Consider the following 227,896-nt stretch of genomic DNA (forward strand, 5'->3'; position numbering starts at 1 on the left):
TCCTTGACTTCTGCCTGTACTCATTCAGTGACTGTGGGGATTTGTCCTTAGGCACAGGTCTAATAACTCATTCCTTCCAAAGACGAGGAACCCTGGGGAGTTGGAGCGACCAGTTAAAAATGTGACAGAAAATATCTGATAAGTGTACAGCACAGTTCCTGAACGTACAGCCTCCAATACCATCTGGACCATCCTTTCTTTTACGCTCGTAAAGAGTTTCAGAGCTGTGATTCTGCTCGGCAACCACATCTTTAAAAACAGATAACTCCTTGCTAACATCATGGACATTAAAACAGTTATAAAAAGTGTTCGGCTCATTAGACAGTTCAAGGTCAGGCATGTCATTAAAGGAAATTGGGCTCCTCTTGGGCTTTATCTCCGTCATGGACTTTACACCCTCCCATGCATAGTGAGGGTTACAAGTACTCAGCATACTTTCCACCCTGTCCTTAAAATTCAGTTTACCATGTCTTAGATCCCTTTTGACCTGTTTAAAACTGATATTGCGGTGATTTTGTGTTTTTGACAGATTTTGACACCCAGGGTTTATTATTAGGATAAACAGAAATTAACTTCTTTGGGATGACCACATCTTCACAAAAAAGAAATGTAAGCCACACAGTCTCAGTACTAATCAGATTGTCGCAGATGTTTTTAAACAAGTCCCAATCTGTGCAGCTGTAACAGTCCTGAAGACAGATAGATTCCTGTGACCAGACCGGAACCAAATGTCGCTCCGGCTTGAGTTGCTTCAGGACCGATTTGTAGTGTGGAACCAAATAAACAACATTAGGATCCTCTCTATTGAACCATTGCACTATTGTCTCCTGTCTATAAGTGTTGTTGTACTTTCTTTAAATAATGTATATATATATCTGTTTAGTATGTGTCTGTACACTGAGAGCAAAGAAAACCCGGAGTCAAATTCCTTATAGGTTGGATTTAGTTGTTTTTGTGTTGGATTTCATGGCAGTATTTGACCACTTTATTGTGGTTTCCCCACTACACCAATTTGTGTATTTGGTTGTCTAACTGCACTCTTTTTGGATTGCGATAGCATATTTATCTTACATTTTATCTTTGGTTATTTAATGCAGGTATGAAGCTTTGCATGCTTATGATCTGTTTTCTATTGCGTATGTAATGGTTTTACGGTTTACACGGGTTTCAAGGTTACGATTTGGGCTGTTTTTTATTGAATTGGGCTGGTTTTGAGTTGTAATTGGGCTGTCAGTCTAATCTGGCCACACTGAACACACACACACACACACACCCACACACACACACACACACACACACACACACACACACACACACACACTCGGTGGGCGTGTCTATTCTCCAGCTGGAGTAAATAGAGGCGGCGCTGCAAAGAAAGCTGTGGTCAGGGTGCTGCCGTGTCTCAGTGCGCAGATACCGGCTGATACATAATCAGCACTCCGCTCCATCAATGCACAGCCCAGAGCTACGCGTCATACAGGCTCCGGGACAAGACGCGGATTCTTGGCTACAGCTCGGTAGGTCTACGCTGGCTCTGGGACTTGGGTGTGTCGTGTGTGTGTGTTGATACTGCTGTGCGTACAGACTGGGTATCTAGGAGTGTAATTGCGCCGCTGCGAGCCACAGGTGTGAAAAATCCGTGTTTTTCTGTGCCGTCTGTGCTCGGGCGATGGGTGCTGCTGGGGGAGGTAGCAGATTTCACTTCATGCTGTTAAGGCGGACTCAACATGTGGTGAGCGTGTGGGTGTAAGCTTGACTGCACGAACGCCGACTGCCCTGTCACGACTATATTGGCATAGGTTAGCGTAAGCTACTCCCATTCAGTGCGCGCTAACAACTTGGCTCCGTTTTAAGCACACGGTCTACGTACAGCAGAAGCGGATTGTCAAAATGACTGTATAAGCGCATATTTACTGTGTAGTGTCTGCAGAGTAGTGCTGTCATCCCCACAACAGTGAGGGTAGCACTGGTGCTGTGTTCAAACTTAGGGCATGAAAATTAAGTGTTTCAAATCTTCTGGAATGCATTTCCAATTACTAGCCCAATCTGGCGTTTCTGTGGAATTTTGATGCGTTTCTACGCCAGTTGTTTGGTAGATATTCACTCACAAGGCTCCTTATTGGTTCCTGCTCGATTTGCTTTGAGAGAAAAACACTGTCATAAGTTTCACTTAGGCCATAAGCACATTATGTAAGTAAAAATTATTAAATAACATTAGGATATGATTGTTTCTTTCTTTGTGCTTATACGTTGTTTTTAAACAAGATTGTTTTCTAATAAGCCCAACCCCCTGAAACCTGTGTAACAAACCCCCCAAACTTCTCAATGTGGCAAACAACCAGGTAAAGTAAAGAGTGATTAATGCATATTTTATTTACGTGTATTAATTACTATTTCAGGTTAAGCAGGCGCCTCTTCACTCGTTCCTGTATATAATACATCTAAATGACATTTATAAAACCAAAAAAGTCAAAATGTTTATTGCCTTTTATAAAGGTAAAGCTCATGTAGAAAGACTGCTGTCACATGCTGCTCAGGTAGGCTCTGGGAAGCTACCCTTACAGCTAAATTCCACCAGATGCGTCTTTGGTCCATCTCCGCTCCGCTACGGCAGCTCAATAAGCGTGCTTCCACCTGCTCTGCTGCGCTGCGTCACAGCTCTGGCAGTCTGGAGCTCCCCGCTGGAGATACGCAGGGCTTCTATTTCTGCCGGATGCTGGAGCACTGTGCATCAATTCAGCACAGAGCAGATCGAGCAAGACAGGAATTCAGACACGGAAAGCACATTAAAACATCTGGTTAATTTTTAGAATAAAATACTGCGTGTTTACGCCAGGTCGCATTTGACTTAACTACATCAACCAAATTAATTAAGTGCATTTGTTTATTAATATTTCATATTTATTTATTAAAAAAAGTCCACCCTTCTTTAACTCCTTCAGTTGGGAAAAATAACCTAACGTGTGTTTGTTTTTATAGCACAGATGTTTCATATTATCTCACAGGAACGCGCTTGATTCTGTAATTACTGCAGGAACTCCTTGGCCTCTCTAGCTGTCCGGCGTTGCTGCTCCGTGCTGCACACTAAAAACGCAGTCGGTGGGTATTGACGGATGGCGGAGTCAAACTGCAGCGCAGATGTTATGCAACGGGCACGCAACTAGTGGGAGTCCGGGGTTAGAGTGTTATGATTGCACGCCAAACAAAAAGCATGAAGCTCCACTATTACTGGGCCAGATTTCTATGTGTTAATCTAAAGGTGTTGCTTGTTATGATGAAAGGTTTTTTTTGAACTGTTGCCTTTGTGTATGGAGGCGCCTGCCCTACCAACTGAGCTAAACCAGCGCCCCAGCTTGTTGTTTTTGTATTATTATCTACTACTGTATTGTTGTGATACAGTCCTGAGGGTTATACTGCCAAGCAAGTTCAATATAGCCAGACTTTCTTTAGTTTAGCTGGCTCAACAACCCCAATCATCGATGATGAATAACACTAAGTGGTTATCAACTTTCTCTGTCAACCATGTTTTCTTCTTCAGGCCTTGTGTCAGTTCCCTTGAAGGGGGCATTTAATGCATCATTTGAAACTTCTTCATAAAATAGAGCAGTCTTGGGCAACCTACTTCAGTCACATTGTTATAATGAACAGCTATGAGGAATAGGGCTGTGCGATATATTGTTTAACAATTGCAATTGCGATGTGTGCATGTGCAAATAGTCACAATTAAAGTGTGGAAGCGGTCTACATGTAATGTGTCATTGATATATAGCGGAACACTGCTAATGTCTCGAATATCAAACTATTTAAAAATGATAAATTCCAGAACTAAGTCAAATAATATTTGAATTGATTTTTTCATGTGTTAGTTTGTTAGTGCTAAATGGTAGATGAGATGCCAGACAAGTGAATTTCTCTGGGGATCAATAAAGTTATTGTTATTGTTAGTTGAGTCTTTCAATGATCAAGATATAAATTTGAACTTTGAATTTAAATTGTAAAATTTCCGAACCTTATGGCTCCAATCCAGCCCCACATATAGATCGTTTAAGTCTCACTTGATACAAACAGGCTTTTTACGTTGTGTAAGTGGACTTTAAAAAAAGTGTTACCATTTTTGCTTCTTATAGAGTTAATGAAAAAGTGGCATATGCTTTTTGATTACAAAATATTGCAACAATTTTAAGAATCATGAGTGAGAACTTAAAGTTACTGAGAGACCTGTAAGTATTATAAAACATACACATACACACACACACAAGGTCCGCGGGCTACATCCGGCCTGCGATACAATTTTACCTGGCCTGCAAGATAAATTCATATGGCTATCATAACTGGCCTGTCGGTATACGGCACACACACCGCTGATACTACAAATCCCAGAATGCACTACAACAGCGGGCGTGTCAATCAAGACCTGCGTGCACCAGCTGTGTGAGTTGCCATTTCTGTGCGATGTAACGAAGTATCTCACTCCGTTAAACCTCGAGCTTCAGGAACGGCACAGTGTGATCACCAACATGCATGATGCAGTGAGAGACTCAGATGTAGCAAGGAAACCAGGTCTGCACCGCTGTGTGACCAACTGCACATTTTGCTGATAAACTGAGTGGACCTGGCAGAGTTCACACAGCGATTTGCCGACTTTGGAGCTCAGAAATGTCAATTTGAAGTGCTCAGTAATCCGTTTGTAGTTGTAATGGAAAGAGCACCTGTAAACATCCAAATGGAGCTGATAGAACTCCGAAACGATGCCCCAAGCTCCGTCTACAAGCTGCTTGAATGCTCTGCATGTTTAGAAGCACCTAAGCAACTGCAGCACACCTTCACTCCATCCTGAGAGTCTCCACAGCTCAGAACCTAACCCAAACGTGAATGAACCTGCAGGCAAGAGAAGATGCCAAGCATCTGGCTCTGGCAAATAAGAGCGCACATAAGAGTGCACATAAATATATTTTTTTCTTTTTGTAACTTTTCCGTAATCACAATGTGGACTGCTTATGGTTGAAATATTTGCACATTTTCACCAGATTGATCACATTTGAAATATTCATTTCTTGATGGTGTTGTGAGTAAAACAAACAGAATATTTAAGATTTATTGGAGAAAAAATATAGTTTTCTGCTGTTTTTGATGCCTGTGATAAACTTGGTTGGAAATTGGTGAAAACTGACTGACTGATAGAGGGGGAGACATGAACAAATTAATTATGCTGATGTGTCTTATTTTAAATTTGATCATTCATTTTTTTTACTACCCTTGGTTTATTCTGAATTCTATAAAATGTCTTTTGAGAAATAAGGTTCATATTTCTGTATGATTTGTCATCATACCTCTGATAAAAATGTTTTTCTGTTTATTTGTCTGTTGTCCAAATAATGTTGACCTCTTTGACCCTCATCTACGACACAGTTTTTAATTTCGGCCCCCTCTCTGATTAAGTTTGAAACCCCTGCACTAAACCTTTTGGCCTCTCTTGTATTATGTCTGTTGAAAGCAATTCCTTTCCAGTGAGAGGAAGACTACTCTTGGCAGAGATTAAGCCTTTCAAGTGTCAGCTGGATTTTCCACCGGCAACTGGCAGAGAGCTGCCACTCCTGAGGGTTTGGTTTGCAGCCAAAGGCCACAATTTACTTGAGGACGCCATCAGCTTCCTAGCTGCTCTCCCTTTTGGAAGACCTGCTGGCTGCTCTCACCTTTGCTCTGCTTTTAGTCACTCCATATTCATAGGTGAAGTTGCCAAGATGTTATCTTGTGGTTTGCTTTTTTTTAATACATTGATCAACTCCTGGACGGTGGTGTACTGATTAGCGCTGTCGCCACACAGCTAGAAGGTTCCTAGTCCGAAACCCCAGTTTGGATGAAGTGGGCATTTCTGTGTGAAGTTTGCATGTTCTCTCCAGGTACTCCATAACTCTGGCTTCCTCCCACAGTCCAAAGACATCAATCATCAATCAATCAATCAATTTTTATTTAAATAGCCCCAAATCATAACCAAAGTCATCTCAAGACATTTTACAAAAAGAGCAGGTCTAGACTGTACTGTTTGTTTATATTATTTAGAGGGAGACCTAACATGAACCCACCGTGAGCAGCACTTGGCAACATTTGGCAACAGTGGCGGAAAAACTTCCTTTTAACAGGCTGAAACCTCGAGCAGAACCAGACTCATGTTGAACAGTCATCTGCCTCGACTGGATGGGCCGAGAAATGGGATAGAAGGAGATGCAGGATAGAGACAGGCAGACAGAGAAACGACAACAATCTATGTTGTTGTTACATCAACAACAGATGTTCTTGTTTGATCAGCAACAACAACAACTACAACAGTAACAGCAGATAATCCATACTTATGGTTTCAATACCAAAAATAAGGGTACAAATGTGTAAAATTAGCAAGAACAGCAGAGTAATGATGAAAGGCTGATATAATTGTAACAGTTTGAAGTCAACAGGTCTATTATTAGCATTAGAAACTATAATGAAAATACTAGTCTGATATTAATAGTTGTTGCAGTCTGAGTCGAGCAGGTTCAACGATCCCCGGGAACCTACAAGTCAAGGGAGCTCAAAAACTCCCGGAAGATATATGGTCAGTAATGTTAATGGGAGAAGATACATAATTAATAAGATGCATTAATATAACGTAAATTCATTCAGAGAAAGTGGGAGAGAGAGAGAGAGCTTAGTGTATAAGATCCCCTGGCAGTCTAACCCCGGACTTCCAGTGGTTGTGTGTCCTTTGTGTAACAGCTGCGCTGCAGTTTGACTCCGTGCTGAGCCGTCCATCAACACCCACCGGCTGCGTTTTCAGTGCACAGAGCAGCATCACCAGATCAATGAGTTCCCCCGGTAATTACAGAATCAAGCACGATCGTGGGAGATAATACAACACATGTGGTATAAAAACAATTACAAACACATGAGAGGTTATTGTTTGAGTATTACTGAGTATTTAATATGTACGGAGTATTTTATTCTGAAAATTTACCGAATGTTTTAATGTGCTTTCGGTGTCTGATTTCCAGTCTCGCTCGATCTGCTCCGTGCTGAGTTGATGCTGTGGCATCTGGCAGAAATAGAAGCCCCACGTATGTCCAGTGGAGAGCTCCAGACTGCCAGAGCTGTGACGCAGCAGAGACGCAGCGCAGCAGGTGGAAGCACTCTCATTGACTAAAGTGAAACCTATCAGCTCCGCTACCGTAACGGAGCGGAGACGAACCAAACATGCATCTGGGGGTATTTGAGAGTAAGCCTTACAGAAGAATAACCATGGGCTGTTCCAAGCCAGAGCCAGCCCCAACTATAAGCTTTGTCAAAGAGGAAAGTTTTGAGCCTAGTCTTAAATTTATTTTTTATTTTATTAATTTTTTTTTTTAAAAAGGACATTGTTCATTGGTGACTCTTAATTGCTTGTAGGTGTGAATGTGAGCATGAAAGTTTGTCTGTCTCTATGGGAGAGGCTTCAGCCCTCCGCGTCCCTCAACAGGATATAGATAATGAATGGATGGATGATCAGCTACATGATGGGCTGTGGAATTGTTTTAAACAGTTTTGCCATGTGGACTTGTTCGTAACAGAATTTGGTCAACTAAACTTCTAACCCTCCTTCGCCAAGTCTGACTAGTATTATTGCGTTGATAACGGTGTTTAATTACTGAAAACATTTTTTCACTTACAAACTGTAGTACTTAATCCAAAAGACAGGGGAGTTGGACTGGGGGGAAAAGGGACTGAGTACATGGCCTTTAGGTGAGAATGGCCCACAAAGATACTATATTGATAGCTGCAGATTGCGGTTAATATCTTGTTTTATACCCTATTCCCACCTGGTATTCCAGTTATCTACAAAGTGACTGATCCAGGTTTTGCATTTACCTGTATTAGGTTTGACATACCCCAAACGTAATTTGACTTGACTTCACATTCATCATAATTAAGCATGCAATTTCAAAATTGACCTGTAAAATGGAAATACATCATTTCAACTTTGATATAGGATAGGATGATATAGATAATGAAAAAGTCTGGATCCCATATGAGGTGCGATTAGAAAAACATACATTTTTTATTTTTGAAAAACTATTAGGTAAGGTGATTGGGAGGAATGGCCAGCCCAAACTGAACTCGAGTGGTGTCTTGTTATATGACTAATGTGCTCGTCATGGATTGGCCATAACAAACACCATGTTCGAACATAGGGTCTATCATAAGTGTACCTGGTACCAGAACCCCCTAGACTTTGTGGTCGTATCATCAGATCTGCAGCCATATGTTTTGGACACTTGGGTGAAGAGAGGAGCAGAGCTGTCAACTGATCACCACCTGGTGGTGAGTTGGATCAGATAGCAGGGGAGGCTGCCGGACAGACCTGGTAAACCTAAACGTGTAATGAGGGTGAACTGGGAACGTCTGGCGGAGGCCCCTGTCCGCGCGGTCTTCAACTCCCACCTCCGGAAGAATTTCTCTTGCATCCCGGGGGAGGTTGAGGAAATGGAATCAGAATGGACCGTGTTCAAAGCCTCCATTGTGGAAGCGGCTACAAGGAGTTGTGGCCGGAAGCCTGCAGGTGCCTGTCGTGGTGGCAGCCTTAGAACTCGTTGGACACCGGCGTTGAGGAAAGCCATCAGGCTGAAAAAGGTGGCCTTTTGGGCTTGGTTAGCCCAGGGGTCTCCAGAGGCAGCAGACAGGTACCAAGTGGCAAGAAGGATTGCAGCTTCAGTGGTTGTGGAAGCATGGGAGTTTGCTCATCCAGTGTACATGTGCTTTGTGGACTTGGAGGAGGCCTGTGATTGTGTCCCTAGGGAGGTCCTGTTGGGGGTACTGCAGAAGTATAGAGTACTGGGGCCGTTGGTATGAGCTATCTGGTCTCTGTGTAACCAAAGTGAGAGCTTTGTCGCATCCTCGGCACAAAGTGAAACACGTTCCCAATGTGTGTTGGCCTCCGCCAAGGTTGTCCCTTGTCACGTATTCTGTTTGTGATTTTCATCGACAGGATCTCAAGGCGCAGGAGAGTTTTTAGTTTGGGGACCTCAGAATTTAATCTCTGCTGTTGCTGTCAACTCTCAATATGAAGTCCAAAGAGCTGTCAATATCGGTGAAGCAAGCCATCATTAGACTGAAAAATCTGAACAAACCCAACAGAGAGATAGCAAAAACATTAGGTGTGGCCAAATAAACTGTTTGGTACATTCTTAAAAAGAAAGAACGCACTGGTGAGCTCAGCAACACCAAAAGACTGGAAAGACCATGGAAAACAACTGTCTGATGACAGAAGAATTCTTTCCCTGGTGAAGAAAAATCCCTTCACAACAGTTGGCCAGATCAAGAACACTCTCCAGGAGGTAGGTGTATCTGTGTCAAAGTCGACAATCAAGAGAAAACTTCACCAGAGTAAATTCAGAGGGTTCACCACAAGATTTAAACCATTGGTGAGCCTTAACAACAGGAAGGCCAGATCAGAGTTGGCCAAAAACATCTTAAAAAGCCTGTAAAGTTCTGGAACAACATCCTGTGGATAGATGAGACAAAGATCAACTTGTACCAGAATGATGGGAAAAGAAGTGTATACTGCCCATGATCCAAAGCACACCATGTCATCAGTGAAGCATGGTGGTGGCAGTGTTATGGCGTGGGCATGTATGGCTGCCAATGGAACTATTTCCCTCTGCTTTATTGATGATGTGACTGCTGACAAAAGCAGCAGGATGAATTCTGAATTGTTTCACGCAATATTATCTGCTCATATTCAGCCAAATGCTTCAAAACTCATTGGACGGCACTTCAAGGTGCAGATGGACAATGACACGCATACTGCAAAAGCAACCAAAGAGTTTTTTAAGGCAAAGTGTCCTGCAATGGCCAAGTCAATCACCTGACCTAAATCCAATAGAGCATGCATTTCACTTGCTGAAGACGAAACTGAAAGGAGGCTGCCCAAAGAACAAGCAGGAACTGAAGACAGTTGCAGTAGAGGCCTGGCAGAGCATCACTAGGGACGAAACCCAGCGCCTGGTGATGTCTATGGGTTTCAGACTTCATTGACAGCAAAGGATTTGCAACCAAATATTAAAAGTGACAGTTTGATTTATGATTATATTACTTTGTCCAATTACTTTTGGTCCCCTAAAAAGGGGGTATCGCGTATACAATCTGTTGTAATTCCTACACCGTTCACTTGATTTGGATGTAAACACCCTCACATTAAAGCTGTCTTGATTGTTTCATTTCAATTCCATTGTGGTGGTGTACAGAGCCAAAATGATGAAAATAGTGTCATTGTCCAAATATTTATGGACCTAACTGTACATCCAGGAATTCTAACAGCAATAATAAACAATAACCTCAACTATATTAATCTAAAATATAAACTAACATATCTGAAAAGTAAACCTACTGAAGTATCCCCAGCTCCCTCAGTCTAGATGTCTAAGTGACCTTGTGGAAGACGCTGAACCCCAAATAGCTCCCAGTGGCATAGCCAACGTGTATGAATGTGATAACTGATTGACTGTTGGGCACTTTATGCAGCAGCCTCGGCCATCAGTGTATGAATGTGTGTGAATGTGACATGTAGTGTAAAAGCAGCTTTGAGTGGTGGCAAAGACTAGAAAAGCGCTATATAAGTACAGTTCATTTACCATTTAGTTTGATTTCATTATTACACTTTCTAAATGACATTTTGTAACTTGTCATGGTCTTTTAATGATTTTAAATTGCATCCAGGGCCTTATGTATACAATAATTTCTTTAAAGGCCTGCAATGGACATGAATAAACAATAAAATACTACATAAAATAAAAACATATTTAAGTTTAACATCTTACTGCTGTCTTACCTGCTATCATTTTAATTTGCCATTTATTAAAAACATGATACCTTCTCCATGTTTACCTATTGTATTAATTAATTTATTCAAATGGAAATTTCAACAACAATCATTCTGTTTGGAAAACAAAAGTAATGTCTTCTTCACCACTCTACTGCTCTCACTTTTCTTTTAACACACATCATTATTTACTTTCAGTTGTTTAAACTTTCAGTTGTTTTAAACTAGTCTAAGGCCATTGTCTATAACCTTAACACTTTTTGTGCAGATGTTTGTCAGTGAGAGTTTTCCAGTTGCCCAAAAGGCCTTATCCTTTAAACAGATAAAACATGAGGTTAGATGTTAGATGTAATAGGAATCAAGTATTAATTACTTCAATGTCGGCCACTACAATGCTTTTTATTATTTGACACTTGATTATTACGTGGAAACCATTTTAGAAAACTGCAACTTAACATTCAAATTCTATCTAGCTTGAACTCTACTGTGGCTTGGTGCTGTGAAATAGCCTAACTGTTTTCCAAGTGACATTTAGTGACAAAGGAAATTTCCAATAGTAAAATGAGCCATGTTAACAGACATTTGACAGGCATTTGTCAAAAAGATGGCAGAGGTTTTTATTTTATAGATCACTGCATTCACATGACCTGGTATCAACGTGGTTTTAGTGATCAAATCACAAGTAGACAACCTTAACTACAAGTGTGAAAACAACCAGGATGGATTGAGGACTCATTCCGATCTGATCACTTAGGCCACATATGGAGGTGGTGAAGGACACATTTATCCACATACATCTGGCACTGTGTTCACGTGTGTCCTGGGCCACATTAAGCACTGCCCACTCTCCTTGTATCCACGGCAAAGATCACACGGCTTTTAGTCCTGTCAGGAGGCTATCATGCATGCGCAGGGTAGTAACCACAGCAACTGATGGAGCCAGATATACACTATGTAAAAACGTGAAATGACAACAACAGCAGCCGATGTATTGCACTACCAACACAATCGAAGCAGATACAGATCAAACCAGTGGAAATCAGTGTTTTTGCTGTGGAAGGTAATCTACAGCTAATTCTATTTAGCAAAACCGCCAGCACTTAGTTTGCTAACAGAGACGGTGGAAAAAACAGCACCAACTAAGCAGTATCTCACTGATGTTGTGAACATTGAGCCGTGAGAGCACAGGCATACAGAACTATCAAGAGAAAGTATGAAATGGTCACACTGCCTGGGCACTTCACAAAGATATTTTCAGCCACATTGCCATGAAACAACTCTGAACAGGGGTTTTCCGGGGTTTTTGCCAAAGACACACGAAACTGAGCATGCTCAGTCTCGGATCTCATCAGCTCTGTTTACTTTTCACTGACGAGACGTGTTCATTGACCGGTACCTTGTTGACTGGCATCATGTTGTCCAAAATAAACAATGTTTGCCATAATACCTAAGTTAATATCATGTTAGGTGGCGAAGTTATTTGTCAAGCTAGACTGACACTAACACTGACATACATACTCGGATAGTGTTTTGGTTGTCATAACGTTAGCGAGCATGCTAAGGTTAGCCAACTAGCTCTAACATAACTACACTGCATAGATCTTACCAGCCTGATCAGCCCCGGGAGTCTGCGTGAGTTAGCTGATGTTATCCACTCGACGGTGTTTTGCTACGTTGCCTAACTGGCAAATCATCTGCGATAGCAGACAAGCTAACAATAGCTTGTTAGCTGGCTAACCTTAGCCTAGGCAGGTAATGCAGAGATATTGGCTAATAGAAAACAATCGGTAGTTATACACATTTCCTTTGTCCTGCCACATAATTTACAAAATCAACACCGTTTGCTATGTTAGCTGGCAAAGTTATTTGTCAGGCTAGATAACTGACATACACACTAGGATAGTATTTTTGTCATAACGTTAGCTAGCATGTTAAGGGTAGCCAACTAGCTCTAACACAAATGCACTGCATGACTCTGGCATTGTGCTTCGTAACAGCGAACCAGCAAATCATCACAAGCATTAGTTAACATTAGCCAGGCATGGCAGTGAGGCTGGAGAGAGCTGGGATGAAGCACTTGTGCGGTGAGAGAAAAAACGCTGCACCCAGTGAGAGAACACTGCACACAGGTTTTGTTTCTATGACAACAACAATAAGTTGTGGATCTGTTTTAATCCCCAAAAGCAATCGAAGGTCTCCATGATTGGCATGCCCTGCCGATGTTGACTCTAGTTTTCCCCCTGACGTTGATCACATTCCTGTTTGGTCAGACGGGCTTCACTAGATAAAACTTTTTTTGTTTTTTATTCTTGTGTGTAGTTTGTGTCGGTGTTGTTGTGGGTGCTGGTTGTTTGTTGGCATCCATCTCCATTTCATAGCTTGCGTTGTCTCGTGTTGCACACTGTTGACTGTAGTGGCGTAGAATGAGATCTCGGCAGAGGTACTCGTGAACGTGCAGATACGTCACATCCTCTTCTTTCCCGGAAAGACCGTCCTGAGTGCTTTACATAAAAATCAGCCCACAGGTTGTTAGGGCCAATGGAGGAAGTTAGGGAAGGTCTCAATTTATCAGTTCCTCTACTATCCCTTCACACATTGGCAAAAAAAAAAATTTGATTGATGAATATATGTAAAATCTTACATGTAGCCCCTTTAATATTATAATAATTATTATAAATGATAATTTATTAGTGAATTATACATAATGACAGTCTCACTTATTTCCATGGTGGTTTTTAAACATGTACGATGGAGGTTTATAATTTTCCAATCCATTGAACTTTTTTGTTTTCTTATAGCTAAACAACCCTGATCTGCTTTACTGTTTCTTAAATCTTAATTCCACCGGCACACACTAAAAGTATCTTTAAAGGCTTTTAAAATACTGGAGAATGTGGATGCTAGTCATAAATGTTGCAAAGGTTATGTGTTTTAAAACCCTAAGCTGTAGATGTAGCCTCGGAGTCTGTTTGGCTCTTGGTAGTTGTTCAATCATTAAAAACTGAGCCCCAGTTGTCCAGACAATTACACAGTTCAGTGAGATGCTGCTTAAGCACTTCTGATTGCTCTTTGTAAATATTATTGCCCCCCACATGTAGAATAATTTGATTGTAATACTCCAAAGTCCAAATGTATTAATGATCCAAGCCCATTTTCTCAGTCATAAATGTCCAAAGTGATTGTGGTCTGTGTGTATATTCCCAACTTTGGCCATGTGCCACATGTCCAGGGTCGAAGGTGGTTGAGTTAAATCCATTAATTGGGCACTCTGTCGGATCTCGCACTTACTTTTGGTAAAGCCCAAGATTATCCCAGCAGGGAGAAATCCTGAACAATTGTATTTCATTGACTCAAAATATCTCCCGAACCATAAGAGTCTATACACACTCTTAGCCTGTGTTTAATAGCAGGATGCACAATAACATGAATTTTCTAGGACTATGAATACCCTCAATTTAAACTGGCAGAGAGATGTTATCTTGGTGTCTTGGCCATAAGCTCACAGAGTGAGAGATAGAGAATGGTCCCCACAAAGATTATATCAGTAAACAATATTGCCTGGAAGTGCACACTTTTCTGCAGGATTCTAACAATAACTGGGTTAAGACAATTGGATTTGCATCAATTCACATTATGAGCTTAAGATAAAGCAAATGGAGTACATTATGGTAAATTACATTGATTTAAGTCTTGATATTGCTTCAAATCATCATATGGTGACCTCCCAGGTTTAGGTAAAACTGTAGTAATAATCAGCGGCGGCTGGTGAAAAATATTCTAGGTGGGGCCGTGCTGTGCCATACTCAGTTTTTAACAAGTCCATGCTGTATCCGTGCCAGCAGTTTTAAAATGTAAACACGGGAAGCAAAATAGTGCATTTACATGGCTACACCTAGCTAGCCAAGCCTTTCTGTTGTACCAGTTGCAAGAAAATCCTCTGGTGTAGGTTTTACCTTTTTCACTTGCTTGTTGGTTGATTTTAATATCTGGCTGATCCGGTCCAGTTTATTTAATCCGTAATTTTTCACTTAAACTTCTCCTCTCGAACAGATTTTGAAGAAGAGAGCGTACAGAGTTGTTTGCGGTGTCAGCGTCCATCATTGTCATTACCATCACTCATAGACTGATCAGACTTCAACCACCGAGACTAACCGAATTTTCAGAATCGCCCTTTGGGGAATATTTTCTACGACGCTGACTGGCCAAATTCACGTTGATATGCGTGTATCTTGCCCCAGCAACATTCCCTGATTGCTAACCCTAACGCTTGTTTCCCACATTTCGAATGAACATTAATAAATGTATATATATTTTTGTATATATACATATATATATTACGTATTTAAATAACGTAATTTTGTTAATATTAGTTTTGTAAAATAAAATAAATAAAAATAAAAACACACTCTCCACTAGGGAGGGCGGCGCCCTAACGCCCTCTATTGGCCAGCTGCCACTGGTAATAATACATGACTATCTTTACTCTTCAGCATCAGCAGATTCATGTTTACATTTTGCAATTATCTCATCGTCTCTCTGTTTAATGATCTTTTTTGTCTGTTTGCATCATATGATGTGTTGTGACATCCAGATGCCCTCAAGCTGGAGGCAAGGTAACCTGCATTTTGCAAGTCTAGAGAGAAAGTAATCTACTGATTCCTCTGCCATCAGATCTGATCAGATAAACAATCACACTTGTTCATCTGATTCTTACACTTTCAGATGTATTACTAGAAAGGACAAAAAGATGCTGATTAGAATATAACAATATTATATTTGACCCAGCAGTCAAAGGTTATCACCAAAGGTCGCCAAAAGAAATATTATCACTCAGCTTTCACTTGGCTCAAAGTCTGCTTTCAAGCTCCTTTCACTTTCTTAAACGTTCACCAAAGCTGCACTTCCTTTCAAGGGGATGTTTCTTATTATTTAAATAGCATGTTGTCTCACCAACCATTTGGAAATGTGATGATTTATAGATAATTTTGATGTCACAAGTAGCTGATATGGGCTAGGTAAAGTGGAATATTCAGATTGTCTGATAAATATGTTTGAAGCCCTGCTGTTGGGCTCTCCACCTGCATTTGAGCATCACTCTCCCTGAAAGTAACTCATTGTGAATCTTTTAAAGTCCCATATTATGCAAAATTCACTTTGGAATGGTTTTCTAACAATAATATGCACCCCCTGCCTGTCTACACTCTTAAAACAGATGTGTTAATATCAACACAAGTTGTGTCAATTCCCAACACACTTATGTGTCTATATAGGGACAACACATTTTGTGTTACTTTTAACACAACGTTTGTGTTGAAAGTTTTAACACAATATGTGTTGTCCCTATATAGACACATTATTGTGACAAAAATGTGTTAAATTCTAAATTTGAATTTAAATAAGCAGACACCCACTGTAGAATTGTTTTTTACATTCATTATGGCAATTCATGGCCATGAACATGTTTTAATACATTTTTAAATGCATATGGTCACATTTTTTTTATCATAAAATCCCTCATGCATAACAATAACAAAATGTGCCATATAACACTTAAAACACATTCATGAGGTCAAACATTTTTTTGGTATACATGTATGGTCATGGTCATTTCATAACAAAATACATTAGCCATTTAGTCTAAAATGTGCTCCAACGGGTCATCAAGAAACATTCTGTATCAAGTTTGTACATTAGCATGAACAATTTATCACACGTAAGCAAAATATGCACCAGATTCTGAAAGGTGCAATCAAGAATTACTTAAACAATTTTGTACCTGGGATTCAAGTAAACTCTGTCTCCCTGAAAACATGACAACAGGCTTAATGGTCTGACATCTGCAAGATCATTTATGCTAACCATTTCAAATGCATCTTTCTTGTCCACCACATAAGCATAGTAATGATCGTCAAAACATTTCACAGATAAAATTCTGACAAACATCCATACCTCTTCCTTCTCACATTCTGGAAGGATGTGAATTATTTCACCAAACACACGTTCACCTCTTGTATCACAGTTTAGAGGGACTACACCCCCTGTTCTATATGTCTGACCAAACATGTTAACTGTGTGTGCAACATGGATAGTGTTTAAAATGCCAAGACCTTCATTCTTTGTAAGCACCTTTTCAAGGAGCAGCTCACTGAATTCTAAAGATCCTATGATGACAGGAAAGGCATTTGGAACTGATATTTCTCTCTCAAGTGGCTTCCCAAGTTTCCAGCTATACATACTCTGTATTTGTTTTTTGTAAGCCAGTGTTTTAGATATGTTTTTAAAGTTACAGACTACATGAGCTTGACGTTTCAAAGGACAATGTTTATTTTCAAACCTCATACACCATAACTTGATGTGGTCCGAACATCACAATCATTCTACCATAGTGTATCATGAAATGGTGCTTGGGGATAAGTGGCCTGTCTGGGTAGACGGTCTTAAACATGTTATGGTGGTCTATTATCAACTGCTTCAAAACCACACCTAGTCCATTTGTGACTACAGGTGCAAATATTATACTGCATATCTCTCTCAGAAGTAGAAACAGTTTCCAATGTGGACTCTGCCCAACTAGGTCCCCAAGCATGAGTGGTAAAAAGAGGAGGAGACACCACATTTGGCTGGCTGTTTGTTTAACAGCATTTTCATTTGTTCGAAGATTCAGAATCACAGATGGCTTGTTCTTTTCGTTCATGTAGCCATAATCAAAGCTTGATATTCTATCGTTACGGTGCTCCAATGTAAACAGTTTTTCCTCGTATATTAACTGTCGAAGCATCAGCTTTACCTCCAAAGGGGCAACACCTTCTAACACATCATGCATGATTTGACGGCTCCCGGCCGGTGCTCCCTCCCTGAATACTGGATCGATTTCAATAACTGTTGTCTCCACTAGTCACTTACACACAAACACATGGGAAAATAGGTTCTAGGTTGAAAAATCCCCAAGTTATCCTTTGAGAAACAAGCACGAGGAGACAATCATAACACAAAATGGTTCACAAAAGTGTACGAGACAAGGATGTGAATTAAACAGTCATGCAACCAAAAAGCCATTACGACAAAAACAACGTACTGGTGCAAAGTCCAAAAGGTAGGAAATGGCTGATTTCACACTGCAGTGACTCCATTTGGCTCCTCGTCCTGATGCAGTTGGTGGAAGAAGGTGCGTGAGCACCTGAAGTGCTTTGAAGCAAACCATGTCTACATGTAAATGGATTGTACATTAGATATCTGACCGCTACCTAAGGCCAGGTCATCCTGACTAATTAAACTGGCTTAGGTAGTTATTCAATGCGTAAATGTTACAAGTGCATGTTCACCACATCTTCCTTAATGCGTCCCAACATACCATCATTGTCATTCCCAGTGGTTGAAGGATTTCCTAGATCCTCAGACATCTCCAACGAAGCAACCTTCATTAGCTTGGGGATGATGTTTGTCTCCCATTTACGAAGACAAAGGTCAGTCTTCCCCTCGAACGGTTTATTGAAGTCTGAATCAAACTAAGATGTAGAAAGAGATTAAAATTTGTGATGAGTCAATTTCAATCCAATTTGTTCTGTTCTGAATTATATAGGGTACATTCACTGAGGTATGGCCTCTTATGATTAAACAATGTCTTTGGATTGCTACAAAAGGAGTGAAAATTGTTAACTTTATTAAATGAATTGACTAAGATTATAGCATCAAGAATTTGCTTACCAGGTGTGGCATGTCAATGAACCTTGGATACTGATGAAAGATCTCAGTCACTGTTGGAGACTGTGTTGTAATCCATGTTCTTCGGTGAGTGAAGGTCTGGTCCATAGCGTGCTTGATTGTTGAGACGTTTTGTGGTGAGGGATTCATCCTCTTTGCCAGGGTCACCCACTCACTCACATCCTCGTCTGTGTCTGCATTTGTCATGATCAGAGTTACAGCTGCGCTGCTACCTGACTTGCTCTTCAGCAGATATCTTCTCTGGCCTTCCTCCATATCCCTTCTGAGGTATCGTAGTTTCACTTCAATGAAGCCGTTGTGTGAGACTGGATCGTAGTAGTGTTCCTTGGCATGGGTTAAAAGGTAGAGAAAGTAGGAATGAGGCATCAGTCAACATTGTCAAGTGGCATACATTTCTACCATAACAATAGTTAGAGGGCAAATTATATTTACTTACATATCCTTCATTGAGTTCCTGGATTTTGACACTCAATTTAGGGAAGATGGTTACAACATTCTTGGCAAGACGCACCTTCTCATCACTGGATGGGTAACTTAAAATAACAACAAATAGCCATTAAAAATTGTAATAGAAGTTGTAGTGTAGTATAGTATGCTATAAAAAAAAGCTCTACTCCCACCTCACAATTACTATAAAATATTAAGTTCATGTATGGTGCATAGAACCAATTTCACTCTACTGTCAAGACTTATGTATCATTCTACACACACACACTTGATATAGAAACAACTTACAATCCACGTCTCTCCACAAGATCGCTGACAGCAACCCTTACGAGTAGCATTCTGGTTTTTGTGCATATGGTGCCAGTTTCCTCATATTCTCCGAATATGTCTGGAGCCTTCGCCTGGATCAGTGCTTTGAGTGCCTCCAATCCACCGTTAACCTGCCTCTCATCATCATGGGCAGATAGAGAATATGTCTGTCTTGGCGGGGGGTTTAGTGGGGAAGCAAGCTGGAGTAAACAAACACAACATACAAAAGCAAAAATGTATGAGCCATCAGTGCAGTTTAAAATCCCCAGTCAAACAGATAAAATGTTACACATCTGGACTAGACAATTATTTGAAAAATTAGGCAAGATGTTATGCATTGATTCACAACCAAATCTCAGTCAAAGCTTTCTTATCTCACAGCCTTACCGGACATATCACTTCAATCTGAGCATCCGCTAGCTCAGAACCGGACTGGAAAAATATGTGGAATTTATCAAACTCTTTGATGTCTGAGTTACGATCTGAATCAATGAACTCATTGAAGTCGGCATTATACTTGAGAAATCTATCCAACTCTACTGCAGAAGGTACTTGGGATTGGCTTTCTTCAATTAATTCTAGAGCAGTGTAGATATCATGGACCTTCTTGCAGATCTCTCTGCCATTTACAAAAACTGTTGCAAGGATTTTCTTCTTAGCCTCCATTTTCTGAGAAAGAGAAGAAAAAAACATGTTTCAGTTGTTATTCACTATGGTAAAATAACACAAAACCATTTCCACAAACACATATCATTGAAGACTATAAAACTGCTACAGTATCATTTGCCCAGGGGCTACACAAAAAATGGTTTAAAGATAAATTCATTTAAAAATGTGCCACTTTTGCTCTGATGCAGCCTGTCTCTGTAATCTTGCTCAATGTCCCGCCCACAGGACTTTCTGATTGGCTATTACTCGTGACATGTAACCAATCAACACCGAAGGCAACTCTGCCATATTTAACGGGGAAATGTCAATCAAATCAGTGTCAGTGGTGTAACACTTTGAAAGATGTAGAACACATCATCATGCATTGCAGTAAATAAAATCCAGAGAGGGAGACATTAAGACACAGTTAATAAGACAGGGCAGGAATGCCACTTAAAATCACTATTCAAACGAAATAATCATCTTTATGAATAAACTTCAACAGAAAGGGAGTAGATGTGTATATATTTTTGTTATGTATCCGACACCCAGTATGGAAAAGATTGAGTGACAAAGAGAGCTCAGGACACTCAAAACACAAAAGCACCAAGGCTTAAAAAGTTTTATATTTGATCTGAAAAAGTACAGTCCACCGATCTCGAGTATAACGGGGGCTACCGGCCGGGCTCCGCTGACCGAAAGTGCTTGCAGGTGGCAAAGACAGGGGAAAGAGACAGGCCAGTGACTGGAGCTGTGTCACGAAACGGAAGGCAACATATGTCCTAAGTTGCAATAAACACCACAATCTTATTTGTTACAATTCACCATATTCACATGGCAGCCATTTTCCAGTCCATTCGTTGTAACGTTAAATCGGTTCAGGATTAGTCACGCCATTTATTTAGCCGGAATAGCTAGCTGATTTAGCTAGCTAGCTAGCCCCGAGTTAACGTCAACATATACAGCCTATATAGCGCAGAACCGGTCCTTCCGTGTTAGCGGTAAAATAAGGAGGACCGGTTCGGGGCTAATCAAGCCATAGCTAACGTCATTTAGCTAGACTAGGTAAGGCTAGACAGCTCTATACTAACGGCGAACGTTACCTAGCTTGCTACTATGGCCGATGCCCCTTTGCATTAGCTTATAGCAACAGTTATATAAAAAATGGCGCCGTGTAAGTCAAACTGGTTAACATTAACGTTACATGGTACACGAACCCTTCACCAACACAACATACAAAACTAACCATATGACAAAAGTAAATAAAAAAATAACGCCTTACGCAAGTAAATAGCATCCACATTTAGCTAATTAAAATTGCTAACTTGAACCTGCCGCAAAGAATCTCGTTCAGGCAGCACTAGCTGTCTAGTCAAGGCAAAGTGATGGCATGTCTAACCTCGACAAATCGAGCTCCTTACCCCCAAATACAAATCCAGCGTAATTTGCATTTTTATTTTAGCTAACGACAATTAAAGTATAAGTAAATAGACATTTAGCTGTGGTGTCCTGCTGTGTGGCCATAGCGTGTCCAACCGTTACCAGTTCTTGTTTCAACAGGAATATTCCAGCAGGAGGCGGGCGAGTAAAGATGTTGAAGTAGCGATGTGACTGGTCAATGGTTTAACACACATGGTGTGTATCCAATCGTTTCAATCAAACAACACATCATGTGTAGAAAACAACACAATATGTGTCTATTTGGTAATAACATAAAAATTGTGTCGGAAAAAAAACACATTTGTTGAACTGCCGCTCCGTTCCGGTATCAAAGTGGAGGTGAGCTTCTTAGCTTTCTATAGAGGTCTCATTTGAACCAATAGGAGCTTCCATTACTGATTCTCAGCCTACAATAGCCAACCAGAGTCGGTGTTGAAGGAAGGTGCCTGTCCCTCTTTGACTGAAGGCAGAGCCGGCCAATAGCAACTGAATAAGCGCATGGTACCGGAGCGGGAGGGGCGTGGACAGGCACAGCTCATTATCATTTAAAGCTACAGACACAGAAACAGCTTATTCTCAGTAGAGCTCAGTAGAGGGAGTTACAGGCTGGCTGAACTCCAGGAACAAACTGGCTTTTTAGGCAACAGACTTCAAATTGACTGTTCTGGGACCTCTGAGACCTATGTGAACTTGCTGAAAAGGAGTATAATATGGGGCCTTTAAACCAATAGAAATACACCACTGAATCAATTATGCATAGAAGCTAAATGAGCAAAATTAGAGTTCCAAATCTCTCACTCATGGAAATTATTTGTTATTTACTGGTTCAGAAATTATCCCTAAATGCTTCCCTACTGCAAAAACATCATCTGTACTGGTTTGCAAGTGGAAGAGCAGGCTTTTATAACCATAAGAAAGGATCCTTTTGTTGCTCCCGGTGTCTATTAGATTTACTGTTACATCCAGAGGAAATTGAACATTGCACAGAGCTAGAGCCAGCCTGCCTGAAAGACACAAGACAGCTTGTGTTTTTACGAGGATTGAGCGAGGTCAATTTATTTAGCTTTTACACTATTTTTGCAGCTGTCTACTCCCATCAGAACAAACAACATCCAGAATTATTAATCTTAGAGTGATACTCCCCACTCATTGCACATTAAAAGCCTTCCATTATGCACTATCCTACATCCCTGAATTAATTTTCAGGTAAGTAGAAAATAATCTGGCTGATTGACAATAGCTGCAGTGTGTGAAAATTCATGATGAGCATTGGGAACATTTTCACTGACCACTGTTTATTGATGCAACATGCAAATAAGGGGTAGTTTCTTTTTATTGCGCAAAGAACGTGCTGTAGGAGGGATAAAGCTTGACAGGGTAGTGCAGGGAGATGATGATAGATAGATAGATAGATAGATAGATAGATAGATGTGTGATTTCATATGTCTTGTAAGCTACTGGATGCCTAAATTTCCCATAGGATCAATAAAGCATCTGTCTGTCATCTGTATATATTAGGGCTTTCAAAGTTAATGTGTTAATAACGCGTTAACGCACATTCTATTTAACGCCACTAATTATTTTAATGCGTGATTAACGCACGCAGTTCTATTATTATGACCCTCCGCCCGCCCCATAGTTTGAGAAATCAGGAAGCGATGCAGCTGCAATGTTGTGGATAGCATGCAGAAACAAACTTTTAAACGGCAAATTCAGCCTCAAAGCCCTGCTAGATGGTTCTCTGGATAAGACAAAAGTTTTTGTATTTACTGTCGATGTGAACTGAGTTACCACCGGCAGTGTTTCCACTACATACATTTTGCCGCGGTGCTGCCGCTGCTTGAGATTTCTGTGCAATGAAATGACTACGCTCCAAATGAACAGTCGTTTGCCCGCTCTCCTTGTTGAGGAAGAGCACGGAAACAGTGACAGGAGTCACAGGACATCAGGACGCTCTCTGTCTGCACACAATCATATGCAGTTCTGTAACGCAATGTAAACATTCCTACTGTGAATCTCCGTATGTCCCTATTGTAAATGCATTGATTGTCGCTGTTTATAAAGCATATAAAAGGTGCAGATGTCATTTGGTAAAGATCGATCGTTTTGATCGCAACATCATTAATAAAGTCCCTTGTGCACACGCGGCTCACGTGCGAACTGAATTGCGAGAGAAAATATGTAACTTTTGTGACTTAATTAAACAGACTGCTGATGAAGACAGTCAACACAGCAGACAGAGACAGAAAGAGGGGGCGGGGCCAGCAGCTGTGCAGAGAGCAGAGGTGCAGGTGTGTTGGGGGACTGAAGTAAAGCAAAGTCAGATTAAAGTAGTTTGTGAATTAAAACGTGTATTAAGGTGAAAAAGAGAGTACAATTAAAGTGTGGAAGTAAGAAATAATTATCTAGAAAGAGGCTAATTCAGACTGAGTAAGTCTACATGTAATGTGCTTCTCACAGAAATGGTTGATATATGTGATGATTGCCATGTTATGCTTTCAGCATATTTTTTGAGCATGCAGTACCTTTGAGGTTATTCTGTAGAATATTCTGGACAGTATTTGTCATTGTTTTGCAATGTTGCAGTAATAATAAACGTACATTTGCATAAAGGAAGCATATTTGTCCATTCCCATGTTGATAAGAGTATTAAAAACTTTAAAAAATATCTCTTTAAGGTACATTTACAACAGGTAAAAAATGTGCGATTCATTTGCGATTATTCACAAGTTAACTATGGACAACCATGCGATTGATCATGATTAAATATTTTAATCGAATGATATGATATGATATATATACTATATAGTATATTGACCTGGTCTGCTCCACCGGCATCACCATCAGCCACCTCCCCAGCTCCGACCTCACCATATCCGACTACCTAGTCATCATCATGGCGTGGACATCCCCATTCCAGTACCCAAACACATGCGCACTATCACTTTCCATAATATCAAGTCCATCTGCCCCTCATCCCTGTCAACCTGCCTCACTGAAAAAACTTTCCACCCTTACCTCCCCACTGAGCACCTCCCCCACAGACTTGGTGAACCTCTACCGTAACTCACTATCCTCCTGCCTTGATCAGCTCGCACCCCTCAAAACCAGAACTGTCTCCTTCACCCACACTGCTCCCTAGTACACCCCTTAACTCCGTCTTATGAAATCCCAGAAACGACAACTAGAACAACTCCGCAAGAAAACCGGCCTCATCCACTCTGGTCCCGTTAACCCTAAGGCTCTTATTTCCACAATTAAAAAACTTCTTATACCCATGGTCAATCCTACCCACTCCTTTACAGCTGACAAATGCAACTCCTTCCTATGATTCTACCAAACAAAAATGTATTCAATCTACAACCAACTCGCCACTTCCAGCTCCACCCCCCTTATCCTGAGTCTGCCACTCTCCATCTTACTGATCAATCACTCTCCCAATTCTCCCTAATCTCCCCCTCCGAACTTAGTCAAAGCCTGTCTTCCTGCTCTCCTCCCCCTCATCCTCTGTAATAAACTCCTCCTTGTCTACTGGCTCTGTACCCCCCGCCCTCAACCTCACCTCTGTCACACCCATTCTCAAATAGCCTGGCCCTGGCCCTGACCCTGACATCCTTAACAATTACCATCCCATCTCCAATCTCGCCTTTCTGTCTAAAATACTGGAACACACCATCACCTCCCAACTCAAAACCCACCTTGACTCCAACCATCTCTATGAACCATTTCAATCCGGCTTCAGAACCCACCACAGCACAGAAACTGCCCTTCCGACAGTCACCAATGACCTCCTCCTCTCCTCTGACACCCACTCCCTCAATATCCTCATCCTTCTTGACCTCAGTTCACTCACTCCATTCTTCTCAGCCGCCTTGAGTCCTCCCTCAGTATTACTGGCACTGCTCTCTCCTGGTTCAATTCTTACCTCTCCACCCGCCACCAGTTTATCAGCATCACTAAATCCATCTCTAACACAGCCCCTCTCTCGCAAGGCATCCCCCAAGGTTCAGTGCTTGGTCCCCTCTCTTCCTCTACATGCTTCCCCTTGGTCACATCATACGCCGCCATGGCCTCCATTTTTACTGCTATGCCGACAACACCCAGTTCTACATCTCCACCAAATCCATCACTGCTGCCACTCACTTTACCATCACAAACTGCCTTATGGACATAAAAACCTGGATGCAAGCTAACTTCCGCACATCCAAGGTGATTGTAACACATCCACAACGTTGATGTCGTCTTCGACCAATTTTTCTCCTTCAAATGTGACGTCAACCACATCACCAAAACTGCCTTCTTTAATCTGAAAAACATTGCCCATCTTCGCCCCTCCCTCTCCTTCTCAGTCGCTGAAACACTCATTCATGCCTTCATCACCTCAGGACTGGACTACTGCAATAGCATCCTTTATGGCACATCCTCCAAAATCCTCCTACTACATACTACAATACATCCAAAACTCAGCCGCCTGTTTGCTCACCCACTCTCGCACCAGAGACCACATCACCCCTGTCCTTCAAAACCTCCACTGGCTCCCCATTCAATATAGAATCCAATTCAAAATCCTTCTCATCACCTACAAGGCCCTCCACAATCAAACTTACCTTACTGACCTCCTTTACTAATACACTCCCACCCGCAACTTCAAATCTGCTGATGGCGACCTCCTCACCCCTCTCACCTGATCCAAACCCCGGAACTTGGGGGGGTGAAGCCTTTTTTATTGCTGCCCCCTCCCTCTGGATCTCTCTCCCCCAACACCTCAGAAACTCTCCCTCACTCCCCTCTTTCAAAACCACACTCAAAACCTACCTATTTAAATCTGCTTTTAATCTGTGATCTCTAATTTCTTTCCCTTATATACATATATAAACTATAGCATTGAATCTGGTATCATTGGAAAGCTTGTTCATTTCCCTTTCCAATGATGTCCCATTGATAAGGATCATGCATTTGTGGGATGACAAGCAAGAAGTGGGTGAGATCCCAATGAAAATTTGCCAAATTTCCCTCCCATTGAAAAACGGTTTAGACTGTTTTCCTGTTGTATTGACTCTACTGTTTTGTGTTGTTTGGGAGATTGAATGATTGAGCTCTATCAGTAACAAGAAACAAACAAGACATTGGTATTGGATATTGGTATTTATATGTTTTATTTATTGAACAGTCGTTTTTGCCAGTGATGGAGATGCCGCCCCACACCATGATACTGACCAGGCTGGTACCAATGCAGAAACTTTAATTCTGAACTGGCAAATGCAAACACTTTTCTACATGGTACTTTGAGCGGGAAACTTAGGCATTGGGTATGGACCTGCAGGACCCAGGAGGGTTAAACGACAGAGGACAACACCCCTATATCTCCAAGACTATGAACATTAGCAAGGCTCTCAACCTCCCCCCTCAAGAACATGTTAATGTGGCTGAACTTAGGAATGAAACACAGCCTTCTCTTCCCACTACACCACAGAAGCAACAACTTTGCAGATCCTATGTCTCAAGGGAGTATGATGAATCTGAGATGAATTATGGGGCCAGTGTGTCCACTCAAACACAGTGTGAGCAACCTCAGCCGCATGCTAACAGTGCATGCCCATTACACCAGCATGAAGAAGAATATATACCTAATGTCCCCACAAAGGAGTCTGCTCTGCTTGCGCCCCCAGTAGCTCCTCTCCAGGTGCCCCAGAAGTACCTCTTCTGCTGGTGCCCCCAGTAGCTCTTTCTCTCCAGGTGCCCCCAGTAGCTCCTCTCCTGGTGCCCCCAGTTGCTCCTACTCTCCGGGTGCTCCAAGTAGCACCTCCTCGCCAAGCGACCCCTGTAGCTCATCCTCTACCAGTGCCTCTGGGCCCTCAAGGCTGGCCAGACCCCCCTATGTAGCCCAATTATCCTTATGACCCCAATCATGCTCACCAATCTTACAGCTCCTACTTTCCCCAATAAGGCCTCCAGCTATAATGCATAATCCGCAGCAGTATTCAGTCCATATAACAGGACATAAGTCACGTGTCCAAGGGAACCACATTCCCCTATTTTCATAAAGAAGACCCCCATGACTACACGATGCTTAAGATGGCTCTTACCAACCTTTTACCTCCATGGGAAACGGAAATCTATAAGTACCATATCCTTCTAGACCACCTTAAGCTACCTGCTGCAACAGACATTGCATTGGTCTATGTTCATGACCCACAGCCCTATACAAGGTCCTTAGTTGCTCGAGACCGACAGTATATGCAGCCCCACCATTTAGCACTGAAAGAGATAACCTTTATTATAAATCATCCAAAGGTTCAGTCTGGTGATTCTATAGTTTCATGACAGTGTGCTCCCATATCTATGCTGTCCAAAGACATGCACAAGCCCATCAAGATCACAGTGGAAATGTTGCTGCAACAGTCCTTCAGTCCTTTTATGTGGACAACTGTTTACGTTCCCTCCCTTGTCCTCAAGAGGCCAAAGAGATAGTTAACAAGCTGAGAGATGTGTTGCACAAACACTTTTGTACACCAAACCATGGTCTTTTTTCTAAACTTAACAAAGGCATTTTGGTGCCAAGTATAACCAAAGTTCAACAAACTTTAGAAAGTCAAACCAGATGTTTCAGTATTACTGCTAAAACAGACTGTGGCGTCCTGCACCTGCCCTGTCTTAGTGTTTTAAGGAAACTAGTTTTAGTTTTAGTCCACGATCACTCAAAACATTTTAATCCAGTGCTTCAAGTAAAATTAAAACTTTGAATTTCAGCAGATCATCCATACAGTAAAAGAATGATTAGGACACAGCATGTATTTTTCTGTTTGGTCCTAGTCTCCTGCCAAGTCTGTTTTACATGGCTGGTATTGCAGCTAAAATCAGATCAAAACTCAAATCAATAAATTAATTTGAAATCTATTGTATTTGGCCAAATACTAAAGTGTTTTTCACACATTTTTCATGAAGAGAAACTGCAGTTCCGGACTGTACAACTGAAATCATGCGTATCTTTGTCAAAGTTTAAGAGTTGTACTAAATGGGAAGCAACGAGAGTGTTAAATAAATACATACATTTACGTATAAACATAATTATGTTTTGTAACATTCCTCTCTCATCTTATTGGCAACAGCAGTGGTTTTTTTTACCGTGATAACGCTTCATCACTTTCCATTTCAACAGTCTGACTAAAGCAGACAGCCGATGATCGCTTGTTTTTTGTATGGAAGAAGTATCAAATGACATACGCCACTTTTTCTGTGAGTGCGCATAGAGCCTGAAGCAGAAAGCCTGGGTTAATAAAGGAACTTCATAACCACCTTTGTCATACTATCTCTAACTGTCTGTGAGTGCTTTGTAGTTAGTAAGGCGGCTCCTGTACTTTGATTTGATTATTTTCATCTGTGAAAACGCCATTTCACAGAGGTAAGTGGACCCAAAGTAGGCACTCACTCTTAGTGCACATGAGGTGAGGAGGGGAAACTTCTCCCTGCTGACAAGTCCCCAAAAGTCACTGTCCCGTGATCTTGCTTTCAGCTCAGTGTCATTTTGCAAATCAACCATCTCCATGTCAACCCCACTAGGCAGAGCAAACACCTGCTGAAATTTGGCTGCTACCTGTTCTACATCAATGGTCAGGAATGGTTTGAGACGAATTCAGCAACATCTTCCATGACGTCTAATTCACCAAAACGCAGACTGATCTCTGCTGCCACTTTGTCCAGGTGAACACCGTACTGCTCAGGGTGAAAAGCGTCCTTGTCACCGATGGCCTGTGACATTTTCTCCAGGTTGGGAAAGTGCGTCAGCCTCCCGTTTTTCAGATCCAAACACCGAGCTTGGTCTTGAACGCATTCACTGCGCTTATCATGTGGGGCAGGTGTCAGTCTTTTCCCTGGAGCTCGTTGTTCAGTGTGTTCAGTTTTGCCGTCAGGTCTGTCAGAAACCCCAGGTTCAGCAGCCACTGATCATCTGACAGCTCCTCATGCTCCTCGTTCCTGGTCTCCAGAAAAGTCTTTATCTCGGGCAGCAAATCAACAAATCGCTGCGGCACTTTGCTGCGACTCAACCACCGGACAGCAGCGTGGAGGAGTAGGTCTCCATACCCGGCATCGAGCTCATCCAACAACGCCTTGAATAAGTGGTGCTGAAGCGCTTTTGCTCGAATCGAGTTGATCAGTTTGACCACCAGAGTCATAACATGAGAAAAGTTCACGACCTTCCCCGCCAAGGCCTGCTGGTGAATGACACAGTGGTAATTCACAAAGTCAGGAAAATCATGGTCATTGCGGCAGAGCGCAATAAATCCAGCGCGCACACCGCGCATCGCTGGGGCTCCATCAGTAGTAATTGCCACCAGTTTGTGAATGGGGATGTCATTATCGCGGACATATTTTTTAAACTCGTTGTAAATATCCTCACCTCTCGTTCTGTCCTTTAAGTGCAAAAGAGTGAGGAGATCCTCTTTTGTTGTAGAGTCCGGGAACGCCATCCTGACAAATACAACAAGCTGAGCTGTGTCCATTACATCCAGGGATTCATCAAACTGTAGTGAAAAATATTCACAGTGTGACAAGTCTTTCAGCACTTGTCGATCCATGTCCCCTGACATTTCCTCGACCCTCCTCGCCACTGTATTGGGGCCAAGCTGGACACTGCGGAGCGCGCTTTTGATGTCGTCTTTGTTGAAAACCGTCTCTGCAGTGATGGCCATTGCCTCCTTGAATAAATTGCCATCTGTAAAAGGCTTCTTGTGTTTAGCCAAAAGGTGACTTATACGAAATGAAGCTTCAGTCGCAGCCTTATTTTGAGCAGCAGGTTTTGTGAAAAGCGACTGCTGGGCCTTCAACCCCGCTTTCAGCTCAGCAACTTTCCTAGCACGGATTGTGCTCTTGGTGGGGAAACTGTCTTTGAATTTGTCGTGGTTGGTGTTGTGGTGCCGCTCCAGATTTCTTCTTTTAGACAGCGCAAGAGTTTGGTGGCACAGCATACACACACACTTGTCTTTTACCATGGTGAAAATAAATTCCTCTTCCCATTCTGGATGGAAATGATACGTTTTCAACTTCTTTCTTGGAGCCTCCGCCATGCCAGCTGACAACATTGCAGTCTATCGGCTATCACCTGGTAGTGCCGTATATTGTCATTTTGCGACAGTTAATGTGCCAGTATCCTTCTTTGACCTTATTGGTCATTATTTAATGCAGCCTGTTATGCTACGATCGAGAGAGATAGAGATAGAGAGAAAGAGAGGCGTGTGCAAAACTGAACATTAATCAGCCATAATATGTTTGTGTAAATATTTTTCCATTATTTTCGGGATCTACAGGGAATGTTTCAAAGATCTACCAGTCGATCGCGATCGACGGGTTGGCGACCACTGATTTAAAGAGAGGCCCAACATGAATCACCATGAGTAGCACTTAGCCACATTCGGCACATTGACAACGAAAAACTTCCTTTTAAAAGGCAGAAACCTCGAGCAGAACCAGACCCATGTTGAACAGCCATCTGCCTCGACTGGATGGGCCGAAAAATGGGATAGAAGATGATACAGGATAGAGACAGGCAAAGAGAGCAACAACAACATATGTCCTTGTTACATCAACAACATATGTCCTTGTTACAACAACAACAACATATGTCCTTGTTACAACAACAACAACCAGTAATACATACTTATGGTTACAATGTTAATAATAGTGGTACACTAGTGTGAAGATTAGCAAAAAATAAATTAGCAAGAGATGCAGAGTAATGATAAAGGCTGCAGTAATCGTAATTGTAACAGTTGAAGTCATCAGGTCTACTATTAGCATTAGCAGCAACAATAATGATACTATGGGGAAGACTGATCTTAGTAGTTGTTGCAGTCGAGAACAGGTCCACAGCAGCAGGTGGTCTGCAGCAACGATCTCCAGGAACCTACAAGACAAGGGAGCACAAGAACTCCCGGGAAGATATATGGTTAGTAACGTTAATGGGACACAGAGAGAGAGAGACAGATGGAGAGAGAGAGGAGCTTGCTGTGTCAGATCCCCCAGCAGCCTAAACCTATAGCAGCATAACTATGGGCTAGTCCAAGCCTGAGCCAGCCCTAACTATAAGCTTTATCAAAGAGGAAGGTTTTAAGTCTACACTTAAAAGAAGAGAGGGTTTCTGCCTCCCGGACCTTGACTGGTAAATTGTTCCAGAGGAGGGGGGCCTGATAATTGACAGCTCTACTTGCCACACTACTCTTAGAGACTTTAGGTACCACAAGCAGGCCTGCATCCTGGGAGCGCAATGTTCTAGAGGGGTAATATGGCACTATGAGCTCTTTAAGATATGATGATGCCTGACCATTAAGAGCTTTGTCAGTAAGAGGAAGGATTTTGAATTCTGTTCTAGATTTTACAGGAAACCAGTGCAGAGAGGCGAAAACAGGAGAGATGTGATCTCTCTTCCTAGTTCTTGTCAGCACACATGCTGCAGCATTTTGTACCAGCTGAAGAGTTTTTAGTGACTTATTAGGGCAGCCTGATAGTAACGAATTACAATAATCTAGCCTGGAAGTAACGAATGCATGGACTAGTTTTTTTGCATCGTTTTGAGACAAGATGTGTCTGATTTTAGCTATGTTGCGAAGGTGGAAGAAGGCTGTCCTTGATATTTGTTTTATGTGTGAGATGAAGGACATATCCTGATCAAATAGAACTCCCAGATTCCTAACAGTAGTGCTGGATACCAGGCTGATGCCATCTAGGGCAGCTATATCATTAGAGAAAGAATCTCTAAGGTGTCCGAGCATAATAACTTCAGTGTTGTCTGAATTAAGTAGCAGAAAGTTTCTAGTCATCCAGATCTTTATGTCCTTAAGGCATGCTTCTAGTTTAGATAGTTGATTGGTTTCTTCTGGCTTCATTGATAAGTATAATTGAGTATCATCTGCGTAACAATGAAAATTAATGTGTGTGTGTGTGTGTGTGTGTGTGTGTGACCTCATGATATTACCCAGAGGAAGCATATATAAAGTTAAAAGAATTGGCCCGAGCACAGAACCTTGTGGAACTCCATGACTAACTTTGGTGTGCAAAAAGGACACATCATGAACATTAACAAACTGAGATCGATCTGATAAATAATATTCAAACCAACTTAATGCAGATCCTGTAATGCCCATTAAATGTTCTAGTCTCTGTAACAGGATATGATGGTCTATCGTGTCGAAAGCAGCACTAAGATCTAACAGGACAAGTACAGAGAGAAGTCCTCTGTCTGAAGCATTAAGTAGATCATTTGAAACTCTCACAAGGGCTGTCTTAGTGCTATGGTGGACTCTAAATCCTGACTGAAAGTTCTCAAATAAACTGTTGTTATTAAGAAAGTCACAATTGATTAGCAACTGCTTTCTCGAGGATCTTTGAAATAAAAGGAAGGTTAGATATAGGTCTATAGTTAGCTAAGGTGCCTGAATCTAGGATGCGCTTTTTAAGAAGTGGCTTAATTACAGCTAGTTTAAAAGACTGTGGTACATAGCCAGTCGATAAAGACATATTGATCATATCTAGTAAAGAAGTGCTGATTGAGGGAAAGACTTCCTTGAGCAGCTTGGTTGGAATCAGGTCTAAAAGACAGGTTGATGGTTTAGACGAAGATATCAGATCACGTCACATCTTTACTGGCGAAGACGAGACTAAACGTCCTCAGACACTCATATTTCAACTTCTCCTCAACAGACTTGGAGCCCTTCCATCAACACCTCATACCTGACATCAAGCAAGGGTCAAACTTCAACATCAAGGCTGCTGTCACAACAGTGGCAAAACCGCTTGGAGAAGAGCCTTCGACAGAGTGAGGAAACAGATTGCCAAAAGAGGATTTCATACGTTTTTCAGCGCAACCAAAGCATAGTAGAACGGTACTCTTAATGGTAGGTCTGAAACATGAAATTCTTTACATAATGTTTCTTCTATGTCTGTTTTTTCCTTCTTTTGACGGATAACTGCAGCTAGTGGTTTGATAAAGATGGCAAATGATGATTGGGAGAGTGGGCATTCTTGCCTGGTGCCCCTGTGCAAAGAGAAAGTGATATTATGGCCATTGGTGATATGTAAAGAACCCTCATACAGTGAATAAATTATTATCCAAAACCACGTTTATGTGCAGCAAATAAAAAGTTTTTGTTTGAGATGAATAACGAATTAGATTGAATAGTCTGTGTAGATTGTTTGATGAGTGTCCCTTTAAAATAGCCAGTTTGGTCTGAGTGCATGATAGATGGAATAATAATATCATGATGCTAGGGCTTTGCTTATAATTTTAGTGTGTTGATGGGAAAGAGGGGACGATGATGGGGAGGTGGGGTCTTTGTTTTATTAAAATGCTCTGTGTTCATGTCTATGGGAAGTTTCGAATTTTGTTTTATTTCTGCTGTTTATCTGTTGAAAATGGGAGCAAGAGTATTCCAGAAATTAATTCATAGAATTTAGCAAGGAAGCCATCATGACCTGAAACTTTTGTGCATGAGTTTTAGTGCATTAAAGGGATGCTTCCGATTTTTTGAAGTGGGGTTGTATGAGGTACTTGTCTACTGTACGTGGTAAACTTACTGTTGATAACAGTCAGCGCAGCCCCTGTTAGGAGAAGCCGGCCGGAGTTCCTACACGGAAGCTAAGCTAAGCACCGCTACTGACGAGGTCAAGAGTACCACGTACTTAAGTTGGTTTTCGTGAACGATAATAACCTTGCCCGCAAGCGGCAATGAACCTCACACCTTTGTGCATGTTGGGGTGTGTCACAGCCGCAGGATGTTCATCAGTAGGTGGTGCTATCAGCAGGACCCAATTGTATATGTATATCTGTTCAGTGAAATCACATAACAAATTTTATATGAAGAGTTACTTCTGGCTCTTATCATTAGGTGCTGCTATGACTATGACTATACTCTATATCTATATGTAAATGTGTTGAGGTCAGTTTCCACGTCAAACATGAAATTTTGAGCAGGTTGAACTTTCTAAATCTTTAAACTAGGTGGCACTATGACTATGAGTGAATATAGGCATGTACAGGTTCAGGCGGGGACCCTGATTTGAGAATTAGAACAACTTCCTGTTTTATGGCGAGTCATCAAACTTTGCTGTCCTGCTACTGCCACGCCCCCTTGACAAAAACTCAGAATTTGAATAACTTGCAATCGTCAAGCTCTTGACAATACACATAACAGTTTTGAGGAGGATCGGATGAAAGGCGTAGGAGGAGTTTGTTAAAGTATACACACTGTCAAGTGCTAAAAACACAATTAAACACTTCATCAGAAATAAAAATCAAAATGGCTGACTTGCTGCTGGGTTATAGGTATGGGTGCAAGAGGCTTTTTGGTTGCATGTGCTGTAGGGGCTGACTTTTTGAAAAATTGTAGGGGCTGCTAGTATCAACCACATGAAATGTTGTGCATATATGATTAAGTACAGCCAAGTTGTACCAGCATAAATTTGAGGCATCATGGCGAATGATGTATTCGCACCACGGACATACCCTCTGACAAATCTTACAGAACATTTTGGATAGCCTTAGGACCTTGATTAAGGTTTTAATACAATATTATAAAAATTTAATATATATAATCCAATATTTACTAAGGGATTGTGCGGCTTTTGCATCCACAAAACCTCTGCAAATGACACAAACAAGACTTTGCCTCATTCTACAAGCACACGCCAAGTGTTAAATGCATCCCAAAGTGTGCTGCAGAGCCATAAATGAGTCATGCAGACATTCAGGGCAAATTTGGCCTTGTTCTATGCAGATGAGCCTCATGGCAAAAAGCACCTAATTCACAAACTCCAGCGCTAACAGCACTGCACAGTTAGAGTGAAAATATTACTGCTTGCAGAGAGTTAATTGCGGCGCAGTGTAATGAGTCACGCTCAGAGTTCCCACTGATCATGACTAGGGGTGGGCAAAAAAATCGATTCATGTAAAAATCGGGATTCTTATCTTCTAAGATTCTGAATCGATTCATAACTTCCAAAAATCGATTTTTACATACTCTTGCGACTTCTGTAGAACACAAGGTCAGGGCTCGACATAAGCGCTTGCCCGGTTGCCCGACGGTATGTTTGTAACCCTCTGGGGCCAGTAGATAAAGCATTTAACTGGCCCGGTGTGCAAGTAGGATCCACAATTCCACATTCAAAGACAATATGGATTTTACAACACCGTTATTACTGGGACAAACACACATTTTAGTTTTCGTATATACACGCGAGGGAGATTTACTTCCCCCAACACTGATGACCCACGTTACACTCATAGCAGTGTTTCCCACACTGAGAACAACAGGAAAAGTCTGTCTGATATCACATAAGTGCAGCTTTTTGTGAGAGCACAGAGTGAACTGACCACTGTGCACGCAGAGTGTGTGTGTCACCTGCCTGTAAACTGTAGACATGTGTGCAGCTCTGCTTCTGTCACAGATGTGCCTGCGGGATGATCGAGACAAACGGGCAGTTATACAAGGTGGCTAAATGTGTGTTGCCGTTAACAGTGGCACCTTGTCCCGGTGCACGTTAATGCTGTAGTCTCATAAACGGACTGCTCACGGAGCGGATGGCGTTTATCGCTTGTGAGGTTGTGTGTGTAAGACAGAAAGTAGAAGACCATAAGCTTTTGTTGAAAAAATTACTGTTATTAATAAACCTCTTTATTTATACCATATGGTAATGTTTGGTCTATTTTAGTTTATTATAGTTCCACAACTGAACAAATATTCAGCAGTAAGAACCCTTACATTTTGTGATCAAAAATGTATTTGTCTGTAAAAACAATCTGTTAATAATATATTGTCATTGTTATTATAATTTGGAGACCAACCAGTCCTTGGCTGTGTGAGCCTCAACCCTTGCATACGGGCAGACGGTCTAGAACCATTGCGCATGACAAGGATTATTATATAAACGAGCTGATAGGAAGCTGTGTCACAGACAGTTAAACTAGCAAACACTTGTTGAGTCTAGACTTTACAATAAACTGTAAAAAGAGCTGCCCTCCTCTCCTTGTTAATCATCGATTTGTGCATGGAGTTGAGATCCATCTGTGTGCACTCAACTACTGCCTGAGAGCGCTGCACCGCGCAGGAGAGAGTGAAGGTGCAAACAGCTCCTCTCCACAATCCGACATAAAATAAGAGCAATCTGCACAGATCTGCAAAACTTTATGGGCGTGTTTGCGCTTGAATATCATCAGTGCAATTGGCTTTGTGAATCAACCTTGAGACGGCGCAGATAGCAGGTGCAAATGATGTGCAATTTACGGTGCTATCGGCGTCCGCAATTCATTCTTAGAGAATTCCCCCCCCCAACTTTTAATTTGAATCATCAATGTCTTGTCAGTGGGCTGCACGGCAGTGCAATGGTTAGCACTCCAAGGTGTACCCTGCCTCCCGCCCAATGACAGCTGGAATAGGCTGGGACAGCCCCCCGTGACCCTGAACAGGATAATAACAATAACAATAACTTTATTGATCCCCAAAGGGAAATTCACTTGTCTGGCATCTCAGACAAGTGCCAGGGTTGCCATTTACTGAAGAATTAAAAAGTCTGATGGCTGTGGATACACAAGATCTTCTATATCTCACCGTCCTGCAGTGAAGAGAGAGGAGCCGTCCACCACCGTTGTTTCTTTGATCCATCAAGGTGTTATGAAGTGGATGATCCGTCTTGTTTAGAATGGCCTCAACCTTCTTCACATGATTGAAGTGTCCTGATATTATTAAAAGTGCCTCAGGATGTTAAGTCTGTATCCTGGCAACTATTTCATGGAGAACTTCACATGGAACTTCAGCAGTTGCCTTGGGTGGGATGTACATCAGTATTGTTATGATATGACTGAATTCTCTGGTACATAGTATGGTCGCATACCAACTGACAATAACTCAATATCTGGAAAACATATCTTCTCCTTGACAGCAACACGAGCAGGATTAAACCATCTCCGGCCCACAAACAAAGCCAGACCCCCTCCTTCTCTCTTGACACTAGCTTTAGCACCTCTGTCTGACCATATGAGAGTGAAGCCAGGTAGATCTACGCTGGAGTCTGAGATGTTTTGATTCAACCAGGTTTCAGCAAAACACAGAAAACTGCAGTCACGGTATACTTTCTGAGTCTTCACCAATATCTCCAGCTCATCACCTTTGTTGGGCAGAGAGTCAACACCTTCCAAGATGACTGATGGCAGAAAGGGCTTATATCTCCATTTCCAAGCCTTCACCTCTACACCAGCACGGAAACCACAAAAACACCTTTCCATCTCAGCTGGAATAGGGTGGTATCCTCCAGATTTGCTCCGTTTCAATCAAAGAAGCTCTTCTCTTGAACAAACTCTTCGCCCAACAGAAACATCCATCAGTAGTTTGCAAAACATGATAAAAATACAACAAAAATAAAGTAAAGATTCAGAGAAATTCAGAGCTACCAGACTTTGCTGCTACCAGTTGAAGCGTATGTTCTAGAACAAAAAACAACAAAAATAAGAATAAAAAAAAAAGAAAAGTATAGATATAGATATAGATAATGGATGGATGGATGGCGCGGTCGAGAGACAGATGATCCAGAGTGTGATCTACAAGCAGTTTAGCGGAATTTATAACAATGTGATTCAGCAGTGAGCAGTTTATAATCACGCAGCACAGTGAGGACACCAATTTGTAAGAGGACCATGCTCTGCCCCTGACTTAATAGTGTCGCGATCACTCCCGTATTTTCACGCACACCATTGATAAAGAATCAATCAATCAATCAAATTTTATTTGTATATTGCCAAATCATAACTAAAGTTATCTCGAGACACTTTACAGAAAGAGCAGATCTAGACCGTACTCTTTGTTATGTTATTTAAAGAGAGGCCCAACATGAATCACCATGAGTAGTACTTAGCAACATTCGGCACATTGGCAAGGAAAAACTTCCTTTTAACAGGCGGAAACCTCGAGCAGAAAGAATAAAATACATCTCCACAACCTGTGAATAAGATTAGGAGGTGATCCAGGCGTAGATTCCCTCTGGATACTCCATCTTCCTCCCACAGTCCAAAGACATGTTCGTAAGGTTATTTGGTGACTCTAAATTACCCGTAGGTGTGGGTGTGAGCTTGAAAGGTTGTCTGTCTCCATGTGTCAGCCCAGTGAATGACTTGTAATCAGTTCAGGGTGTACCCCTCCTCTCACCCAATGACAGCTTGGATAGGCTTTATTGTATTTCTTTTTATCTATCCGTTAAGGTTCTGTCAGGGTATTTGATACACATCGTAAACTCAGTTGACCCCTCTATGACTGTTCTTCTGACGGTCTCCCTCTGCCAGGAAATATTTCAAACCATTTTCCTCTGGAATGTTGGAGTGAGACTCGGCTCCCAGAGTGTATTAGGGTTCAGCATGTTTCACTCTGCTTTTGCCAAATTAGAAAGAACTTGGAAGACGGGGCGATCCGAGTATAATTTGGGTCAAAGGTCTGAACTCACTTGCTTATTAAGCCAATATAACTAATTGAGAAGTTCCTTTACTGAATCTAAGAAAGTGAAAGTCCTATTTTCACTCTAAACTAAAAGGAGCACTTTAACATTTTGGGGAAATATTGTTCACTGTTTCTCCAAGAGTGACATTAGACGACCTTATCAATCCCATGCTTGTCTATTAAGAATGGAGCAGGTTAGGACTAGCTTAGTATATCAACTGAAAGCAGGGAACATTGACTTTTGGTTATTGTACAGCATTGCACTGCTAAAATATCTTGTTATAGAGGGAAAAGTAAAAGGTAGTAATGTAAAATTACGTAGAAATGTCCGCAGTGGCAGTCCGGACTTTTACCAGTGAAAGAACATTTGTGATGTCCATGTCCCTTTGAACTTAAAATATATTCCTAACTAATCTCTTTTAATTTAAATAAGACCCTGAAGAACCCAGACAACAAAAGGATGACCTGTTGCACTTTGCCTAAGTAATCTCTTACTGAAATTCCATATAATCTAACATTTAATGATTTAATGGTTTATTACTTGTAACTGTCTTGACTATCTGAGTAAATGTTTTCATGTACACCTCACAGATTTCACAGATCCATTTTCCTAATTTACTTCATGCTCTACAGAAGTGTATTGCTGTCACCCCAAAATAAATAAAAAAGCTCAGTATTATGTTATGACGTGATAACTTATATTATTATAACATGAAAGTTATCACGTTATAATGCGAAAAATGATATTATTGTAACATGAAACTTATCACGTTATAATGTGATAAATTATGTTGTTGTAACATGAAACTTATCACGTTATAATGTGATAAATTATGTTGTTATAACATGAAACCTACCACGCTATAATGTGATAAATTATATTGTTTTAACATTAAACTGATGTGTGAGTGAGGAAACGTGGAAAAATCTGGCTCATTTACAGGATTTGAGTAAGTTCTATGCTTGGGTTGAGACATGGCGAGATTCTGCTGTTACTGAGCGCGGTGGATGATACTGTGAGGCCTCACTGTGCTTTGGGTCACCACATACCCAGCTAAGATGCAAGTGAGATGGTGTAGCTTGTATCCATGGAGCCTCCTGTGCCCCTCTAGCTGATCAATCAGAAACGATGCAACCTCCAGAGGATCGGACTGATTCTTTCTCCTGTAAAGCCCCATGCATTTTAAACTCCTTCTCAGTATGCGCATACTAATAGGGGGGACTCTACAAGGGTTTCCCACACGCTCGGTCCCCATGCTTATGGTTATAGTATATTTGCCGACGCATGTCCACCCTCCACGATCGATTTAATTAGTGGCACTGGGCAATCTCCCCTAGTTCTAGCCCCTCTCCACACGTTCATCCTGATATGCATTCAAGACACGAATGCATTTAAGCTTCAATCGTTGAGTTACAGTTACTATAAAGTATAAAGTACATCTCTCCACATGCTGTGAATGACACGAGCAGGAGCTGTTACCTGTGATTAGTTTATAGTTTACAATAATGCAGCGTGGAGGACACAGATGTTTAATAACGTGGATCTGAGGTCGATTTGAGGCCATTCTGAACAATGCGGATCATCCACTTCATTACACCTTGATGGACCAAAGAAACAACGGTGGTTTTTTTCTTTCTTTTTTTAATTCTTCAGTAAATGGTAGATGTGGTGCCAGTCAAGTGAGTTTCCCTTTGGGGATTAATAAAGTTATTGTTATTGTTATTTTTATCTGTCTGTCTGTCACTGTTGACAGAGACTCCAGTCAGCTGTGTATACTGTATTTCACACAGAGCTGTAGAGGATCATCAGGCTTCACGATCAAACTAAGTTGTATATTCCATCATCGCTTCAGTCCGTGATCACACGCTCCCTCCCTCTGTGCCGGTGCTCTCCCCCTCTCAGTGCAGCATAGTTTGTTATATGTTTTTTAAAGTCTAATTTGTCGGTCCGAACGTTTCCTCAGTCAAACATCAGTTTAATTTTATAACAATATAATTTATCACGTTATAATGTGATACGTTTCCTGTTATAACAATAAATGATTATGTTAACATCCCCAAATAGCACTAACAACACAAGTGGGAGAGATTTGATATGAGCTACATCATTCCTATTCTCCCTGTCACTTTAAGCCTAAAATTTCAGTGTTGAATTTACAATCAAATGATGACTAATTTAATATGCAAATGATTAACAAACAATATAAAATCATTGTGCTAGTAGAAACAGTTAGTGTAGCCAGATCACCCCCGGGAACCTGCGTGAGTTAGCTGATGTTATCTACTCGATGGTGTTTAGCTACGTTGCCTAACTGGCAATCGTCTGCGATAGCGGACAAGCTAACGGTACCTTGTTGCCAGCTTACAGCTGGCCTGCTAACCTTAACCTAGGCAGGTAATGCAATGATATTGGCTAATAGAAAACAATCAATAGTTATACACATTTGCTTTTTTCTGCGACATAATTTACAAAGTCAACACCGTTTGTCAAGCTAGATAACTGACATACACACTCAGATAGTATTTTGGTAGTTGTAACGTTAGTGAGCATGCTAAGGTTAGCCAGCTAGCTCTAACATAAATACACTGCATGACTCTGGCATTGTGCTTCGTAACCAAACTGCAAATTACGCCGGCAAACGAAAGCAAATCATCACAAGCATTAGCGAACATTAGCCAGGCAGGGCAGGGCAGCTGAAGAGAGCTAGGATGAAGTACTTGTGCTGTGAGAGAAAAAACGCTGCACCCAGTGAGAGAACGCTGCACACAGGTTTTGGTTCTATGACAACAATTAGTTGTGGGTCTGTTTTGATCCCCAAAAGCAATCGAAGGTCTGAAGGTCCGTGATTGACATGCCCTGCCGATGTTGACTCTAGTTTTCCCCCTGACATCGATCACATTCCTGTTTGGCCAGACGGGCTTCACTCGATAAAACTTTTTCCTTGTTTTTTATTCTTGTGTGTACTTTGTGTTGGTGTTGTTGTGGGTGCCGGTCATTTGTTAACATTATCCGTCTCCATTTCACAGCTTGAGTTGTCTCGTGTTGCACACTGTTGACTGTAGTGGCGTAGAATGAGCTCTCGGCAGAGGTACTCGTGAAGGTACAGATACGTCACATCCTCTTGTTTCGTGGAAAAACTGTCACGAGTGCTTTACATAAAAATCTGCTCACAGGCTGTTGGGGGCAATGGAGGAAGTTGGGGAAGGTCTCAATTTATCAGTTTCTTTACTATCCCTTCACACATTGGCAATAAAAAATTATATTTGATTGATGAATATATATAAAATCTTACATATAGCCCCTTTAAGAGGAAGGGAAATCCAGTTTTACTTACCAGGAAAAAAACAGTAAGCTGGATTAGCTGATCCTGTATAGCAAAAATTGGGATTTCCACATCCAAATAAATCTGATCCAGATAAAACTTTCTGAACAGGGCACAGGAGACCAGGGTTTGGTTCCCTGGTGAAACCAATAGTCAATGTTGACTCATTTTAAGAAGGTGAATTATTTTCAAGTGGTGTTAGTTACAATAGTTCTGTAACCTTGTGGCGTTAGAGACTAGTAACTTTAAACAGGTTAAATGAATTAGTTGCAGAGTACAGTCATTAACAGACATACATTAATGTATGTTAGTTCTTATTTAAACCTAAACTATGATCTTTTCCATTGAAGTAACCAAGTAGTTGAGGAAGAACTTCAATCATGGTACTTGTCCAGAACCCAGAGAATGAGAAATGTTTCCAAACAAGCTATATTTAGTATTTTAGCCGAGCTTGCTTTTTTATTATCACTTAAACAAAATCTTAAATCCAACAAAAGACAAAACAGAAAACCAAATGGTAGAACAAAAAAAGTCTTGCAGTCAAGGTAAAAGAATAATCCAAAGGAAAACCTGGAAACACACAGGAGCAACAACGGGAAGCCACAAGGGAACAGGAAAGTCCACAAAGATAACAAAAGTCCACAGGTAACACGACAGTTTCACAGGTAACACGACAATGAACCGGCCACGAGACAGGGGAGCACAAAGACTAAATAAACTTAGGAGGTGAGGCTAATCAGACACCGGTGAGACAATCAAGGGCAGGTGAAAACAATCAGGGCAAGGCACACAATCAAACAAGCGGGAAACACACAAAGGCAGGAAGTGGATATAACAAGAGACAAGGTGTCAAAGTAAAACAGGAAATGATCTAACCAAGGAGACACAAGTGAAATACTAACTAAATAAGACTAAATCGTGACCAGAACACGAAAACAAAATACAAAACTTAACGATGAGAACTCATGACAAGAGACAAAGTGACAAGGTGAAGAAAGAAATAATAACTGAACACCGAAATACAAATCAAAGCCATAACTAAACTAGAATAACTCATGACAGGCATAACTGAAAGCAGGGTTGAAAATTAGCACCCAACCCAACCAATCCTTTGACTGACCCTGGCTGACTACCATTGGTGTGGTCATGCTACCCTTATTTATCTCATGCATGGCTCTAGTACGAGTCTAGTATGAGTTTACACTTTCACTTGTCACACTGGTGTGCCTGGAATTTAGCAGGTTTCAAACATAGCAATTGTTAGAAACTTTTCTTTTGCGAGCACTGGGCTTCTGCTTAACTTTGGACATTCACCAAACCACCCGGCTTCCTAGTGTGCTGCAGCTATACGGGGGCTCCACTGGGAGAGGAGCTGACACTACATTAGAGTAGCCCGACCCTGTATAATTAAATATTATCTGTATGTCGCTGTGCTTCTCTTACATCTTAGGAATGCCTGGAGGTAATTTCTTCAAATTTTGTTCACTTTAAGTCAAGGATGAACTGATTAGATTTTGGTGGTCAAAGGTCAAGGTCACTGTGACCTCACAAAACACGTTTCTGGTTATAACTCCAGAATTCATACGCTTATTTGATAATTGTGACAAATTTCACTCAAACACAAGGTTTAAAATGATGAAGTGATGACATTTTATACCCAAAAGATGAAAGGTCAACTTCACTATGACAGCATAATGCTTCATATTGTCACTCCAATCCAATTCTTGATTTAGAACCCAAGGTACTTGTGTGAATCCACCCTTTTCACTTCCTCTCACTTGATGACAAGCAGGACAGGGGGCCTCCTTTTCCTCTGGTAATCTACAACAAGCTCTTTGAGGGGGTCACGTGATGCTACGGAAATAAGCAGACGCGTGGCCTGGAGCTCTCCAAGTTCACTCGGTTTAAACTTATAACAAAAACACCCAATCTACCTCAAACCTCATCTAAAAGTTGTGGCATGGACTTGAGACCTAGAATTAAAACTTAAAACGTTCCTACTGAGCAAACTCAATCTGTGAAATTGATAACACATAAAGCAAGTGACAAGGGCAAAATTGCAACGGCGGCAGAAGACCAACATGAGGGCTCACTGATACTACAAGAGATAAAACGTGGCAATGAAGCTCTCTCCGAAAAGCTCGACTTTAAAACCGCCGAAATTAACCAGTCTATTTCAGGACTGAAAACATTGATAGATGCATCACTGAAGCAGACCAGCGAATAAGCACGGCGGAGGATAAACTAGCGGAGCTGGATTCCCGTGTCCTTACGATGAGTAAATAATGAGTAATAAAGTTGACCAGCTAGAAAATTTCAGCCAGCGTAATTATATTTGCATTTGTCAACCTGCGAGAAGGCTGTGAGGGAAGGACCCAGTGCGCTTCTTCACGGACTGGATACCTTCCATATTGGGACAAGAGCACTTCACTGAGCACTGGTCCCCGACATCCCCAGAATTCCGCCCGCCTGTGGACCAGTGGCCCTCATTCACCTGTTGAAGTACCAGGATCTGGATAAGATTCTATGGGTCGTTGCTAAGCTGTCAAGAGAGAAAGGGGGACCTGCCCTGACTCTCCCTGAGCTAGCAAAGCCCCAAGCCCCACCTGAGAGGCATCTGTCTGTACCACAAAGTCTTTTCAAATGTCCGGGCTTGCCAACACTGGGTGGCTGCATATCACTTTTTTAAGCCGGTGGAATGCCACCTCACACTCCTGTGTCCACAGAAAGGCTTTCTTGTCCTTTGTCTTAGTCAGTTCAGTCAATGGATAGGCAATGTCCGCAAACTCTTGCACAAAACGACGGTACCAGCCAATAAGGCCCAAAAAGGACCTAACTGCCTTCCGTTTGCCAGGAATTGGACAGTTCTTAACTGCTGCCACCTTGTCCACTTGTGGCCGCAATCCTTTAGGGCCAATGCTGTAGCCCAGATACTGGACCTCTTTACGTACAACTGCACATTTAGAACCGTTGACTGTTAGCCCAGCTTGCCAAATCTGCTCCAGAATAGCATCGAGGTGCTGCAGGTGCTGCTTCCATGAACGACTGTAAACGACCACTTCATCCAAATACGCAGCTGCAAACTCCTCACAGCCCCGTAACACCTTGTCCATCATGTGCTGGAACGTTGCTGGCGCCCCCTGTAGGCCAAACGGCATGGTTGTGAATTTGAAAAGCCCAAAGGGGGTCCTAAAGGCAGTCAGCGGTCTTGCTTGCTTGGCTAGTGGCACCTGCCAGTAACCTTTGCTCAGGTCTAAGGTAGTCAAGAACCTGGCAGGGCCTAGCCTGTCCAAAAGGTCATCAGTGCGAGGGAGTAGGTAACAGTCAAAACAGGAAATACTGTTTACTTTCCTAAAATCCACACAAGGGCGCATTTCTCCATTTGTCTTTGGTACCAGCATCATTGGACTGCTCCAAGCACTCTCTGAGGGCACTATCACCCCCACTTCCTCTTTTAGTGTGCTCAACAAGCATTCTGGAATGTGGTACATGTGTTGCCGAATTGGTGTTGAGTCCTGCAGATGGATGTTATGCTCCACCACTGAAGTCAGCCCTGGTTTCCTTGTGAACAAGCCGGGCATATTCAACACCTGCTCGACCTCTACCCTTCTCTCCTCCGGCATCTGGCTGAGGTTTGGCTTGGACTCCTCCTCTTTGTCAGAAGAAAAACATCCCTCTGCTGTTCCCTCATTCTCCACCTTGCGTACCAGCCCCACAGTCTGCTTCCTCTCTCTCCATGCCTGGCGGAGGTTCACGTGAAACACTTGATTGGCTCTCCCCTTCTCGTCCATGTTGACTTCATAAGTAACAGGCCCCACTTTCCGCACCACTTCAAATGGGCCCTGCCACTTAGCCAGCAGCTTGTGTTCTGAAGAGGGCAGCAGCAATAATACCTTCTGGTCAGGTGCATATTCTCTCTCCCTGCTGTGGCGGTCGTACCATCCCTTTTGGGCTTTTTGAGCTTCAGCCATATTCTCTTTCACCATCAAATCATACTGGGCCAATTTATCTCTCATTTGGAGGACATAAGAGATTACATTTTTGGGCGTGGCAGCTGATGGCTCCTCCCAAGTCTCTTTCAATACATCCAAGGGCCCCCGTACTAACTTGCCATACAACAGTTCAAATGGGGAAAACCCTGTGGATGCTTGAGGCACTTCTCTGTAAGCAAACAGGAGGTATGGAAGCCAGGCGTCCCAATCTTTCCCCGATTCGTTGACACATCTTTTGAGCATTCGCTTTAGGGTCTGATTAAAGCTCCACTATCCCGTCTGTTTGAGGATGATATGGAGTACTGCGTATTGCCTTAATGCCCAAAAACTCGTACGTGTGCTTTAATAATGTGGACATAAAGTTGGTTCCCTGATCTGTGATTATCTCATTAGGAATACCAACTCATGTGATGAGCTGCCCTAATGCTTTAGCTACCTGTTTAGCTTTTATTGATTGAAGAGGAAACGCTAGAACTGCTAGGTAGCAACGGCCCTACTATATTCATAGCATTTCTTGAAAAAGGCTCTTCTACCACTGGCAACGGACACAAAGGCGCTCTCTCTGACACCCTCACTCCAGCAGTGACATGGCACTCTGGACAGGAACGACAGTACTCTGCAAACTCCTGGGTAATGCCTGGCCAGAAAAACCTTTGTTGAATGCGTGCTAAGGTCTTCTCCCTTCCTTAATGGCCAGCCATAGGGATACTGTGGCCCAGCTTAATTTCTGTGGCCCTAAACTGCTCTGGTACTACCAGCTGCCTTCCTCCTTCCCAAGCTTATACAGCCTCTGATCGATCACAGTGAACTCCTTCTCTGTCCCTGCTTCTAGGCCTTTCTCAGCTCTGTCAAACAGTCCCGCCAAGCTACAATCCTCCCTCTGGAGCTGCACAAAATTCTTCACCAGTAACTCAGAAGGTGGTAGTAGCGTCTCCAACTTCTTTGCAGTCCCCATCTGCTTAGCCTCCCTGCGTTGGTGCTTTGACTTGCGCCCCCTGCCTGGGAAATCCTCTCCCTCAATACTGCCGTCCCAAAATGGCAGCTCCTGCAACCACTGCTCCTTACTGGGCTGCACCAAACCCTTGGCATGGCTACGTGTTACTACCATACTCTGCTGCTGCGCTACCCTGAGTAGCTCTGCAACCATGGGAATATCAGTCCCCAGCACAACATCATATGGAAGCTTCCCAACCACACCAACCTGAAGCCTCATCTTCTCACCCTGCACTGTCAACATAATCTCAGTGGTCGAATATGGTTTCACATCTCCATGCCCACACTCAATTTGCACAACTGACCCACACTCATCCATACCAACTACCCCCCCTTTAATCAGTGTTCGTGTACTGCCAGAATCAATCAAAGCCCGAAATGCTTTACCATTCATCTCCACATCACACAACCTTTCTCTCTGACGGGGTAAGGAATCCCTAGGCACGTGACAAAAATTGGCCTTACTTTTGCGTAACATACAGTGAGCTGCTTTATGACCTTTTTGTCATTATGAAATGTATGTGCATGACTTTTACTTATATGGTCTCTACTATCTTTACGCAGTACTTCAGTATGCACTCCAAACTTACCGGGTCTAGTAGAAACACCATCCATTGCGTTATGGCACGTCCCTGGATCCTGTCCCGCTGACATGTAGATCTCCACAAGCTGGGCAACGTCACTCGCTGACTTAGGGTCCCTTTCCCGTACCCACACTCTTATCTCCGGTACGAGCATGTGCAGCAACTGCTCCATTACCACCACATCGATCACAGTCTCTACTGTATGTTCCTCCGGAAGAATCCACCTTTTGGCCATCTCCCGCAGACGCACATACAGTTCATGTGGAGATTCCCCGGCTTTCACTTTCGCATCCCTGAAACGCCGGCGGTACGTGTCTTTATTTATTTCATACTTGGCCAGAATTGCTCGTTTTACATGATCATAATCGTGAACTGAGTTAATGTCCATGGCCACATAAGCTTCTCTCGCCTTTCCGGTGAGCAGACTGACGAGGCGAATAGCCCACTCTCCTCTCAGCCAGCCACAAGTTACAGCCATTCTTTCAAAAGTTGACAAGAAGACTTCAATCTCATTTCCTTCCGTTAGCTTTGATAGTGACAGTTCAGGACGAAACATCATCGGTGCTCTCCCTTGAGGAACCGGATTGGTCGGAAGGGTAGAGCCCTCATCCATCACCTGCAGCGTAAATAACGTAGGAGTCGAGCCTCCGCCGAAAGCCCCTCCCACAGCATCTCAATCATCTTCCCTTGACACAGCTGTGTTGTTTTGCCGCTCAATCAATGTCCTCTCCAAAACTTGCAAACTAGTGCAGCTTTTTCTGCAGCTGCTGCAGCTCTGACACAGAGAGAGGTTATTGCCACTGGATCCAGCTTTATTATTATTGTTATTATCACTATTTTTAAAGGCAACAGGACGTAATCTAACACACTGATGTTGAATAGCATGCTTTGTTATCTACAAACTGTACAAAAGGTTTATCAGGGTCAGATAAACCTAGAATTGGAACATTTGTAAGTGCAGACTTGAAGTCAGTGAAAACCTGTTGGGGTGATCTTATCATGGGCAGAGAGTTGTTGTCATGAATCAAAGATGAGAGAGGAGCTTGTTGTTCAGAGTAGTTAGGGATCCATTGTTGGGAATATGACGTCATGCAAAGGAAACTCATCATTAGTTTGTTTGTTACCTGTTTTGGGAGCTCCAATTCAGCCTGAACATGTTTGGGAGAGAGGGATTTGCCCTCTGCTGTGATCACATGTCCCAGATAGGTTACTTTAGTTTGAGCAAACTGCAGTTTTGTGAGACTTGCTTTGAGGCCATTTTCTGTTAGGAACGTCAGCAGTGCGAGTGTGTCTTCTCGACAGGCTTCAGCTGAAGGGCAACACAACATTAGATCAAATGTACTGAATGAGGGTGGAGCCTGATGGAAAACTCAAAGTTTAGCAAATTTTGAGTCAGCTGTTAATAATAAGAATAAGCTTGGACGCAGCGTGCCCATGTATTAAACGAGAACGCAAACCAGTACTGGCTATCGGGTGTACTGGGACCGGAAAAAAAACACGTTAGTGAGGTCGACAACCGAAAAATTAGTAGCTTGTGGTGGTACTTGCAGCAAGATTCTGTGTGGATTTGGTACCTCGGGAACTTATAGGTGAACTGCAGCATTTACTGCTTGCAGATCTTGTACAAATCTCCATTCTGTGGGTGCACCCTGGTCTCTAATTTTCTTTACAGAAAAGATAGGAGTTCTGACTGGAGATGTTTCACAAAGTATAATGATCCCTGCTTTTGAAAAGGATTCAAAAACTGGCGTAATGCCGTTAACTGCTTCTTTATTTTATTTATTTATTTATTTATTTTTGAGAGCATATTGTTTTGAACAGCCTGTCATCTGATTTTGGATGGATGATTAAAGGCTCTGCATTTTTTCATGAGACCTACATCATATTTATGTTTGGCCCAGATACACTCTGGGACTGTCGACAGATAAAGTGGAATTTCGGGTGAAGTCATGGTTACATAGGCATCAGTAAGCAAACCACGTGGTGTGTCCTCAACCAATTGGACAGTTCTGTGCACATGTACAGCTGTTGTCAGTCTCGTACGATATACATCACCTTGTGCGCTGTATTCTCTTAGGATCCTTTGTGGCGAACAAAGTCATGACAAGCAGCCCTCTAACGAACCCAGTGTCCCAGATCTTGCCACTTCCAGTCTCATGGTTTAGCCAGAGGTGCATGCATTATATTTATCTGAAAAAGACACTTTTGGAGAGAGGACAGGGAAACAGCAACAGCAGACACCAAACTTTTCCAGTATATACGTGGGTTAAACTTATTCTCTCTGGTTCAACAATTAGTCTAATCCATCTATCCTCATACTCTTTATCTGGACATTCACAAATGTGTGAGGTGCAATGAAAATTGTTTGTAGGCATGTAGTCATCTGCATGTGGTGTTTGTGTGCAAATGCAATCAGTTCCTCTGAACATCTGGTGAGTGTGTGTGTGGGTTGCCACACATAGGCATGCAGCAGTGAGTGTGGGCTATACTGCACCATGCATGGGGTGGGGTAAGACGGGTGAGATCCTGTCAGTACTCTAACTCCTTCTGGTGTGGAAATCAATACAATGCCTAGCAGACACATAAGATCTCTTCCTAACAAATGTATTGGGCATTGAGATGAGCAGAAAAAGGTTAGAAACTCAGGGCATTCTAGGGAGCATGCTACAGTGACAGTAAACTTTTCCTGTACTGGGACCACTAGCTCCTACAGTTAGGCATGATCTACCACTGAATTTAGGAGGGGTGGACTCAGCATCTGCCATAATGACAGATGCTTTGCCGTCTGAATCTCAAAGAAAAAGGTTAGAAAGACTGAGGTTTGATTTCTAGACTTGCTAGAGTTGAAGTGAAAGACTAGGCTTGCACATGCTGGTAGGATCAAAGGGAAGCTAGAAGGCTTTCACAAAAGGCAATGTGTGATGACATGTTGATTTCACATTTTTAAACATACTAGTATTCTTTTAAGGCAGCGTGATGCCCTTTTTACAGCAGCTTTTGGCGGAGATCTATGTGAGTAAAGGAAATCATTGCTTCTATTAGATTGCATTATTTTAAAAATGAAATGATTGCGAATTACTTATCAGACTTTCATGAAGATCACATATACCAAGTTTTCAATGACTGCTCTGTTAGAAAATGATGGAGTTAAAGGAGAGGACTGAGCAGCTCTCCACCCTATCTGCCGTGCCATGCTGGTTGGAGCACTAAATCAATTTTGGTGTCACCTTATTTCTATTTTGCCCCCAATCTAGAATGTGAGATCGATGCACACTGTGCAATGTTCATTAATCCAAACGATTCTGTATTATTTGCTTCGTATTCATTTGATGGGCAGTAGAAGGAATTTATTGTTTGTAATGTCCTATTAGTTTTGAAAAATATGCTCAAGGGTCTTTTTGACTCTCTATTTGATAATCTGTGTTTCTTATCCCTGGCAACTGACAGACAAAAAAAACAGCCTCTATGGGGGAAAATATTTTCTTTAACTGTATGTCTTACTGCATGTTCCAGCTTGTACAGACTGAGATTAAGGTCTGAATAATGTTATTATGAGCATGTTGAAACTCATGTGACTGTTCTTTGTGTGTGTGTGTGTGTGTGTGTGTGTGTGTGTGTGTGTGTGTGTGTGTGTGTATGTGTGTGTGTGTCTACTCGGCACTACAGGTGTGGACAGGTCAGTGAACTGGGGATTAGACTTGTGAAATGACAACAATGCAGTGGAAGGTATTCAGGCCCTGACTTCATCACTTGCTCACACTTTGCTAGGGAGACAGTCCATACTTAGTAGTTTAAGAGCAAAGCTGCAGGAGCAGGAAAACAGTTCTTCAGGAACATCTGGATGCTGGTCCCAATTTGAAGGCCAGCAGGTGTGTTTACGGAACAGCATATTTCTACTATATTACAGGACTGCGAATCATATAATAGCACAGGGGGTAGCAGTAGAGTTGCCAAGTTGGAGGTTGTATTTTTGGTGTCTGTTCATTTTCTGCTTAGACATATTGACATGACAGTTGGAGCACTTCAACAACTTAAATGGTCATAAAACTCAAATGAATAAATCATCAGTACAAATCATCACCAAGAAAATGTCTCCTCCTTGATAAAAAAACCCCAAAATAAATCAAAGCTTCAAGCCTTAAAGAAGCCTTTTTACAAGCAGGGTTTGTTTTTTGTATTTAAACATTTGAATTTAAGTGTCACATTTTGAGTACAAACAAAAAGGGGGGAGGATCTAGATGCAGACAAGGATTTATTTAACAAATATACAAAACAAGGCACAAACAAAAAGCCAGAGGAAAAGGTTTCCTGTGTAATCCAGGCAACACATAATCCAAAGGAAAAATCCAACAGCAAAAGGTGAAAAAATATGGGGAGCAACAAAGAAACTAGGAGCAGTGTTGACAGGGTTGACGACAAGGTTTCACAAAGCATGCACTGGTACAGAGACGGGAAGACAAAGACTATATACACTGGGTGGGATCAGGCACAGGTAAGACAATCAAGAGCAGATGAAAAAAATGGCAAGACACATTATCAAACAAGCAAAAAAATGCACAAAGGCAGGAAGTAGAACATCACGAGAGACAAATGCAGTGGCTGCTTCTCAAGTCTCTTATTTAACATTTCCTTGCTCCTCGCTCGAACCGGAAGTAGTTCTGGACCTGCCATATTGAGGACGGTCTCAAAGCTCTTATCACTGCTCGAAGGAACGAGGAGGGAACCCTGAGAACACCCCCTTATTAGATATCAGTTACTGATTGGTTCTAATTTCCTGCCAAGTCCTTTTTACACTGCTGGTTTTGCAGCTAAAACGCTGATAAAAAAAGAAGGATGACTCTGTAGGTATTTATCAGCCTAAATCACATAAATAAAAACATTTCAATACTATTTAGACAAATACTAAAGTTATTTCTTCGTTTTTTTGATGAAGTGAAAGTATCCGGCCTAACTGTAGTTCTTGACTATACTATTGAAATCATGTGTCTCACTGTTAGTGCAAGTTTAAGAGTTATACTGAGTGTCTACTGTTACATTAAAAAATAAACGGGAGGCATTGAAAGTGTTTTGTGTGGTGACATAAGCGTTACCCCTCGATTCCACAGGATCCATCTCCCGCACGTTCCGTGGGCGCCCATTCAAGTCAATGATCGTAATTCCACAGCACGCGCCGCGGTCCGTCTCCGGTGCGTCCCAGAAGCGTGTCTCCGTGCTGCTCCGCTAAAGATACGCGCCGGGTCTATTTGTGACGGAGGCCGCTTCAAGCATGCGTCAGGCTTAACAGAGCAGATTGCTCCAAACAGGAAGTCACACAGGAAAGCAGCATACAGCATCCGGTCATTTCAAAATAAAACACCACGTTCAGACCGGTACAGACCGTTGTTTTCCGTTTATTTTAAGATCAACACACTGAAATCTTGAAAAAAGAACGCTTTCAATTAAGTAGTATACTCCTCCATGGTAGAAGCACAAAAATCATGGAATGATTTCCAAATGAGCAGATAATCAACCTTGGATGTGCAAACTGCACTGCTGAACTGTAGTTTGTGTGTTGCTCTGCTAAAATTGATGTTATCGCGTGATTTGGGACAGTGGGACAAGATGGCGCCAGCATGTGCAGGCTGCCGGCTGCCGGCTCGGCTGTGTTTCATATCTGCTGCTGTATTACTTTGTTTTTCTACCAAGATTCCTCTGCTTTGCTGGTGTATGATCGACAAGTACTTCTTGATATAAGGGCATCAAGACGCGGTAAAAGGGCAGGCGTCTTGGTGAAACTCAAGATCCTCAGGCGATCCGCTGGTTGGACCGATCCTCGCCATCCTGTCAGAGGATCTCATGTGCGGCCGTTGTGTCTCCGTTGGATCCAGCCTGCTGTTCCTTCCTGCCCAGCCGCTGGCTGCCTGCCGTTAGTTTACGTATTAACACAATACATTTTTCTGGAGCATTCCTCTCTTTTTTGCAGCAGCAGTGTTGGTTTTTTACAATAACAACTTTTAATAGTCTTCTAATATTCATCATCTCTTCTCATTTGAACAGTCTGAATGAAGCAGACAGCCGATGATCGCTCCTTTTTGTGTGGAAGAAGTGTCAAATGACACGTAAAACGCCCCTTTTTTCTGTGAGCACGCACAGAGCCTGAAGCACAAAGCCTGGGTTAACAGATAAAGTTCATAATCACCTTTGTGATACCTGTTATCTCTAACTGGTGCTTGAGGCTTTGTTGAGCAAGTTCACCCAGATAAAGCCTGGGTATGTTGAACTTGCTTTGTAGTACAGCCCTCAGATTGTCAGAGATTCACCACTGTTTTGATGTTTAACGTTTAAGTTTAATTTTAATCTTAAATGTTTGCGTCCCCCAAATAGTACATCCTTTTCTCTAAAAGACGCTACTAATCTGAGTCGCAATTACCAGACATCGGACTTGGCACACAGAAGGGACCCCCTGCCAACACACTGTTTACATTTTTATATTGCCCTGTTGACATCAGCTAAGCAACAGGCAATCTCGTTTCACCACTTTTTAATCAATGCCTCCACTCACCTCCCCGCCAGACTGCGCTGGATGTTGTAGGCTCTCCCAAAAAATAGCCGAACTTGAAGGCCGGATCTCCAGTCTTTATCAAATCAGAGAGGAGTCATCGACTCTCTGGCCGCTGAAGCCTCCTGCTTCCCCAACGACAACACCACACTTCCCTGGGTTGGTCCCTCTGCCATCACGGAGCCCCTGACACTGATCGTTAACACATTGCACAATAAGTTATAGAAAAGGTGGATGAATTGCATTTCTTCATAATAACTTAATCGGTAAAACTGCGTGTCTCAATGGTTTCTCAACTTTTGAATGTTTAGCTGTGGTTGTTAAATCTGATGTTCCTGCATTGCTAATTACAGTATATCATCCGCTTATTCATATCAACAACCCCACTAATCCAGACACAGCTCTTTTTAAATGTGCTAGAAACATTTGAATTTTCACAGCATGTTATGGGGCCCACACATAAACAAGTACACACCCTCGACCTCATTATCTCTAGAGGCCTGGATGTTGTCTTCTTCAATATGACCTGTGCACCCAGACATGACAATGTAGTCAGAACCATAAATAAGCATTTATCTGTGGCAACACTTCTGATGTGTTTATTCAAGAATAAATGAAGCATAATCTGGCCATCATGTCATCATGTGATGAGATGATGGACAAGTCAGATCATTGAACAGCATTGCTCCCATTAAAACTGTAGAGAAAAGCAGAAAAACAAAAGCTCCTTGGAGAAATTGGGAAAAAATGAGGACTCATGCCGAAACGCTGAACAGAAATGGCGAAAAAGCAAGCTTCAGATAGATTATGAAATCTATATAAGTACACTTGTCTGCTATAATACAGAAATAAAAATTTCAAGACAGCATCATATCTCAAAAATGATAGATAAGTATAAAAATAAGACTTTTTTCTACCTGTTCTCTACAATGGACAAACTGATAAATCCCACCAGATCAATTCCTGCTGAATTCCTCTCTTCAGACAAATGTGATGAGTTTGCCATCTACTTCAATAACTAGCAACTATAGGCCCGTCTCCAACCTTCCTGTCATTAGCAAAATCCTTGAAAAAGTTGTCTACAAACAGTTACACAGTTACCTGACCCTGTATGATGTGTACCAGTTAGGTTTTAGAGTCGATCATAGCACTGAAACTGCTTTGGTCAAAGTAATCGATGACCTGAAACTCAACAGTGATGCAAACAAACTCTCAATCTTGGTATTGTTAGACCTGAGTGCAGCTTTCAACACGGTTGATCATAACATTCTACTGGACAGACTGGAAAACTACATTGGCCTATCAGGACCTGTTCTTGTGGTGGTTCACAGTATACTTAAAGGAAAGAACATTCTCCGTCTCACTTGGCAACTTCACATCTAAAGAATTCAGCATTCACTGCGGGGTGCCACAAGGGTCAGTTCTAGGTCCACTGTTCAGTCTGTACATGCTCCCTCTTGGTACCATCATACAGAAACACAACGTTTCATACCATTCCTATGCTGATGGTACTCAGCTTTATGTTTCACTTTCCCATGACAACCTCAGTCCTGTAAATGAGTACTACTTCTTGTTTACAAAGCTCTAAATGGTGAGGCACCCCAATATCTTTCTGACCTGCTCACTGGCTATAGCCCAATCAGATCCCTCAGATCATCAGGTATGTGCCGCCTGAATGTACCTAAAGTTAAAACCAAAGCAGGTGAAGGTCCATTTAATCACTATGGTGCTGTCCTCTGGAACAAACTGCCTCCTGACCTGAGATCTATGCCTCTCTCGTGCCTTCTATTGTTAGTTAATAGGGATAGGTCAGGGAGCATAAGACCTGTACTTTGAGTATATGTGTGTTGTATGGGGTCGTACAAGGTCATTTTCTTAATGCGTTTTGAATTTTATATATACCACATTCATACCCATTGGCTATGCCACCGGGAGCAATTTGGAGCAATTTGACATGTAGCATGAGGGAGCTGGGGATCGAACCTCCGACCTTCCGATTGAAAGACGACCGACTCTGAGCCACAGCTGCCCCTGTAGACCAGACCGACTCATTTTGGCCTAAGCGGTCTACGAATTACTCATCCTTGGTAGCCCGCATCCGTCAAAGGATGCAGCCCCTGGATTGGATTGGATTTGGATTCAAGCGTAATGTGTTTACTCTGGCACGTGAGCTTACATTTTCTCTTCTCTCCTTCCAGGGGGTTTCTGAACATTCTCACAATTTATGAAACAACTTAGGACCCAAGTGTTTTCAGTGTAACATAAGAACAAACATAACTAAACTAACCCTAGGATGACCATGAAACACTTCCTCATGTTGTGGAGGCAGAATTTTGGAATGACAGGGCTAGAAAGAAATACAAACGATCCAACTGATCCTGTTGCCTGGTCCTGGCTGGAGGTAAACATGTCTAATCAAGGAGCATGTTGCTCTCAGTCTGTCAACTGAACTAAGATAAACACCCCTGACCCTTTCTGTACTGGATACACAATGATGAAAAAATTAATGTCAACATTGTGAGCATGTATGATAAACAAATAGCAAAATACTTTCTGAAATGTAATCAATAAGGAAGACTACTGACTACTGCAACTCCCTACTGGCAGGACTTCCTGCATGCACATTCAAACTCTGCAGATGATCCTCAACGCAGCAGCGCAACCAACCCAAAATTGCCCATGTCACTCCACTGTTCATATCCCTCCACTGGCTCCCAGTTGCCACTCGCATCAAATACAAATCCCTGTTGCTTACTCAAAAAACAGCAACAAAAACGGCTCCTACCTACCTGAACACCCTCATCCCGGTCTACACCCGCCCACTACGCTCTGCCAATGAAAGGCGCCTGGAACTCCCATCACAACAGGGCCCTAAGTCGCTAACTAGACTCTTCTCCTCTGTAGTTCTCCGGTGGTGGAATGAGTTATCTAACTCCATTGGTCCGCAGAGTCCCTTTTCACCTTTAAGAAAAAGCTAAAGACCCAGCTCATTCATGAACACCTCTGACCTTAATGAAATTGATGCTATTGATGATGATGATGACATTGAGGATGTTGTTGATGTTGATTAGGATATTCATGATGATGATGATGATAACAATACTGACCTTGTTGATATTGCTGATGATGATAATTATAAAAACTGCCTGTCAGCACTGGTCTCCGATCGCTTTTGAAGCTGTTTGTTGGCACTTACTGATGTTGTTCCCTCTATGTTTTGTCTGGAAATATTAATTATAGCAGTTGGAGTCAAGTAGCTTTAAGGTTTAACAAGGTTAAAGGGGCTATATGTAAGATTTTACATATATTCATCAATCAAATATGTTTTATTGTCAATGTGTGAAAAGATAGTAGAGGAACTGATAAATTGAGACCTTCCCTAACTTCCTCCATCGGCCCTAACAACCTGTGGGCTGATTTTTATGTAAAGCACTCGGGACGAAAACAAAACATGAGGATGTGACGTATCTGCGCGTTCGCAAGTACCTCTGCTGAGAGCTCATTCTACGCCACTGCAGTCAACAGTGAGCAACACGAGACAACACAAGCTGTGAAATGTCGATGGATAATACCCACATACGACTGGCACCTACAACAACACCAATACAAACTACACACAAGAATAAAAAACAAGAAAAAAGTTTTATCTAGTGAAGCCCGTATGACCAAACAGGACTGTGATTGACATTCAGGGGGGAAACTAGAGTCAACATCAGCAGGGCATGTGAATCATGGAGACCTTTTCTCACCCGGTGCAGCGTTTTTTCTCTTCGAGGACACAAGTGCTTCATCCCAGCTCTCTCCAGCTGCCCTGCCCTGCCCTGCCTGGCTCATGTTCGCTAATGCTTGTGATGGTTTGCTGGTTGCTGGTGTAATTTGCCGTTCAGTTACGAAGCACAATGCAGTGTCATGCATACAGTGTATTTTAGTTAGAGCTAATTGGCTAAACTTAGCATGCTCGCTAACGTTATGACTACCAACATACTATCTGAGTGTGTATGTCAGTTATCTAGCTTGACAAATAACTTTGCTAGCTAACATGACAAACGGTGTTGATTGTGTAAATTATGTAGCAGAACAAAGGAAATGTGTATAACTACAGATTGCTTTCTATTAGCCAATATCATTGCATCACCTGCCTAGGCCTGGCTGGCCTGGCTGGTAATTGAGTAATTTGCCGTTTGGTTACGAAGTACAATGCCAGATCCATGCAGTGTATTTATGTTAGAGTTAGTTGGCTAACCTTTGCATTTTCGCTAACGTTATGACCAAAATACTATCCGAGTGTATGTCAGTGTTGTCTTGTCTCTTGACAAATAACATTGCCACCTAACATGATCTTAATTTAGGTATTATGACAAAAAGTTTTGATTTTGGACAACATGATACCAATGAACACGTCTCGTCAGTGAAAAGTAAACGGTGAGTTCCGAGATAGAGCATGCTCAGTTTCGTGTGTCTTCAGCAAAAACCCCAGATGCTTGTTCATGCGTGCGAGTGTCTGCGCGAGCACGTACAAGAAGGTAGACTGCAGTTCCCTCAATGGCCGACCGTGTCACTAGGAATGAGGATATTCTGAAAGTTACATATAGCACCTTTAACACTCTAAATAGTGACAATAAAAGTAAAACTGATATTAATAATTGTAGCATTTGGAGTCAAGCAGGGGCCTATACTAAAAAGCGAGTTCAACATACCCAGGGTCTCTTTTCCAGATCTGACTTCACTTAACCTGACAATGGACATCGTGCTAAGTGGTCACACAGTGATAACACGCTGGTTATCAACTCAATAAGTCAACCCAGGGTTTTTACGAGCATGTTCACAATAAAGGGCCGTTGTTTGGAGCAAATGACCTAAACACAGACAAGATTCCCTTTAGCTGATCAGCATATTCTACAAACTCAGAGCAAACTATGATTTTAGAAAAATATGAAAAAATGACACATAATCCAGACTAAAATCCACTCAGCTGCAGCGACCAAATGCAGGAAGGACAAATAGCAAGCACAGACTGTGTAAATGTGCAAATATAATAATATCACTTCACCATCATTAGAGTTCCATATATTTGTTATAACACTGTTACATAAGATTAATACGTTGCACAGATGTATTTTTGTTGTGTTTATGACGGATTTAGAACTATTCTCTCAGCCCAGTCGTGTCAAACTATAGAGCAGATAAAAATAAATAGAAAACCACAATTTAATGCTTTCTTTCTTATCTTATAATTACAAAAGTGTGTCAGGCTTCATTGTTTTTATCAGTCTCTGTTGTAAATGTCTATCAGTAAAGCTCAATAAATATCTTTTATGAATATATTTCATAAAATCAGACGGTAAAGCAGAAGTGTTTTACCGCTCTCTCTCCCTCCTCCCTTTCACTGCTCACAGAGCTCCTAAATTAAGAGACCTGATTGGTCAGTAGGTGGTGTTTAGTTCAGGTTGATCTCTTATCTCTTACATAACCTGCTCCGGAGCATTTAGGGTACCATGGCAATCTATCCCGGTAATAAGTGAACCACCTATGTAGTACTGAAAACTAACCCTGAAGTTACCTCGATAACCGCAAATCCTGCTTCAGAGAATACCCCCCTGGTCCACGGCAGCTGGTGGTCTGCACCAATGATCCCCAGGAACCCAAGAGATATTACCTCACTTGATTTCAGTGGCCAGTCACAACAAAACGCGAGAGGACAAAGTCCAGAAATAACCTTAAAACCTTTTCAGCTATGGGCCACTGACCAAGCTACTGCATTTGAGAAGTTCGGAGAAAAGAAAAGCAGGAAGTATAGTGAATGTGGTTAGAACAAAGCAAAAGGGTGATTATGTCCAGACAAGAAATTATCTGCAACAAGACAAGCTGTTATAATTATGAAGTGTTGTATTTCTGGTTATTTCTGTCAATTGCATAATTATTAAGATTGAAACTGTATCACTGTATATTGCCTGTCTGGGTGTGCAAATCAATCAATCAATCAATCAAATTTTATTTGTATAGCGCCAAATCATAACCAGGGTTATCTCGAGACACTTTACAGAAAGAGCAGGTCTAGACCGACTCTTTGTTAAGTTATTTAAAGAGAGGCCCAACATGAATCCACCATGAGTAGCACTTAGCAATTCGGCACATTGGCAAGGAAAAACTTCCTTTTAACAGGCAGAAACCTCGAGCAGAACCAGACTCATGTTGAACAGCCATCTGCCTCGACTGGATGGGCCGAAAATGGGATAGAAGGAGATGCAGGATAGAGACAGGCAAAGAGAGCATATGTTCTAGTAACATATGTTCTTGTTACCACAACAACATATGTCCTTGTTACATGAACAACAACAGACACATACTTATGGTTACAATGCCAATAATAGTGGTAGACTAGGGTGAAGATTGGCTAAATAAATAAATAAATAAATAAATTAGCGAGAGAAGCAGAGTAATGATAAAGGCTGAGGTAATCGTAATTGTAACAGTTGAAGTCAACAGGTCTACTATTAGCATTAGCAGCAACAATAATGATACTATGGGGAAGGCTGATGTTAGTAGTTGTTGCAGTTGAGCAGGTCCACAGCAGCAGGTGGTCTGCAGCAACGATCCTCAGGAACCTTCAAGACAAGGGAGCACAAGAACTCCCGGGAAGATATGTGGTTAGTAATGTTAATGGGACCAGAAGATACAGAGTTAATGAGCTGCATTAATATGACAGAGAGAGAGAGAGAGTCAGAGAGAGAGGAAGAGAGAGAGAGAGAGAGTCAGAGAGTCAGAGAGAGAGAGAGAGAGAAGCTTGGTGTGTCAGATCCCCCCGGCAGTCTAAACCTATAGCAGCATAACTATGGGCTAGTCCAAGCCTGAGCCAGCCCTAACTATAAGCTTTATCAAAGAGGAAAGTTTTAAGTCTACTCTTAAAAGAAGAGAGGGTGTCTGCCTCCCGGACCTTGACTGGTAGATTGTTCCAGAGGAGGGGGGCCTGGTAATTGAAGGCTCTACCTCCAACACTACTCTTAGACACTTTAGGTACCACAAGCAGGCCTGCATCCTGGGAGCGCAATGTACTAGAGGGGTAATATGGCACTATGAGCTCTTTAAGATATGATGGTGCCTGACCATTAAGAGCTTTGTAAGTAAGAAGAAGGATTTTAAATTCTATTCTAGATTTTACAGGAAGCCAGTGCAGAGAGGCTAATACAGGAGAGATGTGATCTCTCTTCCTAGTTCTTGTCAGCACACGTGCTGCAGCATTTTGTACCAGCTGCAGAGTTTTTAGTGACTTATTAGGGCAGCCTGATAGTAACGAGTTACAATAATCCAACCTGGAAGTAACGAATGCATGGACTAGTTTTTCTGCATCGTTTTGAGACAAGATGTGTCTGATTTTTGCTATGTTGCGAAGATGAAAGAAGGCTGTCCTTGATATTTGTTTTATGTGGGAGATGAAGGACATATCCTGATCAAATAGAACTCCCAGATTCCTAACAGTAGTGCTGGATGCCAGGCTGATGCCATCTAGGGCAGCTATATCATTAGAGAAAGAGTCTCTAAGGTGTTTTGGGCCGAGCACAATGACTTCAGTTTTGTCTGAATTAAGTAGCAGAAAGTTTCTAGTCATCCAGATCTTTATGTCCTTAAGGCATGCTTCTAGTTTAGATAGCTGATTGGTTTCGTCTGGCTTCACAGATAAGTATAATTGAGTATCATCTGCATAACAATGAAAATTAATGGAGTGTTTCCTCATGATATTACCCAGAGGAAGCATATATAAGGTAAAAAGAATCGGTCCGAGCACAGAACCTTGTGGAACTCCATGACTAACTTTGGTTTGCATAGAGGACACATCATGAACATTAACAAACTGAGATCGATCTGATAGATAAGATTTAAACCAACTTAGTGCAGATCCTGTAATGCCAATTAAATGTTCTAATCTCTGTAACAGGATGTGATGGTCTATCGTGTCGAAAGCGGCACTTAGATCTAACAGGACGAGTACAGAGAGAAGTCCTCTGTCTGAAGCAGTAAGTAGATCATTTTAAACTCGCACAAGGGCTGTGAAAAAAGGAAATGTATCTAGCTTCAAGGTTTTTATGTTTCTCTCCCCTCAAGAAGCAATGTGTCCAGAGCACAGCTGAGCTACTGGGCTGTGAGCATGCTAGCAGGCTCCAGGATGGATTGATGATGATGACACGATGTACCAGGGTAGTCACATTAACAAACCTGTCAAGCAGAAGAGGTTTTGCCAGATTAATTGGAGAGATGGGGCTGTTCCATCTTGTGGCCCTGACAGCCAACTGTTTGATATTTCTCCTTCACACATTGGACTCGCTAATAAAGTGTGTTTTGGCAGTTCAGACTGTGTGTGTGTGTGTGTGTGTGTGTGTTTTTCTTCCTCTCATCTGACTTGCAAATGTTGGAAATATTGGCAAAGTGCCTATAGAAACAGCACATTCACATAGGAGGTTCTTATTAAAAACCATCGGTGAGGATTCAAAGGAAGTTATTGGAGCAGCTCCCTGATGTTTCTGAAGGGATTTATCAAGAAAAGGAAATGTGTTGGCTCTTTAGTCATACATTCCGGCTGTGGGAAGAAATAAATAGGTAGTCAGTATGTTAAAAATGTTGTTGGTTTAGGCCACCTTCAAGGGTCAGCAGTTATTTCCTGTCTTCCTTCTACATGCTCTGCCATTCAGTCTGCAAACCTCCACATAACCCCTTTGTGCAGCTGTGTTGCATTTTTTAAACGCAGAATGAAAAGCTCAGATCTTGAAGAGGCGCAGAGCTCCAAGCTCTAGTTTTGCACGAAGCAGGCATGTTAGCGTGACAGCTGTGGCTGCTGGTTAATTTAAGGTTTCAAGCTGCATTCAATAAGCCTTGATGTCAGCTGGAAGTACACTGACTCATGTATTGGCAAACTGCTTGTCTGAAAAACTAAACTTGTGTGTAAAACTAAAAATAAAGATAATAAAAAAGGAGGCATTACACTGACTGCTGACATTTGGTAGCTTTAACCCAGAGCCTTCCAGGAATATTTAAAATAGTGCTGGAAAAATATGCATATTATATATAAATATATGTCTTCCACACTGACTATGGGCATTTGAACTTGAACTGGACATTGGCCCTGCAGAGCATATAATGTAAGTAACCAGGATCACTCTGTGACATGAATGGTTTGGGTAGGTAAGGTCTCAGAAATACACTGAACAAAAATATAAACACTTTTGTTTTTGCTCCCAATTTTCATGAGCTGAACTCAAAGATCAAGACTTTTTCTATGTACACAAAAGGCCTATTGCTCTCAAATATTGTTCACAAATTTGTCTAAATCTGTGTTAGTGAGCACTTCTCCTTTGCCGAGATAATTCATCCACCTCACAGGTGTGGCATATCAAGATGCTGATTAGACAGCATGATTATTGCACAGGTGTGCCTTAGGCTGGCCACAATAAAAGGCCACTCTAAAATGTGCAGTTTTACTGTATTGGGGGGGTCCGGGGGGTCAGAAAACCAGTCAGTATCTGGTGTGACCATCATTTGCCTCACGCAGTGCCACACATCTCCTTCGCTTAGAGTTGATCACGTTGTTGATTGTGGCCTGTGGAATGTTGGTCCACTCCTCTTCAATGGCTGTGCAAAGTTGCTGGATATTGGCAGGAACTGGAACACGCTGTCGTATACGCCGATCCAGAGCATCTCAAACAAGCTCAATGGGTGACATGTCCGGTGAGTATGCTGGCCATGCAAGAACTGGGATGTTTTCAGCTTCCAGGAATTGTGTACAGATCCTTGTAACATGGGGCTGTGCATTATCATGCTGCAACATGAGGTGATGGTCATGGATGAATGGCACAACAATGGGCCTCAGAATCTCGTCACGGTATCTCTGTGCATTCAAAATGCCATCAATAAAATGCACCTGTGTTTGTTGTCCATACCATACGCCTGCCCATACCATAACCCCACCGCCACCATGGGCCACTTGATTCACAACTTTGACATCAGCAAACCGCTCTCCCACACAACGCCACACACGCTGTCTGCCATCTGCCATCTGCCCTGTAAAGTGAAAACCAGGATTCATCTGTGAAAAGAAACACCTCTCCAAAGTGGCAGACGCCATCGAATGTGAGCATTTGCCAACTCAAGTCGGTTACAACAACAAACTGCAGTCAGGTTGAGACCCCGATGAGGACGACGAGCATGCAGATGAGCTTCCCTGAGACGGTTTCTGACAGTTTGTGCAGAAATTCTTTGGTTATGCAAACCGGTTGTTGCAGCAGCTGTCTGGGTGGCTGGTCTCAGACGATCTTGGAGGTGAAGCTGCTGGATTTGGAGGTCCTGGGCTGGTGTGGTTACACGTCGTCTGTGGTTATGAGGCCGGTTGGTTGTACTGCCAATTTCTCTGAAACGCCTTTGGAGACGGCTTATGGTATAGAAATGAACATTCAATTCACGGGCAACAGCTCTGGTGGACATTCCTGCAGTCAGCATGCCAATTGAACGCTCCCTCAAAACTTGCAACATCTGTGGCATTGTGCTGTGTGATAAAACTGCACATTTTAGAGTGGCCTTTTATTGTGGCCAGCCTAAGGCACACCTGTGCAATAATCATGCTGTCTAATCAGCATCTTGATATGCCACACCTGTGAGGTAGATGGATTACCTCGGCAAAGGAGAAGTGCTCACTAATACAGATTTAGACAAATTTGTGAACAATATTTGAGAGAAATAGGCCTTTTGTGTACATAGAAAAAGTCTTTGATCTTTGAGTTCAGCTCATGAAAAATGGGAGCAAAAACAGAAGAGTTGCGTTTATATTTTTGTTCAGTGTATATATAGTGTTGTTTTTTTTTATCAAAAAGAAGTAACAATAAACGTATCCCAATATCAAGTATTGTGTTTGTTTTCAAAGCCTGGAATATCGTCCTCAGTTTCAGAGAGCTCCAACACGCATTCTGCGGTTAATTTTCACTTAATCTGACCTACACCATCCTGCAGCCAGAAATACATTCAAGGGCATTTATTTTACGTACTATGCATTTACATTACAATTTTATAATGATCAATTGTTAACAGGGAAACCACGCAGTGTTATCATAATGCTGCCTGGATGAAGTTAGTTTGTAGTGCAAATGATGTCCTAGTGCACCATAGATCTGCAATGTCAAATTTCACTACTCTGTAGCTGTCACAATCATAATGTGGGTGATTTCATGATTGCATGACGTTCTTGTGAACGTAGGAATCTATCCCGGCATCTCCTGCGTGCATGTGGGTAAAATAAGGCATCTGCAAACTTATCTCTGCTTTCTTCTCGGAAATATCACATGTCTTCAGTTCAATACACAAAACACAAATCAGCGGGTCCAGCTGGTCATCAAAAGTGAAAATCTGGCCGCAGAGTAATTTGATCATAAAAGAGTGAGACCGATCAATTTTGATGACATTACCGATAGCTTCCAGCATACCTGCAGCCTCTTAAATTAAAACACTGACACAGAAACAAAGCTACTATGGTGACCCTTAATTTTGGCTGCAAAGGCTGTCACTTGATTTGTGGTGCGTTCAAGCGCACTTCATTACATTTTAAAGAACAATCTTAAGAAATTGTCTATAACAGCTCTAAAGCCTAAACATTAAGAAATACACAATGCATCCCCGAGCCACACCACCCCCTGCCCATCAAAATTTATGTAGGCATGCTTGCTGACTGAGTATCCACTGTTTTTACAGACGGGATACAGTTTGAAAGTTTGTAGTTATTAGTTCTGTTGGGAGATTGTTCCATTGTTTTATGGCCATAAAAGACAAGGTTGATTTGCCAAGGGTCTTGCATTTTGGAATTCTGCACTCCCTCCGATCGATTGACCGAGTGGCTCGTTTGAGTGCAACAGTTCCTCAGGGGAGGAGCAGCAGCATTATAAATTATCTTAAAAATTGAGCAAAAATTTGAATGTAGATAAGATAACATTTTCTAAATGTATATTATATTTATTGAGAATGAGTCACTGATAATTTTGAGGAGGGAATACACTAAAGGATTGCACAACTTTTGACAATTGTGCAAATGACACAAAAAGACTCATTCTACAAGCACACGCAGAGGGTTGAATTTGTTGTTTTGTTTCACTGTTGTCTGTTGTCACTGTCCTCTGTTGTCACTGTTCTTTCGTCTCACTGTTCTCTTGTCTCACTGTCCTCTGTTGTCACTGTTCTCTTGTCTCACTGCTCTCTAGTCTTACTGTTCTCTGTTGTCACTGTTCTCTGTTCTCACTGCTCTCTAGTCTCACTGTTCTCTGTTGTCACTGTTTTCTATTTTCACTGTTCTCTAGTCTCACGGTTCTCTTTTGTCACTTTTTGTTGTTGTCAGTGTTCTCTGTTGTCACTGTTCTCTATTTTCACTGTTCTCTAGTCTCACGGTTCTCTTTTGTCACTTTTTGTTGTTGTCACTGTCCTCTGTTGTCACTGTCCTCTGTTGTCACTGTTCGCTTGTCTCACTGTTCTCTGTTGTCACTATTCTCTAGTCTCACTATTCTTTTTGTCTCACTGCTCTCTAGTCTCACTGTTCTCTGTTGTCACTGTTCTCTATTTTCACTGTTCTCTAGTCTCACTGTTCTCTTTTGTCACTTTTTGCTGTTGTCACTGTCCTCTGTTGTCACTGTTCTCTTGTCTCACTGTTCTCTGTTGTCACTTCTCTCCATTGTCACTGTCCTCTTGTCTCACTGTTCTCCATTGTCACTGCCCTCTGTTGTCACTGTTCTCTGTTGTCACTGCTCTATAGTCTCACTGTTCTCTGTTGTCACTGGTCTCTCGTCTCACTGCTCTCTGTTGTCACTGGTCTCTTGTCTCACTGCTCTCTAGTCTCACTGCTCTCTTGTCTCATTGTTCTCTGCTGTCACTATCCTCTGTTGTCACTGTTGTATAGTCTCACTGTTCTCTAGTCTCACTGTTCTCTGTTGTTACTGTTCTCTTGTCTCACTGTTCTCTGTTGTCACTGTTTGCTGTTGTCACTTCTCTCCATTGTCACTTTCCTCTTGTCTCACTGTTCTCCATTGTCACTGTCCTCTGTTGTCACTGTTCACTTGTCTCACTGCTCTCTAGTCTTACTGTTCTCCAGTCTCACTATTCTTTTTGTCTCACTGCTTCCTAGTGTCACTGTTCTCTGTTGTCACTGTTCTCTATTTTCACTGTTCTCTCGTCTCACTGTTCTCTGTTGTCACTGTTTGCTATTGTCACTTCTCTCCATTGTCACTGTCCTCTTGTCTCACTGTTCTCCATTGTCACTGTCCTCTGTTGTCACTGTTCACTTGTCTCACTGCTCTCTAGTCTTACTGTTCTCTGTTGTCAATGTTCTCTGTTCTCACTGCTCTCTAGTCTCACTGTTCTCTGTTGTCACTGTTTTCTATTTTCACTGTTCTCTAGTCTCACGGTTCTCTTTTGTCACTTTTTGTTGTTGTCAGTGTTCTCTGTTGTCACTGTTCTCTATTTTCACTGTTCTCTAGTCTCACGGTTCTCTTTTGTCACTTTTTGTTGTTGTCACTGTCCTCTGTTGTCACTGTCCTCTGTTGTCACTGTTCGCTTGTCTCACTGTTCTCTGTTGTCACTGTTTGCTGTTGTCACTGTTCTCTAGTCTCACTGTTCTCTGTTGTCACTGTTCTCTTGTCTCACTGTTCTCTAGTCTCACTGCTCTCTAGTCTCACTGTTCTCTAGTCTCATTGTTCTCTGTTGTCACTATCCTTTGTTGTCACTGCTCTATAGTCTCACTGTTCTCTATTTTCACTGTTCTCTAGTCTCACTGTTCTCTGTTGTCACTGTTCTCTTGTCTCACTGTTCTCTAGTCTCACTGCTCTATAGTCTCACTGTTCTCTGTTGTCACTGGTCTCTCGTCTCACTGTTCTCTAGTCTCACTGCTCTCTAGTCTCACTGTTCTCTAGTCTCATTGTTCTCTGTTGTCACTATCCTTTGTTGTCACTGCTCTATAGTCTCACTGTTCTCTATTTTCACTGTTCTCTAGTCTCACTGTTCTCTTTTGTCACTTTTTGCTGTTGTCACTGTCCTCTGTTGTCACTGTTCTCTTGTCTCACTGTTCTCTGTTGTCATTGTTCTCTAGTCTCACTGTTCTTTTTGTCTCACTGCTCTCTAGTCTCACTGTTCTCTATTTTCACTGTCCTCTAGTCTCACTGTTCTCTTTTGTCACTTTTTGCTGTTGTCACTGTCCTCTGTTGTCACTGTTCTCTTGTCTCACTGTTCTCTATTTTCACTGTTCTCTAGTCTCACTGTTCTCTTTTGTCACTTTTTGCTGTTGTCACTGTCCTCTGTTGTCACTGTTCTCCATTATCACTGTCCCCTTGTCTCACTGTTCTCCATTGTCAGTGCCCTCTGTTGTCACTGTTCTCTAGTCTCACTGTTCTCTGTTGTCACTGCTCTATAGTCTCACTGCTCTATAGTCTCAATGTTCTCTGTTGTCACTGGTCTCTCGTCTCACTGCTCTCTAGTCTCACTGCTCTCTTGTCTCATTGTTCTCTGTTGTCACTATCCTCTGTTGTCACTGCTCTATAATCCCACTATTCTTTTTGTCTCACTGCTTCCTAGTGTCACTGTTCTCTGTTGTCACTGTTCTCTATTTTCACTGTTCTCTTGTCTCACTGTTCTCTGTTGTCACTGTTTGCTATTGTCACTTTTCTCCATTGTCACTGTCCTCTTGTCTCACTGTTCTCTGTTGTCACTGTTCTCTATTTTCACTGTTCTCTAGTCTCACGGTTCTCCTCTGTCACTTTTTGTTGTTGTCACTGTTCTCTGTTGTCACTGTTCTCTATTTTCACTGTTCTCTCGTCTCACGGTTCTCTTTTGTCACTGTCCTCTGTTGTCACTGTTATCTTGTCTCACTGTTTTCTTGTCTCCCCTTTCTCCATTGTCACTCTCCTCTGTTGTCACTCTTATTTTGTCTGTATGTTCTCTAGTCTCACCGTTCTCCGTTGTCATTGTACTCTGTTGTTACTGTTCTGTAGTCTCACTGTTCTCTACTCTCACTTTTTTCTAGTTTTACTGTTCTCTTGTCTCACTGTTCTCTTTTTTGTCACTGTTCTCTGTTATTGTTCTTTTATCTCACTATTCTGTGTTGTCAGTGTTCTCTTCTATCACTGTTCTCTATTCTAACTGCTCTCTATTGCCACTATTGTCTTTTGTAAATGATCTCTTGTCTCACTGTTCTCTATTTTCCCTGTTCTCTGTTGTCACTGTTCTCTAGTCTCACTGTTCTTTTGTCTCACTGTTCTCTTTTGTCACTGTTCTGTGTTGTCACTGTTCTCTGTCACTGTGTGGAGGAAAGTAAACAGCATTTCTCGTTTTGACTGTTATCAGCTCCCTCGCATTGACAACCTCTTAAACCAGCTTGGCCCTGCCATTTTCAACTACTTTTGACCCGAGCAAAGGTTACTGGCAGGTACCTTTAGACAAAGAAGAAAGACTGTTGACTGCTTTTAGGACCCCCTTTTGAATCTTTGAATTCACAACCAGGCCTACAGGGGGCGCCAGTGATGTTCCAGCGATGAATTCAGATTCAGCAAGCTACGCTAACGGGGAACGGCTCTAAATGCCCAGTGGCACGGAAAGAGGTCCAGTATCTTGGCTACAGCATTGGCCCAGAGGGGTTGCGGCTACAAGTGGACAAGGTAGCAGCTATTAAGAACTGTCCTACCCCTGGCACAAGAGCAGCAGTTAAGTCCTTCCTGGACCTTATTGGCTGGTACCACCATTTCCTGCCAGACTTTGCAGACATTGCATATCCATTGACTGAACTGACTAAGACAAAGGACAAGAAAGCCTTTCTGTGGACCATGGAGTGTGAGGTGGCATTCCAAAGGCTGAAAAAGGTGATATGCAGCCACCCAGTGTTGGCAAGCCCAGACTTTTCAAAAGACTTTGTGGTGCAGACAGAAGCCTCCCAGGTGGGGCTTGGGGCTGTGCTAGCTCAGGGAGAGTCAGGGCAGGAGAGGCCTGTATTGTTCATCAGCCGCAAGCTAAGACCCCATGATATGTGGTATTCTGTGGTCGAGAAGGAGTGCTGGCTTTTAAATGGGCCCTGGAGAGCCTTAAGTACTACATTCTTGGTTCCTGATGGAGACAGGTCACTGTGCTTTGTGATGGTTACTGCAAATGAACAACTCAAATGATCACATCACCAGGTGGTACTGAGCCCTTCAGCCTTACAAGTTCAACACAGGTCGGGGGGCATCAAATGTTGAATGATCGAATGTTGTGGCTGATCACACACACACACACACACACACACACACACACACACACACACACACACACACACACACACGCACACACTAACATGCAGCAGCATACGTTTTAATTGGGAGGTCTTTGTATATTAGTTACATTTTAAGGGAGTTCTGCGAATCCTGCGTAGAGAAGTGAGGAGAGGGATATTATGCGATTGATGCTGTAACTTTGACATTGGGATTGGCCAATAAAATGTACCAGTCATGTTCATTCCTTTTCCTGCTCATAACATCATCAATTAATTCTTATCAATAGCGTTAAATAAGTTATGATATGTGAGGTTGTATAAGGGGAAATTGAAATTTGAATAATGTGAGAAGTAGGACCTATCTATTAGTGGGGAAGTACGTGTTTACCATTGTGTCTTTCAACTCCTGAATATGATGATAATTTGCTTCACCTGTGGGGAATTGGTAAATGTGTCTGAATTAAGGGAGGGGGGACATTCTGCGCCAAGAGCAAGCTGTGAAGGGTATATTTATTTAAACATAAACATAAACATAAACATTAACATACCTCTACCTGTCTGTTATGCTGGGGGTGAGAATATCTCTCCCCCGGCCGGGCTGGATTTAAATTGTCTGCCATCATTGCCACATGCCACACGGTTGTTGAATTAGCTTCTTTCAGCTAGACTCAAATTAATTATTAACGTATAAAGTGACATTACCCTAATCAAGTGAGTGCATGCAGGGACATATGAGAACATGCTAGAACACGGAGAGCTGGCGAGAACACGCGGGAGCTTACAAGACAACCGCGGTAATGCTAATTTTTTTTACATTGAATATTCGTTTTAATTACTGAATATCCATTTTTTTATTACTTTATTTTTTATTTTGGTTATATCTTTGAATTTAGAATATTCGTTGACAGCCCTACAGCATACCAAGAACAGAAACTGTTAACTGTCTCTAACTGCCCTTAGAAAACAAGATAATCATTTGTTATAGGAAATGCCAAGCAACATGTGCTTATGTTAAAGTGACACAACCATAGTAATTATGAGATAGAATACAGGAGATTGGGGTGGATGGAGGGATCAACAAAACATAACACTTCAAAATGTGGGACTGCTCTTAACCTTAACAAAATTATTTATATCGTTTGTTAATAATGATGATTTTGTGCATTCATGTGTCTCACCACATTTATTGTCTGCTCACCCTAACCTTGTTAAATGTACCTGGATCAGGTCGAGGACAGCATGGTTAAGCATGTGATCAAATGATACTTTCCTGCAATCAAATCTGGTGACTCTGGTATTGAAACTGACTGACTGGCAGAGCAATTTTAGCCATTGTCACAGCAGGCCTAAGCATGATGTTAATAATAAACATATTTTTGGAACTATGGTCGAGTTGCTACATGTCACAGGCCTGCCCCAATCCTTTTTGGGCCCTAAACAAATATTTTATTTCAACCCCACCCTAACCCACAACATGTTGGCAGCACATTGACCTAATAATTCAGTTTGTCAAAACTTGAGTACCACACAGTTACCAATTGCCAAGACATTTTCTCCTATGTTACTGGTGGTGAAATATAACTTGGAATTAGGAATGCTGCAAACTGGAGAGTAACACATGTCAGAACTTGAATAATTCAAAACATGAACAAACTGCAATGAAATGGGGTGACCACTGACACCTGATATGTAGACTGCAAAAACAGCCCTATTAGAAATAAGCCAAATAATCCTGAATTTAGTAAAATTGTCTTATTTTGAGCAAAGAAATCTGCACATGGGGTAAGCCAATTTTGCTTGGCTAGAATTCTTAAAACTAGCATAAAAGTGTAGCCTCTAAAGGACCGCAATGGGCCGAAAAACTAGATAAAAATGCTCAAATTTAAGGAAATTGTGCTTATTACAAACAATATAAACTCTGTTATTTAAGATAAATTTACTTAAAGGGAGTATTTTGGTCTCTTAATTGAGCTGACTTCAAAGGTGCTATATGTAACTTTCAGAAAATCCTCATTCCTAGCAACAGTCGGCCTGTTGAGGGAACTGCACTACTACTGTTTACTTTTCACTGACGAGACGTGTTCATTGACTGGTATCGTGTTGACCGGCATCATGTTGTCCAAAACCAACACTGTTTGTCATAATACCTAAGTTTGTATCATGTTAGCTGGCAAAGGTATTTGTCAAGCTAGACTGACAACACTGACATACACACTCGGATAGTATTTTGGTTGTCATAACGTTAGCGAGCATGCTAAGGTTAGCCAACTAGCTCTTATGCAACTACACTGCATGGGTCTGAAATTGTGCTTCTTAACCAAATGGCAAATTACTCAATTACCAGCCAGATCAGCCCTGGGAGTCTGCGTGAGTTAGCTGATCTTATCTACTCAACGTTTTTTTGCTACGTTGCCTAACTGGCAAATCGTCTACAATAGCAGACAAGCTAATGGTACCTTGTTGCAATCTTACAGCTGGCTGGTTAACCTTAGCCTAGGCAGGTAATGCAATGATATTGGCTAATAGAAAACAATCGGTAGTTATACACATTTGCTTTGTTCTGCTACATAATTTACAAAATCAACATTGTTTATTTGTCAAGCTGGATAACTGACATACACACTCAGATATTTTGGTAGTCATAACATTAGTGAGCATGCTGAGGTTAGCTAACTAGCTCTAACATAAATACACTGCATGACTCTGGCATTGTGCTGTGAGATAAAATACGCTGCACCCAGTGAGGGAACGCTGCACACAGGTTTTGTTTCTGTGACAACAATAAGTTATGGGTCTGTTTTGATCCCCAAAAGCAATCGAAGGTCTCCATGCATGCCCTGCCAATGGTGACTCTAGTTTTCCCCCTGACGTCGATTGCATTCCTGTTTGGTCAGACGGGCTTCACTAGATAAAACTTTTTTGTTTTTTATTCTTGTGTGTACTTTGTGTTGGTGTTGTGGGTGCCGGTCATTTGTTGGCATTATCCATCTCCATTTCACAGCTTGCGTTGTCTCGTGTTGCTCACTATTGACTGTAGTGGAGTAGAATAAGCTCTCGGCAGAGGTACTCGCGAAAACGCAGATACGTCACATCCTCTTGTTTCGCAGAAAAAACGTCCAGAGTGCTTTACATAAAAATCAGCCCACAGGTTGTTAGGGCCAATGAAGTAAGTTGGGGAAGGTCTCAATTTATCAGTTCCTCTAATATCCCTTCACACTTAGACAATAAAAAATGATATTTGATTGATGAATATATTTAAAATGTTACATATAGCCCCTTTAAGAATGTTTATCTATTTATTTAACTCTTATTTAAGTTAGACTTACTTAAAATGAGTATTTTGCTCTATTAATTGAGCTGACTTTAAAGATGTATATCTTAATTAAAGATTAATAATTAGCACAACAAAGCTTGCAATAAGAATCAATTTCTTCAAATAACATAATCAAATTGTCTTAAATTAAGGCAGCACAGTTTAAGCCCGGATAAGATGAATCAGGAAACCAGGTATGAGAAATTAAAACTCATGATAACTCAGCCCTTGAGCCATTTAAGTTCAATACACTTAATTCTAAGACAATTTAACTTAAAATCTTAAATCACATGAATTGTTTTGCCCAATCATTCCACTTATTGTCTGAGAAAACAATAACACAAATAAATTACTTACCTTACCTTACTCTGTTTTATTCCAATCCATATGTTTCCATAAGATAATACAAAATGAAAGTCATTCTTTCCTTTTTTTGTCTATTATAATCTACACAGGCTCTCTGGTCAAATGGTGCCTGGTGAGCTGCACAGAAACAAGTACAGCGCTACTTGTACCTCCTGAGTTACACATTGGAGATCTGCTGCTTTATGAATAATAACCTTTAAACTGGAACAAGAAAATTTTTCATAAAACATGAAATAAGTATGTGTCTGTTGTTGTTCATGTAACAAGGACATATGTTGTTGTGGTAACAAGAACATATGTTGTTGTTGCTCTCTTTGCCTGTCTCTATCCTGCATCTCCTTCTATCCCATTTTCGGCCCATCCAGTCGAGGCAGATGGCTGTTCAACATGAGTCTGGTTCTGCTCGAGGTTTCTGCCTGTTAAAAGGAAGTTTTTCCTTGCCAATGTGCCGAATTGCTAAGTGCTACTCATGGTGGATTGATGTTGGGCCTCTCTTTAAATAACTTAACAAAGAGTCGGTCTAGACCTGCTCTTTCTGTAAAGTGTCTCGAGATAACCCTGGTTATGATTTGGCGCTATACAAATAAAATTTGATTGATGATTGATTGAAATAGTTTCTGCTGTTTTAACAAAAGCGCTTATTGGTTCATCAACATGTACACATTAATATAATGAATATCTAAGAACTACAACAAACCACTTAGATTTTTAATTGAACAGATCAGGTTGGAGGCCCCTTCCTTTGAACCATGAGCTTTAAACTGTAGATAAAAAACTAGTTTACCATAATTTAGTCCAAAAAGGGGACAGAAGGCCTAAGGCAGGTCGGCTGGTTCATCCATCACCACACTACCTTCCAAGCAATCCAGACAGATGTGTTGACTTGATGGCTTTCTTGATCAATACAGACGATTGCCACTGGACTGAGGTTGACTGAACGAGTCCTTAACAGTTGCATCCTAGAAGAGAAAGAAACAGGTTGACAAGGAGAGGGCATAACCATGCCAGTTAGATGATGCTGTGTTGTTCTTCAAAAACTACCTCTAAAAGTTTCTAATGAAAAGCATTGTTAAAATAAAACAGGACTGGCAGTATTATCAGAGGAAAATACCAGTCTTATATCGAATTTTCTTTAACTACTATATTAAGATCCTTACATTTCAAGTACATAACTTTCTGCAAATCTGTGCACATAATATTGCTTTGTAGCTTGGCAGAAAAGAGTATTTACCAACTTTCAGTTACAGTTGTACTGAAATAATGGGGTGAAAAAACTGCCCAGAGAAACTTAAGTAGCAACACTTTTTTGAATCATATGAACTCTGGCGCATTTACCTAATTGCTTTTTTACTTTACTGTCACCAGTTTAACGTTTTGCAAATGTATTTGGCTCCCAAACACAAGCCAGAGCTTTGAGTGTGCTTATTGTTAAATCCTTGTTGTCCAGTCAGCAAAAATATTCTTTGAAATGTCCCAGTGACAATAGTTACTTAAAACAATAGAAGAAGTAATTTAGGCAAATGTAAAGGGACTCTTTCTAGAGGCAGTTTTTAATATCTCTTAAAGCCCCTGGAAACCCAAATCCACAAAATCCATCTAACTACTGTATGTAATTTAGGGTCTTATGTACATACTAGTATGCATCTGAAAAGTTTTAGAAATGTGTTTTAATCCAAACTCCAGTTATTGCCTTCTTTCTTTGTTAACTTCCCTGACGTTGGGGTTGAATTGGGCGTGGTTATGTTAGGGTATATTATTATGCATACCAATTAGTCAGATGTACTTAACATGTTTTAGTGAAGCAATCAAACGTATATCATTTATGTACTTGAAATGTTAATTAGACATGACATTTTTATCAGTCTGGATTGATTTTAGCATTTATGTACTTGAGATGTTAATTAGACATGACATTTTTATCAGTCTGGATTGATTTTAGCAAAGTGTTTCCTCCTTTTAGTTTTTACATAAACCGTGCTATCCTGGTTGTTTAAAACCTTCTCCTGTTATCAGCTCCATTTTCTAGTTTACTTGAGCACATGGATGCTGTTTATCAACCACTTAATGAAAATAAAATCAAGTCTATTCTTGTTTTGTGACTTATCAAAGATACCTATTACCAGTTCCAGAATACTTTGCTGTGTCATTGAATTTTAAAACATTACTCCAAGGCAAACGAGATGTGAAAACTTCTCCAGATACCCTGAAAGTGTTCACTTCTTTGACCATGTTTGGAGTCTAAGTAGTAGAGTAAGAGCTCTCACACATACTGGACGTCTCTGTGTTATCCTAGCTAGTTTGTGTACAGTGTAGAATAAATTAATAATCTTCAGGTCCATTTCAGTGGCTGGTTCAGATGAGTTTTATTCACCGCTAATTTATTTATTTATTTATTTAGCCAATCTTCACCCTAGTCTACCACTATTATTGACATTGTAACCATAAGTATGTGTCTGTTGTTGTTCATGTAACAAGGACATATGTTGTTGTGGTAACAAGAACATATGTTGTTGTTGCTCTCTTTGCCTGTCTCTATCCTGCATCTCCTTCTATCCCATTTTCGGCCCATCCAGTCGAGGCAGATGGCTGTTCAACATGAGTCTGGTTCTGCTCGAGGTTTCTGCCTGTTAAAAGGAAGTTTTTCCTTGCCAATGTGCCGAATTGCTAAGTGCTACTCATGGTGGATTCATGTTGGGCCTCTCTTTAAATAACTCAACAAAGAGTCGGTCTAGACCTGCTCTTTCTGTAAAGTGTCTCGAGATAACCCTGGTTATGATTTGGCGCTATACAAATAAAATTTGATTGATTGATTGATTGACTGCGCAGTGGAGAGAGATCATCACAGCAAGTTGTAGAAAACCTCTCTGATTAGGGTCCGCTCTAGTCAGAATATATATCTTGGGTCACAGTAAACAAAGGGCTAACCAAAAGAGCTATGCTAATTGAGATCGAGCAACAAAGGGCAATACACAACCAAGATGAAAGAAGCTACGGTGTCATTCTCAGAGGGGGGTGTCTGGCGGACCAAACTAACAAGAGGGTTCAAGCTAGCTTCTCGAGGCTCATACAGTGGTCTTAGGGGTGAAGAACTCACAGCCTGATGGCTAAACAAATGTATAGAAGGAAGTTAATCACAGGGGTTTCTTTTGGAAACATCAAAACCTTGATTAACACTGATGTGATAGCAGGAAAGAAAAAGAATACACTCTGATGTTGTTCAGCTCTGAAGTTACAATTTGTTGAGACAATTTAAACTAAAAGTAGAAAGGTGGAACGAATTGTGAAGAAAACCATAATTATTTAAAATGTTAACAAATACAGAATTAAAGCCATAAATTCTGTTTCCACAACAGTTAACACATCCAAACGTACAGAAAACTGCATTTTATGCTATTGCTACTGTTTGTCATTATAGCCCAGCTTATGTTTGATTTTTTTAAGCCAATTCCAAAGTTGATATTTCAGAAATCGAGAAATGGCAACAAACTTTTTAACATAACCAGTTTTGATCAATATCCTATTATTGAGCCAAGATGTGTTATGAGCAGGACATATTTCTAATTGTATTATACAGAAAGTGAGCAGGTTGTTTCAAGCATCCTAATCTGTATATACAGATCCTGATCGCTCTTTGTTAACAGTTCCTGCATATCAATGCAGAATCTGTAAGCAAGGGACAAGATTTTGCTGCCGGAAGCATCCTGGTTTTTGTCTCTAGTCTGAGTACAATCGTCCACGAGTGTGTCAGCAGGCTTTGCCTGTGCGCAGGAAAACAGTACTTCTGGAAAGCAAACAGAGCAGAACATATGAGCCATAATGCAATTTCATTAACCCATCGGCTATCATCTGACAACAATTTAGCATTCAATTATTGTCTTTTAACAGACATTTGCATGAGTGCAGCTGACAATCTGGTCGTAGACGAGACAGGGATCAAAACACATCTTTGAACGTTTTCTCTAGCGTCAGTTAACTTCTTGGCAAATGTTTGTGTCTTTGCTTGTATGTGGCTGTGCCATTGAATGTGTGGCAATACATTTTCAATTGAGCAGGTGGTCATTTCTCTAAGGAGTGTTTGTGTGTTGTGAGAGCAGTGCCAGCTTTGGGTTGAAATTTCACAGTTGCTTTGGGCTCATAAAGTGTGCAACAACCAGCAGGATCTTGAAGTACATGAGGTACCGTATGGCTTCTGCTCTGCGTGTTGCCTCTGATTTCCTGATTTACAACAGATTTCCAAATGCTGCTGTTTTTTTTTTATATGATGATTAAATATGTCATGTCCACACTATTCATTCATACCATTCACCCTGTTCAGGGTCGCGGGGGGGGTTGGAGTCTATCCCAGCTGTCATTTGGGCGAAAGGCTGGATACACCCTGGACTGGTTGCCAGTCAATCACAGGCCTGACACATAGAGACAGACAACCTCTCACACTCACACCTACGGGCAATTTAGAGTCACCAATTAACCTAACAAGCATGTCTTTGGACTGTGGGAGGAAGCCGGAGACCCCGGAGAGAACCCACGCATGAACCAGTGACTTTCCAGCTGTGAGGCAACAGCACTAACCACTGCACCACAGTGCAGCCATGTCCACACTAGTTTGACTGAATTTCATCTCTTGCATGTCAAAATAGGATTTTATTTCTCCATTATTTGGATCATTTTCTTAAATCTCAATTAAAAAAAGGATACGATAAAAATCAATAAATCAATGAATTAATAAAAATGTAGCAACGTAGGAGAAATTAGACTGGCACACAGAGTTTGTTAAACAAAATATCACAAGCGTTTATTAATCCAAGGGAAAAGGGGCAAGGAAGCAAACAAACTTCCGGGTTAGTCACTTTCCTGTCTCAAGATGGGCACTGATCCTCCTGAAGACATACGGAGAGGAGAAGAAGACGTTCAACAGCATTCAAAGTTACAGGTTTGTTCTCCTTATTTGGTTGCAGTCCTTTCAGCTCCTCTGCTTTCTCTCCTTCTGTCTATTTCTGCTCTCCTCTTTATCCAGCAGCCTCTAATTGCTGATTGTCCTCAGCTGGGCCCTCTCCAGGTTTGGGTAAGCTGGCAGTGTAGGTAGACCTGATTGACACCTGTGCGCAGCTGGTGCCCTCTCTGGTGGCCTCTCTGGTGGCCTCTCTGGTGGCCTCTCTGGTGGCCTCTCTGGTGGCCTCTCTGGTGGCCTCTATTGCCGGTGAAGCAACAGTGGTGGGGAGAGACACCACATACCCCCCCCACCCCCCCACCCCCTCTCTCTCTGCCTTCCTCTTTGGTTTCACCAGGCCTCTCCTGACGGTGTAGCCCTGGTATTCTGCTTCCTCCAGGCCCAGACGGCACTTTTGTCCTAGGATGGCGTGGGCTTAGTGACAAAGCCAGTCCTGGCTGTGGATGATGATGTTGTCAATGTAGGCAGATGCAAAACCCTGATGGGGCCTGAGGATCTGGTCCATCATCCTCTGAAACGTGGCAGGGGCTCCATGGACCCCAAATGGGAGGACCCGGTACTGATACAGGCCATCTGATGTGGAGAAAGCCATCTTCTCGCGGGCCTGTCTTGTCACCAAAAACTTGCAGTCGCTTGTGGGTAGCAGCACCAAGACCTTTTTCCCTGGATGGAACTCCCTGACCTTGGTCCCCCTGTAGTAGACGCGGGCTTGTGCTGTCTGGCCTTCCTTCATGTGCTCCTGGATGAGCGGCCATATCTGAGCCATCCCCTGTCGCATACTGTCCATGTGATCAATCACCGAAAGCTGGGGGGATGGTCGCTGCTCCCAGGTTTTCTTAGCCAGGTCGACGATTCCCCAGGGTCGTAGTCTGTATAAGAGCTCGAACGGATCAGTGATCCTCCTGAAGAGAAATGGAGAGGAGAAGAGACGGTCAACAGAATTCAATGTTACAAGTTTGTTCTCCTTACTTGGTTGCAGTCCTTTCAGCTCCTGTGCTTTTTCTCCTTCTGTCTGTTCCTGCTCTCCTCTTTATCCAGCAGCCTCTAATTGCTGATTGTCCTCAGCTGGGCCCTCTCCAGGTTTGGGTAAGCTGGCAGTGTAGATAGACCTGATTGACAACTGTGCCCAGCTGGTGCAAGCTCCGCCCTGCTCTCTGGTGGCCTCTGTTGGTGGTGAAGCAACAGTGGTGGGGAGAGACACCACATACTCACATAGGACTCAACCCAGGTTGTGCTCAGACAGGGGTCTCAAACTCAAGGCCCGCAAGATAAAATCATATGTCTATCATAACTGGCCCACCGGTATACAGCACACACACCGCTGATACTATCCCAGAATGCACTGCAACAGCGGACGCGCCAATCAAGACCTGCGAGCACCAGCTGTGCGAGTTGGCATTTCTGTGTGATGTAACGAAGTTTCTCACTCACGTCACATTTTCACCAGATTGATCACATTTGGCCCTGTGATTGACTGGCGACCAGTCCAGGGTGTACCCCGCCCTTCGCCCAATGACAGCTGGGAAAGGCTCCAGCCCCTCCGAGACCCTGAACAGGATAAGCGGTATAGATAATTCATGGATGGATGGTCACATTTGAAATATTCTTTTCTTGATGGTGTTGTGAGTAAAAAAAACTGAATATTTAAGATTTTTTTGGAGAAACAAATATAGTTTTCTGCTGTTTTTGATGCCTGTGATAAACTTTGTTGGAAATGAGTGAAAAACTGACTGACTGATTCAGTGATACTGAGTGGGAGACATGAACAAATTAATTATGCTATTTTAAATTTTATTTTAAATAATCTTTTTTTTTAATACCCTGGGTTTGTTCTGAATTCTATAAAATGTCTTTTCAGCAGTAAGCTTCATATTTCTGTATGACTAATTTGTCATAATACCTCTGATAAAAATGTTTTTTATTTATCTGTTACATGATACATTACAGACATAATTTGCTGAGTTTCTTAATTTTCTCTGCTTGTGCTACTGTTGTGCTGTCCCTCCAGGATTTCAAAAGCTTTTTTACATGATTGTTGCAGCCTAAAATGCTTTTATTTAAAATGATTTGATAAAATAATTATTTTTGGTTTTGTCTGTTGGTTTTTATTTTGTCCGATCTTGCCTGTAGCATTTTCCTGTATTGTCCCTTGTTAAAATATCTGAAACAAAGCATAATATCAATTGAAGTCGGTAATATTGTATCATGCTTCACAAAAACTTGGGTGACAGCAGTACTGTGCACTCACTGTATCAAATTGATTAGTTAAAACACATTGTTTGTGTTAACTGTTTGTACAGCAACCTTGAGTGTCCTGAAAGGCGCTTCTAAATAAAATGTATTATTATTATTATTATTATTATGAGCTCTTCATGCTATGACCATGATAATTCCATAACCTTTCATATTTTGCTGTATGCCTTTGACTGGTATAGCCATAAACTATGACCAAGTAGATTATCTACTATAGATATATAGATATAGATATATCTATCTATAGTAGACCACATAGTTTTGATACAGAGCATCCATATCACTAGTTCCCACAGTATAATTTGGAATGTAATTTTTCACATATTTCCTTTTGAGAAACATTTTCATTTTATTTATACACTCATATATTTTCCAACATTTCTTAATCATTTCAGTTAGGCTAACTTGTTAAATGTTCCTCCTCATTTCTTCTTTTTTACAGTAAAAGGTGAAAATGCCACTGCCATTGTTTTAAGCTTGTTGTTATTGTCTGAAACATTGCATTTGTTATTGTCAATAAATTAAATGACTCATTTATAGCACTATGTCAGCAGCTAGCTCATTTCTGAAGCCAAATATCATGGTGAGAGGCCTTTTAAGATGTCAGAATAAAGAAATAAAGGAGCGCTTACATCCTTTGATAGAAATCCATGTATTTCAAACTGAGGACTCAGTACAAGAACTTTAAAATACCAGCCATCCATTCAGTGTACTTTTCTCACATCTCATAATGTTGGTCCTGTAAATTCAAATTCAGTGTAATATACAACATACAGCACAGTCACAAGGAGTTCAAATGTAGCATGTTGTTAGTGAACCATTTGCTGTGGATGAAAATTAACTACCAAACAAAATGAGAAATTTGGATTGCAATAATAGGCCGCTAAAATCTCTGCAAAAATATTTTCTATAATCTATCAATTTGTAATTCAGCTTGTAGAAGAAAAACAGCAGGTTTGCTGAGAAGTACTTATATAGCGCTTTTCTAGGCTTTGTGACCACTCAAAGCTGCTTTTACATGACATGTCACATTCACACACATATATTCACACACTGATGGCAGAAGTTCCGCTCTGACACATACATAGGTAATATATGTATTTAACTATTTATTTCCTTATTCCTTGTATCTATTAACAAAATTATTATTTATTAAAATGTAAACTATTTTTGTATTTACAGTGGGTACGGAAAGTATTCAGACCCCTTTAAATTTTTCACCCTTTGTTTCATTGCAGCCATTTGCTAAAATCGAAAAAGTTCATTTTTTTTTCTCATTAATGTACACTCAGCAACCCATCTTGACAGAAAAAAACAGATTTATAAAAAAACTAAAACTGAAATATCACATGGTCATAAGTATTCAGACCCTTTGCTCAGTATTGAGTAGAAGCACCCTTTTGAGCTAGTACAGCCATGAGTCTTCTTGGGAATGATGCAACAAGTTTTTCACACCTGGATTTGGGGATCCTCTGCCATTCTTCCTTGCAGATCCTCTCCAGTTCTGTCAGGGTTGGATGGTGAACGTTGGTGGACAGCCATTTTCAGGTCTCTCCAGAGATGCTCAATTGGGTTTAGGTCAGGGCTCTGGCTGGGCCAGTCAAGAATGGTCACAGACTTGTTCCGAAGCCACTCCTTTGTTATTTTAGCTATGTGCTTTGGGTCATTGTCTTGTTGGAAGGTGAACCTTCGGCCCAGTCTGAGGTCCTGAGCACTCTGGAGGAGGTTTTCTTCCAGGATATCTCTGTACTGTTCTTTCCTTCAATTGCAACTAGTCGTCCTGTCCCTGCAGCTGAAAAACACCCCCATAGCATGATGCTGCCACCACCATGTTTCACTGTTGGGATTGTATTGGGCAGGTGATGAGCAGTGCCTGGTTTTCTCCACACATACCACTTAGAATTAACGCCAAAAAGTTCAATCTTGGTCTCATCAGACCAGAGAATCTTATTTCTGATAGTCTGGGAGTCCTCCATGTGTTTTTTGGCAAACTCTATGCAGGCTTTCATACATCTTGCACTGAGGAGAGGCTTCCGTCGGGCCACTCTGCCATAAAGCCCCGACTGGTGGAGGGCTGCAGTGATAGTTGACTTTGTGGAACTTTCTCCCATCTCCCTACTGCATCTCTGGAGCTCAGCCACAGTGATCTTTGGGTTCTTCTTTACCTCTCTCACCAAGGCTCTTCTCCCACGATTGCTCAGTTTGGCCGGACGGCCAGGTCTAGGAAGAGTTCTGGTCATCCCATACTTCTGCCATTTAAGGATTATGGAGGCCACTGTGCTCTTAGGAACCTTGAGTGCTGCAGAAATTCTTTTGTAACCTTGGCCAGATCTGTGCCTTGCCACAATTCTGTCTCTGAGCTCCTTGGGCAGTTCCTTCGACCTCATGATTCTCATTTGTTCTGACATGCACTGTGAGCTGTAAGGTCTTATATAGACAGGTGTGTGCCTTTCCTAATCAAGTCCAATCAGTTTAATTAAACATAGCTGGACTCCAATGAAGGAGTAGAACCATCTCAAGGAGGATCAGAAGAAATGGACAGCATGTGAGTTAAATATGAGTGTCACAGCAAAGGGTCTGAATACTTATGACCATGTGATATTTCAGTTTTTCTTTTTTAATAAATTTGCAAAAAGTTCTACATTTCTGTTTTTTTCTGTCAAGATGGGTTGCTGAGTGTACATTAATGCGAAAAAAAAACGAACTTTTTCGATTTTAGCAAATGGCTGCAATGAAACAAAGAGTGAAAAATTTAAAGGGGTCTGAATACTTTCCGTACCCACTGTATATGAAATTATTAAATGAACTAAAATTGTTTAACTGCTTCTGCTGGCAGTTACACTATTCCCTTTTCTATTAAAAGTAAAATTAGATAAATGTCTTCTATAAGGTCAGCTACAAAACATTAGTAGGCCCCAATGTCCTCTTAATCATAATCTACTTTAAACATCCACCTATCTCTGATACAGCTTAATTAAATATATACAAAGCTAATAAACTTATAATAATAATAATAATAATAATAATATTTATTATTTACAGACATACAATAAACCAAGCTCAAAAACAAAACAATAATTGTTCTTCAACCAAGACTAGTGATGCAAATCACAGGGGGAGAAATTTACTGTAGAAACATCCCTGACTGAAGATATTATGTTGTCGGGAAAGAGTCTTTCCTCCTGTGTGTCTTTTTTGTCTCATCTTTTTATGTTCTCTCTTCTTTGTCTTGTCTGTTCTATCTTTTCTGTCCATCCTTCTTTATTGTTCAATTTTGTGTCTTGTCCAAATTATTCGTTTTTTATGCCTCTATTCCTTTCTGTCTTTTCTTTTAGCTTCTTCTATTTCTTAGAGAGTGGAATCATTAAGGAGTACCTCCTTGAATTCTTTAGATCATGTTAGAATCTATGCCACCCAGAATCTTTTTCTGTTGACAAAGATGCTAAATGATTGAGTCTGTCCTTGCCAATTGTTTGCCTTAGCCATGTGTAGAGACGACGTTGTGCACTAAATGCGTGCTCACAACTTCAACTGCGAATTAATATTGTTAACGCTGCTGAATGAAAAACTGAGCCCAGGGTGAGGAACATGTCAGGGTCAAGGAACTTGTACACACTGGACATGTCAGAGATGTCACCCTCTTTCTTTTTCTTTGCCAGGAAGTGTTTTGCTACAACAATCTCCTCTTCCTGAAGTGTGATGTTGTAATGTGTTGCAATAAGGCTTAGAGAATCTCCGGTGAGAAAGCTGTCCGCTGCTGGATTGCTAGCTTGAATCCCCTTCATTACAGTACCCCAACACCAGAAAATCTGTTGTTCAGTTCACTTATCATGTGATCAAGTCATGGATAGAAAAGGTCATGTCTCAGCTAGTCTTCAGTATCACAAGGTAACCTTGTGCCCAAGGAGGACTCCACTGTATAGTCATCCATCCGCCTCTGCTTTTACCGGTGACTTGATCTTTGAGATATTGTTGGAGTCACAAATGCATTTTGCCTTCTTGTAGAACTTGGCTACCATTTCATAGCTCCGCGTTGATGTCAATGTTTCAAGCACTGCATCTTTGCTTGTGCCAAGTCCACAGACTCCTTCTGAAGATACTTATGGAGCGCTTCTGTGGTGGACAGCATACTCCTGGACATCACAAGCATGTACATATTGGAAAATGTGGAGAGTTTGGACAGAAGTCTGACTGCCGTAGGTGCTGCAATTCCTTCCGGGCACCTCAAGCAGGGAGATTTTCAAGCACCACTTTAACTGAATGCAGCTGGTCCATCTAGTATTGGATAGCTGGAAAATTTAACTCTTCTCCAAGCCCAAGCGTTTCTGTGTATCAAGGAATGCCTGATGATTCACAATTGAAATACTGAAGAAATACAAAAATTTCAAAGAAGGTACTGGCTTCTGGCACAGCCCTGCAAGTGTGGCAGAGTACCAAATTCAGTTCATGTGCATAACAATGAACATAAACCGCTTCAGGGTGTTTCTCACGGACGCTAGCTTGAACTCCTCCAACTCCGCCACTCATCACAGATGCTCCATCATAGGTTTGAGCCACACACAGATTATTCTCTTTGATTCTGGCATGTGTTCGATAGCATCTGTGACTGACTCTGCATTACAACTGTTGTAGTTGGACAGTTCAATGAAGCGCTCTTTGACTGTGCCGTGAGCTGTGACATAAGGCACACAAACGGCAAGCTGCTCAACATGGCCATCCCTTGCCTCATCAGCCATCACTGTATACATTTTCGATTGTTTTAGCTCTTCAACTATACATGAGGTAACTTTACCTGCACAACAGTCTACAATATGATTTTGAGAGGATGACGATAGATAGGTTGCATTAGAGCGGGCATTCTAGTTTTGGAGGAAGGGGTCGAATTTCAAGGAGCTTCATCAATTCAAAAAAGTTCCCCCATTTGCCACTGGACTCCGTTTCATCATGACCTCGGAAAGGAATGCCGGTGCAAATATTCTCATCTCTCAATAATTTCACCAACATGTGCCACATTAATTTGCTTAACAACATTTCCTTGTATTAAACTGGCTCTGTAATCTTTCCATGCAAGCAGTTAGGTCTTATGTCCTGAACTTGCTTCACGCTCTCTGAAACTGTCCAAAGCTCACTTCCAGTTTGAGAAGCCTGCTGTACTAATAAGGGTCTTAGTTGATTTGCGAGGGATGCTTCCAATAGAGCCTGCAATTGAGCAGAATGTGGCATTTCTTCTCACTGAGTACTCTAACCATTCAAAAGACTCAAACCATTTATGCTGAAAGGACCGTCTTTGTAGTCCAAAGCTGGTGAGTGGATATTGGTCAAGTTTTATTTATTTTGGTCCTGTTTGTGTAGTCCCCAATTTATCTGCCTCGTGGCCTTCCTTGCTTAACTCCTTTTCTCTCCCTGACTGATATATAATTCAAAAATAAAGGTGCAGGACAATACAATTTTAAACAACTTATTTCTCAAGCACCAGATGATTCTGATATGCTGTCTCTAATAACCACATAAAACTGACAACACAGTGATACACTATTCAAACTTAATTCATTGGATTGATTCAACTTTCCATCTATAACATAACAGTTGTGAGTAGGATGACCCAGTGAATCGTTTTTATAAGATGTAACATCCTGTGTTGACCTGCTTTATTGCACATTTCCGCAATTCATTTCCAGATATGAGCAGACAGAGTGTTTTGGAATCAACAATAATGATTTTATGGCCATATTTAAATTGTTCATCTCATCAGAAAAAACTCCCTCAATCTCATACTCACTCACACTCTCCCTTACCAAACTATCTCTCTCTCTCTCACACACAAAGACACACACATTACACACGTTTCCATTAATAATCCTGGCTCTGCTAGTTACCACTAATCTGCACTACCACTGGCTTTGCCGCCTGTGCTGCTACACTCTGGAAAACCAGTACATAAACTAAAACATCAAGACAACATACTCTGCCTAATGAAAAAAATGTAGATTTTTTGACATTGCATCCCTTTACTTATTTACTGTTAAAGCTTGACAAGATGTATTGCAAATGCAACAAGCCTCTCATTACATAATCTCAAGGCTGTTTTACTACTGTATTCAGAGTATTTAGTTGCAGACATCTAGGTGGCAGAAATCCAATAGCAGGTGATTATCACTAAATGACAACTAGCCAGTCCATCACAAAGAGGAGATAACATTAGCCATAATTTACATTTCGTTGTGTTATCTTATATCAGGCTAATGCATTCATATGTCTTGTGGTCGAACCTCTTTCTGTACTGCTTTTTGGATATATAATGTAAGCTTTATGGCCTATTTCTAAGTTACCTTTTCTTCTCTTTGTGAAAAAAGCCAAGAAGGCTGGTTTGTTTTCAACTCTCCATATTTAGCACAGCCTGACCACTCGGCAACGTTGCGCCACACTGAAAACAACCGTTGTTTAGACAACACCATCATGCTTGTGCAGAGCTCTATTGCGCCCCCAATTACACTTGAAACTACAACTTAAGTTCTGTTCCACTACAGAACATTAAAATCAATCCAGACCAAAAACATTCAGGACTAGGCTCAAAACATCTGGGGCTTTGGCTTTACAGACACCAATGCCTAAGAGTTGTTTTTTTTTTCACAAAATGTCATATTTGCCAACATGTGAATGAGAACAGTCTTCTGTGTCAATGCTAGATGACATAGAGCTGCAGGGTTGCTAGATGACAGAGGGCAGAGGAGACAGACACTGTCGGCAGGATGAAGCGAGACTTCAACTGCAGACAAACTAAACCCTGTACCTTCCTGCGGGGTTGTGGATGTGTAGGCGTGTTAGTTGTTGTTTCAGAAATTAGAATTTAGAAATTATGTCTTATTTTCCCATTTCGAGCCACGGGCCGAATGTGGTTTTAATATTTAATTAGTCCAATTTGTGTGACCCGGGAGTTCACTGATGGCTATGGTATGCCAGTCAACGCTCTTGTAGGCGCTTGAGCGGACACTTACATGCATGAACGAGCATCCAGGGTTTTTGCCGAAGACACGCGAAACTGAACTATCATGTTTGCTGGCACAGTTCTTTGTCAAGCTACACAACTGACATATACACTCAGAAAGAGAAACAAAGAAAGAACGCAGACATAATATAGACAAGGTAATGGGGAACAGGTCGAAAGAATCAGAGCAGTGAAGACAATCAGACCAGCTGGAAACACAAGGAGAAGGGGCAAGTCTCCCCCCCCATTCAATACCTCTGGACTCTCAGCTGCGTGTAGACTCCAAACATCGCTGGGTTATGATACACAGAATGAGATAAAATAAACTGTTCATTAAAGTAATAGTTAACTCAACAATAAACATATCATGGTGAACACACATTTATATGTGAATGTATATGTGTGGATATGTGTGTGCATATGTATATGTGTGTGTGTTTACAGACTATTATGTGGGGGTGAAGATGGAGTTAAGTGTCCCACACACTCTTTCACTACCCAGGGGTCAGAGGTGTGACTCGTCCCTGTTGTCCACAATCCTTAGATCAAAGCATTTGGTTAGTTATCCCCAACATACTAATCTCAATGCAAACATTAAAACAAACCAAAATCCTGTGGTGAACTGGATAGTGTCCTTCATCTGGTTTCTGTGAAATGTTGGTCCCTTTTGGTCCCCCCAAAATCATGCGGCCCACCCATAGTCCTCAGCCATAGGCTTCAGCTCGTTCATGCTCCCCCTCCTTGCCTGCCTCTGGATTAGCCGGCGCAATTCAGGCTTCAAAACGCTTCTTCAGAAACCAATGGGTTACGTCACTGAGACTAGACTGGACAAGCTAGATAACTGACATACACACTCAGATAGTATTTTGGTAGTCATAACATTAGCGAGCATGCTAAGGTTAGCCAACTAGCGCTAACATAAATACACTGCACGACTTTAGCATTGTGCTGGGTCTGTTTTGATCCACAAAAGCGATCGAAGGCCCTCCATGATTCGCATGCCCTGCCGATGTTGACTCTAGTTTTCCCTCTACGTCAGTCACATTCCTCTTCGCAGCAGGCTTTGTGGGAACATTCACCCACCATTTCTTGAGGAGAGTGGGTGTGTCTGGTCCTAAACTCAAGAAGGCCACCAAAGATCTGGCCAAACAGGCAAAGCAGGGGAGCTTCTGGCTCTGGCTAAGGAGGAATAATCAGCCATGGGAAGGCAAGGGTCCAAGGGACAGCTGTAGGGGGCGGTGGGGAAACTGCTTTAAACCTCTGATTTTAATTCTGCGGCCTACATCCTACATTAGCTGCGGCAACTAAAAATCACATCTGCTAAATGGGCACTTTGCCAGCATGAGGAAATATAATCTTACATTTTATTTTATTTTCACTGCATTCATAAACAGCAAAATTCTGCACATTAATAAACTGGTTAGAATGAAGATAAGGGACTACTACTAGGAGTTTTTGTACTATGAACTCTGCACTTACTTGCGTTGCAAATTAGTCAGCTTAAGACACCTGACTACAAACATAAACTCTCACTAAGTCTGTCACCAGTTGTCAAACAGCAAGCTAATTACAATATAATGTAAATGATAATTCTTATTCTATTATGCACCCATCTTCTCACTGATCTCTTTTATCTAATCAAAGCCAGCTTCTGAATGCTGCTTAATGTTTTGGAGGTGAAAGAATGGAAGGAAAATCTTCAATTGTCATCTCTAAGTCGGAAGGTTGGGGGTTCGATCCCTGACTGCTACAGTCACATGTTAAACTGTCCTTGGGCAAGACACTGAACCCCAAATTGCTCCCGGTAGCATAGCCATTGGGTATGAATGCATAGATCCTGATTAGTAATTGGCACTTAGGTCATTGCCATCAGTGTGTGAATGAGTGTGTGGATGGGTGAATGTGACATGTAGTATAAAGCAGCTTTGAGTGGTTGGAAGACTAGAAAAGTATTGTAAGTACAGTCCATTTACCATGCACACATGCACGCAATGTTTCCTTTATAAATCACAATCAACCTGGAAATGTGCGCATGTGACTCTTAAACCGCTCTCTACACGCCCACATTTTATGGTTGTTTTGAGCAACGTTTTAAATCCTTTTACTTTATTGAGACTCCTGCTTAACTGCAGGGCTGTAGACCACTAAGTGTTAAATGTTGAGTTCAAGTCCAGACAAGACCAACCCAAGATTGAGACCAAAAACAACAGTAGGCTATCTATCCAATATTCTTCATTCTGTTATCTAATTGGTGTTTCATAATACTTTACTGGGATTTAACTAAACACACTTTGGAATGTGACGAGACATGTTACATTATTTGCTAATATAATGATATGAACTTACAATACAATAATTCAACAACGGTGGTGGATGGCTCCTCTCTCTTCGCTGCAGGACGGAGAGATATAGGAGATCTTTTGTACCCACAGCCATCAGACTTTTTAATTCTTCAGTTAATGCTAGATGAGATGCCGGACAAGTGAATTTTCCTTTGGGGATTAATAAAGTTATTGTTATTGTTATTGTTATTGTTATTGTGATAGAGAAAAAACTGAATAAAATCTAATGATTACACAAGATAAGTATGAAAGTGGAATATGTTTGTAGACATTAATGCATTTAAGTTGAGAACATCTGTTGTGACTGTTTGTGGGAAATCAACGCGATGGAAAGTAAGCATTGTTACATTATGGTTTCAAAAACAAAAACAGTACAAATACTCTGAAACACAGAGGAGCTTTTGTCGAGAAACTAAATGATTTGGACAAATTAGATCATAGTTGATAATAACAGGATTTTGAGTGCGGTGGCGAAGGGTAAAATCAGCACAGGACTCACTGCTAAAGGTAACACTGTTGCAAAAAAAAAGGCTCATGCAGCTCAAAGACTTTATGCAGTTGATCATGCAGGAAACTTGAGGCCTAACCATTAAATATAAACCTTAAAGTGGGTTATATCTCTTGGATACAAAGTAATGCTGTGCAAACCTGTGGGATGTTGCAAAGGTTAGGTCTGAGTCTCCCTACACACAGTAAAGGTCAAACTTAAATCAGGGCTGCACGGTGGTGCAGTGGCTATCGCTGTCGCCTCACAGCTAGAAGGTTCCTGGATACAAACCTGGTTTGGTCCACAAGGGAGTTTCTCCTCATGCATGCAGGTTCCCTGTGGGTACTATGGCTTCCTCCATTCCAAAGACATGTTCATTAGGTTAATTGGTGACTTGAAATTGCCCCGAACGTGTGTCGCGGTTTAGGTTTTAAACAAAAAGGGAGGAGGACCCAGGTGCAGATTTGATGATTTTAATGACACACAAAAACTCGAAACAAGGCAAAAACAAAAGCTTACTTGAACAGTCCAGGTTTATAATCCAAAAGGAAACAAAAAGGTCCAAACAATAATCCAAACTCATAGGACAAAACACGAAACTCGAAAAGGATTTCTCAACAAGAAATCAGAGGGAGAGATGTCAAAAGTTTCACAGGTAATCACAACAATGAACCAGCACTGAGACAGGGGAGCACAAAGACTAAATAAACTAGGAGGTGAGGCTACAGGTGAAGGGGCAGGTGAAACAATAAGGGCAGGAAACACACAAAGGCAGGAAGTGGACCAACACGAGAGACAAGAAGGGCTGCTTCTCATGTCTCTTAAATTGCACACATGATGCGTCTTAGTCCTTCCCACCAGAGATGCATGGAGAGACGCGATGAAGCAAAGAGAGGAGAGAAGAAATGAGGGAATATGATTTAAGAGACATGAGATGTCCTTTCCTCTGAAGTGTCACGTGCAGCGACGTCCGTTTGTGATGACTGCATCAGCTGATCACTGCTGAATCAGCTGTCAGTTTGCCTTAACAGCTGTTTTTTGTCTGCACACGTGCACTGTATTCATTCAACAGTGTTTTCTCTCTGTATCCTGTTTAACAAACAACTACACATGAAGAACAGGCTGCACTCTGTGTTCCTGCTGCTCAGAGCCATATGAACATTTCTTACCGGCTTTAATATTATTTGTTCATTATTTAAATTTTTGATTACTGATAATCTGATTTGAATTCATTATTTAATAAGCCCAACTACTGTCTGTTCATGAACTATGAAGATTATTTATTACGAGGCTGCTCTCGTGTATCCTCACTTATCGCTCCTCTGAATTCCCTCCTCTCTCCTCGCTCCTCCGAGCAGTGATAAGAGCTTTGAAACTGTTCTCAATATGGTGGCTCCGGATCTAACTAATGAAACACAAACTAAATACTAACTAAAGACTAAATTGTGACAAGAACACAGAATAACCTAAATACAAAACTAAACAATGAGAACTCATGACGACAAGAGACAAGGTAAAACAGGAAATAATATCTGAACACCGAAATACAAATCAAAACCATAACTTAACTAGAATAACTCATGCCAGGGTGTGAATGTGAGTTTGAAAGGTTGTGTGCCTCTGTGTGTCAGGCCTTTGATTGACGATCAGTACGGGGTTTACCCCACTTGTCACCCATTAAAGAGTAACTGCACACTTATGTTTTTTGAGTTGTAATCTAAATTATATTGCTGTACTGTGATGAAACGCATCAATGCTGGTGATAATATTGACAATTCTTACTAACTTTATAAAAATCTACATTTCATGGGTTGGAAATGGTTTAACACAGCATCTACCGCTTCAAATCAGCCCTGAACCTTGCCAGCTGATGGTGACGTAGAGTCGACCGTTTTGGACAAAACTATGTAATGAAATTTGTTAAAAAAAGAATGTTAACTCCTGTCAATCAGAGGTGGGCAGTATATTCCTCCACTGTGTAACTGTGTATCTGTCCAGAAATGCAGCAGATAGCCCTGTCATGCTTGCACCCCTGGGATTGCTTTCAGAGTCACCTTTTTTTTTTGTCCATGTGATTTTCTAGGTGCTTTTGGTGGCCCCTTGCTGAAACCCACTCTGAAACCTCTTCTGAAGCTCACTTGGGGGGGGGGGGTCTGAAGCAACATTTGAAATCCTCTGGTTGGAAGTTTATTGGTGACGGCTTAGGGAGATGAAGACATGCATCGTGTTTCTAGTGGCTCTGCTGCTGCCTTGCATCCAAGCTGGTGAGTTAAGGACATGTTTTCTTTTCCTTTTACTGATCCTTATTTGGTTCTTGTTTTATTTCAGTGGGCAGACGACACTTGACATGTCATGAAAACCAACATTTAATACCATTAGTCCATCAGTCAGTCATCTGATTATATCACACAATAAATCACAATGACAAATATAAGCTAGAGAAAGTCTTGATTAAAACATAATTGACCTTCAAATGAGAGTATACAAGCATTTTAAGAAGATATGAATACAACTTTTAAATGTTTTGATTAAATGAAAGGGTTTGTAACTGATACAACAAGAGCCACCTGAGACACTGAATTATTCATGTAGGGATTTTAATAAAACAGTTTCAACAGCAATTCATTTCAAACTACATTAGATTTATATACTTATTTATCTTCAATAACTGAACATGAACCTCAACACTTCCCGTACTAAAATCCGGCAACCAACACACACACACACACACACACACACACACACCAGATGGACAGATAAAATGTTTGTCATGTGCATACAGATGTGCAAACTGTTATTTCTATTGAAACTGTGGCTTGGTCCTCCCTTCTGTTTCCTTATACAAAAACAGCAGAGAAAGATTACATATGGAGTTCCCCAAGGCTCTATTCTTGGGCCTCTTCTGTTTAACATCTACATGCTTACACTGGCTCAGATTATGGAAAACATAAAAAATTACAGCTCTACATCACAATGTCACCAGGGGACCATGGCCCCATACAAACACTAGTTAAATGCATTGAACAAATCAATGAGTGAATGTGCAATAATTTTATGCTCCGTATATCTGCAACAAACTCCCAGAAACATGCAGGTCTGCTGAAACACTTACTTCTTTTAAATCAAGCCTGAAGACTCACCTGTTCACAGCTGCTTCTAATTAAACTATTTTAATAAAAAAAATTTAAAAACTGTTCTAGTTATTTATATCTGCACTGTAGCACTGTAGCTGCACTATTATTCTGTATCTTATTTTATTTTATATTTTGGCTTCTGTTTTAGCTGTTGTTGCACTTTGCTTTTGTTGTTCTGTGTAAAGCACTTTGAATTGTCTTGTTGCTGAAATGTGCTATATAAATAAACTTGCCTTGCCTTTTTGGTGTATACCAAAAAGCAATCTACCGATTAGAAGACGACCCCTCTACAACTGAGCCACAACCACCTTCATGTAGAAAGGCAGACACTTCAGAATCAATCAGCATCAAAATAAAATACATCTTAGACCATAGACTCTCTAGGATTCAGTAAGATCAAATACAATGTCCCTTACAGCCTCCCACTGTCCACAGTTTCAATACAGCAATGGCCATGGAGAGACAAGAGACATGGTGACAGATAAATTGACTGTACTTGTATAGCGCTTTTCTAGTCTTTGCGACCACTCAAAGCTACTTTTACACTACATGTCACATTCACCCATTCATACACTAATGGCAGAGGCTGCTACGTAAAGTGCCCAACTGTCAATCAGTTATCACATTCATACCCGTTAGCTATGCCACCGGTAGCAGTTTGGGGTTCAGTGTCTTGCCCAAGGACACTTTAATATGTAGACTGAGGGAGCTGGGGATCGAACCTCCCACCTTCCGATTGAAAGACGACCGACTCTACCACTGAGCCACAGCCATCCTGCCAGATGCCAGATGATATAGATAATCTCTCCAACATGCTATCTCTCCTATCATTTGGATGTGCAAAAAACAACAAAGAAAGGTGCCTCAGAGGGCATCTTAAACAGAAGTCTGGATAACCTCCACTTTTGACACAAACAAGCAGGGGCTCTACTTCAAGCTTTCTCCAGATATCTGAAGTCCTTATCCTATCTCTAAGGGTGATCCCAAAAATGTTTTATAGGAAACATATTTTTGGCTGCTTGTATTTGCAATCCCATTAATTTAGTCACCAGCCGCAGTTCACGAGCAGTCCATGCTTGGAACACAGACCCTGCCCTCCAGCTCAGCTCCCTCTTGGCACAACTTTCCAGTACAATGTCTGCATAACTGCTGACACTGCACAAACCCTTGATTCACTCAACTCGCTCTCAACCTGAAGGAAGTATCTCATCATTTCCCAGCAGAGAGCCATTGCCTCCGATCCGGAGGTACTGACTCCCATCTGACCTGCTTCACATTGACTGCAAACTGTGCCAGTGTGTACTGCAGGTCACTGTCTAATAAAGCACACAGAATCACATCAATGATAGAGCAGAGAAGCAACACTGAGGTCCCCAAACCAGACAGTTTCCTTTCCTTAGAATATCATCTTTCTGGGTTGCTATCTTATAGCACTGAATTATTGCTACTGCAACTTTCAACTCCTGTATACTATTCTGCTAAGTAGTTTATTGTTCCCAACTTACAGGCTGGGCAGAAGGTCACAAGACAAATGAAGGCGATTGTGAGAGAGATTTAATTAGGATAGATGAAAGAATTATTCATAAATTAATAAAAGTCTGCTGCTCAATTTTTTTTTCTTTATGCCTTTCTATGTTTTTCAATAAGTAATGTTACCTTGCATGGTGAGATGCAAAATTCTAAAGTGCTTTATAGATTTAGCAGTTTACCATTTACTTTTCTGCTGTGTCAAGAGAGGGCAGGCTCCCAGAGTGAACCTGAGAGGATTTCTGGAGTTTGAGGGACATCTGTAAGGTGTCTGTTGGAACTGTTAACAATTAAGACACTTGAAACCTGGTGTTTCCCAACTACACACTGTTTTAATGAATGGTAAATGACCTGCACTTACCATAAAATCCAGAATAAAAGTCGCACCAGTCATCCTATTCAACTCTGTTTGTCACAGATTCTTCAAGGACAGACAGACAGCGCTCAAGATCAAACGCATAAATTGCTTCTCAAAAACGTTAAAAACGTTACTCGCCATGGATCCTGAGCTTCATCTACACCAGGGGTTTTCAAAGTAGAGGTCTTCATGGGTCCAACATTTTGTTCCTGAACCATAAGAGACCCTTAATTGTGCGACCCAGAACTGAATCGGACCCGTATATCATCTAAAAGCTGGGACCCGGACCCGTGCAGAACTGATAAATGCCAGACCCGGACCCATCTATTATTTGAAAGCTGGGGCCCAAACTGAACTATGTCGGACCCGACCCCGGCTGGGCGAAACAGACCCGATCAGCACCGACTTCACAGCTGATTGCTATAAACAAGTTACCGCCAGTCAGCTGTCAAACCAAACCTTTTTGTCCTACCTGTGTGACGCAGCCTTCTCCCCTGTGCCTGGCTGTGCTGCGCTTTAGCCCCAGATGTGTTTTCTGTATTAGCTCATATCACCCCCTGTGCCTGCAGCCTCTGTGTCTGACCTTTCTCAAGCTATCTCAGCTTTCTTTACATCCCTGTGTCCAGGCTTCATAAAATCCCTGTGCACTTACACCCTTTCATCCCATCATCCCTTCTTCTTCTCTTCCTTCAGCCACTCAAATTGACCTTCCTGAGCTAAATTCTCTGATATCTTCGTCTAAACCATCACCCTGTCTTTTAGACCCGATTCCAACCAAGCTGCTTAAGGAAGTTCTTAAAAAGTCTACCCTTGACTCAGCCACCTAGCTAACTATAGACCTATATCTGACCTTCCTTTTATTTCAAAGAACCTCGAGAAAGCAGTCGCTAATCAATTGTGACTTTCTTCATAACAACAGTTTATTTGATGACTTTCCATCAGGATTTAGAGTCCACCATAGCACTGAGACAGCCCTTGTGCAAGTTTCAAATGATCTACTTATTGCTTGCTAAAGTACGGTCTAGACCTGCTCTTTTTGTAAAGTGTTTCGTGATAACTTTGGTTATGATTTGGCGCTATACAAATATAATTTGATTGATTGATTGATTGAAAGCAACATGGATCTGCTCCCCCTACTTCCCTCATAGCCAACACAGTCCCAACAACACACCGGTTACTCAAGTTGGCTATCATCAACCTCCTCCTTCATTTCAAACTGATCAATCCTATCAACTCCCCTCCCCATCCCTACCCCCTCCCTTACCCAACACCCAAATGTTTTTTTTCAATCTGCCAATAATTACACTCTCGCCACAGCAGCACCACCTATTCAGCCAGCTTTATCCATCGCCTCTCTCCTGTCTCCCCAGCATTACGGCAACCAATTCTCTCTGGCAATTATGTAGATTTAGCCCAAATACTCCAGCCATCCATTATTTACACTAGCCAGCCCAGAGAAGTGCAGACCAATTTCGGTTCAGTTCAACTTAATCAACCACTTCTTTCAAAGTCAAAGGACTCCAGCAGAGTTCGCTCTAGCATTCTCACTTTATCGTGACATTATCTGCTCAGTCTTTCTCTCATGCAGGTCTGAGTTAGATGACTACCTTTCCATTCTACTCGACATGGCCTTACGTTTTGGAGGAACAGGATTTTCTAGTTACCATGTTAATTTTGCTAAACAGGCTGCCGGCCGCATACAGCAATTTAACCAGGGGTTTACTGGGGTGCCCTTGACCCCAAACTGTCCTGCCACATCTTTGCAGCTCGCACCTCCCTCTCCTGCGACTTGTGTGGAGCTCCCTCCCACCCTGCCACGGCATGCACAGTCAGTGCTCTCCCACCTTGCTCATGTTTATCTGCTTCACGCAACACCCCAGTCTTGATCCATTTGTCACACGCAGCACCTTCATCTCCGATCATCCCCAGACCCTTAGACATACTGCCTTCTGTTAATGTCCCCATGCCAGAGGAAGTTGACAAAAGAGGAAGGCCAATCCTCTACCCAGCAGATAGGATGGTGTGCAATCATTTCAACGACCTTGGCTGCACCCTTTTCAACTGCCACCTCCTGCATCCGCTCCTTGCCACAGCTCTTAAAAAACATCCAGACAGAGAGTTTGTTCACTTTCTCCTTAATGGTTTCACTCACGGTTTTCATCCAGGCATAGATGTACTTCCTGACACTTCCCACACATGGCACAACCTGAAGTCTGCTCTCACAGAGCCTGACACTGTTGACACTCTATTGGCAAAAGACCTCTCCTCTCCACATGGCTCACACAAACCAAGCATCAACAGTGTCATTCCCTGCCCAGATTTCTCCATGCAGTATGCTATCATCGACCATCACTCTCATCCGTCTAGCAGGCCATGGAGCTTGGCTTTCTAAAGCAGACATCACAAGTGCTTTTAAAGTCTTACCCATGCATCCAGACTTCTGGTGTTTTTTCGGAGTGCACTGGAAAGGAGCATTTTATTATCCGGTGCGCCTCACCTTGGGCTGCAGAAGCAGTCCCAAGATCTTTGACTCCCTTTCAGAAGCCCTGTGTTGGATTCTGACCAACAACAACAGACTCCCATACATACTCCATCTGCCTGACAATTTACTCTTGGTCACTCCACCATCCTCACCTCCAAAATATGGGCTTGCCACACTCACAAAAGCTTTCTCCGAACTTGGCATCCCTCTTTCTGAAGAAAACCCCCAGGCCATAGTACCTCCATCGAGTTTCTAGGCATTACCTTGGATTCCATTTCTTTCTAGGCATCTCTACCTTCAGAGATGTATCAAATTATTCCATTTGCATAATTCCTCAAGCTAAGTCTTTCCTTTCCAACCTTTTGACAAAAGCTGCAGCTGTCCCCTCTCTGCATGAGTTGTTCTGGATGAGCAAAAAAATGCAAAATGGAAATGTGCATGTTGCAGCATTTCCTGTCTTCTTGGAACGACATTTCCTTCTTTTATGACGTTTCATCAGCCAACCAGAAGACATTCAGCTCTATACAGATGCAGCCCCTTCCATATGTTTCGGTGGCTACTACAGAGGAAAATGGTTTGCTTTTGCACAACACCAGATCATCCTCAGGGCAGCCCACATTCCCTGTCACCACAACACCATTGGTGACGCATTGTCACGTTTCTCTTTCCAGAAATTCAGATACTTGGCCTCAGAATCGGATCTGCATCCCATTCCTGTCCCACCATTTCAGCCACAATTTTCAATTTACGCCACACCTGAGAAACCTCTCTAACGCCTCACAAATAGCAAACATCAACAGTCTTGCTCCCAGCACACTCTCAGCCTATCTAACTGGCTGGAACTGCTTTAAGGCATGTCATGCCACAGTCCAGCTATCATTTCCTTTTCTGGATGTCATGTCCATCTGCAATTTCATCACCCTTGCTCACTCCATCCAAAAAATTCGCTCTTCTACCGTTCAGACCTACCTAGCAGGAATAAGCTTCTTCATCAAACCAATAACACGCCACCGTTGTGTTTCCATCTCCCATTCTCATATAACAATGTTAATGTCTCAGTCTCAGCCTTCTTCTGTTTCCTGAGGTGCTCTGAATTCGCCCCAACTTTATCTGTCTTTAATCTTTCTCATCATCCCAAGCGATCTGCCATCACAATCCACACTCCTTACTCTAATATTCACGTTTCGACATGTAACACAGATCAGATTGGAGCATATATAATTCCAGAACTTACATTAAATATTTGAACGCATATTGTTATGGCATGGTTCTTGCTAGTGAAATGAAGTTAATGTATTAACTTAGGTTCGGGAGCAGGACCAAGCCTAAAACCACACCTACAATCAATACCTTGGGTATTGATTGTAGGTGTGGTTCACCTCTCCCCTCAATATATGTACATAGATAAATACTTTATTGTCAGACCAAGTCTGAAATTTTTCTTGCATCACAGCAGCTCCTTAACAAAAAAGTTAAGGACAGGATACAAAGAAAACATACATTTGACAAAACAATTCATAACACAGAAGACAGTGTTCAGGTTCCTTTAACCTACTTTTGATCTGTGATTTACCTCAATGTTTAATTTCAGGATAGACTGAACAAAAGAGTGCTTCAGTCTAAACTACAGAAAACTGTCTCAACATACAGTATATAATTCCAGAACTTAAATTAAATATTTAAACGCATATTGTTATGGCGTGGTCTTTGCTGGTGAACTATGTATTAATTAAAGCGTGTATTGTAAGTTATTTCAACATTATTTCAATTTATTTTCATTTGAAACATTCAAAACACACAAATTACAGCCTAACATCTGTTTTTGCCATGTCGAGTTTGCAATCGGTAGCTGGCAGTACAGTAACGTTGATTGTTGTGAGGTTGGCGGCTGCAATGGCGATCATGAAGGTACATGTCCGTGACGCAGCAGTTTGGAACAATAAAGTTAGTTTTTCATTGCTTAAAACAGCGAGGAAAACGCAAAACAGCGCTGTGGCATATTGTAAATAGGAGACATTGTTGCGGCTCGGACCTAGAAACAGTTTAATGCGGAGACATGGAGTCACCCAGGAGTCACCATTTAACATCTGGGTAGCGTCTGGGTAAAATACTGTAACACAATAAAATACCTCTCTGCATTTTATACTGGTATATTGGTCACACCGGTATATAAGACGCAACCAACTTTTTAGATGAAAAAAATGTATTAAAAGTGCGTCTGCCAGGGGCCAATCTGAAAATGAGAAGACAGTCTGCTCCAACTCTAAGCCACAGTCCCTTATGAAGAGTCACAAGCCATAAAAGTTAGGAACCACTGGTTTAATATTGAACAGTATGTTGTAAAATTATTGATTGTGTTTTTGTTTTGAATCTTAATCTTAAAATTTCAGGAAGTAAAGCAGAACCTTATTTTTAGTTTTTTAGGTCTTTACCTGGTTACTTTCCAAAACTGGTAAGATGTATGCATGCTGAGAAATGTATGCTTTTTGTCTCCCCTGCAGTGTGTCCAGATAACGAGCCAGGACTGCAACTGTGGATGCCAGGACACAGTGAGCACCACCGTGTTACAATCGGTTATGGCAGGAAGGTCCTCCTCACAACTTCAGCTACCGTACACTCCATTGTGATTCTCAACGGAGGTAAAGCAGACATACATGCTGCAGGATATGCAAATCATGTCAACAATAATCACAGGGGTGGTCACAGGAGCATGTATAACTTTTTAAAAATCTGGAGGTCAAAAGTCCAGGGCCTGTATTCATAAAGCTTCCTAGTGCAAAGAGTTGCTCCTAGTGAAGAAAATCCTTAGAATCGTGACTTTTTCTAAACATTTCCCCTTAAAGTTAAGACTAGATAGACTTTAACACAGAGCCTACCACTGCTTTTCGCACTCTTCACTAGTTTGCACAACCAGAGGGAAAGATGCATTTACCTGCTGCGCTACATCTTCCCATGCCTGCCTCTTGGTTTGAGCTGTACCGGGGCTGAATTTATGTCCTCAAATGTTTTTTTATTCATCAACTACTTGAGATAAAAGTAAACACTGTCCCTCCATCCAGTTGGGTTTTCTGGTTCTTCTTGTTAAATGCAGCAAAAGCAGCTTCCTATAAGCTTTATAGGCTGGCCAGCATGCACACAAATTGCGAAGATGAGCCATTTTCCCTCGTTAATATCAGTTAGAGCAAGTATTAAAATTAGCAGCATGGTAAATAAAAGTGATCAAGTAAATATAACTGCATGTGGAGATGAGCATGTGTTTAAAACATTCTGTACTGGGTTAACCTGTCAATCAGAAAGTTTCGTAAGGTCTGAAATGATTGATAACTGGTTATGGGAGGAAGCAGCGCTGCTGGAGGACAGAAGAGTGTGATCTGTTTGGTTTTCATTTGATTGAAGATTATTCATGCTCTTACATGATCCAGACATCCAGTAATACAATGTGTACAACCTTTTCATTATATAGTATGGGAAAGTACAGCATGGTTTCATTTTACGCAACTTAAAAATGAGATATTGTGGTTCTAAATAATTTGGTGTAGCTGAAACTTTTAGACTGAAAATAGGAGGGGGCCCAGATCTCAGCCTTAGGGGACCCAACATGAGAGATATGTAGGGGTTGAGAATGAGTTGTTTGAAAAGAAGGCAGAAGTCCTATTGGCGGTTTATGAGCCCACCAATTCAGTCAATGTATAAGCATTGCACCGTCCACTGGTTGTAATAACCATATCAGAGGGAAAGATTCTCAGTATTATATGGTCTCATTGATGTTAGTATGCAAACATTGATTTGTTTGCTTAATCCTGAGCAGTTCATACAATTACCCTGATATCTTTGTTTTTAATGGTAACTTGTTGACTTGATGAGATTTAATGTCAATGTTTTCTGCAACTATTTCTGATTTTATCAATTACAGTATGAATAAGGGGACATTAGTTCCCCCGGCAGACTCCTCTTTCTACTTAGATTCTTGATTCTTGTCATCTCCCACAAGAAGCAAATAATTTTCTGCCACAATTAACCAAGGAACCATGTGAACTTCTTGATGAATATACTGGGCAAACACACACACACACACACACACACACACACACACTCAATCACGCTCTCTCTCTCTGCCCTGCAGGAAAGCTGGTGATTGCTGACATCAACAGGCCTATAGTGCTTCGAGCGAGACACATACTGATTGGGAACAAAGGGGAGCTGCACATTGGAAGCCCAGACTGTCCATATAAAGGCAACTTCACCATCTCCCTGTTTGGAAGGTACAGTTGTAAAGTTGTGAAGTTTAGTTTGAAGGCATGTTAACTTAAAACATTACCCTTACACTTACACTGTTTTATATTTTCCTCATGCAATTTTTTTCCAAGAAGCATGGCTGACTCTTGCCATGTGCCCTAGAGGAGATTTGCATTTGTTTTGCCCTGCCCCCCAGTGATCACGGAGATAGGTTACAACATATCTCCAGGTCACAGCTCCATAGTTTCGCATGCTTCCATGGTAGTAGTAAATCGATGTTACAAAATGTAAGGTGTTAATATAGCAGCTTTTGTGCCACACAGCATATTTTTTTTCATATTGAATGCCATTTTGCAACACAGCAATCCAGTACAGGCCAAATATTAATTTGATATTCCTTTATTGCCCTAGCATACTACATTGTGCTAGGATTTTATGACTTTAGGGGGCTTTTTTGGGGGATTATCCTGGGAGGATGTAGGGGGATTTGGGAGACCCTCCTCTGGGAACGTTTTTGATGAACAAGTTCAAATTAGATACTATGTTATGCACTCTGGGCACCTTGTTTACATTCCAGTATGTCTTTATCACTGCAAATTTGAAATGTGTACCTCAAATACTGTTAAAAAGTTAAGTGATTGAAGAGACAGTTAGTTTAATTTTATATTATATTATTATAGGGGTATATTAGAAAGGTTTTCCTTTACTAAGATACAGAGCATACTGTGTAATGCTACATCATTTGCATCCGCAACTGCATCTGTCTCCCTCACTCTTCTCTCTCTTTCCCTCCCTCATTCTGTCTAGCTGTCTGTCTGTTTGTCTGTATTGCATTAAAGTATGCTGAGGGATCACACGCATAAGCCTCAAATATTCATAGGTAACTATAGAGGCTAACCTCTTACCGTTCCTTCTCTTTTGGAAAATTTGGAATAGATTTGGTAGCGGCTTTTCCATCTTGACTTGAACACTGACATGTGTCCTCTCTTTGACTGATATTATTATTTGGCAATCTGTAGTGAGTGTGTGGTCAAGCAAGTGAGAGAGAGCAAGCAGAGATTTTGTTATCCCAACATTCATTTGGTGAAAGTGGGGATCTGGGACTATCTTACAAACTGGGTTCAGGAATAGTAAAGCCTAGCTCAGGGGTACTCAAACTTGAAAGAGGTCCAGTTAGAGATTTTTCAAAGGTCCGGAACATCATAATGTCTGACCTGCATTATGATTCAGTACCATACAAAATACATTTTGAACGTCTGTCAAATCAAATAAAGAAAATTCAATTAGGCTAAATAGTTTTTACAACAACGCTAATAACTTTTACACAGAGCTCTCATAATTTAACAATACTAATAATGAATACTTCAATATTGGTAAGGAAATATAGTTTGTATGTTGGGGGGTATCCCCCAATTTTGAGTGTCAAAACCTTTATTTCCTGTATATTGGGTTAATTTTATGCCCCAGTTTGTGATTGAAGTGTCTTTATTTGTAAATGAAAACAAATAATAATAATAAAAAATGTCTGGTACTTCTGGTAGTATAATGTTGTCCATGCAGAAATCAAATGAAAGAGGGAGACAACTTTACCTCTTCACTTAAGCTGCTATCTCTCTGCCTCCTGACAGAATTATCAAGATTTGACCATAATAGGGGGATTCACTTTATATTTTATTTCATGTTTGCCACATTTTATTATGTTTTGCCAAAATGCAGTTGTATTAGTCTTTTTCTCATGGTGAGTCATAGTGAGTTTTAAAACGGGCAATAACTATGAAATAAATAATATTTAAAAGCGAGGGGGAGAGAGAGAGAGGGCACATATCGGTACATATAAGAACAGAAATGCGGAAATAAGAGGAAAACTAGTCATGATGATGAAGCCTGATGTAGCTCTGTGTAACTCTCAGGTTTATCAATAAAGTGTTTGAACTAAACTGCAGCCTGGAGTCTCTGTTAATAGAGACAAATGGAGTGACAGTGTCAGACAATGTCCGCGTTTAATTATCGCCACAGTCACGGAACACATACGAGTCTGTCCAGTCTTTAAAGCTCAGTTTTCTCTACTCATTACTCATCATTCTCATTTTAGAGCACGTCATTTCTACTTTTCCCTAACTCATTTATTTTCTCCCACTGCGTCTCTATAACTCTCTTGTCGGCTGGCTCCTCAGTCTGTATCTGTATTCTCACACACCCACTGGGTCAGTTGCGATCTGAGTGACAGATTTGATAGGCTGAGTTACGTCACGTGTGATGATTTACAACAAATTCATTGGTCTGCGAGTTTCTTGGACCCCCAAATCACTACCGCAAAGACAAAAAAGCTGCGCAGGTTAAAATAGATGCGCTTGTCAAAACCATAGACTGTATAAAAAGATGGACGACATGACAGCTCCCTAAAAGTGAAGCCAAAACATTTTGAGCGCCCCCTGCTGACTGGCTGCAGTATAGGTCATAAAGCCCACCTCCTCCATGTTAACAGGTGGGACATGGGTCAAATTATAAAATCAAAATACACGCCCGATACATTTTTCTCAAACATGGTTTCTGTCATTATAGCTAGTAATTATCATGGTGATTCACATCCAAGTGTTCATTTTTCTGACAACTTTATTTTCCGCTGCTGCTTTAGTTCCGGATAAGCAGAGTAGAGGACGATCCGCGAGTGGAAACGTAACTAAAACAATCACTACAGTCATTGAAGTTTCCATACCTGTGAATGTTAACCTCAGACCAACACAGAGAAGCTATTCTGCTGTTAAACACACCGGCGTGCGGGATCCTTGCTGTTTTTTCAGAAAGTTAAGGGTGTGTTTGGGTTAGTGAAAGTGGCTACGGCCGCTTCACTCGCCGATCTCTACTGCGCAGTCTCTGGCTCCATATGACATGGCAGCAGCTATCACAGGGGCTATTTTGGCATCAATTTCGTACAATGGGAGCAGATGGAGACGCATTGTCCATCTATATATACAGTCATTGGTCACAACCATAAATAGGTCCAGGTCCGGAGACAACGGCAGTTGGATCCGGATCCAGACCGCGGTCAGCCGTTTGGGGACCCCTGGCCTAGCTTATTCCTCTGAGCCATATTCATGAACTCATCTACTCTACTTTATTTGAATGAATTCCACATACACTGTCCTGCTGCCTGAAATATATTCACTACAGCACCAAATGTGCATGGTCATATGCTAAACTAATAAATGTTAAATGTTACACCTGCTTGTTCACCATGTTAGCATTGTCCTTGTGAACATTTTAGCTTGCTGCGATTGGCAATCAGCACAAAGCACTGATTTGGGGAAAAAGAGACTTATGGACAGTATGTCTGTAGATTCTTAGTTATGTCAAAAATGTACATTAGTAAAAAAAAAAAAACAATGGACCTCTGAGAACTGGACAAAGACATCGTTGGTCTCTGAAAGGAATTTTTTAATAGTTCCCAAGTTTGAGTCAGGGACATTATAGACATATAATGCCTACCTATTTTTTCCTGTCCCCCTTCACTGCCTGATATGAAGGCAATATGTCATGTCATTGAATGATAAAAAATCTGTCATAAAAATGTTGATATGTGATGTCTACATTATGGTCATGATTAGGTACACTGAAGCATACTAACTAGCTTCAAGTGTCACTTATAAGAGATAGAGAACATACTGTATATTATTAATCATCCTGTCTTTAGATTGGATGACAGTGATCAAGAACACAGCTACTTTGGGAGGAAGTACATTGGTGTTGGGAAAGGAGGGACACTAGAGATCCACGGAAAAAAGAAGCTGTCTTGGACGTTTCTGAACAAGACCATCCACCCAGGAGAGAGCAACCAAAACAATTACCTGTTCCAGAGAAGCTGGGGGAACCGAGGGATCATTATCCATGTTATCAGCCCCAAGACTGGAGAGGTACTGCACGTTGACAGGTGAGGGTTCCCTCGAAGCAGAGGCTGCATCTCTGCTGCAATGATGAGACTCTTAATGAGACTAGAAATTATTTGGTGACTGTCAAAGACAAAGGTTACTACAGGATAGTAGTAACAGAGACATATACCTCTCATGGCTGTGGAACTGTTTCATGGAGGAATATTACATTTAGAAAACCATCCTAAATACCTTTTCATGATAATTTATCCATTCAATTTATATTAGAAATGGAGGTCATATAAAGAGTGTAGGCACATTTTTTGGTACATAGATGATTGGTTTGTTTTTAGAGAAGATGGGCCATTGGACTGCATCCAGTCTCCTTTGATTTGCTGTCATCAGACGGATTGGTTGATCTACCTATTTTTGATCTTTGCAGGAATTCCTACTAATGTGAATTCTTCATTCATTGATTTTTATTATTCTTTATGTACTCTTTTGAACTCGATATCCCTTAAATTCCTGGAGGGAAAATTGGCACAATTGTCTACTTGGACTTAAGGATGAACTCGCATGAAATGATTCCTCTATCACAGCTGAAGGGAATTTCATAACAATTTCATGATATGATTTCTACACAATCTCCCCTTGCTCTTGCATACCTGTTCGTTCTGCTTTTACGAGAAGGGTACGCTGAAAATCACATGCTCTGCAGAGAAACCTTCTCTGGTATTATGTCTCTCCTGTTTCCTCCATAGTTTTCTGTTGTTTCGTGAAGCATCTGATTTAGCTGCACATTGCTGCAAGATCCACAGAGAACACCCACAAATAAACTTGCCTTATACTGTTTTTGCAATCCTTTTATCCACAATACAATACAGACTCAGGGGAGGAAAGGATTTCTGACCAACAGGTAGGAGGCCTGGGCAAGTGCAAATTGACCAATTTCTTAATATGGGAATTAAGATTTTAACTTACTAAACAAAATTATTTTAGATGAGATACAGTGATATTCAAATCCAATTTCTGGACCATTTTCTGGTCATAATGCTTTTGGGGCGGCTGTGGCATAGCGGGGGGCGGCTGTGGCTCAGTGGTAGAGTTGGACGTCTTTCAAACGGTTGGACGGAGGTTCGATCCCCAGCTCCCTCAGGCTACATGTCCAAGTGTCCTTGGGCAAGACACTGAATCCCAAATTGCTCCCGTTGTGTGATAACTGATTGACAGTTGGGCACTTTACATAGCAGCCTCTGCCATCAGTGTTTGTGAATGGGCGAATGTGACATGTAGTGTTAAAGCAGCTTTGAGTGGTCACAAAGACTACTGTAGAAATGCGCTATATAAGTACAGTCCATTTACCATTTACCATTTTGGTTCTTTCTCCTCTACCTCTTTTACCTCCCACAGGTTTGACACATATCGAAGTAAGGATGAGAGTCGTCGTCTTGGAAGGTATATAGATGGTGTGGAGGTGGGACTCATACTGGCCATGGTGGTCAATGACGAGGGTTCCAACAACTTGGAGGACTCAGCCAAGAAGAGCCTCACCAGGCTGGGAAGCCAGTACATCAGGAATCTGGGATTCAGGTGAGCTCATGAAATAGTGTTTTGGACATTACGTGACATAATTTTAGCCCCCTCAACCCACTATGGAAAATCATTTTGATAGCAAATACAAAACTAACATTGACAATCAGAACATAATAAATGAATGGCTTAATCAATAATAACAATAATTTAAAATACAAACTGCTGATCAATACAATGACCTTAACATCTCTGCTCAGTTCAAACTTATAGTCATTCAGCAATGTCTGTTAAGAAAATGGGTTTTTGAAGCTCCCAGCACTGTATCGTCTGGAAAACGGTTTTGAATCGATTGCTGTAAATTAATGAGAAAATGGCACATCCTCAGGTAAGCCACTGAAGAGGAAGAAGAATACACTCTATTAATCCCAGAGAGGAAATTCAAATTTGTATATAGTATTGTCTGTAGTTGACGGTTTGTAATGAATCCCTGCAGCTCTTTGATGCGCTTTGATACTAAATGATTTTCAACAAATTTGTATTATTTGCAGTGTCACAAATGTAAGCATTCTGTGGCCACTGTAATAGGTAAACACTTGTTTGCAATTCTGTTCAACAGCGCTGCCATATATTTTATGTCAAGAAGTTTAAATTGGATGAACAGCAGAGCAGATATTTGAAAAAGTTATATTGTGCCTTATCTCTTGCTCCATCCTGCAGCAAATTCACTCCAGTACTGATCACATTGAGTTCAAAGCAGAGGTTATCAAAAGTCAGCTGCTCGTGCTAACTAACTGACAGTTGATAATTATGTGCTTTATGAAAGTACAATTTAGCATTTTTTATATTCTCAAAGCAAATGCACAGTAAATAATGGGAAGTGGTTATTTTCACTGCTCCACACTGCTCACTTGTTTAGCAGGGAACATGTTCTCTCTTCTGGACGTGAGTTGCATCAAGTGTTCGCAGCACTTCAGATCAGGGTTTTCCTAATGATCCTTCCCTAACTGTAACCTGTTGCTGTTACTGCCTAGATATATGCCTAGTTATCACAAGCAACTGCCAGCTTGTGCTTTCAAAATAAATTGCAACTCTGTAAAGAAGTGAAGTGATTTTATACAGGGTAGCCAGTAAAAAGTAAAGAATCAACTCTATATGACCTATTTCTGTTGTAAAATCTTCTCCAGTCTCTCTTGAAAAATATTAAATATAAAGCAAATCTCCATGTCACACATACGCAAAACATAATCGCAGTTCTCAAGCTAGGTTTAGCATCCCGGTGACGCAAGTTTATGGTTAGATATTCAACAGACGAAAGTTTTTTTTTCAGGTTCTGCCATGGCATCTATTTAGTGTTGCTAATGACCACATGACACCTCTAATCATTACAATTCAGAGTCAAACACAACACTCTTTCTTGTCTCAGTAAAATTGTATTTGACATTGCGATGTTAAACTTTGCATCGGTCCGCTGATCACATGTGTTCCAAACCGTGGGAAGTGATGCGTACAGATCCATTGCAGCACTAATGTTTAACTTAAAGCTGCATTGATTGATTCTTTGTTTTTTGTTATACACTTTGATGCAATACGCTGGAATTTACGCACAATATAACAAAAAAAATTGTATAGCAAATATGTAAGTGAAAAGTTGCATATTTATACATTCAGCAGACACAGAGTAACTTCATTTAAAATGATCTTGGTACACTCACACAAAAACATGTGGAGCTGTTGCATAGTAAACCACAAAGATTATGTTTTTCTGCAGTATCAGAGGCCTTGTTGTGGGCTGTGAGGATAAGCTGGAATGTTGGCAGTATAGGCCCTATGGTTAACCTCCAAACCACGCAATGTTATGAAACGTAACACTTTGGAGGAAACGACAGGAAACACTGAGTGGTTTTCATAAAAACATGAGGACAGAGCACTAGTTAGCATTCCCTTTCCCAATTTGCACTTTGCTCCATGGTTGTGGGTACTGTGGAGGATGGACTAAATTAATCGCAGTGATGATGAGGGGACAGAAGGATTCCTTCCTAATGAGTCTTGTTGCCTATTTTCAGACTGTTTCCAACATGCCAACAGTGGTGTCATCAATACAGAGAGGCTTTGCAATTTAGTACATTCCTAGCTGTGTAATTTTCATGTGTTTATTGAAGATGTCATGGACAGTGATCATCTCCAAATCCGCTGCTCTTATTTCATTCTCTTTGCTTCCCTTTCTGACACCAACGTATTTCTGCTGTAGGCTGTCTGGGCTGTGTCTTAGCCCAATATAACCTAGTCATATCCTAGTCGTCCTCGTGGTGTCTATTTTTATTTACAGCCAGTGGAATATGTCTCTCAAACACAGAAGAGCTAAAACTAAGGTAGCATGCCACCGCTTACCTCCCCATCTGCTTCCTGTGAGGGCTGCCTTTGGCTTCACCAGAAAGTGAACTGAACTGGAGGAAAGGGTCTCTCTCCTTCGATAGATTGGAGAGGATGAACTACTCATCAACACCATGTTGGCCCAGGGCCTCTGCACCTCTGCGGCTGCAGTCGAGACCGCTGGCGGAGACCTGGACACTATGGTACAATGGACTAAGATGGCTCAATCCCTTACTGAAGACCAGTGGACACGAACGGGGACCGACCACAGACTATCCTGTGTTCCACCCTGGGACAGTCGGCACCGTGGACGGTGGTTCATCGGGGAAAACTTGGTGGTAAATCCCCCCCTTGTCCTACTCCAGTGCAGGACCTCCGCATGTCCAACAAGTTCAGCATGCTGGATGAACAGGAGTTCCCTCCACTTACTGGATCCTCGCAGGGTAGCTTGGGACACAGACGGTCCGCCTCCTCCAACATCTGCAGCGACATGACAGGCTTCATACCGGCCGTACAACCCTCTACCCTCCGAAAGCCTGTGGCCCTCTCGTTCACTCCACGGACAAACCCTCAAACAGCTGGTAAATCTACTCGCCCTGCTTCTGAGCCTCCACACCGGGCTTTCCAGTGCTTGCCAGGAGCACAGTGCTGTTTTTATTGACAATTTTAATCTTTTATGGGAGCGCAATGACTCTTTTAAGCACGGTGGCATCCATCTCAATTTTCGGAGATCACTGCTGCTTTCCTCAAACATTAACCACACCATTCTACACCACATGGACAATCAGCATGCCGCTGACGAGCTTGGGTCATCGTCCACCTCCTCACGTGATTGGCTTTTGGCCTCACACGAGCCAGCTGCATATCCCACTACCTCTCAAACTTGGATGTATAGCTTCCCCTGCAGTAAGTATAGTGACACCCCAAGCTCTTCAAGAATCCCTGTCATAATCACTACCAGACATAACACCAAAGTCAACTCATGGCGTGAATTTTAACAATCTCAGATCTCTATGCACACATAAACCACCAGCTGCTTATCCATCCCTTATAGTCTAGTAGGAAGATAGGGTCTCCATGCACCCCAGGGATATATTTTTCTTACTTAGTTTTTTGTAATCCTCATGGTGTCTAGTGAACAAATTTTGATGTTCCTAACTCAAAATTTTGTCCCAAGGGTCCGTTTGGCAGCCATTTTTGAGGCCATCTAGGATTTCTGACAAAATTAATTGGCATGAGGAATTGATTGAGAGTGTTATTATCATGATTTGAACAAGTTTAGTGTATTAAAACTTGAAAAATATGAAAAAGTCAGATTAATTTACACTCAAAATCTTACCCCATTTTATTGTTTTTACTAAAAGGAAATATGACAACTTGCTTGTTCTCTCTCTCTCTCTCTCTCTCTCTCTCTCTATGATGACAGTGATGATGACAGTGATGATGACAGAGATGGTGACACGGATGATGACAGGGATAATGACAGAGATGACACTGAGATGTTGACATAGATGATGACAGGGATGTTGACATAGATGATGACAGTGATGATGACATAGATAATGACATAGATGATGACAGTGATGATGGCAGGGATAATGACAGTGATGATGACAGGGATGACGACAGAGATGTTGACATAGATGATGACAGTGATGATGACAGGGATGATGACATAGATGATGACAGTGATGATGACAGTGAAGATGACATAGATGATGACAGTGATGATGACATAGATGATGACAGTGATGATGACATGGATGATGACAGGGATGATGACAGAGATGACGACAGAGATGGTGACATAGATGATGAGAGGGATGATGACAGGGATGATGGCAGGGATGATGACAGGGACGATGGCAGGGATGATGAAAGGGATCATGACAGAGATGACTACAGTGATGACGACATAGATGATGACAGTGATGATGACATAGATGATGACAGTGATGAAGACAGTAATGATGACGGTGATGATGACAGTGATGATGACACGTAATGATGTTGGTGATGATGACAAAGACGAGGACAGTGATGATGACAGTATTGATGACATAGATGATGACAGTGATGTTGACATAGATGATGACATAGATAATGACAGGGATGATGACAGTGATGATGACAGGGATGATGAGATAGATGATGACAGTGATGATGACAGAGATGATGACAGGGATGAAGACAGTAATGATGACAAAGACGAGGACAGTGATGATGACAGTATTGATGACATAGATGATGACAGTGATGTTGACATAGATGATGACATAGATAATGACAGGGATGATGACAGTGATGATGACAGGGATGATGACGGTGATGATGACATAAATGATGACAGAGATGACGACAGAGAGGTTGACAGTGATGATGACTGGGATGATGACAGTGATAATGACATAGATGATGACATTGATGATGACATAGATGATGACAGAGATGATCACAGTGATGACGACATAGATGATGACAGTGATGATGACATAGATGATGACAGTGATGAAGACAGTAATGATGACGGTGATGATGACAGTGATGATGACACGTAATGATGTTGGTGATGATGACAAAGACGAGGACAGTGATGATGACAGTACTGATGACATAGATGATGACAGTGATGTTGACATAGATGATGACATAGATAATGACAGGGATGATGACAGTGATGATGACAGGGATGATGAGATAGATGATGACAGAGATGATGACAGAGATGATGACAGGGATGATGACAGAGATGACGACAGAGATGTTTACATAGATGATGAAAGGGATGATGAAAGGGATGATGACAGAGATGACTACAGTGATGACGACATAGATGATGACAGTGATGATGACATAGATGATGACAGTGATGATGACAGTAATGATGACGGTGATGATGACATAAATGATGACAGAGATGACGACAGAGAGGTTGACAGTGATGATGACTGGGATGATGACAGTGATAATGACATAGATGATGACATAGATGATGACAGTGATGATGACAGTGATGATGACATTAATGATGACAGAGATGTTGACATAGATGATGACATAGATGATGACAGTGATGATGACATAGATGATGACAGTGATGATGACACGTAATGATGTTGGTGATGATGACATAGACGAGGACAGTGATGATGACAGTAATGATGACATAGATGATGACAGTGATGTTGACATAGATGTTGACATGGAGGATGACAGGGATGATGACAGAGATGACGACAGAGATGTTGACATAGATGATGACGGAGATGATGACAGGGATGATGACAGGGATGATTACATAGATGATGACAGGGATGATGACATAGATGATGACAGAGATGATGACAGAGATGTTGACATAGTAATGCCAGTGATGATGACAGGGATGATGACATGGATGTTGACATAGATGATGACAGAGATGATAACAGTGATGATGACAGGGATGATGACAGTCATCACTGTCATCATCTATGTCATCATCACTGTCCCCCAGTGACGTATTCACAGTGACGTTTTCACAGCACATGCCGTGCATCATAACACAGACCAATCGATGATGAAATTCGTTGCAAACTATTTAAATCATTGATTGCGATCGATTTATCCGTTTAATTGTTGCAGCCCTACTGTCATCATCACTGTCATCACCATCCCTGTCATCATCTCTGTATATATATAAATACCCACACACAGAGAGAGAGAGAGAGAGAGAGAGAGAGAGAGAGAGAGAGAGAGAGAGAGAGAGAGCTTTTAACACACACATGCCTCTGGAACAACCGTCCTGAGGACCCGAGGGCAGCAGAGGATGTTGATTTTTTTAAAAGCAAACTCAAGACCTACTTTTTTTAGTCTGGCCTTTAATTGAGCTTTATTTATTTATCTTTCTATTTTTTGTATTTTACCTTTAATTTATTTTAATTTATTATTATTTTTATTATTATTATTATTATTTTTATCTATTACCAATCCTGCCTCTGGTGTTTCCTCACAGTAACCCTGCTGGGGGACATGGATTTCTGTTGGGGGGCTTTCTACATTTTATTTGTATGAAAAGTGCTATACAAATAAAGTCTAACTGATTGGTTGATTGATTATGTGTGTGTAGTATAAAAGAGGTTATAAGTTTGTACAGCCTTTTATCTGCATGCAAACACCCTTTGAGTATTAGATTTATGACTGAGATCCTTTTAAGCATTAATAAAGCAAAAATATATGACTACAAAGGCAAATTGATGTTTGGATAAATACATTTCAATCCGTGTGAAAAATTGACAATTGGAAATTTAATTCCTAATTTTTTTTACTGTTTATAGTATAGTGTTTTCTTTAATTCAGAAACTGCCAAACAAAGTATTAACATGTTTTGCTACTTTGTGGGAGAAAAATAATAGTTATTTACTCCAGTCCCTACATGTGGATATGTGGGAGCATCACATTTAGTATTACTGGTACACAGCATAGGGTCTCACCTTTAAGGTCATTTATTTAGTGAGTAAATGGTAATTCACATCCCATTCGCTATTGTACTCTCCACTTAAGACTGCAGCCAACAGTAAACGTGACTCATCATCTGTTTGTGAACATCTTGGAGTTAATCTTGGGACAATGACATTGCAGGTTAGCTAGCTAGTATCGTATAAAACATACTGTCAAATTATATTCACTTTATATTAATTACACAATGTTTTTGAATTTGAATCTTGCCAGCAAACTGTCAGCTTTGTTATAACCAGGACAAAGCCCTTCCCTGTGTCCATAATCAGGAATTTATATTCTCAGCGGAAGCAACTTAAATTCCTGCGACTTAAACTTTGTCAGAACTTGTCCCTTACTAAAAACGACCAAAAGATTTCATAGCAAAATGTGGAATAACCTTTGCATCATAACTTGCACAGAATTCTAACTGAGTAATGCATGTTGGGATAGCCGCTTTAATTATCCAGTCTCCCCTTTTGTGGATAACAGCAATTCACAATTTAATCCCAGCATTATAAGAATTATAATGCTAATATCTGTGTGTGTGTGTTTATTTCCATTCTGCGATTAATGTCTTTTTCACTACATGTCTTTTATCATGCTCATGCTTTGTCTGTCCTCTCTTTTTTCTGTACAGGCATCCCTGGACTTTCATAGTGACAAAAGGTGACACTTCTTTAGTTGTTGAGGATCATGCTGACTATCAAGGTAGGAATCCAATTTTTGTTTTTATAAATTTTTTTATTCTTGCGACCAGCCACATTTTATTTATGCAGTAAAAAAATCATACATGTTCTAAGTGATCTGTTTACTTGTTTGTGTGTGTGTGTGTGTGTGTGTGTGTGTGTGTGTGTGTCTGTGTGTGTGTGTGTGTGTTTGTGTGTGTGTGTGTGTGTGTGCATTGTTAGGAACCAAAGCCTCCTCAGATGCCTGGAGCTCTCGTGTTTTTCATTCAAGTCATGGGGAGGATTTTACCATCACCACCAGGAGCCAGTGGGTGCAAGGTGATTCCTCACTCACTCACTCACTGACACACACACACACACACACACACACACACACATGTAAGGGTCTGTTAAGGGCAGGGACGGACTGAGACAATAAAATGGCCCTGGATTTTTTTGACCCAGACCACCCAACAACCAGTCACTATTGACAGCACGTTTTTTATAGATGTAATAGATAAATAAACCTATTGATCCCACAATCAGGAAATGTTCAGGGTTATACCGCAGCAAATAGGAAAGAGAAGAAGCACACAGTACACAATAAATGTTAAACACTAGAAAATACAATACAATACATAAAATGGTTGACGTGGAAATACACATTACAAGTATTAGTTGTTATTACTTGTATTATAATTATTATTTGTTCTACTGGGAGCAGGCTTGGTTAAACAGTCTAAATGCAGCAGGAAGGAAGGAATTCTAGTAATCTCTTCGTCGCACTGCATATGAAGCAGTCTGTCGCTGAAGGAGCTCCCCAGTGCTGTTACAGTGCCTTGCACGGGGTAGGAAGTGTTCTTCATGAGGTATGACAGCTTTTGTCCTCCTGTCTCCCACCACCTCCACAGGATTGAGGGGGCAGCCCAGAACAGAGCTGGCCTTCTTCACCAGTTTGTTTAGTCTCCTCCTGTCTGCAGCTGTGGCGTTGCTGCTCCAGCAGACCACTCCATAAATGATGGCTGATGCCACCACTGAGCCATAGAAGGAGAGCTCCCTGCACTCCAAAGGACCTGAGTCTCCTCAGCAGTCTGCTCCGGCCTTTATTATGAAGGGCATTGGTGTGATCTGTCCAGTCCAGTTAATTGTACAGGTGAATACCCAGGTACTTGTGAGTCCACAATCTCAATGTCCATTCCCGCGATGTTCACCGGTGTTGGAGGAGTGGTTTTGTGCCTGAAAAAGTCCACCACCAGTTCTTTGGTTTTCCCTGTGTTTAACTGGAGGCAGTTCCTCCGGCACCAGTCCACAAAGTCCTGGCTTAGTTCCTTGTACTCCCTATCATCCCAATTAATAATGAGGCCGACGATGGCAGAGTCATCAGAGAACTTCTGTAGGTGGCAGTTGGTTGTGTGGTGGGAGAAGTCTGCAATGTAGAGGGTGAAGAGGAAGAGAGCCAGAACGGTTCCCTGTGGGGCCCCCGTACTGCAGCTCGTTCATTTTTTTACCTGGCTTTTTGAAAGGAACAAGTTGGAGCAGGGGATCTTTGTGCTGGTGGTGATGGAAGGAGGAGCAGTGAATGTGCAGGGGGGTTGTGGGGAGGCTGTGGGGAGTGGGGTTGAGGTGGAGTTGTTGCAGTCAGCAGGGGGTGCAGACAGTTGGGGTTGCAGCAGGGTGGAATGGGCAGGGGGAGGTATGGATGACTGTTCAAACCTGTTAAAGAAAATGTTCAGGTCATTCATCCACTCCTGGTCCCTTATCAGCTGAGTGTTGGAGTCCTTGTGGCCAGAGATGGTTTTCAGGCCCCTCCAGACTTCCGCTGCAGTTGATCCTCCATGTTCCTCCTGAAGCTCCATTTCCCCTTCCTTATCTTCCGGTCTTGCACGGTCTTAATCTCCTCCATATCTTCTGACCTAAAAACCCTCTTTTTGTCCTTGAGAAGGGCCAAAGGGATGATCCATGGTTTGCTGTTTGTAAAACACCATACCAAGGTATGTAGGTACGGTGTAGTCCACACAGAAATTGATGTAGTCAGTTATGCAGTGTGTGAGACTGTCAATGTCCTCCCCATGATCCTCACAGACGACTTCCCACACAGTTGACTGAAAACAATCCTTGAGAGCCTCTTCAGCCTCATCGGACCATCTTTTAACAGTGCCGGTGACAGCTGGTTGTCTGTGAACCAGAGGTTTGTACACAGGAAGGACGTGAACCAGGTTATGGTCAGATCTTCCCAGATAGAAAGGCCTCATGCTAAGAGCTAACAGCTCAATGCCCTTACTGCAGAGTTTTTCTTTAATAGTGATGTGCCCAGGGTTACACCATCTACCATTCACAAAAACAGCAAGTCCCCCGCCTTTCCTCCTACCGCTGTCCTTTTTCCTGTCTGCCATCAGCTGAAATCCATCCAGCACAACATTGTTGTCTGGTGTTAGCTCCGTTAGCCAGGTCTCCATAAACAGCATGAAGCTATATTCCTGATATTCTCTCTGGAGCAATGTCAACGCCGCTAACTGGCCTGAACTGGGCTGACAGAATTTATTTTTTCTTTAAAATTATTAATGGGCTGCTCTAACTGGCCCTCATAGCGGCCGGTCAGGCCGTCATTGGTTGTTAACGTGTAGGTGTTCTCCAGATGTGAAACAACACTATGACACAAACATAACAAGCTGTATACATCAGACAGACAAACTGGGCTGGAGTCACAGTTTCAGTGTTGTATATATTCATTGAATGGACAGGTGAAATAAACACAGTTTCCCCAGAGTTACTAGAGTTGCAGTCCTGTGTGAAATCAAAAGTCAGGTTTACCTGTAGAATTTACAAGAAATACTGTTATGACTTGATGGAGTCTGGACCCTGTCTGAGGATCATGACAAATACCTGGCAAAAAAGTTACCAATGAAGTCCTGTGCAATTACTTTAACTTACTGTGAAAACAAAATCCAGTATGTTACAGTATACTGTTTACAAGTTTATGTTGTAAATAAATTACAAAAATTCATTGTTTTTTCAAAGAAAAACAGCAATTACTTGTAATCGAGTTTACAATATCATGTTGTATACTATTTATTGCTGCCAGGCATCATGTGATTGGACAACCTTACCAGAATGTAAACAGTCCGCGGTATGCTGCTTTCCCTGTCCATTGCGATAAACGGCATACAGTGCGACTATAAAAATGAACACATTATTCAGAAACTATACAATGTGTGCTCATATATGAGCCCCAACACCCCGAGCCAGCCACCGCCACAATACTTTTCATGTACTAACGGCTCAAGGGCTATCTATAATGCATGCAAGTGGCTAGCTTGAGCTTTGCTTTGCCAAAATTAGCTCGTGCTAAATCCTCTCATATAGTTTCAAAACATGACTTGGCTCAAATAGTGGGAATTTACCGTAACAAATAAGATCACATGTTCTCAGTGAATAGTGGACTTATTGATTTATGTTGATGTAATTGGAGTATCGACAAAGTGCAAACGATATTACGTGTAGCTAGCAAGCTTTGACTTTAGCTCTCTAGCTCGTGCTGAAGCTACAGCTAGTGTTGGATTCAAACAAGACTGTCTTAAATAATCGGACTTTTATACACAATACAATCTATGGAAATTAAAGTCACTCTGACAAACAACGTTGTTCTCGCCAGAGGTCAGACTTATCCGGTGTGCCCTGCGGTATGCTTCTTCTGGCTAAGGTCCAGTGGTACCTCTCCGGCCAAGTCTGGCGGCACTCCCCAGTGCTCTGCTTCTTGCCTGACGTTAAACAATTCAGAAATTTTAAATGCCAATGTCTAGTCACATATTACCGTTATTACATCCACTGTAACAGTTACTTTATCTTTGTTTTACCATTAAACTGCTTCGCCTTAGTTAACTTTTTGCCCCTGAGAACTGAGGCTGTCCGATACATCGTCAACATGCTTATTATTATCACTAGCGTATTATGTTAACAGACAAGTTCAATCTTTAAATATTTGTAGGATATTTTTTCAACTTACCTGTACGTATGATTGATGAAAGAATGATTATAGATGTTGCTGTCTTTCAAATGCTCATCATGTTTAACCGCCGTGTGATTAAACTGTAATATGCATAATCTACAGTCAGATGCAGACTTGCCTGTAATTTAACAATATGTTAATGTGGAAAAATGCTTTTTTTTTCTTATATTGCAATAATTTTGAACCCATGATGCATTGCGAAATACTGTTAAACTTTGTAAAAGACAGAACAAGAAGTTACTGTGAAATTTTACTGTAGAAATTACAGAAATTTGTTACAGTGTACGGATACAACTTCAAAAATAAGTGAAAATCCAAAGAAAAACAAAAATTGGTCAGCAAGGGAAATCAAGAGTTGCAACTGGAGCCAACGGTGGACATCACACATGCAGCACTGTCTGGATTTCTGGGAAGTGTGCTCCGCAATAACCGTTCATTGCCATAGGTGCTGCCAATGAGAACGAAACTGAGATCTTGAGATTAGCACTTTAAATTAACATGAAATCAAAATGTATGTTTTAGTTTCTCTACCACATATTTTGGTGAGTCATACCGAACTAGGGGGCATAACGTTGAAAAAATCTCTAAGAATTTTATGACAATTTTCATTCATTTTTATGTGTGTTCCATTACCTCACATAAAGAATGTAACTTAACCCAAGTAAATAATATAACTGTCACATAGGGTACTTGTTTTCACCCCCATATCATAAATAATTGTTTTTCTTAACCCTAATGCATACCTTTTGTTCTGAAAAGCTTGGTCAGGACCAACAATGTTGATCTTGCGTTCCATGTGTTTGAAGTTATGAGGATATGTTGCCTGCCATCTGTAGGAACTTCTTAAGGAAACACTCCTGTGTGTATTATCAGACGGTTTGTACAAACAACCTATGTGGTCTTATGGAATTGAGGACTTGCTTAATTCAAACAAATAAAAATTAAGCAATTAGGCTAATTATTAATTCACAAATTAAATGGTAGGGGGTGGATTGACATGGACGATTTAAAAGTGTATTACATTGACCCGCCTATTGAGTCTTGAAGTCTGATGATTGATGAATATATATTATTGAGGTTATCTGTTGACATCCCCATCTACAACCACATGCCATATTCAAAATGGAAGCAATGTTGGTCCACAAGTCAGTTTATTCCTCATGAATCAGTTATTAACTAGCTTTTCTCTAACCTCTTATCTCAGCTCAGCTTTCAAGAGCTACAGTAAAGAGATGACACAGTAAGACCTACAGTATAGTGTCCCTCACACTGTTGCAGTGAAATACAGGATGGGCCTTTAGGAAACTAGTTTTGTTTGGGCGAGCAGATATGGAAAGGATTCCATTCAAAGAAATAGGACAGGAGAGAGGATAATATATGTAGACTGGACAGAAGACATACACATGCTACAATAGGACACTAAAGGTGGGTAAGTGTGTGTGTGTGTGTGTGTGTGTGTGTGTGTGTGGTTGTGTTCATTTCTGCAAAAAAATGAAATTCATCCTGCTGCACTCCTGCATGCAGATAGTGCCTTTGATGATGTCGGCACTCATTTACCTGCTTGTTGAATCTGGGCAGGTTTTCACCATTGGCTTGTCACCTTCTTGTTACACTGACAGTACAAAGAAAGATGGGGAAATAACACAACCAGTTAATTTAATTAGCAGCTAGTGAATGCAATATCAACTTCAGACACTTTATAACGTGATTGAAGTCTCCTGATATTATTAAAAGTGCCTCAGGATGTTTAGTCTGTATCCTGGCAACTATTTCATGCAGAACTTCACATGGAACTTCAGCAGTTGCCTTGGGTGGGGTGTACACAAGTATTTTTATGATATGACTGAATTCTCTTGGTATATAGTGTGGTCGCATACCAACTGCCAATAATTCAATATCCGGACAACACATCTTCTCCTCGGCAGTAATATGAGCAGGATTATACCATCTCTGGTTCACAAATAAAGCCAGACCCCCTCCTTCTCTCTTGACACTAGCTTTAGCATCATTGAACATTGCATTGCAAAACATGGTCCAACAGTTTTTTTTTTTTTAGAATAGTTGACCTTAATTTTTTTTAATAATATAAACCATCTTGTATACAGTCAATTTCCTGAAATTCCTGTTTTGTCCAAAAAAGTCTTGATATGTATCCTGCATTCCTAACTTATTGTATTCTTCTCTTCGAATATTAATAACACATTTGTGATGTATAGTGTAAAGAATTTGATGACATTTCACTGTGTAATTATTTTTAATGGCAGAGGAAAGTATTTCGGATAAAATGATCATGCATGAAACTAAGTACTTTAGAAGTTAGTGTTATTGCATCTATATGGAAGCACGACCAAGGGTGAATCATTTCTGCCAATATAGCGTTTTTCAGAGGTGATCTACAGGATTTTAAAAAAACTACACACAAGTGCAGACACAGGCAAACACAAGTCCTACTCCTGGAAATTCTTCCTGAACTATAATTGATCAGCCTCTAAGATATCATGAGCTCACCATCGTCTTCCACCTACCCTGCCGTCTGGTATGCTGCTATTATTGACCCTTCATTATTAGTTCAAAGCTGATTCTCATCAGATGGTTCACATCCCCCATCAGAAAGCTGCACTTTTAATCAAACTGCAACACTGCAACGTGCAGATAGATATACATGCACACATGCAGATATACACATAATTTCCCAGGCTGCCTGACAATGTTTGAGCACAGGATTCCAGCTACTTCCACTTGGTGTAGAACTTTAGATTAAAATTCAGGCCCACACAACCCCCGCTGTGGCAGCCAGAGTTAGAACATAACAGAAGGAGAGAGCCCTTCAATTACTCTGCTACAAATGCTGCCTGAACAAGTTTTCCCCACTCAGCGACACACCCGCTGAGAAACCAACTCTGGTTATTGGCAGCTCCATAGTCAGAAACGTGAAGTTAGCGAAGCCAGCGGCCATAGTGAAATGTATTCCTGGGGCCAGAGCGGGCGACATCGAGTCAAATTTAAAACTGCTGACAAAGGTAATCGTAAATTTGATAAGATTGTAATTCATGTCGGCGTTAATGACTCCCGGTTACGTCAATCGGAAGTCACTAAAATTAATGTTGAGTCGGTGTGTGCATTTGCAAAGACGATGTCGGACTCCGTAGTTTTCTCTGGACCCCTGCCCAATCTGACGAGTGATGACATGTATAGCCGCATGTCATCATTCAACCGCTGGCTGTCGAGGTGGTGCCCAGCAAACGATGTGGGCTTCACAGATAACTGGCAGACATTCTGGGGAAAGCCTGGTCTTATCGGAAGAGACGGCATTCATCCCACTTTGGATGGTGCAGCTCTTTTGTCTGGTAATATGGCTAAGTTTGTTGGTCGTAAAACCTGACAAACCAGAGTTGAGACCAGGAGGCAGAGTTGTAGTCCTACACACTCCTCTGAGCTTCCCTGTGAGCAGTTTCCCAGCCACAATGTTAATGCAATAGAGACTGTGTCTGCCCCCCAACCCAGGCCTTTTATTACAGTTAATTCAAACTCAAATAAAAAAGGAGTAAATCAAAAAAATTTAATAAAAATTAAAACAACAACCAAAGTTATGCCAAAAAATATGAGAATTAAATGTGGTCTGTTAAATATCAGATCCCTGTCATCTAAAGCTCTATTAGTGAACGATCTGATATCAGATTATCATATTGATTTACTCTCTTTAACTGAGACTTGGCTGTGTCAGGAAGAATATGTCAGCTTAAATGAATCCACTCCTCCCAGTCATCTTAATACTCATATTCCTCGAGACACTGGTTGAGGTGGTGGAGTGGCAGCTATCTTCAGTTCTAGTCTTCTAATCAACCCTAGACCAAAACTTAGTTTCTCCTCTTTTGAAAGCCTTGTTCTGAGTTTTTCACACCCAGCTTGGAAAACTTTACAGCCTGTTTTATTTGTGATAGTATACCGCCCTCCTGGCGCATACTCTGATTTTCTAACTGAATTCTCAGAGTTTTTATCAGATTTAGTCCTGAGTTCAGATAAAATAATTATTGTAAGGGACTTCAATATTCATGTAGATGTTGATAATGATAGTCTTAGCATGGCATTTATGTCCCTTTTGGACTCTATTGGTTTCACTCAAAGTGTAAACCAGCCTACTCACCGCTTTAACCACATCCTCGACCTTGTTCTAACTTATGGCCTTGAAACCGAAAACTTAATTGTCTTCCCACAAAATCCTCTTTTATCAGATCACTATTTAGTAACATTCGATGTCCTGTTAACCGACTACTCTCCAGTTAACAAAAATGTACTCACAAGATGTTATGTTGTAGCTAAATTTAAGGAAACAATTCCAGCTGCTTTTAATTCTTTACCACATCTGTTTACTACAGAAAGCTCTTATGCTAATGTTAGTCCCTCTGAGCTTGATCAGTTTGTTGATAGTACTGCAGGTTTGTTGAGAAGTACTCTAGACTCGATTGCCCCCTTAAAAAAGAAGATAATTAAACGACAGAGGCTAGCTCCATGGTATGACTCAGAAACTCGTAACCTGAAGCAAATGTCGCGTAAATTTGAAAGAATGTGGCGATCCACCAAAACAGAAGAGTCTCGTTTGCTCTGGCAAAATAGTCTTCATAAATACAGGAAGGCCCTACGGCATGCTCGAGGTGTCTACTACTCCTCCCTCATAGAAGAAAATAAAAACAATCCCAGGTACCTTTTCAGCACTGTAGCCAGGCTGACAGAGAGTCACAGCTCCACTGAGCCAAGTATTCCTGTAGGCCTCAGCAGTGATGATTTCATGAGCTTCTTTAATGACAAAATCCTAAAGATTAGAGACAAAATTTGTAACCTCCTGCCGTTAACTGGTGCAGATATATCTTTGGAAACTGCTCAAAAACCTGATGTTTACCTTGACTGTTTTTCTCCAATTGACCTTCCTGAGCTAAATTCTCTGATGTCTTCAATCATCAACCTGTCTTTTAGACCCGATTCCAACCAAGCTGCTTAAGGAAGTCTTTCCCTCAATTAGCACTTCTTTACTAGATATGATCAATATGTATTTATCGACAGGCTATGTACCCCAGTCTTTTAAAGTAGCTGTAATCAAGCCACTTCTTAAAAAGCCTACCCTGGATTCAGGCACCTTAGCTAACTATAGACCTATATCTAACCTTCCTTTTATGTCAAAGATCCTTGAGAAAGCAGTCGCTAATCAATTATGTGACTTTCTTCATAACAACAGTTTATTTGAGGACTTTCAGTCAGGATTTAGAGTCCACCATAGCACTGAGACAGCACTTGTGCAAGTTTCAAATGATCTACTTACTGCTTCAGACAGAGGACTTCTCTCTGTACTCGTCCTGTTAGATCTTAGTGCCGCTTTTGACACGATAGACCATCACATCCTGTTACAGAGATTAGAACATTTAATTGGCATTACAGGATCTGCACTAAGTTGGTTTAAATCTTATTTATCAGATCGATCTCAGTTTGTTAATGTTCATGATGTGTCCTCTATGCACACCAAAGTTAGTCATGGAGTTCCACAAGGTTTTGTGCTCGGACCGATTCTTTTTACCTTATATATGCTTCCTCTGGGTAATATCATGAGGAAACACTCCATTAATTTTCATTGTTATGCAGATGATACTCAATTATACTTATCTATGAAGCCAGACGAAACCAATCAGCTATCTAAACTAGAAGCATGCCTTAAGGACATAAAGATCTGGATGACTAGAAACTTTCTGCTACTTAATTCAGACAAAACTGAAGTTATTGTGCTCGGCCCAAAACACCTTAGAGATTCTTTCTCTAATGATATAGCTGCCCTAGATGGCATCAGCCTGGCATCCAGCACTACTGTTAGGAATCTGGGAGTTCTATTTGATCAGGATATGTCCTTCATCTCCCACATAAAACAAATATCAAGGACAGCCTTCTTTCATCTTCGCAACATAGCAAAAATCAGACACATCTTGTCTCAAAACGATGCAGAAAAACTAGTCCATGCATTCGTTACTTCCAGGTTGGATTATTGTAACTCGTTACTATCAGGCTGCCCTAATAAGTCACTAAAAACTCTGCAGCTGGTACAAAATGCTGCAGCACGTGTGCTGACAAGAACTAGGAAGAGAGATCACATCTCTCCTGTATTAGCCTCTCTGCACTGGCTTCCTGTAAAATCTAGAATAGAATTTAAAATCCTTCTTCTTACTTACAAAGCTCTTAATGGTCAGGCACCATCATATCTTAAAGAGCTCATAGTGCCATATTACCCCTCTAGTACATTGCGCTCCCAGGATGCAGGCCTGCTTGTGGTACCTAAAGTGTCTAAGAGTAGTGTTGGAGGTAGAGCCTTCAATTACCAGGCCCCCCTCCTCTGGAACAATCTACCAGTCAAGGTCCGGGAGGCAGACACCCTCTCTTCTTTTAAGAGTAGACTTAAAACTTTCCTCTTTGATAAAGCTTATAGTTAGGGCTGGCTCAGGCTTGGACTAGCCCATAGTTATGCTGCTATAGGTTTAGACTGCCGGGGGGATCTGACACACCAAGCTTCTCTCTCTCTCTCTCTCTGACTCTCTGACTCTCTCTCTCTGACTCTCTCTTTCTCTCTCTCTCTCTCTCTCTCTCTCGCTCTCTCTCTCTCTGTCATATTAATGCAGCTCATTAACTCTGTATCTTCTGGTCCCATTAACATTACTAACCACATATCTTCCCGGGAGTTCTTGTGCTCCCTTGTCTTGAAGGTTCCTGGGGATCGTTGCTGCAGACCACCTGCTGCTGTGGACCTGCTCGACTGCAACAACTACTAACATAAGCCTTCCCCATAGTATCATTATTGTTGCTGCTAATGCTAATAGTAGACCTGTTGACTTCAACTGTTACAATTACGATTACCTCAGCCTTTATCATTACTCTGCTTCTCTCGCTAATTGATTTATTTATTTATTTATTTAACCAATCTTCACCCTAGTCTACCACTATTATTGGCATTGTAACCATAAGTATGTGTCTGTTGTTGTTCATGTAACAAGGACATATGTTGTTGTTGTAACAAGAACATATGTTGTTGTTGCTCTCTCTGCCTGTCTCTATCCTGCATCTCCTTCTATCCCATTTTCGGCCCATCCAGTCGAGGCAGATGGCTGTTCAACATGAGTCTGGTTCTGCTCGAGGTTTCTGCCTGTGAAAAGGAAGTTTTTCCTTGCCAATGTGCCGAATTGCTAAGTGCTACTCATGGTGGATTCATGTTGGGCCTCTCTTTAAATAACTCAACAAAGAGTCGGTCTAGACCTGCTCTTTCTGTAAAGTGTCTCGAGATAACCCTGGTTATGATTTGGCGCTATACAAATAAAATTTGATTGATTGATTGATTGACTGACAGCCAAAGTGGACTACAATCCAAAGCGTTGACGTAGATTAGTCTAATATCTGTGCTTGGCTGTGGGACCACTGAACTATGAGTTACTTGGGTGTGCGTGTGTGCCTGTGTGCCTGTGTGTGTGTGTGTGGGTGTGTGTGTGTGTGTGTGTGTACAACAGAGGCAGAGTGGACAGAGTGGTTTGACAGGGATGACGAGAGGGGATCTGGTGACTGGGAGAAACTGTCTGACCTGCACAAGGCCTATCCAGACCGACTGTGTAATGGTCCACTGGACATCCAGGTAATTGTCTTCCAGCCTTCAGACACAAAAACATGTATCAGTGTGCACACATTCATAGACACTCATACATGGACCATTGTCGTTTGTTTTAAATCATATACACCATTCTGTTGCACACAAAATGTCACTAAAAATAGTCCCCAAAAAATGGGCTGTTTCCTGCTGTTTAGAAGGCTCAGCGTGTAGAGGCTAGCTTAAAAGTAGCAGCTTGAAACCAACTGACAACCTCCCGTCACCCTCCCTTTTCATGTCTGAGAGGATCCGCTTCAGATTTTAGGGACTCTTTCTAAAGTATCAGAAACACAACACACGCTAGTGAATATTGTAGTCGTTTTTACCAGTAGACCCCCTAAATCTTGCACAATGGTCCTTTAAGTTACCAGCTATTCCAGAAAATTGCCTAGTCCTTCTTAAAATGAATCCATATACTTAGATAACTCTGAAGATTCTTCAACAAACATGTATGTACTTGTCCCCTTGAAAATGTTAGGCAACAGTTTCTGTAAGCCTCTGTTATTATATGTATAGCTCAACTGTGTTTCAGCTCAGCTGTAAACATGCTATCAGCTAAGAGTAGCTTGATAGCTCTACAACCATTGTACAGCTTTTTATACAGCTTTACCAACACTACAACAAAACGGAATATATTTAATTCTATCTACACTCTCTGCTATTGCCCAGTGACAGCATGTGGATTTAAAATATAAAAACAGAGCCCCTGTTGTGACATCAAGCTCCCACTGCAGCGTTACCACTCTTGGGTCTATTCAACTGAACCATTTTGAAGTTATTTTCTAAGGTCCCGATCAGACAGAGCACGTTTTGCAGGTTGTAAAACGTGAGGTGCGCCGCAATGCCTTTTCTGTTGAAGCCTATGGTTAAAAAAAGGGTTGTTTTTTTTGTTGTTAAGGCAACCGAATCAGTAGCTGTCATTTTGGCTAGCTAAAATACTTAACTTTGTGTTTAATAGATTGGTTATATCTGCATTAAAAATGGACAGGCGGAGGGCACTTGTTCTGGCTTTAATGGAGGGTGAGAGGCTGTTCCCAAATACATTAAACACAGGGAAACAGAGATTCGTGTGGGTACATGAGACCCTCAGAAAGAGGAAAGATCACGGCTACGATAAAGTTGATGTGGTCACCCTCACAGAAGGCCCCCTTCTCCATTCATCTGATTGGACAAGAAAAATGGCAATGACGTTGGGCGCTTTTTTGCTTTGAGTTTAGGTTTTTTCAACTCGAGGCACTCAAACCTTTCCCCAAAATGCAAGGCACACAGACCGGAAAACGTGAGGCGCTCAGCAACGCAAAAGCAGCGCGCAAATAGAGTCCCTCTTATTAAAAACAATGACAAAAAAGCTGCTAAAACACACTCAGACCTAACACTGCTCTGTTTTACTATATTGCCTCATGACAGTAATTGCACATACTTATACTAGATCAAACAGCAGTCACTGTTTTTTAGTCCAAACCAACCTCATCTCTGTGTAATCCATGTTTAGACTTCAGCTGTGGTAGGCTGCTGCCTCCATTGTGATGTTATGGGCTAACACGTTGGATTAGCCTGCTTGTGGCTACACAATTAGAAAACATTTAGGACAAAGAATGAGATATCTCAACCAATGGCTCGCTCCTAACTAATGTATGTAATGTACACAGAAAGGTGAGTACATTAAGCTCAAATTCAAATTAGTATAATTAGCAACCAGAAGTTACTGGTCATATATCATGCCAAATGGTACACTTAATTGTCTTTAATAAGTCAAGTTGGAGCCTCCTTTCAGATATGCAGCCCAGTGTTTGCCCAATGTCAGATCTTAGCTCTTTGTCTGAAGTATTTTACACCAAAAGAAAGTCTTTTAGACTCTGACTACACTTCACCATTACCTCTACATTGGCGTACCTGAGTGGGTGGGCCCTCTCTGTGCCTCTGGAACAATGACTGTATATATAGATGGATGATGCGTCTCCATCTGCTCTCATTGTACGAAAGTGATGCCAAAATAGCCCCTGTGATAGGCGCTGCTATCTTGCAATGGTGACGTCATATGGAGACAGAGTCTGCACAGTAGAGATCGGCAGGTGGCGCCGCCGTAGCCACTTCCGCTAACCAAAACATACAGTTAGCTTACCGACAAAACGTCAAGGATCTTGCTTGTCATCGTGTTTAACAGCAGAACAGCTTCTCTGTGTTGGTCTGAGGCTAACATTCACAGATATGGAAACTTCAATGACTGTAGTGATTGTTTTTGTTATGTTTCCTCTCGCCGTTCGTCCTCCACTCTGCTAATCCAGAACTGATCGGCTGCAGGAGCAGTAATTGTCAACAGAGCTGTCAATCATCATTTTGACAGCATGTCTATGAAAAGTATTTCCCCCTTTTTTAAATGTAGACTAATGCTGGTCTAATTCCTTAATTCACATATAAAGTAGGATACAATGAGTTAATAGATTGGTTATATCTGCATTAAAAATGGACAGGCGGAGGGCACTTGTTCTGGCTTTGATGGAGGGTGAGAGGCTGTTCCCAAATACATTAAACACAGGGAAACAGAGATTTGTGTGGGTACATGAGACCCTCAGAAAGAGGAAAGATCACTGCTACGATAAACTTGATGTGGTCACCCTCACAGAAGGCCCCCCTCTCCATTCATCTGATTGGACAAGAAAAATGGCAATGACGTTGGGTGCTTTTTTGCTTTGAGTTTAGGTTTTTTCAACTTGAGGCACTCAGGCACACATATAAAGTAGGATACAATGAGTGAATCAAAATTACACCACATGCCTTTTTGGCTGTAGCACAAACAGTAGGGCACATTAAAAACAGTTGATTGTCTTGCTAAGTTTGCAACAGCGTTTTGCTTTGTAGACATTTTTTAAATAGACAAATACTGCTGGCACTCACCTCAACACAAACACTGCATTTCCTATGGCTATTTTGCCCTTTGAATGCTTTTATCATGACGCAGTCAATTACATAAATTAGGCTTATTTTTAAAGCTGCATCATTTGCTATTAGTCTACTGGGCTTGTGAAGGCAACCAAAGGCAAAGTAGCAATGGCAGAAAAAATTATGAATGAATGATGACGAATTGTTTTAAAGAAAGGTTGTTTATCATGAGACCCAAAAGGTTATTACTTTAAACTTAGACCAAAGGTAGCAACAACAATGTTGGATTTATTGTGCACCAAAGAGGAGCACCCATATGGACAAGCACTCTAGCTGCTGCTGTGTCTAGTTTTCTTGGGGGTAGGTCTGACCACCAGGGGGGTATACTACGAAGCGAGTTCAACATACCCAGGGTCTCTTCTCCTGATCTGGCCTCACTTAACCTGACAAAGGAGATCACGCTAAACTGTCACTCGATGCTGGTTATAAACTCGATAAATCACCCCAGGGTTTCTCTGAGTGCGTTCACATTAAAAGGCCGTTGTTTGGAGCAAATGACCAACCTAAACACGGACAAGTCTGCCGTCAGCTGATTGGCACATTTTACAAACTCAGAGCAAACTATGATTTTAGAAAGATATCAGCTGCAGCTGTTGAATGCAGGAAGGACAAATAGCAAAAAAATGCAGACTGTGTAAATGTGCAAATATAATAATATCACTGCTCCATCATTAGAGCACGATACATATAACACTTGTGTGTTATATGAGATTAATACATTGCACAGATGCATTTTTGTTAGTGGCAGATTTATGCAGCTGTATCAAACGGACCCATGGATCAAATATAAAATAAATAGCCTATAAAACCACAATTTAAAGCAGTACGAATGCTTACTGTCATATCTTATGAGTACAAATGTACTTTAGGCGTCAGTGTTTTTATCAGTCTCTGTTGTAGATGTACATCAGGAAAGCACAATGAATATCTTTCATGAATATATTTTAAAAACTCCTACAGTAAAGCAGATGTGTTTTACCGGTCTCTATCTCTCCTCCCAGTCACAATCTGCTCACAGAGCTCCTAAATCAAGAGACCTGATTGGTCAGTAGGTGGTGTGTAGTTCAGGTTAATCTCTTTTCTTGGACATAACCTGCTCCAGTGCAGGTTAGGTGTTCAGGATAAGTTACCATGGTGATCTACCCCGGTAAGAAGTGAACCCCCTTTGTAGTACTGAAAACTCAGAGTTAACTCTGAAGTTACCTCAATAACAACAAATCCTGCTTCAGTTGATCATATGAGCTTTGCCAAGCTGCCATTACTGTGTTGTTGGGACATGGAGCAGCTGCTGCCAGTGAATGTGAGTCCAGTCTAGCACCATAAGACTCAGGCTCCGTTCATGCGAGCTCCAGGTATTGACAACGAAGATACTACCTACTCCACCACACGGCCATTAAACTTGTACTTAGAGGGTTATCAAGTGGGCACCTTCCTTCAGCGGTGTTCCGCCAAGCTAGGCCCACAACACCTCAGGGAGGCTCAACAGTTCTAACAGTACTCATAATAATAATAATAATAATAAAAAAATTATAGTTATATTAGTTAGTTATATAGCGCTTTTCATGGTACTCAAAGTCACTTTACATTTTTAAAAACAATTAAAGAAACAAAATAAGAACAGAAGAAACACAATAAGAGGAACTATTATAAAAAAATCTGCATCAGAGGTTAAAAGCAGTTCTAAAAAGGTGGGTCTTGATCAGAGATTTGAAAGAAGTCAGGTCGGTACAGTCCCGGATGTGTTGAGGTAGAGAGTTTAAGAGGGAGGGGGCAGCTATGGAGCGTCCCGGAACCACCCCCCTCCATGCAAGCTCTCACTGCCCATCAAAACTTCGTACTTCAAGGGCACTGTCAGTTCTATAAAATAAACTCTCCACTGACCCGCAGACCATAAACATTATGTCAGGCCTCAAGTTAAGTTAAGTTAAGTTAAGTTATGATAACCTCTGTTATGGGATGCACTCATGCTGCGTGACTAGACATGTCCTCTTGTTTTCTCTCAAGACAGACATATTTCACAAAAATCTTATCTATTATCTTGAGGTGGTCTTGGTGGTCACATAATTTGACAGTAATGTTTTGGTGTTAAAAACATGTCTGCACATTTCTTTGGAGTACCCTTCATTTTTTATTTTTGTCCCTCCCTTTTTCCCTTGTCCAGGCCCAAACCTGTGATGGTACTCCATCCAACCAGACAGGAGACGTGATCCACAAGAATGACAAGGACTACGGCTTTGTCTGCCTCAACAAAGACCAGGCTCATGGCCTCTGTCAAAACTACAGGGTTCGCTTCCTCTGTGGAAAACTGGGTACATCCATCACTTCCTATCAGTGTCTGTGTGTATGTTTGTGAGTATGGTATGCATTAGAGAATGCATTTAATTCTTCCACTCTAATTCTGTTACTGAAAAATAAGACACTGTAAACCAGAGAATGTTATTGTTAATGTTATGACCCTCAAAAGTATAACATAGAGAGTTCTTAAGTTTTCCAATGTCTGCAAATATGCAGTCACACTGGCTGCTGGCTGTGCTCCAGAAAGTGTGTTGGGTGTGACTAGACACTTAAGGTTGGAATGCATGGAGCCAACATCAGGGAAACACAACCACACAGCTAGCTTCACAGGCACCTCTCGAGCCAGGCTAAGATATAAAATACTTCTGTCTGGGCTTTTCTCTATGTCTTTGTGTTATGTGGTGAGTACAAGGGAGTTGCCTGATCTTGAGGTTGACACAGAGCACAAGACATTTGCTTGTGTTTGTTCCTTCTGGAGGCCGGAGTGGAAGCTGGGTTGGGGGTAATATTAAGTATAATATACAGTCTGCCTGTTCTTGTACTGAGTCATGGCCCAGTTTTTGAGAATCACAGCTTTAGTATTTGCACGCAGTGCACAAGGATACAACAGTCTGCGGGGCAGTGTCTCTGCAGGTAATTTCACTCTAAGTTGGTGCTTCAGGCATCACTTGTCAAATCTTCTTAGCTGTCCAAGAAACCAACCGTTAATATTCATAATTTCCCATAAAAAAAAAAAAAAATCATAAAAAGTGGAAGTGGAAGTTTTCTGTAATTAAGTCAGCCTGTGGCAACAAATCTCAGAGCTTCACATCTTGTCACAAATCTTCTGTGTCTGTACTGGATATTTTGGAATCACTTATCAAGCTCTTTCCCCATTTGTTCTCAATTACACAATTCTAATAATGGCAGTTAACTTGTTTAACGCTTGTTGGGTTATCACACTGCTTAAACTCTCTGGGAAAACTTCTGCTGGAAAGGGCTCTTGCCAATTTTGAAACCTCACATTTGGGAGGAACCAAATGAATTCCTTTTGGGTCATAGGAAGCTGAAGTAGGTCTTTAACTTTGCAAGGATATCAGGTTGTTTTATGTTAGTCTTCCCAACTAGACTACACAGGTTTTGTTGAATTTGAAAAGGTTCATGATGGTGCTATCTATTTAAAGCTGCTATATTGGCTGCTGTGGTCATTGCTATAAGCCATCTGGTGCTGTTTAGCCAGAGTAAGTTTATGTATTCTCAGCCCAAAGTCAAGTGCATTCTCTAATGGTGTTGTACTCCAGCGGTTGTGCTATGTCCATCTCTTCTTAAGTTTATTATACGGAATCACTTTGCAAAGCTGCAGGGCATAGATGGTTTTGGTATGGTGATCCCATGATAGCATCTCAGCATTTTGCTTAACACAGATCTCCTGGCCTCACTGACATGTACTTTCAGCATGCACTGTGATGATTCACAGATGAGTGTAATGCGGTAAGATAAGGGACAGCACCTGTAGTAGGCCATGGCTCTCTTCCAAAAAATTCTGTCAAATAAGGGTATAATACATGATTGATAGGGCAGACAGAGTCGTGCTTTGTCAGCAGTAAAGAGTTTGTTGTCATGAAGACTTTTGGTCAGATGGTAAATAAGATAAGACAGAACTTTATTGATCCCAAAAGAAATTATAGTGCCAGATAGCTCCAAAAATACAGTACAAATTAGAGAAATACAAAAAACAGCTCAAACATCAGTGAAAATATAAAGTGTATGGGTTAATGCAAAAGAGACAGTGCCTGAAAGAAAAAGAATATTACAATAGTCATCTACAAAAGTGGGCAGGAAGTAATGGTGGCAGTTAAATTCACAGTAGCTATGTGGTAAACACTTATTATGTGGTAAAAACTTCTAGAGCACAGGATTATGAATAATTATGATTGTACTAGGCATGCACGATAGTATCAGCACGGTATCTGCAGATAAGCAATTTGCAATATGATATTTTCTGCCTATATTTTCTGCTGATAAAACAAAGCTTTAATTATGCCTAAATGCTTTATGATTCCCTTAAAAAGAAAAGAAAAAGTTACATACAAATAAATATGCCATTTTGTACATAATCTAAGTTTAAGTCGTTTTCTTATATTGCCCAGTAAATGAGTACATTTTAAAAAGAACTGGATTATGTTATTTCTGCATATGCCAGTGTACCACTACAATAATGGTGAACATAATATTACCTGATATTGAAGGTGTTATTGCACATGATATCAGAAGTTGCTCATGGTGATAAGAAGTCCCATCATGCTCAATTTTTCCTCCTGCTGAACGGGGAGTAGTTATACATACAGCCTGATGGCCACAGGTGGAAAAGACTTCCAGTGGTGCTCCGTGCTTCTCCTCGATGGTCTCAGTCTACCGCTGAAGGTGCCCTGGTAGGACTCCAGTGTGGCGTGCTGGGGGTGAGCGGTGTTGTCCATGATACACTGAGGAGTTTCCCCAGCATTCTCATCTAAGACACTTCCACTAGAGACTCCCAGGACAGAGCCAGCCTTCCTGATGAGCTTACCGAGTAGCGTCCTGTATCTTTAGCCTGCTGCCCCAGCACACTACAGCATAGAAGATGCCGCTGGCCACCATTGAGTGATAGAACATCTGCAGCATGGTTCTGCAGACATTGAAAGATCTGAGTCTCCTGAGGAAATACAGGCAGCTCTGACCTTTCTTGTAAACTGCATCTGTGTTTTTAGTCTAGTCCAGTTTATTGTCTATGTGGACGCCCAGGTGCTTGTACTTGTACTTGTAAATGGACCGCACTTATATAGCCCTTGTCTAGTCTTCTGACCACTCAAAGCACTTTTACACTACATGTAATATACTTGAAACATTGAAATAAACAATATTTGTTTTGTCTAATTAGGAAAACCTGCAAGCCAGTTCAGGATACTTTATTTAGTTTTGCAGTTACTGTGTACATGTGCTGTATAAATGAGGTAGAATGTGTATTCGCTCTGACTCTAACCTCTCCTGTAGTTCATCCACAGGTCTCCATTTCCATCGACATGTTGTCCAACAGTAGCATCCTGGAGCTTGCTGACCAACCAGAGGGCTGGGGGTCTGCAGATCGGGTGGTTGTGGCCAGTACTGACTACTCCATGCACCAGGCTGAAGAGTTCACCATTTTACCTTGCTTGACCTGCACATCCAACCAGGTCAAGGTCCAAGGTAAGAGACCCAGTGTTACACATCTTTCCATGCAGGGCTACAATGAAAAGATTTGATGTCGCTGGGGAAAATGATGTACTATCAATCCAGTTCAACTTGTTCTATGAAGTAAAGTCTAACAAACCAGATATTTAAAGACTGGTCCAGAGAGTTTTTTGACATGTAACAGAGTTGGCTACTTTCACAGAAAATATTTTTGACAGAAGCTGTTGGGGTGTTTGTAACTCCTGTACTTCTCCATTCATACAAACTTTTCCTGTTTTACGGTTTAAAGTAACTACTGGCTTGAAAAGCGTCTCTTAATGACCCAACAACACTGTAACCAAATGTTGATCATTATGTAATGTAATGTATGTATGTATGTAATGTGGTGTAGTTTAGAGGTGCTGCTCATTGCTAGACCATGTGATGTCAAAATTTCCTACTGCTAAAAACTAAGACTGGTGTGTGGTGTTTATTTGGAGCAGTGCTACACAGTATGAGTCTTTTGGTTTTAATACCAGTTAGCGTTTTGTATTCTTTACACTAAAGATAAGTTTAAGGTGGGGCCCCATGTACAGAGGAAAAATCCTTGACGCATTGGCCGCAGGTTCCACTCCAACTCGTGGTCCTTTAGGGTATGTCATTCCCCATTCTCTCCTCCCCATATATCCCGTCACTCTTTACTCTCCTATCTAATAAAGGCAAAATGCCAAAAAAAAAAAAAATTATAGACTTAAGATATCTCTATATATGGAACATATACAAACATAATTAAAGTTTAATCCAAAGGGAAGTTTGACTTGGTTGAAGTTCTTAAAGACGTTCCCCCTCTCATCCGCTTTCATCTGTAAGTGCACTGTATTTCAGAGCTCTCTAAATATGTTTTAAAACAGGTGAATATTCAACACAACAATAATTATCTGTAATTGTCTGAAAGCTATGCAGCTGCAGTAGATTCCATTTTAGAACAGACGGTTCTTTCAATAAGAAGCAGTTGGCCTTACTCGAACTCTGTCCTGTTTGTCCCAAAGATTACAGTTATAGTAATAGATAATATGAACAAATTAATATGAGATGTTTGTGTATGCTGTGAGACTGGACTGGACTTGAGACTGAAGGCAAAACAGTTATTATTAAAAAATGCTGCCCTAAATTTATTGTTGACTTTGGAGTGCTGCCAACTTTAATAGTTAATCACATAATGGCGATATGCATAACAAGCTGCTGTGAAGAGAATGAAGTAGCCCTCAAATAATAACCTTTTTTATAAAATTATCACTTGGTCTTCATGTAAATTAGTAAAAGAAATGTTAAATGGACTGCACTTAGAGTCTGCATTTCTAGTCTCCAGCCAGTCAAAGAGCTGCATGCCAACATTCACCAATATACACAGTGATACACTGATGGTAGATGCTGCGATGCAAGGGGCCAACCTGCTCATCAGGAACTAATAAGGTTTACATTTTCAGTATGTGGCCCTATCTTTGAAATATTCATATGACATGGACAAAGGACCCGTTTTTGACGCCTCAGAAATAATAATAATAATAATAATAACATTATCTCTTCTTTTGGCAAAACAATGATCATTGATTAAGCTGTCATAAATAACTGAATGTTGCTGCCATTCGACTTGTAGCCCCTATGGGACAAATTTGTGATAAATATATATAAACACTGTGTTTGTAAGCTCATACAGCTTATTGCCAATTTTAGCTGCTGAAAAAACATGTAAAATGGCTGTAACCCTTGCATGCCCACTCCCTGTCCCTAATTCACAGATTTTGACCTGGTCACTGCATAATTACAAGTCCTTGTCAGACAGTACACTCAGTTGAACAAAATTTGAACTGTCTTGAATCCCTTCCTTTCCTTTCCTGGAATAAAGGAAATTAAAGACTTCTGTAATAAAATTTCAAAATCCATAGATACCTTTATTGTAGCTAATACACCTGATACAATCTCCTACTCCCTTCTGTGGAAAACTTGTCAAGTATTTATGTGAGGGGGAATTATTTCATTTAACAAGGTCCTTGAGTCTAACTACACTAAATTGTATATGTAACCCCGTCACAAGCGAAGGGGACCCTCCCCCTTACTCTTTAATAAGGAACTATTTCACTTTTGTGAAAAAAGGCAAAGACCCTACTGAATGTGCTGTCTCGCCGACTCGAGAGCATGATGCCTTCAATTATTTCTGAAGACCAAACTGGCTTTATAAAAGAATGCCACTCATTTTCTAACATTCACAGGTTCCTTAATATAATTTATTCCTAACAGTCTACACAGTCCCCGAGGCAGTCATGTCATTAGATGCAGAGAAGGCTTTTGACTGGTTCGAGTGGTAGTATTTATTTGCGGTCCTCCAGAAATTTGGTCTTGGTGATAAATTCAGCTACTGGATTAGACTTTTGTATTCATCCCCACAAGCATGTCTTCATCTTTACGTTTCCAATATTTTTTATTAACAAGAGGCACAGGCCAGGGATGCCCACTGTCACCCAGACTCTTTGCAGTTGCATAAGAACCATTATCTATTGCATTGAAAACATATCCACTTTTAATGGGAATACAACGAGGTGGGACAGAATACTTTGTTTCATTGTACGCAGATGATCTTCTGCTCTATGTAAGTTACCCAGTGGCATCCTTTCCTATATTTAAATCAATTCTATTAAAATTTGGTTCATTCTCAGGATAGAAATTAAATTACCAAGGCAGGGCTAGTTTATTTATATAGCATATTTCAGCAACAAGACAATTCAAAGTGCTTTACACAGAACAACAAAAGCAAAGAAACACATCATAAAACAAGACATTCAAAAGCAAAGTGAAGATAAAACAGCTAAAACAGAAACCAAAATATAAACAGAATAAGAGTAAAAGCTACAGTGCAGATATAAATAATTGGAAAATTATTAAAATAAATGTATTAAAATAGTTTAATAAAACGCAGCTGTGAACAGGTGAGTCTTCACATAGCTCACCAAAAGAGTGAGCCATGTCAAATAAATGATTTGGTATGTAAAATTCAACAGACCTCAGTGCCCTTTGGTTAGCCAGGTCAGACCAGTAGTCTTGCCTCTCTCCATACAGCCAACTTTACTCCCCTGGTTTTGTATGTTGCTGGGAAAAATGATGTACTATCAATCCACTTCAACTTGTTCCATGAAGTAAAGTCTGAAAGTATAAAAAAATGATCTCTCTGATGGAACAGCCTTCCCCTATCATTAGCAGGCAGGTTACAATCAATAAAAATGAATATAATTCCTTTAAGTTCAGATGCATACCAATCTTTTTACCTAAGTCTTTTTTCTGTTCTATTGATAACACTATCTTGGACTTTATTTGGGCAGGTAAAATCCCAAGAGATTCCCAAGATTGTATTTATTATTACTGGGCAATTAACATTCAAAAAATATAATTCTGGATTAATGCTCCCGATGCAGACTGGTGTATTTTAGAGGGCCAGTCATGTCATTTATGTTCTCATCCTGCCGTGGTATACTCATCCCTTCCATTAAGACCATCCTGCCATTCCTCTTTGTAACTGCCCCACTTCGGCATTTAGTTTAATTTTATTATCCTCCCGGTTTTTTGGTTCCTACCTGTAAGTCAAACATTCCTAGAGGCGGAACTAATTGCTGCCGACCTAGTTTCCGAACGGACACTTTTGATTAACACACCCTGCAAGAACAGTGCAAAAAGACGTAAATAATAGATGAGCTCACTAACTAAGTTTGAATGTTAAATTTATAAGCACATAAGGAAAGAAAGAAAGAATAAAAAGAACACCAAGATAAGGAAGAAGCAGCAAGATTTAGACCTCTTTAGTAGTAAGCAGCCTACGAGGTATGTTTGGGTTCTAATTCATTCATATGGTAAACAATTGTGCTAGTATATTAACATAATGTTACAGCTACATTTCTGTGACATGTTAACTTAAGTGCATAGTTTATGCAATATGAGTGTATGTAGGGTTATGTTTTTATCAGTGTACTATTTAAGGTTTAGCTGCAGGCTGTGCTGTGACGTGTGTGAAGTGATTGTATTATGTTGCTATGCTATGATACAACCTGTTGTGTAGTTGGAGGGACATACATGTGTTTGTTTACTGTATTTCTTTATCTATATATCTATTTATTTATTTGATTTATTATCTCTTTCAACTCAGTTCTCACGGGTTGGTACTTGAAATAAACCCAGTTCTTTAACCATGACCTCAGGCCTTATGTCTACTACTTGGAGGAGCTACACTCTTAACCAGTTGTTCTTAAAATTTAGATACAATTTTGTCTTCACTTGCAATTACTTTCAGCTTTTTCTCTGGGTCCTATCTGTAACAATAATTGATTCCCACTCTCTATAGTGCTTACAACCTTTTCACAATGAAGAAGAAGGGGCCTGAAGCGTTTCAAAGACCTCTATGACACTTATTATTTTTTCAGATTCGACATTTTATCTAAGAAATATGATTTACCCTAACCCGTTCGGATCTTTCCAGGTCCCTACAGATCCGTCACATTGTGCTCAAACAATTCCCTTCATACCCTAACCCCCCCATGCAAGAACTTATGGGAAAATCTTCTAGAAGCACACCCAACCCAGAGGGGACTGATGTTTAAGATTTATTATAAGATGATCACTGTCGGTAATAAATTCTCTGCAATAGAGCTAAATGAGAAAATGAATTACAGATGGACTCTACAAAGGATTGGTGGGCAGGGTCATTAAAAAGGGTGAATACCTCTAAATCTTTTGCCAGGCTTAGTCTTATTCAGATTAGCGTTGTGCATAGGATTCACTTTAGTAAAAGGAGGTTAGCTAAAATATGATTTTGAGTCAAAATCTCTTACCACACCATCCTGGTCTGCCTGGCTTAAGGATCTGATGTCTGTCTTGAGCCTTGATAATATTAAGTACATTCTTGAAATGAAATGAGCATTTTAATAAGAAATGGAAACCTTTCATTTCCTTCTTTAAAAATGTGTTGTCTTACCTCATGAATGTGACACACCAAGTCTGATCAATTTTACTCATCTAGCTGGTGCTGTCTCTCTGGTATCTGTCCTACTGATACCTTACTGTAGCTCTACAGTAAGATTGCTGTGCTATAGAAGTTCACTGAGTTGATTGGTGGGTGAGCCGCTGGGATTATTTGGATTTTTTGTTATATTTTGTTTCTCTCAGTTGTTGCTGTTTGTTTCATTCACTTTTTTCTTTTTTTGTTTGTTGTTGTTTTGTTTTGTTGAATATGCAAAATGGAAATATTGGACCTCTCATTTTAGTATGCTACATTTTAAACATCCACCAATAAAACATGGGGGAAAAAGAACAGAAAAAACAGAAAACATTATGAGTTTGAGCTCCACCAGAAAAAAAATGGGGTTTCTTATGAAGCCATTGTTTAACAACCACATTTCTGTCTGTAATTATGAAATCAATTCATCTAATCATTTTTCTTTCATTTTATTAATTCCCATGTCTTAAATCATTTGATTTCATTTCATTTGAAATCTGTACCTCCTAATATAGTAGCTTTCAGTGTTAATCATTCTTGCCTGTGCTGGTTTCAGATTGTACACCCAAACACAATGATTTCACAGGAAACGATGCAGACAAGTACTGAACTGATAAGTATTAGTCTACATTTTACATTGTAGAGGCATCAGTGATCGTGCATTCAGTATAATGGACTGTCTTCTCAAGTCTCATCTTGAGTTTTTTCAGGATAACACAATTCCAGAAGTAAAAGTCAATGTAAAGTTACAGTTTGGGACTTAGATAGGCATTGTTCATTCATAATGAATCATCATAGCATTAACAACTGCATATAAAAAATACCTTTTCTAAGTAGGAGCCTGTGTACTTAACATTTGAAAGGGAGCAGGCAAAGGAAAGCCGTGGTTTGTCACATCTTAGGTTATATTTTTTCAGCACTGGCTAATTACTAAGATCATCGCTTAAATGTTGCTTAAATAGATAAATAGATAAATAGAGAAAGGCACCTATCTATCATACAGTTAATTAGTCTTTCTTCTTTGGGGGTAGAACAAAGGTTAGATCATTACCCATTGTAATTAAATATCTGTCCGTTGCTAGCTGTCACAGTTAACAGGTTTACTCTCTAAAGTCACTGTCAATATCAAGCAAAAAAAAATAACTGTGCACTGCTGCACTTGAAAAAAATGTGCTACAAAAAGCCAAGACGAATGCATTAACAGCAAATACGCTGCATAAACTATGTTAAATCAAAAACACTTGAACACCAACAGAGACCCCAAGACCACCGGAAGTCAGTTTGATGACAGGGACAATATTAGGGAGATGTGTTTTTGCCAGGTTTGGCTCCTGGCATCCCGTGGCTGACACACCAAACCCCTGTTCATGTCTCCAGAGGTCAGCACTGAACGACTCTCTCTCCTCTTCCGTCCCCTCCATGACTTCGTCCATGGTGTCAGAGTCCAGGTTGGACTCGCTTTAAATCTCCAGGCTATTGTGATTTTATTTTTACTGCCTGTTGTCAAACTACTACCATAATTCAACGCTGAGTCCCCCCTTGCCCCTGGCCTGACAACTTTGACCTCCCATTGGCCTGAAACTCCAGTGCTCATTATCGGAGCAAACACCAACACTTCCAAGGTCCCGAGAATTCCTACACCCATCAGAGTCAGCTATTAGTATCGTTAGTTAAATCTCTGCCTGGCGTTTCCAGAGTGGAAATCCTATTTTTGTGAGCCCCAGGCTGCTCCTCAATGCTCCCATTACTCTACTCCTGACAGTAATCCATTTCATTAATTCCTGCAAGCGTGCCTCTTTGTAGCAGCATTATTGAATTTCAAAGCATAACTTCCCAGCCACAAGGGTTATGCACAAACAGGGAGGGTGTGTTGTTTTTCTTGGTGAAGGCTAAGAGCTGGGAGATTGCTGAGAGACACAGATAGCCCAGGGCTGTTTATCAATTTGACTCAATAACTGGTGCCTGCGGTTTACATATCTAATTTCTGGCAGTTTTAACCGGCATGCACTGAAAGGGAAGGAGTCAAGGAAGCTGTTTTCTTCCTCTTGTCCCTGCCATTCCTGGGATCCTGTATGTGTTTCTCAGCTTCTCTACCATTTGCTTAGTTGGTAATTGATCTACTAAGAAGTTGTACAAAGCAAAAAACATAATACCAATGTGAGTGTGGGTGGGGTGCAGGTGGTGATTTCTAAATCACTAAGTATGCTTCAAACAAATTAGGTAATATGAGCTTTAGCCCAACCACTTCTAAAGGTTTCTACATGTTCCTAATCAATCCTTCAAGCAGTCAGAAGCAGGAAAAGCTGTAGTTTCTTTTTTCTGTCATACTTTGTCTGCCTTTGTCTGTTCTTTTAGGCCATTAAAAGTGTGTAACATAGCCATCACAGGTGAATATTGCTGCACAAGACATTTAAATATGTACCCTCTCTACCTGTTTGTCATTATTCATAACATGGGGTTGATTTGTTGTCTAATAGTACAACTAAATAGCAGTCATTTATTTTACCATTTAGGTGCTGCATGGCTGATAAAGGATCTAATTAGCACAGATGATGCAGGATGACATCACCCAAAATGTCCAATGAATGAGTCTGAACAATTTCAATCTTAAAACTTACAAAATTTAAATGACAGTGCTCACTGTGAAAAGAGCTCTGGGACTTACTAAAACTTTGAGTTTGGTTGAAAACTCCACCCACTGCTCAGTCACATAAGATGGAACTGGTTGACCTCAAGGTGGTGTTGTTTCAATCAGTTTTATATATTCACAATTATCTTGAAAACGGGTTGGCATAGAGTGAACATTTACCCACACAGCCACACTTTCTATTTACCATTATTATGGTGCCAAACACATATAAAAAGCAAATAAACCACAAACTATACTTTCCTCAGTCTGTTGAGAATGGGCATCTATTTACATTGTCTTTAGCTCATATGATATGGATTATTTGATAGAAACAGTGAACTTCAGACAGCTCTGTAGGCAGATGGGTTTGGATTTACGCATCAGTCTTCAACATGTCTCTCTATTGTGTTTGTTGTAATGTTTCATTGTCTAGCCTCTTGATCTGAGGTATGGTGTGTGTGTGTGTGTGTGTGTGTGTGTCTGTGTGTGTGTGTGTGTGTGTGTGTGTGGTTTGTGTGAGTGCAGGTAAGGCCCAGTTCATTCACATTGGGGAGGAGGTGGACGGAGTTGATATGAGGGCAGAGGTGGGCTTACTGAGTCGTAACATCCTGTTCCGTGGTGAGATGGAACCCAGTTGCTATGCCAACGAAGCCTGCAAATTCTTCGACTTTGACACTTATGGAGGACATTTAAAGGTACTCTGTTGTCTTAACTTTGTCTTGTACTGAACCAAACACCAGCTTATTCATATATGAACAAGTTCTAACCAGGGGCCATTGCATGCTTCCCATTGTTGTTACTTTTTCTGACAGCTGATTTGACCTTCACAGTTACTGTAAAGTATACACCTTGGAAATCGCAGTTGAAAAAACAGTCTCAACTTGAGGTCAGCATTCCTACCTAAAATCTTTGAAAGTTTCAATGTCTACAGTTCCATGGCATATAAACAAACATACTTACTGATGAGTGCTGTGTAAAATTGTCTAAAGCATTGATTACCAACAGCCAAGTGACTAACTATCCAAAAGGGCCGGATAAAAGTGCACCGGATGTACTCAGATCCTTGTGGAGATTATTAAGAGTAGTATGTGATGAAAAGGTTATACCATGAGCTTGGTGTAGAGAAGGGGGAATCCTAATTCCCAAGGAGAATAAGCCAGTTTAGGATGATATCCCTCCTGAACGTAGAAGGTAAGACTTTCTTCAGTATAGTGGTGTAGAGGCTAGTTCTGAGGCTGCATGAAGGACCTTGTCTCTGGTACGCTTGCCTGTACCAGTCGCAATGGCTGTCAGATGTTCTGCTCTAGTACTGGCCTTCCGACAAACGAAACATCGCATGTTAAATGATATTGTATCAACCCCACTCAGTCTTCTTGATGATACTGGTGCAGATATGCTGTCACTCTCAACATTTGCTATTTGCTGTTCACAGATGTTGGTCTCACTGTAGTAGTTTGCTCTATGTGATACATGATATGATACCTTTAGTTTGGAGGAACGTATGTCATCCGTATGTGGAGACAGGGTTTTATGAACATCATTACCTCTCTGCTAAGCAACATTAAGTATGCGTTGGAGGCCTTCTATTATGGGGTTTTTGACGTGTTTCTTGCCTTTAACTAAATGTTTAACACAGATGATACAAAGATTTGGATCCAGTGTCTGTAAGAAACTCTCTATAATTCTAGAGACTAGGAAAAATGAAAAATATACATTTCAGAATTAGTATTTTCATACACATGTAATAAAATGTTGAATTACACATGTATGGTACACTATTGTTGTTAGCAGTAAGAATTGTGCTAATCGTAGCCTTATCAGTTGGCTACTTGTTACCAGTTAAGCTCGGCTATTTAACTACTTAGATTAGGCTAGGTCACTCTCAGCCTTTTCACACCACATTATATTTGCAGTGATTTACCTGTCAGGTTATGGAGATATCCACGAAGACAACAATACACAGCTGGATCCAGCTAGCAGCCTGACATTAAAGACATCAGAAAATTAATGACATATTAGTAATTTTTTTCTCTGCAGTAGCATAACTTATACTTTCGTTGGATTTGCATGTACTTTATGATGACTGCAAACTTCATATTAACTTCTCATTTCTTTTGTTTGGGACATTTAATACATTTTATTGACCTTCACTCATTCATAATTTCTGCTCTAGCTGAATTTGTCAATATTCTTCTCACCCCTGATAATGATAATAATAGACTGGAGACTTCATTATGTCAATGTTTGGTTTTCTTTTGTTTGGGACACCTCATACATTTAGTGATGTAACTGACTATGCAAGCTACATTTACACATTTGATATTGTTGGATTCAGTATGACTACACCTTTCCAACAAGTCCTCGTATGGATGGACTGTATTTATAGCGCTTTTCTAATCTTTGCGACCACTCAAAGCTGCTTTAACACTACATGTTACATTCACCCATTCACACACACATTCATACCCTGATGGCAGAGGCTGCTACGTAAAGTGCCTAACTGTCAATCAGTTATCACATTCATACCCGTTGGCTATGCCAGTTGGAGCAATTTGGGGTTCAGTGTCTTGCCCAAGGACACTTCGACAGGGGATCAACCCTCCAACCATCGATTGAAAGAAGACCGACTCTAAGCAACTTTCTTGCTGCTAACATGTCAAGTTTGAAAGCTCTTGGAGCTTGTATTTTTAATCTACATGAGTTTATATGTCTCCCATAGAGCCAGGCTATATTCTGGTTCCTTTTTAGTTTTGGGATGTATAACGATATCTATCAATTTAAGCATTTTTGCAGTAAAATATTTTTATACAAGAATCCATTTAATGTAGGGGGGACCTTAGAGATGAGGAAAAACATTGTGTTTTGTTCTACCTCTGGAGGGGTATCTCAAAATTTTCTGTCCAAACACAAAAGCACAGATGTGCAACTAGAGAGGGTATTTGTATTCCTTTTACTTGTTTCTGCCCTTCTGGACCCTGCATCTAGAGACCCATTCAGTCACAGCTCCGTTGTTTACTCCCGAGAACAGCTGTTAGCGCTGTGCCATGCAGGGACACCCTCTCTGGAGAGACCGGAAATCCCTGTGGAATTAAAGAGGAGGAGAAGGGGTTGCAGAGCCGGAGTGAAGCATCCGAAAAGAAAAAGAAGGTACAAACCATCCGTACTGTCTTTAATTGTGGGAAATGTGAGGTCTCTTCCTAATAAGATGGAGGAGCTGACGGCGCTAACCAGACTGCAGAGGGAGTACTGGGAGTGCAGTATCATGCACTTCACCAAGACATGGCTGAATGAACTCACTCCAGACTCGCTTGTAACTTTGAAAGGATTTCACGGTTCCAGTCCACACCAGAGAGCCCAACCACTTCAGACCTGTAGCCCTCACTTCTCACCTGATGAAGACCATGGAGAGGATCATCCTGAACAACCTCCACCCCCTGGTAAACTAAAATCTGGACCCCCTGCAGTTTGCTTATCAGCCGGGCATTGATTGTTGTATGACCCAGTCATCTACCTGCCTCAAAGATCCCTGACTCATCGGTAGCACTGTGAGGGTCATGTTCTTTCACTTCTCCAGTGCCTTCAACACCATTCAGCCTTCGTTACTCAGGGGGAAGCTAGAAGGAGCAGGTGTAGACTGTCACCTGGCTGCATGGACAATCGACTACGTTACCAACAGACCACAGTATGTGAGGCTTCATGACTGTGTGTCTGACATGGTGGTCTGCAGCACAGGGGACAGTGCCCTCCCCTTTTCTCTTCACCTGTACACATCACCCTTCAGTAACAACTCTGGAAGCTGTCAACTCCAGAAGTTTTCATCTCCGATGATACAGCCATCGTCAGATGTGAACGAACAGGAGTACAGGGAGGTCATCACAGACTTTGTCGACTGGTGTGAGCTTAACCATCTCCAGCTCAGCGCCAGGAAGATGAAATAAATGGTGATTGACTTCCGCAGGAAGACACCCCAGACTGAATTGTTTAACATCCAGGGATTGGACATCGAGAGGGTGGAAACATGCAAGTACCTGGGTGTTCACCTCAACAATAAACTGGACTGGTCACACAACACAGACATCTTGTATAAGGAGGGCCAAAGTTGTCTGCACCTGCTGAGGAGACTGAGGTCCTTTGGAGTGTGCAGGACTCTGTTACGGATCTTTTATGACACTGTGGTGGCGTCTGCACTTTTCTATGCAGTGGTCTGCTGGGGAGGAGGGAGCACAGAGAGGGACAGGAAGAGACTCAACAAATTGGTCAGGAGGGCCATTCTGTCCTGGACTGTTCTCTGGACTCCAGAGGAGGAGGGTGAGAGGAGGATGTTATCAAAACTGAAATCTATCACAACCCCTCTCACCCCCTGCATGAGGCCGTGGGGGCTTTAAGCAGCTCCTTTAGCAGCAGACTGCTTCACCCAACCTGCAAGAAGGAGCACTACCGCAGGTCCTTCCACCCATCTGCAGTCAGAATTTATAACACCAGCATCACAACAACTATGTGATCTCAATTTTCTCAGTCAGTATCCCCCCTCACTTACTACCTATATATACTGTATGTATATACATTATGTATGTATGTGTATGTATAAGTACGTGTATGTATGTATATTTTTTCTGTACAATTATTTTTTACATTTACAAGTAAAAGAAATGTATATATTTTATTATTATTTTATAACTGTTTTTTTTCTTTTTTATTTCTTATTCTTATTCTTATATTTTATTATTATATTATAACTGTTTGTAGCTGTTGTAACAACAACATTTCTGCCAATGGGGGATCAATAAAGATAATCTTATCTTATCTTATCTTATACTGGCCCAAAATGAGTTTGTAGGTAAAAAAACTGTAAACAGTGCTGTCAGACCTGCCAGGTTCAAAAACCACAGAACAGAAGGCGTCCTGGAAAATAACAACAGACCACCTCAGTCGCCCGCATAGACATCATGGGACCCTTTCCGAGGAGTTCAGCTAGCAACGTCTACCTTCTAGTAGATTATTATTCCCGCTGGGTGGAGCTGTTTCCTCTGCGTCGGACCACTGCTGTTTTGCTGCTGAGAAATACTTGTTGCTGAGGAGTACCATATTACATTCTGTCAGATCAGGGATCTCAGTTTGTTTCATCTGTGTTTGGAGAAACCTGCAAAAAATTGGAATTTAAAGACAAAAGAAAAAAACACCTTAAGATTCAGAGACCAACCTCACAGAAAGGGTCAATCGGAACTTGAAGGCCATGATGTCATCATATTTAGAGGACAACCATAAATTTTACACAGTACACAAGTACTTACCAGAGTTCCGTTTTGCACTCAACACAGCTGTCCACGAGTCCATTGGAGTGACCCCGGCATAACTCAATGTTAGCTGGATACTTATGGGACCAGTGGATACTGAGCTCAGCCCGGAGTGTTGTACACCGGATGAACCAGCCTACCAAAAATGGCCCAAATATCAGATCTCCAACAGTTTGTAACAGAGTGCATACAAAAAGCTAAGACACTTCAGAAACTCAATTACACTAAACAAAAATATAAATACAACACTTTGCTTTGTGCTGTGTGATAAAACTACACATTTTAGAGTAGCCTTTTATTGTGGCCAGCCTAAGGCACACCTGTGCAATAATCATGCTGTCTAATCAGCATCTTGATATGCCACACCTGTGAGGTGGATGGATTATCTCGGCAAAGGAGAGGTGCTCACTAACACAGATTTAGACAAATTTGTGAACAATATTTGAGAGAAATAGGCCTTTTGTGTACATAGAAAAAGTCTTAGATCTTTGAGTTCAGCTCATGAAAAAAGTTTTAAAAAGTGTTTATATTTTTGTTCAGTGTATGACCGTTCATGGAGAGAGCAAACAAACAAAAAAACAAATCACATAAACACATTTCAAAAAAATATATAGCTATACATATAATCTGTGGATGCTCCTGTATAAAGGCTAGTTTACCTTTAGTTCTTAATTCTAGTGAGTTGATAGCACTGTGAGTAGTCCCTGGAGAGGACTGGTCATAAACCTTGAAAATGTAATTTCCTGTTTAAATTTGGGGAAGGGTCTCAAGTCTTTCAAAATAAACTACTATAGGGTCCCATGTTGTATGGAATTTTTGGGTCGACCCTCTAATGGAATACTTTCTTTTCTAACTTAAAGAATAGCATCAGGTCATTCATCCAAGCTGAAGCTTTGGGTGGATGTTCCGACTTCCATTCCAACAAAATCCTTCTTCTTGCAAGAAGGGTTGCAAAGGCAGACACATTTTTTATTTTCTTTATCATTAATTTACCCTATCCAGGAACTCCAAATATCACCATTTTGGCACTGGGTTGAATATCCCTCTCAAATGCTTTAAATAATGTCTGAAATACCATGGAGCAGTAGTTGTTCCACTTATTACAGTTCCAGAACATCTGGATAGATCTGCCTTTTCTGTATGACAACAATCACATAATTAGTTTACCGTTGGGTATATCTTCGAAAGTCTGGCCTTACTACAATGAGTTTGATGAAAAACTTTGAACTGAATTGAAGCCCCTGTAAACCCAAATCCACAAAATCCTTCTAACTGTGTAATTTAGGGTCTTATGTACATACTAGTAAGCATCTTAAAAGTTTTAGAAATTAGTTTTAATCCAAACTCGAGTTATTGCCATTCTTTCTTTGTTAACTTCCTTGACGCTGGGGTTAAATTGGGTGTGGTTATGTATGATATTTATCACGTCATAAATTTCCTTGAACCAATCAACTGCAGTTGTCCCGCCCTCACAGGTGCAATAACACTTCTCGGCTTGCGATCAATCTTCCTCTCTGAGTCTGAGCTAACTCGTGTCCACATACCCTGAACGTCTCTGCACATACCTGTTGCAGTTACCTACCTAACGATCGCCCTTTCCCCATCATGCCTGTGTGTGCTGTCCCCGGTGCACATCTACCATTGGAGATGACAACGTGTCATTCTTTTATTTTGGAAATGCGTCAGACTTGGAGAAGCAGCAGTGTTTCCGCTACATACATTTAGTGAATTGTTGCAGCTGCTGCTTCAGAAGTTGTAATTGAACGACTCTTTGGAGATTTCCGCTGCAAATCAATGATCGTCCATCCTCTCCTCATTGAGGAAGACCACTGAAACAGTGAACTCGCCAAGTCTTGGCCAAGGGTCCGCTCCACATCGCTGACATCGGCATACATATGCAGTTCTAATACGCAATGTAAACAATCTATGTGCCTACATCAGCTGTGTGGTCAATATCAAACTTTCAGCTGCCTGGTGATCTCCCTCCAGCAAGCTGCACAATATTATACTGAAATGAGGAGATATTGTCTAACTCCAGACGTCCCTACTGTAAGTACATAGATTGTCATGGTTTATTAAGCTTATTAAAGTTGATGTCATTTGGTAGCGATCAAAACAATTATTGATTATAACGTCCCTCGTGCACAAGTGGCTCACGTGCTGTGAGAACTGAATTGCAGGCGAGAGTAACTTTTGTGACTTAATTAAATAGACTGAAGCAAAGTGATCAGATTAAAGTAGATCGTGAATTAAAACTTAATGAGGTGTAGAAGAGAGTACATTTAAACTGTGGAAGTAAGAAATTACCATCTAGAAAGAGGGTAAGTCTGCAAGTGATGTGCTTCTCACAGAAATCATTGCAATATGAGATTAATTGAAATCAATTGATTACAAAACATGTAATTAATTAGATTCATCTTTTTTAATCACCTGACAGCAATAGTTTTAATATGATGTACCTGGGTGGTACAACAAACCCTCTACCCTGCTGCTGAAAATCCTAGAGGAAACACTGCTTTCCCATGCGCCATTGTTGTGTTGACAGTTGCCCTGAGAACGTGGACAGGCAGACCCCGGCAGGTGTCAATCAACATGGGATCTGCCACACCTACACAGTCCTGAGAAATTGTCTGAATAGCCTAATGAGCTGTTTTTCAAGAACATTTTCTGGTGGTTCTCAACATTTATTTTCACTCAGACTTTTGTGGATGCTTTTTGACACACTCAACTCTGATATCATATATGCATTTTTGCTAATAAATAAATAATAATAAAAGAGTTTCCAGGGCCTTTAAGCTAAGGCAAGCATATGAAGTTAAACTATTTACCCTGTCTTGTGTGCTTTTCCATGTTTCATCATTCATCATCATTTTATCAATTCAGAGCTCTTCTATCCAACCTGTTCGAATCTTATCAAGAGAGAACCTTATTGCATGACATGACAGTATTTTAAATATTTGAAATAAGACCTAAGGTGAGCAGGAATTTGTTTGCTAATGGTTTGAACGAAATGACCTGAAAAGGCTAGAGCGTTGTAGATTAAGTTTGAGATCACTTAATTTATCAAGGCCTTCAATTAGCCATTGGGCAAATTCAGAATCTAATTTGGCTAGGAGGAAACTGTGATTATTACATATGGGGCCATAAACAGAGAAATCCGTCAGATTGAAATTTTGTCCAAAATGAGACCAAATACTGAGAGTTGAAGTTACTATCGTGCATGATGAGTACTGTTTAGGAGATAAAGGGAACTTGGCAGTAACTAATGCAAGGAGCAATGATGGTATACAGGTGTTCGCTTCTGATTGGCACCAATCAACATTTGGGGTTTGAATCCAATAAACTATTTGTTGTACGTTTGCCGCCCATTAATAGTACATCAGATTGAGCAAGGCCAAACCACCCTCTTCCCTATGCCTCTGAAGAAGCACCTTATGAAGCACCTTGGGATGTTTTTTACCCATTAAAAATTAGGATATCAACATATCACCAACCTTGAAGAAAGATTTAGTAAGGAAGACTGGGATGCTCCAGAACAGATATAGAAATCTGGGCAGTATGTTCATTTTCAAACATGCAATATTACCTACAAGGGATAAATGTAAAATCTGTGAATTGCTAAAGAATATCTACGACTCCATAACACAAGGGCGTAGGGCATTAATTATAATGGATAAACATAAGTTTTGACACCGCATGCTTTGATGATGAGCTGTTTTCACTTCAAATGTCCCACTATAACCAAAGCAATATTAATTAATGTTAGTATTGTAAGCTATTTTGTTATTAGGGCTGTTTTATGTAAACTGGTGTGTAACCAAGTTTATATTATATACTGTTGAGCAGTTTACTATCTATGTTTAGAGCTCTCCGTGGTTTATCATTTTGTAGTTCTAACAAGTCTAGGTGCCTTCATACACCCTCAGTTACATTGGTGGCAGCTGTGGGATGTTGTGCCGCTTTATGGACACTTTGAGATAAGTCGGTCAGTTTAATGTGAGTCAGCTTACTCATGTTAGCCACTGCTAATGCGCGATTAGCTTAATTATTAACAGTGTTCAGCTATATTGTGAGTCAGTTCCGCGTTTCGTCTGGGGATTATATCATGCTCCCCACTGCATAAGTTAGAGAGATAGAAAAAAACAAAAAAAACACATCATGTGGAAGTACGAGGACCCGCTGGACAACAGAGATGGGGGCAAGACCTTTTGGCAGTGACATGAGGATTGAACTCCCGCTACCCTTCGCTGGAGAGGACAAGCAAAGTTTTCCCTGCTGGGCCAGACAGTATGAAGTCGCTGTGGAAGCACTGGTGGGAGGCACTGGAGGTGACTATGACTATGAACTTGCAAGGATTTTACCAACACGTCTGTCCAAGGCTGCTTTTCTCCTGTTGGATAGCCTGCCGGCAGCCGTCCAGACCAACTATTTTGCAGTAAAAGAAAAGTTGCAGGATGCTTTCGGTCAAAAACATTTTCTGGATTGTTTCAGAGCAAACCTCGCTGCCCGGAGCCATGCCCCAGGTGAGAGTTTGGAAGTTTATGCAGCAGAAATAAACAAATTAGTTTAGCAAGCATTCCCAGACTACGGTGATATAGCTCAGAGATGAGAGAAGTTTTCGCGGATTTCTGGCTGGGCCTCGAGAGCTAAATGTCATGAGCAGGGGGCCGCTGTTTGGATGAGGCCCTGATTATTGCTGGCTGATGTGAGATGGCCAGAGAGACTCTAAAGATGGACTATGTCAACCCTCAGCTATGCCAGACTCCTGCTGGGAGTGATGCAGCAGCTATGGTGCATTCAATATCTGATGGAGGTGGTTTATACAGAGCAATGGACAGACTTACAGAAGACATGAGAGAAATGAGGATGGAAATGAGATGAATGGCAGAGGAAAATAACAGGCTGAGGTCCAGTGGCTGGAGAAGTGCTTGTGGGGAGCAGGGCTGCTCTCACGTCGCCTACGTGGTTAAAGCCCCTGGAAACCCAAATCCACAAAATCCTTCTCACTATGCAATTTAAAGTCTTATGTACATACTTGTAAGCATGTTAAAAGTTTTAGAAATGACTTTTAATCCAAACTGGAGTTATTGCCATTCTTACTTTGTTAACTTCCCTGACGCTGGGGTTAAATTGGGCGTGGTCAGTGAAGATATTTATGTCGTCATAAATATTCTTGAACCAATCGTGAAATAATCAACAGCAGTTGTCCCGCCCTCACAGGTGCAATAACACTTCTGGGCTGGCGATCAATCCCTCTCTCTGAGTCTGCGCTAACTCGTGTCCACATACCTTGACCATCTCTGCACATACCTGTTGCAGTTACCTGCCTAACGATCGCCTTTTTTCCGCATCATGCCTCTGTGTGCTGTCCCCTGGTGCACATCCACCATCTGAGATGACAACGTGTCATTCTTTTATTTTCTAAATGCGGCGGACTTGGAGAAGCAGCAGTGTTTCCTCCACATACATTTAGTGAATTGTTGCAGCCGCTGCTTCAGAAGTTGTAATTGAACGACTCTTTGGAGATTTCCGCAGCAAATGAACGATCGTCCATCCTCTCCTCATTGAGGGAGACCACTGAAACAGTAAACTCGTGAAGTCTTGGCAACCACATAAACAACAGCAGAACCAGTTTACTTCTAACGGCAAAAGAGGGTCCGCTCCGCAACGCTGACATTGGCATACATACGCAGTTCTAATATGCAGTGTAAACAATCCACGTGCCCGTATCAGCTATGCGCTCAGTACCAAACTTTCAGCTCCCTGGAGATCTCCCTCCAGCGAGCTGCACAATATTATACTGAAATGAGGAGATATTGTCTGTCTAACTCTGCACGTCCCTACTGTAAGTACATTGATTGTCGCGCTTTATAAAGCTTATAAAAGGAGATGTCATTTGGTAACGATCGATCGTTTAGATCGCGACGTCATTAATAACGTCCCTCGTGCACACGCGACTCACGTGCTGTGAGAACTGAATTGCGAAAGAGAAAATATGTAACTTTTGTGACTTAATTAAACAGACTGCTGATGAAGACAGTCAACACAGCAGACAGAGAGACAGACAGAAGTAGGGGCGGGGGGTTGAGCGGGGCCAGTAGTGGTGCAGGGAGCAGAGGTGCAGGTGTGTTGGGGGACTGAAGCAAAGTGATCAGATTAAAGTAGTTTGTGAATTAAAACTTAATGAGGTGAGGAAGAGAGTACAATTAAAGTGTGGAAGTAAGAAATTACCATCTAGAAAGAGGGTTAACCTACATGTTATGTGCTTCTCACAGAAATCACTGATATATGAGATTAATTGAAATCAATTAATTACAAAGCCTGTAATTAATTAGATTCATTTTTTTAATCACCTGACAGCAATAGTTTTGATATGATGTACACATGGGCACATACCTGGGTGGTACAACACCCTCTACCCTGCTGCTGAAAAAAATCCTAGAGGTAACACTGCTTTCCCATGCGCCATTGTTGTGTTGACAGTTCAAATCAAATCGAAATCAAATCAAATTTTATTTGTATAGCGCCAAATCATAACCAGAGGTATCTCGAGACACTTTACAGAAAGAGCAGGTCTAGACTCTTTGTTATGTTATTTAAAGAGAGGCCCAACATGAATCCACCCTTGAGTAGCACTTAGCAATTTTCGGCACATTGGCAGAAAAACTTCCTTTGAACAGGCAGAAACCTCGAGCAGAACCAGACTCATGTTGAACAGCCATCTGCCTCGACTGGATGGGCTGAAAATGGGATAGAAGGAGATGCAGAATAGAGACAGGCAAAGAGAGCAACAACAACATATGTTCTTGTTACAACAACAACATATGTCCTTGTTACATGAACAACAACAGACACATACTTATGGTTACAATGCCAATAATAGTGGTAGACTATGGTGAAGATTAGCTAAATAAATAAATAAATAAATTAGCGAGAGAAGCAGAGTAATGATAAAGGCTGAGGTAATCGTAATTGTAACAATTGAAGTCAACAGGTCTACTATTAGCATTAGCAGCAACAATAATGATACTATGGGGAAGGCTGATGTTAGTAGTTGTTGCAGTCGAGCAGGTCCACAGCAGCAGGTGGTCTGCAGCAACGATCCCCAGGAACCTTCAAGACAAGGGAGCACAAGAACTCCCGGGAAGATATGTGGTTAGTAATGTTAATGGGACCAGAAGATACAGAGTTAATGAGCTGCATTAATATGACAGAGAGAGAGAGACAGAGAGAGAGAGAGAGAGAGAGAAAGAGAGACAGAGAGGGAGAGAGACAGAGAAACACAGAGAGAGAAAGAGAAAGAAAAGAGAGAGAGGCTTGGTGTGTCAGATCCCCCCGGCAGTCTAAACCTATAGCAGCATAACTATGGGCTAGTCCAAGCCTGAGCCAGCCCTTACTATAAGCTTTATCAAAGAGGAAAGTTTTAAGTCTACTCTTAAAAGAAGAGAGGGTGTCTGCCTCCCGGACCTTGACTGGTAGATTGTTCCAGAGGAGGGGGGCCTGGTAATTGAAGGCTCTACCTCCAACACTACTCTTAGTGGGAGCGCAATGTTCTAGAGGGGTAATAGTGCACTATGAGCTCTTTAAGATATGATGGTGCCTGACCATTAAGAGCTTTGTAAGTAAGAAGAATGATTTTAAATTCTATTCTAGACAGGAAGCCAGTGCAGAGAGGCTAATACAGGAGAGATGTGATCTCTCTTCCTAGTTCTTGTCAGCACACGTGCTGCAGCATTTTGTACCAGCTGCAGAGTTTTTAGTGACTTATTAGGGCAGCCTGATAGTAACGAGTTACAATAATCCAGCCTGGAAGTAACGAATGCATGGACTAGTTTTTCTGCATCGTTTTGAGACAAGATGTGTCTGATTTTTGCTATGTTGCGAAGATGAAAGAAGGCTGTCCTTGGTATTTGTTTTATGTGGGAGATGAAGGACATATCCTGATCAAATAGAACTCCCAGATTCCTAACAGTAGTGCTGGATGCCAGGCTGATGCCATCTGGGGCAGCTATATCATTAGAGAAAGAATCTCTAAGGTGTTTTGGGCCGAGCACAATAACTTCAGTTTTGTCTGAATTAATTAGCAGAAAGTTTCCAGTCATCCAGATCTTTATGTCCTTAAGGCATGCTTCTAATTAGGTAGCTGATTGGTTTCGTCTGGCTTCATAGATAAGTATAATTGAGTATCATCTGCATAGCAATCAAAATTAATGGAGTGTTTCCTCATGATATTACCAAGAGGACGCATATATAAGGTAAAAACTGAGGTCATGAACATTAACAAACTGAGATCGATCTGATAAATAAGATTTAAACCAACTTAATGCAGATCCTGTAATGCCAATTAAATGTTCTAGTCTCTGTAACAGGTTGTGATGGTCTATCGTGTCGAAAGCGGCACTAAGATCTAACAGGACGAGTGCTGTCTCAGTGCTATGGTGGACTCTAAATCCCGACTAGAAGTCCTCAAATAAACTGTTGTTATGAAGAAAGTCACATAATTGATTAGCGACTGCTTTCTCAAGGGTCTTTGAGATAAAAGGAAGGTTAGATATAGGTCTATAGTTAGCTAAGGTGCCTGAATCTAGGGTAGGCTTTTTAAGAAGTGGCTTAATTACAGCTAGTTTAAAAGACTGGGGTACATAGTCGGTCGATAAAGACATATTGATTATATCTAGTAAAGAAGTGCTAATTGAGGGAAAGACTTCCTTAAGTAGCTTGGTTGGAATCGGGTCTAAAAGACAGGTTGATGGTTTAGACGGAGATATCAGAGAATTTAGCTCAGGAAGGTCAACTGGAGAAAAACAGTCAAGGTAAACATCAGGTTTTTGAGCAGTTTCCAAAGATACATCTGCACCAGTTAACGGCAGGAGGTCACAAATATTGTCTCTAATCTTTAGGATTTTGTCATTAAAGAAGCTCATGAAATCATCACTGCTGAGGGCTATAGGAATACTTGGCTCAGTGGAGCTGTGACTTTCTGTCAGCCTGGCTCCGTGCTGAAAAGGTACCTGGGATTGTTTTTATTTTCTTCCATGAGGGAGGAGTAGTAGACACCTCGAGCATGCCGTAGGGCCTTCCTGTATTTATTAAGACTATTTTGCCAGATTAAACGAGACTCTTCTGTTTTGCCATGAGAACTCGGACAGGCGGACCCCGGCAGGTGTCAATCAACATGGGAGCCGCCACGCCTACACAGTCCTGAGAAATTGTCTGCACAGCCAAATGAGCTGTTTTTTTTTCTAGATTTTCTTGTGGTTCTGAACGTTTATTTTCACTCAGATTTTTGTGCATGCTTTATGACACACTCACAACTGATATCATATATGCATTTTTGCTATTTCGAGCTGAGTTTTAACCGAGGGGGCACTCACCTGATCATTGCTGGCGTGAAGGGGAAGCTGAGGGAAGCCCTAGAGAAAGACAGGATTACCGGTTGCCTGAATATAACCAACCTAGCTCACCAAATTGGAGGAGACCTGCCAAGGACCCCTTTAACGATGAGACAACAAGGCGGCGAGGAGTGCATTTTCTCTCCCCCAGGAGAGAGGACCCAGCCAACCAGCCAGGAAAAGAGATGTAGCTGACGTTGCGGCCCAAACACCAGCTACAGCCCCCATGGGCCCTTTGGAGGAGGAAATGTGTATCCCTCCAACCAGTAGTACACTAACACCTGATAAGACAGCACAGCAGTGTACCTCATATGTGAGGGAAAACATTGAAGGGACTGAATTAAACATACTAGTGGACTCAGGACCCACTGAGTCATTCATCATTGCAGATTTCTGTATGGCTGTTTCAGCGCTTCTCTAACGACCCCTGAATGCAGACCTTATTGCTGCACTCTACACCTCGGTAACGAATCCTGGCTGCATGTTTTCCATGTACTGAGGGGGTCTACACAGACAGCATTGCTGGGCCTGGACGTCCTGGTTGCAAATCATGCCCTCTTGGATTACACCCGAGGCAAACTGCAGTTATGGGAGTTATGGGCTTATGGGTTGTTCCTCTTTTGAGCTATCAAGACTTACCTGAATGTTGCAATGTCTCCCTCACCACTGCTGTGACACTGCCCTCCCTCAGTGAAATGCTGGTGCCCGTGAGTGTGTCCCCGCCCGGGCCAGTTGACCAGCTCTCTGACTATGTGGGCTACTTATCCCAAATCTACAGAGTAAGAATGAGTGTGCTGTGGCTCACATGGTGACAGCGGTGAAGAATGGGATCACCACAGCCTGTGTGTTGAACCCCACGGATAAGGACATTATATTCAGAGAGGGCATGCACCTGGAGGAGTTTTTCTCCATGGATGATGGTCATCAGCAGAAGGCACAATTAGTTGCATTGTTGATTGAACACAAAGAGTGTTGTGTCGTGTGTATGTTCAGCACGTCAAAAGGGGTGACTGGAAAATGCACACTCATTAAACATCACATTCAAACCAGCGATCATCCTCCCCTGCGGCAGCATGCCTACCTCACCACCATCACCGAACCTCACCAGAAAAAAGAAAGGAAATAGACAGACAGGTGGCGGCTTTGCTAGCTAATGGGGTACTTGAAGAGAGCTGCAGCCCCTGGGCCTCACCTGTAGTGTTAGTCAAGAAGAAGAGTGGTGAGTGGAGGTTCTGCTGAGTGGAGGTCACGGAGCAAGACAGAGAGAAAACGGCCTTCACGATGGGCCGGGCCCTCTATCAGTGGTGGTCAATGCCTATGGGCCTCAATAACTCGCCTGCCACTTTTCAGCGTATGATGGAGCTTGTGCTCAGAGGGCTTCCATGGCAGGTCTATATAGTGTACCTCGACGATGTGCTGATATACAGCCCCACATTTGAGGATCACCTCTCCAGTCTGCGCAAAGTTTTCTTCAGGATTCAAGCAGCAGGCCTAAGACTAAACCCCAAAAAGTGTCATCTGGCCCAGGATCATGTTGTATTTCTGGGGCATGTCACGTGTCGCCATGGCCTGCAGCAGGACCCCCGAAACACTGACAAACACAGAACCTGGCCCACACCAAGAAATCCAACTGAAGTGAGAGCATTTGTGGGCCTCTGCTCTTACTACTGACGTGATATGTAAGGACATGCCGGTCCAGTGGACAACTGAATGTAATGCAGCCTTTGAGTATCTGAAAGGGGTGCTCTCCTCTTCCCCGGTTGTCGCCATGCCTGATTAATATCCCCTTTAAGGTTTATATGGATGCCTCCATGGAAGCAGTGGGGGCTGTGCTCGCTCAAGACAGAGATGGACTAGAAAGAGTGGTGGTGTATGCTAGTCAATCGCTCACCCCCACAGAGAGGCGCTGGTCTACATTTGATAGAGAGTTGCATCTCCGCACCATATCTGTTGACAATGACCCAACAGGGAAAAGGGCTCGATGGATATTGGAATCGGACCCTTTTAATTGGGTCATTCAACACAAAGATGGACAGTGCCATACTATTGCTGACACTCTGTCACGCCGACCACAGGACATCAAGCCCAGTTTGGAAAATAACACCTCACAGAGAGCATCCACACAGGTGAATGCAATAAATTCGGACTGAGACTCAAGTGTTCCCCAGAGGCCCCTGACATCACCACAATTGTACTTTATTTCTATATGTCAGACACATAGGTCCTCATCAGTACAAAAAAACACAATAAAAGACAAAGACGACAACTTCACTGTACTTTACACAAAGTTATTGACCAGTCGGTTTAGTTTGGTTCATATATTAACGTTGAACTTCCATTACAAAACATGCCAACTTCGTAATTTTGTTTGTTTTCATCTATCAGTGCTGTAAACATATGTGAACTGCGGATGTGTGCAAGCCTGGAAGATATACAGTGGGTACGGAAAGTACTCAGACCCCTTTAAATTTTTCACCCTTTGTTTCATTGCAGCCATTTGCTAAAATCGAATTTTTTTTTCTCATTAATGTACACACAGCAACCCATCTTGACAGAAAAAAACAGAAATGTAGAACTTTTGGCAAATTTATAAAAAAAACAAAACTGAAATATCACATGGTCATAAGTATTCAGACCCTTTGCTCAGTATTGAGTAGAAGCACCCTTTTGAGCTAGTACAGCCATGAGTCTTCTTGGGAATGATGCAACAAGTTTTTCACACCTGGATTTGGGGATCCTCTGCCATTCTTCCTTGCAGATCCTCTCCAGTTCTGTCAGGGTTGGATGGTGAACGTTGGTGGACAGCCATTTTCAGGTCTCTCCAGAGATGCTCAATTGGGTTTAGGTCAGGGCTCTGGCTGGGCCAGTCAAGAATGGTCACAGACTTGTTCCGAAGCCACTCCTTTGTTATTTTAGCTATGTGCTTTGGGTCATTGTCTTGTTGGAAGGTGAACCTTCGGCCCAGTCTGAGGTCCTGAGCACTCTGGAGGAGGTTTTCTTCCAGGATATCTCTGTACTTGGCCGCATTCATCTTTCCTTCAATTGCAACTAGTCGTCCTGTCCCTGCAGCTGAAAAACACCCCCATAGCATGATGCTGCCACCACCATGTTTCACTGTTGGGATTGTATTGGGCAGGTGATGAGCAGTGCCTGGTTTTCTCCACACATACCGCTTAGAATTAATGCCAAAAAGTTCAATCTTGGTCTCATCAGACCAGAGAATCTTATTTCTGATAGTCTGGGAGTCCTCCATGTGTTTTTTGGCAAACTCTATGCAGGCTTTCATACATCTTGCACTGAGGAGAGGCTTCCGTCGGGCCACTCTGCCATAAAGCCCCGACTGGTGGAGGGCTGCAGTGATAGTTGACTTTGTGGAACTTTCTCCCATCTCCCTACTGCATCTCTGGAGCTCAGCCACAGTGATCTTTGGGTTCTTCTTTACCTCTCTTACCAAGGCTCTTCTCCCACGATTGCTCAGTTTGGCCGGAAGGCCAGGTCTAGGAAGAGTTCTGGTCATCCCATACTTCTTCCATTTAAGGATTATGGAGGCCACTGTGCTCTTAGGAACCTTGAGTGCTGCAGAAATTATTTTGTATCCTTGGCCAGATCTGTGCCTTGCCACAATTCTGTCTCTGAGCTCCTTGGGCAGTTCCTTCGACCTCATGATTCTCATTTGTTCTGACATGCACTGTGAGCTGTAAGGTCTTATATAGACAGGTGTGTGCCTTTCCTAATCAAGTCCAATCAGTTTAATTAAACACAGCTGGACTCCAATGAAGGAGTAGAACCATCTCAAGGAGGATCAGAAGAAATGGACAGCATGTGAGTTAAATATGAGTGTCACAGCAAAGGGTCTGAATACTTATGACCATGTGATATTTCAGTTTTTCTTTTTTAATAAATTTGCAAAAAGTTCTACATTTCTGTTTTTTTCTGTCAAGATGGGTTGCTGAGTGTACATTAATGCGAAAAAAAAAATGAACTCTTTCGATTTTAGCAAATGGCTGCAATGAAACAAAGAGTGAAAAATTTAAAGGGGTCTGAATACTTTCCGTACCCACTGTACCCCCGCAGCCTTAGTTTGTCCTGGTCGAGGATCAGAATGACCTGTTGGGACTCATTTCGTTCACGACCGAGAGATGACCCGGTCTCGTTCATGAATGATCAGTAAGCCATTTGCCCCCCCCTATGCTCAAACTGTCTGTCACTGTAAACATAGACTGCAGTCTGCTGTATAGTTCATATATTTCACACAGAGCTGCAGAGGATCATCAGGTTTCATGATCAAACTAAGTTTTATATCATGTCATCACTTCAGTCCACAATGACCCGCTACCTCCCTCCCTCCCTCTGTGCCGGTGCTCACCCCCTCTCAGCGCTGCTAGTCTGCATCACAGTTTTAGTTATATGATGTTTTTTTCTAATTGAGGTGAATTTGGCAGCTTGTATATTCACAGGGCCTGAGGCTGTAATATATTTAATCAGAGATCCCCCCAATACTGCTGTGTGAGAAAAAACGAAAAACGAAAGATACCAAAACAATTGGGTTTTTTTTCAAATTTTTTATAAACATAAATATCTTAGAGGCCTGTGCCAACTGATAAAAAATATCATTAAAGCACATGCACAGCTTATTTGATGGTCTTAAAGATCATTTACCAAAAAACTGTCCCAGTTTAGCTGACTTCACTTTACATTTCGTTCACAAGGACCATTCTCGTTCAGTGAACGAGAGAGAGAGAGAGAGATATTCGGATCATACTTTCTGTAGTTCTCTTAACCCATGATGGTCATTTGATACATTTGATTAGACACATACAGCTCTCCTCCGTCTGGTTTTCTAAAAGGAAGCAGGGAGGGGTTGGGAAGCTGCGGCCCGCAAGCGGAGCAGAGTGAATGAAAGGAACGAATCGTTCAGGACCGAAACATCTCTACTCAGAAGCTCTCCACTGCCCTCCAAGAAGGTTGGAGCTGCCGCAGTTCCCTCCAATTCAACAGCTCTCATGACTTGCTAACGGAGCCATGCCTCAACAGCAATGCGAGACAGAGCAAGGAAGGACCAGTTTCCCTCCAACTGGACACCAACACAACGACTGCAACTTTCTTCACCAGAACCACTGCCTCCCCAGCCCGGTTGAGCAACAGGATCGTCGGCCTATACAAGCTGCAACACATCACAGCAACGCCTTTCCATCCATGCTCTGGTAACGGGCAAAGCTAGAATAACTCACAGTACCGGCCAAGCTGAAATGTTTACTGTATTGTAATGTTATTGATTTGATAAGTTACTGAGTTGTATTGTTGTAATGTCTGTTTAGTCGGGTATTGATTGTAGTTGAGGTTATTTATGCTTACACCAAGACATAGTCTGCATGCTAAATTAACCTCCCTCTTTCCTAATCCAGCACTTTTAAGACTTACACACATACAATATTGTGGACTGCCCTTCTGACCAGACTAAACAGCCAGGGATTCAACCTTGCGGTTCTTTTCCTGGGCCTGGACCCTTCCCATGTACTTTTGTTGCATTCCATTTACCTCGGAAGTCGGAACTGGGAATGACGTCACACCCGTGTTGACTGCGTTCCAGTACAGTCTATGGTTCCAGTACAACAAGTCAATTACAGAACAAATATGAGGTCCACAACATGTCCACAGATAGAAGTTGGATAGTACTGTGAATACGGCTGATTTAATGAGACAAGTGATAATAAACAATTAATACTACAGCTTTCATTTATGCACAGAGATATGAGGTCGGGGTTGGCAAGGTTCCTCCGACTTTATGAGACGAAAATCCGACCTCAGGGGGCGTTCCAGTTGAAATTTCCAACTGGGAACCCGGAATTTTCAAAATGGAACGCACCATTAGTGCAAGTTGGTTGAGACAAAGGACAGCATTCAGTGGCCCTCTTTGAGTAACGCCCTTTTATGAGTTCTTTGTCTCCCCCTATTTGCCACTGGAGCCGTGAAGTTAATTATTAATCAGAGTCTATATAGATAGTCTAGTATACTTTATGAGACTGATGTAATTATATGGTTATTTTCTTAAGTTAAGTTAAGTGGTGCCCAATACAGAGGTGATTTAATGTAGATTAAATCATATCTTTTATATATCTTTTAATAGCCATTTTTAATACCTCGCTTTACTTATGGAATCTGACTTAGAGGCATAGTCCGGTCCCAACAAAGTGTTTCAGCATAAGCCCTTGGCAGTGAAAAGGGCTTGGAACACAATTTATTAGTCATTACTGATGTTTTAGTTGAGGCATATAACAAGCAGATCTATGATATGAGTTTTGGTCCAAATCCAAATTTTCCCAATATCGCAAACAAATAAGGCCACTCAACTCAGTCGAACGCCTTCTTTACATCCAGGGAGATCACCACCTCGGGAGCCAGTTGGTTCATTTTTGAAAGAACCAATAATTGATTTTGAATTTTACGGGTTTAGCCTTTGGGCAGAAATTGTAGAGAAAGATTTTAAAAAACTAGTCCAATATTAAGAGTCAACAGTCACCAGTGGCTCTGTAAAGCTGTTCTTCTGTGCTTTTGGCTCAGTGCTAACACTGGCACCTAAACAAGGTATACTGCTATTAATGTTTGCTGCAATGTTGGAATTCATTGGTAAGCAGTAATTTAGTAATAAGATCAGATAAGATACTTTATTGTCATTGTATGCATACAATAAAATGCCATTGGTGACAATAAGCTCAGCAGCAAAATTCAAGACAAAAAAATACAAGTAGTTAGATAAAAGATAAAGAGATACAATAAAGAACATGGTATTAGTGATGGAGGCTACAGCTTGAGGGAAGAAGCTGAAACTCGGTCTGCTAGTCCAGGTTTTGATGCAGCGGTATCTTTACCAAGATGGCAAGGGGACAAACAGACAGTTTCCTGGGTGGGTTGTGTCTCTGCTGATGTTGATGGCAATAAACAGAAAGCATAAACAGCATCCAGGCCCGGGACCACAGCTCCAAAAGCTGTTTTTAAAACCCGGGTCAAGTCCATTGTGTTCTCTTCTGTGCAATTAGCATACCTTACAGGGACTCAATGACAGAGGATGCTCTCTATTGTGCTTCTGTAGAAGTGGACTTGCAGCTGAGAGGGGAGTCCAGCTTGTTTGAGTTTCCTAGTCATGCGCCTGGATGTGCCAACCCCATGTCATCCGACAACACACACCAAATTTTGTCAATCATATGTAATCACAGATGGATGATAAAAATTAAAATAGAACAGGTACCACCCCGAACAAAGCCCATGATCAATGTCTTAGCCTACTGGCATGAGAGAGGCACTGAAGGAAAGGTCAGAAGAACAAAGAAGGTTTTGGTTGTATTTTTGCTGCCTTTCTGCCCCTTTCCCCAGGGCAACTATCATATCCTATTATGATTTCCATCACAGGCTCATGACACATAGTTCTCATGCATGGCTATGTGTACAGCACGCGCAAGCAGCTTACACCGTAAAATAAAAGCCTTATTGAGATTTTCAGTGAAGCCCTTTAAAAATGAATGCCTCAGAGCACACTCTTCCCCTTGACAGTTGTGCTTTTACTGTTGTGTTAGTATCTTGTATTTCCACTAGTATTAGCTAGCTGTTTGATGTTAGTAACGCGTTAACCCACATTCCCTTAATTATTTTGACGTGCGATTAGCGCACGCGCGTTTATTATTATGACTATCCGTCTGCCCCGTAGTTTGAGAAATCAGGAAGCGATGCAGCCGTAATGTTGTGGAAAGCATGCAGAAACAAACCTCCGTGAACAGAAATGGATAAAGAAAAGGGTCTTTTAAATGGCAAATTCAGCCTCAAAGCCCTGCTAGATGGTTCTCTGGACAAGACAAAAGTTACTTGTTTTTACTGTCGATGTGACCTGAGTTACCACCGGCATACATTTGACATACATTTGCATGAAGGAAGCGTATTTGTCCATTCCCATGTTGATAAGAGCGTTAAAAACGTTTAAAAAATATCTCTTTAAGGTACATTTACAACAGGTAAAAAATGTGAGTTTAATTTGCGATTAATCACGAGTTAACTATGGAAAACCATGCAATTGATCTCGATTAAATATTTTAACCAATTAACTACTACTTTTAACTGAAATTTCAATGAAAATCAGAAGTGTTGGCAAAGAAGTTGCTTATGGTGTTGTGCAACAGTGGCTCTGGTATGTGAACAAAGCTGCTTATCATCTCTTTGTCCCTATGCTAACTGATGTATTTTATTCACTGGTGAATCTATGTCTGCTCTTTGTCATTTACCAGATTGACTCCCTGGTCATGTTAACTGCATCTAAAACATGATTTCATCACTACTCTACTCTATCTTTCCATTTTTGTTATATCCTACTACCATCCTATTTTCTACTTTCTACTACCTATTACCTATTATTATATTATTTTCCTTGCCAATGTGCCGAATTGCTAAGTGCTACTCATGGTGGATTCATGTTGGGCCTCTCTTTAAATAACTTAACAAAGAGTCGGTCTAGACCTGCTCTTTCTGTAAAGTGTCTCGAGATAACCCTGGTTATGATTTGGCGCTATACAAATAAAATTTGATTGATTGATTGATTGATTATCCACAATCTTCCCCATGCCACTCTCCTCCTAACCTTCCTCCCAGCATTGTTCTTCCCTTTCTCTTCATTACCGTATTTCCTTGATGCTTCCTTGCCATCTATATCCTCATATTATTTCATCCTTTCCCTCTATCCTTATTCTCTGGCTTTTTTCATCTGTGAACTTTGTCTAACATTCATCCAGTGTATCTTCACCAGCTTCCCTCTTCCCTATTTTTCCTTGATCAATCCCTCATCTTAGAAAAGATTTTTTTTCATTTCCTCTTTTCTTCCTTACAGAGTGTCTCCCCACTGAAATATATAATAAAATATATTTGCTGTCATTATCAGGTGGAGCGAGGCTTCAGGTCTGTTCATATTTCTGGGGTGGAGATGCAGCACATGGGCCAGCAGACAATGGGACACTACCCAGTCCATTTCCATATGAATGGAGATGTGGATGAGAGGGGAGGCTATGACCCACCCACCTCTGTCAGTGATCTATCCATCCACAACTCCTTTTCCCGCTGTGTAACCATCCATGGCTCCAACGGACTGCTGGTCATAAAGAATTTTTGACTATATTCAAGTTTATTATTTTCATTCTGTTTTCACTTGATTTTTATTGAACATAATAGATGAAATCCTTTGACATCCTGGAAAATATTTTCTTTCTTTAGATAAGAACGTCTGACAGCCTGTGATCTGTAAAATTCAACTTGTCTGCTGCCTCCTAGGTAAAGGATGTCGTGGGCTATGACACTCTAGGTCATTGTTTCTTCACGGAGGATGGTCCTGAGGAGAGGAACACATTTGACCATTGTCTGGGTCTGATGGTGCGAGCTGGGACTCTGCTGCCTTCAGACAGAGATAGCAAAATGTGCCGTGACATCACTGAAGGTGCTTACCCAGGATATGTGCCCAACCCACGCCAGGACTGCAGGTATGACACATGCTTAAATTCATGCACTTTTTAACCTCTTCATTACAGTGGAGGAGTTCCCAATGTTTTTTTAATAGAGGTCCCTTCAGGGACATCTAAGGGGAAAAAATCAAGTAGTAGTAAGATATGGAACTTTGTATCCCCCATTTGTCAGAATGTTTTGTTGTAAGGTACATGATGCATTATGGACCAGTCAAGTGTCAGGATGCCAACAATACAAACTCCATACATACTTGCCATAGGTTGTTTATGTCCCATAACCACACCCTACATCAATCACAAACATCCAAATGTGTGTGATATGCATGTATACTTTTTGTTCTGCAAGTTACTGTTCTTTCGGCCACAACACTTTTCTATTGCTAGAGTTATCATGTTAAATGCAGTGTATGTATATTTCTTCCATCTAAAGCTGTAAAATGATAAAAGATGGTAGTCTTTTAAGAGGGTGGCGATCCGCCCGTGCCTGGAAGCAATTCACTTCCTGGCCAATAGGCTGGGCGACCAGTGAATGATAAAAATGCTGACGCACTAATCCAAGATGGCGATTCACAGTAGGTCGGCATCACTGAGCGTCTGTGGCTGCGCCAGCTTTAAGGCCAGTTCAAATCTGTGGTTGTTTTAATCCCTTGGATGTTATTCTTGTCGATCACCCCACCTCTTGATTCTCCCTGGAGAACAACCTTCACGGCCAGGTATCGGAGGTAACTCTGGCTGCATCGGAGGAGTTTGCTTTCTGCCAAAGAGTGTCTATGACTGGTGAGAGGTCTCACTTGTGGTGTTACCCTAGGAACTGAACTGAAAAAAGGGTTAATTTTTGAACTGTGAAAATGGACACAAGACGCGTTATTTTGTTGAATAGTTTTTACTTTGCTTCAGTTCAATATATCTTGGTAGTAAACTGTGTTGCTTGGTTCGACTCTTACTTCTGATGTGGCTTGTTTCACGTGTTTGTTTAATTTACTGCACAACTGGGTACTTCTTAGTACTGAGGTATCCTTGTGGTGGTTTAATGATAAAAAATGAATAATACATTGTTGAAATACGGGCTGGCACCCCAAAAAATCAACAAAACCGCTACAGAGAGACTTTCACATGACAGAGGAGAAATTCTCTAGTGTGGATAATTATGCAATTACTCTAGCTGAGAGGCAGACAACAAGCAAACAAGATTAAAGACAATTTGACATAATTTTGTTAGAATCTAGTATTGTGATGTTGGATTATGTGTGTACTGAAAAACTGCAATTATTTTTAACCCATCAAAATGATAGATAATATTTTCATTTATCTCCAACATTTTGAGGTCAGCGCATGTTCATTTTCAGTTAACACATGCAAAAGTGATATTATGGATAAACCTCTCATGACAGCTGTAGAAAATAAGACACCATCAAATGTGCCTCATCCACAAATACACATCTAAACTTAAGGAATGTGCATCATGTATTGTCAATGTATCGATAAACACAAACCAGCAAACCATCTCTATAAACTGATACGTGCATATTAATTCAGAATCTTTATGGGAAGGACAAGATTTAAATGTCTCAAGTATTCTGGCTTCTCTTGTCTGTACTAAAACCAATTGACTATTGTTTTAGAAAGATTAAACTTTTTATTCATCTCGATGTACAGATATCTGTCTGTGAATGCACATAACAATCCAGTCATAGATGATGTCTCACCATTCCAATCCAAATGAGATTGGTTGAAATTTGACCACATATAATGTGCTGTGGATGGATGCGATGGCTTAACTGATGTTGCTCAGATGTTATATACTCTACCACTGAAAGATAAGTACTTGATTGCTTAAACCTTATATTAACTTCTGTTAACAGGATTTTGTTTCGTTACTTTCTTTGGAAGCACATTAAAAGGGACCTTTTAATAGCTACAACAAACTGGAGAAATTGTTACACATAGCAAAATATGGTTTAAAACTAAAATTGGTCCTTACTCAGACAGCAATACTAGCCAATAGATACACATTCATCAGAAGAGGTATCCTGTTCCCCCCCTTGCACTTTCAAATTGTTAAAGAGGCATTACACAGAAGCCATGTGCAAATTTGCAGCCCAGAATATAAAGCAGTTTAATCCAAGTCACATGACTTTTATCTCAGCACCCTGCTTCGGCTTTTAGCTGCAGAGTACAAAGGTCATAGATAGGGATGCATAATGGCACTGGCTTTCAGACATGAGGTTACAAATAAAGCTTTTGCTGTTACAAACGTTATCTGAGCCTCTATTTTATGTTCAACTCTCGTCTTTCTTCTCTTCTCATTTCCTCTGTTCTTTCCTAATTTATTCAATTATAACAGGCTGGTAATACAAAATGCATTATATTCCCAATGGGGTTTTTGTACAGTTTGTGTAGATCAATGTATTCTGTTATGGTCCAAATCCCAACGTATATAACGAGGCAGTTCAAAAATCCCCATTAAATCTATCACGATTGCACTCACAACGTTCCCAACTGTAAGATTTATGATGATAATTTCCCCACAGATTTTTGATTCTCCCTCATGGCTCCTCCTGTCTCTGCCCTTGTCATTTATGAGTTGTGTATGTGTTGAAATTAAATACCCAGATGAGAACAGTACATTTTGTTCAGATATGCAGGAGACAAGAGACATGTGGGCTGCATGAGGAGGATGATTTATACTCAGCATGATGCATGTGCTGAGCCATAACATTCTGTTTATATAAAGTGTGTGTGTGTATGTGTGTGCGTGTGTGTGTGTGTGTGTGCGTGTGTGTGTGTGTGTGTGTGTGTGTGTGTGTGTGTGTGTGTGTGTGTGTGTGTGTGTGCGTGTGTGCACATGTGCGCGCATGCTTACACTAGAGCATAGATTTGACAAAACAAAATATCTATCCAAGCCATCTACTACAGAGGAAACAACAAGACTAAATGTTGGTCATGTTTTTGGCCATCAAACCTCAGTGGAGATGTTTCCATTCACATACACAAATACACTCTCTTAAAGTCGTGCTTTCACACATCATATCTGATTGCAATAAACAGTAATATGCTTTTTCACTAATGCGATTCCCTCTCACATCTGCAGTCACGCTATCATGCTGAAATTTGGTGTGTGTGCTTGTACATTTCTACATGTGTTATAATGGTAAGATAATTGACTAATTTGGCTACAATATGTGCAGTGAAGCAGCAGCAAATACATTGGATTCAAACAACTATGTAATTTACTTGTTTGAGAAAGTGACAGGCAGCACTGGAAAAGTAGATTTTTTGGGGGGTTAGCTTGAGGTAAGCTTACTTGATGCCAACCTTGCCATTATTTTATTAAATGTATGCTGAACTTGTCAGAAATTAGTAGTTGTGATTAACTATAAATATTAAGCATATTTAATGTTTAGAATGATGTAATGGATTTTGGTGGAGTCACAGTTGTTCATTTTATATAATATGATATAAATATGAACAATATATATGCAGGTCTGTGACAAGACTTAAAATGTGGTCTACAGGCATAAAAGTCAGACATGCTACACATCCATCTACCACCTCAACCTGTACACCACTTCCTTACATAAGGGAACACTACTTCATGTTTGTCCTTGTTGGTTTTCATTAGGGTGGTCAGTGATCCTACACTTTCAGTGTATATCAGTAAAAACAAAACCTTATTTCTAACATTTGACCGAGAGACATGAATGACAAACACTTTATGTTGATGTGTTAATGTTAACACTTGCCTCTCAATTCAATTGTTGCATTGTAAAAATAAATTATACCTCCATGTTCCACAAGTGAGTTAACCATCAATAACAGCAACATAGTTAGAAAGAGTTTAGGAGAGAGGCGAAAGGAAACAAAGACCCTGAGAAAAGACAAATGAGATCAGAGGGTCGAAAAGAAACAGAGACAGGAGGGGTTTAAGATGCCGCGCTGCCATTCCTATTCATATTCATAACCCTAAGCTGCTTTTTCTCACATACCTGCAAATGGAACCATAATGATGTAATTATGCCAAGTGCATGCATCAAGGGTGCTTTCTGAGCTGCATGCGGACAAAAAGGCCCTCAGAGGGATTTTCAGATTTATTTAAAACAAATTAACTAGGAAATTGAGTGCAGTATGTCAAAGGTTATTTGGTACAAAAGTAGTCAAAAAGACGCCAACAGAAATGGCAAAAACAAATGCAAAAACAAGTACAGCAAAGTATGAGGAAAAATACATGTATTGGAGCAGCATACAGAGTACATGAGCATACGGGTACAAACAAGGTGTTAATGTACACCCATTGTTGTATACACACAAACCAGAAGGCCAAGATGCATGATGAAACACTGATGAGGTATGAATGAAAACAACTACAAGCTGAGACATTGACAGAAACATTCAGTGTGCATGGGACTGGATCAGCAGGGGTCAGGTTTGGCTGGTTGTTTGTTCAGCAGTGTGACTGAGGTTGGAAGGAAAGAAAGCTTAAACCTGTTGCTCTGGCACCTACAGGCTCTGCAACGTCTACCTGAAGGTAACAGTTCATATTCAGGGTAAAGCATGTGTGTTGAGTCCTTTTTGATTTGATTTGCCTGTCTAAGGACTGAACCTTGGTAACTGGCCTGTTGGGATGGCTGTTCCTTCCTCCTCGCACACACACACACACACACACACTTTGATTTCAGCTGTACTGTAAGGGTGCCATACCAAGCTGCCATATCATACCTGATGATACTCTCCAGTACAGCATTATAGAATGTGCTCACCTCTCTGGGGTCAAATATGATTTTCTTGTCTTGTTAGCATTAAAAATAAGGTGTTGGTTGTCACACTATTCCTTAAAAGTAGCAGTCTCACTGAAGTACAATGGAGGACAGTCTGCACAATATAACAAGCTGTAAATGATGTTGCCATCAGAGAATGATGATGATGTAGTTATTTGGCTGACTGCTTCTATATTCATAAGTGTACAGTGTAAGGCAGATGGAGGAGCTCACTCAACCTTTTGGTTCCCCTGTACTTCAAAGATTTGATGATGACAGGGAGCCGTTGACCTTGAAACCTCTGAGTTCAAAAACAATAAAACCATTTAATAAGATAAGGGTTCACCTGTAGGTCATTTAACTTCTGTACACAGATGTGGTTGTGTTATGTTGAAAGCTAAGCTAAAATATGGTCTTCTAAGTGTTTGCTAATAAGATTCACACAGATCACAGCATCCTCTGTACTCTCCACTGTACTCGGCCCTGCATGTAAGCAAACTGATGGGGTTAAGATCTGGAGCCACGTCAGTCTTAAAGTCGAGCTGAAACAGCATTTCGAGAGAATCTAGCTTCCGCATCGTGACGTATTTCCGAGTGAAACAGGACGTGCAGGCGGGACATATCAATAGAGGGATTTGATTTGATCAGTGAGAAGTGGGCGTAGACAGACGTTCTCCACAGCGCAGTAGCTAGCTAACTGACCGAGCGTTCTTGGTGCTCTGCGGCTAAATGTTGCAGATTGATTGGTTGAAATTGTTTGGTGCTAACTTACGTAAGCACGCGTGAAATTTAGTTTTACCGGAAGAAAAAATGATTGGATTTTGATATAAGAATACGAAGAAATGTATTTTCTGTATTTTTTTTTGCACTATATTGTCAAATAGATAGATAACATTACCGGGGATGTGATCTAAAAGGATTAAAATGACATTTTTCATTTCACCTCAACTTTAAGCATGTAAACGATGATGCACTCGAAACATTTCATGACAACAGATGTTAGAGCCAAGTCTTTATTCTCAGACGGACTCTGTGACTGTCCAGAGACTTTTGGAAAATGGGGCACCAAGCAGCAGAAAATTCAGACGAGCAGTTTTTCAACAGGAAGGCATGCAAGCCGTCTGGCTGAGCTCTATGGGCGGGCCGCATGAATCAGCCAGCTACGGCTATGAAGCTAGGCTGTGCTCCTCAGTGTAGCTAGCGGTTATAAGCCATAGACTGTATAAATAATGAATGAGCTAGTTTAACTTTGTCAGGAGGAGGATCAGCATCTTTTATGTATCAATCAATCAATTTTTATTTATTTAGTTGTCAATTCTAACAAAAGTTCAGTCAGATAACTCATGTTTGAAATGTTTATTTCAGCAACAAAACATTGTTTAAATATATCTTCTAAGCTTTGATCTCATCACTCCCCGCAGATTTGTTTTATGTGCAGAAACCCCCCAAAACAGATACGGAGCCTGGCACTATAGCTGTGAGGATCCCCTATGTGTGGGCCTAGGCACCCGCCACCATGTGGCCATTTCCCAAGAGCACTACAGCTACAAGAAAAATATAGGAAATTCCATTTCGAGCAAGTCACAAGCTAGATGTATGGTCATAATGTCAGTAGATATGTTGCTATGGAATAAAAATGTGATTATTGAACTTGAAAAGAGATTGATCATTTGCAAACCACTTGTAATATCATGTTATCAGTGCAGAATACAAATGTCCTGGCTTACCAGTTAGGGGAAAAAAACAGAGGACTCAAATTAACTGACGTGAATCCATTTAGATTTGACATCATTCAAAGTTTCTGTTACTGTCTGTTGAGAGGCACTGTTCACACTTTATTTACTACTTCATCACTGGTTCAAATTATCTTTGTGAAAGGGCCCATAACCAATCCAATAACAACACCCTTTTCCCTTTTTCCTTTCAATACTCTCCCTCTTTATAGTGCCACTTCAACTTTCTGGATCGCCAACCCCAATAACAACCTCATCAATTGTGCTGCTGCGGGCTCAGAGGTTAGTTTGTCATCCTTTCAGTCTGCCACCCCCACCCCCTCCTCAAGGAGAAGGACCGTCTTATTACCAGGTTGCCAGACCAGATTATGTGTGCTGCTATTAGCTTCAGACTCGAGCAAACAACAGAAGGAGGGACTGCCACATTCTCACTATGATAGAGGACCCATCATGATCATACTTCTTTGAATTCACAATATTACGTCCTCGCCAATGTAATAACTATTATCATTTGCATACCTGAGGAGAACAACAGAAAAACAGACAGGCTTGGGTGCTGATTCAAAGCAGAGAGTGAAAGGTTATATGTGTTGGAGTAAATATGTGATAATGAATGAACGAAAACATCTCTACATGTTCTACTCATGTTGTTCTTTGTTGTTCTATGTGTGATTCTTTAGGAGACAGGTTTCTGGTTCATCTTCCACCATGTTCCAACTGGGCCATCAGAGGGGTTCTACTCTCCCGGACACACTGAACACACACCTATGGGCCAATTCACGAACAACAGAGCCCACTCCAACTACAGGGTGAGTCTGACGACAGACATGTGGAGGGCAGGCAAAATGTGTGTTAAATGAAGAAAAGAACACCAGCCCTGTGCTTTCTGGCGTCTTTCTCATACATGAATACCAACAGACCTACTCATTAATATCAAAACAACAACAGTGTTAGCATATCAAAAAAATGAAATATAAATGTAAAATAGGGGTTTGATGAAGAAGGATTCTTTGGAAAGACTATTATGTTTTATTCCATTTTCATGTGCAAGAACAAGTGGTTGAAACAAATGGTTTATTTGTGCAACGAAGCTCACTAAGTCCAAAAATTAGAAAAACACACTTCTTTGGCTGTCATTAACAATGTCCACATGGATATTGAAGTCACCTTCTGTAATTACATTATCTGTACTAAAAACTAAACTTGATATAAGTCAGAGAATTGCGAGTAGGTAGTAGTAGTAGCAGGGCGGTAGTCTATCACAAACAGTATTGACAAAAAGGTTTCCACATTGGCCGTGAGAGACTAATGAGTAAGTTATAATAGGGATCCTGGGATTTTGCATGCTATGATTGCTTAACCTCTGCTGCTTTGATTTTGAACTTTTGTTTGTATAATTCTAATTGCCTCAGGGGCCATTCAAACCTCTTCATTATCATCTCCATTATCAAAACCCCTTCAAATGTCCAGCTTTTGTTTATTCTTGGTTTGAAAAGCCTGAAAATTACTGATTTATTGCTGTTGTTTCTGCAGGTGTTACAAGGGCTGAAACCAGAAGCCTGTGCACTATATGGATACATTAGCTCATTACTTTCTTTTAAAGAAATGTGTTATTTATCACTTCTGTGGAGTATTGAAAAAACTACATCACTAGGTGCAAAGGAAAGAGAAAAGCAAGATCATACATTGTGACCAATGACTGTATATATAGATGGACGACACGTCTCCATCTGCTCTCATAGTACGAAATTGATGCCAAAATAGCCCCCGTGATAGGCGCTGTGATCTTGCGATGTTGACATCATTTGGAGCCAGAGTTGCGCAGTAGAGATCGGCGGGTGGAGCTGCCGTAGCCACTTCCGCTAAAACACACACTTACATTACTGAAAAAACAGCAATGATCCTGCACGTGGGCGTATTTAACAGCAGAACAGCTTCTTTCTGGTCTGAAGCAAATGTTAACAGATATGGAACTTCAATGACTTCATGTAGTGTTTGTTTTAGTTACGTCTCCTCTCACCGATCCTCCTCTACTCTGCTAATCGACAGATCGGCTGCAGGAGCAGGATTTGTCAACAGAGCTATCAATCATTCTTTTTACAGCGTCAAATAACTAATTAAAAATAAACTTGTCAGAAAAATGAACACTTGGACGTAAATCAGTATGATAAGAACTAACTATAATGACAGAAACCATGTTTGAGAAAAATGTATTTGGCGTATATATTGATTTTAGAGTTTGACCATAGGCTGTATAAATAATGGACGTAGTCTCAGTGACGTCACCCATTGTAGCTAGCAGTTATTAGCCATAGACTGTATAAATAATGAATGAGCTAGTTTAACTTTGCCAGGAGGCGATTCTGTTTGTCCCTGTGACTGACTGCAAGTGTTTAGTCATCAGAGTAAAGAAGTAGCGGAGAGAGAGCGGCGAGCCAACACGGAACAGGAAATGTAAAATAACCGGTCTTCTTATCACTACGGTTCGCTGTAATCTCTCCGGGGAATAGCCAACAACTCCTGACTCCTATATACTGGCTCGACGATTAAATAAATGTTTGATAAACAATGAACAGGCAAACAAGCAGCTAAAACGATCACAGTATACCTGCTACTTCGTGCTAAAAATATTTAAATACAATAGTACTAGCATTTAACTCACCGAAAAGCTGGAGCTCAGACTTCTTGCACGGCCATAAAGTTCCATAAATCCCACAGGGAGACAGATTTTTGAAGTTAAGCTCAGTGTCTGTGTGTCTGTGTTGACGACTAGCAGACAGCCAGCAGGATCCACCTGTCAATCAAGTGTGCCGGCCCCTATAATTTAAGGCTTAATATAATTAAAACGAGTGTGTTATAAAAATAAAATTCACCCCCCTACAGTTATCTTGAACAATAAAATTAGCTATTTATAACAAAACCAGGCTATAAACATATTTATTTCTGCTGTAAAAATTGGCATTTTCCCACCTGCTGTAATGTTATTTCTGGTTTTCTGGAGCCAGCCTCAAGTGGCCACTCGAGGAACTGCAGTTTTTTTTGCACTTCCGCATTGGCTTCATTTTTCAACACCGCTTGAGTTTGACTCATGTCCCATCTAATAACATAGAAGAGTTGGGCTTTATGATATACTGTAGCCAGTCAGCAGGGGGCGCTCGAAATGTTTGGCTTTACTTTTAGGGAGCTGTCATGTCGTCCATCTTTTTATACAGTCTATGGTTGTGACCTGCTGAGAAAGAAAGAGAAGAAGAGCTACAGGTGAATAGTGAGGATAACAACATGAAGGCCAGACAGCAGAAAAAATGGAATGTCAGTGAGAAGGAGGACAGGAGTGTGTTTGGAGGCGCCTGCGGCAGCAAGCACAGCTCTGCTCCAGCAGAGAGAGATCAATGAGGCGGTGATGGAGGGGAAGTGTTATTATTGTATCTCTTTATTTCTCTGCCCCCAAAAGGGATCAACTTTCTTTTCTATTTCATTGTACCCCTCCATTGGTCAGTTTTAATTTGGATCATCCTAATGGGAGCATAACTCATGTCAGGCTGCCACCCCAGGAGACTTATGAGAAGAGGTTGTGTGAGGCCTGCTGCTTAGCTTTTAGAGCAGTGACACCATGATGGTGCTGGTGCTGGTGCTGGTTGGAGATGATTATACATCACTATATGATGTTAGGACAAGAAGACCCATACACAGTGTTCCAGCCTGGGTATGGGGTTTAAATTAGATTTTGAGATAATATTGATTCTGAACCTGTTACCCCTAAATGGATTGTCATCCTGAATCAACATTCTGTTAAACAACCTTTTGTATGGACTTTCTATGGAAATAAATGTATGCTGGCAATATAAAAAAAAACTTCAGTTTATCACTCAAGAAAATCCTAATTCTCTTTAGATGCAACGTATCGCTTACTTTCACCAAATGAGACTCAGTTATTGTTTAAAAGCAGTCAATTTACTAAATGCCTCCTCTTTTGAGTCCACCTCCATTATTATTCCTAATTTTTTTTATTGTTTTCTGAGCTGTTGTAACAAGTGAATTTCCCCCAATGGCCGATCAATAAAGCTCATCTCATCTCATTTAATCTTATTTCATCTTATTTTATCTTAAAGACTTTCTAATTTGGCAAATGACAAGTATGTTAGTTCAAGTGGCTTTTTTAAACTGAAATTTGTCATAGAAAGCAATATTTCTAATATGGTCTCGTGTGGAGGTGTCGCTGGTACCGCTGAACCTTCTTAAATCCATGTTCAACTCTCCAGTTTTTTGTAACCTTTAGTTTCTTTAAGGTCTTTGATGTCAAGCTTGCACCATGACAATATGGCTGCCTCCAAATGACTTTCGTCAACCCAGTCAATCTAATAACACCCACATGTACATTGAGCCAAGTGGAAAGTGTTCTTGCTCACCATGAAACAGCAGAGGGCTGATTAACAAAAACCACTGTTCTGGCTACATGAAATGTATATATGATTTTTTTTATCATATTATTTCAGCATGCTTTGCACTCCTCATCATTGCACTATTGTCTCACGTTTCTTGTACATATTAGTTTATTAAAGTACATATATTAAAGTGCTGGTAAACAGAGAGTGAAGTAAAACCAGAGTCAAATTCCTTGTATGTGTACATACCTGGCCAATAAAGCTGATTCTGATTCTGATACATACTTGATATGCCTTTTTGTTTGAAATGACGACTTGAGGATTAGGACAGACCAGATAAGTTGGCAAAGTCATCTTATGGTAAACCTAAATGCATCAGAGAGCTTGGTAGATTCAAAAACAACTGATATAGGACTCAGTATATCATCAAGGACTACTGAAGGACCAGCTCCCTTATCAGTCCCGAGCAGGCCCTTTTCTACTGGCTTCAACTGCAGAGTCCTGCTCTTATTTCTACTGGCTTCAACTGGAGAGTCCTGCTCTTATTTCTACTGGCTTCAACTGGAGAGTCCTGCTCTTAATAGAGCTAATTCTCAATGTCAGCTAACATCCTAGCCATAAGAGCTTGATACATGTATGATATGGCAGGGCTGTGTTGCTGTCAGCTTGTTGGAAGTCTGTCTGTCCTCTCACACAAAAGCTTGGTGGTTTTTATGTGAGCTCTTCATGGCATTATAAAAAATCAAATGTTGCGGCATCAGCTCCCCAGCAAGTTAAGCTTGATAAATAGCTTCATTAAATCCTCCACAAACCCTGTCAGGGCCAAGACCTGGACAATCGAAATAAGAATGACGATATAAATAAGAGCAGCTCCAGATGATTGAATCTGAATGCCATGCTGCTGCTTACTTACCTAATGTAAACTGTTCAGTCTGTGCCGCAAAACAAAAGTTTAAGTCCATTGTTGATGAATCCGATTTATTAGCTGAACAAACCTATGAATATGCTACACAACTATAATCATGCACTCTATTCCCATAAGGAAGGGAACACTAAGACTTAGATAATGGCTTAAGTGCAATTAAAAGCAGCTTAAGTTGGAAACAAGTCTGACTTGTAAAAATCCGCCACTGAGTGTCTTTCATAGGGACAACCAACACATGCTCATTTCCAACTCACCAAATATGGCAGCTTGGTCGGCAACCCCTCGCTTCAAAATATGAAAATCCCTGTTGCCTTTAATTTTGCACGTGTAGGACTCTGCAGTCAATTTAGCAATCATAATATAAAACATGTGGTTAGACTTTAAAAATAAAGCGTGTTGAAAACATTTTATGAGTGTTTAATGAGCAAAAGATAACCAATCCATCCATCCATCCATTATTTTCCGCTTATCAGGGGCACAAGGTGCTCCTGGTGTCCCTCTCCCCAGCAACGTTTTCCAGTTCCTCCTGGGGGATTCCGAGGCATTCCCAAGCCAGACGGCATATACTGTATAATCCCTCCAGCAAGCTCTGGGTCTGCCCCCAGGGTCTCCTCCCAGTTGGACGTGCCCGGAAAACTGCCAAATGGAGGCGCATCCTAACCAGATGCCCAAACCACCTCATCTGGCTCCTTTTGATGCAAAGGAGCAGCGGCTCTACTCAGAGCCCTCCAGCTTTGGAGCTGTTTAGTAAAAGGCATCTCTGCCACATAAAAACAATAACCTACAGTAAATTATACTAGAGGGGTACCTACAGCATCATATTTGTGAACATTTGGCCACTGACTATATTTTTGTATTTCTAATATTGCTTTATTCTTCATCATTTATGTTCAGTATCCTATACTGCTTGACATGTACTTTTTTTTTTCCATGCCAGGCTGGTATGATCCTTGATAATGGAGTAAAGACGACACAGGCAAATGACAAGGACAAGAGACCTTTCCTGTCTTTGATTGGAGCCAGGTGAGTAAATCTTCCCACTACACACCCAGTATAATTTAGTTCAAGTTTTATATTTGACAAATGTTGGTATTTGGTGAAGTATACAACAACAGCAGGTCACTATAAATATAACTTGTGCCACAGTCTTAGTTAAGACCGTTAAAGTGGAGTCCCAGGCTGAATCTTGTTGTGCAAACTAATAGACTTAAAAGCAGTCAAGGACAGTCCACAAGGGGCCTTAAGCAGACTTACCAAGGCCTCCAGTCAGCTTGGGGTACACACGTCAATGGATTTTACTGATTTAGATGCTAACAATCCATTGTAATACAGACATGCCATTGCAGTTATTCTAATTGATGGCTAAAAAACAAAAATATCTGTATAAATGTCTAAAACAACTTTATCAATGACACAACTTCAATCATGTACATCAGTGTGGTGATGCAGAAATATGCGGAAGTCAGGGCTATAGAGGTAATCAAAATGTATTGTAGTATTGCAGTCTTAAGGAAGTCCGCAAGGACTCCATCAGCAAGTCAGGAGGGTGGACATTTGGATTCAGCCAGGTTAAGACTATCCCTGCCTTCACATACTCCTAGGCCAAAATAGACAGAACTAAACAGCAACATAGACACCGACTATTTGTTGGTAAGATGGCGCCGTTGTGTGTGGCTGGCCGTCTGCCTCTGTTACCTCTGCTGTGTATTGTCCTGTTCTTATCGCTTTGCTTTCATAAAGTGTCATCACTGCTGGTGTACGATCGCCTGATCCTTTAAAAATCTGCGATTCTGTGGACAAACTACCGATCCAGGACTTTAATGGACAGCCTAAGCCACCGCCGTCTGTACTGGCGTCTATACCCCCTTACCTATGGTGTCCACCTGCTGGGTCACTACGCAGCACCCGCCGCAGAAGACGAGGAAAGAGAGGGGGAGCAAGATGCCGGCTGAGAACTCACCTGGCTTCGTCCTCCACGTACAACCCTCGTCGTCCGTCGTTTGATCTCTCCAGGGAGTGCGCCGGCTATGACATGCGAGGCTCCACAGATTACTCTTACTGGTGGCTGCTGCCAGCTGTTCCGGAGGCCGGGTACCAACCTCCTTGTCGCCGGCGCGTGAGGATCTGCAGAGGGGGCTGCGTACTGGAGAATCTCCGCCCAGTTAATCGGGCCTCCCAACAGACTGATCGGTGTTTGGTTCGCATGGCTCTGATCAACACCAGGTCCGTTGTAAATAAGACTTTCATTCTAAATGACTTTTTTACTTCGCATTCTTTGGATTTTCTCCTTTTGACTGAAACCTGGCTGAAGCCACATGAAAACAGCGCCTTCTCGCAGCTCCTCCCCCCCAGCTGTTCCTTCTTCAGCTCCCCGGGAGTTTCGGGGCGGGGGGGGGCTTGCTGCTGTGTTCAATGACAGTTTTAAATGTTGGCTTCTTCCCACAGATACATACTCCTCTTTTGAACTACAACTATTTGTGGTGGAGTTCGCAAGTCCCGTGTTGTGTGCTGTAGTCTACCGCCCTCCGAAATATAATAAGGACTTTATTCATGAGTTTTCTGAGTTTTTGGCAGACATTCTCCCAAAATATGATAAGCTCCTGATTTGTGGTGATTTTAATGTTCATGTTTGTTGTCCATCTGATCAATTCGCCACTGACTTCAAAAGTCTGTTGGCAACTTTTAATTGAATTAAATCAGTGGATAAACCAACACACCATCTTGATGGTCTGATCTGGATGGTTTGGTTTCCCCTCTCTGTCCTGATCATTTTCTCTCCTCCCTCCAAGCTGGGATTCTGGACTCTATTGCCCCTCTTAGGCAAAAATCTGCCAAGCCGAGAACGGATCCCTGGTTGAATGACACCACCCGCGTCATCAGGCAACGTTGCAGGCAGGCTGAACGCAGATGGAAGAAGGACAAACTACATGTGTCTCTGGAAATGTTAAGGAACTCCCTTGCTGATTATCAGAGGGCTGGATGAGAAGCAAAAACTCAGTACCTCCCTTATATTATTTCTAGCAGCAGTCACTGTCCCAGGGTGTTATTTAATACAATTAATGCTGTTGTCAACCCATACACTTCTGCTGTGACTGATGTCTCAACCGTCACTTGTGAGAATTTTGTTCGTTATTTTGTTGACAAAGTGGATTCTGTCAGACAAGACACCAGTAAGAGTTTTAATATGAGTTTTAATAAAGATTTGCTTGTTGCCCCAACTCATTCTGCTGTGTTTGAACAGTTTGAGTTGGTTTCTCTCTCGGCGACGTAGTGAAATTTTTAAAACCTACAAATTGCCCATTGGATATTGTCCCTGCCAAAGTGCTGAAATTGGTTTTTGATACTGTGGGGCCTAGTCTTCTGGTTCTTATTAACACCTGCCTTCGATTAGGAGCCGTCCCAGCTGTCTTTAAACATGCCGTGGTCAGGCCCCTTCTTAAGAAGCCTAATCTTGATCCCTCAGTGTTATCAAATTTTAGACCTGTTTCTCATCTGCCCTTTCTTTCTAAGACAGTGCACAAAGTTCTTTGTTTGCCTGTATTGCTGATATTAAGCAGTGGTTGGCCCAAAATTTTCTTCATTTAAACGATGATAAGACGGAATGTATTATGTTTGGGGATACTGTGACAGCTGGCTTTGGCACCTTGTTTTCAAAGCTCAGTCCAACCGTCAGAATTCTGGGAGTGGTTTTCGACAGACAACTGAAGCTTAACAAACAAATCGACAATGTTGTCAGGACTAGTTTTTTCCAGCTACGTCTCCTAGCCAAAGTTAAAATGTTTTTAAGCCGTCACAACCTTGAGAAAGCCATCCATGCTCTAATCAGTTCAAGATTAGATTACTGCAATGCACTTTATGTTGGCATCTCCCAGTCTTCTCTTCGTTTGTTTTTAAAGCTCTTAATGGCCTTGCCCCATCTTATTTATCTGAGCTTTTAACCGTTCGTGAGCCTGGTAGAGCATTGAGGTCGTCTAACCAACTTCTGTTGGAAGTGCCCAGGTCAAAATACAAACACTGGGGTGACCAAGCCTTTTCTGTTGCTGCTCCCAGGCTCTGGAATAAGCTCCCCGCTGAAATGCGTCTTATTTCTGACCTGGTCCTCTTCAAATCTAGACTGAAAACCTATTAATTTAGGATGGCTTTTAATACCCAGTAGTGTGGTGACACTTTTACTGTACTTTACTGTTGTAATTTTTATTTTATTTTATTTTATTTTATTGCTTTTATTGTTTTTATTGTGTTTTTTATTGTTTTTATCTATTCCTTTTTATTTACTATCTATTGTAAAGCACTTTGGTCCACCGAAAGGGTTGTTGTAAAGGGCTGTATAAATAAAGAACATTAACATTTACATTTACATTTACTCAACAAAGAATAAAGCACCACCAACAGATTGACTTCAACTTAAATGTGTTATTATTTCAAAAGGAGAAATAAAGAAAAAAGATCTTTTGCATTTTCAGTACAATGTAGTTCATTTCAAACATAAAGCAGCATTGCAATGTGAAAAAGAGTTATGAAAGGAAAAAAACAAAACAGGTAAAGCTCACGCATCTGTCAACATCAAGAGTCCAGTCAGTCCAGTCTGGATTTTACGTCCAGTCGCCAGTCAGTCTCCATCACAGCAGCCGCTGTATTTTTACAATCCAGGATTTAAACTTCACCGTCTTTAGATCCCAAGGACAATTAAACAAAGGCTTAAAATGGAAAAACCAACAAGCGCTGCACAGCTCCAGTAAGACTCGACGTAAGCCGCCATCTTGGCCCACAGTGAAAGAATGAATAGCCAATTACGGGTGGAAGTGTGTCAGTGACATGCACGGGTGTATCGATGTGATACATCGTGATTCAACACTTTAACTAATAAAACAACTCTTAGGTGTTTAAGTCTGATATTGCCTCCAGAAATCTTAAGTGGCTGCAGCCTTCGTTTACATGGACATTTCATGTTTGTCATTCCTCAGACTTGATCTGTCTTTGGTGCTTTTAATGTTTTTGCTCCTTTATCTTGGTCTGAGCTGCAGAGTCACCTTAAGGGCAATTTATTAGCTTGGAAGACTTTAAAAACAGAATTAAGGATTATTGGATGAGACTCCCTTGACTCCCTTGTAAAATAGACCTTGTATCTCAGTGGGATTATTACCAGTAAAATAAAGGTTTGTTTGCAATATTGTTTGCAATATGAGGGCCACATAACATCTATTTATTTACATTTAGCAGTAAGTATGTGAGCCTCAATGACCACAATAGCTGTCACAACATTACGCATTGCCAGCCACAGCTCAACAAATGGCAACAATGCGACAAAAAAGGAGTGGTCAATAGCAAGATGGCATGGTTCAAAATGTGTTGCCACTTATTACAGGCAGTAACTTGATCAAGGCTGAAACCAAATACTTCTTTCTAGAGACGTACATATCAGGAAAATGTTGCAGAATTAGAATAAAAACAGTGTTCTCTCTGGAACTAAAATAATTAAATGCTTACATAGTGTTTCTCCTCTTTGTGTATGTTTCATGTGCTGGGGGTGATTGCTGTATGGATTAGGTATGGCCCCCACCAGGATGCTGACCCCTTCAAACCTAGAGTCCCTGCTCTAATCCATCACTTTGTAGCCTTTAAGAACCAGGACCACGGAGCCTGGCTTAGAGGAGGGGATGTTTGGCTGGATAACTGCAAGTTAGTATTGCACACATGCATGGATCCAAAACCGAGCAATTCTTTGACCAAGTGAAGAGACGACAAAAACTGTTTATCTGAGTGAAGTGTGTCAACTTTCAGTGCTGCATGTTTGATGACAGTGGGCAAGGCAAGGCACGTTTATTTACAGAGCACCATTCATATATAAAGCAATTCAAAGTGTTTTACACAGTTAAGAAAAATATTAAGAAAATTAAAAGAAATGTGAGGATGTAAGTGAGAAATGTATCACTGTTAATTAACTATGTATGTGCCTCAGACTGAGTGTTCATCAACTGCTGTGCTCATTGTCTCTTTCTTGCTTAGATTTGCTGATAATGGCATTGGCCTCACTCTTGCGAGGTAAGAGGGGGGACAACAGGGTGGCCGGGTGTGTGTTATATTGGTTTGATGTGTGTGTATATGTGTGCGTGTGTGTAGTCTGGTTGATTCTCTCAATAAAAGTATTTTGTATGAATAGATGGGTGGGAGAAAAAAATAATAAATAAATGTAAGAAAGAAATATGAATAGTATATAAATTAAAACAAGTATAGCAATGACGTTTATAAAGTCAGAGGACGTGATGCCCTGTCCACTGGTGGCTAACCCAGAATCGGGCCTCATCAAGGAGCTTCAGGGCAGATCAGTCGGGTCAGTCGCACAGGCTCAACCAAGCTATTTTCCCCTATTTATTATAAATCAATCATAAAATAATATTCTTGTATTATTATTTTAATTATTAATCTTTATTTGATTTAATGTTATGCCTTTCCAAATTATATTTAATTATTATTTCATTTTAGATGTTGATAATTTGCTCTCAGTTTGGGTCACCCCTAGACCTCTATAGGAGGGAACTGGCCCATTGCCAGCCTGGTCATTTAAAGAACAGTTGCAAGTCCCTTAGGAGGAGGCCTGTTTTAACTTGGATTCTGGATTGACAGGGCAGGTCACATCCCTGACTGTTATCGTATTAGTAATAAATTGGAGGAGGCGGGATTAATGTAGACATAACTAGGAGTAGGGAAGAGAAGAAAGAAATAGAACATAATAACAATAATAAAAATAATAGAAATAATAATAAAATAAATAAGTCAAACAAATGTACACGGCAACTGTCCACTAATTACTGGCCTTGGCTCTAGACTCTATCATCAACACATGTTACTGGAAACATAAAAAATCTAGTGTTGAAGCCATTTTTGCTGTGTGTTGTGCAAGGAGTGTGTGTGTGTGTGTGTGTGTGTGTGTGTGTGTGTGTGTGTGTGTGTGTGTGTGTGTATGTGAGTGGGGTAGGTTGTGTGAATGATGTCATCTCACTTGTGCACCTGAGGGCACAGGCAGGTAATCAATCACTTGACCTAGATATGGGAGTCACGGGTGATCAGCTGGGGGAATTAGGTGAGAGGAAGCCACACAGTTTCTCAACCATGTGTGTAGGTCTGTGTGTTTTGAATCGTGTCTTTTAAATTAGTGCACTCGAACCTTTGTAGGTGTTTTTTGATCTTTATGAAAATAAATAAAATGTTGAATGTTATGTCATGGCAGACCTCGTTTTTGGATACACCACTCATTGGAAATGACTAATGGCCATTACACCTTCACATTATCAATAAAACATTATTAACATTACGTTTTATCATCAAAACTGAAGAGGCCTGGCCCCAAACTTCAGATTCTACCATCTTGCAAACCATCTGTAGTAAATGATAAGATGAAAGCAAACAAACAATCAGTCACACGGCCCATGGATGGTCATCGAACAATATGAATGTCAGAAGCTATCTGTTTTACATCTACCATTTATTTTACAGTCAGTTTAAAAAATAACATAATTGCCTCAAACATTCATAGCAGTGACTCTGACTGCTTGGTGGAAACTTGGAAACAAATGATCAGCCATTGACACCAAACAAATTCACTCCAACATGAAAAAATCCAGACTTTTAAATGTAAGAAATAAACCAAGAAAACTAATTGATGCCATATGACGTCCTGAAGGAAACAACTGAAATACTGTCTAAAGAAAAAAATCAGCCTACAGAAACAGACTGACACTACTTAAATGATTGGCCACCTTAAACAATTTAATTTTAGATTCTATTAAAAACTGACGACAACCATCCCGACCCACAGCTGGGAAAAAGACCAAGCTGTTACCACCTTAAGCTTAACTCTCAGATGTACGTCGCTTTGGAGAAAAGCGCTAAATGAAATTGTAACATTGTAACATTGTGGAAGCAAATCAGACATAACACTTTTGTGTCCTCAAATTGTAAAATACAACTCATTCAGTCTTATATCCACTTCAATCAGTTTAGCAGATCTTGTTCCAATACCAGAATATCTACCGTTACCAGTTCTACTTTCATTTTAATTATTGCAACTCCTGCTGGCATTTTAAGACTGTAACTCTCCCTGTCTGTGTGTGCAGTGGAGGGACGTTTCCAGATGATGACGGCTCTCGCCAGCAGGTGATAAACTCGTTGTTCGTTGGTGAAAGTGAAAATCGTGGGATGCCCCTCCCTGACAACCGCATCTGGGGCCCTGGGGGTTCTGACCTCACTGGCAGAACCTTGCCCCGTGGCATGTAAGTGGCAATTTAGCCTATTTCCACTCAATATTTTGGTTTTAGAACGTACAAGCTGAACTCTCATCCACCATGTTTGTTCATTTTATTAAGATGTTATATTTTCAGCTTGTTGCCAAAGCAGCTGAAACAATCAAAAAATGTACTGGAAATTGAAAGGTACCTTGGTCACTTTACCTTTGTTATAAAAGCATTTCAATACAGTATGTGTAGTAATTCCTAACTGCACATTGTTTGTGATAACTTGCCTAACTCAAGTAGTATCCTTGTATTGGACAGGTATTTCATCCTGGTAATGTTGCCCACTTAAACATCACATCCTATTTCAGAGTTTCATAATCATGTTTACCTTTGACGTGTGTGACCTCCAGGCATTAAAATGAAGGAAATAGCTGAAAATAGCTGGATGGAAAATAGCTTTACTGTGAGCAGCTTTGTGCCGGGTGTTAGATAGGGCCCAAGATCAGCCATTTCAGTCACGAGAAAAACCTTATAATGCCTAGAGCTGCAAGGGGTTTCAAGCCTCAGTTGGTCTACAAGCTTGCCCTTCTAGGATGATGTCAGCATTCGGGGTCTGTACAGAGGACTGTATATCCAAGATATTCTGTTTGCCTTTTCCTCCAAGGGTCTGTGTATTTGATTTCACTGTGCTCCCTTGGCACATACTGTGCAAATGTGCTGGCTCCTCTGAAGGTTGAGACTTCTCAGCATAATTATTGGCTGTCAGATTTCTATATGAGCTTGTCTGGTTTCGTGGTAGATTTTCCTTCCTTCCTATCAATTTAACTCAACAGATTTAAAAATGTACACATTAACTTTGTCATAGGATATATTTGTCATACTATTGTGGATAGCTGTAACAATGAGTGTGATAATGAGATGTTATAAAATTAAACAAAGTCTTTAATCCTTCAAACACAGCATTCAGTCAGTGATGGAAGTACAGGGCTTATATCCAGGATCAGGGCTGAGTTTAACCAGGTATGTAATAATACGATAAGGGATTCATGCTCCTGGTGTTGAAGGATGAGGTAAATGATGCCAATTTACAATGTATGTCCATCCACTGGCCCAACCTCCAGGTAGACTGCACATATCAACATTTCCAATGTTTTGCTTGGCAAGTAAACATGGATTAAAATCGCTAAGAGGGCAGCATGTGTGTGTACGGTGTGTGTGTGTGTGTGTGTCTGTGTGTGTTTCCCTGCAGTGATTTTCCTATCAGGGGAATGCAAATCTACGACGGACCTATCAACATGCAGAACTGTACATTTAGGAAATACACAGCACTGGATGGACGACACACCAGTGCCTTTGGCTTCAGGCTCAACAATTCCTGGCAGAGCTGTCCAAACAATAACGTCACCAATATCACTTTTGACCGTGTACCTGTGAGTCAGAGTCTGTTTAGCGTGTTTTCTGAATCCATAGTAAAAGGGTTAAATCTGAAAAACATCATTACCTTTAAAACATTTCTCAACATCTATGTTTTAAATCCAGACTGTTCCATTGGGGCACTATTTTTGAAATAGATTCCACTATTAAGTCAGCGTCTTTTTGAATGAGACAGGACCAATGTGCACAGTTTGTGTATATACGTATATGAGAAATAAAGAGTAAAAGTTAGAAAAAGTAATTACAATCACTTCTTTAAAAGGATTTATTTACAAATCGTCAACAGTGAGTAAAGGGTGACAAAAGGGGACCGACCAGTGCAGTCAGGGAGGATTACTAACATGATTGCGCATTTCGGCTATACCAGTTAGTCTTAATAAGTTTACCACTGGCCTGCAGAAGCACACGTTTCACTGTTTTGGTGGATTATGAATTTTAGATGCACTTTGTGTCATGGCACAGTGAAGGACTGGGGACTAGTATTATATATTCCTCTTGGAGTGCTCTATTTGCCCAGTCTGTGTACGAGTTGGCGTTTTATCAGTGTAGAACAACTACTGGATTTAGGCCTCACCTTTTTTTGGAATACCAACATCCGTAATATTGAATCTGCCTGAACAATTGTATAAATCATCTTCCTTGCAAACCTTTGCATTGTTTTCAGCTTTTAGCATCGCATTCACCAATTCTGCAACTCTGTTATTGTTGTGGGATACCGTGTTTTGCTAGGCATGCCAGTCAAATGTTTTAATGAGTTGAGGGATGTGTTGACAAGAGCTTTATCAGGCAAGGAAATGCAGGTGTCTGTGAGGTCAGTGTGTGGAACATAGGAGAGTTTTTCCAAGACTGTGGCTTGGTGATGTTGGCTGAGGAATGCACCCCTTAAGTTAGCCAGTCAGCTGATGTTCAAGGTGGATTGCAAGCCTGGTAGTTAGCGGAATTGTTAGCTGGAGATGAGTTCAGTCTTCTCATTTTTCCCTCATGTTCTCTGATGTGTAACTATGTGATTACTAGTTAATCCAAAATTATACTGTAATATTACTAAATCTTAAAGTCAAAGCTGATCCACTTTTCTACTCTTATTCCATGCTCAACTAGAAATCCTCAGTGAGGGTTCTTTAACAATCCCCCTTGCAAGTTTGTGGCGAAACAATAATTGGTATTTAAATGGATGAAGTTTAGTGAACATTATGAGCTGTCCTGACCACCAGATGACCCCATTTACTTTAAATTGTATAAAAAATCTGAGTTAAAAATCTGATCCAATCCAAACCATAGGCCTATTGTGTGGTTAGTTAAATTTGCTTAAACATTAATATAGGGAGCCTTCACCATTCTTGTTTCAGGGACTTTTGTAACCTATGAATTTTCAGATAATATCATGAATAATGTACTAAGTAGCAAATACTGACTATGAGCATCTTGGAATTTATGCCTCTCACTCCATCTCTCTACTCCAGATCACATCTCGGGTGTTTTTCGGGGAGCCAGGTCCCTGGTTTTATAAAATGGAGATGGATGGGGACAAGACGACCATCTTCCACGACATTGATGGATCAGTCAGCCAATATCCTGGAGCCTTTCTTGTTAAGGAGGACAACTGGTTGCTCCGTCACCCTGACTGCATCGATGTGCCTGACTGGAGGGCTGCTATCTGCAGCGGACGTTATGCACAAGTGGGTTAGAGGGTGTCAAACTTGCTCTCTAATTTCTCCTCACAGATCTCCCTCCCAAAACAAATCCTCTGTCATACACAACCTATATTGTTTGGCTCCATGCATGCTCATATCCGTGTTCTTTGATACAAGTTTAAGTTTTTAAAACCTGTTCTGTGTGAAGTGAGAAGAATCTTACACATCAAGGCACGTTGTGGTAAAGAATTGTTCAGAAGTTGCATACATTTGCCTGTGCTATTGTAGATGGATGATTTTGTTGGTTTGGTGACCCGTTTGGACAATATTGGTAGTGTTTCCCCGGATGAACACTGCCTTTCACATGAGCACCAGCGCCTAGTGTCATAAGAATGTGGACATTGCTAGTGCATGCATCGTTTTGGAAGCGAATGAATGTTATACGCATCATCCTTTCAATACTACTTTTCTTTGTTCATTTTTTGGAGGATGAAGAGCAATGAGGTAATCTGTTTGTAGCTATGTAAGATTATTAATTGTAACGTGAAGATGACTTTGATTTAGTATTATTTATTTACAGAACCCTAGTTAGGTTACAGGTTCAGAAAGCGGGTAGTAAAAACCCCGGGTTTGTTAACCCTGAAATAAGGGAAACCTCGAGTTTGCCGTTTCAGAAAGAGAGGTAACGTCAGCTCCAAGTTGTAACTATGGTAACTGTGTCTGTGAACCTTACCTGGTCGGGAGCAGGTTTTCTTCAGGAAACTCAGAGTTTCACTCTGTCTCCACCCTCTAGGCTATTAAACCCTCATTCGACTTTCTCATTCATTCAGCCCGTATCATGCGCGTTTGACCGGTTACCAAATAAGAAAATGTTGCATCTCTGTGGTGCTCCGACCCCTTTGCAAAAGTCTTTTATTTTTATTATTAAATAATCAAAGGACAAATCTGTGTCAAAGTCATTATTTATAGATTTTCCACCACCACTGCCGAGAGCACTCAAATAAAACAAATGAGTCATTTATTTGTTCCCCTTCATTATTTTCAGGGATAAAGCTAATGCACATTAAAACAGCCACTGAATGATATTTAATTAGTTTAACATTTAAAATATGATTGAAGTGAGGTTCAGCCATGAGCCTGTTCTGCCTGAACCGCACCTTTGAATTATGTTCTGGTATTTTATTTTTAACTGCTTCCATGTACGTTTTTCTCCCGCTGGATTGCTCCTAAATTAATATAAATTTTAGCTTTCGGTCGTGATTAAATATTAAATAAATAGACCAGTTCAAACTTGCGCGTTTACTCGAGTAGCAATTTCTTCCCACATCGCTTCTCTCTCTTTTGCAGCTGCAGCCGTGTTACTTCATTTTTCTTAAAACATGCTCGTATTCGCTGAACGTCCGTGTGAGGATTTCGAGCTCCACTGGTGTGACGTAAGAGGACCTCTTTTTGTTTACCGTTGCCATGGTGAATCGTGGTATCCGGGCTCTATTAATGCTGGCTTTTTATAGTAAGCTTGCACGCACTTAGCTCCGGCTGAATTCCTCAGGGTTGATTGAACTAACTCTGATCAGCTGTTCTCAAACCAAAAAGCCAGCGACTTTCAGCTCAGGGTAAGTCAAGCCACAGCTCGGGGTGAGACTGAGGGTTTGCTGAACCTCCTTTCTGAAACGCTCCCGGGGATTACGGTTTTATGTTGGGGCGGCTGTGGCACAGTGGTAGAGTCGGTCGTCTTTCAATCAGTCGGAGGTTCGATCTCCAGCTCCCTCAGGCTACATGTCAAAGTGCCCTGGGGCAAGACACTGAACCCCAAATTGCATGAATTGTATGAATGTGATAACTGATTGACAGTTTGGCACTTTACGTAGCAGCCTCTGCCATCAGTGTATGAATGTGTGTGTGAATGGGTGAATGTGACATGTGGTGTAAAAGCAGCTTTGAGTGGTCGCAAAGACTAGAAAAGCGCTATATAAGTACAGTTAATTTACCATTTATGTTACCCGTCACTGCCATGGTGTCATGAGATGTGCTCTGGTGTCCTAAGAAATGTCAGAATAATGTTGCACATCGTTTAACTCTTTCATCTTCAAAGAGCTGTGTAGCTTATTCAAACGCCTTCATAACCATCAAATCCTGACCATGCCAATTTTGCTCTTTTACATAGCAATATATGTAATCATAGTTATATCGGTAGTATTATAGTGCAATTAATTAATTAAGTAATATTTCATAATTTGCACTCGTTAAGAAAGGGGCACCACCTCTGCTACGGACAAAGTTAAAGAAATAAACATTTGGTAATAATCACTCATTTTCTGAGTTGAAAGTTCTCAAACACATTGACCAACGGCTTTTGCTTTGATCAAGGACAGACATCTAGCAATCAATCAATCAATCAATAAATCAAATTTTATTTGTATAGCGCGAAATCATAACCAAAGTTATCTCAAGACACTTTACATAAAGAGCAGGTCTAGACAGTACTCTTTGTTATTTAGAGAAAGACCAAACATGAATCACCATGAGTAGCTCTGAGCAACATTTGGCACATTGGCAAGGAAAAACTTCCTTTTAACAGGCAGAAACCTCGAGCAGAACCAGACTCATGTTGAACAGCCATCTGCCTCGACTGGATGGGCCGAAAAATGGGATAGAAGGAGATGCAGGATAGAGACAGGCAAAGACAGCAACAACAACATATGTCCTTGTTACATCAACAACAACAGGTAGTACATACTTATGGTTACAATGCCAATAATAGCGGTCCACTAGTGTGAAGAGAGTAGCAAGAACAGCATAGTCATGATGAAAGGCTGATAATAATAAATTAGCAAGAGAAGCATAGTAATGACTAGAAAATGCTGTCTGCTGAATATACCATCTACACTGCTAATAGAGCTGACGCTAAGCTGCTAATGCTAAGCTGCTAATGCTAAACTGCTAATGCTAAGCTGCTAATGCTCTGCTTGAACGATGAATTAACGTAATGTATGAATGATGTGAAATATGTTGTTGAAGGGCTTACACTAAACTGCTAATGCTGTGCATGAAATATGAATGAATGTAATGTATGAATGATCTGTAATATGTTGTGGAAGAGATGATGCTAAACTGCTAATGCTGAACTGCTATATGAATGAGTCTGGTGGTGAGGAAGATGACTGAGGAGGTAATAAAGGTCAGGTTAGAGGTGATGAGAGTCAGTCTGGAGGTGAAGAAGATGACTGAGGAGGTAATAAAGGTTAGGTTAGAGGTGATGAGAGTCACTCTGGAGGTGAAGAAGTGAATGAGGAGGTGATGAGGATGATGGAGGAGTTTAAAATTGAAGACCAGCCTTGAGAAATGCTTGAGATAGTGTTAAAATGTCTGTCCTGTGTGTATGTGCGTGTCAACCATAGACTCTATAGTCATTGGTGTCAACTGAGCTCCAAATGAACTCAAGTGACCCCCAGCTGAACTCAGCAGTTGCCGTGGTGATGGCTCATGAGGAGAGGCTGTGGGTTAATTAGCAGCAGCTGTGTGACTCCTTGGCTGAGCAGTTGATTTTACTGAGATCTTAGCTGAAAAAAGCCTCTCAATCTTCTGCCATTGTGCCAAGACCGTAAATGCTATCAACCCAAAATATTTCATATGAACATCACAAGGGTTTGAGCAAGCTGTCATTCGAATTTTATGTCTCTACTGCCAAAATTGTGTTCAGGAAAGAAAGCTTCCATTTGGAGTTCTCCAGAAATGTTTAACATTAGAGCAGATGGGGCAGTTGGGCAACTTTCTGGGACATTGAGGCATCTAGTGGCAAAAGCGTAAATTTTTTGGCTTTGGGCCGCCATTTATCACGAGCAGCACAAGATTACCTACGATTTGATGTATTTTTTATGTATGTGGAGTGAACATTCTATGCGCTGTTGTAATTTGTTTGGGAAAGTTCCGAGGTGTTTTTTCACAGCCTCCTCCCTCTGGCAATGACATCACCCACTCTAATGCTGGGCATTTTTCACTTGTTTTGTGAAAACTTTAGGTGCTTTGAAAGGTTCCTGTGAATAAAGTATGAATGCTATGGAAGGATTTTGATGAAAGCTGAAAGATGTGTGAATATTTTAAAAGTGGAATGGAGTTTATACGTGAATGTATGAATGAGTTATGGAGGGTTTAATTTGCTTTCAGCATTCACACCAATAACAGGCTTATAATAATGAATTAGCAAGAACAGCAAATATCAAATGAATTGAGGAGAAATGGCAATCAGAATTGGCTGGGTTATAGTGATCAAGAATATGAGTTTGGTTTGAGGCTAACGGAGAGATGGTAATTAAAGCCCTATAAATTTAGAGGTTGTGGGGATTTAAGTACTATCCTACATCATCTTTGAGCTCAGCAGCACAAATTTAATACTAAAGTGTATCCTTGTTTGTGAGAGGAGCCTTTTAAGTGGTTCACTTTAGACCTCCTATGGGAAAGGGGGTTTAGGGTCTTTACTGCTTAATTTATTTTTGACCTTTACTGCAGATTCAGCATTAGCTCTCAGGAATTTCCTGCTCTGTCCATTGTCCTCGCTACAGGCGCAAGGCTTCTTCTATATATTTTAATTCAATCTGTTCAACCTAAAAAAGCCAGAACATCTGAGATGAAGGTTTATTAATCTGACTATTTCTAATTCATGTTTATGTTGAAGATTATTTATTTCTCCTTTATCCTCCTCCATGTTAACAGATGGGACAATAGTCAAACTATAAAATCTAAATACAAACCAAATAAATGTTTCTCAAACATGGTTTCTGTCATTATAGCTAGTAATTATCATGCTGATTTACGTCCAAGTGTTCCTTTTTCTGACAAGTTTATTTTTAATTAGTTATTTGATGCTGTCAAAATGATGATTGACAGCTCTGTTGACAAATTGATCAAATTCTCTAATTTGTCACACACTCTGTTATTCCAGTGAATTCCTGCTGATATTGAAAAACTGTAGTCCAGACACTTCACTAAGTAAACATGTCTGGCTAATGCACTGGAATGTTTATCCAGGCTTTTGATGTTTTGAGATGTCATAGAGACCTCTGACCTAGCTACCTGACGAGCTTAGTGTCTCCAAAGGCCATAGTGATCGATGTCACAGAAACGGCAATGTACATTGCATGTAATGTAAAGGAAGAGTCCCACTCCCATTTCATTATTCACTTTTTTTATACATATTTTTGTCCCCTGGACACAGTGCAGGGTGTCAGTGTGAACAAACATGTCTTTGTTGACACTAAAAGTATAGTGTAGAATAGGACTATTCTGTAAAACACAGCAGCCACACTTGTGTAATCACTTATCCTTGCTTGTCAATATCCAGCTTCAGTTATGAGATACATAACTTTGGGCCCTATTTACACGCGCACAGTCTAAAGCGCATGGCACTAACTGTCCGACCCACTTTTGCTAGTTACAGTTACAGTGCACAATCTGGGCGCAAACCGAGGGGCAAGGCCCAAAGTGGTTGGCTTAAACCCCTGGATTAATTCTAGGTGGGTATGAATCATGAATATGAATCAAACCAATCAGTTCTCATTCCCTTTAAGAGCCAGGTGCACCTGCAGGTAAGCGTGTTGCTATATGCCGTGGATTTCAGTCATTCTTTTTATATATATTAACAGATGTATATATACATATACAGTACTGTGCAAAAGTTAGGCAGGTGTGAAAAAATGCTGTAAACTAAGAGTGCTTTCAAAAATATAAATAATAATTGTTTATTTTTATCAATTTACAAAATGATAAGTTAGTGAACAAAATAAAAATCTCTCTTTTGAGAGATTACCCTTTGCTTTCAAACTAGCATCAAGGTACACTTGCACAAAGTCAGGGATTTTGTAGGATTATAGTCAGGTGTATGATCTACCAATTATACCAAACAGGTGCTAATGATCATCAATTTCACATGTAGGTTGAAACACACAAAGTCATTAACTGAAACAGAAACAGCGTGTAGGAGGCTTAAAACTCTGAGTACCAAGGTGAGTTTCATGTCACAGGTCATACACCATGGCAAGACTGAGCACAGCAACAAGACACAAGGTAGTTATACTGCCTCAGCAAGGTCTCTCCCAGACAAAGATTTCAAAGCACAGTGGGGTTTCAAGATGTGCTGTTCAAGCTCTTTTGAAGAAGCACAAAGAAACGGGCAACGTTGAGGATCGTAGATGCAGTGGTCGACCAAGGAAAGCAGCAGATGAAAAACACATTAAGCTTATTTCCCTTCGAAATCGGAAGATGTCCAGCAGTGCCATCAGCTCAGAACTGGCAGACACCAGTGGGACCCAGGTACACCCATCTACTGTCCGGAGAAGTCTGGCCAGAATTGGTCTTCATGGAAGACTTGCAGCCAAAAAGCCATACCTCTGACATGGAAACAAGGCCAAGGCTCAACTATGCACGAAAACATAGGAACTGGGATGCAGAAAAACGTCAGCAGGTGCTCTGGACTGATGAGTCAAAATTTGAAATATTTGGCTGTAGCAGAAGGCAGTTTGTTCGCCAAAGGGCTGAAGAGCACTACAATAATGAGTGTCTGCAGGCAACAGTGAAGCATGGTGGAGGTTCCTTGCAAGTTTAGGGCTGCATTTCTGCAGATGGAGTTGGAGATTTGTTCAGGATTAATGGTGTCCTCAATGCTAAGAAATACATGCAGATACTTATCCATCATGCAATACCATCAGGGAGGCGTATAACTTTATAAATTATTTAAATCTCCAGACATGCCGTCAGAATGGGACAGGATCTTATGTTTATTAAAGTTCTGTGTGCTGAGCATCAAAGAAAGTTCGGCTGTACATATTAATTTACTTATTGTTGCTGCTGAATCACACAGTTGTATTCACCAGTGCGTGCGTAATGGACACTGGGCAGTGTATTAATATTTGTGGGCACGATTGTCAGCGCCACAGGTAGGTACGTTTGAGGATTATAATAATGTACCTCTTAGTTCTGTGTGTGTGAGTGTGTTTGTTTTGGCGTGTATTAGAGAGAGCATGCATCGGAATGAGCCCGTGAGATGGAGAACTTGGTGTCGGTCTCGGCAGTTTGTGGCTTGTGCGTGGCTCGAGCAGGAATCTCCCTCAGGTGAAGCAGGTGTGTGTGGAGGCAGCAGTGAGCATACCGATGTATGCCCATTAATGCGTCCTTGTGGGCGGCTGTGGCTCAGTGGTAGAGTCGGTCGTCTTTCAATCGGAAGGTCGGAGGTTCGATCCCCAGCTCCGTCAGGCTACATGTCGAAGTGTCCTTGGGCAAGACACTGAACCCCAAATTGCTCCCGGTGGCATAGCCAACGGGTATGAATGTGATATCTGATTGACAGTTGGGCACTTTACGTAGCAGCCTCTGCCATCAGTGTGTGAATGGGTGAATGTGATATGTAGTGTAAAAGCAGCTTTGAGTGGTCGCAAAGACTAGAAAAGCGCTATATAAGTACAGTCCATTTACCATTTACCATTCACTTTAAATACAAGGAAGATATTGTTTATACTGTATACATATATATATATACCATAGACTTTGGACTTCAGACCAGGATTTTGTTGGTCTTTGGCGCAGTCGCTTTCTGCCTGGGTGTGAAAATGACAACTGCGTTGGGTGGAAAATAGCAATGACACTTGCACTGCGGTGCTTTGCGATGGGTGTACGATAGGACCCTTTGTCTCAGTAGTCATTAATTGAGTGAGTACTATAGGAAACATACAAAAACACATAAGAGTGTAAAATATGTGTGTGTGTGTGTGTGTGTGTGTGTGTGTGTGTGTGTGTGTGTACAAATCTCTCCTTGTTTGATGTGTGCTTGTTGTGCTTGTTTTATCTCTGCTGTTGGTTGTTGTGGCATTGCAGCAAGAACTAAAACTTTTCTGGAGTCCCTTCCCATACCTTAAGCGTCTTCAAGGATATCTTTATGCAGATGAGGGATGTAGCTGTAGTCTCTTGGTTTTTTCAATGTAAAGACGTTACAAGTTTTTGTCATCTTATTATAGTATCTTTTGTTCCAAAATGTTTATATTGAAGATGATTGATTTAATTTCACCTTTGTCTTCATATTTCACATAATTAAAGATTTGTTATTTATGTTGTTCAGTTATGCATGTATCTAATACTGAGGCCACAGAAATTGCATAAAAGCATCTTGAAGCATTCATGACATTACTCACATGTTGCTGTCAGAGTTGTGCTGCAGGCCTGTGGCCGTGGGGTTTATAGTCGATAGCACCTCATATACCGTTAACCTGTATGTGAGGCGTTTTCCAGCATACATGAGTACGTGGTTCTGAAGCTATTCTATGTTTGTTGGTGTGCTGTAAATAGACAACCAGTGCATCAGTCAAGTTATATCAGTAAATGACTTTGTCCTTGAAATATTGATGTCCCAGCAAAAGTTGATAGACTTCTTGACACAGGACGATGGATGCCAGAATTATTGGGCACACTGTGGGAGCAGGTCATCATTGGTATTCAAGGCCTTGGTGTAGAGATCAAAAACTTTACCATATTGTCTGTCATCTTTCTTTGCATCTTTCCTGCACTAGAGCATCCATGGTCCCGATGACCCCTTCCTTCTAAATCACAAAGTTGTTATTTGTCTTTCTCTTGTCTTTGTCTTATTTTTCAGATAAATAATATAGCACCTGTATTAAAACTCAACCTACCCATTCCATAATGAACGACAGTTCCTCTCATTTTTGTATCAATTCAGTAAAAGTCCGTTCACCCAAAAGAGGGGATACAGCAAGTTATTCCATCAAAGAAAAACAGTGTATAAATGTTTCTCATGTAACAAGAAGCCATTAGTGTGCGCTATTATTATATCATTGCTATCAAAGAAAATGTGCTACAACAGAGGCTGCATGCTTGCTGGGTATTGACGCCACAGGTCCTTTTGTTTAGCTGAAAAACAATATGTCAACATTTAAAACATTATACAAGAAGATTACAAATACCACTATTTACTGATTATCTGTCAGGTAAAGATAACCAATAGACAAAAGAATATGCTTGATGCAGCAAAAATTCTGAACATGTGAGAGTAAAAACACATTTGGTCAATAATAACTCCTGACCCTTTGTAGCTGGATCTAACATTATAGCATCCTTGTGTTAGATTCTAACATTACATGTCTACATGTAACGAAAACACAGTATCCAATCATTAGGCCATAGCGATTAGCTAAAACCTACCACCTGAAGCCTAACCTAGCAGAGCAAGCTTAACCTAGCTCTTCCTTTCTGTAGTCGAGCCTATTCAAACTACGGTCGATAGCTTGGTGCAGGTTGGTCATCATACACACTATCACAGAAAGCTTAGCTGTTTCTTGCTTTGCTCGATTTATCCAGGAGGTGATTGACAAGTCCACTTTCACAATGGGTGTGGACTGGTCCATCACCTCCTGGATGACTGACTACCTGACAGACAGACTACAGTTTGTCCGCCTGGGCAGGGTTATGTCTGGAGTGGTGGAGAGTAGTACAGGAGCTCCACAGGGGACTGTGCTTTCTCCTTTTTACCCTGTACACCTCTGACCTTCAGTACAACTCAGTCATGCCATCTGCAGAAGTTTTCTGACGACTCTGCAGTGGTTGGTTGCTTAAGTGATGGACAGGAGGAGGAGTAAAGAGCACTGGTGGACAACTTTGTAGAGTGGACAGGAAGAAATCCCCTGCTTCTGAACGTGACCAAGACCAGGGAGATGGTGATCGACTTCAGGAGCTGATTAAGAAGGCCGGCTCCGTCATCGGATGCAAACTGGACTCTTTCACTGAGGTGGCAGAGAGGAGAACACTGAACACACTGTTAACCATCATGGATAACCTTGACCACCCTCTCTACCACCTGTTGGACAGACAGAGGAGCATCCTCTCCAACAGACTGGTGCAGCTCTGCTGTCACAAGGACAGATACAGGAAATATTTCCTGCCCAAGGCAATAACACTGTACAACAGCTCACCTCTGTCCAGCAGGGAACTCTCATCCTGATGTCTCTGTCTCATTCAAATTGCACTCTGTTCTAATAATCTGATAATTATTCAAACTGCACTTGTTATGCTCCTGCTAAAATTTGCACATGATTCATCTTAAACATTAAGTGTCACTTCATCAGGGTACCTGCACATTAACAACCTATACTCTGTAATTGCACATTTATAACTGTGAAGACTGTATGGTACATTAACACCTCTACCTCCCTGTAATGTTTGTTTACATCTAAGTTATATGTTTGCTTTATATTTTACTTTTACTTGAGTAGGTTTACTTGACTTGGCACTTACATTGACTTCCCTCTACGTTTTTTTTTATTATCATCGTGTCATCCGGTCCCTTTGTTAATAAAAATAAACTTTAATCAACATTAGAGCTATGATAACATAATAAATCTCTAACTTGTTCAGGAGTTTATCTACCAATTTTAGGAAATTATTTTTCTAATAAAAAAACACGACATCAGAATCAGCCTTCTAACTTGATTGTCGTGTTTCCTTCAGGTCTACATCCAGATACGGAACCCTGCCTACCTGGACATGCGCATCGCGAGGAATGAGTACCCTGATCGGCCTCTTACACTGGAGGGCGCCCTTGGGAAGAGGAAACACTACCAGCAGTTTCAGCCAGTCATTACACTGGCTAAGGGCTATACCATCCACTGGGACCAAGCAGCACCTGCTGAGGTTACCATCTGGCTTATCAACTTTAACAAGTCAGTAAACACACCTGTGACAGCAGCTTTTGACAAACACTATGCATGTTTGCAGCAAGTCTAATTTGGATTCTTTGACTCCACAAAAATAAAATAACAAAAACAAAATAAAAACCAGGCAACTGTGTAGGACAGCGAGCTACTGCTACCAAAGGGGGCAGGTTTATGCAGGAAACACAACTTTTCTGCATTGTAAACATCTTAAAACATAATTAATGATCGTAGAAAAGGTAAATTTAACTGCAAAGAATGAAGTAAGGTATAAGGAACATAACACATTATTTTTCACAAGCCCCTCTCAGTCCAACAGTCCTTAATACTGACAATCCAACAGGGGCAGGTTATAATGCAGGAAGCACAGTTTCTCTGCATTGTTTCCTGGCCTGATAGTCTCTTGAAGCGGCTACTGTTATCCTTCCATCACTCCAGTGGGTTGCCTCTTTTTCTGTCTATGACATGCTCCCTCATGTGTCTCTCAAGCTCTTCAAAGATCCCATCTGGTGCCTGTGCATGAAGCGAGCATGGTGTCATACAGACTGTCTACAAGACTGTGGGCCTGGTCCTCCACTCTCTGACTTTTGCGGCCCCCCTCATCACTGGCAGTTTCTGCTGGTGTTGCGTCTAGTGGAGTCTTCTCTTCCCTCAGCCAGGCTTTGGCTTGGGTTAGTGTCTCTAATGGTGACAACAAGGGTCGCTCCTTGTAGCGTGGATCAAGCAGACATGCGAGCACCACCTCATTTGACTCTTTCACCTTGGAGAACCTCTTCTCCAGGCTCTCCAGCATAATCTTTCTCAGAGTCTGGATTCCTCTACTTGTGAGTCCCTGTGATTCCAGCAGACACCTCAGCACTGCTACACAGGCTATAATGCAGGAGGAATCTGCTTTGCTAAGTACCAGTATTATCTCTTCTAGTGGTGTGAGGGTCTCCAACACAGTTGGACATGTGAAATGCCCATGGTCACTTGCAGTGATTGCTCTCTTTTGCTCCAGCATCCTCAGGAGCATGTGTAGTGTGCAGTTTTGCCTGGTTGGCACAGCCTGCAGTATTGAATGCTAAGGGACACAAACCTCCTCCTGAATGACAGAGAGCCGTGCAACCACTGAGTGGTTGTGTATTTTTTTTTTTTGTTTGGCCACCACCACCCTCTAGGAGCTGAGGCCATCATTAATGATCAGTTGTAGTGTATGGGCACTGCAGCTTAGGTCGGGCATCTTCACTAGCCTCATACCTTTTACCATATTTGCGCCACTGTCCATTAGCACCAGGGGGACACACTGTGTGCCGATGTTCCATTCCTCAAGCATGGTCAAGAAGATCTGCCCAATGTATTGCCCTGTTTGGGACCCCGACATGGCCTTCATGTTCAACACAACTTGGACTCTATTCCAGTTCCTATCGCTGAAATGAGCAGTCAAGCTCATGAGGGCTTCAGTAGTCCAAAGACATGCTCATTAGGTTTATTGGACACTCCTAGTTGCCCATAGGTGTGAATATTAATGTGAGTTTGAGTGTGTGTGTAAATGTCAATAGAGGATTCTAATATAAATATGATTGCAGTCAAGTAATGATTGTGGGTCATCCAAAAGAAACAAAAAGTGTGGAAGCAGGTGGAATCAGATGTGGTTTGTAAAAAAAGAGAGAATGAGTTCCAGATGGAATGGGTTTCTTAGTTGTTGACAGAGGAGGATTTATTTCTCTGAAGATGTAATGTTATGTGCTGGGTTCCTGGATTTCCAGTTCTTGAGGACACTTTTCTTGGCGATAGTAAAGGCTAAAAGGAGTAAATGAGTGTTGTTGAAACGGTGTGAGTATGGACCCAAGAGCAGCACAATGTAAACAGGAGTATAATTGGTAATGACTTTTATTGTAATGAATGAGTCAAGATTAAAGCAGAAAGCAAATGGTGTCTTCTCTTCTCTCAGTGTGGGGGGGGAAGGGATTTGCGACTGAACAGTCCGTTCCAGTCTTTCACAGGGAAATTTCCAGATCCAATCCTCCTCTTCTCAGAAGCAGGGAATTCCTCAAGTGAGAGCTCCTCTTCGCTGTAGCAGGGGAGAAACAGGCCATGACAACAAAAAACTTCACAAAAGATCCCTTCACAGGTTATCTTCAAGTTCCAAAATGCAAACAAGTACGTCGAAGCGGCAGAGCACCAATCAGCCACAAACACAAGATGAATACAAGCGAAAAAGACTGAGCTTGTGTCAAAGACAAAGAAGGCTGTGACGTTACCAAAGGTTTGACGAAAGATGTGGGTCAGGAACAGGCAGGGTCGGCAACAGGAAATCAGTCCGGGATAAAGCGCTGGAAAATCTTGCATTGCAGAGGAACAGTCTGGCTCAGAACAGTGGATGAGTGAAGCTTAAATACTGTGGTTCACAGGTGTAGGTGGTTGAACTGATTGCAGTGGAGCAGAGCAGGCAGCGTGTGATTGGCTGAGGCTTGAGTGAGAGAGCAGGGGTGCGTTCAAGGTGACATGTAATGTTTCCAAATCCAAACTGTGACAGTGGTTTTGTTCAGGTCTGAATCTTATGGCCAAGTGAGGCCAGTGAGGTGAGTTCTGTGGAGTATTTTGTATTGTATATGTTGGTACTGCCCCTCTTCTCTTTCAAATAAATCCTATGTTTCTGGTTTTATTTTTTCAGTTTAAAATGATTAAACTTTCCATGATATCTTGTTTGTTTTTGATGGGAAAACACTCTTTTAAATAAAAGACTCTTGTAGAGATATCAGGGAGGCAGTGAGATGTAATCAGTATGAGGCTATGATGGCAGATTTTGATACATTTCTAGAAAAAGATCCGTTATGAGCTCCACAATGTTAGTGCAATACTAAATAATTGAAGTACTCTTTTAAGGTGTGGAAGGGTATGTAGGTCATTGTTGAGGTGTGGGTGTACTATCAAATACTGGAAATATTTTGACCCTAAAGGTTATGCTTCAAATGAAAGCCTCTTCGCATTCCAAAGGTGTCAAATCTCACTTTGTCACACCCATTGGCATTGTATTCAGATGCACACCTTTAGAAGAACATTGACAAGACATCTCTAACTCTTTTCAAGTTCATTAGGTCGTGCAAATGTTGCAGTTCATAATGCCTTTTTGTTTTGGCACATTCCAAAATTGATTAAACCAGCCTCTTAAAAGCCCCTGTGTGGGACCAATGACTATATATATAGATGGACAACGCGTCTCCATCTGCTCCCATTGTACGAAAGTGATGCCAAAATATCCCCCGTGATAGACGCTTTTAATACAGTCTATGTGTCGGACAAAGCTTTGATATTTGATTATCAGGAATGAAAAGGCATTGCATGCAAACCATGAGCTTGCACAAAGTGTCATCTGACCATGTGCAAATACATATGTGTTTATTCCTGCTCTCTATGGCCACACTTAAAACAAAAACAAGCCTTTTCTTATAGAAGGGAGAAATCATGATGTATCCTAAGGATGCTGATAATGGTGTACAGAGTGCCTCCTCAAAGGTATTAATGGTGTTTTATGTGGAAATGAGCAGCTCACCACTTTGTAACCTTTCTTGCTGACTCTGCTACAGTAGTTGTTTTCAAATAGTAACATGAAAGTAACCAGAATTGAAATATGGAGAGATTAAACATCAGTTATACAATCCCAAACAGAAAAGCAAGTAGGACTCTGCTTGTACCTCTTCATTGAAGGAAACACTAAGGTCAGTGTGGTGGAAACAAACTGGATGTGGTCTTGGCTATATTGATCTTTTGTTGAAGGAACAGCCTCCACCCCATAGTATTTAGCAAAATATTGCGAGCTGTGATGTGATGTGTCCAATTGTTTCAATGCTATGAAACCGGATCTCTGTGATAGTCTTTGGTTCACCAAAGCTTGGATGTATCCTGGAGTTCCAGATGGCACTGTTCATTCGAGTGACTCTTTTTCTGTATGTCAACCTGACAGAACAAAGGGAAAAGGAACAGTTTTCATTGCTGTCTGAGCATAAATGTAAGAAACTGAATGGGATTTGCATTTTAATATAATTGCATTGTTTATAATTAGATGTGATTGTACAGTTAAACATAAGAATGTAGTGGATGATTAGCAGTTTGCTCCTGAGGGCACTGGCCAGTGAGTGAAATAAACCGATGGAGGCTGTCAGCTCCCTCCTGATGTTGACAAAGATTCACCACAGAAACTAAGAGAATTTGCTTCATGCTCCTCCCTTCAGACGGTGTTTACAGTGTGGCCGTTAGAAGTAAACCGCATAAAGGCTAGTTTTCGTCTCAAGCATGTCAGGTATTTCCAATGCCCCCCCTGAGTGTCCCTGACATGGGAAGAAAAGAGACAAACATGGCATTTCAAGCGATGGTTCAAATACTAATGGCTCCCTCTACTGTTCACAGAGGAATACAGCAAGTGAAGGGAACAGCTGCTGTCTGTCTTGTGAGAGTAACTTGATTGTGGTTCAATAACACATTCTTTCCTCCCTTGTGTGATATATAAAAATGTAAAATAATTATGCATTAGAAAAAATTTATATATCCTCATATAGTAAATGGAAAGTAAAAAAGGAGGGGTGGGAAAGTTAACAGCAACTACAGCATATTTTTCCTCATTATTCACATGTAAACAAGCATTAATGTACACATATGTATATACTCTTATACTTGTAGATGCACAGAAGAAACAACACAGGTAACGTCTGTGGAAGCAAATCTGTCTCACCAGATTTAAAAATTTTAAAGCCTTAGAATTTCAAGCACATAATTTTCTTGCAGTGAAATTATGTGTATGAATTTTTTGCCTCTGAATTCAACTCTTATTATTAATGACGTGCCGTCTAAAAACAATCAATCGTTACCAAATGACGTCAGCACCTTTTGCAGGATTTAAAACAGCGACAGATTTAGGTTTATTTTAAAAGGAAACGACTGCTGCTCAGTCAATCAATCCCCTAAATCAGAGGATATGAAGAGTGCAAGTTATTTTTTCTTTTTTTTGTGAGGACAGGTTTTTGCTGTAATCACTAAAATATCTATATTGCTTGATTGTTTGTTGCATTTCAGAAATGACTGGATCAACGTGGGCCTCTGCTATCCACAAGGCACCACCTTCACCGTCATCTCGGACATCCACAACCGCCTGACCAAACAGACCCGCAAGACCGGGGTGTTCATGTCGACAACACAGAGGGAGAAGATCAACCACTCCCACTTGGCTAGGGGATACTACTACTGGGAGGAGGAAACTGGGTCAGACACACACACACGCACACACACACACACACACACACATCATCATCATATCAGCTAATCTCACAAACAAATTTTACTTTTAACACTATCCACCATGACAATACATGTTGAGCAGCATTTATATGAGTGGTTCACCCTCTACATTTTCTGCATATCCATTATATTATTCACTGATTGAAAAGCAACCAGTTTGTAGTGTAATGTGTTAAAACCATTTCAATATTTTCCACTTACAATGGTTAAAATGACTGTGTGTAGAACTTAGATCAATTCTGTGTCCAGATGCAACTGCGTTTTGAAGCCCCAATTGCACCGGCGCTGGGGGTCACCATATTGGAAATGCAAGAGCCGGCTAATCCAGAGGCAGGCAAAGAGGCGGAGCGCGAACGAGCTGAAGCCTATGGCCGAGGACTATTGGCGGGCCGCATGAATCAGACAGCTACGACTATGAAGCCAGGCTATGCTCCTCAGCGCAGCTAGCGGTTATTAGCCATAGACTGTATAAATAATGAATGAGCTAGTTTGACTTTGCCAGAAGGAGATTCTGTTTGTGACTGTGACTGACAACAGGTGTTTAGTCATCAGAGTAAAGAGTAAAGAAGTAGCGGGAGGGAGCGGCAAGCCGGCACCTAACGGGAAACTTAAAATAACCGGTCTTCTCATCACTACGGTTCGCTGTAATCTCTCCGGGGAAAACCCAACAACTCCTGACTCCTATATACGGGCTCAACGATTAAATAAATATTTGATAAACAATGAACAGACTAACAAGCAGCTAAAACGATCACAGTATACCTGATACTTTGTGCTAAAAATATTTCAATACAATAGCACTAAATGGTAAATGGACTGTACTTATATAGCGCTTTTCTAGTCTTTGCAACCACTCAAAGTTGCTTTTACACTACATATCACATTCACCCATTCACACACACATTTATGCACTGATGGCAGAGGCTGCTACGTAAAGTGCCCTACTGTCAATCAGATATCACATTCATACTCGTTGGCTATGCCACCGGGAGCAATTTGGTCTTGCCCAAGGACACTTCAACATGTAGCCTAAGGGAGCTGGGGATCGAACCTCCAACCTTCCAATTGAAAGACGACTGACTCTACCACTGAGCCACAGCCGCCCACTCACCAGTATTAACTCACCGAAAAGCTGGAGCTCAGACTTCTTGCACGACCATAAAGTTCCCACAGAGAGAGATTATTTGTCCAAAATTTGAATGAAAAAATCCCCAAAAGGCTCCAACAACACAAAGTGTGCCTGCCCCTATAATTTAAGGCTTAATTTAAGAGTGAAATTGTGATTCACTGGTTTAAACTTAATTAAGGAAAATTAATAGTTAGTTTCATATTCAAGTTAATTCTATGGTTATATTCTATTTTGTTTGCATACACTGAGTTCATGGTGTAAGGGTTACATTAATGTTAAGTACATATTCTGGTATCAGGTCTGCCAGCTAGTGGGCACTGTTTAGCCAGCTGTATTGTTGATGAAGGGAGAAGAAGAGGGGAATGGAAAAGGAGATCTGTAGAGTAACTGCACTTAAGTTATGAGAAAAACCCAAAGTGTTCGACTGATTTATTCCCTCTCACATGCACCCACGTCGCTTACATTAATATAATTAAAACAAGTGTGTTATAAATTTTTTTTTACCCCTGTACAGTTATCTTGAACAATAAAATTAGCTATTTATAACTAAGCTGTTTTTTGTACCAGGCTGTAAACATATTTATTTCTGCTTTAAAAATTGGCAGTTTCCCACCTGCTGTAATGTTATTTCTTGTTTTCTGGAGCCAGCCTCAAGTGGCCACTCGAGGAACTGCAGTTTTTTGCACTTCCGCATTGGCTTCATTTTTCAACACCGCTTGGTTTGAACTTGTTCTGCTGACCCTATAAGTGGCCACATTTACAATAATGCAAGCTTAATTATTCAGATATAACAATAGATCAATTGCAAGAAAACATTTGTTATATTTCTGTTGTCTGTCACAGGAAATCAAAGTGTCCACACTACAGTAAGTAAAGAAGGTCATTATGAAAGCAGGATATGGGTCTGTAGGCTATGATGGAAGTTTGTTTTACATTTTTCACCACTTTGCCCAAATACGTTTGGTTTACCTGGAGGTGTGTTTTCAACCTGTCCGATCATCTGCCTGATTCAGTCAGTCTAACCTTTATCCCCACCCTTACTAGTGCAAACACTGAATATATCCTCACTCTATTCAATCAATCAATCAATCAATCAATCAATCAATCCAATTTTATTTATAGAGCGCCAAATCATAACCAAAGTTATCTCAAGACACTTTACAAAAAGCAGGGGTCCGTTTCAGAAAGTGGGTTTAGTGAAAACCCAGGGTTTGTTAACCCTGAAATGAGAGAAACCTCGAGTCTGCCGTTTCAGAAAGAGTCATCATTTGTAGATTTTCCACCACCACTGCCGAGAGCACTCAAATAAGACAAATTGCTCATTTATTTGGTCCTCTTCATTTCCTACGAATACAAAAGCAGCCGTTAGTTATTGGAAATATATATATTTTTAAAACTAACACAATTCAGTTTAATCAAATAAACAGGATTTAGGTGAGAGGACATAATGTGAAATCAGCATTATGTTAGGGATAAAGCTAATGCACATTAAAACAGCCACTGAATGATATTTAATTTGTTTAATATTTAAAATATGACTGAAGTGAGGTTCAGCCGTGAGCCTATTTTGCCTAAGCCTCACCTTTGAATGATGTTCTGGTATTTTATTTTAACTGCTTCCATGTATGTTTTTGCTTCCATGTAAATTTTAGCTTCCGGTCATGATTAAATATTAAATAAATAGACCAGTTCAAACTCTCTCTTTTGCAGCTGCACCCGTGTTATTTTTCTAAAAACATGCTCATATTCGCTGTACATCTGTGTGAGGATTTTGAGCTCCACTGGTGTGACATAGGAAGACCTCTTTTTGTGTTTGCCATGGTGAATAGTGGTATTGGGGCTCAGGGTTGAATGAACTAACTCAAATCAGCTGTTCTGAAATCAAAAAGCCAGCGACTTTTCTTTTTTAAGTCAAACCACAGCTCGGGGTTAGACTGAGGGTTTGTTGAACCTCCTTTCTGAAACGGACCCCTGACATGAATCCACCATGAGTAGCACTCAGCAACATTTGGCAACAGTGGCAGAAAAACTCATGTTGAACAGCCATCTGTCTCGACTGGATGGGCCGAAATATGGGATAGATGTTCTTGTTGCAACAACAACACATGTTGTTGTTGCAACAACAAGATATGGAGCATAGTAGTGCCGGTAGATGGTGAAGAATAGATGTTGCAGAGGAAACCTTATGGTAACATGATTAAAAAGATCTTCAGAACTTTAATTTCGCAAGTAAACAAAGTCTTCATTTCACAACGTACATTTTTATCTGTAGTTTCAAAGACTTAAATGAAGAATGTGATGTCTAACGTTCTACTGTGTGTGTTGCAGCCTGCTTTTCCTGAAGGTTAAAGCCCATAACGACAGGGAACAGTTTGCCTTCTGTTCCGTCAAGGGCTGTGAGAGGGTGAAGATCACAGCTATCATTCCTAAAGGCAGTCCACCCAGTAACTGCATGGCCAAGGCCTACCCCAAACATGCTGAGCTGCCTGTTGTGGATGTACCCATGCCCAGAAAAACACCTAATGCCTTGCTGGTGAGAGGGGGGGGGGACACATCTTTTCCAGCTGCATCAGGAAACTTTCATGCATTAGTGGTTTAACAAGCCCCTTTTGGCCCACCACCGGGGAAATCCCTGATGTCATCTTAAGTGGTTTTCATACTTTTTATGTCCAGGACATTCTCATTCCCAAGTCTCATTCCAAACACACAAGGTACTCTTTAGCATCTGAATGACACACAACTAACCTATGTAAACCCATCCGTTTCAATATTAGATGCTTGGCAATCTCGGATCCCATCGGCTATAGTGACGACGATAGAGCCTCCGGGGACACGGTGAACATGCCGGGGCATGTAGCCGGCAGTTAGCTGACTTCCAGTCAAGACTTCCTTTTCCACTGCTGCAGCACTTGTTGCAGCAGTTGTTGCTGCATTGTTAGAAAAAGAGACCGTTTTTCTTGTGAGTGACTTTAATTAACGGGTCTTACCTTTGCCGAAATTTCAACATCATGATGCCGAATTGTAAAAATGAAGCTTTGTCAGGTCTGTCCTCAAGAGGAGAAGAAAACTAATTTTGAAAGTTTTGGAGATCCACACAGTTTGCTCTTGTTTTGCAACTGATTGTGGAGAGAAGCTGTCAACACCTCCACTCTCTGCTGTTATGCATTAATTGAGCTCCACACTGACGAAGCTCAACTCCGCAGATCGATGATGAGCAGGGAGAGGAGGGGGCAGCTCGTTTAACAGTCTATTGTAAAACCCAGACTTTCTGGTGATGTTCACAGTATCAACTTTGTTCCGTTTAGAGCAGATTCGACACAGTTACATTAACACTGGCTCTGTACCATTCACACTAAGTTCCCACGCAAACCATGCAACAAATTTAATGTGACATCCCTAAACAAATTACAGTGTCCAAAACATAATTAATCAATCAGTTGACAAAATTCTGATTATACAAATTTCAATCATTGGACAATCTTGTCCACACTGTCACATGGAAAATGTATTTTGCAGCAGACACATACAATATCACAGCTTTCTGAAGTACTCTAATGTCATCTATTTCTTATATTAAAGTAACACGTGCAGCTGAGGTTATTTCATCTATTTTTTAGCTCTGCAATTGTTGGGAGTGAATACTGACTTGAAACTGCTTCTGTGAAATGGTGATCATTGTGTAATAACTCTGACTCTGTGTCTTTGCTTGTGTTCTCACAGCATTCACCAGAACACTTCCTGGAAATCAAACTGGAGTCCTACAACACTCGCTTCTTTCACATCAAGGAGGACTTTGCCTTTACTGAGGTATCTTTTGTCTCATACAGACAGTAGAATAGTAGTGGAGAGTTACTGTTATTTGGGCAGATTAGACTTACACCAATGGTTATAGGTTACAGAACCTAAATGATCAACAGATCCATTTGTAGCCCTAAATCACAACAAAAGACACTCAAGACACTTCACAAAAAGAGCTGGCCTAGACTGTACATACTCTTTGTTATATTATTGAGAGAGAGACCCAACACGAATCCACCATGAGCAGCACCATGCCGAAAACATAAATTTATGGCAGAAACCTCGAGCAGAACCAGACTCATGTTGAACAGCCATCTGTCTCGACTGGATGGCCGAGAAAGTGGGATAGAGGGAAAGGCAGAGTGAGAAGATGGGTAAAGAGTAACAAACAGACAGACAGATACCAGAGATTTATAGTAGAAATACTAAAGCTAAAGCTAGAAAATGACTAATATTAGCAATAACTCTATTAATGGCAATAAAAGTAAGGCTGTTAATTAATTTTGCAGTAACGGTTAAGGTGGTCCATGGCAGCAGACAGTCCGTAACAGCAATCCCAGGAATCTGCTAAACAGGGAGCATCATATATACCATATATATTATAAAAACACCCCGGAAGATACAAAGTTACTAACATGCATTAATGAGACAAACGTGTACAGATAACATGAATGAATGCAGATAAAGAGAGATGAAGAGAGACGGGAGCTCGGTGTGTCAGATCTCCCCGGCAGTCTAAGCCTATAGCAGCATAATTATGCTAGCTCAATACCTTTGTTTTGTTTTGTTTGAGTAAAGAAGCAGAAAATTGCTAAAACAGAATATGGATAAATATTGAAGTTTCCAGACTATTGTGCCCATTCTGTTTAATTAAAACGTAACATTCGAACAAGCAGTGTGTCTTTATGGTGTTTAGAGAAGGCTCCAATGCAGCCAAAATAATAGCCACTGTGTTATGGAACGCGGGCCAGAGCAAGCTTGATGTTGTTTGATTGTTGTTGTTTTTTTTATTGAGAAACATTGCAGACTTGCCAGTCGAGATGTAAACCTGTGATTGACAGTTGCGCTGATCTTCAGTCTTTTCACTGTGATATGACTCCTCCCCTGTCCCTCCTCACTTTGCAGCAGTAGCTGTGGCCGATGGAATTCCACAGCATGTGCCACTGTGTGCGCCAGTAGTTCACAGCATGTGCCGTAGATGATGGCATGCCACTAGGGGGCCAGCGGTGCTCGAAAATGGAAGTGCATATGAAAATGTATACCAGTGGTTTTGCTTTACGACAGTTACTGCCGTAAATATATACATTTTTATCTTTATTGACGCAAGTGAAACGTGTAAATAAAGCAATGTATATGTTTCTCTCACCCGGCTCACCCTAATCAAGTTTGCAAGCATAACATTATGAGTTATGCCTAGTGCAGTTGAGAAAAGTTAACATAATTCTTTTTTACATAGCTGTTGTCATATTCACTGGAAGTAACAAAATGGCTAGGGGTGAGGGGAAAGAACAAGGAAGCAAAGTATAAGCAAATGTAAGGAATTTGTTAACAAATGGAGGAATACATGAGTTGCTTCCGTTGAAAAAAACAAGCTTGTACCATACACGAGAGGGAGTAAGCATTGGTGCCAATCTATGTCAGGACACACTCACATCCGATTAGTGTTGACTGAACAGCTGTAAATATCAATACTTAGTCAGGATGGAGCAGTTTGTAGGTTGGATTTGAAAAGCATTTATTTGCATGTGATAAAATAAACATCTATTTGTAGACACATGTCAAATGGAGAAGTCCTGAAGTATGGAATATTGAAATGAAAAATGTTAAGAAACCCTCAAAGAAAAGTTGCTATTGCAATATGTAAATAATGTTGACTTTAAAATACTGTTACCACTCAGGGGTGCCTATCACAATAATATGGCTGGCACTGTTTTCTTTTTTGTAATATTATCTATGCCTCTGCACTTGTCAGTGTGGTTATTAAAAGTTTTGTCTGGTGTTCCTCCTTTGCTATCCAATTCTCTGTACTGCCCTCCATGCTCCAGTGAGGTTTCATTCAACTGAAATGAAATTAGCATCATAAATGCTTTTGCAGAGTAAAATTTAAAGAATGTATCACAACAAATAATAAGCCACATATGACTGTTTGGCAGGCTCCACTCTCAGCATTTGTGTGATTAATTACATAATCACTGAAGAGCATCTTTAAAAAACGTAAATTTCCTCTTACTTTCAGGAGACATTCTTTCAGCATTGATTAACAAGAGCCCGACACCAAACTAAGATTCAAAGCCCAGCTGTAAACTTTGTGTGACCAGGATGAGGGTGGAATGTATCTCCCTAGATCTGATCTTGTGTGCTCAGTTTATACATCTCTGCTTGATCTTACCATGCTTGATACTCATCCTGACTAAAAACTGTTTCAAATATCAAGGCTTCAAGTTTGAGGCACTATTGTCATCTGCACAAAAATTACAGTGAAGCAGCTGTTTGCAATAACATTCCCAATTCCCTTGCTCCTTCCAGCTATGCTCAGAGACTAATTTAAAAGGATTTGACCAACTAAAAACCAGGACTGAAGACATAAGACAATACGCTGTGCAGATGATACACTACAGGACTATTGGGTATATGTTAACTTGTTATAGTAAAATACATTGAAATTATAACGTGCAGGTATGGACAGATATGAACATGATTTAAGAGAGGCAGTAATAAATACTTATTCTGAGACAAGAGTTCTTCAGTTTCATGGAGCCTGGAGCCGTCCCTGAGCCTGGTGGTGCCACATTATTGTAATGTGCAGTGTTGTGAGAACAGTAGTGTGATTGACTGACTGTGTTGTGTCAGGTTAATGGGCAGAAATTGTACCAACCAGAAGATGGGGTTCAGCTGACAGTCATTGATGGGCATGATGGAAAGGTGGTGGAGACCAAAGGCTTCAGGAACTCCATCCTACAGGGGATCCCTGCACAGATAGACAGTTACATCAGTGGACTGAGAGACGGGTAAGAAGCTGCTGCTCTGCTGTACCACTACTATGTTCACATTCGTCATGGCGATTGTTCCACCATGCTGTGGCAAATTTTATCCTTTGTTTTTGTTGTCTTGGCCTGCAAAGAAACTCTGTAGCATTGCAACTAGGTTATTTTACACTCAGCCAATGATTACAGATCCATTAAATGACAAAATATTGTTGCAGGACCCAGGAAAACATAAAAAAAAACGTTGCTATGATCAGCTGAAAGGGATCACTAAAATTATGTGACGTTTCTCTCTCTTCTCTAGTTCCATCGTCCTCCTCACGTCCAAGGGCCGTCTGGTTACCAGAGGATCCTGGACTAAAGTCCTGGAGAGACTTGGAGCAGAAAAAAATACCAAATTGAAAGGTAAAAATGATGTCTGTACAAAGGTCTATGGTCTATGTCCTCACAGTGGAGTATTTAAGCATGCAGTTGGGAAATTGTATTATAAAAAAACAAGTCAACAAATATGTAGTAGATGGTTCTGTTGCTGTATTGGTTGAATTTAACAAGGTCCAACCGTGACAACAAATTTTAAGATGTTAAAGCTGCAGTAGGTAACATAAAACTAACTTTTTGTCATATTTGCTCAAACTGTCACTTTAAACATGCAGTAGTACATGAGAGAGATGTGAAAAAAGTCATGTTCCTCTGGCTCCGCCGTTCGTCCTCTACTCTGCTAATCCGGAACTGATCGGCTGCAGGAGCCGTATTTGTTAACAGAGCTGTCAATCATCATTTTGACAGCATCAAATAACTAATTAAAAATAAACTTGTCAGAAAAATGAACACTTGGACATAAATCAGCATGATAAAACTAGCTATAATGACAGAAACCATGTTTGAGAAAAATGTATTTGGCATGTATTTTGATTTTTTATTTAACCTATTGTCCCACCTATTAACATGGAGGAGGCAGGCTTTATGACCTATACTTCAGCCAGTCAGCGGGGGTGCTTGAAATTATTTGGCTTCACTTTTAGGGAGATGTCATGTCGTCCATCTATATACAGTCTTTGGTGCCAACAGACATGGTACTTATGCAGTACCCTGCAATCTATGGTCCCTGTCCTTCCATTACTGTAATTTTGGCACATTTAAGGTTTCAATATACTCTGTCCGAAATAAACAGAATAATAGACAGTCGTATCAAATTATTCATTAGTCATATTCATCATAATATTGGAAATCTAGTGTGTAATAAGCTGTATTCAACCACCTCACTTCAAAAACAGTTGAAAAAAAAATGAAATCAAATTGTAACCTTAAAATCAAATCAAATGTGACATTGATAAAGTGAATGAGCACTGCTGGACCCCCAGTGAGCAAGGAGCTAAACTCCTGTCAGCTTTAGTCGGGCCAGCAGTAGAATAGTACTGAAGCAACTGGTGATCGTTCATGAGCCTCAACTGTTGATGAAAATTTAAGGAAAAGTAACAAGCTTTATGCAGTAAACAGCCTTTTTATGATGTCATCGAGCAACAGAATGCCGTAACAATGCTTCTGTTCAGGATAGGAGAAGCCCAACCAGTATCCCCACACTATTCAGAAGTCAACATGTCGAAGAACGTTGCTGAGAAACAACCTGGTGTTCTGTGGATTTCTCTAACTTTAATGTCATTTGGCCACCCTGCAGATAAACTGGCATTTGTGGGCTTCAAGGGCTCCTTCAACCCTGACTGGGTCCATCTGGAGGTGGATTCTGACCTGGCCAAGATCCATCAAGTCCTACCTGTCCCTGTGGTCCACATGATGAAGCTTTGAGAGACTGGTATAGGGACCCTATCCCTATCCCAGACTTGTGACCCCCCATCCCTACCTTCCCTAAAAACCTACATACACAGACACGCTTACACATTAAATATTCACTGCCGGCACCGCAGAGTCAGCTGCTCAAAGCCATGGGAGCGGGATCAATTGTTTTGTTTTTTTCTCTAGGTTTATTGGTGACAAATAACCAGTAATTATCACTGTCCATACAAGACCACAACCAACAGTAGATTGCTATTAGGTGGAAACTCACCCTTTGGCATCCATACTGGAGGATAAGCTCTTTGGCAACAGTAGCCATGAAGAGCCAATAGTGTGTGCCGAAAGGTGGCTGTCACCACAGTCATTGTTAAGGTAATCTCTATTTACAGATTCTACATAGTAGAATAGTCTACATAGCAGAATCTAAAGGCAGGGTCGTGGATTTCCGGGAAGGCAAGTGTTCTGGTCTCCATTTGAACTACACTTGTAGTCTGAGTAATATTGACCAATCGCGTATCAGCAGGCTGTGGGGCATGCAAGAAAAACAGTCCACGTGGAGAGCAAAAGAAGGTGGAACGTAATCCGTCATGACAACATCCTGGTTCCCATCAGTGTGATCTGACGATGATTTAGCTTCTTATCAATCTCTATAAATAGACATTTGCAGTAAGTTCAGCTAACAATCTGTTCTCGATCTAAAATTCAACTTGAGATGAATTCCCTTGACATTGTGTCACGAAAGCCATTCATATTTCACGATTTCCTTGAATGCCTCGGATCAATCTGACCTCTGTTTAACAAAGCATTTTAAAAGTTTTCTTCTCTTGATGACAGACCTGACAAAGCTTGAATTTTTAGTTCTTACAAATCTGCATCATGATGTTGAAATTTCGGCAAAGGTGAGACCCGTTAATTACAAGAAAATCACAAGGAAACAGTTTCTATTTCTGTAACAATGCAGAAAGCAGAAAAGGAAGTCTTGGCGGGACACACGTTCACCAGTGTCCCCAGAGGCTATATCGTCTCAGACTATAGCCGATGGGATCCAAGATTGTTGTTAAGGTAACATAATATTAGCTTGTAAGCTAAAGTAACCACTGGATTTTGGGAGAAATGCATCACTGTTGTGCGCCAGGTCACGTGGACACTAACTTAGGTTTATGTTAGGATCATGTTTTTCTGAATTAATCAGAAGTCTTTTTAGCTCTCTGATGAAGAGAAGCAAAAACTGACTCTGCTCCAGCCACATTTAATGGAGCTTTAGCATGGAAAGAGAGGCTAAGGGAAGTTCATCCTTTGATGTCTGTTCTTGAATGAACATGACATGTAGTGTAAAAGCAGCATTGAGTGGTCGCAAAGACTAGAAAAGAGCAATATAAGTACAGTCCCATTCACCTTTACGAAGTAGCCATTGTTGTCCCCTATACCAGCATGGAGTAGGTGACAACTATAGACAAAGCCAGTTAGTTAACAGTTTTGTGACGGGGTTCAGACACCTAAGCCCTTCAGATGGAAAAACTGTCTTGAGTAGGTTAAACCAATAGCAAAGTCTGTTCTAGAGCTTTGCAGAGGCTCACAGAACTGCAGTTGTAAATTACTCTCACTAGAAGAAGAATAATGTATACTTTATTAATCAGTGAGGGGAAATACAATGTTTTCACTCTGTTATTAGAAACATGCTACACAAACATATGGCCGAAATACACAAATGCACAAACAGGAACCAATGGACATGCATTAATGGAGAGATGTCAGAGAGAGGGGGCTGCAAATGGACATGCTCCCCGAGCAGTTGGGGATTCGGTGCCTTGCTCAAGGACACCTTGACAGTGCCCAGGAAGGGAACTGGCACCTCTCCAACAACAAGCCCCAATTCCATACTTTGTCCGTACCAGGGCTTGAACCGACCACCCTCGGATCTCAAGCCATATCTCTACAGACTGAACTACTGTCTACCTATTCTAGAACTGGTCTCCTATAATGATCACAATCATATCCAAATATTCTGTATCGGCAGGAAACATGTTGCCTTCCAGATTAAGTCATAATTCACAAATGTGCAAAATATTCAGTACAACTGCTGTGCCATAGAAAGGACAAAAAAAACAACTAAAAAAGGTACAAAATTAACAAGATGAGATCAAACAAACAGAAAACACATGATTGACGTGTGCAGTGTTGTCTCCTGGAACAGTAATGGCCAACCATTCGTAGTATATATATATATTTTTTTCAGTCTCTGTGTTTTTCTCCCGTGTGCCTGTCTATGCACAGGGCTCTCATCATTTGTTCACTGTCATGGTTGAGAAATTGAGTTTTTCTCTGAACAATTGGTTAAAAGCACTCCCTGTCCAGCCAGGCAAATGAACCAGAGATAGCTTCCTCTACTTGTTATATTTTCACAGTCCTAGCCGCATTGGAACAGTGTAAGTAAACATAAATTGCTGTTACGGTACAGAGAGTGTATGATTGCAGTTGGTAGTAGACTGTGTCTGTCAGTTTACTCTCTTACCATGATCTCCATGAGGAGAAAAACCTGCGATATAAGGTTATTCACTGAGGAGACTGTACAGCAATCGGTTGTTTACATATATAGATAAATCATAGGTAGATAAACTACTGGCCAATTCTCAAAAGGGCCTACATGATCAGTCTGTCCGGGCTGTCAGTCCAGGTCTCCAGGGGACTCATGAAGCAAATACTCAATGTGAGCCACAGGTGAACATACCATGGTAATGTAGGTGCATCCTTACCATGCACGTCTCTGTTATATGTGACTGATGTAAAAGTTGAGTGGTTTAACCATCATCTGTTCACAGAGAGAAAAGAGAGAAGAAAAACTGCAGAAACATTCCTCATTTTGCATCCAGACATGTGTTTTTTAACATTTAATATTGTGACATTCCTCGTGTTTTTTTCTTCATATCAGTGTTTGTGATCCATCTGTCTGTGAACCAGCAAGAAGCCCTTAACAATATACAAGATTAAATTAAATTATCCACTTAATGTTAAATCAGGGAATTTTTAAATGTGCAATTTCCCAACCAAGAAAATTATGAAATCTTAAATCTGGAAAACCGAAATAGCTGGTCTTTTTTCGGAAGTTGTTGTGTAATTTGGTGTTTTGTATGTTAAATGTGTTTTTAAAATCCACAGTTTACTACAGATATATTTTATACTTATTTATTGTACAGATACAGTTGATCCAAATCTAAAAGGGACATCTTTTGAGTTGTAATGTTATGACTGTCCTGTATGTATACTGTATGTAAGAAACCATTACAGCTCCATTGTAAAAGTTATGTACCAAACACTCACTGCAAACATGCATATGACTGTTGGTGAAGTTGTTTTAACTGTACTCCAGATGGATGTGTTGTATATGTTGCTTGGGCTTGTAGAGTAATGAAGCCCCCATAACATTTAATTTCTTAAAAGACTTTTGTACAGAAATAAATCATGCTGAACAGTTTGTCTAAATGTCACTGACTGAAGGTCCCCGGCACATCTGTTTTTCCATGCTAGAAAAAAAAGCAACATACAAAAGTGCATCAGCTTGAAAATACAAGTAGAAAAATACAAACACAAAACCTTCCAGGATTCTTTAAATTTTCAGCGTCTAGGGGTCTGTTGCCAATCAGCATTAGACCCTCATTTTCATAGAAATTATGCCTAAAAGAGTAAAGAAGAACAACACAATATCATTTGCCAAGGAGGAAACGATAACAGGTTGTCAGAGTACTATGTGGTTTTTTATCTACAACATTTTCACACCAAGTAAGGAGGGGGAAGAAAGCAGAGCTAGTGTGGGAGGTGGAGCGATATCCAAATGGTACCAGGTTGAATGATGTGTGCACAGAGACGCTGTGGTGGAGATGGATAACACAAGAGGGAGGTGTGCAGTCTTAATCTTGAATTGGGTGAACTGACCCTTAAAATGCTAAAAAGTGATAAAATGTTATTTTCACACTAATGAGCTCAATATTGCTCTCTGGATTTTTTCCTCAAACTGTAGTGTACAGGTCACTCTGTGGGCAGCCAATGTTTGAGCATTATTTGTAGTAAACACCTGCAGCTCTTTAATGTTAAACAGATTAGATTTACAGGAAACACTATTCAGTCTAAAGAAGTCAAAAATGACATTATTCACCATTTACATTCCCCTAAAATGCCTCTTTGTGAAAAGGAATCCTTTGATATTGGGTTTATTCCACAATCATTCCCCTTTGGTCTGTCACAGGAAGGTGAGCTGTTTTCAGATCAAAGACTGTATAGCAAGTGAACGTAGTTTGTTGATTTCAAAAGTGAAGGCAATATGGAAATGAAGTTAACCTGCATTCTTTCTAAAGGTCACAAAGGGTCCACCAGGAAATGACTGTTCATCTCACTTAATTTATAACCTGAGCAGGAAGGAAAAAGTTGATGCCCTCTAACTGGAGTTACAGGTGACATGGGAGCAATGAAAACTATTTCATACGATCATTTAACAAAGTGTTTAATTTCATATTCAGTGAAAAATCTAACAGATAATCTAAGTACTGTTTTTGGATCAAATCTTGACATGATGCTTAAATCAACTCCATGCCATTACCAGAAAAGACTGGAGCCAAACCAATACATTTGTCTGGCCGCATGTTCAGTTTATATGAGTCTATCACAGATTACTCTGTATCATATCTTTCAAAAGCGCCTACAGTAAAACTCTTTTAAAGAACATATAATGTGCTTGGTTTCTGTGACCAGTACAGTTACTGGTCACAGAAATCACATATCAGTCGGCCTCTAGAAAAATCACTTCCATTTCCTGACACAGCTCTTGGAAAAGAAAACAAATTTAAACGATAAAAAAGCCTAGCATGATCTTCCAAAAGACATGTGCATGGATTGGTTTTTATTTGGTGATGAACAATAACAAACATCTACGTAACCAGACATCACGGTAACGTGAAAGAGCTGGTTACCCTCTGTAATAAAAAAAGATCACTGCAACACTGCTCAATGAGGAAGTGGAGAAAGTACAAAATTAATGTTTGAGTTATTCCAGCTCAGCAGTCAAGGTTTAAGCACACAACAGGATGCATCAGTTCACTTATAATGCTGACTCTGAACGAATGCATCTTCATGTGCTCCTGCAGGGCAGAGGAATGTGGGTTTCTGTGTTTTCATCACAGCTCCGGTTTCAGACGGCTCGCTCGGTTCCCCTCCAAGTCAGACTTCTTGCTGTCTGTCCTCTTGTTTTTCTTCTGGCCATTGACTTCATTTTGTGGTTTATATTTGCTGTTCTTTTCTGTAGCCTTTCCAGGGAATACCTGTCCCTCCACAGTGACTTCTACGCAGCGTTCCTGGGCTACGAGGAAATCTTTGACCTCCCAGGCCATACTGCCATCCCGCAGCATGAAGATCACCCTGTTGGAGCCCACTACAAACCTGTAGGGGACAGGTGGATAAACGTCAGTATAGTTTGTTATTTCAAGGAAATCGAAAAAATTATAAAAAAAGTACATTTCAATCTGGTATTCAAGAGGCATGAAATTGATGAGTGAATGAAGCCTTATACAAAGTTCAATATGTCTTAATCAAAAAGAGTTCTACAAGACAGGACTGCCGCATATGATTGACAGTTTAATTCATTTTTGCAATGATTGGATGGCAACATGGTAATAAGAGTCTAGAAATGTTTACTTTTTCAATTGTATCCATGATATCAGAATTCATACTTAAAAAAACAACAATAACCCATAACTTTTTAGAGGTTGAGTTTTCTGAAGGGTTGCAAAGAGTGTGAGTGTGTTGGGATTCTAACAATACATCTTAAGAGGATGAAAACTGGCAGGACTGTGAACAATGATCTCACCAACACTTAGTTACAATGTGAAAAGGATAAGATTTGAATAAGAATGATATGGTTGAGAACACATCGTTTGTAATCACACCAAAAGATTTGAAGTCCTCAAAATGGAGTTGAAATAAAGTTTATAAGGCACAGACATTTCAAATAATTAAGCGTAGTCTTAGTGAACTGAAAGTTTTTCTTCACCTCTCTGCTGCTCCAAACAAGAAAGAAAAAACGATTTGAAATGCACCAGACTCCTTAAAACCCCTGTAAACCCAAAGCCACAAAATCCTTCTAACTGTGTAATTTAGGGACTTATGTACATACTAGTAAGCATCTTTAAAGTTTTAGAAATTTAGAAAAAGTTTTATCACCATTCTTTCTTTGTTAACTTCCCTGACATTGGGGTTGAATTAGGCGTGGTTATGGTAGATATTTATCACGTCATAAATTCCCTTGAACCAATCAACTGCAGTTGTCCCGCCCTCACAGGTGCAATAACATCTCGGCTCGTGATCAATCTTCCTCCCAGAGTCTGAGCTAACTTGTGTCCACATACCCTGAACGTCTCTGCACACACCTGTTGCAGTTACCTACCTAACGATCGCCTTTTTCCCATCATGCCTGGGTGTGCTGTCCCTGGTGCACATCTACCAATGGAGATGACAACGTGTCATTCTTTTATTATGTAAATGCGGCGGACTTGGAGAAGCAGCAGTGTTTCCGCTACATACATTTAGTGAATTGTTGCAGCCGCTGCTTCAGAAGTTGTAAGTTGAGAGCAGAGGTGCAGGTGTGTTGGGGGACTGAAGCAAAGTGATCAGATTAAAGTAGTTTGTGAATTAAAACTTAATGAGGTGAGGAAGAGAGTGCAATTAAAGTAAGAAATAACCATCTAGATAGAGGGTAAGTCTACATGTTATGTGCTTCTCACAGAAATTATTGATATGTGAGATTAATTGAAATCAATTGATCACAAAGCATGTAATTAATTAGATTCATTTAATCACCTGACAGCAATAGTTTTGATATGATGTGCACATGCGCACAAACCTGGGTGGTACAACAAACCCTCTACCCTGCTGCTGAAAGTCCTAGAGGAAACACTGCTTTCCCATGCGCCATTGTTGTGTTGACAGTTGACATGAGAACGCGGACAGGCGGACCCCGGCAGGTGTCACTCAACATGGGATCTGCCACACCTAAACCTTCTTGAGAAATTGTCTGAATAGCCTAATGAGCTGTTTTTCAACAAGGTTTTCCTGTGGTTCTGAACATTTAATTTTACTCAGATTTTTTGTGGCTACTTGGATATGACACACTCAACTCTGATATCATATATGCATTTTTACTATTTGAAGCCACTGGGCTTTAAACCCCCAGCCACCTGCCTATTCAAGGCAGATAACGAGAGGTAAAGTTAGATTTTAGAGTTGTTCAGATACTAATATTAGTATCCAATGCAGCAGAAAATGTGAGATCATTGGCGAGTAAGCCAGTCTATAAATTTACGGGAAATCAGTTCTCCTTTGCTGCTCAAAAAGTAGCCGACACTGCAAGTGCTGCTGTAGTGCCGGAGCAGGTTCAGGTCCCTGCTTACAACATGTACCATACCTGCTACCAGGTGCTACTGTTTTATAGCACAGAAGAATAATTTATTATTTGTTGCAGGCCAAGTCGGCAGCAAAATGTCCTGTTTATGTAAAATGAGCTCAGTGATGGTCTACCTCTGAACATCAAAGTTGGCGTTGAAGAGGCTTCCCTGCCACAGGCCGGTGACTTCCTCTGTCTCTTTCTCGGTGGGATCCCCTGACACTGTAGCAAAAACCATCAGAGTCTTGCCTCTCTTGGACATCTTGAGCAGCTCTTCTGGCTTGGAGGCGTCCACCTTGGAGAAATCGATGGGAGGAGGAGACCTCCTGTGCTCTGGGAGGTCCCCGTCCTCAATGTCATCATCCTTCTGTGAAGCAAAGAGAAGATATTCATTGTGCACATTGAGTCATGAGAGGTCACACAGCCGGGGTATGATGTAACACTGAATAAAACCGTAAATCCCTTCCTGTTACATCGAATCTGCATTTCTATCTTGTTATATACCACTCTTTATTTAGTGTAAGTACAATCTAGAAGGGAAATATGACATTACAGAGTACATGTGGAGTATAAAGTACATGTACTTAAGTTGTGCACTTAGGTACAATTTTGTGCTATTGTTAAAGCAATCTTTAGGCTTTGACATAATCAGTTTTATAAGTTGTTACACCTGGGGCACTTTATTGTGTTACACAGTAATATAATCCCATTGCATGGCATCCATAGGTCTCCATAGCATGGAGAAAGCAAAATGAATAATAAACAATAGCTCAGGTCTCTTAAAGTACTTCTTAACAACTCAATCTATTTAAACATTATCAGCTAACATTAATGTGAATATTAGATTTACATAGAGTATGGTTTTAAATCACTGTATACTTCTTCAGTTACATACAGCACAAAATTGTATTTCAAATTAAAAGTGCAAAACATTTTCTACGTGTGTCATCACTTATTGAACCAGAAATCCGACAGTATCTCAGGTTCATCTGTCAAGTTACATTTCAAAGGTAAAGTTGGATGTGTGTAACTACCACGCATGTTTCAGGATCAGTCTCTAAGATTTGGAGCTAATGATTGCTGGGAATGTATTCCTACTCACCGTTTACACTTACGTGCTCCTGAAAATACAGGGTAACTTGCTAACGGCAAGACAGTGCCGAGCTACTGTCTGAGGGCTGATCGAATAAAGAGCAACATAACGTACCTCCCATTGTTCCAGGAGCCGTGCCATGTCTGCGTCGTTGTAGTCTCGGATGTCCTTCTTTTTCTTTGGCTTTTCTTTGCTTTCAGTCGCTAAAATACAAAACAGATAAGTGCAAAGTAGGAGCACTACACATCTCAACCTGAAGTCAGAAGCCATGTTTACACCTGGTGTGCAATGATTGGCTCTGGAGTTTTCCGGTCACAAGGCGGAAGTGTGTGTGAGTGTGTGTGTGCGTGTGTGTGTGTGTGTGTGTGTGTGCGTGCGTGCGCGCCTCCCTCCCTCTCTTTTCTTCTTCTTTGGTGTTTTACGGCAGCCGGCATCTATAAAGTTGTATTACTGCCACCTGAAGGTTTTACTTTTCGTAATTTTCCAATTATTTTAAATCCGTTTGTCAAGTCCAGTCCAGTCCAGTTTGTCAAGTTACAAATGTAACCTAACATCAGAGGCATTAAACAGGTGGTCTCCTCCTACTATTCAAACTCTCTCGGTGCCTGCGTTCGCTTTTTTTCTAAATCCGCTGAAGCTGAAAAATTAATTAAAAGAGGACACCTGTAAATTCCACCGCATCTTGCGCACCGTGAGAAACGTAATCTCGCCCAGATGATTCCAGTGTATAGAAGGCTGTTATGGCAACTTTGGGGAGAAAATCAACAGTTTTTGTTTAAACGTTGGTTATTTCACAAGGAGACACAAGGAGGAAAAGATCAAGAGCAAACCAACCTAAAGATGACAGACCTGAAGGATATCCACTTGAGGTAATGAGGTTTCGAGTTGTTTCTGTCTTATGGTGATAATAATAATAACAATAGTTGTTTGTATATAATGATCAATCTGAAGTGTGAATACTGTGTTATAGTTTTTATACAATCAAACTCTTTAGTGTCATGAAAAAGGAGTACCCAGGAGAAGAAAAAATAAACTAAGATTAGAACAGCTAATATAAATATGTAACCAAAAAAGAGGTTTAGGCCTACTTAAACAGGTAGGCTAAAATACTTGGGGTTTTTTTGTAAATTTGTTTGAATGGGATATAAAGTGGCATTTTTTTAATTTACCCCCTTGGACTTTTCCATATTTCACACTGCTGCATTTCAAATAGATTTATTCAGCCTGTGTACAGCTTGATGATTTAATCTGATCAAACTGACCAAAAGCAGGGTGTCACAGCAAAGCAACCAAAGATGTTCATTAATTAATTGGTAAATAATTCTTTAATAACCCCTACATATTTTAACATCAGCAGCTCTGTCTGTCTATTTGTATTGTTTATCATCCCAATTTCTTTATGAAGGTTTGATTTTTCATCAAAGATGGAAGTGACACCAACAGTTTAATTGATTACAGTAACAATGCCATATGAGCTGCAACTTGATGAGCACATAATACCAGATGAAAGAGACAGTACTATGCTCACATTGAGACAGGAACACTAGATTTCTCTATAAAATACTGTTCACAATTCAAAAGCTGTTTTACAAGCAAACCATTGTTGTTAAGCCAATTTAATATTTCATACATAATATTTTGAGGAGAACAGTTGTGCCTATAAAAGACACATGAGAGCCTGCCTGTAAAAGTTGTAGAGTTTGATAAAGAATTAAGGCCACCTACTTTATTTAGATAAAGAAAAGTTTTAGATAATATTCCACATGCTCTGTGGAATTTTTTAGAAAACTTTTTCTACAGTTAATTTGAAAAAAAAATGGTTTAATATAATACAGCTGAATTAGGAAAAGTACAAAATGTTTCCAAATAAAGTTAAAAAGATGTCTGTCCATCTATCTGAACATAAACATTCTTATCATCTTTTGTGATTCCTGTGATACAGCTAATCTATTTGTCTACAATGTCTTCCAGAGCAAGAACTTCTCACTCAGTTAGATTAAGATTTTCACCAAATATATGAAGACACTTTTAATAACAGGTAGGGTTTGGAAGACAGTTTTACTTTGCTATCATTTGCAACAATTGTATTTTCTCTACCCAACAAATAAGGCTTATAAAAGGATGTTGGGTTAGAAATAACTAACCTGGGGATACAGCACTGCCCTTTAAGTAAAACGTGGGAGATGCACCACAGGGCAGTTTGACAGAGCTGTTGTTACAACTGCATTATATTTTAATTGCCTTTATAAAAAGAAGTGGAACACTGTATCAGATGCTGTTTGAGAATCCAAGAATGAAATAAAAGGACTGCTACATATAAATCCTTCTAAGTAGATCAATAAATGTTATTGTAGGTATGACAGCTACAGCTCCACATTGGAATTAATTAATTATTTCATGTAGGCCAGTCTAAAATGTGGGCATTTATTGTTTAGGAGCTTAAGGTAGGGTGCTTTTAGACCTTTTTGTTTACAATAAGGTCTTGATCTCTTTGCTTCTGTTTTTCATTTGCTTATAGTTTTCCATCTGAAAATTCAATTGAAGATAATGTTGAAGATGAAATAAGAAGAGGCGAGGACACTCAGAGCCATTTTGTGAAGAGACTGCAAACCAGTTGGCAAGCCATGTTGATTGTGATTTTTATGTTGCTTCTTTGTATTGTGACCAGTGTCACTGTTACTGTGAGCAACAACAATAAGAAGTTGCAAATAAAATACCATCAGCTAAGGCAACTCTTGAAATCCAATCACCAAAACGTCCCCCTTCTGGGAAGTGAGTGTGGCCAACAGAAAGTGCTG

At 41.0% G+C, this 227,896-nt stretch overlaps 2 protein-coding genes across 2 annotated transcripts; one reads left to right on the plus strand and one right to left on the minus strand.

Annotated features, from left to right (window-relative positions):
• Positions 1–93,436: 93,436 nt before the first annotated feature.
• On the plus strand, positions 93,437–220,073 carry LOC138598761 (cell migration-inducing and hyaluronan-binding protein-like). Its single transcript, XM_069670649.1, has 28 exons — positions 93,437–93,502; positions 101,241–101,378; positions 102,863–103,001; positions 106,667–106,903; positions 108,252–108,431; positions 115,861–115,931; positions 116,132–116,227; positions 127,427–127,548; positions 132,662–132,809; positions 135,805–135,996; positions 144,153–144,322; positions 167,234–167,443; positions 167,620–167,825; positions 174,507–174,576; positions 174,975–175,103; positions 180,539–180,624; positions 185,149–185,280; positions 185,608–185,643; positions 187,716–187,871; positions 189,082–189,262; positions 190,727–190,942; positions 201,401–201,612; positions 206,656–206,841; positions 210,335–210,539; positions 211,727–211,813; positions 214,655–214,812; positions 215,093–215,193; positions 216,464–220,073. The coding sequence occupies exons 1-28, from the start codon at positions 93,448–93,450 to the stop codon at positions 216,589–216,591; spliced, it is 4,047 nt and encodes a 1,348-aa protein (XP_069526750.1). The 5' UTR covers positions 93,437–93,447; the 3' UTR covers positions 216,592–220,073.
• Positions 219,452–225,374, minus strand: mesd (mesoderm development LRP chaperone). Its single transcript, XM_069670662.1, has 3 exons — positions 225,213–225,374; positions 224,140–224,372; positions 219,452–222,006 (listed from the first exon to the last, which is right to left on the minus strand). The coding sequence occupies exons 1-3, from the start codon at positions 225,366–225,368 to the stop codon at positions 221,745–221,747; spliced, it is 651 nt and encodes a 216-aa protein (XP_069526763.1). The 5' UTR covers positions 225,369–225,374; the 3' UTR covers positions 219,452–221,744.
• Positions 225,375–227,896: the final 2,522 nt, after the last annotated feature.

Source organism: Semicossyphus pulcher, unplaced genomic scaffold (assembly GCF_022749685.1).
Source record: "Semicossyphus pulcher isolate SPU_LCO1_2020_fin unplaced genomic scaffold, fSemPul1.0.p SCAF_1, whole genome shotgun sequence".
NCBI classification, from domain to species: domain Eukaryota; kingdom Metazoa; phylum Chordata; class Actinopteri; order Labriformes; family Labridae; genus Semicossyphus; species Semicossyphus pulcher.

Coding starts and splice junctions, on each gene's coding strand:
- LOC138598761 (XM_069670649.1), top strand. CDS start 93,448: ATGAAGACATGCATCGTGTTTCTAGTGGCTCTGCTGCTGCCTTGCATC. Junction 135,997..144,152: donor CAACCAGGTCAAGGTCCAAG/GTAAGAGACCCA, acceptor GTGTGAGTGCAG/GTAAGGCCCAGTTCATTCAC. Junction 144,323..167,233: donor CTTATGGAGGACATTTAAAG/GTACTCTGTTGT, acceptor TGTCATTATCAG/GTGGAGCGAGGCTTCAGGTC.
- mesd (XM_069670662.1), bottom strand. CDS start 225,368: ATGGCTTCTGACTTCAGGTTGAGATGTGTAGTGCTCCTACTTTGCACT. Junction 224,373..225,212: donor GGCTCCTGGAACAATGGGAG/GTACGTTATGTT, acceptor TTTGCTTCACAG/AAGGATGATGACATTGAGGA. Junction 222,007..224,139: donor GCCAACTTTGATGTTCAGAG/GTAGACCATCAC, acceptor TGTCCCCTACAG/GTTTGTAGTGGGCTCCAACA.